At 46.6% G+C, this 288,358-nt stretch overlaps 1 protein-coding gene across 1 annotated transcript; it reads right to left on the reverse strand.

Moving 5' to 3' along the window:
• Positions 1-25,750: 25,750 nt before the first annotated feature.
• On the reverse strand, positions 25,751-212,877 carry MTHFS (methenyltetrahydrofolate synthetase). The gene is made up of 3 exons (XM_085644701.1): positions 212,723-212,877; positions 95,569-95,830; positions 25,751-26,254 (listed from the first exon to the last, which is right to left on the reverse strand). The coding sequence occupies exons 1-3, from the start codon at positions 212,831-212,833 to the stop codon at positions 26,010-26,012; spliced, it is 618 nt and encodes a 205-aa protein (XP_085500827.1). The 5' UTR covers positions 212,834-212,877; the 3' UTR covers positions 25,751-26,009.
• Positions 212,878-288,358: the final 75,481 nt, after the last annotated feature.

The following is a 288,358-nucleotide window of genomic DNA, read 5'->3' on the forward strand; positions in this document are numbered from 1 at the left end:
ACCCCAGAGATCCTCCCTCAGCCCGACACTGTTCAACATTTACATGGCCTCGCTCGCGCACGTCGCCCGACAGCACGACCTCAACATAATCTCCTACGCCGACGACACTCAACTGATCCTCTCCCTCACCAAGGACCCCATCACTGCCAAAGCTAACCTCCACGAAGGAATGAAAGCTGTTGCCGACTGGATGATGATCAGCCGTCTGAAGCTGAACTCGGACAAGACGGAGGTCCTCATCCTCGGCTCCAACCCTTCAGCCTGGGATGACTCCTGGTGGCCTACGGCACTGGGGCAGCCCCAACACCCACTGACCAGGCACGCAACCTGGGAATCATCCTAGACTCAACTCTCTCAATGACCAAGCAAGTCAATGCCGTCTCCTCCTGCTTCAACACCCTCTGCATGCTCCGCAAGATCTACAGATGGATCTCGACAGATACAAGAAAGACAGTCACCCAGGCCCTCGTCAGCAGCAGACTCGACTACAGAAACGCCCTCTACGCGGGAGCCCCGACCAAGCTCATCAAACGACTACAACGCATCAAAAACGCCTCGGCATGACTGATCCTAGACTACCACGACATGGCCACATCACCCCCCACTTGAGAAACCTGCACTGGCTCCCCTTCAACAAGAGGATATCCTTCAAGCTCCTCATCCACACACAAGAAGCACTCCACAAGACCGGCCCAGCCTACCTCAACAGACGGCTCTCCTTCTTCATCCCCAACCGCCAGTTACGCTCCGCCAACCTCTCACTCGCCAATGTCCCGCGCATCCGAAGAACAACCACCGGCGGGAGATCCTTCTCCCACCTCGCCGCCAAGACATGGAACACCCTCCCACTGAGCCTACGACAGACCCAAGACCTGCTGACCTTCAGGAGGATACTCAAGACCTGGCTGTTCGATCAATAGCAGCCACCACCCCTCCCCCTCCCCCCCCCCCCAGCGCCTTGAGACCCTCGCGGGTATGTAGTGCGCTTTACAAATGTTTGATTGATTGATTGATTGAATAATCACATGGGAGCCCCAGAGGCTAAACGCTGATGCACAGGAGCCGACAGCCTTAAGAAAACAGCTGAGGGCTCCGTTGTAGTGGAAGTGACAGGACATAGCTGCCAAGGTTTCAGATTGGTATGTGTGACATTTTCATAATTTCAGTGTAATTATGAGTGACATTTCAATGACTATGAGTGACAAAATCTCTTCACCACATAGCAAACAAAACAGGAGAAAGTTGATATACACAAGCCATTGCAAGTTTTCTCGTGCCCCCAGGCCGTTTTTTAATTTTGATATTAAAGTTGCTCTTTGAGTGCTGAATGCTACTTAGACGGCTGGCTATGTGTCAAGACACTGTTTAATACAGTGTAACATGCCGGGCCAAAGAGCAGGTTTCCATGGCAACCACAGTAAGGTCTCTTGGCACAGCCCACACTGCCCTAGCTCACACTGCCTTCGGCACAGTTAAACAGAAGTTGAGTGCACCTCCTGTAGGAGAGAAAATCGCCATGGGCAGTGGTGCAAAGGAGCTAAATGTGCATGACAACACATTTTAGTGTGGTGATGCTGGGGCACCCACTACAATGTGTTACACTAACGCCTAATGCATAGCACTTGGCAGAGCTGACAGGAGCGCTGGGTGGGGCCTCTACGAACGTGTGCGCATCTAAAGGCAGAGGGACTGGGCGACAAGTCATACTTACTAACTGGAAGATAAAGAGCAGGTAGGCCAGGCTCTAATTTGAAGCAGCAGCAGATGCTGTGTGCATGGGGGTAGGCAGGGAGCAATAGCCCTGGGAGGCACAGTTGAACAAAGCAAGAAGAGGGGAATAGGCCCCCCTCCCCAGTGCCAATCTTCGTAGTAAAGGAGGGATTTTTGGAGCGTGTGCCAGATGCAGCCAGGGAGTATTTGGCATGGAAAGTGTTAAGGGATGAGACTTTGTGGGAGGCACGGCAATAGAGGGACACCATGTTGGAACGGGAGGGGGGAGGCCTACAGGGGAATAAACTGGAGGCGTCACAGGGCCCGTTTACATTGACTGAGGGTGATTGCGGGTAGGAGTATTTTAGTGGGGGCAGTGGAGAGAAGACCTTTTGGAATGTATGCCAGAGTTGACTGTCACATAGGCAGAGGGACACACATAGTACGATTGCTCAGTTGGTCAGGTGCAAAGTGGCATATGAGGACAAAAGGCAAGAGCATGGTGGTAGTGGTTGGTTGCCAGAAGTAGGGTTGAGTACAGTGAGAAGTAATTGAGGTACCAGTACACCGGGCCTCTCTTTTTCGCAGGGCGGTCGGTTCGGCAGCATGACGAACTCGGAGGAGCTCAGTAGCTTTGCTCAGTATGGCCAGCTGGATGTTGGTGTCGGCCAACACAATCTCTGCTCTAAGAAGGTCTAGAACGACTTTGGCGGTGCAACAGAGCGGAGAGAACGGGATGACCTCTAGTGACGGACGTGTAAGGGAGACAACGAACACACTACTCACATGGAAACAGGGTACATAGTATATAAGCAGAAACATTGGTTCCTGTGGACAAATTTAATCAATAAACAATATAGATACGCACAATGACAATAGGGAGAGGGGTAAAGTGGATGTCCGAGAGAAATATAAGACCATATACCTTGGGATACTTTGTAAATTCAAAAAGTCTATATGCATAAATCATCACAAATATATACAAAATAGTGCATGGTGTCCCCAGTGAACATGGAACCTACATAACAATTTGTGACATATTAGGACATAAAGTAATGGTTTCCAAAATAACAAAGTCGACCATCAGACTAGTATAAAATGAACACAGCCTTCTAATTTGGTAAAAGAGACTGGTGAATGGTTCGCTTTAGGTTTTAACGACGGCGTTTCGACCCCATCGAGCTGGTACCTGAGAAAAGGAATTCACTGTCAAGGGCTCCTACCGCTTAGTAGATAGTCCTTGCCTCCGTGTTTTTTGCCCCTTGTGTTTTTCAATACCGTTCTGATATCCTTGTATATTCTTTCAGATACTTGTTCATCCCACACGGCCATCCATGTTTTTCCATGACGATTGCTGTTGATAAATCTATAACATGGATTGACGTGTAATTTATGAATACAGATGCAGTAAATCATTACGAGCACATACTAAGACTGTCAATTCTTCCCCTCACTGGGGTAAGTCCCTTCATTATATGGCTCTTACTGTTTCTACCATTGGTTGTTTGAAATGAGGCCTCATTACTCCTCTTATGTTTTATTTTCACCAGTGCCCTGCTGGGTCCCATGTGAGTACCCTTCTTATACCTTCACTTCCTTGTGGTGCACTAATGTCACTCTGACAGCGAATTCCTTTTCTCAGGTACCAGCTCGATCCTCTATTAGCATATCCTTACATCCTATGGCTTGCTTTCTGGCCCCCACACTTACTTTTCATTTTATTTTCAGATGTCCCTGCATTGCTAGGTCCTGAAGAGACCCCTATTGCTAATGGGGTCGAAACGCCATCGACAAGACCTAAAGCGAACCATTCCCCAGTCTCTATTACCACATTAGAAGGCTGTGTTCATTTTATACTAGTCTGATGGTCGACTTTGTTATTTTGGAAACCATTTCTTTATGTCACAAATTGTTATGTAGGTTCCATATTCACTGTGGACACCATGCACTATTTTGTATACAATTGTGATGATTTATGCATATAAACTTTTTGAATTTACAAAGTATCCCATGGTATATGGTCGTATATCTCTCTCAGACATTCACTTTACCTCTCCCTATTGCCATTGGGCATATCTATATTTTTTATTGATTACATTTGTCCACAGGAACCACTTTTTCTGCTTATATACTCTAGTGAAGGACAGCATGGGACCTGGCGTCCTGCATTAGCGGTGAAGTAAGGAGAGCAACCTCAACACGGACGGGAATGCAGCATGGGTATCCAGCAAATGCTAAGGCCACAGTAGAAGGCAGCAAATGCTGCCTCAGCGGTTGAGGTCACTGCTCTACAGGACATGGTTTTGGACATGGATAACAAAAGCTTGTAGGAAGGGGAATTAGTGGAGGATGAAGGACAGCAGGAGGATGAAGGACAGCAGGAGGATGACACACCGTGGTGGCAACACGCGGCGGGAGGTAGCGGAGGAGTGAAACTCATCAAGCTGTTTATATTGTCTTACAGAGGGTAAGCACAGGGAAGACGGAGCACAGCAGTTATGGAGGGTCAGACCGGAGAGGAAGAGTGGCTAAGCAGCGGGCTCCAGAACGGGCTACGGCCTCGGCGCCGGGTAAGGATCGCAGAAGCAAGATCATAGCGGCTGAAAAGGTATCAATGGGTGTGGATGCGATGGAGCCACAGGACGGAGGCAGAATATGCTGGCGTAAAGCTTGCTATGTGACAGACATGAGGGTACGCACAGAGGAGCAGAGCTCAGTGAAGGCAGCGAATGGTAAACAGGGGCCTGGGTATAAGAAACCAGAGGTCATGGAGACAGTTGCAGGCTCCCATGGTGGGACGCCAGAGGCACATGCCAAAGCAGCAGAAAAGAGCATGTGGGGAGGCGGGGGAGAAAAAACAGGGGCCAAAGCAGAAGGGAAGAAGAGCAAGGAGTTATAGATCAAGAAACTGTCCTAAATGGGAGTGTGTAAACCCTTAGGAACACACCTAAATGCTAGCAACGGAGAAAAAATCTGGAATGGGGAATACATTGAAATGTTGAAATTACTGCATAGGGATTGAGGACTAAGGAGGGCTCAAAGGAAGAAGAATATGAGCTTGCCAAGCGCCCTAAGGTCCTCATGACAATAAAGAACTGGATAGCAGTATTTCTAATTAATGCCAGCAGGTAGTGTGAAAAATATTCTGAGAGGTGTGTAACACTTTTTAAATACATGGACATGATACAAAAGGTACAAATCAATTATGGGGGTTACATGTCGGCCCAGTATGATGATGAATTTAGGGCACACATGGCCCTGGACTCCAAGGCACAGTGGGGGGAAGTGGACTCGGATTTATGGCACCATGCCATGGGACCGGCAAAGTTTGGTAAGACAATCTCTACGCCCATTGGATTGCCCATTGGGTATCAACCCTTTCAAGGCCCGCTGGGACTTTAACAAAGGTGCATGCTCCAGGGAATATTGCAAGTTCCAGCACGAATATTCAAAATGTGCCAGTAAACACTGCCTCGCTAATTGCTATGGGACAGGACGACACCCCAGGAATTCCTCAGGCCAGGGGCCACAGTAACAGGGGCCAACAGCTGTCAGTGGTATGGGCAAACGTCTGAATTCAGGGGTGGATGGGGAGCACAGGTACCTGGGGGCAAAAGCTTGTACGCCCATTAAGACAGATCGACTGCGCCGGATCAGGACTGAGGGACAAATAGTAGGCCTTGCTCGGGACAATATTACTGTTATCATTGACTGCTCGTGTATGTTCCCCTCCTGTGGAGGTCGTGTGGGGTTCCTTGGGGGCTTTCCCTCCTCCTCTGGGGGACTAGTTAGTTTTTTCATCTATGGGGCGACAGGCACACTGCACTTTGGGGGGGCTGTCTGGGCTCATGCAGGGGTGCAGGGAGGGGGGAGTTCTGTTGGGATGGGTGGGTTGGGGTGGGGTGTTGTTCGTTTTTACCGCAAGGCAAACCCTTTACTGTGTTGGTGTTTTTGAGGTGCTCTTGGGGGGACAAATGATGGCTTCTGTTTGTGATGGGGGGTAGGGATTTGACTCTGTTGTCGTGGAACGTTAATGGACTGGGGGATAGGATTAAGCGAGGTGTGGTCCTGCAGTATCTGAAACGAATTTTTCCAGATGTGGTCTTTCTGCAGGAGACACACCTTATTGGTAATTCCTTTTATGCCATGAATCGGCGGGGCTATCGCTTGGTGGCCCATTCGGGCTTCACGTCAGGCTCGCGGGGGGTGGGCATCATGGTTAAGAACTCGCTCCCGCTGGAAATAGATGAGGTGCGCCATGATGAGAGGGGACGCTACACGGTCTTGGTGGGGAGAATGGAGGGCAAAGTAGTCGTTTTTGTATCAGTGTATGTCCCACCGGGGTTACAATCTACCACCTTTGCGGACCTGGGGCGCCTCCTCCTTGACCTCCCGGGGGGGCTTCTGGTGGTTGGGGGAGACTTCAATGCGGTGGTTTCTGGGACTATGGATCGTTACCCCCCTAGGGACCTCCCCCGGGCACAGGCGTGGTTGCCCGGCCTCTTAGATACATTGGGATTGGTAGACTGCTGGCGACTAAAACATCCCGCGCAGCTGCAGTACACCTTTCATTCGGGTGCCCATGGTAGCCTCTCGCGGCTTGATCATGTCCTTGTCCCTGCGGCCTATGCTGGGACAGTGGGAGAGGTGCGCCATCTGGCTCGGGGTATTTCAGATCACTCCCCGCTCCTGTTGCATTTTGATGTCTTCCCGAGGGGGGAGGGTAGGGTAGCCCCAATCAATGCATGGTACCTGCGCGACCCCACTATTCGTACCGACTTGATTAAATCCTTGCAGCGGTACTTTGAGGAGAATGTGGGGTCTGTCCCCTCGGCCATCTCCCTGTGGGAGGCCTTCAATACAGTTCTTAGAGGGGAGGCCCTCTCCTCTATCTCCCATGCCCGGAGGCGCGAACAGGAGGAGGTAACCCGGGTGGAAGCTGAGATTACTGAACTAGAGGGTGACCTGGGGAGTGGGGTGACAGATGCCACACTACATGTTCTACACCTTAAGCAGGCGGCCTATAGGGCCCTCGTCACGGAGGCGGCCAGGGGCCTCAGCAGAGAGCAACAGGGGCGACTGTATGATGTGGGTGATAAGGCTGGTAAATTGATTGCGTGGTTGGATAAAAAGGAGAGAGCGAATCGTGTGGTCCCGCTGATCGAGAGAATGGATGGTGTACGTGTCACCGAGCCAGAAGACATTGTCTCTTGCTTCGCGGATTATTTCCGCGAGGTGTATTCCCCGGTTTCTCCCTGCTCGGAGGAGGATTCCCATGCCCTGCTTCGGGACATCGCGCTGCCCTCCCTTTCGGTGGAGGACAGGGAGTCGTTGGAGGCTGCTCCCACCTCGGATGAAATTGCCCTCGCCATACGCTCGGTCGCATCTGGCAAGGCCATGGGCCCAAACGGCATCCCTATCGAGCTGTATAAGCTGCGACCGGATGTGCTGGCACCCCACCTTCGCGCGATGTTCCTGGCGGCCCACTCGCGGGGCTCCCTCCCGCCGGACCAGCGTCTGGCTACAATCGTAGTGATCCACAAGGAGGGGAGACCCCGAGAACGGGTCACCTCCTACAGGCCTATCTCGCTCTTGAATGCGGAGCCCAAAATCCTCGCCAAGGTGCTCGCTAACCGGCTGGTCGGTGTGGTGGGCGATCTGGTCCACCAAGACCAGTCCGGCTTTATACCCCATCGCAACACGGCCCTCAATCTGCGGCGCCTGCACGGGGTGCTCGCGCGTGTTCCGTTTGTGCGGGAGCCGGCCATCTTGGCGTCCCTAGACGCCACCATGGCGTTTGATACACTCGAGTGGCCATACATTTGGGCGATGCTGGCGAAATTTGGATTTGGACCGGGATTTATCAGCTGGGTCAAATTGTTGTATTCGGGCCCATTGGCGCAGGTGGTGGTGAACGGGCGAGTCTCGGCCCCATTCGCGCTGGGACGAGGCACGCGACAGGGTTGCCCCTTGTCGCCTCTCCTGTTTGCACTGGCCTTGGAACCCCTGGCGGAGTGGCTGCGGTGGCACCCTTCCATCCGTGGTCTCCGTTGGACCCCCGAGTATGAGGACCGCGTGTCCCTATACGCTGACGATATCCTTTTGTACCTTGCCTCCCCGCGTAAATCACTGATTGTCCTGGTTGATGTTTTGCGTTCATTCGGTCGCAACTCAGGCCTTGTCATCAACTGGGCTAAATCATGTGTATATGTGCTTTCCGGGGAGGCTCCCGTCCTCCCGCGGGACTGTCCGATCCAGATTGCATCTCAGGGGTTCCGGTACCTGGGTATATATATCACTCTGGACCCGGAGGCCCGCTACGAGCGGAATTTGCTTCCACCCCTCCAGCGCTTGAAGGAGGACGTCGTGCGTTGGCGGCGCCTGCCGCTTTCGCCGCTTGGCCGGGCGGCATTGTTTAAGATGATGTCGCTGCCACGCTTCCTGTACGCTCTCCAGAACACTATGGACTTGGTCCCGGCGCGCTACTTCCGTGAGGTGGAGAGTCTACAGCGTCGCTTGTTCTGGGACGGGAGGCCGCGTATTGCCTTGGCGAAGTTGACGCTCCCGTGGTACGACGGGGGGGTTGCCCTCCCGGATATTAAACGGTATTACTGGGCCTCCCAGCTAGCTGCAATTAATCATGGCCTTTACGGGCCCGCCTTGAACCCGGCATTTGAAATGGACAAGATGCTCCTGCCTGGTGGCGACTACAATCGAGCGCTCTACTCTACCGCGCCCGACCCCCGCCTGACGGGACCTACGCGTGTCATGGTGCGAGTATGGCACGCGGCTAACGCAGCTATGGGGTGGAAGGACCGTTTGACCCGGGCGTCACCGCTGTATGCGTCCGAGAGGTTGGGCTCCCTGTGGACCTCGAAGGGCTTCGAGAAGTGGGACACGATCGGCATCAGTACAGTGGGGGACCTCTGGACGAGGGGGGGGATTTAAAACATTCGAGATGCTGCAGACGGAGTTTCAGCTGCAAAGCAGCGAATACTATCGGTACCTGCAGGTCCGCCACGCACTGGGCTCCGTCTTCCCAGACGTCGCCTCCATTCCGGAGTCATCCCCCCTGGAGGATAGAGTGCTGGATGGCCATGTTCCGGGCAGCACGATCTCCCTCATATATAAAAAACTGATTAATGATCGCTCGGGCTTGCTGACTGCCCTCCGCGAGGCCTGGGTTGCTGATGGGCTGGAGTTGGACGACGAGGACTGGATTTCCGCGGTGGCCTCTCCTTCGCTTCGTCCAGCTAAAGATCCTCCACCGGGTTTACATGACGGGGCCAAGGCTTCTGCGTATGGGCTATGCCGATGATGGGCTGTGTAAGCGTGGGTGTGGTGCTTTGGCGACTTTTTTGCATATTCTGTGGGAGTGCCCGAAGGTGGAGCGATTCTGGCGTGGTGTGCATGAGGTCCTGCGAGTGGTTACGCGTGTCGCGCTGTTGCCTGAAGCGAGGAGATGCTTGCTGAATGTGTGGGAACCAACTGACTACTCGGTTCCGCAGACACGATGGGTGACTCTGGGATATATGGTAGCTAAGCGTGACATCGCGCAGCTGTGGGGGTCCCAGAGGCCCCCGGCGGTGTCGGCCTGGAAAGAGCACATGGATTGGTGCATGTTCCGAGAAAAGGTGGTGTACGTGGCGAGAGGTAAGCCTGGGGCGTGGGTGAAAGTTTGGGGCCCCTGGAACGTCTACCGCGGGGGTATTTGTGAGCCGCCGCTGATGCCGGCTGCCTCGCCAGCTCCGTCCCCCTAGTGGACCCCCTCCCCCGGGCACAGGGCCCCCCAGTCCCTGCTCTCTTCCCGTTCCCCTCTTTAGATTCTTGTGGATGGTTGGGGTCCCCCACTTACGGAGCACGTGCTGTCACTTCGGATTGCGGGTTGCCTTGCGGGTGTGGTTTTTGTGTGTTGTTGTGTTTTTATAAAATGAAACCGTACTGCGGGCTCGGAGTTATGTGGCCCACGTCGTTGATACCTCCTGATCTACCTCGCCGCAACGCCAAGAGCCCTTTTTTTGTATGTATGTCATATTCTCCTGTCACTCTAACGGCCGGCCGGAAGGTTGTAGGCCCATACTTGTATATATTTGAAGACTGTAATAAACGGTTTCAAACAAAAAAAAAAAAAAAAGACAGATCGACTGAATTTTTAGCTGACACTCTATGATAAAACGGAGGATGCCAGGTTGTTGAGAGAGGGATTCACATGGGACTTTAGGAGGGCTACCAAGGCCCAAGGGTGCCCAGGTGGTCAAGTAATCTCAAATCTGCCAGCTCCTTTACTGTGGAAGGAAATACAGGAAAGGAGAGGGACTGGCCCATGGGGCAATTAATTAAATCTCCCATCGGAGTGGTTTCGAAAAAAGAAAAGGGTCAGTTCAGGCTTATTGAACACCTGTTGTGGCCAGAGGGCACAGCGGTTAATGATTTCTTCCCAGAGAACCCAGCATCAGTCAGATACTCCTCTGTAGATGTGGCATTGACCATAGTTGAAGAGTTAGGAAAGGGGCCCTCATGGCTAAAAGCGACATCAAGTCGACTTTCCACCTACGTCTGGTTCATCCGGATGACTTTCAGCTGCGAGGCATTCAGTTTGAGAGCTAATGGTATGTGGACAAAGAGCTTCCAATGGGGTGTTCCATGTCATGTGCGCTGTTTAAGCATTTCAGCATCTTCCTTAAATGGATGTTTTCCTGGTGCACAGAACACGTACAGTGAGACACTATTTCAATGATTTCTTTTTTGTGGGAAAACCCGGTTCCAAGAATGTCAGGCAACTTTCAGGACACCATGGGGGATCTAAGGGTGCCTTTGGTACCAAAGAAGACAGTCGAACTCAGTAGGTGCTGTCATTCTTGGGCATTGAAATGGACTCGGTGGCGATGGAGGCTCACCTACCACTGGAGAAAAAATTAACGATGCAATTGCTGCTGGATGCCATGTTAGCAAAGAACAAAGTCACGGTTAAAGAGGTTCAAGTGCTATTTTGGGTATTTGAATTTTGCCTGGAGGGTGGTGAGAGCGTGGAGGATATTCTGCAGGAAGTTGGGGATGTCATTGCCTAGCCTGCCGTTGCCTCATCACCACATCAGATTGTCCGGAGGACTTGAGAATGTAGTACTATTTTTTGGACTCATTCAATGGAGTACCCTTGGTGGCTATGGCGGAACTTCAGTGTGATGCACAGGTTTACTCAGTTGCTGTGGGTGGTATTGGTCTTTGGCTATACTGGCAGGGAAAATGGTGTGCAGAGGAATGGCCCACTGAATGGAAGCATGGAGGAAAGAGCATAGCCTTCTTAGAATTCTTCCCACTGGTGGTGGCAGCTTGCTTGTGGGGAGCACAGTTAGCACACAAAAAGGTTCTCTTCCACATTGACAACTTGGCAGTGGTAAGGTAGTTAACAGGCAGTCTTCAAGTGACGCCCCAGCTTTGAAGTTGCTGCAGGTTTTTGTGTTGCATTGTCTCCAATGGGATAATATGTTAAAAGCATGACATGTGCCAGGTGTGGACAATGACATTGCAGATGCTTAGTCTTGTTCACTGTGGGAGAGATTCCATGGCCAGGCCATAGAGGTGGACAGAGTCAGGACCAGGCTGCCTTAGGAGCTATGGTCAGTAGGTGATAGAGGATGCTCCAGCTGGTGTTAAAATCACAGGCCTTGTCAACAAGGAAGGCTTATAGTCAGGCATGGGGGAGTTTCTAGACAGTGGTGCAAGAAGGAAAGACATGTGAGCATGAACGGAGGATGTGGTCCAATTCATTTTAGGGCTGGTCGCGAAAGGGCAGTCCAGAATTACGATTGCTGGGAAATTAGCGGGCATTGGGTTCATGGGAAAGCTTTAGTCGGGCTACACCCAATCGGCAGGAGAGCTTAGAACCAGGATGCTAGAGGGGTGGGAAAGGGAGTCAAGGCAGATAGGGCCGTAGAGGAGGCCCTTGACTTAGGGCTTACGTAGTAAAGTACTTAGAAAAGTACCCCTGAACCCGTGGGGGATATGCACCAACGAGGATGAAAGGGTAGAGTTCATGGCATTGATGAACGGGATGTTTTTTGGGGTGTTTAGGGTGTCTGAGCTTTTGAGGGGATGGGGGACTACTGTGGTCATTTGGGAGGAAGTCGGCACGTGTGACAGGAGCCTGCAGGTTAGGCTGCATAGGTCAAAAATGGACCAGAAGGGTCATGGTAGAACGGTCCTGCTGCATAAGTACCCAGTCACCACGTTTTACCCAGTAAGATGGGCTGCCTCACTGCGGGATCTATTTCCAGGAGGGACAGGTCAGGTTTTTTGGAGTATGAATGGCAAGCCGGTGACTACATTTCAGCTCTTGACTTTTTTTGCATAAAGGGCTGATGCAGCTTGGAGTGGATGCAAAAGGGTTCAGGCACATTCATTCAGCATAGGCATGGCGACAGAGGTGGGTAGAAGAGGCTGGAGCAGGTAAGCATCATGTGACTGGGTAGATGGGCTTCAGAATGTTTTCAGCACTACATAAGGGAAGGGGAAGGGGACTGTCAACCATTTCACCTTTTCAATAATTTTAGTTGCTTTCCAAGTTCTGTTCCAGGTCCCGGGGGTCACCGTACTATCGGTCTGGATAGTGGGGCACTCATTCGTTAAGTAGGACGAATGGCAGGCGTGGCAGAGCAGACATGGTGTCAACTTGGTTCTTGAACCCAGTGGGATACAAGTGTGCTGGCATGGAAAGGAGGGTGGAAAGAACTGTTCCCTTGTTTGAATAGGTTGGTGGTAAGGGAATGCTGCCCTGATGTTTTGTTGTTGCATTTAGTGAAGAATGGCCTGGGGGTAGAGAAAGGGGTGGCACTAATGTGAGCGATGAAGGATGATATACAAGAGGTACAAAGACAGTGGTCGGGGTGCTACATCATGTGGACAGAGTTTATAGCTAGGAGAATATGGCGTGGAGCGAAACAAATGGTACAGATAGAGAAAACAAGGAGGTGGATTAACAAAGAAATTAGATCTTTCTGTAGGGAGAGAAGTATCTGTAGGGTGCAGCTTGTAGAATTGAAGTATGATGCTGTGGAATTTTTCCAGGGGGACAGAGTCCATCTGTCTTACTATGGAATAGAGCTCTGTCTGCTGTAAGTACAGGACACACTGGCAAAGGTGCTCAACATGCATTAGTGGTCAAGCAAGGCGAGGGCGTGGACTTTTTCTGAGTGCCGGTTATCCAAGAAGTTTGCATGTGTTAGACAAGTTTATTATTGTTGATAGCAGCAATCCAGGCTGAAAGGTAACGGGTAAACAAGCTCACGACTGGATGAGGCAGGAAGTTAAAGCTTCATTAGGATAATAATTTTTTTAGAGGTTAATAGTTGCAGTAAAACTGTTGGGAGAAGTTAAAGGTCTCAATTACTGAATGGTAGCCCAGAAGGAGGGAGAGACTTGCAGGTTTAAGTTTTGAGGGGGGGGCATTTAAGGTTGGTGGTAGTTTAACATAGGTAACCTAATTGCATAGTGAGGTTTTCATTTTGTAAGGCAAAGGCTCAGGGGTTAGAAATGGACTGTGCTGCTCTCCCTATTCCCCAATGAGCTTCTCAATAACAATGTGCATCCTTGCATCACATGGGTTGGGCGACTGTCGCTGAGATCTAGCAGTGTGTTGGCAGACAGGCTGCCCGGTTAGAGGTTTACACTCCAACTCTAAATAGAATAATGGTACCACAAGATTGTTTGAACAGGCATGCTGTCTATTTACAGCAGTGCTCCCACTTTGGCAAAGTGTAATTGGGGACCTGAGGATGCACGATAAGCAAAGTCTGGCACAACAAGTTGTCCGCATCAATGTATGTTCAATGAGCTCTGTTCAGTTGGTGAAACCGTGTGATTTTCTAACGTTTCAAAATGTGCAGTTTTGAAAGCATGCAGCTTCACCGCAGTGGAAAAAACGATTTAATTTTTTTGAGAAATTCCAACAGAGTGAAGTTGCATCATCAATTCAGAGAAGGCACAACCATATCACCCTATCTTGTGCTTTGTCATATTTGGAACACGTATGGCTTCACATAAGATCTTGCTAATCATATCGGAAAATAAGAAAACATCACTAGGTACTGCTCTGAGGCATTCATAGCTGATCTAGACTGAGGCAATCTCTTACTCTTTGGTAGAGCTAGAACACAGCAGCAATACAGCAGTTCTTCCCCTCTACAGAGAGTCGAGAAAAGCACTGGTTTACACCAGTGGAGGCCAAGCAAGCTCAGCTGGTATAAAGATTTACCTTGCAGCCTGCCTGCCAGCGCCTGTATCCATGGCAAGGCATGGCTCAACCAAGCAGGTACAAATTGCACTGGCCCCTATAAAAAAAGGGAAAGCTCACTGAACATTTGGTCCATTAAGTTTTCCCAAGAAATAAACCTCCACTTTAGGAGTTTATTGAAAATAAAAAATGTTGGCGAACAAGTAGAACAAACCAGGCAAAGATCAGTGCCTTCTCTGGAGCACAGAGATGGGAATCTTAAAATTGGGTGAGTGGGGGCGTGGCTTGGCAGCTGAAGATGGCAGCCAAAGGCTGAACGAGCTCCTCACTGCCACTTACATCCTTTGAATATCCTACCCTAAACCTGCCAAACATTGGTGGGCCAAGTGAAATCTGAAACTAACTGGGTCCCAAAAACTGCTCTAAGGGGCCACAGAGGGTGCCAGAAGTGCAGGCCTGCCAGCATCAAGGAGGAGGCGCAGGAGAGGAGTTGGGGACCAGCCAGCCCTGCCTCATGGCAGCCGGAGCGGATAGTTGAGGCCTACAGTGTTCTCATGCAAAAAGAACTATTGATGGACAGAATGCAGAACAATGTCATACATTCACCCCAGTACAGGGATCTGGGCCTAAATCCATCGTTTTTTTGCTCACCATGCCATTCCAGTTTGGACCCAGCCATATGCAAATCAGTCTTGACCCTGTGCCCAATAGGAATAGTCCAGCCCGAACTGCCAGGCCAGGTCCTCCCTGGACTGGAAACAAGCATCCTAGGACCAGTTTCGGGGTTTCACCACTCTTCAGCCAGGATAGCTTGATTCCAGTGGCATGGAGAGCACGGGACTCACGTCTGAGCATACCCGTCCCACTCGGGGTGACAAATGCAAAAAGAACTAGTGATGGACAGAATGCAGAACAATGTCATACATGTGTTTGATTTGCTCAAGCGCTCCATCCATCATCCCCTTTGGTATCATTTTGTTCGCCCTAAGTTGGCAGGGTATGCCCAGACGTGGGTCCCTTGCTCACTTTGACACTGGATTCAAGATAGCCTGGCTGATGAGGGTTATGAACCTGAAACCGGTCCCAGGATGCTGGTTTCCGGTCCAGGGAAGACATGGCTTGGCAGTTTGGGCTGGACTGTTCCCATGAGGCACAGGGTCAGACTGATTTGCATATGGCCATGTCTGAACTGGGGTGGTGGAGTGAGCTAAAGAATGATAATGGATTAAACCCAGAACAGTTGACTGGGGGTGAGTGTTTGATTTGCTCAAGCGCTCCGTCCATAATCCCCTTTGGTATCACAGTTTTCCCATGAGCCAGGACTGGCTGCGGGGGCGAGGCAGAGACAGCGAACCAACCCCGGGAGGAATACTACAGGTTAGTGAGGGAGACTGCCTCCGAACCAGCGTAGCCAGAGAGGTATGACGGCGAGGGACCTGGGTAAGGGGCTGAGCCCAGCAAGACCTGGTGCAGGGAGCAAAGGTTTTCCAAATAAGGGTCCGCCCAGGATGGAGAGCTGCGGGCTGGCTGGGGGCCCTTTCTCCCACCCAGCATGAGGGGGTGTGACGTGCCAGCAAGAGCCACCAGAGCGCGGTCGGCCCGGACTGGGTGGCAGGGAATGCAACACTGTGGAATATCCTCTAATGGAGGTGCATCTACACTGCACTGGGGACCCACAGAGAGAGCGGCAGGGGAGCCATACATGATCTCAGTATGGACACGAGATGGGCGGTGGCCCACAGACATCATGAACACTGTGAACATCACTCGCTGGGCGGGTGTACTTTGAGCGGACCCGCCTCTCCCTTTACCCGCTGCCCTCAGTTGTAGGGCCCAAGGACATTCCCTGTGCCCACCAGAATGAGACCTGTAGGGGGCTAGTGATGGCCCCTAGACCTTCTGCAATGCACATTCCTCAGGTGCCGCTGACCCCTGCACCTCTTCCGAACACTATGGTGAAGGATAGGACACCAGTCCCTGGCCAAGGGGAACTAGATAAATGTGCTAGGTCCTCTCCTCCCTCTGAACAGGGGGCTGGGTTGGCACAGGGAGCTCCTGGGAAGCCCGATGAACAAATTGCTGCATTTCTCCAGCTGTGATACGCCAAGCATTTTTACAAATGCGTGTCTAGGTTGCACTTTGGGGCCTTCAGGTTTTTGGGTTTACTAGGTAATAAGGGCGGGTTGGTTTTAGAGTGAGTATGTTGGGGATAAAGAGGAGGTTATTTAAGTAAGGTTAAGAAAAAATCTAAAATATCAGGGGGAAAGGAAAATGTTGTATGGCTACGAAGAAACTGGCTACGGTAGATTTGACTGAGTTGTGGCACCATTTTCAAAGGGCAGGTTTAGGGCGTAATACATGGGACTTTATACATGCCAAAGGTATCCCAGTGTCCAGCTTTCAGGTTTTGAGGATTTTGCACCAAGTTGTCTTGTGGATAAACTGATCTTGCCTGTGGGGTTGGGAAGGAATTTGGCGCTCACTCCTTGGACAGTGATTGAGAAGGACAGGAGTGGGTTACTGGCAGTGCAGATTAAGGGATTTTAAACACGGACGTCAGATTGCTTAAAGAGATGCATCAGACCCTAGTGGGATGTTCAAGAATGTTTTCACGGACTTTTTTTATTTTTTGATTGTGTTCCTGATCCTGCAGAGAAGTTTAATGCAGTGATTTGGGGGTCACTTGATTGTGAAATAGGCTGCTAGGCAGTCAAGGCAAAGCCTTTTTTAGAAGCAGCGGAGGCTTATTTTCAGATTAAATGGGAGTTGTAGAGGGGGTGTGCGGTGGGGCCAGCTCCTTCCAACACTGGCAGATTTATTTTGAGAGAGCTAATATCCTGATGGGTTAGTGGTTCACTAGGACGAAATGATTTAGTTTGCTAAATACTGTTTTGTTGTAAGGAACAAAGAGGGACATGAAGGAGTTAAAACTAATGTGGGCAGGTCTTATGGACGTAGCCAAACACCTGTGAGAGGGCGTTATGTGGAGTGATAATGCTATCTGCCATTAATAAAGCTTGATGAACAAGTTAAATGCCTATAGTAATCCTCTTTTTGATGGATGCCTCACATTTAGAATATCCATCAGGCACCAGATTGATTCTGACGAATTCTCAAGGAATACTCCTATGTGCCATTAGGTGGCATCATGCAAGTCCATGCGGACTCCACACTCTGAGAACTGACAGAGTGGAGCCAGACATAAGCACCTCCCCTGCACGCTGATATCACTTCTTGTCTCTTTCCTTTCCACACCCTCCGATTTTTTAGCGACACTGAGCGGACTTGGAACTTTTTTAGAGGTCATCTAGACACTATTGCACAGAAAGGGTAGTTGGGAGAGCAGTGATGATTCTGTGGGTACACAGAGAATCCTTCAGAATGAATGATACCTAATGTAGGTAATTTGTTCTTTTGATGGCTACTTCCAATTGTAGATTCCTCCGCTTTATAATAGATACCAAAGCATTAACTCCCAAAGTTGGAAGTTCTGTGGAATGGACCTGCAAGGCAGAGCAAGCTAAGTGACCCTCTTGGCAGACCTGGCTGTCAAGTAAGTAGTGCTTTGTGAATGCATTTGTTGCTGACAATGTTGCAGCCTGGCAGATATCTAAAACTGAGACCCCTCATTCCAATATCGTTTCAGTAGTCTTCACCCTGTTAGAATGGCCTATCAGACCCTTAGATGTTTATTCTTGACCAGTGTATAGCAGATCCTGATGCAAAGGACTATGTACCTCAGCAAGGTCCTCTTCTGCAGAGACTTCCCATTCTTGGATCCAGAAAATACCACAAAAAGCTAATTGTCCACTCAATGGGGCTTGATCCAATCAATAAAAAAACTCAAAGCCCTTTTGGGGTTCAACCGACGGGGTGAGGTAAAGCAAACAATGCTGGTAGCTTTACTGACTGCCCAAAGTAGAAGTAGTTCGAACCTTAGGTAAAAAGGCCTCCTGAATCCTCAGTACCAATTAATCTGGGAAGAAGGTGGTGTAGGGAGGATGCACTAAAAGTGTCTGCAGTATGCTCATGTGAGCTGTTACTCAATTGCGACCTATAGAAATGTAAGTTGCAAAGGTTCGAATAAAGAACCTTGGCATGTTGCAGAGACAGGAACCTTGCCAAAGTGGTAGCCCGATCGGAGGACAGATACTCAAGATCGGGAGTTCCAGGTACCACACTCTACTGGCCCCATTAGGGGAAATTTTAAAAAAATTACTTGTTCCCGAGCCTTCTTGGTCTTTTTCAGAACACTGGGCAGGAGAAGAAGAGGCAGAAATGTGTACAGGGATCCCTTTCAGCCAGAATCCATCTCCTAGCAAGCGTTCTCACAGAAACTGCAAACCACAAAGCCACTGACACTGCACATTCAACAGTGGTGAATAAATCTAGCCAGGATTCTCCCCACTGATCAAATATGAAGAGAGTGACCTCTGAATGCAGACACCACTTTTGATCTACCAACCAACATCTGCTCAGGCATTGAGGGTCCACGCCAGGCGGCTGGTGACTAGAAAGATGTTCTTCTGCTCCATCCACGTCCAGGGATGCAAAGCCTCTTGACGCAGGCTTGAAGGCCTCAATCTGCCTTGCTTGTTGCAGCACCAGATGGTAGTAGTGTTCTCTTTGAGAGCCTGAACCAACCGCCCCCTGATGTAAGGGAGGACAGCCTTTGGAACCAGATGAATGGCCCGCAGCTCCAGTAGGTTGATGTGGAGCTGGCTCTCCACTGGAGTGCATCAGTCACCGCTGTCAGCTCTAGGTGGGGAAGAGTGAACAGTCTGCTGCACGACAAATTGTGATCAGTCAGCCACAACTGCAGATCTTGGGCCATCTTCCATGAGACCTCAATGGAGTCGGAAACGTAGCCTTGATGCTGGGCCCACTGGAATTTCAGGTTTCACTCAAGGGCTTGCATTTGCCACCTTTCATAGTTAACAAGGAAGAATTACAAGGTTAATACACCAAGAAGCCAGGATTGTGTGCAAAATATCAGAATCATAGCCTGAACATACCAGGACTTACTGTGGCGTAGTGAAAGTCTTAAACCTTTCTGTATACAGAAGCACTCCAATGAATAGAAGCCTCTGTGATGAAGCAGATGGGACTTTGGCTCACTGATGCTTAAACTCAGTGATGTTCGTTCTGCCACATCCTGATGTAGTCTACGATTGACTGCATCGAGCCACTTGGGCAGAAGTAATGGCGAAGTGGAGCATGGCAAATTGAAAATGTTCCTGGCCCACCTTAACCGGCAGGTATCGTCTGAAGGACTGCAGTATAGGTGAATGAAGATCTATAGGTGAATGAAAATACGCATTCTGAAAGTCCGAGGACACCAGCCAGTCTCTTTGTCCACCGCAGATAGGATCTGAGCATTTTGAATTTGTTCATCCACAGGAAGGCATTCAACGGTCAAACATCTAGGAAAGGTCTGAAAGTTACAAGTCTGATACATGTTTGATGACACCATTGGAAATTAAGAGGTGTACCTCCTGCATCAGGGTAGAAAGATGCTTCACCGAAATACATTGTGGTGCATGAGTAATGCGGATTGGTGGGGGAGAGAAGAGAGACATCACCAGAAAATCTGGTTGACCTCATTCAGGTGACCCTCGAAGTATAACACTGGTAAAAACCACTCTGCCAATGTAATCTGGCATATCTAAGTCTCTGCGAATGACATTTTGTTGCATCCAGCCCACCATGGAATGTTAGAGCCAAGAAGGGCCTATGGCCCTCTGGGATCACTAGTAAACTCTCGCTGGCCAAGCCCCACAAGGAATGTGTATGGTACCTAACAGACAGACTCCCTTTATGGACCGTAGAGCTAAACATGCAGAAAAAAACATTTGCTTGCAGAAAGCATCAATGCTCTTGGAATTTCTGCCCAGGGGATTAGTCGGTGAGACGTTAGGGTTAACCTTACTGGTTGAAGCCTGTACAATGAGATTCTGCGAAGTCGGGTGTTTGGTGAGGAAATCTTGATTACAAGGCACAGGCCTGTGTTGTCTTGCTATTCGCCGACTATCTGGTGGATAAGAACATGGTTTTGAGCATGAAAACATCACGGAATGGGAGCAAGGGCACCAATGTCGCTGGCCTAGCTGGAAGAATCTCTGTCAGAACATTAGTCTTCGTCACAATCGTGGTTAAAGGCATATTTAGTACCTCAGCTGTCCTTTGAACTAGGCACTTTACTCTGTTGGTGGTACATGGGCCGAGTCAAGCTCAGTTTCAGGGGCGGGGTCTAGACCATTAGCATTTTTTTGTAAGTGGGAGTATAAGGCATAACTAGTATATTCAGAGGGAAGAAAGCCATTCCCTTTACCATAACCATCAGTATCCTGGGTGCTACCTGTCCTAGCAAAGAATGAGAATCAAAGCCTAAAAGAGAAGGGAGCTTTAGCTGGTCGTTCTGTTGCAATGGAAAAACTAGGTTAGAATCAATCAGCATAACTACCGGTGTGCTTTTGTGATCTCGTACCATGACATCGGTCGAGCTCGGTTCTGGGTCCAACATGGGTGTTGGGGCCGGTGTTGGGTTCGGGGAAAGGGTACCCAGCATGGCTCTTGAGCTCAGTGTGGAAAGACCGCATCGGTGGAGGGCCAACCAGCAGTAACTAACCGACTGCAGACCACTGGGGTTCTATGTGACCATCAAATGAGTCAACGGGAGTTGGAAACACATTAATGATTTGCAGCATGGCCACTTAGGTCACAATTTACTATGGTGTCGGCGAGATCCCAGAGAACTTGGGGTGTGTGGTATCAGTTATGTAGCCTGTGACCTTGAAAGAGTGCAACAAATTTTAACACCTGCTTCCTTTCTCTTTGGAACTAGAGTGGCGGTGAGGGTGTTTTTTTGTGCTTGCATTTGAACTTTGATTTTTACTTGCCCTAAAATTGAGCACAGGAAGTGTAGTGGTTGCAGGTACGGTCTTATGACTGGGATTAGGCCCATGACTTAGAGTGGTAGAAGGACGTGTGAAGACTGCAATTTCATATGCTTGGTGATTTACAGCTTCACTTCCTGGTCTCAATTCACCTTTGGGCACATTCGAGCACATTGGTCTCATGACTTTAGAGTTGTGGGCAGAGCCCAGAAACCAAAGTCACACCTTGTGTGCGTCATGACAGACATCTGCTTCCTGCAGTCTGGGCATGGCTTGAATCTTGTCGTCTTCAGTAGGGACATTGTTCCATAGCACGCTGTGAAGAATTTTCTGGAGTCATCGGAAGACCTACTAAGTTGGGATTGGAGGTCGAGATCCACACTGGAAGGTGCAGAAAGAAAGGAACTGTCGAACGGCTTGGATGCTCAATGCACAGGGGTTGTTCTTATAAGTGGCTCTACTCTGTCACTTTCAGTGAGGTAAAGAGTCAGCACGGAGCCGCAGGACTCCACCTACCGGCGTGCTGGAGCATTAAGGGAAAATACTGTTGATCCAGTCTGGGGCCTGGGCACATTCTAAAGGTGAGGCGAGGCATGGAAAGCTATCAGAAGGAAAGTCAGTATAGAGATGCAAGATTATTGTAGGGGGGACTTATAGGAATAGGCATGGTAAGCCTCAATTTGCGTAGTACCACTATTTTTTGAGACGAGAGAGCATCTGTGTATCTAAGGGGATAGAGCTTTATCATTTTGGAATCGATAGAAGAGTACACGTTGGGGAAAAAAAAATTGGCGCTAGGTGCAGGGACTTCACCTTTTCATAGAGGGAGGGTGGAAAACTTCCTTGGAGGAGGCTTTTTCCTGGGTTGCAAGTGTTTGGGGCTCATTAAGCTTGAGTGACAGTAGGTCTCACTACTGAACGGGTGGGCCAGCTCGTAGGTAAGAAGAGGCGATGAGGGGTAGGAGAATGAGAAATCTTAGTGAGAAGGAATCAAAATTTGAAAGAACAGATTAGTAAAATGGCTAGTGGTCGGGGAGCCTGGATAGGTAGGTACGGGGTATTTATTGAGGATTGGACGTTCAAGACAGGAAATTTTAAACTATAAGGTACAAGGAATCTTTAAGATTGGTGGCGAGCAGTGGTTAGACATATTGAGTTGGTGAAGTCAGTAATGCTTTGTATTTTGTGATGCACCAATATTTCATTAAATTTGTTTTAGCTGCCGACAGATGTCACTTCAGTTTGGCAGGATATTTTCCTGACTCTGTCATTTTTGGTATTTGAAGGGTTGCAATTTCTTCGTTTGATGGGGCTACTGTTTCATGGCATAGGCCTTGTCGGGTAGTAGTGGGGTAAGGGGAACAAGCCTGCTTCAGTGGACAGATGTGCAACGTTGGGTTGTTATGGATCATTTGTATCTGACAAGCACATGTGCTTTTGTAGACTGTGTTGACTGCTTTTTGGTGCTAAACAGGCTAGAGTGATTTTTCGTCTCACTACTGATCGGGCGGACTAACTCAAGGGGCCAGTTGGTGAGAAGACTGAGTAATCTGAGATGGAAGGAATCAGAACTTGAAAGAAAGGAGGTTGGTAAAAGGGGTAAGGACAGGGAGCCAGGACACCCAAAGATACTGGAAGCAATTTTTTAGATGGGGTGGGGAGTAGGATCAAGATGGGAAAAGTTAAACTAAAAGGTTCATGGGATGTTTAAGGGTGGCAGTAATTTGTGGTTAGGCATATTGTGTGTTTAGTGAGGTTGTATAACATAAAAAGTGCCAGGGCTCTAGTCAGAAGGCCATTGCAGCTTGCCCCACACTTTGCCCCTACCATCAATAAAAAAGAAAAGTATTTGTAAAGTGCTATTTATCACCTGTGAGGGTATCCAGGTGCGGGGTGAGAGGGGTAATGCTGCTGCTGGGAGTGTTCAGTCGAACAGCCAGGTTTTTAAGCAGTTTCTGAACTTCTGCAGGGTGGGCAAAGTACAGAGGTGGAGGGGGATGCCGTTCCAGGGTTCTGCAGCCACACAGGAGAACGTGCGGGCTCCGCTCCTGCTTCAGTGGACGCAGGGATCGTGGGCGAAGGAAGCGGAGCGTAACTGTCTGTGGTGGAAGTTTACATTATGGTTAAGGTAGGCAGGTCCTTCGTCATGCAGGGCTTTGAAGGCGTGGGTTAGTATCTTGAACTGGCATCTTTTGTGGACGGGGAGCCAGTGAAGAGTTCTGAGGTGAGGGGTGATGTTGGCCCTCCTCTGGGGTGTCAAGGATGAGCCTTGCTGCTGGGTTCTGAATGGTCTGAAGTTTGTTGAGCAGCTGGGCAGTGATTCCCTCTTATAAGGTATTGCCGTAGTCCAGGCAGCAGTTGATGAGGGCCTGGCTGACAGTGCGTCTGTTGCTGATCGGGATCCACTTGAAGATTTTCCAGAGTATGCAGTGAGTGAGGAAGCAGGCTGAGGACAGTATTTATCGATTTCCTCATTGTGATCTTGCTGTCGAGTATAATGCTGAAGTTCCTAGCATGTTCTGTGGGTGTGGGGCCCAGTTCTTCTGGATACCAAGAGTTGTCCCCTGGGGATGCGTTGCTCCTAAAGAGGAGTGCCTCTGTTTTGTTGGTGTTGAGTTTGGGGCAGATGTTTTGTTTTGCATCCAGCTGGCTAGGCTGGTCATGCACCAGTGCAAATTGGCTTTGTGTTAGTGGGGTCCACTGACAAGGACAAGATGAGCTCATTGTTGTCTTCTTTTGATATGATGTTCATACAATGGGTTCTGACCTATGTGGCCAGAGGGGCCATGTATGTGATGAACAGGGTCGGGCTGAGTGAAGATCCTTGATGTTTTTAGGGCCTAAGGTGTAGGATGGGAGGCGGATGCTCTGGGTTCTTCCGGTGAGGAAGGATGTGGTCAACTGGAGGGCATTCTGTCGAACCCCCATTTGGTGGAGTCCTTGTAGGAGAGTGAAATGCGACACAGTGTCGAAGGCTATAGAGAGATCGAGGAGGATCAGGGCCGCAGGTTCTTCCTGATCCAGGAGGGATCGGATGTCATCGGGGGTTGCGATCAGGGCGGTCTCTGTGCTATGATTTGAGCAGAAACTAGATTGGGATGAGTCTAGGAGGTTGTTCTCCAAGTGGTTGGTGAGATGCTGGTTGTTAGCTTTCTCCAGAACTTTTGCAGGAAACGGGAGCAGATCGATGGGCTGGTAGTTCTTGAGATCTTCCGGGTTTGCAGAGGGCTTTGTGAGGAGTGGTTTGACTTCCATGTGTTTCCATGCCCCTGGGAAGAAGGAGGAGGTGATGAAGGAGTTGAGGATTAAGGTAAGTTCCTTGCTGATGAAGTTGCTCCCCATTTTGAACATGTGGTGGGGCAGAGGTCCCTAGGTGCTCCTGAGTGAATGGAGCTCATGATGGAGGTGGTGGTTTGAATGGTGAGCTGGTCCCACGTAGTAATGTTTGCATTTAAGTTGGTGTCGGAGAGGTTGTGGCAGCTGTGGATGATGACATTGGGCGGTTGGGGTCGAAGTGTTCATAAATGATGGCGACTTTGATGTAAAAGTCTGCGAGGGTGTCGCATAGGTCCTGGGAGGGGGATGGAGTTCTCAGATGCTGAGGGGTTGGAGAACTCTTTGATGGTGCTGAAGAGTTCTTTGCTGTGGTTGGAACTGACTTTGAGGCAGGTAGTCAGGGAGTTCTTCTTGGCATTTTCCAGGTGTTGAGGGTATTCGTTGAGGGTCAGCTTGAAATTGGCTCAGTCATGAGGTGAATTGCTGGTGTGCCAAATTCTCTCCAGTCATTTGCTGCTTTGAGTTCCGGGGTGAACCAGCTAGCGTGTTTGGAGGATTTGCCTGGTTTGGCAGATTTGCTGACAATGATAGTAAGAACACAACTACTAACTATCACAATCGTACAAGTGTGACGATTCAGACTATTTCAAGGCCTCAAAGCTAAACGAATGGCTTGGGCGGCAGATACTAGTAATTTTTAATGTATATTGAAATAATAATGGACTGTTGTTGTGGTCATCTCTAAATTAGCCAGACAGTGCCACCTTGTGGCAGACTGTCACAAGAACCAGTTTAACAATGAAGTGCTGGGGCCAAGCACCTGAAACCACCGGCTCAGATTAAGCACCGTCTGCATGTCTTTGGCCGTGGATTTGCAGATTGTGATGCACACCCATCTCATGCAGCATTTTCCACATACACCTGGTGTGCTTCTTGGATTTATGTTGTCCTGCCCGAGGGGAGGTGGTACATGGGGGCTTGAGGCACATGGAAGATTGTGACACTTGGAAAGAGAGTAGGGAAAGAGTAGCATGATTCCGGCACCCAGCAAGATGCGTCAGGACTCGGATGCCCAGAATTATCATAGGAGTGACTGAACGCCAACATTTAGGAAATAAATATGAAAATCCAATGTTTATTCACACTTGTAGAAAAGGGGGAAGTTCATAACTCAGAAGGGGACTTATACACTCAGGATATCACAGAGACAATCAGGAGGCGTGACTAATCTTCAAGGTGGGCAGGATACGCTAGGCTGAGATGGGAATAGGCTTGGATACTCTTTGGTGGGGAAAATCGAACACTTCAAAGGAGTAGGGCTGGTCAACAGTCTTGGACACTCTGCAACTGGCAATGTGCATTAAACCCACCCTCAGGAACATGTCTCAAGAGAGCACCAACCCAGACTGATGTAGAATGTAGCTTTCATAAAGAAAAGGTAAAAGTAGGCATGCCAGAATCTGAGAAATTATGTCGTACTGGCATTTCTAAAACACAGTCGTGACATAAAAAGATAGAAAAAACTGTCTGCAGATCTTCACTGCCATCCATCACCATTTAACATAAAGGGCTCATATCAACGTGATCTTACATTTAAAGACTGGCCATAGGTGCACCTCTTCATATTATCATGCTCAAAAAAGTTATCACAGTCATTTTATTTAACAAAAGCAGGTCAAGGCTTAAATGTTCAATTGTTTCTTTATAAGATGACAAGCTCTCTGTTGGATGATGCACCATCCTCAGCACACTTGGATGGTCCACAGCACATGAAGGACACAAAAAAATTGAGCGTCACAATAGGGATTTTCTCACAGGATCACACCAGGAGGGAGCATCAGCACAGGCGTCACTGTTATGCAGCCACAGCAGGCACTTCACTTTGCCCTGCAGGAGAATCACCTGCTGTCTGTAGCACCATCCTCACATTCATATAGGATTTCATCCACTGCAATATCATGGTCCGACACAAGCACAGAGTCGCATATCTGCTCCTTGAAGGCCAGTGCGATGGTGTAGGGCTTTCCTCTGGGGTGGCACAAGCAGCGCTGTAGGTATGTGTCATAGTACCCCTTGCCTCTTCCCAGGCGCCGGCCCTTCCTGTCGAATCCGAGCCCCGGCATCAGAATGAGATCCAGACCATCTGCAACGACAGCAGAAAGCAAGTCAAGGAACAACAGGCACATTATGAATCTACATCCCTGTCAACGATTCGGAGTGTGTGTGTGCGCCTACCCCCTCCTCGGATCTATATGAATTGCCTATTGTGTCTTGCTGGGAACCGTATTAATATACTGAAAAGAGATTCAATAGGATAAAAAGAGGGACGCAACTTTAAAACCTTTTCTTCATTTGATTACTAGGCAATTCCTATCACCGACACCGGAGACTGAAATCCTCTTACGTGATTTATGCATCATTCACCAATTGAAAGGTATGTTTTGGCTCCCCTTAACATTTTGTGTTATAAATACAGTGTTCAAGGAGGCTTGGGGTGAGATGAGGGGTACAAATGAATTGTACCACAAAACTTGCTCTTTAACTGTATGTGCTACCACCGACACCCCACCCACTGTCTGCATTGCTCACATACTCTACAAGCATGTGTGTGTTTTTCTGGATCACGGTGCTTTAAGTACTGAATATTCCAGAGACTATTAAATACTCCAAGATTCAGGAAGAGCTGGACTACAATTGATCAGCATGAACTACTTGAGTGTACCACACAAGAGAAAGGATCACATAATATTTACACGGCTGAGACGAAGCACATTCAATCATACACTACAGTATTTATGTCAGACACTGTGCAGATGACCTGCATGTCTTGGTGGTATAGTAATGAGCATAGCAGCCTTTGTGCAGGCTGCCAGTATTTCATACATTCATACAATAATTTATTGGGCTGGAAATTATATGAAGTTTGAAAATAAAGTTGCAATGTCGAGTGGCTGGGAGAGGGAAATGTAGGGTATAGCACAGATTCGGGCAGAGGATGTAGCCTAATGGCTAGGGCGGTCGATCTCAAATCTGGGGAACCACGTTCGAGTCTCGACAATGACGCTAAACATCCTGTGATTCTGGTCAAATTACTTTGGGCCAGATGTACGACCATTCATTTTTGAGAGTTGCAAATTGAGTCAAATTGCAACTCGCAATTTGCGACTCGCAAAAATGAATGTACATCAGTGTCTCAGACACTGTTTGCGATCCCCAATGGAGTCGCAAATTGCATGCCTCATTAATATTCATGAGGCTGTCACAATTTGCAACCCCATTGGGAATGGCTCACACTCACAGGGTTGGTGGCCTGCTGGGGTCAGCAGACCACCATGTCTGTGACTGCTTTTTTAATAAAGCGTTTTTTCTTAAATGCAGCTCATTTTCCTTAAAGGAAACTGGGATACATTTAATAAAAAATAAAAAAACTTTTCTGTTTCATTTTTTAAGGGCATGCAGTGGTCCCTGGGACCACTGCCCGCTCTTGAAAAATATTTTCGCACCCGTTCACAAAGGGGAAGGGGTGCCTTGGGGACCCCTTCACGTTTGCGAATGGTTTACCACCCTTTCCAAAAGGGTGGTAACTGCGAGTATTTTGCCACCGTGAATACGGTCGCAAAACAATGGTCCATGCCATTTGCACTTGCTATTGGGAAGGGACGCTCTTGGCACGCCCCTATCTAATAGTGAGTCGCAAACCATATTTTGTGAGTTGCTAATATCTTAGCGACTCGCAAAATAAGGATTGCACATGGAGCTGACCTTTTTAGTGGTCGCAAACGGGCCGAATTCCCATTTGCGACTGCAAAAAACAGTCATACATCTGCCCCTTAATCTCCCTGTGCCAAACAAAAATGAACGTGTCCTTGTGTAAGGCAACTGGTGCTCATGTAAAGCACTCAGACACGATACAGTCAGGTCAAATTTGTGCTGTATAAAACTCAGAGAGGGCAACAAAAACAAACTATTTATTTCAGACTACAGTCACCCACAATAATGCTCTCCAGCTATAGTTTTGCACCCTACCCCTACAGGCGAGAGAGGATTGATAACGCGGTTTCATTAGGCAGCATGTATATGTTTGAATGCTCCCTTGCTGGATATGCATTTCCCTGGTTTATAGTCCGTATATGAATCCATCCTGTGGGCCACACAGACCTAAATTCTTTTTTTTTTTTATCCCGTTAGGGCCCGACGCGTTCCTTCCCCCTGCAGATCGTGGTTGGCCCTCTCCACTTCGATCACTGTAATATCACGGTCTAAATCAAGACTCTCCCCCTCTGTAACCACAGGCATACGAATATCATGTAGGAGGGAAGAAGCCTCTTCCTCTGAATAGGCCGTTCTGGAAGAATACAGGGAGTGGTAGTATCTGCGATGTGTTGCGGAGCCGTGATTCGGGCGGGTGAGTCAGAGGCAATTTCAACCACAACGCGCCGTGCCCCAGCTCTGCGATCTAGCCAGGCCAACAGTTTGCCTGCCTTATCGCCTATATCATAAATCCTGCTAAGGGTAGCCCGATATTGTGCCTTGTCCGCATCCGTGGCCAGGTCCAAGAGTTCCTTGGTTTTAATGCGAAGCTGTTGTCTCACTTCTTCAGAGTCTTGCGATCTAACTGCACATCCCAATTCTAGGATCTCCTCCTCTATATGCGTGACGGCAGCCACTTTTTCTTTGCGTTGCCCTGTGATTTGTCCCAGAACCACCCCTTGAACAACAGTCTTATAGGCCTCCCAGAGTGAGACGGATGAGCTGACTGACCCAAAGTTTTCTTGGAAATACAGGTCAGTTTCAGTCAGAACCTTATCTCTGATAGGGGGAGGGTCGTGAGATGCCACGAATTGATCGGCGCCACACGGCCGATCGAGGGTTCCCCAATCTCCATTCTACACAGTACGGGGGAGTGATCCGATATTGCCCTGGCCAAATGTCGTATTTCTTTGACGGTGTGGAGGTGATATGCGAGTGTGAGCACATAGTCAATGCGCGACATGGTGCCATGGGGACCCGAAAGATGTGTGTATTGGAGTTCCTCTGGGTGCAGGCACCTCCAGACATCTGACAGTCCCAGTGCACCCAAGAAGTTATGAATCAGTTTGCGTGATGGTGGCAGGGCCTTTTGGGGCCAGCGGTCCAGGGAGTCCCTAAATTTTTAAGAGACATGAAAATGTGAGTACGGGTAAATTTCAATGTCAGTATCTTGATGGAGACAAGTGGCCAGCCTGTCTATGAAAATTGTTTTAATTCCTAGGTGATTGCTTGCACGAACCCTTTCCATGCATTAGCTACTGCCTACAGATAGCTTTTACTGTCTATAGCAAGCGTTAATGTGATCAATACAGGACGTTTTGCAGAGGGTTACACTGTACCACTGACTTTACATTATGGTTATTTCCATGCAGCAAAATAGTTCCTTGCTGCAAAAATAGTTAGTGCAAATCCAACAGAAGCAGCTTCAATAGTACTGGTATCACACTGGAGGTTCCAGCCCTGCCAGCTGCACTCCCCCAGCCTTCTCCTGCTGAAAGAGACTCTCCTCTGGTAACTTTCATTTAGTCAAAAAACAAAAACTTCTCGGGTCTATGCTCCGGTTGCAGCTTCTGTACCACGACGGGGTACCGACAAAGAGAGCGAGCCCCCTTCCTTGAGTTGTAACCAGGTTGAGGTGGGGTAGCTTATCCTACAAATTTGGATAAGTTCCATTAATACCGAACTATACACAGGATTTCTGGTTTTGTATCACTTTATATTTCTTTTTCACACCCACAGCAGCAGCTTTGTTTATTAGTTCTAGTCCTGATGAAAGCCTGGATACTAATATAGATCACATAGGATGAAACATGTCGACCTTTTTATACACCTTAGCAGTTTGAATTTAGACTGCTTTGCACTGCTTTTTAACCCTACCAGTTCGGACAAGTCAATAAAGAGTCTTTTTGTCCTCACTAGGTAGTTTTAAATTCACTTAAACATCTTCACTCACATATCGCGCTGCACCCTCACGACACCTTTTTACTCACATATGGGATTTTAGCATCCTCAACAGCTTATAACAATCTAAAAACATCCCAAAGCTCCTACCTGACAGTGAGGCAGTTGTAGCCCTCAGTGGGATAAGGTTTTCCCACTGGGAGGAGAAGCCCATATGATGAAGCATGCCACCTATGGTGGGTGAGGGCATTCGTCCTAAAAGGGATTGCTCCCCCTTGGGGCTTTACTGTAAGACGTAGATTCACTTTTTTCCTTTTTTTTTCTTCCCCAAAATGGTTTCAAGCTAGCATAGACCCGATACGTTTTTGTGTTATGATTATAATGTTTGGGGAATCTCTTCTCGCAGGTCTTTAAACTGTATCCCTTGGACACTCTCCTCTTGTTGTTTGTGTTATAACTTTCATTTAGTGCAAGTCAGATGTGTTTGCGTCATAAGTCTTTACTTTGCCAATAGCGGTTTTTAAATGTCATGCTCTGCAAAGCGTAACTAAGGGCCTATCTGGTAGCAATGAGTTCACCTCCAACAACATCCATAACTTCTGGTACTGGACAAAGAATCTGCACTAAGCCAGCTTTAAGCTTCTATTTTTCTGGCTAGCTCAGGCACCTGCAGGACTGCAAAGATGCCTGTTAAAGGGCACCTTAAAGCCAAGAGCCTGCTGTCTGAGCACTAACTGCTCCTCACTCGAAATTCCTTGAGGACCAGGTGGCTGGATAAGCCCATAGGTACCGCTGAGGGGGATGCGATGCGGCCTCCAGTGTTGCACTTGCCACAAACGTGGAAGCAGAAAGGGGGTGTTTGCATTCTACACATCTATTTAATCTTCCCTCAAAACACTTCCATCACTTGGCAGTACCTGAAGTATTCCGATGATGAAATCCAATCCAGCAACATTACTGCCTCGGATAACATTGGTATTATGGTTTTCTATGCATGTAGGAAGCCCACAATTTTGAATAACACCTTTTCAGTAAGAGGCCATACCTTGAGATGGTGAGGTACACTATAACCTGGGGTCCTCCCCTTACGCATTTTAACTATATGCTGTTTTTTTTTGGAGTGACTAAAAAGCTAAGTCTTTTAAAGAAAAAAAAAGCTGAAAATGTAGATTTATTGACCAATATCACTGCATTTAGCTCTTCTTACTCCTATAAATGCTTGTCTACCATTTAACCACATTACCGTAGGTACTGGGATCTGCATAGAAAGGTGGTCTCTTGGTTACACATGACCAATCACAATTAGCAAGACAGCAGTGCACCACTGCAAACACACTAGAGCCCAAATTAAGAACCAGGAAGCAGTACCCAAGTCAGACAAAATTAGCCGCAAATTAGGAATGCGAACCCCCAGAAAACCTCACATCAAATCATGCCAAATAGTTCCAGGTCCCGATGGAACCACCCCGGGCCCAGTTGTGGCCATCGAAATACCCTCGAACAACGCCCCCCCCGCCCGGCCCAACAAAATGGTTCATGGGTTGCCCTGTAGGTCTGGTGAATGTTTATGTCCTAGGATCCTAAATCACAAATTGACACGTTGCTGTACTATACGTAACGCGCCAAAGTGAAACTTCAGACAAGGCAAGAGAAGTAACTGGATGGCAACCCAAACACACGAGGAGGCCACCCCAGGAGAAAACGAAACAACTAAAACCCCTTCAAGACCCACATCCTCCGAGAGGAGAAAATAAGCACCATCTCCCTGCCTCGATGCTCATTTGAGTGCTAGCCATCCTGTTTGTGTGCCCAGTGTAAGTACATTTGCTAATTACAGTGTGTGCGTGCCACTGCTGTGAAAGACTACTGTGGTGTGTCAGAAGCGTACCTCTCAATAGTGCACCACGTCCTGTGGCACCTGGGACAGGTATGTCTGGCCTACTGCACCACAAATCGAGGTATTTTCTCCCAGCTGCGGGTAAGCGTGCCATTTTCCCTGCGCTAGGCTCGGTTACCCTGTTTGCGCCACTGCTGCCTGCGCGGTCTTATCTCTCTTTACACTTTTATTTCCGATTCTCAGCCTTGCGTGCGTAGCATGTGTTCGCGCGCCCGCCTGCCTGTCTGTGATGATAAATAACTGCGAATCACTGCTTCTCTGAATGCTGTGTGAACGCTTCAGCTTTCTCAGTTTGGACTTTCCATGCATGCTAATGCAGCTGTAAAGCTGTTCCTCTGTCTCAAGCTGCCCTCTGCTGGCAGAAACATATTACGACGCGTCTTCCGTTGATTATTACTGTGGGTCCCACGGCAGTCTGTCCTATTTAGCGTTGTGCAAGGCCTGCTCCCTCACTGGTGCTTCAGGGGGCTTCAGTGCACCAACTGGCTGGCAGTCCGTGCTCATCCTATCTTGGGCTGAGTATTAGTTCAGTATTTCTTCCAATTTAGCATCAGTTCACTCTGCTCTTTGTAATCGCGTGCACTTCATGTAAATGGAGGCCTGAGGGCAGGGGCAAAACATGACGTTAGGAGGCCCTCCTCAGAGGGGAGGGACCCCAACATCCAATCACCCTGCCACCCGATGTGTTCAGGTTCCTTACTATGCAACCCGGCAGCAGGCGTTTCAGTGATACAATTGGCTGCAAAAATATACTGTCATGACAGCAGCGAATACAACTTGATTTACAAAATAGGGTTTGAAGGGCTGTGTCCGTATTTGGCCTAAAAAAACGTAAATTAATGGAGCCCTTAAGAAAAGGGTCTGCATCAGATTACTTCGTGAGGGACATGCAGATGGAAATTAAACCCATAAAAAAAGAAGACAAAACTGTTGCCATCAGTACGTTCACCCTTCAATTAAAAACTGTTTTATGTCCAGATATGCATTTTATCTTTATATGTAGAATAGTCCACCTAGTGTTGCGCTCATGGAAAGTGTTACTGACCCCGTAAGCATCCATTCACACCGTGCCCTGCTGTAGAGTGACATGATCTGAATAGTCTTGCAGCTAGTGTTAAGCTTGGACGTTTGCAAGTTCTTTTTCTTTGAAGAAAGCTTTCGAGTCACGGGATGCACTGTGACTCCACCCTTAGTGGGCCGACACCATGATAGATTGTTTTTCGCACAGCGGGAGAGCGCGCGTATGGAACGGCGAGTAAACATAGCATGGTACACCATGTGTATGTGAAAGTAAATAAGCAAAGAATTCTTTAAGTGCAGTCACACCTTTACCGGGAGGAAGTTGGGTGCATATAAATCTATAGCACTACATGCTATAGACATGTTTACAGGGTAACATTTTCTGTTCATTGCTTGCGTTGCTGTAGATACACATGCTCTCCAGACTATAAAACAGTACCCTTTACAAGTGGTGGCTATCGTGTGGATGATGCAGATGTCACACAGCCTATAAGATTGTCTGGCCAATCATAGCCTGCTGTCGGGCTAAGATATCCACAAAGCAGTGTTGAATGAAGGTGTGTGGGCTTGACCAAGTGGTTGCTTGACATATGTCAGCTAACAGGATGTTATCAAAGAAAGCCATGGTTGCGGCTTTCTTGCATGTAGATTGCGGCCTGCGGGTAACAGAGGGCTCTTCTATCTTTGTGGTAACAGGTTTGGATGCACTTGACTATCCGTCTGGCAATATCTACCTTGGAAACAGAGTGGCTTTTGCAAGGTTTTGAATAGCTTATTGGGCCTGCGGAAGGGCTTGGTTCTGTTGCAGTGGCGGCCACCACTAACAAGGGGTAATGAGGTGGGTGGGGGGAGAGTGCTCCCCGTTTGAGGGGCAGACGAGAATCGTTAATAATAATAATAAAAAACATACCTTTAGCCGCCGGCCGCCTCCCGCATCGCTCCTGCTGGCCTCTTCCTGGTCCCAGCAGCCCTTGGGACACAGACTCCCATGCAGAGCAATACAGGGATTGGTCTGAGCGGGCAGAAGAGACGCTCCGCTCAGGTCATTGAGTCTGTGGGGTTTCAGCAACCGGGCGCATGTGTGTTTTGGTCGACCCGAGACGGCTGGCCAAACATATATGCATACTTAGGGAGTGCACAAACACTCCCCCTCCCCATGCTCTAACCCTCCCTGCGTAAGCTAGAGCATAGTTTTATTTTTCGTTTGCTGGCTCTGCGCCAGGCAGTGGGGCGACGCTTCTCTGCCACTGCGGCGGAGCAGACACTGTTCTGTTGATGTAGTACATGAGACAGGGTTTGACATCTAGGGTATGAAAGGCTCTCTCTGCAACAGAGTCTGGCTGTGGGAAAAAGACTGGAAGCTCCATAGTTTGATTGAGAAGGAAAGACAGACCACCTTGGGGAGGAATTTTGGGTTGGCTCTGAGAATGACCCTGTCCGTATGAACCTCAAAGAAGACTCTTGGAGGGTAAGGGCTTGAAGCTCACTAATGCGTCTCAGGGAGATTAGTGCTATGAGGAAACCCACTTTCCAGGAGGGGAATTATAAAAGGCAAGAGTGCAAAGGCTCAAAGGGCAGACCCATGAGCCTGATAAGGACCACACCTACTTTCTGTACAGGAGCCGAGAGGACTCCAGGGAGGGACGACCCTCTTCAGGCCTTTGATAAAGGCTTTGATTAACAGAATGCAAAATAGGAGTGTTCCCTGTTTTGCATGTATGCGACCATGGAAGCTAGATGTAGTCATGTGGAAGATTAGGCGAGACCGGACTTCTGTAGATGGGGAAGATAAATGATGTCCTTGGCACAGGTGATTGGAGATGAAATAGTGGATACACTTTGCAGAATAACAGGCCTGCAGAATTTGCAACCAATGTTCATGCATTTCTGCATGAGATGCAGGTAACCAAACGCTGGGACCTCGGATGTCAGGTCACTAAATTGAGCTGCATGGGGTCTGGGTACCTGATTTGGCCTTTGTTCCATGTGAGAAGGCCCGGCCTGATGGGGAGTTCCTTGTGGGGGGGTTATGGGCATGTTGAGTACTGTAGAGTACAGGAGCTGCCTGGTCCACTTGAAAGCTACTCGGATAAGCAGTTCTGATGTTTGAAGCATCTTCTGTAACACACACAGAAGCAGTGGAAGAGACGGAAAAGGGTAGGAAAAGCTCCGAGAAGTTCATCCATAGGGTTTTGACCATACTATGGGTGTGGGCACCTGGATGTGACATTTAGGCATTTTACGTGTTTGGGGTTGGGCAACAGGTTTATTTGTGGAGGGGTCTAGCGTTGGGAGTATTTGAGTATGACTTGCGGTTACAGTTCCCACTCGTGGACTGGTTGGTGCAACCTGCTGAGCAGATCTGCAAGATGTGGTCCACTTCCAGAAGGTACTCTGCCATGGGGTATATAGGGTGGCAGATGGCCCAATTCCAGGTCTCCTGCACTAGCAGCTCAGAGCAGTTGAGTGTATGCTGCCCTGATTCTGAACGTCATACGTGGCAGTTAAGCTGTCAGTCTTGATAAGGATTACGTTGCCTTGAATTACCTGAAGCAAGGCCTTGAGAGCAAGCCACATGGCCAGCAGCTCGAAATGTGCCACCCCTAATGATAAGGGAGTATATCCCTATATTGTCAGTTAATGGGAGGGCCTAAACCCTGTTTTGTTATATCATCAAGATGCGCCCCACCCCCGCTAGCGCGAGAGGTGTCCTTGGTACTGGTGAATAGTGGAACTGTGTCTTAAAACGGCCTGCCTTGAAACAGGTTGTTGCTGTTCCACTACTGAAGAGAGCGATGGGCACTGGCATTTGCCAACACTAGATATTTCCAGTTACCCTTTGCTTGGGATGATTGTGTAGAGGCATTCCTGCAATGGGCACATGTGGAGCCCGGGATCGGGTACTATGGCGATGCTGGAGGCAGTTATCTCCAGGATGGAACTCTCAGTTGACGATTCGGCTGAAGACCAATACTATTTGCTAGCGGAGGCAGACTTTGCCTGTGACTGTCCTATTGACCCAATTTACATGTTGGCAGAAAGGGTACTCTGTTGTGATGGCAATGGAATTCCTTCTTCACCAACATAATCGTTCGCCCGCCCAAATTAAAGGTGAGTGAACCTCTGGTGTAACAAGGGCAGAGACTACGCCGCCTCAACCTTTGTTACACCCCTCAGACAGCATGAGATTCAGGGCCGTCAGAGGTTTACCTTTAAGTCCACCCACTTAATTCAGATGGGAAGACATACATGTCAGTTTCCACTGCTCGTTACTGCTAGGAGAAGCCTGGCGGTAAGGTGCAGTGAACAGTGCTTAATTTGTAAAATATTAAGTGCCAGGGCTCTGACCAGGAGGCCACTGCGGCTTGCACCGCCCATCTCCCTTGTCATCGCTGCCAAAACAACTACTATCCATCTCTCTCGCATGTAAATGCATCAGTTCAGATTATTCCAGGTCCCCAAACCTAAAGCAATAGCTGGGGAGGCAGGTATTAGCAATTTTATTGTATGCTTAAACTACCGTTGTTCTGCACCTCTCTAAATTAGATGAGCAGCGCCACCATGTGGTGGACTGTTCTAAATATGGTGTTGACAAATTGGTGCCGGGGTGTGGAGGACATGGTTTAGTCAGAGGTAACTGCCCTCTGGGGGTAATGGTCGAGGCATGGGTCACCTAGGAGTGGTCTTAGTCTTCCCAAGGGTCGTCTGTGGTCCTTGGCTCAAAAGGACCTTCATAGGGATCAGCAGGGCCAATTGGACTGCCTGCGTCGTAAGAGGAGTGAGGAGATCCCTCTGGAGGCAGTGGAGGTGGTATGTGTGGTGGCGGTGGAACAAAAGGGGAGAATGACTGAGGGCACCATATCTATGCTTGTTTGGCATAGGCCCTGAAGGGGCTTCCGATGCAAGATCCTCCTCAAATGCAGGCCCTTTAAGGGGCACAGTCTTAGCTGACATCTTCCTGTTCAGGGGATTGATAAAGCGGTGCATCAGCCTTGTATTGAAGACCTCCTCGAATCTTTAGAGAATTGGGCTGCTCTGAATCCTCAGAGATGAACGAAGGAGCTCTCAGCATCGACAATGGCTTCAGAGTCAACGAAGACTTGGGCACCAGTGTAGAAGGAACCTTCAGTTTAGAGTGCAGCCAAAGCTTACTGGTGGCCATGGGGCTTGACGGCAGAGAAGGGTTGACACCCTTGGATGGATCCTTCTTCAGATCAGATGCCTCTGCATGGTGCAGACAGAAGGTTGAAGATGATGGAGGCCCTGGACGCAATCTATTCCGCTTTGCCTCACCATGAGGCCTCTTGGAGGCTTGGAATGGGTGTTGGAGCAGACCATACTTATGACCCTGGGTGAGGTCTTCAGTCAGGGGCCACTGTTCCTGGTGCTCAATGGAGCCTCCTCTTCTTCTTCACAGTAGGTAAAGCTGAGGAATATGGCCTCTATGCTGGGATTAGGCTCGTGCAGAAAAATGCAAGAAAGGCAGACATGGTCACCTTCCTCAGCACCAAAGCGGTCTTGTTCGTCGAAGATATCGGGTGTGTTGGCAGCAGACTGCCTATGTGTCTTTTAGTGCGCCCAATGTCTCTTTCTTTAGTAGCGCATGGGCTTTCTTCGACTGAAGGGTGAGGCAAGCTTCACACGAGGCATTTTGATGGCTTGGGAAAAGGCAGAGGTTACAAACCTCAGGATGTTCTGAGCACGGGTACATCGTGGGTCACCGAGGGCAACAATGAAAGGTCGTCCATCCCATTACCCTTTGAGGATCTTCATTCTTTGGTGTCAAAGGTTGTACCCATTCAGGATAATTCACTAAACTATGTAATTGTAAGCAAGTTACCTAACTCATTGTAATTTGGTTTCCTTATCTGCCAGAATTGGGTATCCCTAGAGCGGATTAAGTTTGCGGTTATGGATAAATATCACACATATATTGTAATAAACAGCAGGTCAAACTCTTACCAGAGGATGTAGTGCAGAAGTGACAAATTGGACCAAACTGTGCTTTTATGCTTTTTACAAGTGTTTTTTTAAATTTTATTTTTTTAGAGAAATTGGCTAGTTGTTCGCTTTTACAAGTCCGCAAATCCCCTTGATCTTCTAGAGCATTCCAGTACTTGAGGGTCGGCAAAAAAATCTTGATTAATACTGTGCGCCCATTATTGCAAACACCAGTCCCCATGTTAAAAAATAAGCACCAGAAGACATGGCCTGACGTTTGACCACAGTCAAATGGCAGGCTATGTGCAGCAAATGTGGGATGAGAAATTCTGAATTTAAAGGCATCTTTATTTATTGCTTTGACTTTTGCGATTCCATCAAAATCAGCTTGCAACAACCCAGTGGGTCGTGACCCATTGTTTGGAAAACCACAGTTGACGCTTTGTGCTTCTAGCTACTATTTTCACTTAAATCTTTTAAATTGCATTTCTCCAGGCCTGCTGATTGGGTTTTGTTGTTTTGGTCTCAAATAATGTATTAAATGTAACCCTATTTTTTCTAAATTGGTGTAGGATTTTTCTCGAATTGTGTCTTCACCTTATTACTGTTTAAAATGCTGCACAAATACTTTACACGTCACCTCTAAGTTAATCCTGACTGCTTTGTGCCAATCTCCCAGAGGGTTAAGCACAGGTAAATTTAGGGTTTGCATGTGTTTCACCCGGACAGAGATTGCGATTCCTGCATTAGTAGGGTTTCACCGCCTCAACAAGCAACCCAATTTCCAACAATCAGCACATCAAACTCAGGACTACAGTTTTTAGCTTATCAGAGACAAAGTCATAAAATTAGAAACATATATAAAATTACAGATGGCTAAGCAAATACTATCTCTCCCAAGAGGACCAAACAAGGATTATTAGAGAGCAAACCTTCTATATCCATGGTTTGTCGCACTAGGCAACAAACATAAAAAACATTACCTACTATGGTAATCTGTGAGATTCTATGGAAAAAAAAAAAAAACTATCTGTATGCTTTAATACAGAGTAATAACAATCCAAGCTAAATACCTATGGACTTTAATTTAAGATTTTCACAATAAATGTGTGTCAGGCCTAGCGCTTTTACCATAACATCTCATAAAAAACAGATCAGGCCTATAGCCAGCATCACTGGCTTGCCACCATAACCAACTCAATTCTGCTGTATCAAGTATACGCTTTGCCAGAAGTTAAAAAGTTCAGTACATGCAGTTTTTTTACTGAAAGCACACAAATATGGCCCAATCAAATCCTGTACTCAGGAGAACTAACATGAGGGTGGAGCCTAAGCCCCTCTCTCAGTAGAGCTCTGAAAACTCTTTTTTGTTGATCATATAAGGTCAAGCAACAGTTGCATTGTGAAAACCAATTCTGGGCATCCAATACGGCTCTCAAATATAAAACTGCACTCTGAAGTCTAAAGTTATTGATGGAAGGGAAGAGTGCTGGGACTGCAATATATTCCTCATGACTGCCCTCCTCCCATCTGTGCTGCTTTCAGAGACACCATACATTATCTGATTATCTAAGGCACTGTAACAACATAGCAGTGTCGGGTGTGGCCCTGAAAGTTCAGGCTTAGGCAGCCATACTGCTACTGGCTCAGGCAGCTGTCTAACCCAAAATAAATAAACAAAATTATCACAGCTGTGTGGAGGGGAAGCACTTTGTTCTGTGGAAGCACACAACTCCTGCCCAATCAAAACGTACTCCTGGCTACCAACATGTGTGCATAGCTAAACACTCCTCTTTGCAAACTCCTGTAAACTAGGTTGATGACATTACGTTTGGCGACAGTTGTGCAATTGGATGTTTCCACTTTCCTTGAGCAACTCTGACCTTGAGAAGAGGGGATATGCAATGTAAATATTGAACAGGGAGCTCACATTTTAAATGCGGCCCTTCTACTCCCTAATAGAAAAACTGGACTGGGGGTAAATGGCTACAGAAAGTATCCAGAACCCTTAGGACAACCTCTTCCATTATGCCTAAACCAGGTCAAAGATTTGCAATGCAGGGTGTAGAAATGTGCCAATACCATGAAACCCAGGCACTGGCAATACAAATAGGTCTGGATTAAAAGATTGTTGTATGATAAAGTTAAGTATTATATGTAAATGGCATGGGAATACATATGTATACGTGTGGAAGCAAAGAACTGTATGGGTGTAGATTAAAAAGTCAAGTGACAGTAGAATAGAATAGAAGGATTTTTATATAGAGCATGGCTACCCGGGAGCATCCCAGCACTGTAGTGGTCACCAGAGTTGTACCTGCCTTCTAAGGAAAGAGCCAGGTTTTTAGTTTTTGCGGAATGCTAGATGGCTGGGTTGTCTACACAGATGTGGTGGGAGGCCATTCACAGTTTTGAGGCATTGTATGAAAATCGCCGGCCGCCACTTCTGGCCTTTTTAATCCGTGGAACCACTGATAAGTACATTTCACCTGAGCAAAGGCTTCTGTTGGCCTTGTAAGGGCAAATCATGGATTTGATAATAGGAGGCCCATTTCCTCCTAGGGACTTATGGGCAACACAGAGGGCCTTAAAATTAATTCTCTCCTGTACCGGTAACCAGTGGAGCAAACGTAATGCCGGCTTTGCTGAACAGCGGTTCTGGGTTCCCGTGAGCAGTCTTGCAGCTGAATTTTGTACAATCTGCAGTTTTGTGATAGCTGCATTAGGGGCGCCCAGGTAAAGGGCGTTGCCATAATCTATCCAAGAAAAGATGAGCGCCTGGACCAGCATTTTTTTTAGCTTGGTCTGGTAGGAGTGGCAGCACTTTGCGGATCATTCTTAATATGCCATAACATAGAGCAGCTATCTTCCTGGATTGGACTTTAAATGAGAGATCTTGGGCCAACCAGACACCCAGGCTTTTTATCTCGGTTTTTGTGATGGGTGCCGGTCCCATGCAGGCTGGCCACATAGTATTGGATTTGAAGTTTAACTGGTTGCCAAGCAACATAAGCTCAGTTTTTTCAACGTTAAATTTTAAGTGGGACAGGCTCATCCATTTAGTGACTTCCTCAAGGCAGGTGTGGGAGTGAGGGGGTGTGATCGGCCTCGGTCAGTGCCACCACCAACTGAGTGTCATCTGCATATGTGACTATATGAATACCAAAGGGGGCAACAATATCCACCAATGGATGCATATAGACATTAAAAAGGGTCGGGCTCAAATATGAGCCCTGTGGGACTCCACACCCAAGGGGAACCGGTTTAGAGAAGAGGTCAACTTCGAGTACCTGGAAACACCAGAGCTCAAAAAGGATTGGAGCCACAATAACGCCTTGCCTGACACTCCTATATTCCTGAGACGGTGAGCCAGGGTACGGTGATTCACCGTATTGAAGGCAGCACTTAGGTCGAGGAGTATTATGGCCGCCGTGCCTCCTGAATCAAGATTATTTCTCGCTTCCTCCACCACCACTAATAAGGCGGTCTCGGTGCCTTGACGAGGGCAAAAAGCCCGTTTGTGAGGGGTGGAGCAGGTTATTGGACTCAAGAAACGTGGAAAGCATATGGTTAACATGTTTCTCAGCAATTTTGCCAATTACCGGGAGGAGCGAGATAGGACGATAATTGCCCAGATCTGCAGGGTCCAGGTCAGGTATATTTTTTAGCAGAGCTTTTACCAATGCCCTCTTCCATTCGGGGGCGACAATCCTCAATGAAAGGGATTTGACCGAAGTTAGAGTGGCTAAGAATGACTCATGAGTGAGCGGACTAAAAAACTCCAGATGGTGTTTATTTCCATACTGGCCCATGGCGGTCGGCTCAGGTGTGTCATTGTCTCTTTGTGGGAGATGCTTGAGAATATTATGGACTCTTGTGACAAAGTACTCCGCAAGTTCGTTACAGCGGTATCCCGAAGGATTGGGTGCGGCTGGGGGATCGTGGACTTTGAGAATTCTTTTTGCAATCAGAAAGGTCTCTCTGGAGGAGTTGGCTGCTAATGTAATCTTTTCCTCATAAGTGGCCTGGGCTCCTTTTATTTCAGCCTTATATTTTCCAAAAGCTGCACTATATTCCGGTTTCTTAATAGTTGAGAAATCTTTCCTCCATGTCCTCTCTAGTCGTTTGCATTGTTGTTTTAAAAAACGTAGCTCTGGTGAGAACCATGCGGACTTGTTGTAACCCGCTTACTTCAGGATTCATTTCTTTGGGAGCACCGTGTTCAGTGACTCCTCAATCCAGTCCGTAACTGGGTTGAGCTCCAGATTCGGTTTGGAATTTTCCATTTCCTGGATCCAACCTTCCACCGGGAGTTTGGGCCAGGGACGGATTAGTATTCGAGTTGACTGTGTGTGTAGGACAGGGGACGTTGTGGGCCATATTAAAGGAATTTAAAAAATGGTCTGACCATGGTATGGGGATGGGGACTTTACCTTTAAGTTCCGCCAGGTTAGAAAAAATTTGATCAAGAAGGTGACCTTTAATATGAGTAGCTTGGGAGACCTTCTGGTGAAGTTGGCATGCCATCAGGTCTTGTGCTATTTCGATCACCGAAGATGCCCAGGGATCATCAAAGTGAAGATTAAAATCGCCAAGGAGAGTGAAATTAGCAGAGGCGCTAGCCAGGGTCATAACTGTTTCCAACACAGATTTACCAAATTGGCCCATTGACCCTGGTGGCCGGTAGATCAATATTCCTGAGAATGACAATGCGGGAGTAAATTCCACTGAAAAGTGAACATTCTCATTCTAATAATGGACTCCCTAGTAGTCTACAGGTCAAATGGTCTTTATAGATAATGGCGATCCCCCCCGCCCACTCCTGATGTTCTGTCTTTCCTCTGGATTAAGTATCCCGGAGGAAGTGATTGGACAATGTCTGGCTCCGAGATCATGGTGAGCCAGGTCTCCGTGAGAAACAGAAACTCCGGACCAAAGTCTTTTAGCAGCATGAAAATCTCAGAAGTATGCTTGGGCAGGGATCTGCAATTGAGAAAGAGTAGTTTGTAGGTGGGAGTGCGGGGAGATCTCGTGGTGTGAGTCTGAAATCGCAATGTGAGCACTTAACCTGGTGCTCCTCCAAGGAGATTGTATGAGTGCACTTGGGACCTTGGACTCTAACTGCTTCAGCAATAAACTGGAATAGTAAAGCCTTTCTGCAATGAACAGTCGCAGGGTCAAGCCAGACCTAAAAATCCATGTGGGGGCAAGGACTACACTCCTCCCATCTGAGCTGCTGCCATATCTCAGACACTTTAATAGCATTCTGATGTTGTCTGTGCCCCAAAATGTTCAAGCTTAGACAGCTGGATAAATAAACAAAATGATCACAGCTACCTGGATAGCAAGCACTTTTTTGTGGATGTACACAACTTCTGCCCAATCAAAACCTATTATCCTGGATCCCAACATGTGGGTGGAGCCACAGTTCCTCTCAATGCTCAAATAATTGTCTTGCGACAGCTGCGCTGACAAGGCAGAGCATAGAGGGCCAGATGTACGATGGTTTTTAGTGTGTGCAAACGGGTTTTAGACCAGTTTGTGCATGCTAAAAACCTTGGGCCCATGTACAAACCTATTTTGCGACTCGCTAATCAATTAGCGACTCACAAAATAGGTTTTGCGACTTGCTATTAGGAAGGGGCGTTCCCCTCCTAATAGTGAGTCATGAACTATGTATGAATGTATCGAGACCGCGGTCGAAAACACTCACAAATTACCACCTACTTCAAGTAGGTGGTAATGCAATCGCAAATGGGAAGGGGTCCCCATGTGACCCCTTCCCCTCTGCAAATGCATGCTAAAATATTTTTAGGTCTCACCTAGCGACGCAGCGCATGCGCTGCACGCCTTGGCAAGACTATTTTTTTCGGTTTGGTGGGCTAAGGGGGACAGGACATGTGCGCGCCTGGACAGCAGATTTGCACGCTCACGGCGTGTCTTCTCTGGCGATGTCCGCTTGAGCCCCGACAGCCGATGTGCACGCTCATGGCATGGCGCGCTTTCGCGTTCCCTCTTGCTCGCTCCCTCCCTGTCTCCATCAGGCCCATTTTGCTTTCACTTTCCCTCCCCTGCGGCCTTTCAGCACAAGATGTGCACGCGTTTGCTGTGCGGGCATGGCGCTTCGGCGCGCTTTCACTTTTGCGTACGGCTTAAATGTGCGCAGGTAGGTGAGCGAGGGCGGCTACGGAGAGCTGTACGTGCCGCTCCAGTAGCGGCGGTCAGCACTGGGGTCGGACTAATACGCATCTAAGACTTGCTAGATTCAGGATCTGCTTCTGGTTTGCCGGCAAGCCTCAAGGCACTAACCCAACGGTATGCAGGATCTCAGGGGAGAGATACTCTAGCAGCCCCAAGTACCTTGCCGGCCCGGGGGGTGGGAGGCTACAAGGAATCTATTGCCCCCTTTGTCTGGCAGATGGGGGTCTACTTTCTTCTTACCTGCCAGCCTGAAGGGCACAGAGGCCGCTGATCTCATCTGATTAGCATAACAATCCCCTGGATCCTCTGCTAACACCCGGCTTATTCAAGCCAATTTCCAGCCCCCTCCTTTAGCGGATTCATCAGGTGGGAGGAGGGGAAGTGACCTTCTTAAAGGGAGGCTGCAACTAACTTCCCGGCCAACCACAGGGAGTGCGAAAATAGATCACGGTAAAAGGCCCGCGTCAGAGACACTTACAACAAGTGGGAAGCAGGGACGAGGGAGGGGAGAGCAGCGCTCTGCATGGTGGCCCCTTCCCTACCCTCTGCACACACACAAGGCTGCAGGCAGGATGGCACACGTGCACACCTCTCTCTCTCACACTCTCACTCACACACACACACACAAACACACACACACTCCCAGAACACCCTTGCACCTCAAGGAACATCTGCAGCAACAAACATATGCAGCCATGGTATGGCAGGGTCAAAGGCAAGCGCACAGATGCACACTCAAGCTGACATTTTTAGGCACATATAGAGAACCACAAGCAGACTGAGGTGAACTGCACGTAGTCACGCAAAGGAACACAGGCAGATACTCCTCCAGAAACATATGCAACAACACACATGTACACCTACTGAGGCCAAGGCAGAGTGTCACAGGTGCACATGGGTGCACAGTGTCAAATATTACAGTTGGCGCTCATCCATGAACATATGAAGCATCACGCGCAAGTGGGCACACATACACACGTGTGCACTGCGCAGTCAGGATGCAGCACCACACAGATACACAGGCTTGACTGATACGGATGGAGCTGTTCATAACTTGCTATTACAAGCATTTGCAATGCAATAGGTCTCGCATTTACGCGAGTTTAAGCTATTGCATTGTAAAGGACAATGTCTTTTATTTATGTTTTAAAAACGAAAACAAAAATAAAAGGCATAGCTATTTGCAAAGTCAATAGCTTAAACTCGCGTAAATGCGAGACCTATTGCATTGCAAATGCTTGCATATTTCAGTCGTCCGAGGTCGATAACATGAGTAGCATGAAGCTGGGTAACAGTATTTAACAGTATTTTATTTCAGCGCCAAGAGTGAAGGCGCACTTTGCACATATACCTTTTAAGTTATGTAGCGCTTGCTACCTATGAGTTGTCTGGTCTCTGGTGGTCTCTCGATCCATCGGACATGGAGCCAGCGGTCACCCTCCTGCCTCCTCTCACCCTCACCACTGATCCACCCTGAGCTCAGGGAAGGCCCCATTAGTACCTAGCATCCAGCATACCAGGGATTAACCCTGAGCCCAGCATCATGCCAGGCAGGGCATACCAACCCAATTATCACCGGGTGTCTCAGGCTCCAGTCTGCCATGGAAACCTGGGAATTGTGTGAAAGTGCCAACTCTGATGCCTCAAAGCACTAGAAAGCCATGCTGGTGCCACACGTGCACCATTCAGATGTTAGAAACATTATTTCTCTCAGCCTATAAATAGAATGTTGCTGCCACCCATCTCCAGTAAAACAGATGCTAGGGGCCGCTAAAGGATATATGACGGAGTCTTCCCGGCTTGTAGAGATTCAAGCCTGTGACCATCAGGATTCAAATAGAACCTTAAGGAGGTGTGTGGACCATTGAGATGTCCTGCAGCCTGGTGCTGTTCCCTGCTGGCTTGAATCCTGCAGCAGGAAAATGAAAATGAGGGCTTTGCAAGATTTACCATCTGGCAAGGCGGCTGGCCCTGATCAGATCCCTTTAGAGTTTTACAAAATTTTCGTGGACATAATTGGACTGGACCTGATCGAGGTTATCCTGCTGGCTCAAAGGGGGGGGCCTGCACCAGAGTCTTGGGCTGGAGCGGATGTTATAGTCTTCTTAAAAAAGGACAAGCCATCTAGGGAGCCAGGTTCGTATCGCCCCATAACATTATTGAATAGCGATGTTAAAATGTTCTCAAAAGCTATGGCCACAAGGCTAAACAATATCTTAAGGAAAACTATCCACCCCTGCCAACATGGGTTTATAATGGGCCGTGGGACTACGCAGCATGTACGGCGAGTGATAACACTCTTCGATGCAACAGATCTCAGGAGACCCTATGGCCACTTTGTTACTAGATGCTGAGAAAGCATTTGATAGGATCTCCTGGGGTTTCTTATGGGAATCGATGAGATGGTTTGGGTTGGGGGAGGGTTTTATTAAAGCCATTCAGGTACTGTATTTAGCACCTAAAGCTCGCTTAAGATTAAACGGTGGCCATACATCTCTGTTTATTATTCAGCGGGGGACTCAGCAGGGGTGCCCATGTTCACCCCTGCTATTCGCTATATATATGGATCCCTTAATACGGCTATTTATGGCTAACAATGGAATTCTCCCTACCGTTTGTCAAGGCTTGGAATCTAAAGTTTTGGCTTACGCCGACGATGTGGCTATTGTTACGGCCGACCCTTCTTTTGCATTGACGGTGGTGGAGTCAGTAGAACAAGATTTTGGCAGATTTTCAGGGTATGCTCTAAACAGAACCAAAACTCAAGTCATAAAGAACAAATATGCTATTATTGAAGATCCTCGTGTCACAGAATCAGCAGTATACTTGGGGATAATGATTACGCCAGATCTGGGGAATCTTGTAGCGAGGAACATCGAGCCAGTAATCAGGAAGGCGAGAGCCGATTTTGATAGAATCAATAATCTTCATTTATCATTAGTAGGCCGATGCAATGTGGTGAAGATGATGTTTTTGCCAAAAATTCTTTATTTGTTTAGGGGAATACCGCTGGAATTTGAGAAACATTAGTCTGTTATTTTGGAAGGTATAGCTAATCGATTCATCTGGGTGCACGGAAAAACCAGGAGGGCTCTCCGGTTTATGTCTTTACCACGGGAGCGAGGGGGGTTTTCTGTTCCTAATTTTAGAAGTTATTACTGGGCTGCAGCTCTCCAATATAGGAGTATATTATTTGGCACACCTTCTGGAGATTTGGATGGGGAAACAGAGCTCCCCGATGTATATAAGCTGCTACTTGGGGATCATGCCGAGAACTGTTCTATGAAATTTACGGAGCCCAGTTATTATAAAAGGACAACATTTAAGACTCTTGCAGCCGCCTTTAAGATCTGGGTGGCATTAAAAAGAAAGATAGGTCTGGGGAGGCACAATCACTACATCCAGCTTTACAAAAACCCCACGCTTCCGGAAATCTTTTCAGATGAGATTATGGCAGTTTGGTCAGTGAAGGGGGTCCGGCAGGCTGGGAACCTAATACTGAATGAAGGATTTTGCCAGTTTGGGGATATTCAGTTGGAGTTTGGGCTGGAAAGAGGTCAATTTTTTAAATACGTACAGTTATGCAGTTTTTTTGGTAAGAAGGTGGGGGGTATAATGGGTTTAGTAGAATTAAAATCATAGATATTATCAGGGGTAGCATCAAGGGCACTATCAGGCTATTGTATGCCGAATTGATAGCATTAAAGCAAGATGATTTAGCTAAGCACAAGGGTAAATGGATGGAACGTGTGGGGGTCGCATCAGTGAGACTCTCAGAGTCGCTAGAACTAGGTCAGACGGCTTTCTGCTCAGCCGGGCTTTAAGGGCAAAGTTTTAAAACTGTCTTTGCGCTATATTATACCCCGGCGAGCATAGCACAGTGGGGTGGGTTAGCAGGGACTACCTGTCTGCGGTGTGGTGCGTTGACTGCTGATCTCGTACACATGTTCGCATCTTTCCCACGTCGCCAAAATTTGCTAGAATCCATTATGACATTTTTAGATTTGTCACTTGGGCTGAAAGTTACATTAACACCTGCTCAGGTTCTGTTGGGAGTCAGCAGTAGCGAACAGCAAGATATGGCTTATCAATTTCTTTTTATGGCTATGGCTGTATTACGGATGAGTATCACTTCTGCCTGGCTTGACCCTTTACCCCCTACCTTTCAACAGTGGCTCTCGCGCTTACTCTCAATATATACAATGGAAAGAGCTATCTATGAGAGGAAGGGGAATGTAATAACCAAGGTTTATAAATTGAGTCGGATTTGATGAAATATTTAGGTGGTATTAGTTCAAATGTTTTTTGAACCTAGATTAGTGCTCTCTGCATGATATATGGTTTTTCACTGTTTAATTTTGTTTAGTCCATAATTGGGATTGATTAGGCATAGACTATGAATGTTTTAGTCAGGATTTATTTGTTCATTCTATGTAAATTCTTTCTGATCATTAAGAAGTTTTGTTCTAAACCCCACAGTATGAATTTGTTTATGAATTGGTGCTGATCTATGAAAAACAAAAAGTCAAAACTGAATAAAAAGATAAAAAAAAAAAAGGAAGTTAGAAGGCCAAAGGGTATCCTGGGGAGGAGATACTTTGAATGTGTGAACAGGTGCTTAAGACCGGGTGCCACTTATAGGTGGTCTATTGCAGGTGACCAGATTTTTAGAACCCAAAAACAAATGGGACTGTGTGTCCGCACATACCATGAATGCTAATGGACCATAACGGCAACACCCACGACTTAGGCCTGCCTGCAAAGGCACCTCTGCCCCCCGCTCACACACAAAGACTCTGTATTACAACAAGCATTTGCAATGCAATAGGACTCGCATTTGCAAGAGTTTGAGGTATTGGCATTGTAAATGACAATGCCTTTTACTTATGTGTTTTTTATGTGGGTTGCTTACGAAAAGCAAGGCTGGCAATAAAAGAGGCGCAGTTACTGCCAGCTTTGCTTCTCGTAAGCAGTGACTACAAGTACAAAGTGCTGGTTTTCAAAATACATAAATAAAAGGCATTGTTATTTACAATGCCAATGGCTCAAACTCTCGCAAATGCGAGACCTATTGCATTGCAAATGCTTGTTTAAGGGCAGACAGTGATCCCAGGGACCACTGCCAGCCCTAAAAAAAATGAAACAAAAGTTTTTTTTTTTTTTTTTTTTTTAAATGCATCCGGTTTTTCTTTAAGGAAAACGAGCTGCATTAAAAAAACTGCTTTATTTAAAAGCAGTCCCAGACGTGGTGGTCTGCGGAGCCCAGCAGGCCACCATCACTGGCAGGGACAGCCATTCCCAATGGGGTCGCAAAATGCGAGTGCCTCATTAACATTAATGAGCCTTGCATTCTGCAACCCCATTGGGAATCGCAATCAGTGTCTCTGACTCTGTAGTACATAGTAAATTGCAACTCACAATTTGAGACTCGCAATCGAGCGCAAATTGCGAATCGTAATTTATTATGGTCGTATATCTGGCCCAAAAAGATTCAGCTGAATGGGATGCAAAACACTAGTATTACCGTACACAAATAATAAATGATTATTTTGTAAACATATGCCCTCAAGGGAAGTGTGAGAGGGAACCAAGAATTACAAAGCAGCCCTGTTTACGATGCCTCAAACAGTAAGGTAAATGTCTGTGAAGGTAAAAGATAAAGGTATGGCAGATACAAGATTGATCATGAGGCCTCCTCAATTTAAAATGTAATACCACACAAGGAGGCAATTGATAAATCAAGGACATCAGACTGGCCTCTCTATTGGTCTGCAACATTTTTATCACTCCACACACGGCATGGCTTTTCCCCCCACAAAAAAATATTTTAAAATCCTGATTTTTTGCTTAAATGCCACCCACTTTATCCTTCAGTGAATTACCCACCTCTACTCATTCGCAAATACCTTTTGTGCCAACACTGAACATTTTGATTACTTACCAGTAATCTTCATTGCACTGAATCCTAACCTTCCGCAGCACATTCCAGGAACATTGGTGGTATTTGAGACATGTAAATCACCGCAATATCAACTTTACTCTTCACTGGTTGACAGGGAGGGCGTTCAAACTGAGGCACACTGTACCTAGCTCATACTGTTCAAACAAACAAGCAGATACTCTTTAACAAAGTTTCCTAGAAACAATCAACAGGGCGGGAACAGGATTTCAACAAGAAAAAGGACATCCCCTGGAAACTGCCCAAAGTGCCGCTTTCCCTCCTATTGATCTACCCTCAATTGAGACAGGCTACGGAACATCTGCCTGACAGTGGGCCACCGAAATGATTTAACATACCCATTAAATCATAGTGCATGCCTTCTCACATGTACCTGCCATCCCAAACAAGAGACGGCATCAACAGATCTGGAATAGTGCATTAGAGATAAAACCGGACTGATTGGCTAGCAAGAAGGGTGTGGAAACCACCATCATGGACCAGAGGTTTAGGGCTCAAAACAGGCAGAATAACCTCTATCTTCACACAAGTGCTGTGGGAAGGGTATAGCTACCATAAAGACAACATTGAACGAAAGGAGATTTATAGACACACTCCAAAGAGGCTTGGAGGGAGTCTGGTCTTGGGAGCCGGAACAGCTGCGGAGTTGAAGACGGTATCCTGGGGCTGTCCTGGAATGCCTCCGGGAGAAAGAAGCGTAGCGGTCTCTGCGTAGGCAGCACCCCGGCGGCCGCGGTATCACTGCAGACCCCCGGGGGAAGTGAGGTCGGCAGACCAGTCTTCCCCCGGGGTGTTCGCGCGATAGAAGGACAGGGTGTTAGGTAGTTTAGGGGGTGGGGTTTGGGTAGGGCTTATAGGGGGCAGGAGGGGAAGTCCTTCCACTTCCTGTCCCCAGGGCCGTTAGGGAAGGGTTAGGAAAGTTTTGAGGTGGTTAGGTAGTGAGTTTTAGTAGGCCAGGGTAGTTTAATTTTGCAGGCCCAATCGGACGATTGCAGCGGGGTTGTCGCGCCACCGGTTGACCTGTTGCGCGTTTTTCTTTTTTGTATAGTGCCCCGATTTCTGTGAGTGCGAACCAGCAGCTGGAGTGAGGCCCTCGACAGTGGTGCTCTCAACCAAGTACACGCAATGGGGGCGCCCGACGCGGCGGCAGTTCGCGCCGCATTGCTGGTGCTGGGCCGGGCCGGGAGAGCGGATCTCCTGCGGCCTGGACCAGGCGTGAGTCGGGATGACCCGCATGCCTCGGTTCACGTCAGCGGGTGTGGCCGCGGCGGTGGTGGCATGCCAGGAAGAGCCACCACCACCCAAAAAAGGTACGTCTGGGTGGGGGCACGGATGGGGCAAACTGAACAAATCAAGCGCGGGGGCCGACGTAAGAGCCTTCCCTGCGCGTCTGCAGAGTGACACGGCCGCGCTGGAATTGAAAGTAGGGCCGGGGGAGGGGCGGGGCTGCGGTGGCTGAACACCATGCGTCTGGGGACAATGCGGGCAGAACTGTTCCCGGAGTGTCGCAGGCACCGGCAGTTGGTGGGCAGGGACCGAGGGGCCTGGCTTGGCAGCTGAGTGAAGCAAGTGGTGAGGAGGGAGGGGATGAAGGTGAACTTGATGAGCCTGCAACCGAGGATTTTGCCCTCGTGTTGTCAGGCAGTGAGTCTGTTGTGGGGGATGAAGGGGGTTGGGGGGAGCAACCAGTAGATTTGTCTTGTAGGCAAGGAGGGGGGATTGCTTTAAAAGGGGACAAAGGGAAAGGGCTCATGAAGGTCACCCGGCTACCCTTCCGTTTAGAACCCACAGGTGGCAGTGCCCCCGGCCCTTCCCGGGGCCAAGTTCAGGTGTTTTGAGCCAGGGGCCCTTGGCAGACAGGTGGACAAGCATGTCGCTGGACGAGAAGATTTGTAACCAGCGTCGCATTATAGAGGAGACCGAATTGAAGTGGCAGGTATTGTGCGCAGCCAGGGAGACAGGTTGGGGGGGGGGTGCTCATGGGGGGATAGGCCCCCGGTGCACTTTTTTGATAAGGCAGGGCCTGGGCTTGGCCGAGGGACCTCTGGGTCCCGAGGCAAGTGGGTTTGGGTGGAAGATGCAGGGACTGCCATGACGGCACAGAAACCTGATGGTGCTGGGGCCCCCTCCGGCTTAGACGGTCTGGGGGGGAGGGGGCGCAAGCCAGCGGTGGAGGCTGGCAGAGGCACGGGTGGGCCAGCGGGACGCAAGACGGCCTCCAGACGCCGGGCAGAAGCAGCAGGGGGGTCCGCGGCAGCCTGCCCTCCACCGAGGGAGCGGGCATCAACGGCGCCGGATTGTGAGGTTGTGCCTGGTGGGAAGGGTCTGAAGAGAGCAGTGCGGGAAGTGCTGGGGGCGCCTGTTGAGGTTGAGAATGAAGAACAACTGGATTATGATGATGACAGTGATGAGTTGAAGGAAGGTGAAGTGCGGGACTGTGTGGATTCAGGAAGGGCCAAGACAGCAACAGGAAAGTTTGGTGTTTTGCAGGTGCCACAGGCCAGCACCAGTTAAAGCAGAAAGGAGAGCCAGAAGTCGGCGGATGCCAGAGGGAAGGACCGGGATGTGCCTACGAATTTATCAGGTGAGGATGCCTGGTGGGTTGCGTGGGATGATGGCCCTAAAGGGGAGGCGGAAGAAGGCCTGCCGGTCGGTGGGTTTGGGGGACGGGTCTGTGAGGGACTCGGGAGTGCATGCCAAATTGGCAGTGGAGCCAGTGGGGGGGTTAAATAACTGGTGGGAGCAAGCGTCCAGACTGACAAGACGGATGAACCAGAAGGGAAGGATGGCAAGGGGGGTGATAAGCACCACAAGAAGTTACCATACATGGGTTTGGCGATGCCGCTGGGGTCACATTTATCTGAGAAAACGAAGTCAAGAATATGGAAACACGAGTATGTAGATGTTTTCAAGCTCTTGCACAGAGAGATACAGGCCAAGGAGGGTTCTAAGGAAGAGGAGTGGGAATTGACTAGGCAGCCGAGTGTGCCGGTAAATATGGAGAATTGGACGTCGGCGTTTCTGATCTACGCGAGTATATATTGCGAGAAGCATTTAGACAGGGCTAAAGCATTGCTTAAGTATATGGATATTATTTGGAAAGCCCAGATGCATTTTGGTGGTTTCGCGTGGCTCAGCTACGAGGAGGAGTTTAGGGCTAGGATTAGTGTAAACCCAGATAAGCCATGGGGGGTGGTAGACCAGGAACTCTGGATGCAGTGGCTGGCCTCTTATCAGTCGTCGGCATCTACACACACGACCAGTGGCTTCCCGGTCACATACCGGGCTTTTCAGTCACGTCCCGCCCAGTCTGGGGCGGGAGGGCACGGCGCTTCCACTGGAACGGGAGGACAGAGCACTTACACTGGGTCAAAGGGTCAGTCTCCCAAGCCCACAGGGCCTAACACAGGTGCCTGCTGGAACTTGAAAAAGGGTTTCTGCATGCAACACCCCTGCAAATTCAAGCACGAGTGTTCCAAGTGTGGCGGACGCCACCCTCTCACGCAATGTTTCTCTTTGCCCACGCCATCCGAGCAGTGGCAGGTTACAAAGTGGCGGGGGCAAGCTGGACCCAAGGGCTCCTACACCAGTTGACGTTGAGGCCATGGGTCCATGGCTCTCTAGGGACCCCGATGGAGAGGCCGCATTGAAGATTCATTGGGGTTTTACGGAGGGTTTTCGGGTGGGTTACCAGGGCCCCCGGGAACAGTGATGGGCGGAGAACTTGAAGTCAGCGAAGGAATTGCTGTGTGTGGTTGCAGCTAAGTTGCGGAAGGAAGTGTTAGAAGGCAGGATTGTGGGCCCATTTGATTATTGGGCAGTCTCAGACCTCATTATATCACCTTTGGGAGTGGTGCCCAAGAATGAGTTCGGGGAGTTCAGGCTGATTCATCATTTACCCTGGCCGGAGGGGAGATCTATGAATGATTTCATTGCTGAGGAGGATTCTAGAGTTTTGTACGCTTCAGTTGACGATGAGATTAGTCTGGTGCGGGTGTGTGGGCAGGGGGCTGAATTGGCTAAATGTGACATAAAGTCCGCTTTTCGCCTCCTTCCCATTCAGCCTGCAGATTTCTCCCTGCTGGGGATGCAGTTCGAAGGGGCCATCTTTGTTGACAAGGTCCTGCCCATGGGTTGTGCGGTGTCCTGTGCTTTGTTTGAGACTTTCAGTTCTTTTCTGCAGTGGGCATTTACGTACAGGAGCAGTCATCGGCTGGTGTCTCATTATTTGGATGATTTTCTGTTCGTCGGGAGAGCGCGGTCTGGTCAGTGCGAGTGGGTCCTTAGTCAATTCCAAGTATTGGCCCGGGACTTTTGTGTTCCTTTAGCCCCGGAAAAGACAGCTGGGTCCAGCTGCTGTCTCACATTCCTAGGCATTGAATTGGATTCGGTCACTTGGTTGGCACGGTTACCGGAGCAGAAGGTGACAGACATGCAGGTTTTTCTGCTGCACGTGATTGGGGAGAAAAAGATCGATCTGCGGACGGTGCAACGACTCCTGGGGTTTTTGAACTTTGCGTGCCAGGTGGTGCGCGCTGGGAGGAATTTCTGAAGACGTCTCGGCATGGCCATGTCGGGGGCTGTGCACCCTCATCACAGAGTCAGGATCTCGATGGGGGTCAGGGCGGACCTCAGGGTGTGGCAGGGTTTCCTGTCTGACTTCAATGGTGTCTCGCTGGATTTTGTGGATGACAAGATGGTTTGGCAGGTGCAAATTTTCTCTAACGCCGCAGGGGCTTCTGGTTTTGGGGTCTTCTGGGACGGGAGGTGGTGCGCGGAACAGTGGCCAGAGCATTGGTTGAAACAAGGCAGGAGCATTGCTTTTTTAGAATTCTTCCCGCTGCTTGTGGCACTAGAGGTGTGGGGCCCGGAGTTCCAGAACAGGTCGGTATTGATCCACGTGGACAACAGGACAGTAGTGGATTTGGTGAACAATCTGAGAGCAAGAGACCTGCGTGTGTTGCAAAGTTTTATGCTGCAATGCCTGCGATTTAATGTGCTGTTTCGCGCGCAACATGTCCCAGGTGCAAGCAATGACATTGCAATGCATTGTCTCGTTCACAGTGGCAGCGTTTCAGACGTCTGGCGCCAGGAGCGGAGGCTTGCAAGACCAAGGTGCCGGACGGTATCTGGGCCTGGGGGGAGTGAGAGTAGTGGGCCTTGTCGAGAAATCCATAGCTGACTCTACGAGGCGCTCTTACAGGTTGGCATGGTCTGAATTCGGCGCGTTTCTGGGATGGACCAGTGAGTCATGGCACATGTCCAGACAAGGATGTGAACAGGGAGTCTTTCGTTTTGTTTTGGACTGCATTGATAAAGGGTTGTCTCAGACTACGATTACAGGGAAATTGGTGGGGATTTCTTTTTAAAGCACGTTGTACATGGGTTTTGATCCTGCTAAGAGTGATTTGAGGAGTAGAATGTTGAAAGGTTGGGGGAGGGAAAGGGGTGAGGGAAGGGGGAAGGCGCCTAGAGAGGCGATTACTTTTGACCTGTTGCAAAGCCTGTTGGCTGAGTTGTCGCATTGTTGTTATGATGAGTAGGAGGTTGCATTGTTCCGTTTGTGTATGATTTGGATGTTCTTTGGGGCGTTCAGGGTTTCAGAATTGGTGGGGGCAAGGGGCAAATCTGGTAGGGTGTATGAGGACGTGCGTTTGGATGGGACGCGTCTGGGGATTTGGTTAGGATGTTCTAAGACGGACCAGGTAGGGAGGGGCAAGTGGGTGAAAGCGGATGCGTGGAGGCATGACCGGTGAGAGAGGGGAGAGAATTTTGTCAAAGGACAGAGAGTGGCTGGGAAATTTTTTGTCATGCTTCCCTGAAGCGGGTGACGGCTTTTCAGTTACTGGCGGTGTTACGAATGGCATTGCGGCGTCTGGGCAGGGACCCTGCTAGGTATGGGACGCATTAATTTTGCATTGGCGCAGCGACAGCAGCAGCACACCTGGGTTGGTCCTGGGACACGATTAAACGGATTGGGCGATGGAGGTCTCGCTGCTGCGAACGCTATGTGCGAAAATGATTCAAGGCGGAAGTTGGGGTAGGCCTTAAGGTTGTTGTAAGGGTAGCTGGGTGTTGGTTCAGTTGTATTAATATTTGTTTCTTTTCGTAGGTTGCGTTGGGGGTCCGGGAGCCAAGACGGTTACCTGGATTGTTGGACACTCGTTTGTACATTGGGCATCGAAATATGCAGACAGGCAGGTGTACGGTCGTAGCCTGGGTCTGCAGAGCAGCCACCATGAGGTCAACTGGTGGGGTAAGAGTGGGATGCGCTGGGGAGAAATGTTGCCCTGGCTGAAGAAAAAGGTGGCTCAAAGGGGCTGCCCGGACATGTTGGTTATCCACTTGGGGGAGAATGACAATCAAGCAATGCGGCGTGTCCCTGCTACATTTGATGCAAAGGGATCTGGAGGCCATGAGGAGCAATCGGGCAGTTGCCTGTATTGTATGGACTGAGTTTGTGCCCAGACGGATTTGGCAGGGGGCACTGAAGCCCGCTGCAGTCGAAAAAGCGCAGCGGAAATTGAATCGAGCTATGAGAGTTTTTTGTGGTAATAACGGAATTAAAGTGATTGCTCATGTGGGTTTGCGGCTAGGAGAGCCACTGCTTTTTCGTGACGATGGAGTGCACCTTCGCACATGAGTAATGCATATTACATGATGGAAATGAGGGATGTCATCAGTAAATTGTGGAACGAGTCCATTTGGTGCAGACGGGTTTGAGGGCAAATGGTGCACTTTAGCAGTGTGGGGCAGGTAACCGCCCTCCGGGGGTTACCTGTTTGGCAGTACTTGGGAGGGGTGGGGAGTCTATGACGGGCATACTCACCCTTCCGGGGAGGGGGATACAGGTGCATGATGGGGGTGCGGCATGCAGGAGTGTGATGGTTGGAGATGCTGGAGGAGGTTGAAAGAGAAGCGAGGAAGCGAATGGTATAAGGGAAGAGGTCGCTGAGTGAATCAGGAGTGAGTAACTGGAGTGTGGGAGTGGATGATGGATGAAAGACATGAGGTTGGGGATAGTTAGATGTTTATTGATGTTATGTTTAAATATGGTTGTCAACCCTGTCCTAATAAAATGGCCTTTTACGCTAACTGACAGCGTGGAGTGGTTATTGCGCGAATAGCCCAGTGCAGTTGAGGCAGCGAGGATTCAGCTGCAGGAAAGCGGGCCTCCGGTGCTGGATACGTCGATTGAGACAGTGGCAGTGGATCGCACACATTGGACGGCGCACGGGGGCTCACTGCGTGGCGCCTCATCCGGTGGGGAAGTCGACTACTTCAGGTAGTGGTCGGAGGAGGGCTGCCGCAGTGAGATCGGAGCAGGAGAGTGGCACAGCTGGCCATGTGGAGGCTGGGTGCCTTGTCCGGCTGGGTTTGAGAGCTGGGAGTAAGACGAGCAGCTCTCAGGGGCACGGCCAGGGCACAAGGGGCACAACGCAGAACATACTGGTGGCCTCCTAGCCCCCAGAGTCGAGTGGCAGGCGCAACAGCGTGCTACAACAGAGGCTGCATAGGTCCACGGGGGCCCAGATGAGAATGGGTCGGAGGGTCGAGGACAGAGAGTAAAGGTAGGGCGCCACCCAGGGCCGGGACTCTAAGGTGAGGCCCCAAGCTGGGGAGTAGCAGACCAGAGTGAGTGACCTACTGGGCCTCAATATTACTAGGGCCCCCACGTGGTGCGTGCCAACATGGCTAAGGATAAAGTAGGCAAAAATGTGCAGGCCTACAAAATAGATAACTATGCCATGCCACTGCAAACAGACGGAGCGATAGTGGGTGCAGGACCACAGGCCCCGAATGGGGAAGAAGAGGCCCCCACGCTTGCGGAAATAATGGCTGAAATAAAGGGATCCACGAATCCCACCATAGCCAAGATAGACACTGTTGCACTGGAGATGGGGTTGCTTCGCGTCGACATACGGAAGATACCGGATAGGGTCACGGCCACGGAGGGAGATGTGCAGACCATTCATACAGAACTAGTCTCATTGAAAAGGACGGTGACAGAGATCCGGACCAAGACCAAACGATTGGAGGATCAATTTGAAAATGTGGAAGGGCAATCAAGGAGAAATAATTGGGATTCCGGAGACGGCGGAGGGTCAATCGATGGAACTCTTTCTGGAGGACTGGATTCTGAACACACTACGCCCCAAAAAGTTACCCAACTTCTTCACAATTGAGCCCTGGCACCTCCGCCTAGAACCACGGTGCTGCTGCCAAATGCGATGATAGCTGTGCTGTTCAATTTTAGAGATCGGGACACAATACTTCAACATGCCAGAGTGCATGGTGCCCCAAAGTTCAATGGACAAGTGATCGCGATAGTCCCTGATTTTACACGTAAAGTACAGGAAAAGCCGAAAGACTTCTGGGCAACCAAAAACGGCTAAGAGGCAATGACATGAGATACAGCCTCTTGTTCCCTGCGAAACACAGAATCCAGCATAACGGGAAAGCATATTTTTTCACAAATCCAGCCAAAGCTAACGATTGGCTAGACACGTTAGGGATCAAATCCCAGCAGGGTGCCCGGGAGGGAGCATATCGAGCAGGCAGGGGTGAGGCCCTCGCACCAGGAGGCACTTGGCGGAATCTCTGACAAATCAAGACAGCTGCCGCACCCGCAGAATATTTTGGTCAGCCCGGATGGCACCCTGGCAGATTCAGACGGCATTCCGGAAGTGCAGAGGAAGGGGAATCACTGAAGGAGAGTGAGCTGTCACCGACTCACTAGGACTGAAGGGGGCGGGGGGCAAAGTTACGATTTCTCTTGTCTAATTATTCATCCACTTAAATACCTACGTATGATCACTGATAGGATGTTTTTGAAATTTGCTATAAGTATACATACAACGATTGCAGTTGTGAGAGAGAAACTAAAGGCCAAGACAGCTAACAAGGAGGTACATGGTATTGATGCAAGGGTATTATGTATTGTACACGGCTGGAAACTCCATGTGGGCTGGGGTCCGATGGGCGGGCAGTGCGCTTCGGTCTAACCAGCTCACTGGAACCTGGGCCCTCAGCTAACAGCGAAAGATGCCGTTGCCTCTTCAGGGGATATGGGGTAGTGTATCCTACATGAGGGCTAAGTTGGGGTGGGTTCTCCAGTTTGGTCACACTACCCGAGGGAGTGGGAGGGGGTCATTTTGGGGCTGGTTACAGTTTTATGGGGGGACATTGTGGTTGAAATTGACTGTCAGGATGATATTCCAGAGGGTGTAAGGAGCAGGGAGGGGGTTAATGGGGAGAGGCAGAAAGAGTGAATCCTGAGAAGTCTAAAGCCAACAACAGCACTGATGGCCTCTGAATGCAAATGTATGTCTTGGAATGTCCGGGGATTGGGTAAATATGTGAAGAGGCAGAGAATACACTGTTACCTGTACAGATATTGGGTATCAATAGCCTTTTTGCAAGAAACACACAGATGGGGAGAATGCTTGCCCGCTCTACAACGCAGACGGCGGGGGCACATCTCGCGACCATGTATTCTAGCTATGCTCGGGAAGCGCTGATCTAGGTGGCACCTAGAGTACCATTTGTGGCGAGAGAGGTTAAGATCCGGGGGTGGTATGTGATTGGGGGTGGTATGTGATCGTAGCTGGCATGTTAGATGCAAGGGAGATCTGCTTGGTGAACGTGTATACCCCGACCAGTGACGATCCGTCATTCTATAGTGGAATCCTGGGAGCAGTTTTGGAATACACACAGCCTGCAGTGATCCTGACAGGGGACTTAAACTGTGTGCTTAATGGTGCAGTAGATAGCTACCCCGTTAAAGTGGCCACTAAACCGGTAATGACAGAAGCTTTAATGGAAATGATTAAAGTTTTGGGGCTACATGATGTCTGGAGGGCACGCCATCCTCTGGGTAGTGAGTACACATGCCATGTGCCTGCCGCGGGCACATACAGCCGGAAAGACTACTGTCTGGTATCAGATGTAGTGTTGCAATGGGTTACTGCATCCACGCACCTGACTCACTATCTCTCAGAATTACTCACGCCTGCTAGTTTCGGTACGCATGCAGGTGCGGACACCAGCGGTCCCACTATGGAGAATGAGTGTGGAAGCGTTATCTGATTAGGTGCATGAGTTAACAAGGGTGTTGGATGGCTATTTTACTAACAACTGGGGTAGTGCCTCATTGGCAATGGACTGGGATGCCAATAAAGGTGGTATTGAGTGATGAGTGACAACTCCTCAGTGATCTAGATAGGCTTGCGAAGCGCCTAGGCACACTAGAGACAGACTAGATCCAAAGACACCTTAGTCTGCAGGCTTGGCAGGGGTGCAGGGCCGAAATGCTGGAAACCTGGTACAGGCTCGATAAGTTCTCCCGCTCCACATATAGACAGAGGCTGCACAGGGAGGTCGATAAAGCGAGCCACATGCTCACAATGCTCTTTTGCAGTAAGAACTACCATTCGCCATTATCGGGACTCCGAAACAAACAGAGTAGGCTAAAGTCCTAATGGCAAGCGATTCTAGAGTGTTCACGAACACCAGCAGGGCTTATATGGAGCCCCAGAGACAACTAGCCCCCTAGAGATTGGGTCATATCCGGAGGGGATACGATTGCCCCAGCACTCTGAGGAGGGAATTGTGCTCTTGGATGCTCCCATCACAAAGGAGTAGATTTTGACGGCCATCAGGACCTTAAAGTTGGCCGATGCCCCTGGCGGAGATGGCCTGCCGGCTGAGGTTTACCGCTTTCAACAGGAAAAACTGGCTGAGCGATTATTAGAGTCCTATGAGAGGAGGTGCTCCCGGACTCCCTGAGGGATAATACTGATGTTACCTGAGCCAGACAGGGATAGCCGGGTGGTTTCCTTTTACCGTCCACGGTCAATGCTAAACGTGGACCTGAAAATTGTAAGTAAAGTATTGGCCTTGAGGATGCTGGGATATCTGACACAATTAATAGCAGATGACCAATGTGGATTCATCCCAAATAGGAACACACAATGTAACCTACGGTGGCACTATATAAAATGGGTGCAATTATAGTATAAGGAACCCTCGGCCAGGATACAAATAGGCGGATTGGTGTCACGGGACTTTGCGCTGCATAGGGGACCCGACAGGGATGCCCACTGTCACCGATTCTCTTTGTGATAGCCATGGAGCCTCTTGCTAGTTGCTTGCAGGATGTAGTGCACGAGTGGGGGAATACAGGTTGGGGACCCCAGTCATGTGGTATCCCTCTATGCAGATGACGCATTGGTGTATCTTCGGAACCCTAGTAAATCAGTTCCGATCATGCTCGAGGCCCTGGCAGAGTTTGGCGACCATACAGGACTATATGTCAATGGCTCCTAAGTCTAAGCTGTTCCCATTGGGGACTCCGATGGGGCGATCAGAGGTAGATATGCCGATACTGGCCCTACCATGGAAGTGCGTGAGGTATCTGGGTATAAGGGTCACACACAACGCCAAAGTTTGAGGAGGCTAATATAGGGAAAGTCATGGGCGGCTTGAAGGGTAACATAACAGTTTGGTAGTGCTCCCTAGGTGTTTATTTATTTTTCAGGGCACTCTGTACAATATTCCTAGGCGAGTCTTCACGGAATTGGAAAAATTGCCAGTGGAACTTCTCTGGCATACTGGAAGTAAGCGAATGAGCCCGATGACATTGAAGAGTGAATGGCGGATGGGTGGAATGGAGGTACAGTGAATGGAACAGTATTACCTGGCGGCACAGCTCCAGCACAGAGCGCATTGGATGGATGAAGAGGATAGTTGGGAGAGTAGATTGTTAAGTGGCACGTGCGGTGGACATTTACTGCTTAAGGTCTTGATGATAGGGGCCTGGGCTCCAGACTGGTTTCCGCACGCGGTTTGTATTGTGTGTAAGGCATGGGACAGGACAGTGATAAAACGGTCCCTGTTCGCAGAGGGAATGAGCATATTGGCACTTCGCCCATTTCGCAACATCAAGAGGTCAATGTCTTTGCAGAGATGGCGGGGGAGTGGCTGTGCGACTCTGGGAGATCTTTACTCCAACAGCAGATTCATATCACTGACGGACGCATTGGAGACATTCCAGCTGGGATCTGGACAGTTTTTGCAATATGCAAAGATTGCAGCCACCACTCGAGAGATCTTGCCGTCCTTCCCCGACACTGCACTTACTTCCCGAATGCTAGAAGTTATCCTATCGATGGCAGGGGGCAAAAGGTTGATCTCACATATATATATAGGGCCCTGAGAGAGGATGCCCCCAAAAAAGCACTTTTGGTGCAAGAGCGGTGGGAGGCACAGGTGGAAAAGCCCCTCACAAAAGAGATTGGGAAAGGATACATGAAGGGGTCAACTGCACATCCACAAATGCGAGGTTTAAGGTCCTTTACTACAATGTGGTACATCAGGTATAATTGCCTCCCAGTAGGCTGCAATCCATTTATCCGGAGCGCTCATTGAGGTGCCCTAGATGTAGGGGGCAACCGTCAGACTTCTTCTTCATGATATGAAGCTCCCCTGATATTGATCTGAGAAGACCGTCCTCCTGAAACTTAATCCTGTCACAGGGTGGGAGACCCATAGGGAACCATCACCGTGCTTATACTGTTTCGCAAGAAAAAGAAGCTAAGCAGACGGTTCATGATAGTGGTGCTACTGCTGGCAAAACGGAGGATTGCAATAGGATGGATGGCCACCAGACGTCCAAAGATTGGATGAAAGATATGGCTGAGTGGATTAATGCAGAGGGTTGTCATATGAAGGCATCCCAAAGGGATGAAAGATTGAGTGAAGATATGGGGGCGTGGTGGGCAAAGCTAACAGAACTACTGACACCACCAGATAAGGTACCTCCGTAGATTAAGGGGGAGAGACAATGCTTAGAGTTGCAAAACCATGGTCACGCATCATCAGGGGACGCTAGAGGCTGGGGGTCCAATTTGTTTGATCTCCACACACGACATAGAAGATGGAGGGCCCTGATAGGCTGGCCACAACCTGACAGGAAAGTTGCAGCTGCCATTTTGTTCCTTGGCTGGGGCGCCCGGGGTAAACCATAAATAAAAACACCCATAAGGGGTTTGGATAGAGGTATTCTGACCCGATTGGACACATTGCGGGGTCTCTGAGGGAGCCCTTTCTTTTTGGGGGACTGGGGGTTCGATTTGCGGATCCACTGCGGCACACAACATGACACCCAGTGTAAATCCATGGTGGATACGTGGATCTGACACCCAATGAAAGAAAAGAAAACTCCCACCATACCCCCACCATTAATGTATGGTAATTATGTATTACAAAAATTCACCGAAAAAAACCCAAATGTTACAGGAACATTATAGTTAGGTTGATGTTTACCTACACAAAACCATAGAAAGTCAGCAGATATAGTTATACTTATCTGAAGAAACCAAAACTCATGCCATTAAGTAACTTTATAAACTACAAGTGGTTCTGTAGGGTGTCAAAATTCTGGCAAGAATTGTGAGATTGCTATTTATTAAGCATAGACATTAAGGGGCAAATAATGATCCCTGTCTGGCAGAGTACAAAAGCTTCTATTCGTAATACATTACAAGCCTCCACACAATGACATTCTTGCTGTCCACAAACCAGGACACAAATAGCAGTTCTTCAATTACATGTATTATTAGGCTGTCCATAACACACAGAATATATATAATACAAACACATGTGATAACTCAAAAGTTCACAGTATTAACTTTAACCAGATTTTATTGTTTTTCATGTGATAAACAATATAGACATTACAGTTGTCATACGTCTGGTACTCACTGTAGATAGAAAGAAGAATAGTCATGATGACAGGTAATCAGCCAATATCAATTCCTTTCCCTCCTCCCCCTTATGAGTCAGAATGACGCTATATAAATAGATTTTTTCAACACATTCAATAAGAATGGAGAAACAACCAAATAAACTGAGTCCCGGGGAGCGCGGGATCTCCCTCTTAATAACCTCCTCATCCGTGTGTATAACCCCTTCCCAAAATATGTTCAGTGCAGAACATGACCAGAACATGCGAAGGATGTGTGCTCCCTCTTCTTCGCATCTAGGGCATGACACATCAGCAATCTGGAAGTATCTACCTATGCGCGCAGGGATCAGGTATGATCTATGCAGCACATAATTAATGAGTTTGAAGCGTGCGTTTCTAGAAACCTTAGGTGTTCTGTCCAGGATATCGTCCCAATTCTTAGCAGTGATCAGGATGCCCAGCTCGTCTTCCCACCTAGTTCGTAAACTCTCTAGAGGCAGCAGTTGGTCTGCTCGCAGCACTCTTTATAGGCAGGAGACCATCTTGACAGTGTCCACTGAGGAAGTCATATATTGACAACTCTCATGTTTGAGGTTCAGTAGTCCCTGTGCACCAGTGTTTCCTTATTGCTGTCATCAGTGCTCTATGTGATAAAACATCTCCCTGGGTAGGTCAAATTCCGCCCTGATGTCCTCGAACAAGAGTAGCTCTGAGTACCTAAAAAGGTCTCCCACTTTTGTGCCCCCGGTTCAATCCAATGATCAAGTTTCCTGCATGAGGAAGTACCCGCAGGTGCTCTAGTGGCAGTTCCATGGAGTATTGAGTTGGTGCATATTTTCTGTAAGCCTCTGCTCCAGCATTTTGCCATCACTCAAAACTCTTGTGCATCATTCACATTTGACCGTCTCACTTGGAGGAACACTTTAAGGAGGTCAGGCAATTATGGCATGAAGGGGCACGAGTTCTGGTCTTGGTTACGTCTGTGAGCCAGTCCCTGATTCAGTCACTGCAACTGGGCTGCAATGTAAATATGTCTCAAAATCAGGGACCGCCAGGGGGAGGGGGGCGGGTAGGGGCTGGCTCGCTTTTTTCTTCCATTTGTAGGGTGTTGAATGCCTTATAATTAAAAGGTCCTGGGATGGCCTGCTGCAGGAAAGCAAACACTGCCTTAAAAAGGTGCGGGGTACAATCAAGACGCAGCAATCACTTCCTAAGTGGAAAGAACGCTCCTGGGGTGTACCATTGCTGCTCCAGAAGCCGTCCACGGCTCCCTCGGCCGGCTACATCTTCAAGCAGAAGCAGTGGGACGCGGACTTGTAGAGCACGACCCAGGGACCCCCTGGAGTCGATGACGGCAAAGCAGAAACCATTGATCGCTCTCGTAAACACATTACGGAGAAGGGTAAGTCGCAGGGGTTTGATTCATTGCCACATTAAGAACACGCTTCAGCTCTCGCCCAAATATCCACAGCACGCTCAGCCCCCGCAAACCAAACATGATTTGTGAAATTAACATTTGGTGGGCATGCCCGTGCCAGCGCAGCTGCCGTCAGTCATTAGCATCCCAAAATATCGTGTTGATGTTTTATTCACACGAAAGTGCTAAGCGGAAGCCACGTTGCGTGGGAGAAGGCAGGAAGCACGCTGAATGGCCACGGGGGAGAAGACGAACGGACCTGTGTGGACCTGGGCAAAGATCGTTGGTGGTGCTCAGCACAGGTGTGGTGGAAGAAGGTGCGAAAGTGAAAAAGTACAAATGTGTCAGGCATGCGTCTCTACAGGCATGTATTGTGTGCCCGGGCTAATTTTTTGTCCCTGTCCAACCCTGCTGTTCAGTAGCGGCAGTTGCCTTCGCACTAGACGTCTTAGAAGAACTTTTAACGTGTGCTCTCACCCCGTGAAGTCAGCCATGTCGGTGTAGTGTCCGATGCGACTAAAGGATGAAAGGGTCGGATAACAGCGATGCCCTTCTGACACTGAATTGCTTTAACACGAAGCTAACTGTTTGCAGGAGCAGAGGTGCGAAGCGAATCACTGAAATCAACAATGGCGGAGTATTCAAGCATAACAAGCATTGGCTGCGCGCGAAAGTGAAAGCAGCGTGACGCGGCGGGGGAGGGGAGGGGCTGAGGAGCGTGGAGGACGCAATCAAGTGAGAGGAAAGACAGATCAAGCTGGCGGTTGCGCGCCTGCACGCGAGCGTGACGCAAGCGCTAGGCCAGCCAAAGCAGCCTGTGGTAGCACTTTTTAAAGCCCTTACTAAATGTCTCTCCGAGCAGCACATGCGCTGGCTCAGACGAGACCTAAAAACAAAGCAGGTGCCCTCCCTAAGTAGGCTGGAAGCTATGCACACACTTAAATCACAGCACCCACAGACCTGCATCCAAAAGAACCGATCTTGGATAATAAATTATCACCGGTCTCTAATTGCATGCCCTTTGTGTATATCCTAAATGAATTGCCAATGGGAAGCGCTATGGTGGTAACTGACAAATGAAACATGCCTGCGCTTACCTTGGTTTTTGTGTCAAGAGGATAATGCAAATCAGCAGCTGTAAGCTTGCTGCAAGGCCTCTTCGTGAAAGAAGACCCATTTCTTAGATGATTTATGACCTCCTTTCCGAGCTGGCGTCAATGTGCACGCTAAGGAATGCGCCACGTTGTCAGCCGGGAGGAGCCAAGCACTTGCGTTACTGTGGTGACAAGTGAAATGGGGAGGTGAATTAATCCTTTCCTACGTCGTGTGCCAGTCCTGAACTCTATGTCAGGGCACAGAGACTTCGGATTATGCTTCTCTTTTCTTTACAGACGTAACAGCAGCCAATAAACTTTAAACTACATAACCCATGAGGCGTAGCTTTATACTCTCTCCACCAATCAACATGCACCCTGCTGGGTATAAATCAAACTTTCTTTGCTGCTGCAACAGCAAGATAAGTACACTTTATTCTTATGTTTTCTGAAAGTTATAACTTACTGTGTTATTTTTGAGTGGAAAATGTGAAGCGGGATGGACGAGCGTTTTGCACGATGTGAGGAGGCAGTCCTGTTTCCCTGCAGATAGCCAAACACATGTGTAAACTGCAGATCGGAGATAATTACTTTCCAATCTGCTCTTCAGGCAGGTGCAGGTGGTTCTCTTCCGATCCTCAGTCCCTGCCCGACGGGGCGCAATAATGTGGTAGGGCACTGCCCTAGGAGAGATACAAAGGGGTGGCTCGCTCCACTTGTGTAAAATCATCTATTTTATGGTGCAGACATAATGTTCATAGGGTTATATTGCAGTTTAGGCCTTCTGGCTGGAGGCTCTAGGGCTGGGATTGTCCAAAAGCATTGCTTAATACAATCACCCCTGGGCTACTCTCCCCCTGAAACTGCTCCACACCTCCAGTAGCAACAATAACATACTTCGCTGAGGAGGTAGATGAATATAATGATTACAATGACTATGTTGATTTTGAAGAGGTTCTTTATGAGCACCAAATGGAGGAGCAGCTTGTTGAGGCCCTGGACTCCCATGTGCAGAATTCGGTCAATAGGGAGTTACAACCCTTCACTAAACCCTAAAAACATTATGGGAAGCGAGCGTCGAGTGCCTCTTTAGGAGAATCTTCAAATAAATCTGCGCTGTTGGGCGAGCAGGGCTTTGCCCAGGTGAGACCTTCATTCAGTTCCTCTGCAGAGGTGTTGCCCAGGTTGCATTGTCGGTCCTTTTGGACCATGGGTATGGCAGTTTCTTTAATTCTGGTTCCCTAGGTTATGCTTCTCTTTCTAACCCAGGGGAAGCGGAGTAGTCTCCTGCCACGCAAGATATGTCGGAGTCGGACAAGGACACAGAGAAACCACGCAAGGCGGCAAAGCACAGGCGTAAGATACATTATGTGGGAATAGAGTCCTCGAATAAAAATCTCTTGTTTGATCAAAAAAATATCATTCACTCTAGGTCAGCAGAATGGGTGCCCTGCGCATAAGTGGCCCACTATGTCCAAGATAATATGCAGGGATTTGAGCACGAGGGGCGCAGTACTTTATGATTAGAATGCCCAAGACCTTCCTTATTAGGTAAAGTGACAGATACCCCAGAGTTGGACCCCAACATGGCGACCTTCCTTAAAACGTTTGCTAAGGACGCAAAGTAGGGTTTGTACAGGACATGGAAGGGATGCCTGGAAAAATTACTGGATGTTTCAGGGCCCCTCACTAAAATTCTAAATGTAGCAGTCCGGGCTAAGGACTCAAACACAAATCTTGACCCAACAGAGATATTGGAATGGGCGCAGAGAACTTAGTGCTTCCTCGGAAATGCGAATCATGCACTGTCCACCAAGCGCAGAAAATCTTTACTAATGACAACTGATCCGCAATTAGCGGATATGGCAACTACCGAAGCAGGCTCGTTGGCTAATGGTCTGTTTGGTGACAAGTTCGTCAAGGATTTTAGGGAAGTACGTTGCCACCTTTTCCGGCCCTGGACAAGGCCCAATATTCAATTAAAAAAGATTTTCACAGAGGCCTTTTAACTAGGGCTGGATGCTTCAGGAGTCGAGCAACTGGCCGTAGAGACTATCAGACCTCTAGAGGCAGTGATAACAGAGGTCGTGGCAGCGCCACCCAATCAAACTTCTACCCCCACCCACAACAAAAGTGGAAGAGGAAGGGACAAATCGAGGTGGCTACAGAGGAGGCAGCAATAATAACAATGCTGGAGAGTCATCCTATGCGGGTAAACATTATACAGGCTGAGGAGGTGTGGTGGGAGGAAGAATTGGTCTGTTCCTTCAAAATCAGGAGGCCGCAACGCAAGACCCATGGGTACTAACAGTGCAGGGTTTTCGACTGGAGTTCTACTCCTCCCCGAATTAAAATCAGAGGCCTCAGCCTCTACATTTTTCAACAGAAAGCTCTTTCATAGACGACGAAGTAATGTCATTATTGATAAAACGTGCGATTATAGAGTCAACTCCTCATCCACACGGGTTTGTGAGCACAATTTTCCCTGTGCCAAAGAAAGATCGGGGATTCAGCCTGGTTTTAAATCTCAAGGAATTCAACTCCTGGATTGTGTACCGGCATTTTGAAATGGAGGGCATACACTTATTAAGAGATCTGTTAATAGACACGGCCTGGATGGTGCATCTAGACCTGAAAAAGACACGTATTTAGCAGTACCAATTTTTCCTCCTCATCGAAGGATCCTCCAGTTTCAATAGCAACATCGATGGTTCGAATTTATCGCCATGCCATTTGACCTCTCCTCCGCCCATTGGTGCTTCACCAAGTTGCTCAAACCAGTAGTACAATATCTGAGATAGAGAGGAGTGAGGTTGATCATTTATCTGGACAATGTTTTGATCATGGCACAGAAGGCGGAAACAGTTTTACTCCACTTATCGTGGACGCTCCAACTGCGTAACAAAGGGATCAAATGAATGTTATTCTGAACAAATACAACCTGCATCACCAGTGGTTTTACTTTGGGTAGATTATGATGTACTGGTGACACGTGTGAATAAAACAGAAAGTGATCAAATGCTTGTGAATATTAAAAATTCATAAACTTGTGAGTCACAGATACTCAACATATGGCTCATCTTCATGTATACAGTGAAATAAAGATATAAAGTAGACTTACCCGTGAATTACGAGTAAGAAGCCTCATCTCACCTGGCAACAGCTCAGGACGAGAGGCACCGCTCTATAAAATGTTTTGCCAAAAGGTCAGACTAAGATGGATGTTCTAGTCTAGCCTGCAACTGGATGCTGGTTAAAAACAATTTGTTCACACTACGCCCAGAAGCTGCAGTGCGGGAACACATAGGTAGTTCACAGGAGTAGTGCACACTGATAACATGACCGATGTGGCTATACTCTGATAATGGCATTGAGTATCATTGTACCGACAGACAAACACTACGCAGTTAGGTGCTGATATCAAAAAGTTGCACAGTCTGCGGGTATTCAATACAAACACTCGTGATTATGTGAACCACAACCTACATTAGAAGGTAATAGAATAAGTTGGGCAATTGACTCCGTGAAAAACTAGCAGAGGGAGACTAGTCGCTATGTCACAACATGGAATCATTGTTAAATTCACAAGGATTAGTAGCAGGAGCCAGAGAATCAACACTGTGCGTGGCTACAGAGACGGATAAGAATATGCAGCTCAGTAGTTAAATACGAAATGTGTGTCTCAAAAAGCTGCGTACAGCAAATATTCTATTATTTCAGCGCGTCATGGATGTCAGACGTGCATTGCCGCCACTACAGAGACATATAATAAGGTACGGTACATCCCGATAGTTAAAATCGAGATGTAGAAGTCACAACCAGACCCTTGTGGTATACGCTCTGTTATTTCAGCGTGTTGTGAGTGGCAAACACTCTACCTTGCGCTGTATCTGAAGTATAACTAAATCGCCCCTCAATGGCGCCATAGCGTCTACTCTCACTTAGTGGTGATATCGAAACACAAAACCTCCTATACACAGTCTAGCGCACATGAAGATGATTTGTGAGGACTCGCAATAATTTACAAGACTACCAAGTCACTTCAATTCACTTACCTATCCGTCAGTACCCCGGGCTGGCAGAAGTTGCAGCCGGAGGGAATTAGTGGTAGGTAAGGAAAGGTCTTTTATACATATTCTCATTAACGCCCCTCGCCGATGTAGGCAATTGACCTAATTACTCGGCCCATCATAATGACATCACGAGTGAAGAACTACCCGAGGGCCCGTAGGATCATGGGGGTTGTAGTTCGATGCCAGTATGTTATTGTTTACATCATTTAACTCCCAGCGTATAAGGTTGCGAGTCAGTACATATTGTAAAAATGATAGTGTAAAGTGCTCTCATGGATATTAGAGTGGCTGGCAGACCATATGAATGTGGGAATCTGTCTGTATACATCGGTAATGTTTGCTTTTGCTCGTCTAACGCGCACATTTTCCTAGGCGTCTTGATAGGAAAGTCAAACATCTATTGGACCTTTGTCATCGTCCGATATGATTATTAGGCACAGATTTGTAACCATACCTCTGAGGCGGAAGCCGGAGGAATTACGCGCTATTATTTTAAATTGTTATTTTGTTTGTAACACATTTTAAAAACTTTGATTCCTGTCTTGAGCTCTGCTGGGCTACTTGCCTTATTGTATTCCACATTCAGCGGAGTCTAGCGCTGCTTCGTGGAGTTTGTTGTGATCGGTTGCCATCGCCAGTCGCGAGGACACGCCCACCTCACAGGCCACGCCCACCCCTCCCGCCTATAAGAACGCCCTGAATTACGAGTGCGCTCTCTGTAACCATACCTCTGAGGCGGAAGCCGGAGGAATTACGCGCCATTATTTTAAATTGTTATTTTGTTTGTAACACATTTTAAAAACTTTGATTCCTGTCTTGAGCTCTGCTGGGCTACTTGCCTTATTGTATTCCACATTCAGCGGAGTCTAGCGCTGCTTCGTGGAGCTTGTTGTGATCGGCTGCCATCGCCAGTCGCGAGGACACGCCCACCTCACAGGCCACGCCCACCCCGCCCGCCTATAAGAAACGCGCTGAATTACGAGTGCGCTCTCTGTAACCATACCTCTGAGGCGGAAGCCGGAGGAATTACGCGCCATTATTTTAAATTGTTATTTTGTTTGTAACACATTTTAAAAACTTTGATTCCTGTCTTGAGCTCTGCTGGGCTACTTGCCTTATTGTATTCCACATTCAGCGGAGTCTAGCGCTGCTTCGTGGAGTTTGTTGTGATCGGTTGCCATCGCCAGTCGCGAGGACACGCCCACCTCACAGGCCACGCCCACCCCTCCCGCCTATAAGAACGCGCTGAATTACGAGTGCGCTCTCTGTAACCATACCTCTGAGGCGGAAGCCGGAGGAATTACGCGCCATTATTTTAAATTGTTATTTTGTTTGTAACACATTTTAAAAACTTTGATTCCTGTCTTGAGCTCTGCTGGGCTGGGCTACTTGCCTTATTGTATTCCACATTCAGCGGAGTCTAGCGCTGCTTCGTGGAGCTTGTTGTGATCGGCTGCCATCGCCAGTCGTGAGGACACGCCCACCTCACAGGCCACGCCCACCCCTACTCTCCCTAAATGTGCTTCCCACGCAAGCGCAGCGGACGAGCGCAGCGGGAGCGCCGTTTGCGCGCCGAAGGCGCGCCTAAGGCAAGCCCGTCTGCGCCCGTCATCGCCAGACCATCGCCTCTCGCCAGTCCCCCTGCTCAATTCGTACCACATTTACTGCAGTACGATAGAAAGTCCCTCCTCGCTCTTAAACCAGACTCAAGATGCGATAAACTTGAAGGCTGCCTTGGGCAAACAGGTCTGTACTGCAAACCGTGCTGTTTTTTGACATCTTCACCCAGGCTAGCCAGCCACAATACCACTACTTATAAGCATTACACCCTTACCATCTTCCAACTTAATGTTAGATCCCTTGTGAAACATCACGCTGATGTGTTCACCCTTATAACAGAGGAACATCCAGACATTATGTTTATATGCGAAACCTGGCTCCACGACGACCAAAACAGCATTTTAAATCTCTCGCTGCCCGAGGGTTTTTCCATCAAAACCATCAATAGAGACTCCAGGGGTGGGGGGATAGCTGTTATTTACAAATCATCATACAACTGTACTTTTGAGAAGGAAGCCATTTGGGGCTGTGAAAGTGCAAGATTCAAAATCTCCACTAGTCCCCATTTCACCCTTTCCGGACTCTATATCTACCGGCCCCCTGGCCCCGCTGCCAGGTTTATTGAGGAATTCCTATATGTCGCTCACACTCTAGTGATATCCTCTCCTAATTTTACCATCCTGGGAGACCTTAACTTACATTTCGACTCCTTGACCGATCCTACTATTAAGAACCTTCAGGCAGACCTCACAGCCCTTCAGCTAAACCCGCTCATCCAAACTCCCACTCACTCTGCCGGGCATTTATTGGATCCAGTTTTCTCCAACCTCTTAGATGCCTCGGCTGCCCCCCCAAACCCATGGGGTGGACTGACCACTCTCTTATCCAATTTTCTCTGAAAATCAGAGACTCGATTGTGAAAAACACCAACAATTTCCGATACAAGAGGCCATGGTACAAACTGGCTCCTAGTGACCTTACTAGTAAACTAGGTAACTTCCACCTCAACCTCACAGACGGAGATATTAACTCCGCCTAAGCGGCCTTTCAAAATTGGATCAACTTAGGACTAGACTCCCTAATACCAGCAAAACGGACTAAAACCCGTAACACTCCATCTAACCCGTGGTACAATGAAAATCTTCTAACCATGCGGAAAGACTGCAAAAGAGCTGAACGCCAGTGGAGAAAAGAATACAAGGACACCGACAAAGCTGCTTACCTGTGAAAATTGAAATCGTACCATAAAGCGGTTCGCACCACCCGTGCTTCCTACTACGCGGAAGCAATCAGCTCCAGCAGGAATCCCTCAAAAACTATTTTTGAAATTGTTCATAAACTTAAAGATAGTTGTAATCCTGTCCCTGGTATTACCTCTGCACAACAATGCGAGGAACTTGCCACCTTCTTTACGGAAAAGGTAAAGAAAATCTACACTTCCTTTCCTCAGAATCTTTCTGACACCTCCATACCTCGTGAGCCTCTGCCAGACAATCCCAGTTTATCTCTCATCCCCAGCTTAACACATGACGAACTTGCTAAACTGTGCACTAAAGTCAAATCTGGCTCGCCCACAGACGCCATGAGACCTGCCAAATTCTTAGAATCTCTCGAGTTCTTCCTTCCTCCTCTTACTACCTTACTTAACTTATCATTCTCCTCAGCGGTGGTTCCCACATGCTGGAAGCAGGCATGGGTCTCTCCAATCATAAAAAATCCCACCCTAGACCCATCAAAACCAGAAAACTTCAGACCAATTTCACTGCTTCCATGGGCCTCAAAATTGGCAGAAGCCCATGTGAACAAGGTGCTAGCCAACTACATGACACAACACCAAATTTTAGACCCATCACAGAACGGCTTCAGGCCAGGATTCAGTACCGAATCCGCCCTGCTGACCACCATCGAACACCTACGGAACATCCTGGACGCCGGTCAAAGTGCTGCGCTGGTTTTACTCGACCTTAGCGCAGCCTTTGATACGGTCTCCCACTCTATTTTATTGAAACGTCTCGAAGCCATAGGTATCAAAGACCTTGCTCTAGAGTGGTTTCGATCATTCCTGACAAACAGATCTTTCCGGGTCTCTGCCCCCCCGTTCATATCCCAGCCTTACCCCATAGAGCAAGGCGTTCCTCAGGGATCGGCGCTCAGCCCGTCCCTATTCAATCTTTATGTCCAGCCTCTCGTTGATATAGCAAAAGAATGGGACCTGACGCTAGTGTCGTACGCCGACGACACCCAGCTCGTCATTTCTCTGACTGAAGGCCCCTCGATCTCAGCGGCGAGATTCAAGAACAGGTTAGAGGCAGTTGCACGTTGGATGTCACACAACTGCCTCCAGTTGAACGCTGGTGGCCGTCCGCACTGGGCCCTATCCCCCCCCCCCAAAACTGTGGTAAAAAGCCTTGGTGTCTGGGTGGACGCATCTCTTAATTTCCAGACCCACACCAAGAAACTGGCTGCCACCTGTGTGGGCCTGTTGAGGAGCCTTCATCCGATCCTTGGCTTTTTTGACCACCATACGCGCCAAATGATAGTCCAATCTACCATCCTGGCTAGACTGGACTACGCCAATATCCTTTTTCTTGGCCTTAATAAAGCTGAGATGGCGCGGCTACAACGTATACAAAACTCTGCTGCCAGGGCAGTTGTAGGCCTCCCTCGTAGGTGCTCTGCAAGAAACACCATCCAGAAACTACACTGGCTGCGCATGGAAGCCCGAGTTCAGTTTAAAGCCCTCACTACAGTTTTTAAAATCCTCAAAACTGACTGTCCTGACCTCCTGCGTCCACTCCTAGAGCCCTATACCCCTCAACGGGCCCTACGCTCCTCGGGTCATAACTTGGTGGTTATTCCACGTATAAGGCTAAGCAGAATGGGCGGTCGCTCTTTCAGAGTCTTGGGGGCAAGACTCTGGAACTCCCTGCCGCATCACATTAGCTCGTTGACTAACCTGCTGGCCTTCCGCAAAGCGATCAAAACATTTCTATTCTCCCCATCCTAATCTCCTATAGCCCGTCCTTTCCTTCTCCCCTCTCAGGTTATCGTTATAGTTCAGCGCCGGGACGCCTCGTTGCTGGGGCAGCTGTTCGCGCTCAATAAAACGTTATAACATAACATAACATTTACTGACTCACAACCTTATATGCTGGGAGTTAAATGCTGTACACAATAACATACTGGCATCGAACTACAACCCCCATGAGCCTACGGACGCTCGGGTAGTTCTTTACTCGTGATGTCATTAAGATGGGCGGAGTAATTAGGTCAATTTCCTACACCGGGAGGAGGCCCTGAGAAAGGGTATTCCCCTAAAAACTCCAGGGCCAGACGGTGTGCCTCTGGATTTATTTAAAAACAACCCACAAATATGGGCCCCACTGTTACTTAAGGTTTTTAAAGCAGTAATCGTGGGCCGTTTTCCATCATCATAGAAAAGAGCAGTGGTGGCGACGATTTTTAAAAAGGGAAATAGAAATGACCCTACATGCTACAGGCCGATTTCTTTAAATCGATGCTTCATGCAAGTTGCTGGGGAGGGTAATTCTTGCATGCCAGGAGTCATGGGCCAATACTTCTGGCATTATAGTAAACACTCAATTTGGCTTCAGGAAGAGAAGGGGGAACGACTGAGCAGTGCCTCAACTTGTCTATGATAATGGGCAAGTACATAAAGGGCAGGGGGGGGTTTCAATCCAGCTGGCCTTCATGGACTTGTCCAGTGCTTTCGACATGATTTGTGGGGGAAAGCTGTGGTCACTTATGGACACTATGGGATTCAAGGAACCACTTGTCACCCTGTTGCACAGATTACACGCATCTACTACTGTAGCTATCCGGTATGGTCCAGGGGGGGAAAGACTAACCCAATTGCCTCAACTGAGGGAGTGCGCCAGGGCTGTATATTGCCTCCCTTCTTATTTTTAATATATACTAATGGCTTAGAATTTTTTTTACTACAACACCACTTGGATTTTCCGAGAATAAGAGGCAAATAGATACCTTTATTGTCCTATCCAGACGATACAGTCCCGATGACCTTAACAGCCAATAGCCTACAAAAATGTTTGAATGCATTTCCTGAGTTTATGACAGGACTGGACCTTAAGGTTAATTTTAGTAAATCTTTTATTATGGTCTGCGGTCCAAACAAAACTAAAACACGTAAATATATAGTAAATGATATTGCTATTGACAAAGTGCCAAATTTTACCTACTTGGGGAACCTTTTTAATAATAAAAAAGTTGGGACCACTTGATTACGACAAGGCTACAACAAACTAGTGGAACTATAGAGGGTTTTTTTCGATTTGCCAGCAAACTTGGGTCATAAGCCGATAGCTGAATTGAAAACACTGTATAAAACCAAATGTCTGTCAGTGGCCACCTATGGGGCAGGGGTATGCGGATATCATAAAAGTGCACAGATTCAAATATTAGAGAACACATTTTTAAAAAGACTTTTACTTATTCCCAGTAGTTCTCCCACTCAATTCTGTCATTCTGAAGTGGGTATTGAGTATGTGACTGACAGAATTCATATTGCCCCCTTGCTTCTATGGGGAAAAATTTGGACCTCAGAGGTCCTATTATTTTCAAGAGATATCCTAAGAGACTGTATGAACCATGACAATGCAATGGCGGTCCCCTGGTTACGTTATGTTAAAGAAACTTTTTATAAGATAGGCCTTGAAGATTTTTATGACAACTCGGAGTCTATTCAACCCAATATGAAAAGGATATTAAAAACGCACATCAATGTTTTAAGCTTGTCTAACCAGGTCAGTGACACAGTGGATCGTGCACTTTTAAATCAGCAACAATTTTATTAGTCTTTTACCACCCAGGTCCATTCACGTTTTTTAATGACTAGATTTCTTTTTAGCACACGGTTCTTTCTTGTGGCTTTTCCGAAACAGGGGGGTTGGTGTGAGAGACTCCCCCCCCCCCCACCCCCCCCCGTCCATGTAACAATGTAGCCCAACAGAGCACAATGCACCTTATGCTTTTTTGCACACTCTACAAAGACCCAAGAGCTCGTTTTATTAAGCCTATTTTAAGGGACATTCGTCCCTGTTCTTACAATGAGGGTGTGAGGAAGACGATGGAGCGGACCGGAAGTGGGGCTGGTCGGAGCCGCTGCATACTGCTCCGGAAGCAGGACGCGGTCTAGTCTCTGGCTCGACCTTGGGGGCGGACCCGGACACAGAAGAAAAGGCACAGAGGCGGACGCGAGGACGAGGAGGACGCGAAGCGGAGAACGAGACCAGCGTGGAGAAGAGGGAGAGAGGACGCGAGGACGGAGAGAGTAAGGAAGATAAAGGGAAGCGACGACGGGACGAGGGAACCGAGGCGGACGGCGACAAGAGAGACGGCGAACCCAGGAGTGGGGTATACATTGCGAACCAACCCGGTGGGCAGAGGAGAGGAGAAGACGCCCCGGGTCCCAGCGCCGCGGTCCGTGTAACGGGCCGTGGCTCAAGGCGAGTGACTCTCAGGGGACCTTTCGGGTGGGGTTGGTGGAGGTAGTAAGGGGATGGGAGGCACTAGAACTGTGTAGTAAGGGGAGGGGAGGCACTAGACTTGTGTGTGATCCCTCACTCCCCTCACGCCCGAATCGAAGGTGGTGGTAGCACAATACAACAGCTTAAAGAGCCCTGACTAAAACCGGTACTTTTGTTGTTTTCTCTCCCTACTCCCCCTCCGGAACACCAAGAAGCAAAGCAACCCCCTGGACCATTCCTGAGAACGCAAGGAAGAACCAAGAGACAGTGACGGAAACTGTTGACTGTTTTTTTTCGTTTAAAGTGCTTTACGCATCTCCCTTGACTGGCATCAGGAGAATAAAAGAGTCTGACACTTTCACCTGTTACCCTGAGAGTTTCTTTGGCTTGGTCCACTGACCATTAGGAGCCCCGGCTACCACAGATTTGGTGTCAGAAGTGGGATTCTAGAGTGTCGACATGACACAGCCCGTGCCTCTTACGGTGGAAAGCATTATCAACCAGTTGGCTGAGGGACAGAGACTTCTCCAATTGGCACTGGAGGAACAGGCCCAAGCTGCACAAAAGGATAGGGAAGTGTTACATGGGGCCCTACGAGATCAAGCTGTTCTGCTCACCTCCAATCAACAAGTGCAAGATACCGCCATACTTAGACTGACTGATGCTATCGTCAGTGCGAGAGTCCGGCCAAACGTCCCTGGGTCAGTCTTACAAAAATTTCAAGAAGGAGACGACCCTGATTATTTTTTCGTTAACTTTGAAAGGGTAGCGGCTACAGCCGCATGGCCCCAAGAAAGGTGGAGTCAGTATATTGCGCCTCTCCTAGCTGGAGAATTGCAAGCCGCCTATCAGGCCGCCAACCCAGCTGGAACAACATCCTATGAGGACGTAAAAAGAGCGATTTTAGAGCGTCTAGGTTGTGATCCAGAATACTACCGGGCCAAGTTTAGGAAGGAAAGGTGGAACACAGGTGATAATCCACGAGCACTATACTACAGGGTCAGAGACATGGGTAGTCGATGGTTAACACCGCAAACATCCACAGTCGAGGAAGTGTCGGAAAAAGTATACTTAGAACAATACCTAGAGGCCCTTCCCCCAACAACCCGTTCTTGGTTGAAACAACACTCTAACCTGACAACAGCAACAGCAGTTGATTTAGCGTGTGCCTTCCACCGGTCACCGGAGTTCAAAGCTGGAGTAGCCCGTACTTCTTCGGTACCCCCCAGAAACATGCCTCGCCCCACGTTAATACCTCGTACACAGCCCAGACCTCTTCCTCCGCTTATGAGTACGAGTAACCAAGGCCCCCAATGTTATCACTGCTCTGAGTGGGGACACATAGCTCGCCAATGCCCCCATAAAACCTCGACCGTAGAACCCATGGAGGTTGGATATTCTAGAGGAAGGATATGTATGGTAGGCCAGGGATCCCCTCGGTATAAAAAGGACATATTCCTGAATGGAAAGAGACAACAGGCTTTATTAGATACGGGATGTCACGTAACGGTAGTGGATAAAGCCCTGGTTCCCCAAACCCAACTCCAAGGAACCGAACGAGTACAAGTCACATGCGTACACGGGGATACAAAATCTTACCCCGTCGCAGAGGTACTTCTGGATGTTTCTTGCGATCCTCAAATACGGGGGTAATACCGTCCTTACCTGAAGCCGTAATTATAGGGACAGATCACCCCAAGTTCGAACACTACTTAAATGAGACCAAACAAGAAGCACTAAGATGGCTACAAGAGGCTCCCTATTACGAATGTGACCTGGAGAAGGGGGAAGGCAAGGAAAGGAAGAGTAAAACAGAGAGAAGGAAAGCAAAGCAATATTTCATGAAGACCCATAACTCAAACCTCGCTTTTCCTATCTCCCTTACAGACCCCATTGAGGCAGATCCGATTAGCTTCCGCTCAGCCCAGAGGGATGACCAAACCCTGGTATATGCCTGGGGACAAGCACAGGAGCAGGATCCGGACAAGGTAGGACCTTATTTCGTTCTTAAGAAAGGGTTACTGTACCGCGCCATAAAGGAGGGGGAACAGGTAAAAACCCAACTCTTAGTGCCTCTTTCGTTTCGTGCCCACGTGTTACAGTTGGCCCACAATCACATAGGGGGTGGACACTATGGGAAGGAGAATACCTTGAAGTATCTCTTGGGTAGGTTTTACTGGCCAGGGGTATACCGGGATGTAGCAAAACACTGTACCTCCTGTGTGAGATGTCAATACTCCAACCCTGCCGGGATAAAAAAAGCACCTCTGTGTCCCTTACCAATAATTGATGTCCCCTTTAAGCGGGTGGGCATGGACTTGGTAGGTCCCCTGACCCCATCTGCCAGAGGTCATAGATATATACTTGTCATAATAGACTACGCCAGTAGATATCCAGAAGCATTCCCTTTGACAACAATGACTTCTCCTGCTGTGGCTAGAGCCATGATTTCTTTCTTCACTAGGGTGGGGTTTCCTTCCGAAATCTTGACAGACCAGGGAACACCCTTTATGTCTCGGTTAATGTCCCACGTATGTAAGATCCTGGGTATACAGCAAATTCGAACATCGGTTTATCATCCCCAAACAGATGGCCTGGTAGAGCGCTACAACAAAACCATCAAAGGTATGCTCCGCAAGGCCATCTCTGAAACCGGGAGAGACTGGGACCAACAGCTACCCCTGGTCCTTTTTGCAATACGAACACACGAGCAGAAATCAACCGGGTACTCCCCATATGAGTTGTTATTTGGAAGAAAGCCCAGAACCCTGTTAGACATGGCAGCCGAACAATGGGAGGCAGAGGAGGAGGAGGGACAAACACTACCCAAATACGCCGCCGACTTAAAATCCGCGGTGAACAAGATCTGGGGCATAGTACACGAAAACATGGAAAAAGCCCAAGACTCCCAGAAGACCTATTACGATAGGAACAGTCAAGCAAGAGAGTTTGCCCCCGGTGACAAAGTCCTCCTTCTTCTACCAACGACCGAGAATAAACTGTTATCCAAATGGCAAGGTCCTTATATTATCGAGAAAAAGGTCACCCCAGTCACCTACAGTGTCCTCATACCCCACAGGGCTGGAGGCAAGCAGACATACCACGTCAATCTGCTAAAACAGTGGGTAGAACCCACGACACCCAACGAGCCAGGGCAGGCGATACTGACGATAAATACAGAGAGAGCCCTAGAAATATCCACGGCCAACACCCAGGGAGCAACAGGGGAAAGAGCCCCCGTTGGGGACGGCTTATCAAGCTCCCAGCAGTCGCAATTGTCATCCCTATTGGACTGCTTCCCAGGTCTGTTCTCGACCACCCCGGGACTGACGTCCCTCGCTTACCATGACATTGTTTCAGTGGACAACAGTATAGTGAAGTTAAAACCTTATCGTATCCCTGAAGCTAGAAGAGAAGCGGTAGAAAAAGAAGTCATAGACATGTTACGGGCCAATATCATCGAACCCTCCACAAGCAACTGGTGTTCACCCATAGTGTTAGTACCAAAACCCGACGGCAGTCTGCGTTTTTGTATGGACTTCCGTCAGGTAAACAGCATTACAAAATTTGACTCCTATCCTATGCCCCGTATAGACGAATTAATAGAGAAGTTAGGTAATGCCAGGTACTTAACTACTCTAGACCTTACAAAAGGTTATTGGCAGATTCCCCTAACCCCCCAAGCCAAAGAGAAAACAGCCTTTGCAACCCCATCCGGGCTGTACCAATTCCGGGTGCTCCCTTTCGGCCTCCACGGGGCCCCAGCGACATTCCAACGCCTTATGGATCGTATCTTGAAACCTCATACCACCTATGCAGCAGCGTATTTAGACGACAGTCGTTTTCAGTCCAACGTGGACTGATCATCTCAAACACCTCACAGCTGTATTTACTGCCATTCAGGAAGCGGGCCTAAAAATAAACCCTAAGAAGTCCCTTCTAGTCACCGATACCATACAATACCTTGGCTATACCATACAACGAGGTCTGATCAAACCCCAGCTGACTAAAGTGGAGGCCATCAAAAATCTTCCCAACCCTACAACCAAGAGTGACATTCGCTCTTTTCTGGGGTTTATAGGGTACTATAGGAGATTCGTCCCCAACTTTTCTGCCCTAGCGAGCCCCCTCACCGATCTTCTAACCAAAACATATCCATCCCGGATACGCTCGTGGACAGAAGAACACGAACAGAGTTACCAAGGCCTCAAAGAAGCCATCTGTAAAGCTCCTGTGTTGCATTGCCCAGACTTCAAGAAGCCGTTTGTACTCCAGACAGATGCGTCCGGTCTTGGGTTAGGTGCGGTACTACAACAACCGGACTCTGGGGGGGAGCTTAAACCTATTCTCTATATTAGCAGAAAGTTATTTCCCAGAGAATCCCATTACTCGACCATCGAAAAAGAGTGCCTGGCTATTAAATGGGCAGTGGAAGCGCTCCAGTACTACCTACTAGGACGGCGTTTCACCATCCTCACCGATCATGCACCCTTAACCTGGCTCGTAAAGCATAAAGATTCCAACCAACGCATACTCAGGTGGTTTATGTCCCTCCAACCTTTCTCTTTTCAGACACTACACATACCTGGGGCCAGACAGGGCTGTGCGGACTACTTGTCCAGGAATCCCACCACTGAATGGCCCCAACGTCCATTCCTAGAGGGAGAGCTATGTGAGGAAGACGACGGAGCGGACCGGAAGTGGGGCTGGTCGGAGCCGCTGCATACTGCTCCGGAAGCAGGACGCGGTCTAGTCTCTGGCTCGACCTTGGGGGCGGACCCGGACACAGAAGAAAAGGCACAGAGGCGGACGCGAGGACGAGGAGGACGCGAAGCGGAGAACGAGACCAGCGTGGAGAAGAGGGAGAGAGGACGCGAGGACGGAGAGAGTAAGGAAGATAAAGGGAAGCGACGACGGGACGAGGGAACCGAGGCGGACGGCGACAAGAGAGACGGCGAACCCAGGAGTGGGGTATACATTGCGAACCAACCCGGTGGGCAGAGGAGAGGAGAAGACGCCCCGGGTCCCAGCGCCGCGGTCCGTGTAACGGGCCGTGGCTCAAGGCGAGTGACTCTCAGGGGACCTTTCGGGTGGGGTTGGTGGAGGTAGTAAGGGGAGGGGAGGCACTAGAACTGTGTAGTAAGGGGAGGGGAGGCACTAGACTTGTGTGTGATCCCTCACTCCCCTCACGCCCGAATCGAAGGTGGTGGTAGCACAATACAACAGCTTAAAGAGCCCTGACTAAAACCGGTACTTTTGTTGTTTTCTCTCCCTACTCCCCCTCCGGAACACCAAGAAGCAAAGCAACCCCCTGGACCATTCCTGAGAACGCAAGGAAGAACCAAGAGACAGTGACGGAAACTGTTGACTGTTTTTTTTCGTTTAAAGTGCTTTACGCATCTCCCTTGACTGGCATCAGGAGAATAAAAGAGTCTGACACTTTCACCTGTTACCCTGAGAGTTTCTTTGGCTTGGTCCACTGACCATTAGGAGCCCCGGCTACCACAGAGGGTTTTAACTATTTGAGGTCGCAATCATCTGTTACTATCTGCAGCTCTATGCTGAGTTTTATCAAAATTGTTTTTCTAATTGGGAAACGTTACAAATTTTCAATTGCTTTTATTGAATTTACCTAACCTGGTTTTATTTTGTGCATTGTTTTTAAACTATGTGTAGAAATTTTATTTTAAATGAAAGCATGATTTTTTGTAAACTTTTATGATTCATTTGAATCGAATAAAGTTATTTGACTGACTGATAGTGCAAAGTGCTTTCATGGATATTAGAGAGGCTGGCAGACCATCTGAATGTGGAAATCAGGTATGTCTGTATACATCGGTAATGTTTGCTTTTGCTCGTCTAACGCGCACATTGACCTAGATGTCTTGATAGGAAAGTCAAACATCTATTGGACCTTTGTCATCGCCCGATATGACTATTAGGCACAGATTTACTGACTCACAACCTTATATGTTGGGAGTTAAATGCTGTACACAACAACATACTGGCATCGAACTACAACCCCCCATGAGCCTACGGACACTTGGGTAGGTCTTTACTCGTGATGTCATTATGATGGGTCGAGTAATTAGGTAAATTGCCTACACCGGTGAGGGGCGGTAATGAGAATATGTCTAAAAGACCTTTCCTTACCTACCGCCAGCTCCCTCCGGCCACAGCTTTCGCCGGTCCGGGGTACCGACGGATGGATAAGTGAATAGAAGTGACATGGTACTCTTGTTAATTATTGCGAGTCCTCGCGAATTGTCTTCATGTGCGCTAGACTGTGTATCGGAGGTTTGTGTTTCAATATCACCACTAAGGGAGAGTAGACGCTACGGCGCCATTGAGGGGCGATTTAGTTATACTTCCGATACAGTGTAAGTGTTTGCCCCTCATGACACACTGAATTAACAGAGCGTATACCACAAGGGTTCTGGTTGAGACTGCTATATCTCGATTTTAACTATCGGATGTACCGTACGTTATTATAGGTCTCTGAAGTGGCAGCAATGCATGTCTGACATCCATTACGCGCTGAAATATTAGAATGTATGCCGTACGCGGCTTTTTGAGACAATCACATCTCGTATTTAACTACTGAGCTGCATATTATAATCCGTCTCTGTAGCCACCCACGGTGTTGATTCTCTGGCTCCTACTACTAATCCTTATGAATTTAACAATGACTCCATGTTGTGACATAGCGACTAGTCTCCCTCTGCTAGTTTTTCCACTGAGTCAATTGCCCAACTTATTCTATTACATTCTAATGTAGGTTGTGGTCCACTTAATCTCGAGTGTTTGTATCGAATACCCGCAGACATGTGCAACTTTTTGATATCAGTACCTAATTGCTTAGTGTTTGTCTGCAAGTACAATGATACTCAATGCCATTATCAGAGAATAGACACATCGGTCACGTTATCAGTGTGCACTACTCCTGTGAACTTCCTATGTGTTCCTGCAATGCACCTTCTGGGCATAGTGTGAACAAAAAGTTTTTAACCAGCATCCAATTGCAGGCTAGACTTGAACATCCATCTTAGTCTGACCTTTTGCCAACATTTTTTATAGAGCGGTGCCTCCCGTCCTGAGCTGTTGCCAGGTGAGGGGAGGCTTCTTACTTGTAATTCACAGGTAAGTCTACTCTATATATTTATTTCACTGTATACATGAAGATAAGCCATATGATGAGTATCTGTGACTCACAAATTTATTAATTTAATAGAACCAAGCATTTGATCTCTTTCTGTTTTATTCACAGGTGTCACCAGTACATCATAATCTACCCAAAGTAAAACCACTTGTGATGTAGGTTGTATTTGTTCCGAAACACATTCATTTGATCACTTTGTTACGCAGTAGCATTTAATACCTAGGTCCTGAGGAAGGCCACGACCCTTTGAGGTCACATTGGCCGAAACACGTAGATCTGCTTTTAGGACAGATGCAGTTATTATTTTCAAACTGCACATGCACGGTTTTTAATCCTGACCCCTAGAGTTAACTAATAAAGCCCTTTTTTCTCTTGGTAGATAGTTTTATCACATACTTCACTTTTTTTTGCACTGCGCCCATCACTCCATCACCATAGCGCTTTACATCTGTGTAGAGTAGTATCTGAAAACATCCCTGAGTTCCTCCTTCACAGTGAGGGGGTTGTTGCCCTTGGCTACACTAGGTGTTTTAGCCAAGAGAAGAAATCCCAGATGACGAAGCATGCCACCTCGGTGGGTGATGGGATTCCGTCCTTATTAAAGGATTCTCACTAGGCATGATTGAGAGCCTTCTGCTTGTGTTCTAAATTTCTAGTGCTCGTTCAAGCCTGTTAGACCCACAGATTATCAGGTGTTTTTCAATAGTTGGATGGGGAAATCTGCATTGGTCTTAAAACGTCCCTCGGACACTCCACTCCTGGTTTTGTTTTCTATGAGATAGTTCTACCATCAGGCACCTGCAAACTTTTTCTACTCTAGTGAGGGGTCCTTATGAATGTAAAGACAAGCATGCAATCTGCTTCAACAAACCAAGGCTCAGCCTTGCATTTGCAGGGAAGATTTCCAATGGGGTAAGACTTGAGAGGGTTGACCAAGTAACTCTTCCTTAACTGGAAGAATTATAGAGACCTTAAGGATGGGTCTGGGTATGAAACCTTCTTCAGAAATGGCAAGGAGTAAAGGGCAATGACCGCTAAGTGCTTAAGGTTCATAAAAAGTTAATTGTGTTGTGGGACAGCCTTCTTAAAGTCAAAGCCTATTGTCAATATGGCATTCGGATACTCCAAGATTGAAAGGGAGACTATTAGATGCACCTTTAAGTTGTTTCCTAGCCCCACTTTGTCAGTCCTTAGGGACTTTTTAGGCTCCCTCAGCCTTAAAAGGCTCCAGGGACCCCATCCCCCCAGGTCAAATACAATTAACCAGAGCCTTAATAGGCCCTTGGGGCCAAAAACTGTAAAAAAAAAAAAAGTAAGGGGAGGAGGGCAGAACAACCCTCCTTCCCGTGCATTCTTAGTCCATAAAGCCAAAATCTAAGGGGAAGGGAAGTGCAGCCATCCTCCCTGAGTCCTAATTGGCCCCAGGAACTCTAACCCCCCCAGGGCCAAATAAAATAAAAGGGGAAGGGGGCTGTGTGGTCCCCCTCCCTGAGTCCTAACAGGCCCGAGGACCCCATTCACTGGCATCAAATACAATTAAAAAAGAGATGGGGGGGGGGGGGAGCCTAGCGCGCATCCAAGATGGTCGCGTGAGCACAGGGCTCCCCGGACCCTCGCTGCTCCTCGGAATTTATCCTGAATCTATCCTGACCCGGTTGATGGAATCTGGGAGACGAATGCTGGCTGAACACTAAACTCCTTTCGGAAATCAAATCGGACCTGGCAATCCGGAGTTATGGTGGTTTGAACTTTTGAGGCCCACCCTACAGCAGTGCCCGATGCGAGGGTGATCTGTGGAGCCGGGGCGTAGTTGAACAACAACGACAGCGGAGCGGTGCCAGTGGCCGTCACATCACTTTCGGTTTCACTTTTGGTCTTTGAGGGGCTGGACTGTGGACTTGCCTGGTGCGACTGGGCTTCCATTTTGCCTTCGCTTGATGCCGGTGGCTTCGTTTGCTGCCAGTGTGCTCATTGACGGTGGTCCCTTCGCTCCGCCATATTGCGGCCTGTGGTGCGACACACGTCTGCCTGGTCTGTGCCACCTCGACGCTTCCTCGGTGGTCCCCTTCGGCGATCGAGGTTCTCATGGGAGGCAGGGGAGACCCCGAGAGGCGTAAGACCAAGACATCCCTACGTGGGGGACCGGTCCAGACGAACAACATGGACCGCTACACTCAGGGTAAAGGATCCCCCGGGACAGCCAATGTCCCCCCGGATGACACCAGTGGTGGCCCGTCCGTTTCTCCGGATCTGTCCCTGCAGGACATCATGGGCGCCATTACGGGCATCAGAGAGACCATCGCTACACAGTACGAGGCCTTGGCCCGTAAAATCGACACGGTGGCCATTGACATTACCCTAATCCGGGCGGATCTCTCTAAGACCAACGAGAGGGTTCAATCGCTGGATGTGCGGACGTCCTCCCTTGGGACGGACGTGTCGGACCTGAAGGCCACTCTCGGCGATCTCAAGTCGGCCAATGATTTGATGGCCCGGCGGCTGGAAGACTTCGAGGGACGGGCCCGCCGCAATAACATCCGCGTCATAGGCGTTCCGGAGACCTCCGATAACCGCCCGGTTGATCTTCTGGTCGAGGAGCTCATCCTCGAGCATCTTGCTCCCGCTGGCCTGAGTAAGTTTTTCGCTGTGGAGCGGGCCCATCGAGTCCCAGGTGGCCGGCCGCGACCGGGTGCCCCCCCGAGACCTATCGTTGCGAGACTTTTCCACTACAGAGACCGAGACACGATTCTGCAGGCCTCACGGGTTCATGGCCCGCTCCGACATGAGAACTCGTCCATTAACTTTTTCCCGGACTTCACCCAACTTGTCCAGAAACAGCGGATGGGCTTCCAAGGGGTGAAGCGGCGTCTCCGGGACCTCGGTCTCAAGTACTCTATGCTTTATCCTGCAAGGCTCCGAGTGGAACATGAACATCGGACTACCTTTTTTGACTCTCCTGTGACTGTGAGTGACTGGCTGGATTCGCTGCCAGACCGGGGTGACCGGACTGGGCCCTCTGCCGAGGGTGGTGGGTCTCCTTTGGAGTGACTTATGGTCCCGGACTCTGCCAGGTTGTACTGTTCGGCTGGGTTCTACTTCTTTTGTGCATTTTGTTTCACTATGTTGTGTGTGGGGAGCGGGCGGGGACGGGTCCCCTCCCTCCTCCGGGGTCTTTTCGTAGAATGGGGTTTGTAGGGCGACAGGCACACTGCAAGTTGGGGTGGTTTTTTGAACCGCAGGGGGGCAGGGTGGGGGGTGTTGGAGTTGGGGGGGGTTGGTGGGTGGGTGGGGTTGTTTGCATTTGTGTTTTTTGTTTTCAAGGCGAAGTATTGGCTATGGTTCATCCTTGGGCGTTGAGCTCTTTGCTAGGGGACCCTTGATCTACTGGATGGGATGGGGGGGGGGAACGGGTTGAGATTGATGTCTTGGAACGTCAATGGATTGGGGGACCGTATCAAACGGGGTGTTGTGCTGCAATATCTGCGTCGTTTGACTCCTGACGTGGTGTTCTTACAGGAGACGCATCTGGTTGGCAACGTTTGTCGGGCTATGAACAGGGGGGGGATATCGACTTGTGGTCCACTCTGGTTTCACCACTGGTTCGAGAGGGGTGGGCATTCTCTTGCGAGCTTCACTTCCGTTGGAGATCACCAGGGTGGTCCCAGACGATAGAGGGCGCTATGTGGCTCTGACTGGGAGGTGGGAGGGGCAGTCCCTTTCCTTGATCTCAGTCTATGTTCCCCCGGGCCTCCAGAACTCCACCTTCTCAGACTTGGGTCGTATGTTGCTTGGGCTTCCTGACAGTCTTTTGCTTATGAGTGGGGACTTTAATTCGGTTGTCTCGGGTGACCTGGACCGTCATCCGCCCAGGGCCCTCCCTGCTGCCCAGGCGTGGCTGGGCGGGCTCCTGGAGACCTTCGGTCTGGTGGACTGTTGGAGGTTAATGCATCCGGCACGGTGTCAGTACACCTTTCACTCTGGGGCCCATGGGAGTCTCTCCAGACTGGATTATTTCCTTATGCCCGCGGCCCAGGCTACTCGGATTCGAGAGGTCAAACACCTGGCCAGGGGTATTTCTGATCATTCCCCACTGTGGTTGTTTTTTGACACCGGGTCGCGGTCCGCTGGGCGGATCGCTCCTATTAACCCTTGGTACCTGCGAGACCCCAAGATCCGTGATAGCCTGATTAAGTCGATTGATCAATATTTTTCTGAGAATGAGGGGTCGGTATTGTCCTCGGTGTCCCTGTGGGAAGCTTTCAAAGCAGTGCTTCGCGGGCATGCCCTGTCCCAGATAGTGGAGGCCAAGAGGGTCAAGAGAGAGGCGGTTGTGACGCTGGAGACTGAAATATCGGGGCTGGAGGCAGCTTTGGAGGCGGGTGTCACCCCGGATGGGCTGCATGCCCTCAGCCTGAAGCAGTTTGAATATAAGTCTCTCGTCACTGATGCTGCCAAGACTATATATAGGGAGCAGCAGGGCAGGTTGTATGACGCCGGAGACAAGGCGGGTAAGCTGATTGCCTGGTTGGATAAGAAGGAGAGAGTGAATCGTGTGGTCCCGGAGCTTCGGGTGTCGGATGGAGTGTGTGTGACTGAGCCTGGTGAGATTGTTGAGTGTTTTGCTGACCACCTCCGTGCAGTGTACTCCCCGGTGTCCGATAGAGATGAGGACGACTCTCGTCTTCTGCTTCGGGATATTGCCCTGCCCGGCTTATCCGTCGATGATCGCGAGCTGATGGATGCCCCTTTGTCTGTCGAAGAGATTGCTACTGCGATTCGCTCCCTCCGCTCGGGCAAGGCTATGGGCCCCAACGGCCTGCCGATTGAACTATATAAGTTGCGCCCGGATAAAATCGCGCCTTTCCTCCGTCATATGTTTCAGGAATCGCTCGAGAGGGGTTCCCTTCCTGACGACCAGCGTCTGGCTACTATAGTAGTGATTCCCAAGGAGGGTAAGCCACGTGACCGCTGTGCCTCCTATAGGCCTATTTCCCTGCTGAATGCCGAACCCAAAATCCTTGCTAAGGTCCTCGCTAATCGCTTGCTGAGCGTTATATGTGACTTGATACATCCGGATCAATGTGGCTTCATCCCACATCGTAATACCGCTCTTAACTTACGGCGTCTGCACGGCGTCCTTGCTAGGGCTGAGTACTTGGCTGAACCGGCCATATTGGTTTCCCTAGACGCCACGATGGCCTTTGATACCATTGAATGGCCATTTCTTTGGGCCGTCTTGGCGAAGTTTGGGTTTGGGGAGGGGTTCCTTGGCTGGGTGAAGCTCCTTTATGCTGGACCAATGGCTCAGGTGGTTGTCAATGGGCGGGTTTCTCGGCCTTTCGCTCTCGGGAGGGGAACTAGGCAGGGGTGCCCGTTGTCCCCGCTGCTCTTTGCTCTCGCCCTGGAGCCGCTCGCTGCCTGGCTCCGTTGGGAGCCCTCGATTAGAGGGCTCCGGTGGGCCCCGGGCTTCGAGGATCGGGTTTCATTGTACGCGGATGATATTCTCTTGTATCTCACCTCACCGCGGAAGTCGCTCAATGTTCTCTTTGATGTCCTTACTTCCTTCGGGAAAAACTCGGGTCTGATAATCAACTGGTCCAAATCTTGTGTGTATCCTATCTCTGGTGGTTCTCCTCTCTTGCCGCCTCGGCTTCCGCTCCAAATATCTCAGTCCGGCTTTAAATACCTGGGGGTGTACGTTTCGTTGGATCCGGCGGTCCGCTATGAGCAGAATCTCCTGTCTCCACTCCGGCGTTTGAGGGCAGATACGGCTCGGTGGTGTAAGCTGCCCTTGTCTCCGCTTGGTCGCGCGGCGCTGTTTAAAATGATGTCCCTTCCCAGATTCCTTTATGCACTCCAGAACTTCTTCGATGTCATTCCTGCGGCCTACTTTAGGGAGGTGGAGAGTTTGCAGAGGAGACTGGTTTGGGACGGGCGATCGCGTATCGCGTTGGCCAAGCTGACTCTTTCCTGGTATGACGGGGGCATCGCGCTTCCTGATATTAGACGGTACTATTGGGCCTCCCAGCTGTCTGCCATTAACCATGCTACGTACGCTCCTGGTTCGAACCCGGCATATGAGATGGATAAATTCCTGCTCCCCGGCGGTAACTATAACAGAGCGCTTTACTCGCGGTCTGCTGGTAGGGCCCTTACGGGCCCTACCAGGATTGCGGTCCGTGTATGGAAGGCGGCTAACGTTGCGATGGGCTGGAGTGAGCGTTTAACGTGCACCACTCCTCTATTCGACTCAGACCGCTTGGGAAACCTCTGGACAACGAAAGGCTTCGAGCGCTGGGATACAATTGGCATCAGCAGAGTGGGGGACCTGTGGGTTAAAGGTGCGGTTAAATCCTTCGCGGCGCTTCAGCGCGAGTATGAGCTTAGTGACAGAGAGTTCTTCCGTTATGCACAGGTTCGGCACGCCCTGCTTTCGGTCTTTGGGGAGGGGACCACGATCCCTTCTTCTTCGCCTCTCGAGGACCGCATACTCGACGGTCACGTCCCCGACAGTACTATTTCCCTGATTTACAAAAAACTGATAAACAATCGGGCTGACCTCTTGGTGCGTCTTCGGGAGGCATGGACGGGAGATGGGGTGGAGCTGGACGATGAGGACTGGCAGACTGCACTGTCATCCCCTAAGGAGGTGGCCATCCCGGCCCGTCTCCGCCTGGTCCAGCTTAAGATTCTCCATCGTGTATATGTGACGGGCCCCCGCCTGGTCTCGATGGGGTTCACAGACGACGGACTCTGTAAGCGTGGCTGCGGGCTCAGTGCTACTTTTCTCCATATCCTATGGGAATGCCGCGAGGTGGCGGAATACTGGCGCCGGGTGCATATTATGAGACGAGTCACCGGGGTCGCTCTGCTGCCGGAGGTGCGTCGCTGTGTGCTGAATGTATGGGAGCCCAATGACTGCAATGCGGCTCAGGCTCGGTGGGCGGCCTTGGGGAACATGATTGCAAAGAGAGATATTGCGCAGCTTTGGGGTTCCCAGCGGCCTCCCACCGTGTCCGTCTGGAAGGAAAACATGGACTGGTGCATGTTCAGGAAGAAAACGGTGTATGTGGCCCGTGGTAAACCGGGGGCTTGGGGTAAAATTTGGGGGCAGTGGAACGCGTATCGTGGGTCTATCTATGCTCCCCCTTTGGTAGATACGTCCGGGGTTGCCTCGTCCCCCTGATCCTTGAGGGTTCCTTGTGCATCTCGTACTTCGGAGTACAGATTTGGTTCTCTCGTTGCCCCCCCCTCCCTCTCAGGTCTTCTTTTATTGACCGCCCTCGGGTGGTTGGGTGTTGACTCCCCCGGCTGGTGTTCGCCGCCCTTCATAAGTCGTTTCGCCTTGTTTGTTGTATCTTTGTATTTTTCTTTTTTGTTGTTATTTATACTAAAAGTGTGTATTCTGATTTCCTTTATGTGCAATCTGATTTACTGTGATAGTGCGGAGCCCCTGTGGGCTAGCCATGGTTTTCTGATATGCTGGAACACTTTGACTACTAGCGGCCGGCCCTGGTGGTTGTAGGCCCGTGTTTGTAACCCTTTTATGCACAATAAAATCTTTTCACAAAAAAAAAAGAGATAGGGGGCGACGAGGTCCTCCTATCCTGGGGTCCTTAATTTTTTTTATTTTAAAGGAGAGTGAGCCCCACCTTCCCAGCCACCCCAGGGCTGTCTGTGTTTTTAGAAGGGGACGGGGGCTACAAGCCCCTGTTGGCCCATGGGAACCCATCCCCTAGGGTCGTATGTTTGTGAAAAGTGGTGGGAGAGCCGCATGCCCCCCCCCCCCCAAGCCTATTTAGGCCCCAGGACCCCATCCCCAGCAGCCAAGTAATTAATAAAAGGAGGGCGCATGTGCCCCCCACCCTCCGTAAGCCCAATTAGACTCCGGGGACCCCATGCCCTGAGGCTGAAATTGAAATAAAAGGGAGCTAACTATAACTGCAGAATTTCTATGGTTTTGCACGAGTGAATCAGAGCCCAACAATAACTTCCCTGTTTTTTGGTTTGCTAACTTTGGCCAAATTTGACAAACCTTCACAAACTGCTCCCAGGAAAATTTTGAGGTGATTCTTAAAGTGCCGGCCAAGAAAAAAGGGTTGCCCCTGAATGCAAAATCCCCATACTTTTTCCATGGACTTCTTTAGACAAGGCTACAGCAAAAACTGCTGAACGGAATTACCAAATTTGGCAGGAAGCTAGATCTTGGCCCTCAGATTGTGCTTTTTGTGATTAGGTGTAAATCCATTCTGTAGATTTTGAGATAATAAGGGTAAAAAAAACAAGATATTTAGACGGTTGAGCTAACAGGAGTCTGAGGCTCTCGGGGGGAGGGGGGCGGAGGCAAATTAAAAATAGAGCGTTCTGATTGGCCCAGGGAGATTTATTTCCCTTGAGCCATCTCGCTCCCACAAGAGTCAAACTCCTACAAGTGCTCCAACTGGCTGCTTGCAACATGAGAAAAATGTTGCTGGCCGCCATTACATGACTCAGTGACTTAGTCACCTGTCCTGAAGTTGTAAAAGAATAAAGATAGATGGGGACAGATAGGGATGCCCTGACCCCATAGGCTCCATGGGGGGCAGAACCCAGAGGGCAACTTGGTCAAAAAAGAAAGTTTTAATTTTGACATTGTGCGTACTATACTTGGTACAGGCTTTAGAGAATAGGACTGGTTATCTCTCCCATTTGCTTGCAATGTGGCAAAAAAGATGGTACCTTCCTACACACAGTATGGGCCTGCAGCGCTATTCATAAGTTCTGGAAGGGAATCATGGCGTGCCTGGCCGAGGTTTTGGCCTGGGACCTTCCCATGTCCCCGAAATTAATTCTATTACAATAGCACTGACGGGACTGGGTGCAAAAGATACAAACACCACCTGCTGTTCCTTGATCTTACCCTCGTTGAGCGTGACATAGGCAAGCTTTAGAGGGCAGAATCTCCACCCCTTCTAGGTGTATGAAAGAAGGGCAGGGATTTTTGTATGGACTTGGAGATACCTGTATTCCAAGCATGGGGATGCCCACAGAAACATCCCAAAATATGGCAACGGTGGGCCGACTACAGAGGTTTGATCCTGGAGCCCATCGCCTCAGTGGACAGGCATTTAGACACTGAAGTCTGACGATATGGCCTGGACACACTAAATACTTCATAATCCAAGAATTCTGTGGACTTTAGGACATGGGCTGGGTAGGCACGGGGGGCACTGTTGAGACAAAGCGCACTCTGTTATATTGTTGTCCTGTGTTTTTCTTTCCTTATCAGCAAACATTGGTAATAATGTCATGTCAATACTTCAATGTTTAACTGTATATGTACCAGGCCCTTTGGGCTATATTGTGGCAGAAAATCTAATAAAATGCGTTATGATTTTTTTTCAAAAAATTCAGAAATGGAAAAACAATACCATGATCCTGCGAGACTCAAAGGATCGGGGAAAAGAAAGAAAAACATAATTGTGGCGGGAGCATTTAATTACTTTATACCCCTGGGGCTGATTTCATAGGGGGGGGCTGTGTAGCCACCCTCCCCAAAACAATAGTGTAGGGGTAAAAATTACTTTGTATGGGGAGGAGGGCCACGCACCCACCACCCTGTGCCATAAGAGGCCCCAGGGAGTCCATCCTCCAGGTCTAATATTACTGTGGATTGGAAGGAGGGCCGCGCAACCCCCCTACCTGTGCCTCGAGAGTCCTGGGGGAGCCAACCCTGTGGTAGAAATGTAAAAAAATGGGCAGAGGGGCAACACAGCCACCTTCCCCGAGCCTCTAAAGCCCTTGTGGAGCCTACCCTCAGGGCCAATTCCTTTAAGGGAGGGGGCCGTGTGGATCCCCTCCATGTGCCATTAATGGGCTTGCCCACAGGCTATGTCGGACATATCGGTTTACCTGCCCGCAGTTGCGTGGCTGTGTTTGTACTCACTTGACAGGAAAAAATGTTGTTCTACGGACATGCGGAAGCAAACACCAAGTCCACTCCCAACAGTTGGGAGCTTCAAAAATGCTCCTACCTGCTGGGAGTGGCCTTCAGAGCCTTTTTCCCTGCATGCATCAACAGATATAAATATTGTTCCCTGGGGACAGGAGCAATGCCAGCTCCCTCTGGATGTGGGGAGCATGCTGTGGGCCCAGGGGCCTTGGGGCTCCCCGCGGCCCCCAACACCACCATGGTGGGTGCTCTGGAGGATGCGGTCCCCAGGGCCGGGCCATATGGCCAACCCCCTACTGCAAAGGCCATGCACAGTGTGGGGTTTGCAGTAGGGGGGGTGGGTTGGGTGCAGGGCCTGGCCACAGATCAGGCCCTGCAGCCAACCCTATGCCGCACACAACCAAAGTATGCATGTAGCAGTAAAGATGCACTTACTTTACAAACTATTTGTATACCCGTTTAAGGAGCAATGTATACAAAAGAAACTTGGATGATGTCATCAGTGAGGTCATCAATGATGCAATTTGAGATATTATCAATGATGTCATAGAACAGGTCATGAGTGATGTCACATGTGAGGATAAGCAGTGCATGGGAGCGGAGCAAGTTATAGTTAGCGCTACAAACTATAACTGGTGAATTTCTGTATTTATTTTAGTTCAAAGGGTTACTGTTTTCTCTGCCATATTCACCCAACTATAACCTTCCTTTAACCTTTTATTTTTTTAGTGAAAAAAATAAATATATATATTTTTTTCATTCTTCAATGAAATATGTTTTTTCAGTAAATATATAGTTTCACTGAAGAAAACAAATGTTACATGGACGTTATAGTTAGGTTCAGATTTTACACATACAAAACCACTCCCCTGCAATGCACAGCTTATGATCTCACATTGAGATGGTTTGCACACAAACAATACCACACAGACACTCAAAGTAGCATGTGCCTAAACTGGATAAATAAAAATGTAGTGCACAGTGTGAGAACATACGATGAAGGCCCATGGACACACTCACCCGTTGACAAGGCTTCTTCTCGCGTCTCATCATCGGCCGGCTGGGCGATATTCCACGAGGTGGTGGGAAGCCTGGCAATCTCCTCCACTGAGGTCAGCTTCACCATGTCCATGTGGTTGCTCCGTGGACGATACCTTGGGATGAAGCACTCCTTGCCGCACCTGAACAAGTCACGGATGATCTCTCCTGTCTGCACTTCATCTGGCATACTGAGATAGATGGCAACACGTCCAGACTCTCTGTACCGACTATGCAAAAGGAGCTGTAAGGGGAAAAGAAGTGCAGTGTTACAGATCATCAACACCTGGTCAGCAGGAGAGTTCTCCATTTAGATGGTCATAAGGGAAGTCCCTGTTCAGAGCAAGAACTTTCCAAGAGATTATTACATAGTTGCATTGAGGGAAAGGAATTGTTGGCCACAGAGATCTTTGTCAGAGCATTGAAAGAGGAAGGAGGAGACCACCTAGAGTGCTAACAGCCCACGACTGTGCAGCAAGGTGACCTTGGGCAGGTGATTGCTTACTGTTTTGAAGAGGGATTAAGTGAACCGGCGCCACAAAATAGGGACCTAGCAACCTGGCTTCCAAACTTTTTAGAAGGAAACTCATCCTCGTGTACTTACTTTAAAACAAGGGCATAGGATAGAAATGTATGTCTGCCAGCAAATTCAACTTGTGCGTACTTATTTCGAACCGAGGATCTAACTTTATCTGAATCAAACAATCAGTACCAGGGACTGCAGGGATTTGAGACTGCAAGAAAGGCCCCTGTAAATCTGTCCCATGGAGAGACAGCCGGAATGAGAGCGGTTAGCAATTCCCAAACGCTTTGATCCTTAAAGCATGATATTGTTGTATAATTTATAGAAAATTGGTGGACTCTTTCATTTGGTATTACAAAGAGTGAGGATGAGGTTGAAGATTAGTGAAAATGGGAGAACAGAAAGCATGTGAGTCGATGCAGAGCCATGGGGCAGGTGAGCGTGTGGATGGGGTGTAGGTGGAGGATAGACGATACAGGGTAGGTAAATGGAAGGGGGGTTTAATAGTGAGATTGGAGTAAAATAAATGTTGATTGGAATTAAAAGCACTTGGATAGAAAGTCGGTATGTGGCTGAGCACGGAAGAAAAGGAGAGAGAGGTTTGTCAAAACAGAGGAGAGAACAGATTTGTGCTTAGTGGGATGAGAACAAAGCAAGAGATGATCAGTAAGCCAGTGCTGTAAGTGCAGAGGAGAAAACTACGCATACGTTCAAGAAAACTAAGCAAAGATGTGTTTCAGTTTCTAGATATATAAAATGATTTTGATTTATATTTAAAATGATTAAAACAGTATCTCAAGGTTCTACTTATCTGGAATCGGGTGCTCCTCGAACTGTGGACTGGTACCTAAACATGTTGGCTTCAAAGCCACTGCCTCTTGAAGCAAAAAGAGTCTACACAAGTAGTTGGAAAGGTTCCAAGAATCTGTGCAGGTGAATGAGGGTCCATGCCCACGCCCCACTAGACTCATCATCCATGACAGTAGCCCCCTTATAAACACACCAGATAAAGGTCACAATAGCGTACTTTCGCAAGGCTCACCAGCCCACCAATTTCAGACTCTCTGCTTTTGTTCTGTATACGCCCATCCCCAATATTACTCAGTTCCTACTCACACAACACAAGCATCCAGGAGAAATGAATACTGACAAAACCGACATCTCCCAAGACACGTGCTCTTGCCCAGTCACGCTGGCAACAGAGGCTGGAGAAAGACGTCCCCTGATTCAATCGGGGCAACTGTCAGCACGGTGTGCAGCTTGTGGGCGCAGGCGCCATGGTCAGTGGAATGGACCAGGCATATAGTAGCCCCAGGGGCACCCCGCTGTCCCCCCTCCCCCATGGTAGGTTACCCAAATGACACACACAAGACAGTTGGTGTTGGGTAACAATGCTGCAGGTTTATTACATAATTCCAGAATATGTAATGGGTGGGTTATCTTGCGGGCGATCCAAGGGAAGGCAACCAACTGGGTCGCCTGCCCGCCTGATGAGCCGGGCAGCGCGGGATCGATGCCCGCCGTTGCTGCCCTCCATGTGATTCTTTCTACGATCACGTGCCGTTGGTAACTTCTACTCACGCACCCCTTCTGGGGGCGGAGCGTCGCTTAGCAAGCCCCCGGTTGTTCAGGCCCACAACCGCCCGCAGGACTAGCGGGGCGCCGACACGGCTTCCGGGACCCTCCCATGAGGCTCCTCGGTTTTGGCTCAGGCACCCCCTATGGTGCCGCACAGAGGTACCCTTTGTACCGGCCTGCTTCCAGATTGCCCTGTAACTCCGCTACAGCCCTGGAGGCGGCTTACCGTCGCAGCCAGGGCCCCCCACCAACCCGCTATAGTCTTACCTGCAACCTCTCCTGACTAGGGCTTCCTGAAACTAGCTAGAAGGGAACCATCCCTGCAGAAAGAAGAGTTTGAAATTTTGCCATCATCTTATGACACTTTGCAGTGCTAGCGGGACTCAGACCCTTGTCCTGTGAGATCCTTTACAACCACAGGCACCAGACTACCAGTGAGCTATAGCTCCTGGTGTTGTGGATGGCCCCATCTATGTCCCCAAAGCCCTAGACGCTATCCTGGGTCGGATAGAGTCTGCTGAAATAAAGGACCCGTTGGGCCTGTGAAGATGTACCAAGAACTGTTCGGCCCCTTGCGGGAAAGTTACACCTCTACACAATTCTGGGCCTGCCCGCTTTGGCTATTATGGCGAGAAGGGTTTACTTAACCTTTGGACAGTCCTCTCTGATTGCTAAACCTGGAGCACAGGAGTACTCCTAGCTGCCAGCGCGTGACCATGGGCAAGGGGCGACTCCTGCCCCTGCCCACCATCCCTTATGGGAATTATGCCCCCACAGATCCCTCATTGATAAAACCCCCTAGGCATACCAGCTTCGGGAATCTGTCTGGCGTAAGCATTGCGCGCTGTCTGCAAAGTTCGAGCATTGAGGATTGACTAAGTCCTACTTCGCCCCTCCCATCATGCTCCCCAGTAGGAGGGTGGCAGGGGGGTGCCCCCCCCGCAAACCCAGAGCATCCCCAGCGGTCGCCAGGTTCCTGCTCCGTTGAAGTAGAGACTTAGTGACACCCTGGGCGTGACAAATGTTCTAGTGACATAATGTCCCCTTGTGTTTGCCCCGCTGACACCCCAGTTATTGGGACGGCAGCACCATATGTCGGCTGGCCGCGTGCCCTAAGCGAGGTAAAAGCAGTACGCGATCAGTGAATTCCGCTGGGGGTACCCCCAGCTGCAATTGTCCTCCGGTCATTAAGAAATGCCCTATTCTTACCTGGGCCTAACTCTAAATGATGGCGCTTTCACACAGCTGTAGGCCCGCGGCCCCCTATGATACCTAGGCCTCCGTGATACTTTATCTGTTGCTAAATGCCCTACTCCTGGAAGCTTCCCAAGACCCGTTGACTTCGTGGTCCCACCTGGATTGATCCCATCGCCTGGGGGGGACCCAGTGGTGGACAGGACCTGCATGGTACCTCCACCCCCGCGTAGCTGTCGACTTATTTGGGACGCCGGAGCAGGAATTGCCCCCCCGCGCCTCAGGTTCTAACCCATTGTGGATACCCTGGGGGCGGAGAAGTCTGTGGGAGCCAACAGGAAACTTTGGTGCCAGTACCGGCCCTACCTGAATGTTGCGAATGCTGCATGGTCGATAATGCCCCGACGCCGATGAGGAGGTCGCCAGGAGGGTGGGGGAAGGCTAAATAGCCTCCCCCTCACACCAGGGCCAGGAAGTGACACACCTTGCGCGTCACTTCCGGCCAGCCCGAGGAGGGGGGCTCCGGTCGTCGTCCCCGCCCCCTCCCTGTGGGAGAGGGTGGGGAGGGGTGACCGGTGCCCCGGGGGCACTAAGGCGCCGACTGCCGATTGGCCCCCTGCGGGGGCCGCGGTCAGCGGCATTTTCCCTGTGCCTCCCCCCCACCAGGCCTAATGTATTGCTTTTCTGCTCCAGAGCTTGCTATGCGGTGAGGTGATTGCCTTCTGTGGTTGTTCTTGCTTTAATGTCGAGATACTATTAAGGGTAAGTTTCACGTTGGTGGCGAAAAGCAGAGCAAGAATGCAAGGGTCTGCCACACTGGGACACTTCGAGAGGTCGGACAGGAAGTACCTCCCTCATGCACACTGTGAACGTGAGCGGTGCAGAGCTGCCAGGGAGGCACCACCGTTGTGCTGCATGGTGCCCGTGAAGGAGTGGCATGCGACAGAGGGTGTGCTTAGCAACTAGCTTAAGAAGTATTTTTAGGTCTCACTCACGTCTGTTGCCAAAAGACCTATTGTGAACAACAGCAATACTTACAGTGGGCTTTGGGTCAGTCCACCGCTCATTACTGGTTGCTTTTCCTGTCAATCTCATTTGTTTGCTTCTTCTCCATAAGCTTTCCTTCATCTTGTACTTGTCCCTCCCCTGGAGCACAGCATCTTGACCATCCTTTTGATTGCCTGACTTGTATCCTTCCACTGCCTATGTTCAGGACACTATTTTTTACCTTTGCTTTTAGCACTTTATTGAAGTACATGTGTGTGTTTGCTCTCTCCCCGTGTGCTACCTGTCTTCGCATACCTGCCATATGGTCTCCGTCCCCCTCCCCCACCTCATTCCATTGTTTCACCCACATCATCTACTAGGCTCTTTTGAATTAATGGTCAGGACGTGCCTGGCATTTAGCCAATGTGTCTCCACTGAGACACATGCTCTGCTGCTAGCATCGCTGTCTAAATAGAACGTAGATCCTTCGTTCATTGAGGCAACCTTTCCACCTGCATCCTCTCTCGGCGCCACATCCCTAGTCAGTTGAATTTCGCTTTCTTCTGTACAGCACAAAACCCCAAACAGTTCAAACACGGCTGTGATTTCGTTTAGACTGACAGTCGAATTTGCAAGTATCACTTTTGTTTGGCACCATTCTGCACTTTTGCTTGTAATCCCAATAGTGATTACAGCTGCAGTACTCTGTGTGACACGTGGCTAGGCAAAGTCTCCACGGCACATAATATTCGATTTATTTACAGCTCTATTAGGCGCTGCTCCTTCCAGCCACCCTGCATCTCTGATTTTCTGTGCATGCAAAGGTGCCCTTTCGCATGCCTTTCATGGAGGACTTTCTTGCGCAGCACTTTCATGCAGAATATAGACTGAAACCCGTGGGGCCCAGAGGCCTGCAGGCTTTAATTCAATTTGCATTCCACCGACGTCCATTGAATATCAGCTGTGATGGATTCATTTGCCTCTATGTCATGTCCCAAGGACACGGCCCCATTATTGGTCTCAGTAAGGTTTTATGGCAGCTAGCAGTGTTCTTGTTTTGCGCGTTGTTCTTTGAAAGAGGGAACAACATTCAGGAATGAGACTTCTACTTTCCTGTCAGCTTCAAAATATGATGCGCTCGTCTACTGAATAACTATTCAATCCGCAGGGCAGCCCTAAAACTCTCAGTATGATTAACTGCTCGACTACACTTGTGGAGGTGAGAAATCGCAAAACAACTGGGCAACAACTCCGCATTCTTGGGTCAGATCACCTGCACGTGTTTTTTGTTTTTCTTAACTTAAGTGGATGTGTACTGCGGATCAAGATAGGGGTGTAGCACGATACCAGACTGACATTAAAGAATATTGCTTATTAACCATGCAAGAGCATAGCCGGGATTATACTTGGAAAGGTGGGGAGGATATCCCCAAATTAGGATTGGCATGATGTTGTAAACCACAGAGAGGTGAGCAGGAATACCCATGACATCAATGGAGAGGATGCCGATGGGAATTCGGACCCCCACCTGTTCAGACCTCATGACTTGTATAGATAATGTTTGGCAATGGTGCAGACGATGGGACTGTACCCGTTGAGATCATGGATAAAGGGGAAGACGGAAAGGCATCGATGTCTTGAGACTTGGCTGTAATACCATCCTTTGTGAAATTGAAATGGCAATAAAGTTACTTTAAAAAAAAAGTGGATGTGTACTGGATGCCACTTTAGTTTGTTCTTTATTATGCTCTGAAGCTACCATTTGAGGCTGTAGGCCAGATCGGCTGTGACAGTGGCAAAGCCCGCTGTAAAAGTGGAGATGGCGCAAGCAATGCCAGCTGCAGCTACTTAAGGAGGATTTTGTCCCCAGGCACTTGATTTTCCACAAATTAAGCAACAGTATCACCCACACAAAATATAAAGCATGCAGTTGTACAGTTGCGGCAGGTGTTGCACTGCTTTGCATCCCAAATTCACAAGAGGGCTTTACTGCAGTGTAACCAAATAGTTGGCCACATCTCCAAAAACGTACAAGTAACTTACTTTCGGTAATTCCCTTTCTGGTGAATACTCGAATCACAGATTGCTCACCTTTAGGATCTCCCCCAGCGCCAGACTGGAGCTGTCGAATTTGTACCGCAATGAACCATACTGCAATAAGTGGCTCCACAGTGATTCAGCACTGCCCCAGAAGTGACAGAGTGGAGCCATATATGAGAGCCACCCTGAGGGCTGACGTCAGTTTCTTAATCTTTCTCCTGCGTTCTCAAAAGGGGTGCACATTGAAAAAACTGAAGGCGACAGTGGGCCTTTTTCTAACCTGGAGCCATTTTATGAAGTTCGGGAATCCACTCCACAGTTGGGAGGGTTACAGGATCTGGAGTTGGACAGTGTGTTCAATAGCAAGAGTTTTACCAAAAGTAAGTAGCCTGATCTGATGGATACTTTTAACCGCAGATTCCTCACCTTTTGAATATATATTACAATAGCACCTCCCACAAGGGGCGGAGTCTAGAAAGAGGACCAGGAAGTCTTACAGGACTGAGCAGGCCAGCTGTCCTTCACGTCTAGCCCAACTGTCAAGGCAGCAGTGTTTAATGAACATGTGCAGCAACACCAACACCAACGCCGCAGCATGCAGTTGTCTGGAACAGGCTCCTCCATTGCTACCACAGCTGCAGCCTTGGCCCTGGTGGAATGAGTCTGCAGGCTCTCAGGAGGTTGCTTCTTGGCCACTGTATAGCAGATTTGGATGCAGAGGACTATCCAACTTGACAGGTTCCATTTATGCACCACTATCCCTTTGTTTGCTCCAGAGAATCACCCAAAGAGCTGAACATCCACCAGACAGTCTTTTATGCAGTAAGTGTACAATTCCAGCCTATGGAGCCTCCCTACAAGAGTAAGGTTATAAAATAAGTAATGCCTTGGGATCAATATAGAACATAATTAAATGAAGAGGTAGTTTAGTTATCTCTTCATAAACATATTATTTTTCTTGAAAAATCTATATTTAAGTTTTTAAATCCAAAGTCAAAGAAAATCCAGCAAAAAAAATGTATATACTGACTAATACGTGTCAAAAAAGTTTATACTATTTATTATACCTTTTACATATCATGTCTTTCTTCTTTTCATAATATATATATAGACAAATTATACATATATATATATATACATATTTATACTTCAAATTTACATTTTACACTTTTCTCCTTGGCCTATTAATCAATAAGGATGCTTTCAACACTTTTTCACATCAGCATTCCTACAAGAGTGAGGCGGTGAAAAACACACTGGCAGAGTGATAGATTGGCGGATGTGAAAAGGAGTCACTACTTTGGCGAAGACAGCAGCCTGGGTCCCCAGGACTGTTTTGTCTGGGAAGAACGTGGCGTACGGCAGTTGCACCGAGAATACCTACAGTTCGCGCTCATGTTACGCATAAGTGATGGTGATCAGGAAAATGGTTTTAAACGCTAGCAGCTGGAGTGAGCAGCTGAGCATTGGCTCAAAAGGCACACACAAAACAAATGTCAACACTAAGTTCAAGTCTCATTGGGACACGTTGAACGGCTTCTGGGGAAACACGCAAGTCATCCCATTGATGAAATGCATCTCAACAGGTGATTTAAACAGAGAGGGTTAAATCAGGTAAACACAAAAAGGGCAAACGGGCTGACAGATGACCTTTATTTGTACGCACTGTAAGGTCTTACTAATCCAATGATAGACCAAACAATAATAAATACAAAGTTTCCCCTAAAGAGATTCAGTATGGCAAGCACTACACCAGGCAACACATTTCTCCTAGTGCACAGCATAGATCTTTCTCAAACAGCGCTGGGCAGCAAGAAGAATGTCAACTACTGCGGTAGGCAGACGGAACACATTTAACTGCCACTGCACAACCTCCACGCATGGAGCTGTAGGTCGCAGACTCGGGTGCAGGACCTTCCCCTGTTTCTGAAACAGGAGGTTTCCCAAAAGGGTAGCCGGATCGGAAAGCAAATGCTCATGAGCTCTGGGTACTACTCTATCCTGGCCCAAGCCAGTGTTATTACACTGTTTTGAGTCCAGGCTGTCCTGACTTTACTCAGAATTTGAGGCAGGAGAGGCAGTGCTGGCTCTCCACTGGCGACCACAGACCTGCGATCTCCATCTCCCCAGATGACCCTCCCCCAGAACCCTTCAATGGAGCATCCGTCAAAAACATGACTTATGGGAGAGGAAGGGAGAGTTGCCTGCCGCAAGCAAGGTTGATGCTTATCTACCACCATAGAAGATCCTGGAAAGTCAGCTTTGAGATATGGAGGGAGTAGGAGAGGCAGCCAAAATACTGGGCCCTTTGAAACTACAGGTTCCACTAGAAGGCCTGCATTTGCCATCTGGCATTCTGCATGAAGAGGTTGCATGTGGCTAGTAGTCCAAAAAGACTCAGAACCATCCTCACCGAGATCCAGGACTGAGCCCAAAACATCAAGATCATATTCAGAATGTCCAAGACTTGCTGCATCAGTGGAAAAGCCTTGAACACCACCCTGTCCAGGATAAACCCTGTGAAGATGATCCTTCGTGTGGGGCTCCGGTAGGGCTTCGGCTTGTTGATCAAAAACCCAAAGAGGTCAGTAATTCAGCTATTGTCCAGAGTTCGGCTACGACTGTGGCGAGTGCACCTCGAGCAGTCAATCGTCGATGTATGGGAACACAAAGGTGGGCAGCAATCACTGCCATCATTTTCATGACTAACTGAAGGGTAGAGGTGAGGCTGAAGAGTTGCACATCAACATTGGAATTGTTCTGACCCCACACTTAACCACAGATAATGCTGTGGGATTGCAGTGTGGACATCTGAAAATACGAGTGCGGCAACTCCAGAGATACCATCCAGTCGCCTCAGTCGAAAGCAGAAAAAAAAATCGGAGACAGAATGAGCATTTTGAATTTGTCTTTTCTCTAAAAGGCATTTTGTAGGCAGAGGTCTAGCATAGGCCCTAGGCTTCTGCTTTCTTCAGTAAGAGGAAGCAGCATGAATACCGCCTCTCTCCTCTCTATGAATCCAGCACTTTTGGCCAGCAGAAGGTTGGATTCCGGCAGCAAGACGGTGGAATGATTTGCTCTGAGGTGGTCGGGGGGGAGAGGGGAGGGGAGGGGCAAGGAAATGAAAAGCAGAACATAGCCCGTTTGAATGATTTGCAGGACCAGCTGTCCAACATGATGGAGTTCTAGTCAGGGAGGCAAAAACAAAAGCCCTCTAAAAGCCGAGCATGGTCCAGTGAGTGCAAGCTAGAGCAGTTTGACAGCCCCCATAACAGTTGAGGAGTTAGAAGAGAGCTGCCCCTGCTAGTGCGACTGGCCTGGACGGTGGCCTTGAGAGAGCTAGGTCTGCGGTTGCTGCACAGGTTGGAAGGGCTGCTGCTGTAAATTAACTCCCTATAGTAATCTTTAAATTTCCTGTACTGCTTGTGAAAAGGCTTGACAGGAGACAAGAGCCCTAAGGATCTGGCTTGACCATCCTTAATTCATTTGAGCACCTAATTAGCTTTGTCTCTGAGAAATACAGACCTGTCAAAGGGCATGCCCATCAAGGACGCTTGGTCATTTTCAGAACACCAGATCAATCCCATCCAGGAATGCCTTTTAAGAACCACACTGGTACCACTGCCTCTGTTAACACAGTCTGTGGTGTCCAAGCCAACATGCAAGATATACTTTGCAGTGCACTGGCCATCACGTATCATTTGAGCCAGCAAGACCTTTGCAACTAGATCTAGCTGAACATGTCCCATAAAGGATGGATGTACCTGTCCTGAAGGCACACTGTGTTCCAAGATCTTCAGGCAAAACTAGCTGAAGAGAAGATTCTCTTTCCAAAGATATCAATACAGTTCCATTCTTTATCTGAGGACTGGTCAGAAAGTTATTAGGAGTGATTGACCCACCATTGTCTTGGTCACTAGCAAAAGTTATGATCTTCCTGAAGAAAAACTAAAATCCGCTGGAAATGGGCTCATATCGCCCAATAACCTTGATTAACGGAGACTCAAAAATTTACTCCAAACTGCTTGCAGGGCGATTAGCACCTGTAATTCATAAAATTGTTTCAGTCCAACAACACAGATTTATCCCAGGCAGATCAACAAGTGACCATAAACAAAGAGTTATCTCTTTATTCGACTATGCAGAAACTACAGGAGACCCTATGGCCCTTATCCTTTTGGATGCTGAAAAGGCGTTCGATAGGGTCTCCTGGAAATTTCTATGGGCGGCAATGTTAGACCGGGGATTAACAAATGGATTTATTAAAGCTATCCAAGGACTATATGTCAATCCTAAAGCTAATGTAGTGATAAACGGGAGTATGTCCGAGAATTTCATGATCACGAGGGGAACTAGACAGGGGTGTCCCTGCTCGCCTCTTTTATTTGCGATATACATTGACCAATTTATACGCAAACTCGATAGTCATCCGTGCGTACCATCTATTAAGATCAATAATTATGAAACTAAAGTCTTAGCTTACGCAGACGATATAGCTTTAGTTACCACCAACCCCAAGAAGGCAATCAAGATGGTTGAGGAGGAGGCAGTGCGATTCGATAAAACTTCTGGTTATAAACTGAATGCGGGGAAAACTCAAATAGTTATAAATGATAAAGTGGTGATGGAGGACGATAGAGTTGTGGAACATGCTACTTATCTAGGTGTCAATATAAGCGCCAAGGTAGACAAAATTGTACAGATAAACCTTGATCCATTAATAGGTTGCACTAGAAAAGATTTAATTAGACTGGATAATTTACACTTAACTATTGGTGGTAGGTGCAATCTGATTAAAATGCTGATCCTACCTAAATTTTTATACCTTTTCAGAACAATTTGTCTTGAGTTTCCTCCGTATTACTTTAAAAACATCGAATCTCTGTTTTCTAGATTCATTTGGGGGTTCCAGAAACCTCGAAGGGCACTAAAATGGATTATGCTACCACCTGAAAGAGGAGGGTTAGCGCTGCCTAACTTTAGGATTTACTATTGGGCAACAGTGACCAAATACTGCACACACTTGTTGGATATTGAGCAGAATAATTGTCCGATCCCGACCCCACAGGAAATGGTTTTAGGGGATAGAAGCAAAGGGTGCTTATGGCGACATATTAATGACAATTTTTTCAAGAAAACTAAACTTAAGACCATTCGGGGAATTTGGAAAGCTTGGAGCAATATTCGTAAACTCCTAGGGTTGGGACGCTTTTCATGCTATACTCCAATTAGTGGCAACTCTGATCTCTCTGAGATCTTTCATGATGGTTATATGTCCAGGTGGGTTAGGGCAGGAATTACCCAACTTGGTTGCTTCTATATCGAAAACCGACTAAAAAGCTTCTCAGAGCTACGTAATGACTATAATGTTAGCAACAGGGATTTTTTCAAGTACTTACAGGTTAGGGATTACCTGCTAAAGAAAATGGGGGGGCGCTGCAAGTTCCAAAATATCGTAGTAATAGATAAACTATGCTCGGAAACCACCCTTAGAATCGGGGAAATATATAAGGATCTCATTAGCACCCTCCCGGATAAGCTAGATAAACATATTACTAGATGGCAGATCAACCTATCCGTACAGCAAATAACACCTGAGCGTGCAATAGGGTATGCACAAACTCTGCTTATGTCAATAAAATTACAAGCTCAATTCTACAAAACATTTTTTGCCCTTTATTACACACCGTATAAATTGGGCAAATGGGCCAGCGGCTTGGGAACCGCTTGTCCACGTTGTTCATTGGCGGCTGCTAATGATATACACATGTTTGCCACATGCTCTTCACTCAGCAACCTTAGGATAGAAGTATCTAATTTCATTTCGGATTTATTTCAGGCAGAAATTACTATCTCTAACGAAGAAATGATCTTAGGAGTGGCTGCAATTGAGAGCCCAATATACCAACAGGGGCTGATTTTCGTAGCTATGGCAACTCTTAGACTGTGTATAGCCACTGCATGGCTTGATCCTCAACCGCCATCTTTTGCACAATGGAGGGCTAGATTACTTGCCATTTGTAGCGTGGAGGTGGCCATATATAAGAACAAGGGATCTAAGAAAAAACAAAGAGAGATGTTGATTTGGGAACCACTGTTACTCTGGATAGAAGAGCAGAGTCAAGGATAAACAATATATTTAAGGGAATAACCAGTAGGAGAAAAAGGATGTGGGAATCCCTTTCTCTTTTTCCTTTCTTTTTTTTTCTTTTACTAACTTTCTTCTTTTTTTGGTTATTAAACATACACGCTGTGAGACACGAATTGTTTAATGCTTATACTAAAGGGGGATAAAAGTGTTTCTTGACCTTGGTCTCCTAGGGGGGAGGGGGGATGTGTATTGTATTGTTTTAAATTGTCAAAATGTGAAAAAAAACTATTAAAAAAAAAAAAGGACTGATTGACCCTTGGACTCCACTTCTTTGTCCTGAGTGGAAGAGAATGTAGGTCCAGTCCTCCAGGAATCCGCTCAGGTTACAGGCAGCAGTTCTCTTCTGTTCTTCCACAATTTCAGAATGGGTTCTTAAGAGGGTGCCTAGGGATGCCACTTTTATGCCTAGCACTAGCTAGTGTAAAGGGGTGACTCCTGGTGCCTTCCTAACAATGAGATAAAAGTTCCCTGGCCTACCAACTTTTGCAGAAGTTCCTATTTGCCGTACTGCAAACAGGCACAAAATACAATGAGCCAGGGCAAATCTAAGATGGCAATGCCTTTCAGCATCAATAAACCTGGATTGTGAGTACTGAGAGCATAGCATGTGTGTGGAGTGCAATTCCAGTGAACTCCCACATCGAACACTAAAATCCAGTTTGAAGCAGGTACTGTACCCACAAGAAACCCAGAGACAGAAGCCTGCTAGGACAAAAGCAGCGTCCTTTAGCAGTCAGACAGAGGATCCATAAGAATTGTCTTGGCGTCCTGTTCTCTCCATTTCAAGTCTGGCCCTAGTAATATATGTAAGTCAACTGAGTTGTGAAGCAGCATGATGTCACATGATGCTCACACTCCCCACTCTGAATATTCTGTGGTGTTCAGAGGTATCATCTCTGTCCATTCATGTAAACCTAGTATTTGCTCCTGGGAGGCATTTTGCATCTGTTTCACAACCTATTCAAGGCTGAGCACAGGCTGAGAGCTGGAAGAGGCTTAGGTTAATTAGCCTTCTGATAGTTCAGGCACATAAAAGAGTTACTTTCTAGAAGTTACTTTTCCTTAATTTTAATAAAATTTGATTTCACTATAGACCTGGATTTTTAATAACTATAAAAAAATTGCTTAGTTGTTTTTCTAGCTGGTCCCATTCCCGAGATACAGTATTAGTATTTTAATCTGTACTCTGGTTTTCTGGGTAGGATAGCTAGGCCTACCACAGTGAAAATTGCTTATTGGATCTTGTCACTGTAAGGAAATGGTAACATTAATTTTCTACATGTCCCACTTTTAAATACCATGCACCCGAACTTGCAGGCTGCAAGACCTACATAGGGGAATATTTAAAAATAAGGTTTTCTCCTGTCAAAAAAGGGCTATTTTGATAGGTCATACCGCAGGGTTTACACTGCAGCAGTCACGCTATACAGGGTTAGTCTGAATTTATGGTGCCCTGCCACTGTAGATACACTGCACAAAATGTGCTGCAATTCCCTAGTGGTATTTAACTTCCAGGCCCTGGGTGCACTGTACCACAAACTAGGAGTTTTTAGGCAAGTTAAATTAGGAATAAGCAAATTCAACCATGTTTAAAGGGCGCACACAGGTACTTTACTGGTTAGCAGGGTAAAGTGCACAGAGATCTAAAGCCAGCAAAAATAGACAGTCCTGCAAAAGAGAAAAATCTAGGGTGACCACGCAGATTTCCTACAATACTTTTGTGCCTTCTTGCCTGATCTTGAATGGAGGGATGGATCGAATCTCGCTCAGCTTTTTTATGCTTCTTTGACTTAGCAAGCAACTATGAGTGGGAACAGGACTTTGAAAATGACAGTCCTCTTAAATAAGACAGAGAGAGAACCTGTGACTTGGAACATAATCGGGACAAACATTTCAACCTTCATCTCTTCTTATGTTCAGTGATGTTGTTTCACCTTCTACTTCGCCTCTGGGCGCATTAGGGCACATTTGTTGCACAGCTGGGTAGTGACTGGAGCCCAAGCACCAAAGGCACACATCATGTGAATCCATGACTGACATCTGCTTCCTGTAGTCACAGTCTCACTGAATCATGTTGATTTCAGGGAGATATCATCCCTGACACACCTTCTGACATAAATTCTGACGTCGTAGAAAAACCAACAAAGTTGTGAGAGGAGCTCCAAATTCACATCCAAGTTGGTGAAAAGATGAGAATGGACGTCAGTGTGAAGGGATGGTGCTTATATGCAACTGTACTCCGTCACTTATGAAGGAATACGGAATATCTGCGAAGATATAGCGCTAGATATCGGCATGAAGGAGCACTGCTGTAAAATTCTCTAAGACCAGGCACCTGGAGATATTCTAAGGTTGAGGAATATGTAGATCCCTGTAATCATTAGAATATCAGGATTTGGTTGCATTGATACAGGATATGGGGTAGAGTCGGAGGTGCGAGTTGAGAGCATTCTAGTAAAGCACACTGCTTGAAGCACTTCTCCGGCTGTTCCACAAAACAGTGGTGCTGGTGCAGCACTGCTGGAGGCATTACTACACCCATCTGAGTTGGTCTAAGACATAGTGTTGTGACGATCATGGTGCATAGACTGGTAGGCAGACAGCGAGATCTGGATGAGCGGCATAGCATCTGAACGTGTCAAAGCCAGGGACTTGGCAGGAACTAAGATGGAAGTCTCAAACTACAACTGAAAGGACCCAGACATGGCTGGTGCCGGAGTGAGGTATGGTGGATGCAGAGCAGGTGAACACCTCCTCCCCCTTTAAGCACAGTGTGGAGCAAAGTAGAGGAGAGAAGCTTCTGTCTGGGGCCTTGCCAATATGGTGTCGCACATGAGTAAGACTGGGCCCAGGAAGCGATGGAAGTGGCAATGATGCAAGGTGATCGAAAAATACAACCCCAACCAAGGTTAATTGGGAGGCAATGCAAAAGGCTTCAGACTGTGTTCTCAAATTTTCTAAACTGTTTTTGAACTTGGGCTTTAAAAGTTTTCTGTAACACAATAGTCAGAGTGGGTGCTCCAGATGAGAGTACCTAGGGCAGATGTTTGTAGGATCCTGAAAGTGGAACCTATATTCCCCATCAAAATGGACATTAAACTGGCATGACTCCGGTTGGGGGCAGGACGTCTTTGTACTGTGGAGATCACTGCAGACATTGGGGCTGCTAACAGTAGGGGCAATACCCGCAGGAGCCCAGTACCAATGAACTAAACAAAGGGCTTCAGCTTCCTGGAACCTCATGAGCAGAGTCAGGACTGACTTACCGGTGGGCTTGATACTCAAGGACATAACTTCAGCACCTAGGGAATCTTAACCTTGGAATCACAAATATGCATCCAAACAGCACTCACAGCATACATTGGGGACATTAAATAAAGGTGCCAGGGCATGAAAACTCCTGTGACCTGAACTCAAAACTAACATAACTGGTCTGGGACAGGATGATTTGATCACTAAACTACAAGATATTGACTTTTGATGAGCCAATACCCACAAGAGCTCAGTGACCGCAAACTGAACTACATATGTAAAGAGCCGGAGCACATGGCGACTCATCAATGGAGCCTTGAACTGAGCCCAGTTATCTGCAAGCCCGCTGTGCAAGGGACCCACCCAGGGATCTGTGTCACGAGACAGCGGGGGGGATTAGGGGGGGCACGCAAGTCTTAACCAAAACACACCAACAGCACCTAAACCCACAGGCCGAAAAGATAAGCCTCCCATTAGGAGCAAACACAGGACTATCGATGACAACAGGTGGAGTGGGGGAAATCATGCACCTAACAAACTGGACAAAACAGAGGTATGAGAGAAGATCTGGAACCAGCAGCGGTTCCTTCAATAGGACAGAGAAGCGTCGCCCCTCTGCTGTGAGTGCAGCAAATGTGATAAATAAAATGGTGTTAAAACAAATGTATTACCATTTCATTTTTCATGCTAGCAGTGGCAGCCGAGTAGAGGGCAGGGTCAGCAGCAGGGAGGAACAGTGTGCACTTCAGTTCAAAGTGTGAATGTCGCTTTTCCCAGCTGTCTTGCAACAGCCTGCCTGACATGCGCACTTAAAACACTCTAACCTGAGCTGTCTTTGACAGCTAAGTGGAGAGCAGGCACAGGCCCACAGCGCCTGAAGGAGCGCCAAAACAGCGCGCTCCAGCTAATCCTGGTGCTTCACTCATGCTGCCTAAGTAGCATGAGAGAAGCATCTGGTTTGGTAGAGGTGAGTTGACTGAGGCTCTGGGAGCCTGCGCTGGAGCCACGGACTGCAGAGACTAAGAGGAGCACCATGCACCAAGGCCGTGCGTAATTAAATCTTTTTATTTTATTTCGATTTAACTCACTGACAGGCACTTTGAGAAAGTCAGTGTGCCTTCAGCCTCAACTCCACAGCTCTCAATCATAGCCCGTAATAAACACTATTTAAAACGGACCACGAATGTGAGTTTTGCCATCTAGCCTAAGGGCACTGTGGGTCAAATATTTCCCCTACTAGATTTCTTTGCCGCTTTGTCCCACTGGCTGGAACACAAGATAAGCTCTGTAGCAATCAATGTGAGCCTCAGATGGAACGATCAGAAAAAGAAACATGCCGACGGGATCAAGAGAAAAAAAAAAATCAGTGCACTGCAAACCACCACCAAGGAAATGTCAAATACCTCCTGCAAAATTCTTCATCAACTACAGGGCTGAAGATATGGAGGGCCTAAGATGCAGAACCAACAAACGTACAGTTGGCCTCCACGAAAAATGCAGAGACCCAATATGGTTTCATATCGGGAACAAAAGCCTTCTCTGACAGTGCAACCACATGGCTTCTCGAAATTCTTTGTAGTCGAAAGAGCATATAGGGTACAGACAAGGCTTTTCCTACACAGTTTCCCTCCCTAGTGTAGTGGTGATTCAACTACTAAATTCCTGGGATTGTGATATGTGCCTGCCGAGGGCTCACAAAGCCAGCCACTTCACAGGTGACAATAGCAAAGTTATGGTCTCCTAGGACTACAGAACAGTCAATCAGCAACAACTGGCTCCTTTTATGGCGGTGGAGAAATCGCTGAAGGACATGGGTATGAAATATATGCTGCTGTTCCCAGAAAATTTAAAGAGCTCACCAAGCTTAAAGCTCTATTCTTCACAGACCCTAAAGAAGCTTTGGGGGTGGTGAAAACCATTATACTGTGCAAGAGGACACACTAAAGAGACACTGGCAACGTCAAAAGAGTATACAGAAGACCTGGCTACTGCACACCCAAAAGACCAACAAGCACAAGATGAGCAGGAGGTAGCAGTTGCCATTGAAGATGGCACTGGGATGGATCAAGACTCAATAGAGGAAACGTTGAATGCTAGCTCAACATTCAGAGAGATGTCAACGTCCCGTGCATCAGCCCACAGTCGGCAGACCTGATTTGATACCCTATAGCAGTCCCTGATCATGAGGTAGGACTTGGATTAGGTATGAAATGTACTGAATTTTCTTTACATGAAGTACAAGCTTTCAATTACCAAGGGCTGTTCTATGAAAGCAGGAGTGGCCGACAGAGCACAGTTAGCTCTTTACACACTTTCGATATACATTCCACCAAGATACAGAAAAACATAGTGAGATGCATGAAGTGGTTTTGTTTTTGTAGGGGGGTGGTTGCCTATCTGTCTGGGGAGGTTCTATGGGGAAGTTTGACAGCTGGGGATTGTTGTTAACCGGCTGCCTTAATCTTACACACATTACATGCACCTAGGAATAAGTTGGCAGCCACTATGTCATCTGCAATGGATGGGCTGTGGGACATTACAATGTTGGGTGTGAACAAGTCACCAAGTACAGGACTGACATATGTTCTGTGTAGTGACGTTCCTTACTTTGAATGTTAGCCGAATGAACAGAGTCACTAAGTGATACAATGTATATGCTTATATGAAAAGAACAGGATTCCCGACAGGTTTTCTAGAAGAACCTCATTTTACAAAAGAAGAGAACAGACTGAAGAAACTTCGGAGGGTCAGAAATTTGCTATGAGTTTTTCATCATATGCTAGGGGAGCATTAATCTGGATGAGACCAGGCAAGGTGCTTGTAAATCGTGAAGGGAGATACGTGCTAGTAGTGGGCTCGACCAAAGTACTGTTGCTAAGTGTTTATGCATTACATTTGTACCAGCTAGGGTTTCTGGATAGATGGCTCACTTAGCAACCCACCCTATGATTATAGGGGGAGATTTCAAATGTGTACTTGACTTTTATATGTTGTATACACTGGTGACTGGGTCACCAGTTGCAGAAAACCGCACACGATTGAGATTTGGTGTTGGTTGACTCTTGGAGATTAAACACCATACCATGGAATACTCATTTGACCCCCCCCTAACCCCATGCATGATCTACCGATGCATCTGGTTAGGGCCTGTGCTCAAAACGATTCAACGCCTTGATTGTGAGAATGGCATATCTTTGCTGGAGCATCTCATAACCGAACCCGGTACTGTGAGTAATCAGAATGGGTAAGTCTAGGGCCACCATACCCATCTGGAAACGTCAGTCTATGGAATAGGTGGGTGCAGCCCTAGAAGTGTAATAAAGGAGGTCATTAAACATTATTTTAGAGACAATGACGGTACTGCAAACGATGCTGTGATTCAATGGTAGGTATGTAAGGTTATAAATTGGGCAACTGCATACCTAGTTCATTTGAGGTGAAGAAACAAATGGAGAGTAAAGTGTGGGACATTGAAATTTATATTAGGACACTTGAAATGTAGGGCTCCAAGAAGCATTGTGCCATGCACAAACCAGTTAAAGAACGGATTGCATGGATTATAGTGAATACATGAAGAGCAAGCATGTGGAGGTAGATAAAACCGGGATGCTTTTGGTGTAGTGGTAATTACCAGAACACAGGTCTCTCCGATAGGAAGCATACAGGATGGGAACAGAAAAGTAGTGCCCACAAATCTGTGTTTCACTAGATACTACTCGGAAGTATATGGGAAACAAGAAAAGTTGAGGGACAACGGAGTAATAAACTACATAAAATGAAATGGGGTGACGATCTTGATGGCAGAAAAGAGAGAAACCTTACAGTCCTCATTAACAACTCAATAGATTAAAAAGGCTATAAAAGAATTGCCATTCTGGAAGTCTCCCGGACTGGACAGACTGCCACTCGAGTTTTATTTGAGATGCAGGGAATTACTAGCCTGAAATTAGCATTCAGGTACCCAGTTGCAAAGCTCAAGAGTGAACTGCCCTACTCAGAGTGAACTGCCCTACTCAACCGGCGAGGCTGTGCTGGTGTATCTAGTCAACACTGGACAGTCCCCTCTGGACAGGACATAGTTCGGCCTATTGTCCATGCTAAACTGACCCTTGCCACCGGCTGCCTGTACAACAGTGTTATCCAATGCACATCTCCTGTCCCATGCACAGCTGTTTCAAAACTTCAGATAAATAATACCTACTGAGCGGGTCAAATGCCTTTTTTAAATCTATGGAGATCACAAATGGTCATAGTAAAAAAAGATTTGTCCGATGTTCAATTACATTTTCCAATCTGTGATGAAACACTAATCCTGGTGGACCAGTCCTGGGAAACAGTAAAGAAATCTCATTATGATCACTTTGCTCAAACGTTTGTACACTACCATTTTGGGAATGTCACTGTAAGGCACTAAACACAGACTGTTTTTGAGGTCTAAGAAAGATAACTAGTATGAACTCAAATGTTGCGTGTTTGTCCAATATGATTTATTATTTTTTTTTTATTTCATCAAGTATTCTCATTTTCAGGCCTGAAACTGTGAAAACTTGATGAAATAAAAATAAAAAAAATCATATTGGACAAACACTCAACATTATCTTTCTTAGACCTAAACAACAGGCAGTGCTTTATGTATTGAATACAGGACAGGAGGGTTTAGTCCTGTAATAATTATTTGAAGTCAAGTGTCAAACCCATTAGAGAGTCTCTGTTTCCCTCCCCTCGCAATTTGTAGCAAACTGTAAGGCACCCATTCTCTAAAATGCAAGCTTTAAGTGTGTGGCAGGGCAACAGTTGTGTCACCATAAGGTTTCCCTAACCCAAACCAATTTAGAGAGTCCGAGACTCTTTGTATAAAGTATATTTCTGCAACCAAAGTTATTGATGTCGTGGGCATCTCCATCTAGTTTGTTACTTCAAGTAGGTGGCAAAAGAGTCTTGTATTACCGCTTACCATTATTCCTTTGACAAATCTTACTTGACTTCAGACATACCAGAAGTACTAGATTCCTCTATATAACTTTACATAAGTGAAGGGCAGTTAAAACTGTTACTGACAACGGAATTCTGTCTACTTTTGGCACATCCATTGTTGCTACGGTCATAGATACTTTCATCACTTTTTCTTTGGACATTTCTGAAAAAGACTTGTTTTGGTGTCACGCCTGACTGTTAGATGTTGCTATGTAGCAGGCTACTCATAATGCTATTAATTGGCAATTTTGAGTTGTTATTCAGGCATTTCTAATCCAATTCTGATTTATTTCAGTTTTAAATTTTAGATTGAGTAGTCCGACACATATCACTTTCGATTCACACCACAAGAATGCGGTGGTTCGAAACTGAGTCAGTCCTCTATGTAAGGCCTAACATAATACCCGGATGTACAGGAATATCTTTTAGATATTAGAGGAGACACCTCACCCGTCATATGTAACATGCTTCATCGTAGGTGCCTCCTCTCATCTGGGTAGGTGAATACCACCCGAATGAGATCAACTCAAAGAAAAAAACTGGGAGATCATGATAAGGTGTTCCTCTGGACAAGTGCATGGTTCCAGTTAAAAAGGACTATGGATAAACGGCCCGATTTCTCTTTATTTAACGAGAACCCATGTCACTCTTACAAAATCAAGTCTTGATCTGTCTTGAAACAGAATGGGTCCTATAGCCAAAGGTTATGTTGCCTACATGTTTCAGCCGAACACAAAGTGCCCATATGGGTCACTAGGCTTCCTTCAGGGCTGGAAAACGCCCTGCCTACCTACCCCTCACAATAAAGGAGTTTAACAAGGAAGCACAAGTCTCTACTACCTGTATTCACAGCTTTAGAACCATATTTGTTTCCTGATCCATTGGCAGAGGAGAGTGAGTGGGCATTTCCCTGTAGACACACTTGTGTCAAGGATACAATGCCTCCTTTCCAGACCTACGTTAGTTCTCCTCTGCCGTGCAGGATACCTATATATTCTCACTTTGCCTCCTTGGTCGGTGCATATAATTTTTGATAATGCGCAAAAACATACCATAGGAGGCTCTGAGTAATGCATCATTTTATCTTTGTTATGATGTATTATTTTATTTTTTTTCAAACTTTATCTTTTTCATCACAGCAATACGACATGTGTTTCATACTGATCTGTACAGGAAACAGATAGCAAAGCTTATTATACATATAGGCTGGTTACATACTTAGTCCAATTCATTATTGCAGCAGAACATTAACATATGAATAACAAACAGTTTGTGCACCTCACAAGCTGCGCCCTAGTGACATCCTTCAACATGGCCCATCTTATCAATACATCTTCCCCTTGACAGAATACTCGATTATAGCATGCAGAAGTTCTCTCTAAGCTGTCCTTCGCTTACTCCCTGCAGCAATCAAGTATATGCCTACCCTACACCAGTAGCTTCTAGTGTTGTAGTCTCCTCACTATCTAGTTAGTGGGTGGAGGATTGTGCCTTTTAATTTGTGTTTATTAGGCGGAATAATTTCCAATAGTTCATTGATAGGTTTCAAGTGTGTTGTGTTTATTCATATTCTCATACACAGGAAAAAAACAGCAGACACGTGTTTCGCCCATATGGCCCATCGGCCGGGGGCTTTTTCAAGGCTGGGATTCGTGTCTGATGGTCGTGTTCCTCATAAATGCGGCAAATCGGTCTCAGCGGTCACTATCTGCGGCCTTCCATAGTAAGTAAGTACTGCTGGTAGGGACCTCAAATATTCTTGGGTCTACACCTAACTGGTATTAGAGTGTTATAATTGTCGGAGTGTGTAGAGCAATGTGCCAGGTTCGTGTCTCACAGGGTAGACATTGGCTCCTGCATCTAGCGCATTGCTATTCTACGTTTTGCCAACAGGATACCAATAGCCGGTAGCTTTCTACTGGGTTTGGGAATGTCTTTGTCATATCCCAACAAAGCCACCATCGGGGATTCATGCAGCTGCTCTCCCAACATATCGCTCAATGCAACAAATATCTCCCCCCAATATGCCCGTAATCCTGGACAAATCCATGCTAGGTGCATGAAATAGGCATGATCTACCCTACATCGCGGACAGCAGCTGTCTTCTCTCATACCAGGTCTGTACATCCTAGCAGGGGTATAGTACATTCTATGCAGGTATTTCTAATGAATGAGTCTGTGCCTGCCGTTTTGCAGTATTGTCTTGGTTCGTGCATAGCAGTAAGCCCACTGTGCTTCTGTGATCTTGGTGCTCAACTCTGCTACCGATTCTTGCTGCACTTTGCTTAATCTAGGCTGGAGAGCGGAAGAGAAAGTATAATATAGTTATCCCTCGTTGGGGGGATTCAGCCTGAATCAAATGAGTCAGTGAAGCTAGTTCCTGTGGCTCCTCCATGCCTACAGCTATTAAGGATCACATTTCACGTCTCAACCGGTAGAAATTGTATTTATCCAGCATAGTTAAGGGCGGTGTGTGCGCTTGTGTTTGTTCCCACAAATTCAATTCTCCCCCCAGAAAAAGGTCAGCCATACTTTCGATATGCAGTGAGTGCAGAGTCTTAAGGACTAATTATCTTTGCACACTGTAAGCCATGCACACCAGTCCAGAGGCAACTTAGGGGAAAGGAGTAAAGGTATGTGTTGTGTGTCTGCTATTCGCCGTAACTGGGGACTTAGCACAGCCGACTGCGTCTATTATATGGAATCTGTGTCATGTCTTTTGTAGTAAGAAAGCAGGGAGTTGAATTGAGGCCGCCTCAACCGTCTCAATGTGCAATTGGGGGAAGAGTGGCAGGACCATGAATCCAATAATGCGTGTGCAATAGCTGTGCTACTCTGTAGTAGGTCTCCAGATCTGGTGCATTGAGTTCACCACTTCTGTATATGGCTTAGTAAGTATTTCCCATTTTATTCGGGGCGGCATGCCTGCCCAGGCCAGGCGTATCATTCGAGTATACAGTGTGTGAAAAAAGGATCTTGTAAGCTCTATTTGGGATCTTCACAAACATAAAAGAAATCTGGGGAGAACTATCATTTTCATGATTGCAATACGGCCCAGCAGCGACAAGGGGAGTTTAATCCATTTATCTACAGCCTCAGTGAGCCTCTGCATTGCAATACCATCATTTTCTCTCACCACCAGATCTGGATCAGTGAGTATTTTGATGCCCAGGTATCTAACGGGTTTGGTGGTCCACTCAATATGGTATACCGTGGAAGCAGGTGTAGTGTGAGGTGTAAGCGGAGTGATTAGGGATTTGTGCCAGTTTATACGTAAACCAGAGTGTTGTCCAAACCTCTCTACTTCTTACAGCAGTGGGTTAATATTCTGTTAGGGGTTGCGTATATATATTACGACATATTATCAGCGTATGCTGATATAATCAAATTATAATGTGGAAATCTGATACATCTGTAGGAGTGGTATTCTCGTATTGCACAAAGCAAGGGTTCTGCAACCAGCGCGTATAGTAAGGGCAAGAGCGGGCAGCCTTGACGTGTGCCTCGAGTGATAGCGATTAGATCTGATATTTGGCCATTTACCTTCACCCTAGCAGTGGGCTTTGCATATAAAACCTCCACTAGCTGCAAGAACCCATCTCCCACACCCACTCGTTTTAGGACTGCGTATAAGAATTTCTACTCCACAGAGTCAAATGTCTTTTTGGCATCCCAAAAAAGTGCTGTGGCCTGTAGCTCCGGATCAATGTGCGTTATGTCACCAAACAGGGTGCGTACATTACTCGTGAGTGAGAGTCCTGGAACAAACCTGGTCTGCTCTTGTCCGATGATAGTTGGGACCATCGGGTCTAATCTATCGGCAAGAACCTTTGTGAACAATTTGGTGTCTGTGTTCAGGAGGGACAGATGCCTACATGAAGCACAGTGCAATATATCCTTGCCCGGTTTCAACAGAGTAATCAATGTGGCCTTGCGCATAGATGGCAGCATTATGTCATCTCCAGCCATTTCTGTGATCAAATGTTTCTGACAAGCTTTATAAAAAGCTACAGTGAGCCCGTCAGAGCCAGGCGCTTTATCGTTAGCCATACTTTTTAAGGCCGCAGAGAGGGGTCATTAGTCGTTCCCTGTCTGAGTTGGTGAGCCATTTCATTGCCATATGGGCTAAATATTCTTCATCGGTCTCGCTAGGGCTCGGATTGCGAGATGTGTATAAACCGGAGTAGTAGTCCTGGAACACTTAATTAATCTCAGATGGAGTACTGACTGACTCACCGCCATCAGTATAGATTTGTTACACATCAGCACTGCTTCTATTGGGTCTGGTGAACATTGCTAGTGTGGTTCTAGGCCTCTCCCCTTCCGCATACACTTGTGCCGTGGCATACTTCCCTAAATGTTTAACCTCCGTGTCAGCTAACTCATGGAACTCTTCTATCTTGGCTCTAATTTGGGATAGTGTTGTGGCCTCAGGCTGTATGTACATACGCTTCTCAAGCTCCCTCAGGTCCAGTACCACCCTCTGCAACTTCGTTTTGATCGAGCGCAGCACGCCAGCGTGTTTAGAAATCGTTATTCCCCCTAATATATACCTTGAACGTCTACCAGATGGTACTCATCTTGGGGACGCTGCCCAAGTTGACCTCAAAAAGTCCACTTTGGCCTTCTCGAGTTCCACGTGAAACACAGTTTCAAGGAGGGAGTACTGAGGGAACCGCCATTCCCTAACTCTGGGTTTCATGTGAGGTATTCTCAGACGCATGCGCACACGGAATGATCGGAGTATGTCCGTGGCATATGTTCAAAATCACTGATGTAAGGGATCAAATCTTGTGAAGCAAACCAATAATCAATTCTCGTATGTGTGTTGTGTACTGTCGAGTAATGTGTGGATTCCTTGCCTGTCGGGGATCGATGTCGCCACACATCTATCAGGACGCCTGTTTCAGCTATCTCCAGTATTGCCCTTACAGATGGCAGCCTAGCGGGACCTTTAGATCTGTCCAGTTCCAGGCTGAGGACGCAGTTTAGGTCACCACCCCAAAGTTGGGGAATATGCGAGTATTGCGTGGTGTGTGCATACAATTTATGATAAAACTGTGGATCTTCATAATTAGGACCAAATATGCCTACGAGCTATCAGTACATTGAAATCGGCTTCATAACATCTAGCCACCACATACCTTCCTCCAGGATCAGAACATATTACTTTTATTTGGAGGCCTGTGTCCCTTCTGATCCACACCAAGACCCCACGGGAATGTGTAGTAAAACATGATTCCATGCAAGAACCCCTCATGGTCCGCTGTGACAATACCCCACGGCGCAGGGATAAATGGGTCTCTTACAGAATGGCTACGTCAATGTGGTGTCTGTTTAAGTAGTTATCCACTTTCTGAATCTTGCGCCTGTCATTCAACCCCCTAACATTCAAGGTCACTAGGTTCAGATTGGTACCCTTAGGATGTTTATCGCCTTCGCCTTGCATATCGGAGTATGATGTCTGCTGTCTCAAATTCGTTCCATGATGTAGAATTTAAAACCTAAAAAACATGTTGTATACAACTTGCTGTCTTTCAATGATAGCTGAACCTCAATCCCTCCCCCCCCCCACACCATATCTCCAAACTGATATGGCGGACCGTAACTCCATCATGGAGCCCACCCCCTCCCTCTCCCCTTCATAAACAACCCTTCCGGTGTGGTATACACTAAGAGGAGGAGAAAAAACCCTGCCGATCTTCCAACTATCTTGCATCTTACCATCTACTTAACATTGCTTCCGTGGTCAACTCTACCAACATCATTAACATTTAGCATGCCCACACAAATTATCAAGACCACTGCAACGGCAGAGACACCTCGCCAGCATCCTCGTGTCCGGCCGACGCAGTTATAAAATACAGACCAACAAATAGATCAGAATCATGAACTAAAGCCCAGTTTCTAAACTAGAACTAAACACAGTTCAAATATCTTGTTAAGTTAGTCTTGCTTATCCAAGTCGCTGCTTGTCTTGTTTTCCATTCCCTGTAGGTCGTTCGGGCTCGATCTTGCTGCTTTCCTGGTATGTTCATGGAGCGCTTTCTGCAGTGTCTTAGGGTCCTTGTAGATCTTAGGCTTACCATCCATGGTAACTTTTAGCCTGGCAGGGTATAACACTGCATAGTCCATATTGAGCTCTCACAGTTTGCGCTTCACCGGGGCAAATTGCCTCCTTGTCTCTTGTACCATGGGGGTGAAATCTAGGTATATTGATAGCGTTGAGCCCTCAAACTGAGGCACACACAGCTCCCTTGCTCTGCGGTGTGCAGAGACTCTGTAGCTGCAATTAAGTAATCTCGCTATTACAGGCCTTGGAGCTGCCCCCGGCGGTGGTCTGGGAGCCGGAGAGCGGTAGGCTCTTTCTACTATGAAAACTGTAGAGAAAGTGTCACGTCCAAGCAAGGATACAAGCAATTGTTCAACAAATTGTTTCATTTTACCGGTTGTGGTGGTCTCTGGCAGGCCCGTGATTCGTAGATTATTGCGCCTTAAGCGTGCTTTTAAATCCTCAGAGTTGTCACTGATAGTCATTAGGAGTTTTTCCATTTTTTTCTGAGTTTTATCGGCTGCGACCTGTACATCTTCAGCTTCTGATATTCTACGTTCCGCCACGTCAAGCCTTTCTGCGTGTTTATCTAGGAGTTCTGTCATTCGGTCCATTCTATAGGACAGGGAATCTATTTTGCCGTCAATTGTGGTGAGGCTCTTTTGCATGCCAGTAAGTATTTGACGCAGGTGCCCCTGAATGCCGTCAGGTACTGTGTCCTGCCGTCAGGTACATGTCTGCTCCTCGTGGCTTTGCGCTGCTCAAACTGCAATTTAGATTGCAGCTTGTCCATTTTCCCCGTGTTTAGTAATATTTATGTTAGCTGTAGAGGAGTGCAAGCGATACAGGGAAACCTAGGGCAGATTCCAAGATGGCGGCAGTGACATATACAATGCTTGTTATATAGGCCAATGACCAGGTGAATAATCACAGTTGCAGTTCTTTGGTTATAGGAGGCTGCTGGCTACACAGGTTAATAAACAGGTAGTGCTGTACTCTTATCCACAGAAGGCCCAAGTGCCGTTTCACAAACCGCGGCTATTCCACTAATAGCGTACACTGCATGCAAATGAAGGAGACATCAGACTTCTGGTATTTAGAGACAGTGAGCTCTACACACTGCAATATTTATGTTTGGTGCGATTTCCCCTGAATTTTAATTTAAAAGGCGAACCATGCGCTATAATTAATCGACCAGATGAGTGGGGAATCGCGCATGGGGCAACAGCGCAACACAGGACCTTCAGGCAGTCTCGTAACATGGTCCGCCGTTACACCTGCAGCCTGCCTAGGCCGCCGCACACTCACCGCCCTGTCCCGCGTGTGCAGCCAAGTCCTCCGGCAGTGCAGCAGGTCAACCGCCAATGCCCTGGAGCAGCGCTTCCGCCTCAACGTATTCACGTGTCACGCCCACCAGGTGCACTCAGCTGTCCGCTGCCTCAGTCACTCGCACAGCTTCACCGCTCGCGGCACCGCAAGGGCCCGCATTGACAGCCACATGAGTTTTGGTGCAATGGTCGCGTCCTCGTCCCGGGGCACACTACCGGCATTGGGTCACTCCAGCACCCAGGCCACGCGCATCACCTCGCTCTGACACGCTAGGCCTCACCGCTCATACAGGTCACAGGGCTCGATTTCTGTGCTCGAAAGCGCCTTATAGTGCAGCGCGTTGTTGGGGCAATCAATTCCTCCGTCGTTACAGCAGCATCGACCCCAGATCTGTAGGATACATACAGGATAGTTTAGATGGCTATTGGGCTCGTCTAAATGGCGGCCATCTTGGTGTCAGGCAAACTCCACCACCCCAGAGCTTTGTAATTTTTAAAGAGTTTCACAAGGCTTTTCTCTGATGTAACGCCTTTCAAGAATAACAGTACCTTGTCTTTAACAAGTCAATGTTCTGGCCTTTTAGACAAAAGTGCATTGTTTTCATATTAGGGCTTCATGAAAGTTTGTGAAGTTGTAGTTACGAGATTTTCCCCTCAAATTCTTGTGGTCCTCCAATTGTAATTTCGCTTTTATAACATTGTTCTCTTTCACAGAGACAGACACACTGGTACTTCCTTTTGTGCAATTGACGGTTTTCAAGATACTGAGTGTGCAACACTGGGTTAGGTATTTTAATTAAATTAAGTATTACATGTTTCTCTCTTTTTACAATATTCTACATTCGACAGTAAAGTGAATTATATTACCAACTTATTTTTAAAGAGGGTCAATGCCAACTGGCAGTAGTTGGGCATCTCCATAGGACTAGTTAAAATGTTCAAATGTTACAAAGTATCTGTTTTGATATTTGTACGTATATCTGTACACTTTTTTGGGTTCAAATAGAAGCAAAATTCTCTACTTTAAACCTTTTCTATTCATCACAAGTTCACAATTATCTTTTTAATATATTTTTACTGCCCTCTGCATTATTGAAGTGTGATCTATAGCGAGGCATGTTTTTCTTTAACTGGGCCAATTGGAAGGTAGAAGGCCCAAATCCGATCCCATTCTATTATCAAGAAATTAGAAATGTGCATGTATTCGTTCATAACTCTTCATTTGTTCTGGACAACCAGCATTAGGCTTGCCTTTTTAAATGATTAGCATCATCACCCCCTGCTTTTATGTCAGCAACTGAAAAAACAACTGCATCTATCAAGTTCACTCTGCCCTTCAAGATATCTGCAGCAGTCCGATGCATCTGTTAAAATAGGATGATATCACTATTTAACGCTGCTCTACGGTTTAGGGGTTTCCTTCTCCTTGGACACTGCTTTAGCCCAATGACAATGATTAGGCAAAAGCGAATATTATGCATGGTTACAGGACAGTGTATTGGTATGGAAGAAGGTGACCAAACAAGTTAAATGTTACGTTTTATATGCATTGCACATGTTCCTGACAATTAAAAGTAAGGTACAGAGACTTTAGAAATTTTAATTTTAATGTGATGTCTCTGAATTCTTGTCCAGCTTTATACAAAATTAATATACTACTCCTCTAAGAACTTTAAATCTAAAATAACAGCGGAGTGTAAATTAAGAAATAATCCATTCAAACCCTGTACCCATCAACCATTTCTAGTAGGTAAAAATTGGTATATGCCAAACTTTGTTATGTCCCTCACTCATCATACCACCTCCTTACCAGTGCCTCAGGCCCCTCATCGCACTTTTCCACCAGTTTCCAAGTTATTCCCATCTTTACTTCTGTCCTCCCCACCGCTCTCTTCCTTGGACCTAGCCAACACCTCAACCTCATGACGTTTCCAGTAAAATCCTCCAGGCTGATCTCTACCTTCATCCCCCAAGTTTCAGTATCTTGAAGTGTACAATAATAGTTGCTAGATAAACCAATTTTCAGCAACCTATGACCAAAACTGAAATCTCTACTCTCTACCAAATCTGTTTTTATAGTTTGTTTACAATGTCTACAATGTCTACTTCTTTAAGACAGTAGGCAATATTGTTATCTTATGTGCTCTCTGGTCTGATCTTGCAAGAAATGTTAAAGGGTTTTAGTCCTGAAATGGTTTGCTTTGCAGAACACATCCCCTAAGTGGGGAGTATACTGTTCTCTCACAACTATCAACTACATACCTTCATGGCATAGGTACTGTAGCTAGTGTGGTAACAGCCCACACTCCAGTATATTCTGGCAGCAGACATAAGATGATCAGGCCTGAATTATGCACAGGTTATGGTAAGAGGCAGTGCGCAAATACCTTTAAGAAGTAAGTAAGTGGGGGGCGTGGCTAGCAGCCGACGAGCATGGCCGCTAGCTAAGTGAGCTCCCGCTTCCCCGCCGGTTATCCTGAATAATCCTGTGCCGTAGGGAACTATAAACTCGCTCCGAGAGTGCGCCACAGCTTGGGAGGCCAGAGGTGGGCGAATGAAGGTGAACGGAGCCCTCTCCGACATGCTAGAGTGAGCAGAACGGACGACGACGGAGGCACCACCATGGCGGCGTCCAAACACCCGATGGTGGCGTTCAGCTTCAAGTAATGTCTGCACGCCGCAGCTCCATCGAGACGAGCTGCGGACCAGAGTGAGGATCGGAGGGGGTGGCTGACCTGGTGGAAGAGGTGTGTGGGGCCCAGATTAGAACAGCGGCTGTCCGGAGGTAACGGGGTAGGAGTCCCGGGGCTGAGGCCACAAATCGAGGCCCCGGCTGTCATGATCGCACTCAGTAAAGGCGCTGAGTGCCTCGCGCTCCTCACCCTGGGACGAAACGTTACGAAACGACCCGAGCGTCCACGGACTACATATCCCAGAAACCCTCCAGACAGTCCAGAGTTTATGTAATCAGGTCACATGGCCAAAACGCATAAAAGCTCGACCCGCTGACAAGCTGGCGCCGAATATTCCCGGATGTATCCAGTGACCTTCGGTACGCGTAGACGTACACTCGGCGAAGATACCTCTACGACCCTTGACGACCTGAAACTCTCCGCCTCGGCTCTCCCGGAAACCTCACCCGCCCGGGGAACCGTGGACACCAAAGGCTGTTACTGTTTTGCAGGTGTGCTCCTCCCATCCCGACTCCTCCGTGAGTGAAGAGGGGGCACTGCCAGATCCTACTCCTCCCCGGCGGCTAGCCGTTGGGCTCCTCCAGAGACCGCGCTCCCCGGCTCCCGGCTCCTCCGAGAGTTGCGAGTAGTAGCGCCTTGTCTCCACCCCAGCCCACGGATCACCGGGCTGCGCCTAGGCGGGTTACGCTCCTCTGCTTCGGGCTTCATCGGGAAGCATCGAGTGGTAGCGTTCCCGCTCTGCCCACGGATTTCCGGGCCACAGCGAACACCGGGTGTCGCGCTCCTCGGCTCGCAAAACTTAAAGGAGCCTTGCAGTAGCAGCGCCGTCAAAGACACCCTCACCGGACCGCCTCAGAATAGAGGCGCGGACACCCAGCTGGGGGTCGGAACCTGAGGCCGTGCATCTCGCACTGCCTGATTCCCACCTCATTCCTTTGCCACAGAGAGGGAGCTACTTCCCTTCGCATACCCCAACAACAAGGCGGGAGGAGACATCAGGTAAGGGAGTCCCCCACAAAAGAAGATCAGGGGAGACGGCTAGCGTAGGCAATTACTTATTGTACGCTTATCTCATTTCAGATCTCCCTCCCAGCCGTCCCTATCCTTCCTTCCCTCGCTCACCTGCCTCCTCCGTCCGAGTGTGTAATACATCCTCCGGACTAGGGGCAGATGGGAGGTGGACCCCTATTGGCAACCAGCGGGTACACGACACCGGCTCTGAAGACCTGCTGGGCCCCGACCGGGCCTTGCCGGGAAAGGAATCTCTGTGCGGCGGGGGACGGCAGAGAGAGAGCTTGGAGCGATCCGGGGGCATAAGTACAAACTGGTAGACACGGACAAGGTTGTCCAGGGACAGCGGCTCGGCTCCCCCCCCCCACTGCTCCCCCTCCTCACCTCCACGTGCAGACCGGAATGGAGACCTGACCCCCTGCGCCACGAAAGGCGAGTAATCACCAACTCAGCAGAGACTGTGAGCTACAAATGGCCCTGTGACAGGAAGAGCTGTGAAGACCAACAGGAGTACCCCGGGGGCACCGACGGGTGCGGACTCTGGCGATGGCCAGGGGGCGGAGCTTGGGGGAACAGAAAAACCCGGAAGAAGGAGCAGCTGGTGTGGAACACCGAGGAAACGAGGAGGTACACGGAGACCCACGACATGAGGAGAAACGCGAGAGGATACCGGAGGAAGAGACAGAGGAATCCGGTCCGACGGGAGCCTAAAGCGACGACGGGAGGATCCAGAGGAGAACCGGGACGTACCCCCAGGAAGGCGCCACGGACGAGACGGCTGGGACCCTATCATCGGGTCCCGGTTTCAGGCAAGTGATAGGGAAGACAGGGCGCACATTGGTAGGGTGGTGGCAAGCGCAGTCCGGCTTCTCCGGTCTATAGGGGGGGGCCGCCCGGACAGCAGGGGAATAGAGTAAGGGGCGGGAGGCTTCCTTTTCTTTTCTCCTTCAGGGGCGGGCACGAACGGGGGCCAGGGAAAACCCACGCTCACATTCAACGGGAAACTGCCTGAAGAAAGGGCCCAGGGACGGGAGAGAGAGGCTAAAACCTGAAAGGCCACACGGGTTCCACTGGGTGATTGGGGAGAGAAAGACAAACAAAAAGGGTAATAGTGCAAAAGCCTACGCGCGTAAGAAAAATAACAGGGAGAGATAAGACCCTCACCGTCTCATATTTTCTTTACCGAGGGGACGCCCGGCAGGACAGCCCACAGGAGCGGGAAAGCAGTTGAGACCGACATCGGTGCACAAAACAGACAGAGCCCGGGGATTCGGACCACGGCGGAGAGCCGACTTCAGCACCGACAGTTCCACAGTCCCTCATCTGTACACCCCAATAAAAGTTTATACACCAAGCTCCTTGGCCTCGTCCAGTCTGTGGGGGCGTGACAGTGGTGTCAGAAGTGGGATTGCCTGGACCACCACGCCCACACACCAAAGGGACAACCCCCTAGCAGATCAGGATGACACAGCCCATTAGCTTGGACGAAATGCTTACGCAATTGGCCGAAGGACAGCGCCACCTGCAGCTGGTGGTAGAGGCCCAGCCTACAGAGGCCAAAAAGGACAAGGAGCACCTACAAGAGGCCCTTCAAGCCCAAGCAGGCCTCATGGCACAAAACCAAGCAGTCCAAGACACGGCCATTCAGAGACTGACTGACACAATCGCCAGTACAAAGGTACACCCAAACGTGCCAAGCTCGGTGCTCCAGAAATACCGGGCGGGAGAGGATCCAGACTTCTTTTTTACTAATTTTGAAAGAGTGGCAAGCACAGCCCAATGGCCCATGGAACGGTGGGGCCAGTACATCGCCCCTTTGCTGTCTGGCGCGCTGCAAACAGCTTATCAAGCAGCTAATCCGGCGGGAACCACCCCTTACGAAACCATAAAGAAGACTATCCTGGAACGTCTTGGGTGTGACCAAGAGCAGTACCGTGCCAGATTCAGGAAGGAGAAATGGCAGGCACAGGATAATCCCCGAGCCTTTTTCTACCGGATCCAAGACCTCGGGACCCGGTGGCTCCAACCCCATGCATCCAGCATGGAAGAAGTGGTGGATAAGATTCTGCTCGAGCAGTTCGTAGAGGGCCTCCCCGCGACTACCCAGGTGACAGTAACCCACGCCATAGAGCTAGCATGTGCTCACCAAAGGACCCCAGAGGCACGTCCCTTCACGCCTAGAATTCCTACCTCCATTGTCCACCGCTGGAGAGCATCTGCTCCGGGCCCAATTACACCTCCCCCTTGTCCTCTTATTGATCTCAGTTTCCTGCCGCGCCCGGGCGGGAAAGACGGCAGATGGGACCCCAGTGTTTCAACTGTGCCGAATGGGGTTACATATCACGCAACTGTCCTCAAAGACTATAGGTGCGTAGGGCACACAAGAGGAAGAGTCCTATGGGCGGGGGAAGGCAAAGAAGCATACCAACTGGCTCTTACAGTAAACAACGTTGTTACCAGGGTCCTAGTCGGCTCCGGGTGCTGACACTCGGTTATCTACCAAGAACGAATGCGCACACACCAGTGGCAAGAGGGAGAGAGCGTGTCTATCACCTGTGTCCATGGGGACCAAAAGAGCTACCCTGTCGCCATAGTGACCCTAGGGAACGGGGAACAGACAGACCTAATCCGGGTAGGGGGCATTTCACGAATTGTCGAGGATATGATCATCGGCACCGACTATAGCGGGTTTCCCGCTCTTCTTTACAAAGCAATAAGAGATAAGGAGACACAGTGGTGGCTGAAGGACGCTCCGCTGTCAAACACCGAGATAACACTGGGTGCGTATAAGAGAAAGAAGACCCGTAGGAAGAAAAGAGAACAGAAAACGTTAGCAGTATTGAACAGCCAAGCTAATACCCCCTCTACCTCCTCCTCCTGCCACAGTCGACGAGGACGGCCAGGTAGGCCCCTGTTTTGTTATTGTAAAAGGGCTTTTGTATAGGAAGGTAGCAAAACCAGAAGAAACGATACGACAACTCCTGGTCCCTCTGTCGTTCCGTAACCAGGTCCTCTATCTGGCAAATAACCAGGCGGGAGGGGGTCACTATGGACGGGAGAAAACGGAGGAATACCTCCTAAGGCGGTTCTACTGGCCTGGGGTCTTCTCGGACATCCGGAGGTACTGTGCTGCCTGCCCCAGTTGTCAACTGACCAACCCTCCGCACATACCCAAAGCGCCTTTGCACCCCCTCCCTATAATCGGTGGACCCTTCTCCCAGGTGGGAATGGACTTGGTTGGGCCCCTGGTCACCTCCACACGGGGCTATCAGTACATCCTGGTTTTGGTTGATTATGCGACCCGCTACCCCGAGGCTATCCCCCTCATGAGCATGACCACAACCAGTGTCGACCAGGCCATGATAGCGTTCTTCAGCAGGGTTGGGTTTCCCAAGGAACTCCTTACCGACCAGGGGACACCTTTCATGTCTAGGCTTATGGCCCAGATCTGTTCGTTATTAGGAGTACGTCAAATCCATACTGCAGTGTACCACCCACAAACAGACAGTCTCGTAGAAAGTTACAACCAAACCGTAAAAACAATCCTTAAGAAAACGGTCTCTGAAACCGGAAGGGATTGGGACCGACAGCTACCCCTGACCCTGTTCGCTATAAGAACCCACACCCAATCCTCCACCGGGTTCGGCCCCTTTGAGCTGGTGTTTGGTAGAAAGCCCAGGACTTTGATGGATATGGCAGCCGAGAGATGGGAGGAAGAGGAGGATGAGAGGAAGACACTACTTGAATACGCAACCCAGCTAAAAGATAGGTTAACAACCCTCTGGGATAGAGTCAAGGAAAACCTAGACGCAGCCCAACAAAAACAAAAAAAGGCATACGACCAGCACACCACTCTTAGACAGTTCTCTGTGGGAGACAGGGTCTTACTCCTTCTCCCCTCTTCCGACAATAAACTCTTGGCCCACTGGCAAGGGTCTTATGTGGTTCTCACACAAGTCACCCCCGTCACATATAGAATAGCTGTACCCCACACCGGAAGAAAGGGTCAGATATACCACATCAACCTCCTTAAATTATGAACTGAAGGCTCCGATGATCCAACAGACCCTCCTACGAACCTTCTAGTCACTGACAGCAAACCCCTAGACATCCCCTTTCCTCCAGTGGGTGGTGCTGACACAGCCGGAGTCATCCCCAAAGGTCCCCAGCTAAACCCCGAACAGAACACCGCTCTCTTAGAGCTCATCAGCGACTATCATGATGTTTTTTCAACAACAACCGGAAAAACCCCACTTGTACAACACGACATCATAACAGACGGGGCCAGACCGATCAGACAGAGGCCATACCGTATCCCTGAAGCAAGACGACAGATAGTGGAGAAAGAGGTGACTGACCTGCTTTGCGCAGGGATCATTGATCCTTCACATAGCCCATGGTGTTCTCCCATCGTATTGGTGCCAAAACCCAATGGCACTGTGCGTTTTTGTGTAGACTTTAGGCGCTTAAACGCCGTATCTCGTTTCGACTCGTACCCCATGCCTCGCGTTGACGAGATGATTGACCGGCTAGGGAGTGCCCGATACATGACAACGCTTGACTTAACAAAAGGGTACTGGCAGATAGCGCTGACACCCGACGCCCAAGAGAAAACAGCCTTCGCCACCCCCTAGGGCTTATACCAATTCAGGGTCCTCCCCTTTGGGTTACATGGAGCCCCAGCTACCTTCCAACGACTCATGGACATGGTGCTAAGGCCACACCACAAATACGCGGCCGCGACCCTAGATGACAGTTATCTTCAGTACCACATGGGTCGAGCACCTCGAACACCTCCGGGCCGTCTTATCCAGCCTCAAAAGAGGCCGGTCTAACTGCCAACCCCGACAAATGCATGTTAGCGACCGATAACATCAAATACCTGGGGTACCACATACAAGACGGACATATCAGACCCCAGAAAGATAAGGTGGATGCGATTAAGGCACAGAAGAAACCCACCACAAAAAAAGGCATTAGGGCGTTCTTGGGACTAGTTGGCTACTATCGAAGATTTATTCCCCACTTCTCGGAAGAGGCCGCCCCACTCACAGACATGCTGAAGAAAACAACCCTAAACACGATGGGGACATGGACCCCGAAACAAATCCACAGCTTTGAGCGCCTCAAATCGCGGTTATGCAACACGGATGCCTCGGACAGGGACCTAGGGACAGTTCTCTCACGGACAACGGCTTCAGGCGATCTACACCCCGTGGTGTACCTCAGCCGCAAGCTCATGCCCAGGGAAGCACGCTACTCCACTATAGAAAAAGAGTGTTTAGCAATCCGTTGGGCAGTCCAGGCCCTGCAGTACTACCTTTTGGGTCATCCCTTTGCTCTACTGATTGATCATGCCCCATTAGTATGGCTAGCGAGACACAAAGACACTAACCCCAGTGTTCTCCGGTGGTTCTTAGCTCTGCAACCTTTTTCCTTCCAGGTTTCCCATCGGCTGGGGGTTCTGCAGGCGAACGTGGACTTTCTCTCGCGCAGCCCGGTTTCCTCATGGCCCGATCGGCCATGCCTGGTGGGGAGGTACTTTGACGGAAAGAGCTGTGAAGACCAACAGGAGTACCCCAGGGGCACCGAGCCGACTCGACTGGTGCGGACTCTGGCAACAGCCAGGGGCGGAGCTTGGGGGAACAGAAAAACCCAGAAGAAGGAGCAGCTGGTGTGGAACGCCGAGGAAGCGAGGAGCTACACAGAGACCCACGACACGAGGAGGAAGGCGAGAGGATACCGGAGGAAGAGACAGAGGAATCCGGTCTGACAGGAGCCCAAAGCGATGACGGGAGTATCCAGAGGAGAACCGGGACGGCGCCATGGACGAGATGGCCGGAACCCTATCATCGGGTCCCGGTTTCAGGCAAGTGATAGGGAAGACAGGGCGCACAGTGGTAGGGTGGTGGCAAGCGCAGTCCGGCTTTTCCGGTCTGTAGGTGGGGGCCGCCTGGACAGCAGGGGAATAGCGTAAGGGGCGGGAGGCTTCCTTTTCTTTTCTCCTTCAGGGGTGGGCGCGAACGGGGGCCAGAGAAAACCCACGCTCACATCCAACGGGAATCTGCCTGAAGAAAGGGCCCGTGGACGGGAGAGAGAGAGGCTAAAACCTGAAAGGCCACATGGGTTCCACTGGGTGATTGGGGAGAGAAAGACTAACAAAAAGGGAAATAGCGCAAAAGCCTACGCGCGTAAGATAACAGGGAGAGATAAGACCCTGACCGTCTCATATTTTCTTTACCGAGGGGACGCCCGGCAGGTCAGCCCACGGGAGCGGGAAAGCAGCGGAGACCGACATCGGTGCACGGAACCGACAGAGCCTGGGGATACGGACCACGGCGGAGAGCCGACTTCAGCACCGACAGTTCCACAGTCCCCCATCTCTACACCCCAATAACAGTTTATACACCAAGCTCCTTTGCCTCATCCAGTCTGTGGGGGCGGACAGGCCCAATCAAGTTAAACCCCCTTCCCACGTGTACTCGGTTGTGTACTGCGGCCTCAGAGCGAATGGCGGTAAATTCTGACGAGCCCTGGCCTACACGAGTGAATCCCCAGCTGGAGTTGCAGAGGCGATAGTTAAAGACACCACCTTGCCTACCCAGAGATCTGTGGGAAGAGTGGGCGATTAAGGCGCAGCTTGTTGAGCCCCCATTGTCGCAGTGTGCCCATACGCAGCAAATGCCCTCGGACAGAGAGGAGACCTAAACTCGGGGAGCTGGAGAGAAGGGACCCTAGGGAAACCACACAGGCCAACGGCGAGATTGTTTGATTGGGGATTGGAGATTGGAGATTGGAGATTGGTGCGCACATGGCAACAGGCAGGGGTCCAAAGGCCAACGCGCAAAACAAACTTGCCAAATTCGCCTGGAATATAATAGGGGACGACCGAGAAGCACACCAAATGGACAAAATAGAGGCGCAGAATTCCCCTAAACCAGGGACGGAACCATCGCTCCACGACATCATGGCGGCCATAAACGGGGTGCGCACCTCTCTGGACTCCGTTACCGTAGAAGTTTCTCTCATCAGAGTGGCCTGTCACAAAATGGACGAAAGGGTGAAGGAGCTCAAAACCGTCACAACAGCGCAGCAGACTGATACTTCCCAGCTCCAAACGCAGGTGGTTGAACTACAGAATAGACAGGAGCGAATGGCGCAACAACTCGAATATGAAGGATGGGCCCATTGCAGCAACATACGTATATTAGGTGTTCAGGAACGGGCCGAGGGGCCAGCAGCCAACCTATATGTAGAGGAATTGATAACCACGCACCTACAACCCAAGACCCTGTCACGATATTTCTCGATAGAGAGGGCACACAGGGTGCCAGGAGGCAGGCCGAAACCTGCCCCGCCCCCCTCAAGACCCCTCAACGCCTGTGTCTTTAATTATCGGGACAGAGATATCATACTGCAGACGGCAAGATCCAGCCCACACCTAAAGAATGATAACAGCGAAGTCACATTCTTTCCGGATTTAACGGCCAAAGTTCAAGCCCAACACCGCAGCTTTCAGGCAGTGAAAAAGGAGCTCCGGGGCCGAGAAGTAAAATATGCCATGCTCTTTCCGGCGAAGCTCAGAGTGGAGTCTGACGGCAGGACCTGGTTCTTCACATCGCCGGAGGAAGCATGGGACTGGTTGGAGGGGTGGCGCAGGGTGGGGAGCCAAAAAAGGGATTGCACTGGCGGACCCAGACAGCAGAGGGGGACTCTGGATGATCCATCTGTAGGCGTCTCCACTGAAATGAATGAGAAGGATAAGGAGCCCACATAGACCTTGGGGATAAGGAATGATCGCCGGTAGTTCTACGAAAGTACAGGAATCGCAGAAGTGGTGATACGGTTCTTAAGACTTACATACACATGTGGTTGCTTGGGGATTTGATGGTTGCATAATTAGTTTTGATCACACCTCACTGAGGGAGATACTCCCGGGACACTTAACTAGTACGGACAATGGATAGACCGCAACAGGCAAGATGTAAGGTGCAACTAGCGGGGATGGGGACTGACTAAGCCCACGTTTTTTCAGTATTTCGGGGGGAGAGAGGCACTCTGCCTAGTTTGGGAGTAGATAGTTTTAAATCCACGGGCAGGGGGTTAGGGAGGGGAGGAGGGAGGGGTGTTCACTTTTTCAATAGTTGGTTAACTTGCAATGTGATTATCAAAAATTGCTATGTACCGATATTCTAACCAGTTTCAGTAACGGGGGAACTATGCAGAGGAGAGTTCAGCTAGTATCGCATGCAACTTGTCCATTAACATTGAAATACTGTATTGAGATTTTCACTATGGTACATGATGAGGGATGAAAGAGAGCGATCACTCTCTGCTCTAACCTGGAATGTAAACGGGATGGGGGACAAAAACAAAAGGGGAATTGTTCAACAGTACTTGAAGAGACATTCTCCAGACCTCGTACTACTGCAAGAGACACACTTGGTCGGAAATAAAAGCAAAGCCCTTACTAGGTGGGGGTACAAACTCCTAGTACATGCAGACTTCACCACTGGCTCCAGGGGAACGGGCATCCTACTGAAAAGAAATACACCTCTTGTTGTGCACCGTACGTGGGCAGACCCTGGGGGACGATTTGCTGTTTTAGAGGCCCAGTGGGATGGGAGAGCGCTTCACGTAATTTCACTGTACCTGCCGCCAGCATTGGGCAAGGAAGCCCTGGTAGATCTTGGTAACATACTGACTGATCTTCCAGTGGCACCTTACTCCTGGGAGGAGACTATAATATGACGCTGGAGCACACAATTGATAGGCACCCACAGCGGTCGGGTGCAAGATTAAATGGGCTCATGGTAGAATTCACCACAGCGATGGGGCTGACTGACGTGGGGCGAGCACTACAACAGACGGACACAACATTACACGTATTTCTCTAATGCACACAAAAGTCTATCCCGTATCGATTATTTTCTAACATATACAACCTCATTAAGTAGCTTTAGGCACCCCCAAGTCCTGCCAAGAGGCATATCGGATCACTCCCCAGTCAGGATCGAACTTACACACTGGAAACGTCAGCCACGCACCACCATCGTCCTTAACCTGTGGCTGCTGAAAATTCCCGATATAAAAGAGGAACTGTGCACACAAACTAGTAACTACTTCAAAGAAAATCTAGGCTCGGTTGACTCGGCGCAAACCATATGGGAGGCATCTAAAGTGGTCATTAAGGGGCAAGCCTCGTCCTTAAAAACTGGGTATATTCAAAAGAAGCGCAGATTATTAGTTCAGGTGGAAGAAGAACTCCAACAACTAGAGTCCGACCTCGCGAATAGCCCATCGGATGACACTCACCATCGCTTGACACTTAAACAAGAGGAGTACAGAATTAAAACTAGAGAACACATGATGGCCAAACACCGCAGTATCCAACACAGACTGTACGATTTGGGTGACCGGGCCGTCAAAACCCTAGCATGGTTGGAGAAGCGAGAACAGGGAACAAGATGGGTGCCCAGGTTAACACTACCAAGTGGCGAGACATCCCAGGGACATAGCGAAGGCGTTCGCAGATCACTTAGAGAAAATATACTCTCCCTCTACCACGTACACGGCAGAAGACTCTCGTCAACTCCTCTCAGACAGTGATTTGCCGACCCTCTCGACATCAAATAGAGACACCCTAGAATATGACCTGACAGATGAAGAGAACCAGAAGGCCATCGGTCAAATTAACTTGGGAAAGGCGATGAGGCCGAATGACACTCCCATCGAGTTTCTAAAAGTCAGGGCCTCTCAGGTAGCCCCACACTTGCGAGCTATGTACAATGAAAGCTACGAGAAGGGACAACTGCCTGCAGACAAGCGTCTGGCAACCATAGCAGTTATCCATAAGCCAGGGAAGCCTGAGGACAGTTATGGCTCGTATAGGCCTATCTCGTTGATCAATGTAGAGGCTAAAATCCTAGCGAAAATCCTTGCCATACGACTCGTAGCAGTTATTTCCTCCCTAGTGCACCCTGATCAATCTGGCTTTATGCCAGGGAGGAATACAGCACTAAATATCCGTCGTCTCCACAACGTGCTGGCGCGCAGAGATTTCCTGGAAGAAAATGCAATGGTGCGGTCGTTGGATGCCTCTATGGCATTCGATTCTATAGAATGGCCATACCTATTTGAGGTTCTAAGCAGGGTGGGATTTAGCCCCAAGTTTCTCAGTTGGGTAAAACTGCTGTATACCGATATACAGGGGCAGGTGAGAGTCAACATGTACACGTCCCGCACGTTCACGTTACGAAGAGGCACCAGACAGGGGTGTCCTTTGTCTCCACTGATATTTTCTCTTATATTAGAGCCCCTAATCACGTGGATACGTCGTGACGTAATGGTACGGGGGCTGAAATGGGCAGAGGACCAGGAAGACCGAATATTCTTGTATGCCGACGACATACTATTATATCTTGCCTCCCCCTATAAATCCATATACGCTGTTTTAAACATATTCACAAACATCGGGAAATATTCTGGATATGCAATCAACTGGAGCAAGTCGGTATTGTTCGTGCTTCGGGGGCAGATCCCTCGTCTTCCAGTGAATTGTACGATAGAAGTGGCTACAGAAGGGTTCTGGTATTTGGGAATATTTGTCACGTCAGATCCGGTTCTTTTTCACAGTAATAATTTAGCACCCCCGCTAGCTAGGCTACGCGCAGATGTAAAGCACTGGCGGTCCCTGCCCTTGTCCCTAGTGGGCCGCGCCCCCCTCTTCAAGATGCTGGCCCTTCCGCGCTTTTTATATATTCTCCAGAACTGCCCAAACCGTGTCCCAGATGCATATTTCACAGCTGTGGAAAGTGAGGTCCGTACGCTACTGTGGGATGGTAAGGCCCCTAGGGTGGCAATGAAAAAAGTTGGTATGACGGGGGCATAGCATTACCAGACCTTAAGCCCTACTATTGGGCCTCACAACTGGTAGCGGTAAATCACTGGATGTATCACCCCCCTACCGATCCAGCCTATGCTTGTGACAGGTACCAAACAGACCGCTCGGGTTATTTAGGAGCCCTGTACTCACGCACCAGGAAAAGTAGGTATTTTGGACCCACCTCACACACACTGGGGGTTTGGCACCAAGTGAACTCTCGACTGGGCTGGGCTACCACCCTCACCAAAGCAACGCCATTGTAGTACGCCCAGAAACTAGGCATGCTAGGTCATCAACCAGGGTTCGACAAATGGGACATGATTGGAATTTCAGTGGTAGGAGGCTTGGTTAAAAAGGGTTCTATCCTTAGTTTTGAGGAACTCTGGGGACAATTATCAAATGGCTCAAGGGGAACTATTCAGATACCTGCAAATACGACAAGCCTTACAGACGGCATTTCCAAACTTTAAAGACATACCAGACTCATCGATATTAGAAGATCGCCTGCTAGATGGGCCACTACACTCGAAAGCCATATCTCTAACATATAAAAAACTATGTAACAACCTGCCCGACATCTTTAGTAAACTTAGAGAGCAGTAGCAGAGGGACTTGGCGGTCGGCCCTTATGTCCCCCAGGGAAGCAGCCATCACACTTCGCTTTCGACTGATACAGCTTAGGATTCTGCACCGGTCCTATATGACAGGGATCGCCTTGGCTAAAATAGGCGCAAGACCTGATGACCTCTGTCTGACGGGCTGCCAGCAACCAGCCACCTTCTATCACATTATCTGGGTTTGCCCTGCTATCCACCACCGCACTGGGAAAAGAGGTAGTTCTCACGCCACAGCTGGGACTGCTAAACATCTGGCAGTGACTGACCTTACTGAAATTGAACAACAGCTGGTGACGCAAGGATACACACTGGTCAAGCGGGAACTGGCGAGAGGCTGGGGGGGCAACTCCACCCTCCACTTCTGTGTGGGCGAAAGAATTAGACAAGTGTATGATAGCGGAGAAGGAGGTATTTATAACCCAGGGGTGCCCCAAGAAATGGGACAGGAAATGATCCAAATGGAATGTCTATCGTGGACACATATGTATATCCCCAATGGTGGAGTTGGAAATGCGTAAAAGTGCGGACAGAGATCTAATCAATTAATGTATATGCTTTGCTGACCCCTGCATAATATACAAATGTATGAGTAACTGTACTATCTACTAATCGGTACTGTATGTACGATTGCAACTGAATTTAATAAAATGTATTAAAAAAAAAATTTAAAAATTAGGAAGTAAGTGGATGCTGGTGCCAGTAGCAGCATACAGGTGGTAAACTGCGGACCAGTGTAAGAGAGCACTAAAGACACCGGAAGCAAACTGAAAGAATTTCAAAACTTTTGGTAAGGCCTCTCTCTAGTCTCTGCCCTTCCAATGTCCATAACGTTTTTGGCAGCACCTCCTCTGAAGAAAAAACTCTGAAGTGTCAAACATGTATCACGTGAACAGTCCATCATGTTACTAGCAGACAAATTGAGCATCCCCCCTATATTAAGGACAACACCCGCAGTGCAGAAGCACCTTTATATTACTGGCAGCTCTACAACTTAACAACACTAGCAGATCCAATGAGGAGCACCCCAAAGTTAATTATAGAGCCGCTTCATCAGTAAACATGCTGATATTTCTGTGCAAGCACAGAATGTAGCAGCATTGCTCTATAAGTATGCACCAGAATGGTTCGAGCTAGGACAACTGTGCATTATAGGGATTCGAGCCACACCAACTTTCTAGAACTTACCTATTGACTGCACCACTGTTGGACTGACTTACAACATTGAAAGACAGTACCCTCTTAATGGCAAAACAGGGACTTTAATGATGTGGACATCCCGGATTCTCTGCTGCATCCTTCTCCTGTCTCTGCTGATTAAGGGCTGATATGTTACAAGGTAGGGGTGGGAGGGATAGCGATGTAGTGTTCGGGGGGGGGGGGGGGGATGTCTGTGCTTTGTGCGCAAATTGTGTCTCTTTGTAAACTCAATAAAAAAATATTATTACAAAAAAGATACTGGATGTTTGTTTGTGTCGCAGTATTGAATCCTAGGTGATGCAGTTCAGAACAGTGGCATAATATATATATATACATATATATATATATATATATATATATATATACATATACATATATATATATATATATACATATACATATATATATATATATATATATATATATATTCCCATCCAGAAACAAAAGGTACTGTGACTAAATAGGTCATTATTTTAAAATTGTATTGCACACAGTTTAAGCAGGGCCACTGGATTTATATAGCAGTGGAGGATTAAATTATGCATCAGGGTCGACTAGATTAAGAGAGAAAAGGCAAATTATGCTGCATAATGTGGCACATTTTGTGATAGTATAACTTTTTTCTAATTTTACACATTGTAGCATTATCTGGGCAAAGATTTCACTTTATTAGTACAGGTAACACTCAAATACAGAAAAAAGAAATTGAAAGATGACCAGTCAACCTATGCAAAGGGTTTTCCGCTGCACAGAAATACATGTTGCCACATTTTTAGTAACTTCGGATTTGTTTGAGCTACAAACATTGTTTTTGTTAAAAACCACATGTTATGCAGAAGATGACTGATTTTGTGGCTAATGCAAAAAGTCCATAATTATGCAAAAAGTGCAGCAGCATCACATAATTCCAGTGGCCCGGAGTACAAGATAAGCTATCACAATATGATTTTTTGTTTAAGATAAAACAAGTGATTTCAAAGAATACATTTTAGTTATAGGTAAACAGGCTGCATCTAGTGCAAACATTTTGCAAGTCCATATAAAGGACACTTTCTCATCAGTGAAGCAGATGCAGTGGCACAGGGGTCCAGAAGTGAGAGGGGACCACTGCATCCCAATTTTGACTGTCTCACTTTAGAAAAGTCATGGTGACTCATTTTTAGGTCTCGCCTGCGAATGCAGCTCTTGCGCTGCTTCGCCTTGGCGAGATCTATTGTTGTTGCTTCTGTGTCAGGGTTCTGTGGAAGAGGGGTTGGTGTCCGCCCTGTTGGCATTAGGCCCGTCCACCCGGACAAGGTCTATGCTTACAGTAATACCTGTTTTAGGGTGTTTTTTGCTGCAGTATTTTCTTTTAAACATGTTCTAAATGTTGAATATGCACATATCTGTAAATGATCCTGTCAGAGGCTTTCTGACCCAGCTCAAACAGACTGTGTTTTGCTTTCGTGGATGCTCAGCCTGGCGGGCAGGATTATTTTTAATCCATGTAATTAGATTTTCTCCTAGAAGATCCGACAATAGGAATTGGAAGGTGAAACAAACAAATGAAGATATTCACTAGATGCGCGCCACAGTCGCTTGTGACTACAGATTATGTCCAGGACGCTGCTGAGTAATGTGAGACTTAGGTTCAAGATTGGAAACAGCACACAAAAATTACTGAAAGGATACAAATAAAGCAACTGTGTGGAAAAGAAAACGTAAAACAGGACTATAAACCTCTGCTTGAATTACATCTCATTCCCAAATAGAAGTGTGTTCATGTGCTGCTGTGTTTTAGATGGGTTGTTTACAGCACCATTATTAGCATAATATTAAGATTTCTTAGATAAAAGTCAAAATAAAAGCAATATGCAGGAACTCAACCCTTCCCCTCCACCCAGGCTTGGAGCATATATGTTACTGGAACATTCTGCCCTTCTTTCAAATGTTGCCCTGTCATATAGCCCAACCCGACAACCTCTGCTGTATTGCGGCAGATAAATGACCCGAGCGGTCAGCCTCCATTCACTCTGGAAAAACTAGCACAGTCTTGCAAGCTTGTGTTTGTCCTGATGTAATGCTCTTACATCACACTGTTACTACTGCCAACAAACCTATTTGTAGGCTTGCACCCCAGTTTACTCACCATAACAAGCATTAAAAATGCAATAGGTCTTGCCTTTGATTAAGTTAAAGTGATTTGCTTTGCTATACAATACCATTAGCAAAGCAAATGGCTTTACCTTAATCAAAGGCGAGACCTATTGCATTTTCAATGCTTGTTTTATTTTACAATCTATCGCTCTGTCCCGCCCCAAATCCCCAACCGAGACTCATAGGAAGGAACTGCAAAGAACGTCGCCCAGAAATAAAAAGATCTGCTGTTTGCTATACGTTGTGCCTCTACCTTACCATTTATTAAAACGAAAACACACATTTATGTAAACCCCGATTTTAAATTGGTAGGAAAAATAAATGTTTCAGATGCCTTATAACTGTTTAGTTATGCAGCACAATATCCTTGGTGCAACAACATCAACTGTTGCATGGCTAAGCACTTATAAGGTCCCAAAGGCGAGACCTAGTGGCTATGCCAATGCTCGTTTACTACAGCATTGTAGGATACCACGTCAGAGAGAGTGAGCCCTGCAGAAAACTTAATTTCAGCATCAGGAGAGGTGTCTAAACCACTAACCTCTTTGAAGGCTATTAACTCTGAGAGGGTAATATCGCTATGGTCATCAGTATCATGCCTGGGGGCATCATCCAATGAGCCAGTCAGTCATGAATTGGTCTTAAAGCACACACTTGTACCCTGAGAATTTAGACAGAGAGTATTGGTGTTCCTCAATCACCCTTTGAGTTTTCACTTTTGAAGCTAGTGATAGGATGACTTTTTTTTTAGTCTACAGGCTTGGAGCCGTAAACTACGCAAGTTGCAGTGCAGCGGGCTCCAGAACCAGAGGCAGTGCCAGGGCATGCAAAAGAAATGGGATTAAGGGAATTATAGGAAGCCCCGCCGGATGAAATCCAAATGACACCTGTTGAGGTCCCATGGAGGACTAAGGCACACCAGATGCAAGTGGCCTTGGCCAGTCTGAAATCCTCATAGACTGCATTAAACAAGCATTTGCAATGCAATAGGTCTCGCAATGACAATATTTTGAGTTATCGACATTGTAAATGACAATGGTTTTTGTTTTTGTTTTTAAAATATAAATAAAAGGCATTGTTATTCATTATGCCAATACAGCTAGATAAAGTGGTAACATGAATCTGTGAACACCCAACATCACAGGAGCCTGTACGCCCTTCTTTTACACTTCGATACAGTGGAACATGAATCTGTGAACACCCAATATCGCAGGAGCTAAATCTTTAAAAACATAATCTGGTGGCATTATGTACTACGGTGCACGTCGTTCACGCACATGCTGGAATTACTTTTACATTTTATTAAAACCCAGTGTTATTCTGCAATTAATGGACGAGCTGAAAAGGCTGCTCCCAGGAGAGAGCGCGTCTAGAAATGGTTTCTGTTTTATTTGCAGATGTGCCCAGTAGAAGTGCTCTGGGGCAGCTGGCCTGAGCAGTGAGCACTGAATGGAGGCTCTGTCCAGACTGGACAGTCTGAGCCATGCCACCGAGGGGCAGGCCTTATTAGCATACCAGATGTTAAGATGGGGGGGATGGAGTGAATTTATGGAAGGGGTGAACAGTCCACTCACAGGGTATTGGATTTTTGGGGCATAGGAATCATTTTAAGAATATTAACTCCTTGCGCGTTGCATAGTTAGTTTGAGACACATTGTAACCGCCTTAAAGTGCACATGCGGAGACCCAAAGGATGAAGGCGGTGGGAGTGTAGGAGCAGAGGTGTGAAGGTTAGCTGGCAAGGAATGGAAGGGGGGACAGCAGAGAGGACAAAGAAGGAATGGAGGGGGTGACGTAAGTAAGGGGGAGAGAGAAGAGGAAGAAGGAATGGAGGGGGAGAGGGGAGGACGCAATGAAGCTTCAGCTAAATGAAAGATTTTAGTAAAACAAAAGCACAACATGGCGCCTCTGTAGTTAGCCTGAAACAGGAAGACCGGCACTGCACACAATGACGAGGGATTTTCCGGAACAAATGGTGAGGTCCGGGGAACCAGCCATGGTCTGGGCAAGAGGCCACCGTCCCTGCTCCTCCACGGAGCATGCATGAGAGGACTGCAAGCTGTAGTAGCCCCGAGTGCTTCCAGTAAACACAGTCAGACACATCTCCCCAGACTGAGGCCAGCACTCATTACACTCCGCCCAAACCCCCTGGCTTCTCAATTGTGCAATCTCATTTCACCAATCTCAACAGTGAATACACGACATTCTTCACAATATTGAACATGCACGAGAGGGTATATATCTCTAAACACATGTAACATTTCACAGGATGTTGAAATACAAATAGGATCACGAAGTAAAGAATATAAGCAACAAAACAGACCCAGCATACGAAACCGAAAACGCTCCGTGGATGGAAAATATCCCAGTAAAATATAGGCAGCTGAGGTGGCCGCTGTAGCCAATCTCGCTGTGACAAGACAAACAAGTATACCTCATCCCGATCACGCTAAACACAATTTGCCCTACTTGTAGCTACAAATGTCCGAGATGTAAAACACAAGAGGTGGATTTCCTTTTGTATGGTCTGGTCGTGTTTACGGCTGTGCTCTTATTAGGACTTGATAGTTACACACTTACAAAGGGCGACGGGCTGGATGATTCCCAAAAGGATCCGACAGGTGCTGCTGGGTCTACTCCCCACCTCCAAAAACAACAAGCAAAAGAGAAAGCAGCTCCACATCCGGGCCGGGGAGAAGACCTGCGAGGGCTGCCCGCGCATGCGCGGTACATGTAACTTTTGCGTGTTCTGCAGCTCGTGCCCAGTAGCGGCGTGTGAGGACTTCAACACCGCCGGACTTTTAATGAGTGCTGCGCGGCTCGTGCGGCCCAGGGAGGGGGCCGCCAAACAGTACAGGAAGTCCGGCGGGAGCCCACCCCGCCTTCGTGAATGGTGTGGACAAAGCAGGATTTCAGGCGGGGCTCCTGTGAGCAAAACGGAGCCCCGCGTGTTGCTGCAGTGACCGGCAGGAAAAGCAGAGGAGCAGCGCAGAGTCCCAACAAGAGCCGGTAAGTGCTTGGAGCGCGCGTGTGCATTTAAAAAAAAATATTAAATAGCATGAGGCTGCCTAGGACGTGCGTGTTGACGAAAGTGAAACTGCATGCTGGCTTGCGAGGGAAGGGGGACAGGAGATGTGCACGCCGCGTGGCTGTAGGCGCGTACACCAACTCAAATCCACCAAAAGCCTGCGCGTGCACATCTCCTGTCCCACTTCCGAGGCAAGTCAGCAACAATAAATCTCGCTTGCGACAGCAGCGCTTCGCGCTGCGTTCGCAGGCGAGACCTAAAAAAAGAATGCTGGGTCTGAGACCGGAGTCAGAATCTCATGGAACAACTGAAGTACCTGGGGCCCTGGCAATGGCTCCTGCAGAGGAGCAGGGCCTGGCCCCGGAGACAGTGCCTACAGTGCTGGTCCCACAGTGGCTGGTAACAATGAATTCTGGTTCAGAGGAAGTCCGTACAGGGGAAGTAGAACATTGGGGCAACTTTCTCTTTGGAAACACTCAACGCTTTGAGAAGTTCCCGTCCCTCTTTTATTTCTTGTGCATCTGCAGCTTTTCTTTGAATGACTTAGAAGAGAGTACTCTGGTGCCCTCGTGTGAGAGCAATATCTGAGGCGACCTCAGCAATTATCCCGGGCTTTAACCAAATACTATTTTGCCCATCTCCTAATGGCTTTCAATTTCATGTGGGGAGCTGTGATTAGTATAACCTCATGGGGAAACGGCCACTACAACGCGGCCGTTTCCACACATGACCATAACCAGGCATGCATTACAACGCATGCGTGGTTACAACGAAAAGCCTTTACCACGCATACCTTTACTACGAGATTCGTAGTAAAGGCATGTGTGCTAAAGGTAAAAGACAAAAAAAGGGTTGGTGGGGGGGCCGTGGTCTCCCCCCCCCCCAAAAAAAGCATGGGATTAAAAAAGGGAGCTTGGGGGGGGGGGGCACCCCCCAAAAGGAGGCAATCGGCGTTGTTAGGGGAAACGGAAGGACACTTCTGCTTCCTCTTAACGATGTGCAACGCCACGAAGGAAGATCGAGGAGAGGTAAGGGGGAATGAGGGGGTGGTGTCGCACAGGGGTAAATTTAAAGGGTACGTTATTAGTGTGATATCCTCTAACATGAAAATGCCATTAACATGCATAATTTAACAACGAAAATCGTTGTAAAAGTATGCGTGTAAAAGGCATTTTCGTGGTAAAGGATATGCGTGGTGATGGCATTCGCGTTGTAATGCATACGTGGTAAAGGCATGCGTTACAACGGAATGCGTTGTAAAGTCATACAACCACCTCATGTCATGGTCTGCATTGCTGAAACTAAATACGCAGTAAACCACACAGAATAGCGGAAAAGTCATAACTGCAGTATATGTTGAAGGTATATTCAGGAAGGATTGGACGGAACAAAAGGATAGGCCCCCAGCCTCTAAAGCAGTTTAGTCTCCTAAGGAGTCAAGCTCATTTAACAGACCCTTTGCCATGGCTGCAATAATCCATTTTATGATTATATGAGCATACGGAGGCATTTGGCCAAGTGTAACAAACAGGCTTTGGGTTTACTGTCTGCACCCCATGCCCCTGGTCTTCTAAAAGCACTGCATAGATATTTTGTCTAGGTGTAGTGGGGCCTGGAAACATGATGCGACCTTTAGTCACACATCATGAACCCAGCCCCCATTGCAGTCGCACATACCTGGAACCCAGCCTCTGTATCTATAGAACCACTGTGCATGGGTTGACGCAGGGGGCTGAAATATTTTTTTAAACTAATCTGTGAATCTTAGGTTGGATCTATGGAAGATCCAAAATAGCACAGAGGATCCACATAGGGAATCACGGCACTCATGTTCAGTGATTCGCACTTTTTAAGTTGTTTGTGTCCTACCAGCTCCCGCCACATCCTCCCACTGGACTATGGGGATGTTCCCCTTTCCTGTTTATATTGCTTGCAACTTTCTGTGACACTTGCGTGCGAATGATTGTAGACAGCAGGCAACACATAATGGGGAGGAAAAATATATTTTCAGTCATGGCCAGCCAATCATATTGACCTTAACCCCAGTTTCGATTCAAATATGTGGATCCCACAATGAAAGACTGCAAAAAAAACGCTTCCTTATCAAATCATATTGGTTTCATTTTCAAATTCCACATCCTCGGACCTGCGGATAATCAGCTATCTGACAGTAAAGATCTCCTTATCATCATCAATACCCACCTCATGTTTGGAATGCAAATGCAAGCATCTAAAAAACTATTGAATAGATTTACAACAAACCACAAACGTCTCTTGTTCTGACGAATGTTCTATCTTTATTTCATTTTTGGTGTAATTCCATTGAGGAGTTTTTGGTACTGTGGAGAGCAGAAATGCATGTGGGACTTGAAATGATAACTACCTGTGACGGATCTGCATGAAAATTGAAACAGCAGAATACCCTAATTTTCAGCAAAATTTAATGTAGATTTGTCAAGAGGTGCAAATGTTATTAGCAAATCAGAAATGCTTTTTTCAAAGTGCAACATAACCATAACATCCCTACTGCCACTCTGCTATTATCCATGCGTGGCAGTGGTGAGTCAAAACCAGAAGTGCATGGCCTTTGGACAGGCCTTGGGCTTAACCCAGCAAGAGTGGGCATCCCACGCCCTGCGCTTGTGAGCAGCAAGGGTTGGCCGCGGGGACTGGCCTGTGGCTAGGCAGCTAAAACCCATCATCCACGCAACCGGCAGTGTACGGCCAACAAGAATCAAATATTCATGTGTAGAGGACAAGGGTAACACTGCTACATGTTAAAGAAAAATATTTTACAAGCATGCGGAGAGGGAATGTACTCAATGCGCCAGAGTGAGAGACAAAGCATGCGGAGAGGAGACTTGACAGAGAAAAAAGGTGGAAGAGACATGAATATTACAGATGTTGATTGAGGGTGCACATGAACACTAAGTGTCTGTGTTAAAATTCGATGGCTGCACTGAAAATATGTGGAAAGCAAGCATGAGATAGAAGGATGCACAAACTGCGTTTGCCTTCTACAGGTGGGAGTAGAAGCTAATTGCTACTAGATGACTGCGTGACGTGGCAGATCGCAGGAGTATGGGGCCTGACACTGGCACATACAATTGTATTGTACGTGTGTCTTTGTGAGACAAAAAGTACTTGCTTCATACATAGGTCTAGATAACACACAGATGATGGGGTGTGTGTATATAAATGGCACATAGGTATCACTAATGTGTACAAAAAGGATAGTTTCCAATCTGCACATGCTAGCTTGTGCTGAGAGGTCATCAGTAATGTTACAGATGATGATGTGCGTAATCAAGAGGGGAAAGCAGGAGCCTTAAGGTTCCATGGCTTTGATAACTACTAAATTCGGTAGGCTTAAATCCACTTTAACTAAACATATTTCATGCTACTTGTATGGTCGTCAACTAACATAACACGACCCTTCTAGGAGTCAAGTAACAAAAGGTTCCCACAAGTATGTTTTTTAAGAGAATAGACATTTACAAAGTTGACTGTCTTGAACCCGACAGTGTATACACCTTAAGTCAGACAAGGGGATTTCCAGAGGGTGTTTCCCCCATCACATTACATTCTCACCCTTAAAGATGAATATCAATCTGTGGTAGGCTGTTCAAGTCCAAGGTGTTAAATCTAGCCACGACTGGTCAGTCTCAGTCTCCTCAGCTGCTTAAATTCTCTTGGCCGAACGCTGCGAGGCATGTTGGAATTGCAAACTAATGAAATGGAGATTAGTTCTTGCCCAGAAAGAAAGACCTCGATGGTGCCGAATGCTTTATCTGACGGCTTTATGACCAAATACAACACACTCCCCAACTGCCCAGAGATGGCTAACAGGCAAACAATACACATTCTAACCACAAAAACCCAGCACCGCACCACTGTACAACAACGTGACTTAAATATAAACCTTCGCCAACGCACTAAATACCCCATCCTCACAGCTTGCAAGCCAGCCGGAGAACCACGAGCAGAGCCAGGCAAGCTGCCACAAACCTCACTGCACACCAGTGCCTACCCTGTGGACAGCACACGCACTCAACAGCACTTACTCGAAATCCACTAACCTGGTAAGATCATCTCCTTACTAAGAATTGCGAAGAGGGGTGTAATTACCACCAAAGTCCCTTCGGGAAAGGCTCAGATAGTCCACATTCCACCACCAGAGACTCAGGCAGTGCTCCTGAGTGAGAAAGCGGCCAGCGATAGTGCGGCATCATGGAGGCGCTGCATCTGGGCGGAGGGCTGGCACCGGCTGAAGGAATTCTGCGCATCACGCTCCAACGTTCTCATTTTCACACCTGTGTCATGTCACATATACTCTCACTGTCTAATCATTCATGAAAAATAACGAGACCTAAAAAGCGGCATTGAAACCGATCGCAAAAGAGAAAGCGATCGCATGTCTGGGCACGATAATTGGAAACATATGCTGCTACTGCGCGTAACAGACACCAATAGGCCATGGGCGAAGCAATGCGCCCGCCTTTGGCCTATTGCGTGCTGTCTTTGTAAAAAAACACGCACGCAAAGGCCAATAGCATGCCCCAAAAGTAAAAGCACACGCTCGTGCGATTCCTAGCTCAGTTTCTGAAATCCCCTACAAAATGTCTTGCGCTGCCCGAGCAGGTCTGCGCACTGCAACGCTAGGCGCGAGACCTAAAAAGGTGCAAGAGGTACTGTATTGAAGTTTAAAAAAATGTATTGTAGTTATTTACTATCACCTAATACCAAGCAGGTATGAGTTAGTAGCCTACCCGGTGAAACGGATTCAGTTGACGTTTTAATCATAGTCCAGTTGATATGGTGGGGTATTTTTTAGTTGCACTATGTATAATTCAATTAATATTTTGAAAGGAAAAATACCTATCTGCCCATTTCTAGAATTCTTGTAAACTCACGACAGAACACATTGGGAGACAAATATTACGTTTACATTTAGGCTGCTTCTAATGCTTTGGTCCTTAGCCCGGAGCCTGGCAAAGAGAGCTGTTCACTTGGACCATGATTTTTCCCAGTCATGGCGTCCAGGAATAGAATATAAGGTCTCGCCTAGACAGTGCATGCACTGTCTGGTTGTGACCTTTTGTTTTCTAACAGTGGGCTTAGAGGCCGTTCACAGCTTACCATGGTTTGGTTTCATTGTGACTTTGAAGCTGAGTGAACCAGGTTCGAGTCTGGCGGGAGGCTTATACTTAGACTGTGATTTTAGGCAAAACACTCCGGGGCAGATTTACAAGCCCCTTGCGCCACTTTTCCCATGTTAAAAATGACGCAAAATTGGCGCGAGGGCCTTGTAAATGAGCCCCTCCGTGCCTAAAAATGTATGTGTTCGTCTGTAACGCAACTAGTGCTTATGTAAAGCGCTCTAATATCTTCGGGTTGAGTTTGAGCTGATTAAAACTGCAACAAAAAAATACCAAAGACCACGTAGTATTGCCCATTTTCAACTTTATAATCGTCAAACGTTTAAAAAATAAGTTAATACAAGAGGGTTTGAGGGGGCTTTAGAAAAAGTACTAACACACAATGATGATTATAGTATACATCTCCTTTCTAAATATAGCACAGTATTGCAAACTTGTATATTGAGGTGTTTTTCTGTTTTCGATTAAACCCCGTCATGTCTCTGTGCGCCCCTCATTCAAACCACATTTTAAACGCTGGGACTCACACACATCTGTCCCTCATGTGAGTCACCCTTTACAGGAAATTAGTTGTATTGTCAATGGATGAGTGGAAAAACCTGAGACTTTTACTCTGCATTTGCATCATGTCTCAGTGACTCACTTCTGCTGCAGCAGCTTTGTGTGAAGTTTGCTTTGCTCGGCCTGCCCCCAGCAGGGAAGGGGGTGGAGGCTTTTCTTCGTCGTCAAGTCGGTGCCCTTTCATGTTGGGCTGTAAAAGCTTCTTGTTGAACTGTATGGCAAAGCATTCCCCCAGACCGAGGACAGCAACGCTACTACCAGGGAGACAAGCATCCCGCTTTCACCGAGCCGCCCTCTTAACAAGCATTTGCAATACAATAGGTCTCGCATTTAGGGGAGCTTAAGCTATTGGCATTGTAAATGACAATGCCTTTTATTTATGTTTTAAAAACGAAAATAAAAGGCATTGTCATTTGCAATGTCAATAGCTCAAACTCACGTAGATGCGAGACCTATTGCATTGCAAATGCTTGTTCTTTCTAGCATTAGGCCTGAGGTCACCCTTGCTGTAGAAGCAGACAACACATGGGAGCTCTTTTTTTCTTGAAAGGGACAGAGAGTCTGTTTCAAGATTGGAGTGATGGTCAGGCATGGTGGGTAAGGGGTGAAAGAGGCAGAGAAGGCCACCTGTTAACAAGGCCGCAGCTATTACCCCCCCCCCCAGCAGGTACAGTTGCATTGGTGCCCAAGAGTGTGAGGGGCTCACAACACACCCAATTATGTGGGATTAATGTTTTCTGGTTAATTTCTGTTTGATGTATTTGTTCCAAGTCTCACATCAAGTGTGGATTAGAAGCTAAAGAAAAGGTACCCCAGAAATGATCTCATAAGCCCTACCACCTCAGATCAGCCCTACCTCACCCGCTACCCTAAATCTTGCCATAAAGATTTGAGAGAAGGCCCAACATCAAACCATTTTGCTTAGGGGGGGGATCAGAGCAAAAACGTTTGAAGACCTCTGCTCTAGAAAATCAGGTTATGGATAACTCCAAGAACTGTTTATCCGCAGTGGTAAACAGGATGGGTCGGAATTTCCTTACGCTGAATATGAAGAATTCAGAATTTCTACTCATCTTGTGTACTCATGCCAGACTTTCTTTGTTATCTGTTCAAGGCCCTCAAATTTCTGCACGGATCCTCGTTTTCATTTTAGATAATAAACTTTCCTCATGGGCCAATTCAGCAACCCGTCCTCAACTTCTTTTCTTTGACTTAAAACACTGTGCAAAATCCTACAACTCCCCCCCCCCCACCCCCTTGCATCACCCCTTCTTCATGCCAGTAGGTCATTTAGGCCGCAGTGCTCAGCACATAGAACTACTAATGGCCTTTTCTGGGCACTCCTGCTTACATCATTTGAAAGCTTCAATTAATAAAAAAATGTTTTTTTGCCTTCTCATCATGCCTCAACTTCGCTGGCTGTCTGTATCAAAAGGGACTGTTTAAACTTTTTGTATTACCTTTCGCACTGTTCTTCCAACAACTCCTCTGTATCTGCAGAACAAGTTCTCTCACTATGCTGTATATCCAACTTCATTGGATCTGCTGACACTTGCCTCCTCGCAGGCGGTGGGAGGGGGTAGGTAGGGAGGAGGGGGGTGGGCACAGGGGGGGGGGGGAGATTTGCAGGGGGTGGATTTGTATGGTGGGGATTTGCAGGGTGGGGGATTTGCAGATTTGCAGGGGGGGAATTTGCAGGGGGAAGATTTGCAGGGGGAAGATTTGCAGGGGGAGGATTTTCAGGGGCTCAGGTGAGGATGCACATAATTAAAAAAAATTACCTTACCGCCGGATCCCACTCACAGCGTTGTGATTGGTAGGCACCCAGGATCCCCTGACCAATCACAACGCATTGTTGTGATTGCTTTTGAGCGTCCTGGTTAGACTCTGAGCCAGGGAATGGAGGCCTGGGCATGTTTACCACGCAGGCTGTAATGTAGCCTGCATGGAGAATGGGGGAAGTGCGCATGTCTGATTTAGGCGGCCCGAGGGCCGACCAAACAGTCATTACGAACTTAGGAGTGTGCAAACCACTGCTCCCCAGCCCGACCACCTACCAGCACAAACATAAAATGATAATAACTAAAAGTTATTATCATTTTATGTTTCCTATTCTCGCACTGCGTGAAAGCTGTGGGGCGACGCGCCCCCGCCATAGCGCAGGAGCCGCCACTGCATATCTGCTATGATGTAAACTTGCCTAGTGTTCTAGATTGTTTTAGCGTTGTGAGTTCCAGATGAGTCTGTTGGCTTCAGGATCTCGGGGAGGATCTACACCAGGTAATATGCTGAATAAAGATTAATCATTTTTAACAACATCAAGGAGTGTGTGTCGTTCCTTACGCTGTCACAACATTATCCAGTCTGTCAGGGTCCCTTGCTCACTTTGCCACTGGATTCAAGATAGCCTGGCTGATGAGGGTTATGAACCCGAAACTGGTCCCAGGATGCTTGTTTCCGGTCCAGGGAAGACATGGCTTGGCAGTTCGGGCTGGACTGTTCCCATGAGGCACAGGGTCAGAATGATTTGCATATGGCCATGTCTGAACTGGGGTGGTGGAGTGAGCCAAAGAATGATGATGGATTAAACCCAGATCAGTTGACTGGGAGTGAGTGTTTGATTTGCTCAAGCGCTTTGTCCATCATCCCCTTTGGTATCGCTTTGTTTGCCCAAAGTTGGCAGGGTATGCCCAGACGTAGGTCCCGTGCTCACTTTGCCACTGGATTCAAGAAAGCCTGGCTGATGAGGGTTATGAACCCGAAACCGGTCCCAGGATGCTTGTTTCCGGTCCAGGGAAGACATGGCTTGGCAGTTCGGGCTGGACTGTTCCCATGAGGCACAGGGTCAGACTGATTTGCATATGGCCATGTCTGAACTGGGGTGGTGGAGTGAGCCAAAGAATGATGATGGATTAAACCCAGATCAGTTGACTGGGGGTGAGTGTTTGATTTGCTCAAGCGCTTTGTCCATCATCCCCTTTGGTATCGCTTTGTTCCCACTAAAAGTCAGCACAAGGTTCAACACCAAGGGACCCTGAATACAAGATGCTTAAGCAACAAAGCTCTTCACTTAGACAGACAGGCGCACCTAAAGGATAAAACAGATACTCTTATAGGGAAACAGACGCCAGAAATACAACACATCTAGTGCTGGAGATTGCAAAAGTAAGAAAAGCAAATATTCTGAACTAAGACTTTTCTGGCCTCACTCCAAAAACTAGGAACAATCTACTTGGAGCTCTTAAAACAAATCCCTAATCTCATTCAGAAAACAACAATTAAGACTCATCTATTTAAAACCTACCTAAAAAACCACAGACTATAATGATTTTATAGCCTCACAATCAGTGACCCCTCACTTTACTATCACCTTGACCAACTCTGCCTCGCATAATCTTCAATAGCATAATTAATCAATCATACAACAAAATAATGGCAAATTAGGCTTAATTATGCAAAATGAATCTTGCACTCCAAAAATTACCTGAACGATGTGATTGGGTAAAAGTTTAACATCAAAAAACATAATTTCAAGTTGATTCCCATTTACTCACATTTAAAAACACTGCCACATGTGTTTGGATTTCTAGTTTTGCTCTCAGAAATTATCTGAATGTTCTACTCAGGTAAACATTCTACCTGAAATGCTGCCTGTGTTAAAAAATTACCCGAACAGGATATCTCAGGTTGAAATTTCTCCTCTAAATTATGTGACGTAGCATGATTTTGTTTTGCAAAATAACCAAAATTAACCCAATTACTCAGGCATAATTAAAACATCGCCCGCGTCTAAGCTTTGCCAATTACACTATATTTCTTGTTGATTGTTAACCAAAAAGTACTGTGCTGCCCAGCTGTGTACTTCCACACTATAAAAATGGTTACAAATAAACAGATAATACACCTTCGATTTGTGTCTCTGCCCTTGAGTAGAGGGGCAGTTTCCACACCACAGGTAAAAAATGAAGTGTGAAAGATCTTACCAGAAAGCGAATTCATGAAGCACTGGGATAAGAACAAGGGCTATGAAATTTTTCAACCATCTCAATATTTCCAAATACTTCTGTGAAACTCAACCTGGTACCGAATTTAAAGACTGGGAACCTCAACTTTATAACACTTTTCTTCAAGATGGAAGCCTTTCAATGGACCATCCTGCTCAGTATGACTATCTGGCCTGCACAGACTTGAAGGACACATATGCTTCATCAGGTTGCGTCTCTGTCAGGAACCTATCAGAAGCAATAGTGAACAATTATGAGAAGGCATCACATTCCAGGTATTCACACTCTGAATGTGATGAGGCAGCAGATCTTTGGACTTCATGCTCAGCGCATGGGAAGCCACCTCTACCTTCACAGCTGAAAACGCATTGTCATTTCTACCATGAAGTCAGTCAGAGCAGAGTTTCTCAGCTTGCGAGAAGCACCAACCTTAAAGTGTGGTGGTCAGGATATGGAAGCTGGCCGACGAAGAAGAATGTGACGGTATGGCAAGGCTCATATATTACCCCGAGACAGGTGGTTATTTTTCCACTGATTGTTGCCTGAAATTTCCAATCTAAGATGTAGCTAACCAATTTCTAGAGAGGTCATTCCCTTTGTTAGGGCATACAAAAGAAGGCTTCGATACAAAACGGATGTGTGTCAAAGCATTTTATTCTTATTTTCAACATGGTTGTCGCCCACTTGTTACCGTTTTTGTCCCAGATTTTTTGTTCTACTTTGTAGTTGAGTTTCTACCTGGATTATTGTTCTACAAGATTTATGCTCGCCTCTTTCTCAACCCTGGTTCAGGGTTGTTTTGGTGGCTTTCTCAATTTTTCATCTTTAACAGAGAACTACCAATTCTGCCAAGGAGGTTTCCTGCGCCCATGTAGCTTGTTCCTCCTAACTGCCACTCTTAAGGGGGCACTTGACGCCTTTCAAACATGAAGGGGGCATTGTGGCTTGGGGAAGAGTCACCATTTCCTTGAGCAATCAAGAAGGAAACTAGATAGAGCTTCACAATGTCCAGTCCTTAACCCATCAGCAATTTTTGTAGTTTGCCGTTCAGAAACATTAGGACTGGTTTTCTGTTCTCTTGTTCAGATTCAATCACTCAACCAGTGTGCAGGTGCTGCTTGTCACTTTTGTGCACCCCAACAGGATTTCTTAGTTTACCACTTCTATGTGGGCTCCAACGAGCCCCTAGTCACGTCAAGCAACATCTGGAGCAGATGCATCTTGATTCCAGAACATTCAGATTCTTGATTACATTTTTGATAGCACAGCAATATCCATACTATTCCCTCTAAAGGACTCAACAGGTAGAGATGTCCCTGGTAAAGTAGAAAGCAGCTATATTATGGTCTCAGCTTGTATCACTAGAGAAACGGTGGGAATCCTTAGTTCTGGGTGTGTTACGAGTTCAGCGGCATGGGTGTAAGGCCCACTATTGGGCCTCCCAACTGCAAGTAGTCAATGACTGGGTACACTCAAATAGATGACTAGACTATATGACCAGATAGACTAGGGATGAAAAAATCTACATACTTGCATTACTTTTACTGGGGAAAAGTGCAATAGCAACTCAAACAGTAAGAAGGGGCCAGCGAAACCATCAGCACAGGGTAGAGAGGCAAGATCACCGAGTGACTGCATTCTGGAAGGGAAACTCTTTGTTGGGAATATGCAGATTAGAGATCTTCAAACAGCAAAAGCTCATACGCATTTGAAAAGCAGCAATTGTTGCTGTCCTATAAGGGGCTCAGTTACGGGGATATGGCAATTAACAAGCGCTGCAAGTGCTTGAAAATAATTTCCTAAGAGCCTTAAGACTGGGACTAGGCACCCATTACTGGTATTATATGCAGAACTCTGTCTCACTACAATCTCAGACCTGACTGAAATAAAACTTGTGTTGTAATGGATTGGGGTGGTTGGAAGTTTGAAAGTTACCATAAATCTACAATCAGTAGTTGAAGTGAAAAGCTATGGCAGGCGGGAGGAGGGTAATGATTAGTTGCTACAAGCCAGGAGACTACTGTCCCGCAACTGGGGTTTCTCTGGACTGATCCAAGCAAGATAGGCCTGACAGATTGGAAATTGCGAAAAGAGCACCATCAGACATTAAAGTGGAAAAGTAAGCTTGGCAAGATAAGATCAGTCAGCATGACTGCAGATTATCTTCAGTACAAGATGGAAGTACTATTTGGATCAGATCTGCCCTAATATAAATGCACCTTATGTTTAGAATGGGGATTTTCACTATCAGAGAATACCTTGTGAAATGTGCACAGGAAGGGAACTTTGGAACTGCACTCTAGGGGGGAAATATGACACCAAGCGTTTTTTGCTATTTTGCACTAAGTTTGTAAGCGAACGCAAAACATGTCTTTTGTCCTTGTTTAACTCCAATGAGATAAGATCAACCATAAGTGCTTTGGTTTTCTGTCATAGGACAGACAAAGTAATTCTATAAAATTGTATCTATAGGCAGCATAACCATTAGTTAAACACACACTGGAAACCTGCAATAATCCCTATAGTATTGTACCAACAAATTATTTGTTCAACGAGTTTATACCTACAGGTGTATTTGACCTGAACAACAGTTGCTCTATTTTAATGATAATTATCTTAGACATGGTGACAAATCATGGACTTTGCTAGTTTGTAATTTACTGGGCTTCTTGTATTATTGGCCAGTATTGTTCAGTACTCTTATTATTAGTGTTGATAGAGTTTTTAGTGTTGGGCGTATAAAGTAAGAATAATAGCTGCAAAATTCTAATGAAAATTGCTCTGGACATGATGAGAAATCAGACTTCCAATTTGCACACCATCAGCACTTTATTGAGCTCTTTGCACTATTTGACCAGTACTGGTCAGCGCTTTCTCTATAAATATAGGGTACAACTGTTCAATTGAGGACCTATGTGAGCCATCCCTTGGTATTCAAGTCATTGTCAATTGTAGGTTTTCAAATTGAATATTGCAAGTTGTATTATTTTGTTTTTCCCATTGTAAAGGCAACATGCTTAAAACAAGAAATAAATAAAGTTGGGGGAACCCCCCACACACCCGGTTCTCCACACAATATTACGAATGGGACTGGGGCGCCACCACACCACATGGTTATATAAGTCAATCAGGGAACTGACACCCCCGCTATTGGGACCCCTGCGGACCCTCTGGGAGGAGGAAGCAGGGCGACCTTTCCACGATAGTGAATGGGAGAGAGCGATAGAATTCCCAAAAAAAGTGTCCAGGAACGCCCGGTTCAAGAACATACAGTTTCACTTCCTGCACAGGGCCTACCTAACGCCAGCACGACTTCAACGCTTTTACCCCGTCACGACCTTCCTCTGCCCTCGTTGTCCAGCGGGGGACGCAGACTTTCACCACATGTTCTGGACGTGTCCGGGCATTCAGACCTATTGGTCATCTATCCACTCGACACTCAGGGAGCTTACCGGGTTGACCCACCTGACCACCTGGGAGGGCTGCGCATTGGGCATACTGGGACGGAGAAAACGACACAAAATATCAATGTGCTTCGTATCCCTGGCCCACTTGTTGGCCAAACGCTGTATAGCCATGCACTGGCGTGCCACATCAGGCCCCCCACTAGCAGCATGGGTGGGGGCGGTTCTTAAATGGGCGGCTGCAGAGGAGGAGGTAGCCAAGGGTATCCGCAAAGTCCCAATTTCCCTAGAGTGGGCGCTTCTATTGTACCAATTCAGACAATCCCAGACCCCGGAAGACACAGTCACTGCCATCCAGACCCCCAACACGATACAGCCTTCTGCTATGCAGGCTCCCGAGACAACGGATTCTCCACCACGACCCCCTGTACCACCACCGGACCAGCCGGGTCCGTCTTCGTCCTTCTCTCACATTCAACGGCCCCCCACACTAATCCACACACCCGCCTCCCCCTAGGCGAGCAGCAGCTGCACTATCGAGTAGGCACTGATGGACCCATCGCGTACGCCCCCCCAAACACTACAAACCCCATGGCACACCCCAGTTCAGTTTCCCCCCAGTTTCTTTTACTGGCAATGCTCTGCTACAACACAGACGACATCCTCACTGAACAAGATATTGATGTACTCCCTATTGTGATGAAGGTCTACTCTGCTACTTATGAACCACATTTACTTATACGGCACAGGTTGTATGTACGTTTACATCTTAAAAATGCCAATAAAAAGAATTTTAAAAAAATATAAATAAATAAATAAATAAATAAAGACTAAAGTGGTAGACATAATGGATGACAGTGACCTAAAATCGTTAAAGAACATTCAAGAATAATGTAAACTGGTGCAGAATGAAACAGAGGGATAAGCTCAGCTCACACATGCCCTCCCGGCAGAGAACATAGAGTTGACAGCATTAAAGGATGTAACCCTGATAGATGGAGGACAAGTTAGAAAAAAGGAGCAGTATAGAACATATAAAAACTCTTATAAAGCAATAAGCCAAAAAGTCTAAACCAAAAGAGAGGCTCAATGGAAGCTATCGACTGGGAAGCAGTGCTTATGTACCCAAAGGAAGTAGCAGTAAAAGCAAGACTGATTGGTTCAGCTCAAAGTACTACATAAAAGTATCACAGCAGACAAGGCATGGAAAAAAACCCCGATCAAGTTGCTACCCTGGAAATGCTGAACCTAAAGGAGCAGTGGAGATGAAGCGGTCGCGTCAGACAAAGCCCGGAGAAGTGCTGCCTTCAGCTCCAGGGATGTGAAGTCCTGCTAAAATGCTGCTGCCCTTTTGTAAGTCTCCTGTCCAGATGTAACCGTATGCCCCCCTCCTGAAGCTCCTGGTTTACGAAGATGTCGCTGGGGAAAAAAAAAAGAAACAAGACGAGGCGAAGAAACATTTTTCACAAGAGCATTCACTAGACTGATAACCCTTCAAATGAATCAAAGGTGACTTGAAAAAACTTTAAGAGTCACAGATTTCTTGAACCTCATTCCAGTTAATATCGCATCATAATTGCAGGTGTTTCAGAAGGTAATCGATGGTGAGGATCTCAAACATATGGTTTCAACTCTGAAGCATGAGTTTTCCAGAATGCAAGGCAATTTCAGATGAAAGGATACCGGATTAATAGCCTGAGTCATGAAAATCAACCAAAATATTGTGGCCGAAACTTGACTGGTAAAGAATGGACAGGAAGACGACTAGCACGTAGCACTAGGAGCAAAGCTGTAAGAAGCGGATTTTTCAGCATATTCTTTCACCTAGATGTCATAATGGCACAGTCTTTTCGGCACTTATTGCCTTTGTTTCTGTAAATAAGACAAATAATAAGTAGCCACCGTAAATAAAGGACCAATGCAATAAGTCGGAACAAGCATTTACAGTTGTAAATGAGGTTTTTTTTTTTTGCAGCCAAGTGCTTGTCTACTACTATTGTAGTCTAAGGTTCCCAATAACAAAATATCTCACTACAGCTTTAAGAAAACGTAAATCACAATTCATCAAAACACCATTTGCACAGTTGCCCCCTCCCCACCTTCCGAGGGGTGTGCCCTGGGAAGGTGAACTTTTTCCACCACCTTCTGTTTGTTTCTATACCTCATCCTTGGACATGTAAATTAAGATTATTCTTCATCATGTGGCATGAATAAATGTAAAATGTGTAATAAAATTAAAAGCTGTTTCAAACAAGGGCTTGAAAATAATTCTCGCCCAGGGTCCCCAAAATTCTTAAGATGCCACTGGTAGAAGAAGTCTATGGCTTTAGATTCATAAACATCACTTGGTATCATTTTAGCCTTTTACATAGTTTTGTATAAGTAATTTTTATGTATACATTCTGTGGTCTGCGTTCTGCGTTGTACCTTGGGAACTGGGGTGCATAAAAGAACAAAAAACGAGAGTTTAAGCTATTGGCATTGTCAATGGCAATGCCTTTTATTTACGTGTTCTTTTTTAAAACATAAAAAGGCATTGTCATTTACAATACCCACAGCTTAAACTCTCGCAAATGCGAGACCTATTGCATTGCAAATGCTTTTTCTGCGTATTTTGCCATTGTTGTAACATACCAAGCTCAGTGTTCCATTACAACTCACCTGATCGCCAAACTTTCCAGGCAGGCAGGTTGTATTCAGTCTGAAAAACGAGACTTTTACAAAACTGCATAAATGTTTTATATTTTTAGGTCTTTTCTTTGGAGGCACGGCGATGCAAACGATCAGGTCTTTTAATTTTGAAGTTAAAAAAAACTCGTATCTTTAAAGTCATGACTGTCGACAGAGCCGTGCAAACCACCATCACAAAAGCAGGGAACATGTATGCAATGAGAAAAAAATGGCAGAAAAAAAAAAAAAAAAAAAAAACTCATGCTGCACCCTTTATAAGGCCCAGATCGTAGGGATGCGTAGACTCCGCATTTTATCCAGAAGTGAATATCGTTTACTGCTAAGGCAATGGAGAGCCTAGAGCGCGCTGTAGACAATTATTAATACTTTGACATGCCCTAATCTTCCGAGCTCTTAACTGCTCATGTTTTGTTGTGACCCTAGCTGCTCCCTTAGCCCTAATGGAGACGCTTGAGTCAGACCCCTTTGCAGGTACACAGACTGTCGAAGAGGCCTACTCAGCTTTCCATCCTCCCGAGGTCGGTAAAATGAGTACCATTAAATTAGTGAACATTAACGCCCGCAATTTACAGCGATTATAAAATGCGTAAGTGCAGAAAGAGGGACAAAATTAAAAATCAAAATCCAACAGCTTTTCTGTATGCTCAGCGTCCGAGGTTCAATGGAAAACAAGCCCGACCCGTTCCCACCTCTTATCTCCAAAGTTGGGGGAGGGGTAGTGAACAGCACACAGACCACTGAAGGAGCATTGGTATGGCAATGCTCCCGCTCAACATACCCAGCACTGTTTAAACTCAACACAAGATAAAAGTTATGACTGTTGACAGAGCCGTGCAAACCATCATCATGAAAGCAGGGAACATGTTTACAGTGAGCAGTGCAGAGGCTCAAAGCTTTTCTTACTTTCACTCCAGGGCTGCCTAGTCTTGATTCCACCTCTTCTTTCTTCCGCCACCCTACACTTCCAGTCTATCCCATAGTGACCACACCGTCATCCGCTCCACTCAACACGTATGCACAGACTTCACCCAAAGATTACACTGACACATTCGTTATGGGTGAAGAACTGCTGCAGGTTTATTTCATACAACATAAGTATGACGATAGAGTGGGTTATCTTACGGGCGATCCAGGGCAAGCAGCCCCTCGCTGCTCCGCCCGCCTTGCGAGCCAGCACGCACGGTGGGTCGATGCTCGGCAGTGCGGCACATTCTTTTCAGATCCTCCTTTGGATCACGTGAACTGTAACACCGGAAGCAGAGGGCGATCTACGGGGGCGGGAGGCTTACATAGGGCCTGACCCCGCCCAGCCCAGCAGCCCGCCTCCCCCGGCAATGCCCATAGGGGCCTCCCCTCCCCAAGGCGCAGCCTCGAGAGAGAGGTGGAACAGTGGGGGGGGGGGGGGGAAGAGGCTCCGACAGGTGGCCACTAGAGGGCTGCCCTGCTGATGTCCCCCTGCGTGGGACGCGGGCAGCGGCACTCTTGCTGGTTCATATTCACCTCGTCTTTCTCTATTCTTCACAGTTTTCTTAGCTTACTCTTCCTCTGGGACCAAGTCTGATGAGGATACACAAGTCACGGTCCCAAAAATTGAGGACCACCTGCAAGCACGGTCACAAATAAAGCACTGAAGAGCAGCTGAGCAGACGAGCAGACAAGCAGCAAAGCGTCACAAGTCGCTCATTATTCCAGAATAGCGACTTAACATGCAAGCGGTACAGCTCTTCAGCGCATGTGCGGATATGTGCTGTGCATGTTGTGCTCTCCACAGACGGATGAAGGAATCTGTAATGTTGTGTGTGGTGATGTAAGTGAGAGCGTGCGTGTTGCCACGCGGTGCGCTCATGCTGAGTAGAATGGAGCAATGCCAACCGACCCGATTCTGGCGGGAGACTCCAGAGGATGTATGTTGTGTCTCTTGTCTAAAATCTCCTCTTAAATGTAAACCAGTGGAGGAATTCAATAGCCCGTAATTTTTTTCCGAACTCTCTCATCACTTTCGAAATTTTGTCATGTATCAGAATGTTTCATCTATGCTCAGGGCGACTGGAATTATGCGATTCTGCGGCCAAGGATTTTTCGCATAATTAAGGGTTTATCGCGTTTGCCACATAATCCATAATCGGCTGCATAAGCAGCAGTTAATAAAATGTTTCTAGCTCAAACGATAGTAACGTGGCGCTATGTGCTCGCCGCGTGTTGGAAGGGCCTTTGTAAAGGTTAACTAGTCATCTTTCCGTTGTTTATTTATGCATTTGGTTGTTGAGCTGGGGTGATAATATTTGCTCAGACATTTAGGTGTACAAAAATGACAAAATAACGAAGAAATACTCTTAAAAATGTGCCGCATTATGCTGCATATTTGGCCTTTTCTTTCCCCATACTTTAGCCAAAACTGCTGCATAATTCTGTGATGTCTTGCCGCCTAATTACAACGGCCCTGTTATACTAGACTATGGAATGGAAAGTCCGTTAGGGTTAAGGGCAGATTGAAGAATACAGCGGTGGAACACATATGAGCATACGTTCACAGTTTAACTTTCATACAATGAACTCGTCAAGGAATTAGCCACTTGCTGACACAGTTGGTCTTATCCGGAGTGCAACAGTGTTCTCCCCCCCCCCCCCTCATTTTTCATTAACTCGTGTGAGGCCCTATCTTTAATCGGCAATGTGAAACTACAAGTCCCGGCATGCATAGAGCTGTGGGCTCAAACACCAGGGCTGACTGAGGGTCGCACTCGTGACCTGGTGTCGCCTGACAGCTATGAAATCTGCAGCTTCACCACACTTTGCTCCATTCACATAAACATGTTAAATGCGTGCTTAAAAGGACACTTCTCCGCTTTTATTAGTGAAACGCGGCCCACATGACATGAATCACTGGCTGTGGCCGCTCTGTGTCACGGATACAGTCAATGTCGAACGAAAAAAGGCACGAGCAGGTGAGGCTGTGAGTGGTGCGCGCACGTGCGCCACAGCGAGCCATGTGGTTTCAATTATCGCGCCCGTGTCTGGGCACGATAATTGAAACCACATGGCAGCGGAGCGCGTAATAGACACCAACAGGCCATGGGCGGAGCAATGCGCCCGCCTTTGGCCAATTGTGTGCTGTCTTTGATAAAAAGGCGCACGCAAAGGCCAATAGCGTGGGCCAAAAGGAAAAACACGCACACGAGCGTGTGCGATTCCTAGGTCCGTTTTCAAAACCCGTACAAGAGGTCTCTCGTTGCGCGAGCAGTGCTGCACACTGCAACGCTATGCGCGAGACCTAAAAACTCTTGGATGGAAACCTTTCAAATAGAACAAGCATTGGCATAGCCAATAGGTCTCGCCTTTGGGACCTTAGAAGTGTTTATCCAGAGATATTGGCAATGTTTAAGGTATGTTGTAGATTAATGTAGCTGCTGTGTTTAATACTGTAAAGTTTGTGTGCAAGTTGTGCTTAGAGTAGTGACGTTAGGGCAGTGGCATGCTGTGGCATGTAGTGGTGAGTTGTGATATGATGTGTGTTGTTGGTATATGTGTGTATTGTTTTTTGCTGGTGTGTATGTTGGTGGTATTTGTAAGTTTACCCCCGCCCCCCCAAAAAACAATTGTAATGATATTAATTACGTGCGTAGTGTGATGCGGTTAAAGTGTTTAAGTTTTTTAAAATCCAATACATTGTTTTGTTAGTTGTGTATTGTTTTTCTGTATGGCTATGCAAAGGCTTTATTTGAAAGCAATTAGAATCTGAAAAGTTTCTGCAAAAAAGCTCCAAAATAGTTAGAGTGGCAAAGCCAGAAGGTTTCACCTATGCCAAATGTATTGGCTTTGTCAATGTGTTTTACGTCGCACAGCTGTTGATCCGCTGTACACCTTTGCTTTTCCCATCTCTACTATAGTTAGGCTCTTCTGCTCCGATTATGAAACTGCCTTTGCAACAACACCGCACCCCCCACCCCCACCTTTACAAACTTTACCTGGTGCACGCGCTGCACGGAACTCTGAGCATTACGTGCTCTGCGGTAACAGGGCTGTGCTTGGAGCATTAGATGCACTGCATTCACAGGGCTGTGCTTCAAAGCGCCACAAAGCTGCAGGCCCCACCTGCAGTGCTGTATACAGTATGCCTCTCCCTGCATTGGAACTGGTGCAGGTCATTTCACTTTTTTATTTTTTTAAGACAGATTTATATAGCGCAAACTCGACCCGCAGGTTTTGGAGCACTTTACATAAGCTCCAGTTACGTTACACAAGGACACTTTAATGAGCCTGTGGGATTACTCCGCACACAGGCAATGGCCCAATCAGCACATCAGTAATATCCTCTGCACAACAGCTCTCTCTGGCAACTGGGTCACAGACTTTACTCTGCGCTCAGGTGACGGCCCACTCGGTGCAGCAATAGCTAGCTTCATGGCAGCCTCCCTCTGCCATACAGGGTCGCCAACTTGAATCTGCAAATGGGCAATGGCCCGATCAGAGCAGCAGCTGCTTCCTCACACCTCGCAATGGGGATACACTCACCAGAATCCCCCACTGAGCCTCACTCCCTCCAAGTGTTCTCTTCTTCTTCACTGGCCCTAGCAAAAAGGCAGACACTGGAGCTCCAGGCTCTAGGGCAGGTGGTCGTGTATTTCCCATGGTGATGTCCCCTCACCCAGCTGGGAGAGTGACAGACCTTAGCCCCCCCCCCCGTCCTGGTCACATGTGTAAGCCATGGCGAGCTACTCCTCCTCGACATACAGCCTAACTGGCTGCTTTGTTGTTGACAATTTGGGTGCCTCAAGCTCCCCTTCTTATAGTCCACTTCCAGGCACAAAATGTGATTTACTATCCGAGTTTTCGAAGATTGTATGGGGGGGTCTTTTTCCATTTGAAGCGGCCACTCCTCAGCCCTACCCTTCCTCGAGAAGGCCATCTATCACTGCAGAAGTGATCCAAATCAGATAGCCGCACAACATAGGCCATGGGAGTTGCTAGAGGTTCACACCTGAATATCAGCCACAGTGATATGTGCATCAGAGCGTTATCCACGGGTCCCACTCCTACTCTAAGATTCCATTATCAGCCCCATCTTCTCTCAAAAATGTACCCAGGCCTCTTCCCAATAACTTCTTTCCAAATCAAAGAACAAGCACCCTTTGAAATGTACTGAACATCCTGACTCTTTCTTCCTCCGTTGTGTCCCACCTAGGTCTCAGGAATGCAGCAAACCACACGTTTGTCTGGGGAATCCTCTACCTCTCCTCAGGCTCTTTTAGGCAGCCCTGGCTCTCCCATATTGGAACCCAGAGTTTTCCATGCATTGCACAACTCACAGGCACACATACACCTAGCAAATGCATACAACCACACATGTGCTGCACAGTGCAGCATACTAACTTGATATAGACCAAGGATGAGTTAAGAAATCAGCAGCAGAACAGTACGAGTGAGCCTGTACACCTTGCTCCAGTGACGGAGGAAAGGAGGAAAGGAGGACTGTTTATTGCTACTGGTCACTACAAGGTATGCTGCTATCACAGCTTTTGTGCTGCTCAATTCCTGGTAGTATGCAACAACAATTGGTTCTGTAGGGAGTTATATTTCTTTAACGAGAACAGGAATGAATTCACAAATACTTTATGTAGGTCTGGTAACTCAATCACGCCTTGATACGGACTATATATTATGGGACACCAACACACAAGAGTTTGAAAATAAGTTATATTATTAATCATATATCTTAAAGGCATAAAATGAATAGTAAATCATTATGAATCGCACAAATCACACAGGACTGCTAAGAGACATAAAGACTGAAACAAGGACTGAAAACATAGAAAAAACTGAAGTACAAATAATTGTGGACTTGAAACACAGTTGACATACACACAAATACAATGGTTACATAAAAGTTCTTTTTGAGGGTTTTGTTACCACTTTCCCTAGCAAGCCCAATTCATGCTACCGCTTTGTCTCCTTTCTACCTTTATTCCTTCTCCACCGGAATTGGATGTTGCAAGTCAGGTGGTAGGGGTGGTTGCTATGTAAGAGGCACCCATACCTGCCACTGGTGCTTGGCTTTATAGTTCTCTGTAAATCTGACCCGAGAGGACGCTGGAGCATGCCTCTTTTTGACTTCCCTTTTTTTAAATTCTCGCCTCAAGAGGATGCAGGAGCGTGCCTCTCTTTGACTTCCCTTTTTTTGAATTCTCGCCTCGAGAGGACCCAGGAGCGTGCCTCTCTTTGACTCCCATTGTTATTTCTTGTCCTGAGAACACGCAGTAGTGTGTCTCTTTGCCGCACCATTGTTCCTCCATTGCGCGGCAGGAGCTGAGAGGGATTTCTTTGCTGCCGATCACAAGTGCGGCCGTTTGACCTTTCACCCTCCATGAGGAGCGCGGCCAGAGCCGTTAGCCTCAACATTCTTTTCCTGTTCGCAGTCGCAGCATACGTTTCCGCTACAAGGGATTAATCCTCCATGGCCCCGTTGGAGCAGGAGAGGAATTCGTAATATGCCTTAATATTGATTAGTTTACTCACTGCACACGTGGTTCTCCATTTTGATTGTGTTTGCCAGTCTCCCGCTGCAGGAGCCAGCATTGTTAGTGATACCGAGGATGCGGTTCCTAGGTTCTGACTCCCCCAGAGGCGCACGGCAGGAGCCGACGGCATCGCCTCCTACGCAAGTCCGTTTTTTGGCATTTTGGTTTCTTTTTGCTTGTTTTCCATAAAAGAGCGCTCGACAGGAGTTGCCTGCGCTGTATTCCTTATCATAAAAAAACAAAACCACTGGGGAGGAGCCCTTTCTGGACTCCCTGTGTCGGGTGTGAGCAGTGCTGTTTCCCTTTCATTATATTTCCCCCGCTGAACACCGCCTCCCTGAAGACTTACAGTATCCCCTAGAAATGTCTACCTTAGTTCATGGATTAGAATTACTGCTCTACCATCAGTGAAAACCTGGTGAGTGTTCCTTCCTTTTTTCCTGACACCATGAAAGAATTAACGCGGACTAGTGTGTGTTCCCCGTCCTTTTTTTCTCACCTAACGTCCTTCTATTGCTTCTGTCTTGCAGACCTTAAGCTGTTCCTTCCTTCTCTGCTGCTACCCTACAGATGCTGTCTGAGTATCCCTTCTTCCTGTCTACGCCTCGTTTGGACATCACACCTAGTACCTTTCCCTCGCTTCCCAGCACACCAGGAGTGGTGTAATTCTCGTCCCTTTTCCCTTGTGATCAATCACCCATACTGTACAAGTTTGTGTGGAGGATTGATCTGAAGGTGAGAGGGGGGGGGGGGGGGGGGGGAACTCTGTTTGTTTCTGCGGTTCCTGGATTTCAGGTGAGTGGGGATTGTGACAGGTTTCCCAGAGAAACAGATGCCTGTCCAAGCAGAAGTCCTTAATATATTTACAAGTGGAAAGAGCTTGGCAGGTTACGGGAATACCAAAAATTATCTTCGAAATTTCAACCCATCATATGTGTAATTCATAATCATCGCGTCGGGTCTTCAACAAGACTGGGCCAGGAAAACAGCCTGTAGTAGTAGTTAGTAGTAGCCTCTACAGTTCTTGTCCGTAACACACCTTGGATTAGGTGTCAGATAGTCTACAAAGGAACCAATGGTTCTCCCCTAGGACAACTGGGAATCGATCTATCAGGGAAGTATGCACAGTGAGCTAATAATTTAGCTTTAAATTAGGCAATGATTTCTCTGAGATCCGGTAAGCATTCTCTGGACGGGAGCATGCAACTCAACTCTCCTTCAACGCTGGAGCAAAAATAATGAAAGCCCTGATAAAAGCAGTATCCTGTCTACACTGTTAGGGTAGCAAATTGGGTGCCCCTCCCGGTCCAACAAGACCATGGTACACATGCATGATCTGTGTTCAAGCATGACAACAAAAATCAACACCAGGGATCCAGATATCTATGTAGCTGGGGGCACTATGTGCAGGAGTACACGTCCGTCACAAGCGAGGACTTTTCTGCCCCAACACCTTAGCACTGCAAATCTCATTATTACAAGAAAGTTATGTAATTGGTAAATAGAACGCCCAGTCATCCTCAGTGGCAATACAATAATATTGGATGTACTGTTCTAGACTTTGATTCGTTTGTTCTTTTTGCCCATTAGAAAAGGAGTTGTAATCTGAAGAGAGAGCTTGTTCAAAACCCAATGAAAAGAGCTTTTAAGAATCCTGAAAGGTATTAAGTACATCTGCCAGAAATGATTATATGTGACAGACCATCAAGAGAAATCATAAGACAATATTGAGCCATTTACTCTTTTGACGGTAACTTGAGCAAAGGAGAAAAGTGAACCAATATTTAAGAAGTATCCACTCTAACCCATCTGATGCTCTAAGGGCGGATGATCTGTTATGACCTCTGTAGACAATCTATACTACGTTTCAGGAGCCACTTTTTAACGGCTGCGAATGTCTGAAAGGTTTGGAATGTGACAACATTTTCTTCGCTCGAATACGACAAGAAAGAACATATCCCTCTATCCTTGAAAATCTGAATGAACTGTAGGCCTACCAAAAAAGACCGAAGAGCTAGGTCTGATATGGGCGTTGTTTCACTCAGGCCGGTAATGGCTAAATCATGACATATACACATCACATCAAACTGTAAATCCTTGCTAGGCTTCAAATAAAAGCCTGTTGATTTAAATCTAGCTCATTCCAATATGCAGATGGTGCCTTAAGATTAAGAGTCCCTAACTCCTTAGGATCCGTTTACTCTTGAGCATCCCGTACAGTATGCAGAAAAGGCTCAACCATTTCAACCCACGGTGAGAATAAAATAAAGATTGCTCATAACGTGATAAAGACTCTGGATAGTAACAAGCTAATGTATAAGCCAAATGATTCTTTAAACCAGTGCTATAGTTTACAGTGAAATCATACTGAGCAAAGAAAAATACCCATGTGGCTTGGCTACTATTTCTGCATTGAACATCTTGTATACATCGTACATTCAGATTATGAATTCAGATTGCAGAAGGTTTTCTGGTACTCATCAATAGAGGTCCCCATTCAGTGCAGGCATCTTCATAGCAAGTAACTCAAGAACTGAAAGATTCTACTCACTCGGACAGAACATGAGGCAAACAGAAAAATAAAAGAATGTTCTCTTCCATCACTTTCTTGCAATCATGAGAACACAGCCCACGCTGCTCTTTCAGAAGCAAACTCTACAATTAATTTATTTGAAGTATTTGGATGACCCGAAATTGGACCTTTAGTGAACATTCTTTTAATTAAATGCCTTTTCAGCTTGAGCAACCAAGGAAAACACATTTTTCATATTTTGCTTATTGAAGACACAGGCAATGCCAGTAGTCATCTTTGCAAAATCTTTGAGAAACGATGATAAAAGTTAATAAATTCAAGAAAACATTTAGTTTCTGCAACATTGGTAGGGGAAGGCCATACAGAAATTGCTAATTTTTTTTGGTTCCACAGAAAAACCAGAACCTTTCATTCTGAATCTAAGATGCTAACTCCTTCTTTATACACAAGACATTTTCACCTTCCAAATCAAGTTTGGTAAATATATGTTCTACTTTAATAGCTTCCACAACCTATTTAATAAGAAGCAAAGGGTATCGATCCTTGGTTGGAATTTGACTTAAACCTCTGCAGTCAGTGCACTTTCAAAGATCTTGATGATCCTTTGGAAGAAAAAAAATAGAGGTGTTCTTGCTTTAGCGGAATAGTATATAATTAACCACAATTAAATTAGAAGTTGACAAGAAATCTTTAGGCTCCTTAGTTAGACTGCAGAATGATCATGACAAATATGATCATAGTAGCCAAATTGACATGTGGGCTATGTCTCCTAAGCCAAGCAATGCCAAAAGCCATAGCATAATTAGAAGCGGCTATTTTATCCAGATAAAGTACTGTTAATACAATCTTCAAAAGAGATCTGGTAAGAAAGGCTTCTTTAAGATTACAGATCTGAAGTTAATGATGCACCATCAACAGTTCGAACTATCTTAGGCTTCCTTTTAGTCTTTCTGTGAATACTGTTTATTCAGGTCCACTCCTGACCAATAAAATTCCATGTGCACAACAATCCAACACTGCTAAAACATAAATAGTCTTTCTTTCATCAATCTTCAAAAAATAGACCCAGCAAACTATTGTCTAATCAAACCACTAATGGAAGATCAAATACAAGGGGCAGAAAATGCAGTTTCCCCCTTTTCTTTCTCAGTTGCTTGGCAATTACTTAGGTCTTTTTGAGGAAGTGTAGAATAGACACAAATCATGTCCAAAATCACCACAATGTAGATCTATGCCAACCTTACACTAGCGCTTCTTTTCATACCCAGCTAAAACAACCTGGTTATTTATGGTTGTACAGACTCTTCTTGTAGTGCATCACCCACGAGTTTAATCTTTCATCCCTTCTTTTCTGCGATATATATTCTAGTATCAAAGCTCAATCAATCAGTTAAAAAAAAAAATGTAGGCTTTAGAGAAGTAACTCATTGTTAAGCTCTTCTTACATTCCACTGCAAAACAATTTCATTTGGGTTCCTGAAACTCAAGTCGTTTTTGTTGCTAACTGACAAAAACGAATCACGTTAAGTTAGTAGATCTATTTCCCCATACTGGAAATCATATAGTGCTCCAATCGCATAAGTCATTCAAGCATCTTCTTAAATCAAGTAAGGATGCATCATAACTATCCCAATTTGGATCTAAAGTTGTGACAAAAGGAGTATCCGAGGCAGAACTGATTAATTATCCCTCTCGGGCAGACAAACCTGTGGGTTTTGGGGACCTCGAGACAAATTCTTGGAAGGCTACCATATTTGATAGGAGTACACTTAAAGCCATTTTTTCCAAGAAATTAAATATTTCAAACATAGTGCGCCCCCTTGTGTAGACCGCTATATACCGGTTTATTGTATTACTCTCCTTGATTCATTTGTCTTGTAATTTTGTGACTATTCCTGTTTGGTAGTCTTACATGATGTGGATATTGCATTTATATCCTTCCTCCCATCCTGTTGTAAAGCGCTCTGATATCCCTCGGGATCTTGTTCGCGCTATATAAAACTTTATAAATAAATAAACATGCTAAGAACTCCCCGTTAGATGTTGACATCCATATTTCCCTGCCCCCTCCTTCCTCAGACAATAGTCCATGCAAGCCATAAACACCCCTCACATCAAATTAAATTATGAAAATGCCAACCCTACAGAAGCAAAGCGGAAAAACGTTTTCTCACAGTGTGCTAACCACGAAGAGCAGACATGGGTTGCCTTCTGTTCCAGGTGCTCAAAGTCCAGCTAGTGCTCTACTGCCTCCGGTAAGTCTCTTATTCAGATGTACTATTATCAGGGTTTAGGGGTCGTGCCAGGCACAAGTACGACAAAAATGTAGAACACCATCAGTCCTTGTAATTTTTTTTAAACCTTTATTCGTTTTTCCTGTATGAAAACAGCACTCAAACACAGGCATACAGCATCTCTGAACAGTATTTTGGTGGGTCTGCATTTCACACACGTGAAGGTGACCTCATCCCCATATTCTCAAAGTATTTATTGTTGTTACTACACCAACCTTTATTGTCCATTATACATTTTTTTCTATTCCAATTGCTTTTTCAAGGTCCTATGTGGTAGTTTTCTCACACCTGAATTTCAACCTCATCTTCAAAACCGCAGTAGATTCTCCATTTTGCCTACTTTTTTATGTTTTTGGGCACCACTTGATTTCTCTAATGCCATATACATATCCGTACTCTCTAACAATATTTTCTTTGTTGGAGTTAGTTGATCCCTCCCCCACACTCTAGCTATTTATCTTTCCCCAATGATAAATCCCAGTGTACAAAACAATTTACTCCTGGATAAGTCTACATGATTTGGTATCCCTAATATAACAAACTGGAGAGTCATCAGTAGTTCACATTCTAATAAAGAGGACAATTCGTTTATCAGCACTTGCCAGAAGGCCTGTATCTTATCACAGTCCCTAACAAGTGTGTAAGAAGGTGCCATTTTCTACATTACATTTTATGCATGTACGGGTCTGTATTCTGACCATTTTAAAGAGTTTGCTGCTGCTGTAATATTTTTGAAGACATGGCATGGAAACATGGAGGAGAAAAATTATGTCTTAGACTGTTCTTCTGTGCATGCTTGAAAGACGCCATTCCTCTGAAGAAGCAGCCTTACACATACTCCTTTCCAAGACGATTGCCTTGCTAGAGTTTTTGGTCTTAGGTTTCCAAACCAAGATGGTGCTAATCTTCTTTGTGTGATGCCATCTCCACGTTTCCCAGATACATAGAGGCTTGATCATGAAATTGATGCTTCGAAACACATTTTTTCCCTTCTTTTTCCATCACATTCATCGTCCACTTGTAGGTCTCTGATTTTTGCTCTGCCTTTAAGCCTGAAAATGCTAGTACTGGAGAATCTATTCTGGACTCTTGCTCAAACCTATTTCAGGGTGATTTTAGTGCATTGTTAATTAACTCCTGTATGATTCATCATAGTCATTCAGTAATTATTACCAAAGTGTTTTTAGTACCCTTTTTGTTTTTTTCACCTCCTCACTGGGACCATCTTTAGGAGACACTTGATACCTCTCACATCTATACTAAGTGCAGTGGACCACCGTGGCTACAAGTGAAGTTGTCCTTTCCTCTGGCAATTATGGATTCTTAATTACTTAACAGCATCCAATCATTGACAGACTGGATAATATCCACAGGAACTGTGTTCCAATATTGCAGGAGTTAAAGCACAGGGTCCCAGTCAAGGACTGAATGAGGACATTAGAATGGCAATGACCCAGTCAAATTCAGCAGGTGCCATACACCGTGCGCCTGATTAACTGAACAGAATGAGTGGTTCCGTATAAAGCACACGATTGCTGGTTAGGAGCAATTTTGTACACCTTTCAGGTATTTTTACAAGAGGTTTTTCCGTAGAACAGTAATGGAGAGAACAAACAGCATGCTGGCCCAAGTGTACACTAATAAACAGGATAATACCTGGCCCAGATCTCTGGATCCTTTGGCTTTCACCATATAGAGGTGAACAAATGAACAATTGTCAGCAGTTCACATCTACCACACGAAGAAAACCTAACCAGGTATTCTGGTTCTCCTAACATGCTGGGAGGAGTTTCAAGCTTTTCCCCTTTGCACTAGAAAGTCATAACTTCACCAAGATGCCTTTGTATATTTATTGCATGCCATCTCTCCTTACACTCCTATTTAGTACTTGCTTCAAGTTGATACAGGAGCCAGAGATGTATGTAGCCCAGTTTTGACAACGGTTGTGGTCATTCCCACTTTTGATGCAGATACCAGTGGCCACGGCACAGCATTTTCCTATTCACCCATTGCCCGTTAGGCTGGACTGCAGCAAATGGAAACGCCAGAGAACCGGCATTGTGGTTGAAGGTTGAGACATAGGGCCTACAAAAACAGGCTGTCTAGAGTGCTAGCAGTGGTGGTACAAAGTTCGTAATCCACAGATGGGGACCAATGCCAAATAAAGGTCCATCACATATGCCCCAACACTAAACTAGTTAATAACGAGGAGTGCTGTTCCTAGCGGGGGCAGGTTAGTACAGAAAGGGGAGGGGGGATAGCTCCAATAAGGAGCAAGGGCCCTCACACACCCCAGTAGGGACCATGCTTCATCATAGAGCAGCTCCTTGTTAGCACGATGCTGCAATGCCCAATGGGCCCAACAAGGGGGCTCTTTGCCAGAGATCTTTTACCTGCGGGTTCTGCCGTTGATTAAGTGGGTGTGTGTGGGATCGGTGGTGTATGTACAAAAGTGAGCAGAGTGTGGGGTGAATAAAGTTAAAAATAACTATAGGAACTAGCTGAGTTTGCTTTATTTTGCGGGTTCCATTTTATGATGAATAACCTTCGATGCTTGTTAAGGGAGATAGTCAATGGTCTCGTCAAGCATTATGGATCTGGATAGTCGTCAACATGTTTCATGCCTTGTCATATCGATCGTGGCATTTCATCAAAAATACCCAATTTTTCTACTCAAAGAGGAATGGTAAGTATAAATGTACATACACTGATAAACATACCCTCACCAGAATGCAACACCTGCAACCAGGTTCCTCATGAGTAGGGACCTAGATTCAGAAAAGGGACAAAAAAAATGGGGGATGGGGGGTGTTGGGGAGGGATGGAAGATGGGATAGGTGAGGGGTTGGGACAGAGGAGGGGAGGGAGGAAGGGAGAAAGGGAAGACGTACAGCTGATTAATGTGGCCTCCACAGACTCTGGAGGTGGTTGGAGGCAGAAGAAGGTACACAGTAATAGTACTGTGGGGAAAGAGGGTGGGGGCAGGCAAAAGGGTATAGACAAGTCACGTTAGAAGAGACTAATCCTAAGGAGGAAACAAGGAACCGGTGAGGGTGGGGTTCTCATGAAGTAATGAAAGGGGAATAAGAAACTGGCACTCCCTAGGGAGCGAGGGGAGCAAGGCACAAGCCAAAGGGTTAGAATGGAGACTCAGTTAGTCCAAAGAGGGTAGCGGGGATCCCTGCAAAGGAGGGGAAGAAGCTCCCTCACATGGCTGAAATCGGGGGGGCGAGGTGGAGACTGGTGGAAACGCATCCTGGGGGCACCAGTGGAAGGGGCAGCAAGCTGTGTCCCTTACAAGGTCAGGGAGAAAGGACTACTTGATTAGGCTGAGGCGAGGTGAAGCCAAGAAAGGGTGCCTCCTCGGGGGAGGAAGGAGTACTTACCGTGGATGTGGTGGTAACGGGGGGGGGGCGCCACTATAGAGTGATGGTGGCAGGGACCTAAGGGTCCAGGCTGGATGATGGGTAAAACAGGCGCCATCATGGAGAGGTGAGGAACAGCCCGGAGGGAACTGGGACAACAGGCTAAAACAAAAACAAAGGGGGCAAAACCCAACATCGAGGGTTTCGTGTTGCCCAGAAAGTCAAGGGCATCTGAAGAGCAGACCCCACCGAATTGGACAAGGGTGTATAATAAATGAAGTGCCACAAAGAAGGGGCATGGGAGTGGGACCTAAGTGGGGTTCCACTGGAACCTCTCACATGAATGAAGGGGAAAAAAGGAGGGGAAAGGAAAAGAAAAGAAAATGAGAGGCGGCCAGGGAAAAGGGAGGGGGGGAAGAATGGAGGTAGGTGGCCATGGTTAGGGTCCTGCGGGGGATATAATGGAGAGTTGATGGTACCCAAGACTCACAAGGGGGGTAGGTGGGAACGGCTGTATGGGATCAGCCCTCAATGGTGTAATGTCAGGGAAGGAATAAATCAATGACTGTGTCAAAAAGGGCTGGTCAAGCCCCCGGTATTTAACGATTTCCTCTTACATCCTCCAGGGTCATGAAACGGGATATAATATGCATGGAGGGTGACGTGTGGTCATGTCAGAGAAATCCCTAATGTTAGTGGGTCACTCTCGAACCTCACTCCAGGGTATGTCATCATTTGGCCTGTCAAATTTGTTGTTAGTCGGAAGATCCAGTATTGTTCCCTATGCAACAAGTCATCTTTATAAACCTGTGTGTGTGGTTCTACGATTGTCCATTACAGATCGTCTGTTGAATGGTCCTTCTCTCTGTAATGTGTACTCGTTGTGGTACTCTTCCTACATCTATTATTACATGCGGTGTTCCGTAATCCTTTTTTTGACCTGTCTGGTGGTCATGCCTCTATTGTTTTAGGCATGGGCATGTGATCATGTATAAACAGTTTTTTGTATTACAATTCGTGTGGGATGTCTGCGTCCATGTACTTGTGGGACTCAGTTAAATCTCTTTTCAGGGTTTAGTCATGTGACACATGCTACACGACCCGCATGGAAAATGTTCTTTCACTGGGTGGATTCCCCAAAGTCTATTATGTGTTGTCGTATCGGACTTCCTCAGCCTGGTGTGTACAATGTTGTCTCTCAGGTTAGTCGTGCGTTTAAAAGAAAACCATGGTATTGCTGGGGCCAGATTCCCCATGTGTAGTATTGGCTGGTGTTTTTTTTATGATCTTCTTAATCTGAGTTGAGTTTGGGTTGAAAGAAGTGACACGTCAGTACATCATTAGATGGTTTGGTTTTCGTTTCAAGGAGAAAATCCCTGTCATTGTTCTTGGCTCTTTTGTACACCTGCTCAGCCACCTTGATAGGTTATTTAAGGTTAATCAAATTGGTGGTCAGGGTGGGTTGCATGTTCTTTGTAGTCTTATATGGTGCTACAATTACGACAAAGCCGTAACAACTATCCAAAAGGTATATTATCCCTGAGGTGTTTTGGGTGGTGACTGTCGTATCTCAGAAGGCTGTTACAGTCAGTGGGTTTTCTGTAGGTTGTAGTCTGTGGTCTGCCCTCCTTGACAGATATAAGTAAGTCTAAGAATGGTATGTTAGAGTCTGGGATACTGCTTGTGAATCTCAAGAAGGAGTTTAAGGATTTCACCCAGTCACAAAATCTTTTGCAGGTATTTAGATCCCCTCGCCATAGGACGACGATATCGTCGATGCAGCATCGCCAAGGGATCATTTTGGCAAGGTAGGGGCTATCCTCAGTGTGGATGTACAGCGTCTCAAAGTGTATCATATATAAACAGGGGAGACTCGGGCGAAAGTACGGTCCATCCATGTCCCCTGTTTTTGATGGCATAGTTTATCTTGAAATTGAAAGAAGTTTTCTTTCATTGCTAGTGTTGCACACGCAATGACAAAACTCACAGGGGTGGGGAATGTCCATGTTTGATAAAGCATGATATGTTCAATAAAGTCCAGGGTTGCATCTTGGGGAATATTTGTGTAGAGGGCTTCTACATCTTAAGTGACAAGCAGATCGATATATATCCCCTCTTTGAGGTTCTCTAGCAGGTTCAGGACGTCTTTGGTATCTCGTAAAAATTAGGGTGTTTAGATACTAGGGGTTCGCAGGAAGTGGTCGCAAAATTGAGAGAGAGGTTCTAACAGAGACCCTCTTCCCGATACTACTGGTCGTCCTGGAGGCGGTGAGGTGCCTTTGTGTATTTTGGGCAGCGTGTAAAAATATGGGATTTTAGGGTTCTCTGTTATTAGGAACTCATATTCTTTCTTGCTGATCCACCCCTGGGTTTCAGCAGAGAAAACCATTGAGCAAATCCTGGTTCTGAGTTTTTTGGTAGGGTCAACTGTAATGGGTGTGTAATATGTGGTATTGGCTAGTTGACGTAGGCATTCTGTGACATAGTCATCTGTATTCATGATGACGATCGCCCCTCCTTTATCCGCAGGTTTTATTGTGATGGAGGTGTCATTTCCCAGGGATCTCATGGCTGCAGATTCTAATTTAGACATGTTGTTAAAAAAAGTTCTCCTGGGGAGACGATAAATCTCCTTTAACACAGCTTGTTCAAATGTCTGCACCTCATGGAGAACCATCCCCAAGGTAGGGATGAATGTAGACAAGTTATCTAGGCCTGAGTCAGTTGTGTTGCTGGCTGGTTTGTCTTGAAAGAATGCATGTAGCCGAATCTCCCTAAAAAAAAACTTGCATTTCTTGTGCCAGATGAAAACCGAGACAGTTTTCTAGGACTGCCTTTCCCTCTGAGAGATTGACTACTAGTTTTTCTTTGTCTGGCTCCGTGTTTGTGGTGATGTTTCTGCTAGTGCATCCTGCTATTGAACATGTTTGTTTGGCTGACTTCTTCTTCCTCTGCTCCAGCCTCTGCCTAAATAAGGAGGGGGTAAAAAGGTTGTGGGAATGATTGTGGGGGTCCCTGATGGTACATCTGGTAGGGAGGGTGCCACCCCATGGGGGGCCTTGATACGGGGATACTCCATAGCCCATGAGGGGATGTGGTAATTGAGGTGGAAAGTTATGGCATGTGTCTCCACTACCCCTGCTTCCCTGACTGGAATTGCTACTGAGAGATGAGTTCCTTCTGCGTGAAGTACAGCTCTCATCGGAGTACCGGGTTTCTTCCCCTCCTGTAAAAACTTATCTTAGGTATGGATTGACCTTTTCTTTGTCGAACTTTTTGATATCATTCTGTAGTTTGTTAACTTTCGGTCTTAGCAGTTGTTCTTTGCGCTCATTAATTTCACTATTAATTTCTGCTAGTTTAGTTTTGAAACTAGAGATCTGAATGCATGCAAGCTTCTGAGGGTGTATGGTGAATTCAGTATCTTTGCAGCGCTAGTAGGTTTTGGAGGATTTTCTGGCTTTTAAAATGTTTATTCTTGAACATCACAGAAGGGCAGTTTGGTTCCAGCATCGGATCTTCATATGGTGTTTAACATGAAGCAGGATAACCATTAGCCCATGGGCCTGTCAAAGAGTGGGGGTCTGTAATATCTGATGAGGAGAATGAGGATGTAGAGAACAGTTGCTCCCCTATTCTGGAACAGACTTTAATGTCACATTCAGATTCTGTCTCTTTGCCCAAAGCTTCCACAAATGTCAGAGACCAGTCTCACATGATTTTGATACCTTCTTGGAGGAAGAGAATATATACCCTTGGATGTCTGAAGCACAGTCCTGGAATACATGTATAAGACAGAGAGTTCACAAAGTACATCATCTGTTAGTTACATTTGGCCTTTCAAAAAAAAAGGCTGCAAGAACCTTCTGAGACATTTTCCAAATAGATCAGATCAAAAATTGTTTCAAATCATTCCATTGCAAAGCCAGGTGTACAAGGGTAATGTCAGCATTTCAGTCTTAAATTAAGGGGGTTTCACTGGTAATCACCTACACAGCTGCTCCCTGGTCAACACTGCAAACATGTATGAATTAGAGGTCAACAGTACAGAAACTGGAAGCCTTGATGTTTGATTTGAGAGGGACTTCAGGTGGTTTCGAGAAAGTAGTAAGTTCATTTTAGCAGATGCTATCTCTGTAAAGGTTGCCTTTCAGAAGAGGAAGCTCATATTAGGCGTAACTTGCTTAGTGAGGATTAGGACATGTCAGTAATGCATCATGGGATTACTAGTAATCTTCATTACTTTTCTTCTATATCATAGTCCTGACATTACTCCTTTCCAGCCAATGTACGTACATGCTGGCACGTGCAAGGAGTATTGTGGTGAGATGCTTTCCTTTTCAGCCCAGCCCCTAATAGGAAGCGGGGAAGAGGAGGGAGTCAAGAAAGCTGGACTCTCCATGTAATATGCTTGCAATTAAAGACTCCTGTTGGAGAAATAGACAACCACAGTTGGGTAGCACTTTTGAAAAGTAGTTAGTTACTATGTGAGCACATATTATGCTGCACCCGGAATAAAAATCTGTAGGATAATACAGTGGTCCAACCCCTCCTTTAGGAACGTGTGTATGTGGCATACTAGTGGAGCATGATATGAGCTCACTACAGTTTAATAGAATATTGGTATTTGAGAGAGCACTGTAAGGTATCATATATGCACAATCAGTAATTACATTGTGTATTTGCTTTCAAATTGGGTTATATTTGCAAAGAGAAGCCCTGATGAAGTCAGCAATGGCGAAACGTGTTCGTTAGAATGGATGAATAATAAAAGAAGATTTTAAGAATACCTTCAGAGACATATACCATAATTCTTTGGATGACTGGAAATAAGAGTACTTAGGGGACAATTGCTGTACATTTGGTAGTCCACAGAATTCACTGTGCACCGACAATGGCTGTGGGGACTGCGCACAAGGTGTGGCCTGTGGCCACGCCCTGAGCTCAGCCTCCATACTTCCCAAATAGTGAACAGAAGGTATGGGAGGTACAAAATAATAGGGCAGTTAGGCATCCGGCCGTGCGCAACCGCCTCTTGTTTTTCTCCCAACATTTTCCATAACTGCATGTCCTTATACCCACTGTGTCAGGCCTTTGCCTGTACAATAATCAGGAGTGTTTTTTTAGTTATAACTTACACTAGCCCCTGTTTCTTCCATGCACTGGCCACTGCTGATGTTATATGTGATCTCATCAGTTATGTCATTCGAGATGTCATCAGTGATGTCATGAGTAAAGCATGACAGGAGCGTACGTTATAGTTCGGCCTAGCATAACGGACTTATTTCACTGGTTATTGGATTGAGCACTGCAATCATACCATCAGTTTAACTAGTTTTAAGGACATTATCGAGGATTTTATCAACATTCATTTATTATTAGTAAACAAGGGTAACCATAACTTAGCATTAGTAATTTGTTTGCGTTTTCTTATGTATAGTGCACCCAGTCCTGTCATTTCCAAACCAGTAGTGCATCACCTGTGGCTCTACCATGCAGGGTCTGGGCAGCAGCGGGCAAAGAACGGTGACCGGCCCAAACCCTGAGTCAAGCCCGTTACACAATAGGTGTGAACAGCCTTTGGATGCGCACTGTATCTCTAGGCACTGTATCTCTAGGCACAGTCACAGCCTCCATTACATCAATACCAAAGGTACTTGGCTTCAGAGTCCCACCCAAACCAGCTGTGCCCTGCACCCAGTGAGCACTATGGGCATGAACTTTTTTAATAAGAATCCACACACCTGAATCCAAAACAAAATGGAGGTTTTTGGGATCTGTGAGTGGATCGGTTTTTCTGAGACCCCAAGTCTACATGCTTCCTAAGGTCAGGGAATGCTCCCTCTACCTCCGCATATATGCCCTGACTTCTTTTCGATTACATAAATCACTTAATGTAACAGAAACCATATCAAAATGTCTTTATTCAACTGCGACTAGCTATAGCTGCCAGATCCAAATTAGATTAAGGGGAAACAAATTTTATCAATCCAAGATCGAAAAGAAAGTGTAAATATATTTTTCTTTTTAACATCTTGCGTGCCGTTGATCATGGTGACTCACATTACCCTATGGCATGACATTTTCAGGAAGAACACTTTAGTGACAGAGCTAAACTTTAATATTTCAACATTAAACCAATTCCACGCAATGTTTGAGGGGGCAAAAGAACACTACAACTTAAAAATCTCAACAAATGATTCATTTGGAAACTAAGAGCCAAATATACAAAGCATGTATCTGGTGGCAAATGGCCCAACTTGCAGAATTAGGCCGTTTGCAACTGGAAAAATGCTTTTACAAACGTACAAAATGCTAAATGTGATTCAGTAACTAGTTACCGAATCGGGAATTTGCAAATCGGTATATAGAAGGAGCATGTTTTGGGCATCCTTTCCAAATACCCAATTGGTATGGTATGTGTAACTTTTTTTAAAGCGAATTCCAATCACAAAACAGTAATACTTTACAACCATTTTAAAAGTGATGATAACCCATTTGCAAATGGGAAGGGGCCCCAAACGTTTGTATACACTTAACTCTGCAAATGCCTATCACAACATCTTTTGATGTTGATTGACTCTTTTCGTTTATTTTATGTGTCTTAGATCTACACCCTCTGGGTCTTTACTTTAATTACATGCCATTATCTACTTCACTAAATGTTTTTCGATTATGTTAATTTTATCATAATGTTTGTAAAACATGTATTAACTGCGGTTTAACTCCATTCCAAAATGGCACCCGCTACAACTATCCTGGTTGAGTCTGTTCTCTATGTTTATCCCCTGTTTTAAGAGAAGTGGGATTCATTGTGGGATAATGAGATCAAGGCCAGTTTGTGGCTGAAACGCGTCAAGGGACAAGAAGGCACAAAATAAACTTCTAAATCTACTTACCTGCTGTGACCAATCATCTTTTCTCCTTGGTTTACTATTTGTTCAACTGTACGCTCCTGCAGTTTTTCATCGAACTGTTTGATAAATGTATCCCACAGACTTTACCAAAGGTAAAGTATGGGCCACACTCACGGATAGTTTTCAAATTCTTTAATACAATACCAAATTCTTATAGGGAACAATTACAAACGATGCCCCAACTCGTTTCGGTACCGCAGAGACCTTTTTCATGGGGATCGCACTGCTGAATAGCGCCAGCATATCCAGCCGAGCCATAAAGGAAGAGATATATATTAGACCAGGGCCACTGCGTGGGCCGAAATGCGTCATGATTGACTGCACTTTGATTTGAATAATAAACGCCATACCGGCAAGCAACTGAGCTGATTAAGTCGTCCGTCTCTCTTTTCGGTGCTTGGAAGCACTCTGGAGTGGTAATTGGATAGAATATATATATATATCTATCTCTCTCAACAAAAAAGGTTGCCCTCGAAAGAAGACACACTCACAGGTAAGTTTACCTCTTTAATAAAGACTGCAGCGAAAACAGCATCCGACATCAAATCATTTCAAAGGGGCCGAACGCGTTTCGGACTCCATAGTCCATAAATTTGAGCGCTATGGCAACACCCACATGGGTATTGATATTTGCAGCACTGCTATTACCAGAATGCATTTAAAACGCACATGAGACCCACTGGGGGCAGAACTTTACTTCATTATTTAAACAGGTGGCTGCAATTTGCTTGCTGTTTCTCTCTGAACTGGCCTGGGAGCAAGGACTACGGAGACCGAAACGCGTTAGGCCCCTTTGAAATTATTTGATGTCAGATGCTGTTTTCGCTGCAGTCTTTGTTAAAGAGGTATACCTACCTGCGAGTGCGTCTTCTCTCGAGGGCAACCTTTTTTGTTGATGGAAAGCAGCCGGTCCAGTCGCGAAGACGCACTGTCGCAAGAGGAAGCGGGTCTGTGACGACTGGAATATGGAGATGCTAACGGGAGGCACTGAATAAGTGACTGATTTTTTGCAGCGCATCCAGTAATATTGGCCTTGAATCGACCCACTGGAGGGTAATGAACTTTGATCAATTTCAGAGCTAGGACAACACCCAAATGGGTTTTGATATTTGCAGCACTTCTATTACCAGAATGCATTTCAACGCACATGAGACCCAGTGGGGGCGGAACTTTACCTCATTATTTAAACAGGTGGTTGCAATTTGCTTGCTGTTTCTCTCTGAACTGGCCTGTGAGCAAGAACTATGGAGTCCGAAAAGCGTTAGGTCCCTTTGAAATGATTTGATGTCAGATGCTGTTTTCGCAGCAGTCCTCATTAAAGAATTATACCTACCTCTGAGTGAGTCTTCTCTCAAGAGCAACCTTTTTTGTTGATTATATATATATATATAGTCCCAAAATTGAAAAGCAATCCAAGTGCGCTCTCAGGAGAAAAACCACAAACACGAAAAATGCAAGAATGGGTTGTGTAATCCACAACGCGTTTCAGCTCGGAAGCCTTGTTCACGTGGAAGATCGTGTGAAACAAGGTAACTGATAAAGTTTTCTTGCATTTTTCGTGTTTGTGGTTTTTCTCCTGAGAGCGCACTTGGATTGCTTTTCAATTTTGGGACTGAATTTACCGGCACGCTCCGCCGGAGTGTGCGCCACCTCCCTCTTTGGGTGCTGCAGTCGGAAGGAGTAATTTTGAGTATACAAGTATATATATATATATATATATATATATATATATATATATATATATATATATATATATATATATATATATATATATATATATACACATACACTCTCATTCTTGTTGGCCCCAGCTGTTTGATCCTTGACCTCCACTAAAATTCCTTTCTAAATACAGATAAGAAAGAAGGGCACACAACTCACTCCAACTGGATGCAATTAGATGAGCAATCAATAAAGCCTTTAGTCAAGTGTTAGTCCAGGAATGGAGTGAGAAGTCAACATAGCTGGCGATTCACACCTTCCCTTTTGTAGTGACTTTCGGGCGCTGAATGGGAGGAAGGTACACAGTGCCCAGAAGTTGGCTATTAGATTAATCAATAAGAAAAGATTCTATTTTTACATGCTCTCTAAAAAATATTATTAACTTCTAACTCTAATTTCTAAAGGCAATGCATGTGATATTGCTGGAGCAGGGTTTTCTGTTGAAAATTTATTGGGTTTTAAGCTCCAGTCTTGTCTATGTGTCATAACTAAAATTATTAATTTGTAATCACTAATTATCGTTTTTTGTGACAAACTTTGATTAATCAACATTGCTAATAAGAAAAACTACACGTGGGAATGCATATATGTTGCTCAATAATATGTGCGTTTAAATAAATGACGAAAGTGCCATTTGTTTTATATTCATGCTTTTTAATAACGTGTACTAATGCTTAAATATGTCGCAGATGGCTAGATAATTACATACACATAAGGGTATTAGTGGGAATTAACACTGTTTAATCATTGCGATGATGTAGTAACGTTGTTTGTGTTTCTTTCAATTAAGATGGTCCGTTTTGGCCTAAATGAAAATGACTGCCATTTACAGCCTGCGTTCGAGTGAAAGAGATGTGACGAAAGGCCTTGCTGAACATGGTTGAAAGTCACCTGATCACAGCCTCTGCACAATTCGAAAAGCTTCTATGATGACAGCGATTCCAGGCGTGCTGCCAATCCGCTGAGTTGTCCTTGGTTGAGAATGAAGCCACAATGAACTGTTCACAATTGTGATGGCTTTGCTATGGTTCTGAGGAAGAGCTTCTATTAATGCAACATTTGCTAGATTGAGTTTCCTTCTTCCGTCTTTTTATTTTTGTGATTTTTCCTGAGTGGAGGTTTCTTAAATGTAGCGATGCTACATCCTTTCCTGCTCGCTCTGCTTAGCGGCTCAACGGATATTCAGAACTTATTTGTTGCTATCATTTTGCAAGTTTCATTATAAATATTGTTAGACTAGGGAGGGTCTGTTCTGATTGAGGCCACTTCTTTCTGAACCCATGCTGGTGAGGATCGATGCTGTGAGGACGGCGACTCGAGAGACTTTACTGAGAGACCTGTCCTGACTCATTTATGACATTTAGCTAAAATAGGTAAATATGAGAATAACGATTTTGCTGTTGATTGACTTTCACTTGAACTAATTTTTAGATAAAATTACCTTATGTTTGAATTACAGTGTCAGGTGATTATTTCTTTGTCAGTTATTGAATTCCTTATTGTGACTATTATTGTTTAAATCATGACTCAAGACAATATCAATTTGGTCGCATTGGCCTCAGTGTAGATGCAGAGTGATTAAGGAGTTTCCTCTCAGGTTCAGTGCGGATAGAGTAATAGAGCGTATGTCAGTGTGATGGGCCCTAGTGAATGAAGAGTGTATGTGCGTGCATCTGTGAAATTACTCTATCTGTGGAAGTAGGGAGAATTTATATGCTCTGATCTGCAGCAATTTCCTGGTAGCAGAGTAATGGTTTTGATTAACTCAATCGGGAAGACTCCTGCTTACCTGCTGGGGACACCGCTGCTGCTGCTGCATTCTGTCATCGACGCTGCAGCTCCTGGGCTCCCTTCTGCTCCGTGTCTCCCCCGCCACCGCCACTTTGCATCGCGGTCGAGTGCGGGGGGAGACTACAGCCCCCAGACTACCTTGCGGCCGCTGACGCCGCCAAACGCGCCCGGAGGCGCTTAAAAGTGCACGGCTCTCTCCGCGTCGCGGGACGCGCGCGGGCGGCGCCGGGCTAAGCCCGGGCAAAGGGCGGACCCTCTGTGGCCCTCCGTGGACCGACGAGACCGGCCCCGGCACAGCACCCTGTATAGACGCTGAGAACTAGGAATACATCTCATTGTAAGTTGTATTCACTCTTCTTTTCTTGGTTTTTTTTTTTTTTATTGTGGCATTTTGAGCATCTGATATATTTATCACCATGACTACAAGCATGCCGAGTCCATTTCCTGCCATGGCTGATAGACTGGGAACTGTAAAGAATGGTACCTTGGATAATTTTCTAATCAAGACTCCATTTACAGGAACAACCGAGTCTTCCCTAGCAGAGCGAAGGCTTGAACGCAGACGCTCTATTGAAATTATTAAAAGCAGGGCATTGTTTGAGCACAATTCCACAGCTACCCCTGCAAATGATTGTATTCCTGTACCTGCCCTTGTTGATGATACTCTAAGTACAGAAGGTGTACCTTTCCTGTTGAGAGAATGTGTAGCACCCTGTACTTCCTCTACTGGATCAGTTATTATTGAATCGTCACTTGATCTACCCAGCTCTCCAGGAACTTCGAAAATTGTGTCACCTACCTCCCATAAGTCTAAGAAACCTAAGAAAGCTGTCCAACCAGCAAGGCAACTTCCACCACCTGCTAAGAGGAGACGTAAAGGGATGGAATATATAAAACAAAGGATGAGTCACACCGTCTTTGGGAAGAAGGCGACCCCCTCCAGTTCTAAAGTTATATCCACTGCAACTACTAAGGACGTGCCAGGATCAGACACTGTTCCCATACTAGCGCCAACCTCTGCACATACAGAGGTGGCACACAGCATCGAACATTGTCCTAAAGATAATGGGTCCAATATCGAAATCACTAGTAATCTTGTGGACACTTTCGAACTGATATTGCGTTCTTATACCTTAGCAATTGTAGAAAGGTTGGAAAAAATTGAGAACCGACTAGGGAAAATTGAAGCAGACCTTGATAGGAAGTCTTGTCCTTTACAATTAAAAGCTCAATCAGAACCCAATCAGGCCCAAGCCCACTCATCTGGGGGAAATCCTGTTGTTACAATTCGACCACCACCAAGTGATATTGGGTTAGCTGTAAACATAGTTTCCACCAATCCGTCATTAGGCGACCTGTCCCCTGGTAGTAACTTAATAAAAGTGCCAGTCCCGATTTCTAATCTTACTGCGAGTAACAGTATTACTAACCAGCCAAATGTTCCTGTGTGTAACGCGTCAGGTACTACAACTTCCCATCCCACAATCCCTGAAAACAATATCACTAATGACACGGGTAATTGTTCAGATGGGTTACAGAGACATGAGGAGGGAGGCCGGAAGCAGATCCAAGGAAGTCAGTCTAGGGGTCCCCTACCGGATCTCCCACCTGAGGCTGTCCCCTATGTAGTGATTTTAACGGGGGTTCCTGAGCTTCCAGTAAATAAGATAGAAGGTTTCTTCCAATTAAAGAATAAAATTGTACATTGGCTGGCACTACATAGGCCGATTACTAGTAACATTAATGGCGAAATAATCCATGTACGCCGGCTTCAATGGTTGGGGGGTAGACCTAAAGATATTAGGGGGGATGTGGTTGTGATAAACTTTAGAGACCGAAATGCAGTACGTCACGTCCTGAGCTGGCCAGGGGTCAACCCAGGTAGCTGCATTACTCCACGTCCCCTGACGTATTTCTACCCACGATCTGCTGTATTTTCCCACCAGACTAGGGGCCACACACTACCTAGTATTAAACTTTCCGATGTGTCGAATTTCAGGAACTTAGCCATAACGTCAGAAGACCTTGAGTGGAATATGGTACCTACTAGGCCAGGTTTCCCTGTACATAGGAGCTGGGATCACTCGGCACCTTTCACCCCACTGGAGGTTTCTAACCGGTTTAACATTCTTAGTGGTTTGGATACTTGTGATTGAAGTTTACAGCCACTCGGGGAGGAGCCAGTGGGTATGGCTGAGACTTTGGATAGGTTTTCACCCACTGATTTAAGTATACCCGATAGAGGTTTCATTCCGGCTGGTGTCACTATCAATGTATCAATTAACCTTGCTCGTAGCATAAAACTAACTACTCAAGGAGACCGCTTAAATGACACACTTAATCATGGTCTAAATAATCACGAGATTTATGCTGGGGCTACAGGCTCTTCCATGCTAAGCAACCCCCAAGATAAATTATGCTATGTTGATCATTCGGGAGAGGGTAACGGAAATAAGTCTTGTGAAAAGTGGAATATCAATGGCACAGGAGTTTCTGTAACTGTCCCAAATGATACAACTTGTAATGTGGAGAGCCAGTTTCTAGTTTCATGGAATGTGGCTGGTTTAAAAAATAAGTTGACCTCCAGTGACTGGGCTGTTTTCATTGACAATTTTATGATAGTAAACATGCAAGAAACATGGGCTTTAGAACCCCAACACAGAACTGGGTATCTCCACTTTGCAATACCTGCAACGAAAACAAACAGAGGGAGACCCAAGGGGGGACTGACTACCTGGGTAAAACAGGACGATGGTTTTACTATTTCACAACTTGAAATTGACTCAAGGGATATCCTGGCGGTTAAGCTGAAATCTTCACTGTTTGGCGAGCTCATTATTTTTAATGTATATGCCAGAGGAAAGCCAGGAGGGAAGCCTTCAGAAGTTGTAACGACACTGGGACACTATGTCAATATTTGGAAGGGACGGGCTAATATGCTAATTTGTGGTGATTTCAACTGCTCCTATGAGCCCCTGGATCAAACTGACCTGGAGCTTACGGAGGCAGAGGATGTCTGCTGGCAGATTCCCAGTCTTAGCCTTGCCCCTATCAAACGGTGGACCCAGGCCGCCCTACAACTCAAGACTTTTAGTCTTGAGTATGGTTTGAGAGCAGTGAATGGTAGGACCCGAGGTGACAAGCAGGGCAACCCTACTTTTAATAACGGATTGTGTACCAGTAGAATAGATTATATACTGGCTAATCTTGAATTTTGGTCTAACATACTTGACATGATAGTTATAGAACGTATAGAAAGTGACCATAATCCTTTAAGCCTTGAGCTGCAGTTATACAAAGGGCAGGGGTCAATACATGCAGATTTGATAGGCGATATCATTTTGACAAATGATACTCGGCGGCTTAGATGGGCAGAGTGTCTGTGCAAGCCTGAATTGATTAATAAAATGAATGAAATGGTAAATGAAGCAACCATTGAAATGCTGGGGCAGCTGGACTTTGAGGACAGCTGCAGTAGGGTAATTCACACTCATTCGACCCTTTTTCTTAAACTTAGCTCTTTTTTTAATATTCCCAAGAAAAAGCACCCTGGCAAGGGGAATAAAAAACAAGCATCATGGTATGATAAAAATTGTAGGCTCGCTTACAAATCCTTAGTTGATGCTGTGCGATCCACCGATAGGGAAGTTATAAGGGTGGCTAGGATCCACTACAAAAAGACACAAAATGAGGCGAAAAAAACTTGGGACACTAAATACTGGGACGAATTATTGGCAGCCAGTCAGTCCAGAGATTCAACGGACTTCTGGCATCTTGTGAGGTGGGGCATGGGAAACCAAAAACCAGCCCCGGTTAACCATGTCCCACCAGAAAAATGGGTAAAGCACTTTAAATCCCAGTTTGCAAATATGAATAATGTCCCGCCACCCGTACCAGCTTCTCTGAGCCCCCTTCTGCCAGTTACTACATTAGTGTTCACCAAAAAAGATGTCGAATGTGCCCTCAATTTAATTCCTAAAGGCAGGGCTCCGGGCCTAGACAAAATTCCTGCAGATGTGTTCTTGCATAGTAGATCAGTCTGGGTCCCTTATATCGAATTATTGGCGAACACCCTGGCTAAAGGCACCACGGTGCCGGATCTATGGCGGGGAGCGGAAATCGTACCAATTTATAAGAAGGGTGACCGAGCTGACCCGGGAAACTACAGGCCAATTAGTTTAATAGCCTGTATTCAAAAAGTGGTGGCCAGAATGGTCCTTCTCAGGGTACAGACCTGGATTGAGGAATCAGGAATTATGTCCACTTTACAGGCTGGTTTTCGACCCCTGACCAGCACGGTGGACCAAGTTTTTAGATTTTCCACAATATACTGGAAATGGGTGATTCTGGGGGGAGGCACACTGTATGCAGCCTTTGTTGATTTAAAGGCTGCTTTTGATTTAGTACCGAGAGACAGGCTGTGGAGAGCGCTTCGTGATCAGGGCATCCCACCCGAATTACTTGCAATTTTGATTACATTACATGAAAATAATTATGCGCAGGTTAGGTGGGGTAACCAGAGCCAAGTGACTGACAGTTTCCCAACTGAAAGGGGTGTCCGGCAAGGATGTGTGCTGGCACCCACATTATTTACATTGTATATAAATAAAGTTATTGAATACTACCAAGACTCTACAACCGATCCACCTAAACAGAATGGCATCCCCGTCCCCCTTCTGATGTTTGCCGATGATACCCTCCTATTATCTAAAACACAGGAAGGGTTACAGAAGGCAATAGTCTGCTTTGAAAAGTTTTGTAAAGATTTCGGCCTTTCTGTTAATGTCTCCAAAACTAAATTTATGACAATGCATAGGCACCGGATCATCAAGGGTAGAGTTTTTATGAATGGGGAATTACTAGAGCAGACTGACAGCTTTAATTATCTGGGCATCACATTGGGCTCCAGGTTACAGTGGAAGCCACATGTGGCCCATTTAATCTCTAAGCATGCGCAACTTTCAGGCGCATTGCTCAGAGAATTTAAGCTGTCAGCCACCAAACCCATAGCCCCAGTATTAAAAATCTATGACTCGAGAGTAAGATCTTCCATGCTGTATGGAGCTGAATTGTGGGGGATGTCTGATATAGCAGGTTTACAAAAAGCACATAATAGGTTCCTTCGCTGTATCACAGGCCTCCCACAATCTACACCATTAATACCTCTTCGCATGGATTTGGGGTGTCAGAGTCTAGAAAATATTTGTAGATTTAGACCAATTGCTTATTGGAGAAGACTGTGGGTCACCCCTGAACTGAACCACTATGCGTTGGCACTTTTGGAGACGCGTAATATGGATACAGGGGAAAAAATTCCCTGGTTCAGAAAGGTAAAAATCCTTTTAAAGTCCTTAGGAATGGGGGGATCTATGGGACAATCCACAGGGAACAATAATCCCCACTAAACAGGAGTTGAAAGAGGCCTACTGGACATATATATCCTTGGTGGAATTCCAGTCATATACAAACCCTTCACATACCAAGGTTTTTTTGGAGTTGAAACATTCAATCAGGTATGAGGAGTACTGGGATCTGATCACACTGCCTCAAGATAGGAAATGATATCACCAGTTCAGGGTAGGTACTCTTCCATTGAACTCGATTACCTGCAAATGGGCATCTAACAAAAATGATCAAATGTGCCCTTTCTGTAAGATATTTCGAGAAACCATAGCACATATTTTGTTTATTTGCCCTGTATATAAGGCCCCCCGCCTAAGATGGATCAGAGCAGTTTGCATTCAGAAGGGTATAAAGACGGGGATTTCTGCACTAAGAATATTTCAATCCGATAGCTCTGAAATAATAGTGATTGCCATAGCTAAATTTCTGAAATGGATGTGGTTAATCAGAGCCGGGAAACTGAAAGCCCTTCAGTTGCCCTAAATGAAACCCGTATAATGATGGAACTTTTTTATACTCTTTTAGTATTGTTTTTATGGAAAGCAGATATTTATTTTTTTAACTGGTCGATTAGGAATACCACTTATGCAGTAAAACAAATCATGTTGCTCCTAGCATTAGTACCATGAATTCTATATGTACAGTCCAAAAAAAATTAGAATTGTTTAATGATGAAATGTTTTTTAAATGTGTTTTTGTAAATATTGATGAGTTTTGTTTTTAAATTGTCTTTTATGACTTGAAGTCGAAATAAAGACTGTTTGATGATGATTATTGTATTGATAGGTTGCTTGTACATAGGCTTTTGGTTTCATTAATTATTGATTGATGTTGATATATGTACTAATACTATATGTTGAAGTCGTTATGTTGAGTTTTATGTAGTGCTTCTGGAATTTGGGAGCTGGTGACGGTTCCGTAGTAGGGCAGAGGGAAGTGTGTGCTGCTATCGGGAAAGACGAGTTTGTTGGAATTACCTGTACGTATGCAGGAAGAACGTGTGACAATTGAAGTTGCGCGTCACATTGTCTGGGTTCGGAATTAGTGACATCGTCGTGTGTTACTACTAGAGATATTTCTGTGAATAAGAGGAGTGTGTATGGTAGCAAAGGTTATCTATGAAACTCTGGTCTTAAGTCCCAGGGATCCGTAAGGTTTGCCGTTAAAGCTTACCACTGGAGAAGTAATAGGTATACTCTGAACTTGCTTGAGGGACTGGGCAGAAGTAAATGCTGCTTGGTTAACGTGTGTTATAATTCTGTAGCGGGACAGATTGTTCGCTGTTCTGGGGAAAAGCAGGATTCTGTGAAAGTGTATTATATTTTCTTGTGTGAAAGTGCGTGAATGTATGAGCAATTAGTTAGTTGTGAAAGCTCCTAGGAACAGTCCGGGAGGAAGCAGTTACTGGATGTGTGTTAGAAGGGCAGAGTAGAGGGATGTGCTACTGTGTCAACGAGAGTAATAATTCCGTGGTGGAGCAGAAGTAAGCACTGTTTCAGGGTAAAGCGGGATTCTTGTGAGAAAGATTTCCTATACTATTCTGTGGTTAGCGAAGCAGACAATGGAGATGTTTATATGTGGTAACTAATAGATTTTGTAGAATTTTGAGACAAGACCAACGGAGACGGTTTTGTAAAGGAGGGGTAGTCGAGTGACAAGAGACAGGAGTCAAAGCGGCTGCAGCGACTACTGACGTCAGAAAGACCGCGCTCTGATTGGATAGTGAATCGGAACAGTGCTCGCGCTGGGATTGGTGCGTTAGTGTGAGCCGTGCAGGGATTGGAAGGAGTTACTCTATACTCTTGTGACGTAAACGCATCAGGATTGGTGCGTTGGTGTGAGTCGCGCTGTTATTGGACAAAAGATCCGCAACTGTACGGAAGGGACTAGAGAGTTTTGGTAAACGATAAAATGTATTACCAAGAGGGGAAAAAGAAGAAATCCTTGTTCGGTAAAATAAAGAAATGGTTTGACAAGGATAAGGACATTAAAACAAGAGAAGGTGAATTGCTACCTCCGACAAAAACACCTGCATCCTTCATGGTTACGAAATATGGTTATCATACTTGTATATGGTTGGACAATTGGGTTAGGTATACTAAAGAAGATGGTGTTTTAGCTTTCCCGGAACATGGTTCATTTAATTTGGCTGTGTTGAGAAATTTACGGGAAAAGATGTTGTGTTTTGAGCCGAGACCAAGGCCGACACAGTTCGAGGCATTGGTAGAATGGGAAGATGAGGTGCATGAGCGAGAGAAACAGAGAAGTGGGAGCCAATATAGGTATATGTTTGGGAGGAAATATGATCGTGAAACTCATCATGATCGAATGAGGAGATGGCGAGATGCGAGTATGACAGAGGGATTATACCCTATGAGGACAGTTGAAGAAAAGGAGGGCAGGAAGAAAGCAGGGAGGATACCTGATGCAGAAGTGAAAAGGTTTGGGGCTAATGATTATGAGGATGAGGTCCTGGATGACATGATTTACAAGAGACCACCTCCATATAGACCAGAATCAGAGGAGAACGCGCCAGTGGCTACTCCAATAAGAGATACTTTGCGTATCATTGAGACAGAAGTTGTGTCTCCTGATTTGAAAGGTGGTAGCTCTTTCATGGAAAGGGAAAGAGAGAAAGAGCGAGAGAGAGAGGATCGAATTAGTGATGAGAAAACAAAAGAATTAGCCAGAACAACATCTGAGCTGACTGAAAAGATCAGAGAGCTGACAAAGAATCTAGAAGCTGTTACGGTACCATAGGTCCGGTTATGCCTGTTTTTGATAAGCAGAGGACGGGTGAAAGTGGTTTAACGGTTCCATATATAGGGAATAGTTTGGCTGGTTCTTCGGGAGAGTCAGGAATGAGGACGAGTGAAAATCAGTTGAGGCATACCATAGGTGATGATGAGTTAAATGTACAGTCTAATTCAGGATTGAATACCAGTTGTGTAGGAATGCCAATATTGGAACCACAGAGGATGACAGAACCAGTGAGCACAGTAAAAAGGTCTACGGAAATAACGGCTGAGGATTTGAATGATTGGTTGAAAGTTCTTCGAAAGAAGGAGAAAATTTCTCAAGCAATTGATGTAGCCAGGTTGCGCATAGAATTGGAGGAGCTTATTGCAGGAACAGTTTCTACGGAAATACTGAGAGATCATCATGATGGTGAATTATTATATATGTGCAAGAGTGTCACCTGGAGGGCTAAAAGTACACATGATAGGTTAAGAGGAATAGCGAGTGAATTGGGAGTTGACATGGATAAAATAAAGGCTTTGCAGAAACCTTATCGAGTGGATTTTTCTGAAAAAGACATAGAGAATTTGAATAATGTTGGCAGAACAGGGCAAATTAAGGAAATGATTTCCTTGTTGCGGAAATGGGGTGATGTAGAAAGATGGAAGGACAGGTGGTACAAGAAAAGGGAAGAATCAGTGGACAGGACTTATTCAGCATTTCCAGTGAGGGAAAAGGAGAAAACAGTGGATGCTTATCCTATGAGAGAAATACCAGGAGGAGGATATGTACATGTTCCATGGACTAGACAGGATATTTTGTCATTTACAAATGATTTCCCTCGACTGAGAGAAAAGCCCGTCGAGTGGTATAGGCAGGTAGACAGGTTTGTGAAATTGTCAAAAGTGCTGTGGATTGACCTGAACAGTCTGTTTGATATAATTGTTCCGGCAGACTTGTGGGCTGAGTGTAAAATAGTCATAGATTGGCCTGCTAAGGAATACCCAAGAGATCAAAAGACAGGAGCTCCAGATGCAGAAGTTATGAGGAAATACGATCAGGTTATTGTGTTTCTGAAAACCAAGGTACCTCCAAAAGAGACAGACTGGGTTAAAATAGATCGAACACATCAGGAAGCAAAAGAATCAGTTCATGCTTTCTATGAAAGGCTGATACTAGCTTTTAAACAGTTCAGTGGAGATGAACACCTGGGTGACAAAGATTTGAGCCATTTTGTATACAGATTTGTATATGGCCTGAGACCTGAGATTAGTGAAAGAATTCGTGAGCATACAGTTGATTGGCAGAGTAAGAAAATTGATGAAATCCTGAGACATGCTAAATATTTCAGTGATGAAATTGAAGCAAAACAAAGGAAGCTGAAAGAGAAGGCAATGTGGGCACAGGTGAAAGTTGCAGAGAGACAAGAAGCACAGTTGGTGGAACAGGCAAATAATCCAGGAAATAGGCCCAGATATGCAGGAAAGGGAAAGGGAAGCTTGGAGGAGGCCAAGAAAAAGTTCCCTTGTCACAATTGTGGTCAACTGGGACATTGGAGATCCGAATGTACGAATCCACCATTAGTAAGTAATGAGAATAAATCTTTAAATCAACAGGTGCAGAACGAGGGGTGTAATCATCAGCAGCAACAGCAGAAGGTTGTTAAGCAGCAGAGTCAAGAGCCAAAACCGCCCTTGCCGCAGAATAGAGGGTCCCAAAAGTACAGCCAGGATTCGGGATTCTACAATGATGAGCAGGTAAACAAACAGACGTTCGAACCTGGTACAGCAGTACTGGTTAAAGAATGAAGGGAGTGAGTCTGAGGGTGATTATTGACGGTGCCGAGGAGAGGAGGAAGAGTGCATACTTGGTGCAACTCTAGAAATAGACCAGGCAGGACCATTTGTGGATGGGAAAATAAATGAAGAAAGTGTTACTTTTTTGGTAGACACAGGTGCAACGAGATCAACTGTCAGGTCAGCAGATGTGAGAAATCTTCCTCTCTCGGACGAAGCAATCCAAGTAGTGGGTGTAGCCAACACACAGATTAAGACTCGTCTTACTGAACCAGTAAGGGTAAAAATAGGGAAATTTTTAGACATGCACAGATTTGTGGTCTGTGACACCAGTCCAGTGAACTTGTTAGGTAGGGATTTATTGTGCAAGATGAATTGTACAATTTTCTGTACACCGGATGGAATAGCATTTGAGACACCAGATGAGGATGTCTTGTACAGAATGACTCTAGATAATAGAGAGAGTGAAATTGTTGGTACATATGCCGTCTTTAATCCAGATGACTTGCCTAAAGAATTAAGAGACACAGTGAAAACAGCAGTTTGGGATTTTACTGGAGAAGATGTGGGATTGATGAATAATGTAGATCCAGTGAAAATTTCAGTGAAAGAGGGAATAACTTATCCTAATATTCCTCAGTACAAAATGACACCAGAAATAATTGAGGGAATAACGCCTATAATTGAGAAAATGATCCAGCAAGGAGTTTTGAGAGAATTACTGAGTAGTCCGTGTAATTCACCGATAATGGGGCTAAAGAAGCCTAATGGGAAGTTCAGGATTGTACAGGATTTGAGAAAGGTTAACAAAAGTGTGGTGGCATGTTGTCCCATTGTGCCAAACCCGTCAGTGATTTTGTATCAGATTCCACATGATGCTGAATGGTACACAGTGATTGATTTATGTCATGCTTTCTTTTCAATTCCATTGCATCATGACAGTCAGCCTATTTTTGCATTTAGGTTTGGACAGCGTATTTTAGCATGGTGTCGTATCTCACAGGGGTATACAGAGAGTCCTTCGATATTCAATCAGTTGCTGAAGAAATCATTGGAGAGTTTAATCATGCCTGAAAGTTCAGTGCTAGTGCAGTACATCGATGACTTACTTGTGGCATCAAAGACACGTGAAGCTTGTGAAGTAGATACCATAGCTTTACTGAATCATCTGGCAGATGGAGGGTTGAAGGTATCTCCAGCCAAATTACAATTTTGCAAGAAAGAGGTGCATTATCTTGGACACAATATTGAAAAAGGTCTGAGAAAAGTGACTGATGACAGAATCAGAATCATCAGAGGAATGAGAGCCCCGAAGACCCAGAGAGAAGTGAGGATGTTTTTGGGGATGGTGGGTTATTGTCGTCAGTGGATAAGTAATTTTTCCCTGATAGCAAAGCCATTGATTAAGCTGACCAAAAGTGAGGTGAGAGACCCATTGGAGCTGGATGGAGAACAAATGGCAGCATTTGAAGAGTTAAAGAGCAGAATGTGTGAAGCCCCTGCTTTGGGAATGCCTGATTATGAGAAAGAGTTTGAGTTGTACTGCAGTGAGAGAAATGGATGTGCACTTTCAGTGTTAATACAAAAGCATGGACAACTGAGAAGGCCTATTGCGTACTTCTCATCGACACTTGACCCTGTAGCTGTGGGTTTACCAGGTTGCTTGAAATCAGAAGCTGCTACGTGCAGAAGTTTGGAACAGAGTGAGGGTATTATCATGGGATATCCTGTAAGGGTATTCGTACCTCATAATGTGGCGATTCTTTTGACAAGAAGCAGAACTCAATATATGTCACATAGTCGCTTGACTAAATATGAGAAAATCATTCTGGGAGCATCAAATGTGACTTTAGGAAGATGTGTGAATGTGAATCCAGCGACATTGTTGCCTGATGCTGAAAATGTGGGTGTGAAGGATGAAATTGATCATGATTGTTGGGATGTACTTGACTACTGTACGAAACCAAGACCAGATATTAGAGATCTTCCTCTACATGTGAGTGATCATGTATTGTTTGTGGATGGATCTTGTCTGAGGACTGATGATGGTGTGCTGAGTGCAGCATATGCAGTATATAAAGTTTCAGAAGTGATGGAAGCATCTTCTTTGAAAGGAGTAAGATCTGCTCAAGTTGCTGAATTGGTGGCGTTGACGAAAGCTTGCAAGATTGGAAAGAATCTAAGAGTGACTGTGATGACTGATAGTCAGTATGGTTTTGGAGTTGTGCATGATTTTGGCCAATTGTGGCTACAGAGAGGTTTCTTGACGTCGAGTGGAACTCCAATAAAGAATGCTGAAGTGATTGGGAAGTTGCTTGAGGCGATACAGCTGCCTAAAGAACTAGCAGTTGTAAAATGTGCTGCTCATGGACAAGGAGATGATTTTGTTACCCTTGGTAATAGATTCGCCAATGACATAGCACAATATTGTGCAAAGAATAACCAATCGATTAATCGGGAACGAGAAAAGGAAATGTCTTTTTGTTCTGTGATGTTTACTAATGTCCTAGAAACGTGGGATGAAGTGAAACTGTTGCAGGATGAGGCAGGAAAGGAAGAGAAGAAAGATTGGATTAAGGCAGGTTGTGCTCCGAGAGAATCAGATCATGTTTGGGTCTGTAAAGATGGAAGACCAGTCATGCCAAATAGCATGCTGTCGACAATGGCAAGAATGTATCATGGCCAGGGACACCTGGGGAGGGATGCAATGATTAGGTCTTTTAAGCAGACCTGGTATAATGCAAAGTTCAGGCTGATTGCAGAAAGTATCTGTCAGAGATGTTTGATTTGTCAGCAATTCAACACTGGGAAGAAGACAGTGGTGAGCCTAGGAACAATAGGTAGAGAAGGAGGTCCTTTTACCAGAATGCAAATAGATTTCATTGAAATGCCCCAAGTGAACAGATTGAGGTATGTTCTAGTGGTAGACTGTTTGTTCTTGAGATGGGTGGAGGCTTATCCAACTAGGAGAAATGATGGAATAACAGTGGCAAAGTTACTGTTAAGAGAACTGATTCCAAGGTACGGGTTTCCAGTAACGATTGAGTCTGATAGAGGTGGACACTTCTATAATGAGCTCATGAGTTTAATTTGTGAAGCACTAAGCATACAGCAGAAGCTACATTGTGCATACAGACCAGAAGCTTCTGGAGTTGTTGAACAGATAAATGGCACAATCAAGAACAGAATTGGTAAGATGTGTTTAGCTACTGGAATGAAATGGCCTGATGTCTTGCCTCTAGTGTTGATGACTATTAGGTCTACTCCAGATAGAACTACAGGTTTGAGTCCGCATGAAATCCTAATGGGACGTGCGATGAGACATGCATTTGTGCCTGTCAACAAGTTGATGACAATAACTGATGACATGATTTTGGATTACTGTAAAGGCCTGGCTGACGCAGTTCATTCTGTGTTTCACCAGGTTGGAGAAGACGCCACTACACTTGAAAGGAAGCAAGCCCATGATCTGAGTCCAGGGGATTGGGTGAGGATAAAGGTGCACAGGAGAAGAAATTGCTTGGTTCCAAGGTGGGGAAGACCAAGGCAAGTCATTCTGACTACGACAACTACTGTAAAGTGTGCCGGTGTGAAGAACTGGGTGCATGCAAGTCATACTGTGAGAGTTCCAAATCCAAAAGAAGGGACTGGTAAGGAGTATTTTGAAGAGTCAGATTCGAGTGATGATGAAGAAACTGAGCCAGAGGAGAGATCAGATTCTGTAAGAGTGCCTGAAGTTCCAACGAGTAGTGGAGAAGAAAGGAGATAAAAGAGCAATTCCACAGGGAATACTCCTGTATCAGATGAGGAGGTTGAAATTCCACTTGAGATTACACCTGAAGAAGCAGGGTCAGAAGAAGATAGAGAGGGACAGATTGCGGAAGACCCCAGAGGAGGTGTAGGGAACATTTCTAATGAGCTAGGTGAAGGGACAAGTAGACAGCAAGAAGATTGCGTGTTGGAGACCCGAGGAGGGACAGGAATAGGGAAATCTCGAGTGGTGAAAAAGAAGTCTGTGGAGCAAAAAAGAATTGCTGAAGGACAAAAGGCAGATGAAACAGAATCGGATGAAAGTGAGAATGAGAATGAGAAACATGAGGGTCGAGTTCTGAGGAAAAGGACTTGGATTGGAGAAAGAAACAATAAAGAAGTGAGACCGAAAAAGGTTGTACGAGGAGTTATTCGGCCTAACAAGATAAAGAGGCTGAGGTACAGACTGACACGAGTGGATTCGTCAAAAGCTGAACAGGTGAACGAAGTGTCGAGTCAAAACCAAACAAAAGGTGGAAAACAAGAAGAATCGAAGGAACAAGGAAGAATCAAGAGAATTAGACAACCCAACCAAAAGTACAGATCACCGGAATGGTCTTATGTGGCACTGTCTGAAAGAGAAGAAGAAGAAGCAGTGAGTCAAGACAATCCGGAGGGGATCTTGAGAAAAGTGGTTGAGGGAGAGGAAAAGTCTGTTGGAATCTTTAAAGTTATCCTGACTGACATTGGAGAAGATTCGGATGCACAGGATGTTGTTGAAGATCTGATACAATTCGATGTTGCTGAAGAAGAAGTGAAAAGGGATGAAAATCCAAATTGAGTGAACTGAAGGAGTCACTTGGAGAAAGTGAAAAGAAGAAAATTTGAAAATTAACTGTTTTGAGATAATTTAGAGTTCTAAATTCAGTAGTGGAGTAGAAGAGGGTAAGTCAAAAGACACTGCCAAAAGTAGTAAAATGGCTAACACAGAGAATAATCGAAGTAGATGTGCCTTTTTGAAAAGATGGTGTAGAATGTGCTGCTGCTGTACTGGTTTATTAGTGATATTATGGTGTGTACTTGCTTTATTAGTTACCTTTGGGGTTACAATAGACACTTTTGGAATACATACTGAGAATATGACTAATGAAGGGAAAAGTTCACAGAAAATAGTTCCAACTAGAATTAGTAACATTTACATACATAAAGATAGGTCAATTAATGATTTTTCTAATAATGTTTTTTCAAAGTTGTTGTATGAATATGTAAAGACAATGGAAGTTAGGGATTGCTACGTATGTATGCAATTACCTGCATCCGTTTCAGAAGGTGTTACTTATCATCATTTACCAGCTACGTATGGAATTTCATGTAGTGTGTTAAGTAGTGTTTTTTATTTGTTAGGGAAAATAGATTATGAGATGTCTAACAAAGATAACATTTTTGGGCAATTACCTATGAACAAAAAGATGAATCCAGCTAAAGAAGCTAACATTTTTGGTGAGATTTTTATTGAGAAAGAAGAATTAACATTAGATTATATTTTTAGAAACAATTTAACTTGTAGTTTGAAAGAAGAAGAGAAAGCTTTCCTAAACATGGTAGAGGAAAGGAGAATTAGCATGCATGAGAAGGCAGGGAAATATAAAGTGAGTGAGACGATTTGGGACATTGAAATGGGAAAGGAGTTGAGGAATGGGGCTAGTCCAACTTTGGCTTTAGATGCACCACAGAAGGGTAAACTATGCATTACCAGGAGGAAATCCCAATATGATAATTATTTTGTTGGGACTAGTGAGTGCCATGATACATACTTTATTGCAACGGGATGGGGATTCAGAGGAGGAGAAGAACCAGTTTTTCCGGGAGTGTATTATATTTGTGGGAATAAGGCTTATTACAGGTTGCCTGACCATTGGTATGGCACATGTTATGTTGGTCTGGTCTTCCCAAAGATTTTTCATATAGATAAGATAGAAGATGTAGAACATATTAACTTACTAACACGTTTTAAGAGAGAGACTTGGTCAGAAATAGTAGGTGATATTTTTGGAGCTTTAATTCCAGCAGTGGGAATTTCGCTAAACGCATATGGGATTCGGAAACTGTCAACAGTGGTGGATCGCTTATCGACAAGTACCGCTGGAGGGTTTGTTTTGGTAAATACGGAAATGGTTGCTGTACGTGCCATGTCTATGCAAAATCGACTTGCCCTTGATATTCTATTGGCCAAAGAGGGTGGAGTCTGTGGAATGCTGAAAGTTCAACATTGTTGCACTTACATTCCTGACGAAAGTAAAGACCTGAAGGTCTATATCAAAAATATTACTGATTTGCATGAGGAATTAGTACCACTGGAAGCTGAAAGTATCTGGACTAAATTAGCTAATAAGATGATAGCTGTTAAGAGTTTTATTGCTAAAATAGGTAGTACTATTATAGGTAAGGTGTTGTTTCCTTTGACATGTGTGATTGTTGCCTTATTGATACTAAGATTGGTGTGTTTGTGTTGTAAAAACAGAGGGGGGAAAAAAGAGAAGAATTAGAGCTAATATTGAAAAGAAACAAATGAGGTCAAAAAGAGACCCACAAGAAATAGAATTAGAAGAATTGAGAGAGAGTGTTTACTTGGAGACAAAAAGGGATGATGAAAGGGAGTCTGGTGTGTAAAGTTGGGAAGAAAGAAAGAGACATTTCAATTTCTCCTAAATTGGGACACATTTTTTTTTTTGGGGGGGGTTTTGATTTGGTGATAATATCACCAAAGGGGGGATTGCTGGAGCAGGGTTTTCTGTTGAAAATTTATTGGGTTTTAAGCTCCAGTCTTGTCTATGTGTCATAACTAAAATTATTAATTTGTAATCACTAATTATCGTTTTTTGTGACAAACTTTGATTAATCAACATTGCTAATAAGAAAAACTACACGTGGGAATGCATATATGTTGCTCAATAATATGTGCGTTTAAATAAATGACGAAAGTGCTATTTGTTTTATATTCATGCTTTTTAATAACGTGTACTAATGCTTAAATATGTCGCAGATGGCTAGATAATTACATACACATAAGGGTATTAGTGGGAATTAACACTGTTTAATCATTGCAATGATGTAGTAACGTTGTTTGTGTTTCTTTCAATTAAGATGGTCCGTTTTGGCCTAAATGAAAATGGCTGCCATTTACAGCCTGCGTTCGAGTGAAAGAGATGTGACGAAAGGCCTTGCTGAACATGGTTGAAAGTCACCTGATCACAGCCTCTGCACAATTCGAAAAGCTTCTATGATGACAGCGATTCCAGGCGTGCTGCCAATCCGCTGAGTTGTCCTTGGTTGAGAATGAAGCCACAATGAACTGTTCACAATTGTGATGGCTTTGCTATGGTTCTGAGGAAGAGCTTCTATTAATGCAACATTTGCTAGCTTGAGTTTCCTTCTTCCGTCTTTTTATTTTTGTGATTTTTCCTGAGCGGAGGTTTCTTAAATGTAGCGATGCTACATCCTTTCCTGCTCGCTCTGCTTAGCGGCTCAACGGATATTCAGAACTTATTTGTTGCTATCATTTTGCAAGTTTCATTATAAATATTGTTAGACTAGGGAGGGTCTGTTCTGATTGAGGCCACTTCTTTCTGAACCCATGCTGGTGAGGATCGATGCTGTGAGGACGGCGACTCGAGAGACTTTACTGAGAGACCTGTCCTGACTCATTTATGACATTTAGCTAAAATAGGTAAATATGAGAATAACGATTTTGCTGTTGATTGACTTTCACTTGAACTAATTTTTAGATAAAATTACCTTATGTTTGAATTACAGTGTCGGGTGATTATTTCTTTGTCAGTTATTGAATTCCTTATTGTGACTATTATTGTTCAAATCATGACTCAAGACAATATCAATTTGGTGGCATTGGCCTCAGTGTAGATGCAGAGTGATTAAGGAGTTTCCTCTCAGGTTCAGTGCGGATAGAGTAATAGAGCGTATGTCAGTGTGATGGGCCCTAGTGAATGAAGAGTGTATGTGCGTGCATCTGTGAAATTACTCTATCTGTGGAAGTAGGGAGAATTTATATGCTCTGATCTGCAGCAATATCAGAAACAAACACTAGAAAAGCCACTAGGACCTATTGAATTTGCAAATTGTTTTTGGCCAGAATGCTGTGAAGTATGGCTAAAGTAAAAAATAAATACAGTTAAAAAAAAAAAAACAAGCAAATCAAAAGCCTTTGACGCAGCCGCACATTCTTTTGTAGAAGTGCGCACTATGCATGCATGCACCTAAAAAATAGTGAAGACAGCTTTTTTTTCTTTTTAGTTGCGGAACTGAGGTGGATCGGTAACCTAAAAACAAAGAAAATGCACAAAAATGTTTTTTCCACTGAAGTGGGCAGACGGGTGGGGGTAGCAGAAGCATCAAAGGATACCACGACGCAACATCCCGGAGGGAGGGGGCAAACAGCGAAGCACCACAGGGGAGGATGGGGCTGTAACACCAAAGCAACAAGGGTGGGACACAAAAGCAACAGCGGGAGGGCTGGTGAGGAGACACGAAAGGCCGTGGGTAAAGGCATTAGCAAAAGCAACATAGGTGAGTGCAAAATGGAGGAGCAGAGAGAAGCTATCGGGCAACAGAGCGTAACATGGAGTTTAGGGTGGATATACCCAATTGAGATGGCTCGAAAACACACACATTTTAATGGCGTGCTCCGCACTAAAGAAAAAAGTAGTGCTTGAAAAGCATGCAGTGGAAGCAGCAATGTCAGCCAAACAGACTGTAGTCAATGCTCCATGAGAGTGACAAACACAAGAATCACATGCTGGAACATGAATAACAAGCATTTGCAATGCAATAGATCTCGCATTTACGCGAGTTTAAGCTATTGACATTGTAAATGACAATGCCTTTTATTTATGTTTCAAAAACCAAAACATAAATAAAAGGCATTGTCATTTACAATGCCAATAGCTCAAACTCGCCTAAATGCGAGACCTGTTGCATTGCAAATGCTTGTTAAAACACTTTGTGAATCTTTATACAGAATTTCTAATGCATCACGCAAACTCATTGGGCTTGTGGCAGCTGAAACCCGAGCATGTTAAATATGGAAGGCAACGTGCAAGTAAATATACCTTGCCTATATAATGAGCAGCTGTTGTCTGAACTACCCTAACTCTACCCACGAGATGGCATACAATTAAGAGTCCTAGTATTACTCACTGCAGCGTGTGTTGTCATTGTCCTCCTGGATGTACACTTTACGTTGACCTCTTGTTAACCTCCTTTAAGAAGTTGGCAGCATGCAGGCCCGGGGGTAGCATGAGAAAACCGAGCTCTCGCTCGCAACACATGAGAAATGGTGCTGTGGGGAACATTAAACCAGTTCTCCAACACCCCGTGGGAGGAACTTTAAAACAGAGAAGGAAGTTACAACTTTATGCTTCTGAAGAATCGTGTGCAACACGGTGTGTCCTTTTCTAGAAGAGCAGAACCAAATACACAGAGAAAGCAGAACTGTCTCTGTAAGCTGCACATGAAAACAAGCATTGGCATAGCCAATAGGTCTCGCATTTATACGAGTTTGAGCTATTGGCATTGTAAGTGACTATGCCTTTTATTTATGTTTTGGTTTTAAAAATATAAATAAAAGGCATTGTCATTTTCAATGCAAATAGCTTAAACTCTTGCAAAAGTCCAGGTGCAAGTAAGGACTGGGGAGGAGGGGAGACGACTTGCTAGAACATGCACTCTCATGGAGCACAACATCAATAAAATGTAAATTATCTCCCAAAGCCTTCACTGTGCTGTATAATGGCTATCACTTGTAGATGGGAGAATATTATTACTAGCGATCACTTGAGCTGAATCCTTTCTTGTACATATGACTGCAGAGTGGCCCAAGTAAACCTGCTTATATACTCTAGTTTGGGAAGAAGAGAAATAGATCGACCCCCTCCACTTGTCTCTTTGACACCGATTGCAACTTAATAAGGCACTTGCCACCTGTGCTGTTGTAAAAAATTATGTAACACACTTGGAAAAGCAAACCGTGTGCTGGAAGCAGTACAAACCTGGAGTTCTTATCAGAGAGGGCAGGTAGGTACCTGTCTGAATAACATGCTTGTCCATGAATTCGGACACAACAGATGCCCAGAGGATTGCGGTCCTTCCTGTACAAAGAATTCAAGTTTTTACTCGCGACATGGAGGCACCTATTTCAAAATACTCACATTTTCTTTACTTAGTAGAAACACACACCGTAATAAAGACCGATGCGGCACAATGACTTGCAGTGTCAGGTGTAAAAACCCATACATGTGGCGATATAAACGAGCAATAGACTATGCAAAAAAGATTAATGCACTCTTATAGCGATATAACAAATGGAAAACACCTATAACGTGAAAAAGAAAAGATGAATGACTAATTAATACGGGCGTATATTACTAACAGCCACACACACCTGTAAAATGCACACAAAAAAACAGTCCAAACAATTTGGCAAGTACAGGATATCGCAGAACTTCAAGGATGTGAGGATTAAGGGGAGTTACCTGCTGTTACTGTGCAATAAAGAAGCAAACACTAGGCAGCTCAGTGTGATGTTGTATAAGCACACATCACACCGCTGTGCTATCTTTGAAAGTCTATGGCTCCGAGTGTGCCGATACGGTTATTTGGGTTAAGGCTTTGGGAAGGTGTACCGCTCCCCGCTCTCGAGGCAGTTCACCTGTGATGTCCGTGCCCAGGGGTAGGTTTCTGTGCCTTCCTGCCTTTGCTGCACTCTGCCATTGCTAGAGTGAAGTCTCGCATTCCGAGTGGGGGGAGGGAGGGCTCCTAATGCGAAGCGGGAGGGGGGGAGTAAATTAACTTCAAGACGTATACCACGGTGTGCAAAAGAAATAGAGAGGGGGCTCTTAATGCGAAGCGGGGGGAGAAAAAACTTCAAGGAGCACGCCATGGCCTGCTAAAGTTTGTTGCACTCTGCCATTTCTAAAGTGAAAGCGTGCATACAGAGTGGAGGGGAGATAAAAATGTACTGATCCCGAGGACGTTTACCTGCGATAACCGTGCCCAGGGGTAGGTTTCCACGCCGTCCTGCCTTTGTTGCACTCTGCCATTTGTACAGTGAAAGCACACATATGGGGGGCTCTTAATGCTAAGCCGGAGGTGAGGAAGCAAAAGAGCTCCAAGGAGCATGAGTGAGTACTACTCATGACAGATATAGGAGCACCACTCCTGAGCCATGGGCAGGGAGTACTACTATTGAGACTGGGGCAGTGAATACCACTTCTGGGAGGGGCGCAGTGACAACCAACCCTGAGAGAAATAGGCAGTGACTACCACTCCTGAGAGAGACAGATGCAGTGGGTACCACTCATGAGAGAGAGAGAGAGACAGGGCAGTGAGTACCTCCTCTGACAGGGACACAGCAGCGGCGAGGACCACACGAGAGAAGGGCACGCGGGCAGTGGGTTTCACATCCGAAGAGAAGATGGCGTTTGCGTACCAAGCCAGAGGGAGATACAGCATCTATGAGTGCCACACCTGAAGGGACCCGGCGTGGGCAGTACCAGACTAGAGGTGAACACAGGCGCACTGATTTCCACACGAGAGGCACGCGGCTGTGAGCATCACATCTGAGAGGTGCGGTCGGTGAGAGCCAAGCCGGAGAGGAACACGGGGACAGAAAGCACCATACCAGTGAGGGAAAGAGAGACAGTCAGTATCTCACACCAAACGAAGGAAGGGGGTGACCACTCCAGGAAGGGACGCAAGGTCAGTGAAAACCACTCTTGTGAGAGACACAGGGGCACTGAGTTACATGCCGAGTACCTCACATCAAAGGATGCAATTTAGTAAGAGACAGCACCCGAGAGAGGCACAGGGGAAGTGAATATCAAAATTTAAGGTAGATACGGGGGCACTGAGTACCACACTTGAGAGAGACACGGGGACAGTGAGTGCCACTCATGAGAGAGACACAGAGGCAGTGAGTATCAGAAAAGGAAGTGAGAGAGACAGAGGCGGAGAGAATACAGATAAGAGCAGAGAGAAAGAGACAGGAAGAAGACATTCGCAGAGACAAAAGAAATAGAGAGGGAAAGTAAAAGAGGACGAGAGTGAGAGGGGTGAAACTGAAGCTCAGAGAGACAAGCACGCGCGCCTCGCGCTGAAAGTTTAAACAAGCTAATTAAAACAAGTAGCAGGCGGCAGCGAAAGCGATTTTGCGATCGATATTGTTGGTACTGGGGAGCCATGGACCAATCTCGGCGTCAGCTCAAAAGCCTGTGATTCTGGGCGAATCCCTTAATCTCCCAATGCCTAGAAATAACAAACACACGAAAAGAACAAGCGCGCACTGAAGCTGACGAAGTGGGAGGGGGAGTGGGGGCGGGCACGCAGGCTGCCAAATGGTGCGATGAATCACGGCTAAAGTGAAAGCAAACAAGTGGTTGCAGGACTCCAAATGGTGCGCGCGCCCGGACGGGTCACATGCACTGTAGTTGGAGGCCTGCAAAGCCACTGTTTGCACTTCCAAAACGCGCTTACTATAAGTCTCGCCAGAGCAGCGCTAAAGCGCTGGTCAGGCGAGACCTAAAAATAAAACGTGCTCCCATATGAAAAAGTATCATTTGAAATGACACGCTAAGTAAACAAACCCTTGACTCAGCAAGCTGCTTGAGATACAGATGCACTGGACTGCCCCCTTCCCCTGTGCAAATCAAAAACAAACACGCTCAGTGTAAGTATATTGAAAAAGACTAATTGAATAAACCAATACATGGCAAGAAAGCCCTCCGCCCAATATTAGGAGTTTGTTCACCTCCTAAGCTATAACCAACACCTTCAGAGGTAAAGGATGAGCATCGACAGGTGAAAAAAAAAACTGCCTCATTAACTCCACAGCTTACCAGCAAACTGTAAACAAGCCAGCCTGGGAGCTGCCTTCGGAGAGAATACAAAAGAATGTCAGCCACATGGCAGGAACTGGGAGGGACGAATGCTGCAATAAAATGTAAGCAGCTACAGGCCTGAATCACCCCCAGTGTAACGCAAGGTGGAAAAAATAATACAATAGCCCCCCTCCCTCCCCCGAACAGATGAACACAACAAAGCGCAATGATATTGTACTAAGTCTCTGCTCCTTGAAGGACAAGCATTGGCATAGCCAATAGGTCTCGCTTTTGGGACCTTATAAGTATTTAGTTATGCAGCACAATATCCTTGGTACTACAACATCAACTGTTGCATGGCTAAACACTTATAACGTCCCAAAGGCGAGACCTACATCCCAATGCTTGTTTTTAAAGCTATAAACATTATTTTAAAAAAATAGCTACGGCACTGGAAGGTAAAAATAAAAGTGTTCACGTTGCTTTTTTTAAAATAGCTTTTAGCCATGCTTCACAGCAGCCATGATGCTCTACGGCATGGCTAATAGATACTGGCAGAGCCAATAGCTCTCACATAGACAAGGTCTTTGGTCGACTGCATGCACTAGAAGTACTAAATAACTGCAACCAGGTAACCATAGCATGAACTTGTGTTTACCTTAATATGAAATGTTATGTTTAAACCTGACATTTTCACCCAACTATAACTTTAGCCTTTGTTTTTTTAAGTGAATACATAAATATTAACAAAGGAATATCATAGAAATAAGGTGACAGTTTACCACCACGCACGTCTTTCCAATGATTGCTGTGATCCCCACAGTGTTCATAAAGGAGGGGGGGGGGGGAGATATGTTACAAGTCTAGCGCTAGTGTTGTCAGAAAGTGATAGATAACCTCTCTTCAGTGCCCTTATGGCTTACGGCAAATGTATCAGGAGGGCAGTGACAATCTAGGGATATACCATGGGTAAGATGTTAGTAAGGGATTGGAAGCCTATAACCATGTACCCTTTAGTTGCACTGGCTGAACGAATTAACTTAACATGTTGAGCCCTTATTAATGAGAGCACAACAGCGAGCTCTTGACAATGGGCTTTCAGAGGAAGCTTTAACCCACTGTCGGACGGCAGTCAGCATTAATTATCCGTGCAGAATCTCAACGGTGGCTGCCTGTAGTGGCTATCAATAACCGGCTTCTAATTAAGGGTCGCTCTCATGGCTTGCATCGAGAAATGTCGGTGGTCGCTGTATGTGGTGTAAGCTCTGTGTCATATGCTGTCACTGGCGGCTCTCAGTAGTCTTTTTCAGCCTGGAGAGCTAACAGTGGCGTCTGTCAGTGCCAGTGGTGGCTTAATGGCATTCCCCAGCGATGTAAGCTCAATCCGGTAAGGTCCCTGGAATGTTTTTAAGTGTCCTAAGTTGCCACTAACCTGCGGTTTCAGTTTGAAAGACTGCCATGCCTGAATAAGTAATGTATATCGTACCTTTCCATCAAGCTCTCTTTCCAGGATAACAAAATCATTGTTCCACACTAGGATGTGCAAGGGAAATCTGCTCCGGCACTCAGCTAAGGTGCTCATCCTGCTCCAGTACCATGGGGTCCCGCAGACGTCTGTCAATTTTCTTCACAGACAGGAACTGAGACTGACACCAAATAAAACAAGCATGCACGCCAAATCAGTTCACATTGGAGTGTCCGTGAAAACAGTAGTAGGACCGAAACCTATGCACAGACAGCGGCGCCCATAGTGGAAAAGAAAATTATACGAGTACGGAGTGAGAAGATTACACCCGCACTCCCAAAAACAATAGTAGCACAACATAAAGTGAAGGAACTGGGCAAATAAATATAGTATAGCCATCATGACTTCCAAAAAGAAATAAGGAAAAAAAACTTGGACCTCCCGAAATACTGAACATGGCCAAGTAGACAAGGGAATTCAACGAATACAGTAATATGAAAGTGTCGAAAATGATATGTCTGTACTAACGGAAAAGAGAAACCACTTCGAGAGTGTTTAAAAACAAAGCTGAAACAAGTACGCGCTCCGAAATAAAAAAAAACAAGTTTGAGGAGGAGGCAGCAGGGGGAGGGGAGAGAGGAGGGGGCCTACTCCGGTGTCCCCTGCGGGAACGAGCAGGAACCATCTGTCAAAGCTCGCTCCCGCAAGGGAATCGCCAAACGTGCACACGTTGTCATTCAAAGCAATGCGTGCATGTTTTTGACTGCAAAACTAAATCGATTTCAAAAGGTCTTTTTCCTATGCAGCGCATGCGTGCTGCGCAGGCAAAACCTAAAAAAGGAGGTACAAAGAGGCTGGGCAGGCCACTAGTAAGCAAGGATTTTTAAAGGATATTGAAACAAACAAATGAGAAGCAAGGAATGGCATCTGGCCCACAGAGATGAACACTAAAGTATACAAGAGGTTGTACGCTTACGCTCGACCTAAAAAGCAGGCAAATGAGAGTGAAAAGGAAAGCCAACTAATGGTAAGCAATGGCCGGGTTCCAAGCCTCTCTCTGTTCTTGGTAAGCAACATTATGCCTCGCAACAGACAGACCATGAGGGGTCTCGTAGGCTTGAACTAAAAATGGTAAGGCAGCAATTATTTACTGCAGACCACATTGTATCCTTTCTTCAAAATATAATGTGCCACATGAGTGCACCAATTTGCAGTCAACCGTTATAATGGGTTTTATATAGCAGGCGTTTATTACAATTAACTTCCTGTAGTTGTTTTCTCAACCTCATAGGAATAAACATTTAAGCAATCCCTCAAGGATTCAAAGTTATGCCTTGCTGGCTATATTCAGATGTGAATAGTAGATACTTAACACACTGAATTGCTTACCAGGGTCAGAACTCACTGCGCTATTTAAAATAATAACATCACATCACACCACATCACTCATGGTACTCTGCAGCAGGCACAATAACCCTCCCAGACATTTCGGCACTATTCAAAACTATGACCCGTAAATTGCACACATATCTGTAACAAGTATTTCACCACCTGGGCTATACTAATACTATTACTCCCAGATATCCTCATTTGCAAGTAATCAGGAGGTGGAAAACAAAAACATGCTAATTGTATGGAAAGGGGTTTCCATGCACTTAAGATTCTTTTTGTATTTAGGGAAAATTATTCCTACACAAAATGTGGTAATGCTACTTTACAGGAAATGCCTGTGCATCAGTAAAAATATGATGCTAACTTTACACAAATAAATGCAGCTAAACGTGGAAACATTGACCATGTAATTCCAAATGAGGGAAATATGCATGATTACCAGTTGGTAGTGGTACACCATAAATATCAGAATAATGGAAACAGTGAAATGCCTAACTATCTACAAATGAGGACTTGAACATTGCTGGATACACATTTAGCTCAACAGTGATTGTCTTAACCCTATACAGTAGCTCAACAGTATATTTGGGAGAACAACCGGCAGATGTGGGGGTTCCGAACCTGCACGTACAAGGCCTGTGTCATTTGATGGATTCTACCTGGGTGACGTGTTGAAATGTAATAAAGGATGCAAACTTTATCCAAGTTGGTAATTAGCGGGTGTGATAAACATTGCACCACTTATAACCGCTCCAATAGGCCACAAGAAGCAGTCCTTAAAATGGATAATGCGACGCCCCATTAAACTGCAGAAAAAATTAAGAACACGTGGCAAGCAGAAACACACAAAACAACTGTGGTTAACACATACTTGTGGGATTAAACTTTAGATTTTTCTTCAAGTGGCAAAAGTCTCTGGAGACAACGTTCTGAGTAACTCACTGCACCCTCCTACTGTCCAACCACCTTTGGACTGACAGTCCACACATCCCTCCCCTCCCCTTTTTCGCCAGTGTTGCGCCTGCTTTTCCCTTTTAACCTGCTCAGGCTCCCTAGAATCGCCCCACAACCGCGCGTTTCCTTCTCTAAGTCTCTCACCCTGCGGCTGAGTTCTCGGCTCTGCCGCTCTTTCTCTTCAGGGCTCATTTGCGAGAGCCGCCGCTTCAGCTCCGCACGAAGAGCTCGTTTCAAAGGTCCTACAGAAGCCATGTTTGGATCCACAGGCCACGCCTCCGACAAAGCACGTGCTTATTGGAGCCACTCACACCCCCAATGACGCAGTAGAAGTCCACGGAAAGCTGAGCTGTCAGTGTGCTCTCATCACCTGCCACAATTTAATTCGTTGTTCCGTTTCTGAACCTACACGCTTTGCTCACGATGCTCGATAACAAAGCCAGACGGCGGGCCATTTTACAACCTGGCAGCCCTTAGCTGCTTTCAAAGTTGGATGGTTTTTCAAACCCCAAACCCCGTCCAGGCGGCGAGCACTCCCTCCCCGCTCCCCCCTGGTTGTTGCCATCGCTGCGCGCTTTTCCCTTAATCAGCACTTGACCACTTCTTGGTGCCTGAAAAGGTCGCAGTTTTATTTTTTACAACAAGCATTTTTGTAACAGGAAATCTTCATATTTCAAATTTCAACATTCATGGTCTTACCATAGTCCTTCAACGACCATGTTTCACTTCTATCTATTGTTCCTTATTTTCTCTATTCGCATTCTGGACCCCAGCCGCCCCAATAGCCCGGGAGGGGAGGGAGGGGCCCCAATCCCTGGGTTTCGATTCACGGGTCTAGGCTTCAACTTGCTACCGATTTGTAGGGTGTCCCTTTCTGGGCATGCCCGGGCTGCAAGTGCCGTCCCGCTCGTCCTGTATCCTTTCGGGGCCCTCCCTTCTCCCAGGGGTCTCTGCCGTTTGGCATCCCAAAGACCTTACTTGAGCATCTACTCTATTTTCTTGCGGCTGGGTCCTTATCATCTTCTCCGTCTGTACCCCTGCCGTGAGGCATCCCCGGGGTCCTGCGGGAGTGTCATCTCTGTTCTTTCTCTGGCGGCACGCCGCCCAATGGCTCCCCCAGTGCCCCTGGCGTGCGGCATCCAAGGACACTGTGTGAGCCTTTCATCTATCTCCTAGTACTTTCGTTCTCTACTAGGTTCCTCGTGTCAGCTCCGCTACCCTTCCCCCCCTACGGCTGCGACGCCCGTATCCATAGGTGTGGGTGGGTGGGCTTTTTCTTCTTCTTCTTGGCGAGGGGGAGCCTTGTGATTGACTTTCCCGGGCCGTTGGCCCCTTTTAATCTCCCCCTTGCCTACCTTTCTCGCCCCCTGATTGGGGGGGGGAGCTTCCTTTGTTTGTGGGCCTATCCTGCCCTCCCCGGCTTAGCCGGGTTTTCCTGATTGCGGGGGCGTGGCATGGAGGGGTCCCGCCGCCGGCCGGCGTTTTACCCTAGGCCTCTATTGGGTCCGGCTTTGCCTTCCCCGGCCTGGGTCCTAACCCCGTCCAGGCGGCGAGCACTCCCTCCCCACTCCCCCCTGGTTGTTGCCATCGCTGCGCGCTTTTCCCTTAATCAGCACTTGACCACTTCTTGGTGCCTGAAAAGGTCGCAGTTTTATTTTTTACAACAAGCATTTTTGTAACAGGAAATCTTCATATTTCAAATTTCAACATTCATGGTCTTACCATAGTCCTTCAACGACCATGTTTCACTTCTATCTATTGTTCCTTATTTTCTCTATTCGCATTCTGGACCCCAGCCGCCCCAATAGCCCGGGAGGGGAGGGAGGGGCCCCAATCCCTGGGTTTCGATTCACGGGTCTAGGCTTCAACTTGCTACCGATTTGTAGGGTGTCCCTTTCTGGGCATGCCCGGGCTGCAAGTGCCGTCCCGCTCGTCCTGTATCCTTTCGGGGCCCTCCCTTCTCCCAGGGGTCTCTGCCGTTTGGCATCCCAAAGACCTTACTTGAGCATCTACTCTATTTTCTTGCGGCTGGGTCCTTATCATCTTCTCCGTCTGTACCCCTGCCGTGAGGCATCCCCGGGGTCCTGCGGGAGTGTCATCTCTGTTCTTTCTCTGGCGGCACGCCGCCCAATGGCTCCCCCAGTGCCCCTGGCGTGCGGCATCCAAGGACACTGTGTGAGCCTTTCATCTATCTCCTAGTACTTTCGTTCTCTACTAGGTTCCTCGTGTCAGCTCCGCCACGCTCCCTACGGTTTTTCGATCGGAGGGAGCTCCCCCCTTAGCTCGGCCTAACCTCGCTACCTACTCGCCACCTCCTAGCTCGAATATGCCCACGATGTATCGCGTGAACTTGTCTCTTCCTGTCTCCGTGTGGTATACCCCCTCATTGAGACGTTGCCCTGGCTACTACCAGTTTTATGCACCCGTGCTGCCTGACATCCACGCTTTGTCCCTGATGGTGTTCAGCTCACGTCAGGATTTTTACCTATGCCCTCTGGCTTCGCCTCCTCTAACTATGCTTGCTGCGTGGCGCAGGTATGCTGGGCTAACTGATCGTAATTGACATTGGGGAGATTGGGGGGAGCCCTCCCCTAGCCTAAACGCGGCTTCCCCAGGGTCTTAACTTGACCCTCGCCCTGACCGCGGGTAGCTTTTGCACTGCCCTGTCCGGGTTTTGCTCTTTTGCAATCTTCCCCCGACATCTGACATTTTCGTTCGCATAGCGCCCTGCTAAACTGTACATGATTCTTACTTGGCACAACTGGGGTCGCAGGGAACCTGACCCCTCTATTTGTAAAGCGCATGTGAACCCCATCTAGGCACTGGGTAACAGATGTTTATTGTCACCCAACTCAGTTTACTTTCTTTCCTTCCACACGGACATAACCAGACACAGCAAAGGCTGTCTTTGAAAACTTGCTCCATTGATCTTCATTGTTATACCCGGACGTAGCCCCGCGGTGCACGTGCGTGTGATTATACAATTAGCCTTGTATTACAGGTAACTGAGCTACCGACGGACGTGGTTCCCCAGCCAGATGTACTGTCCCCATTACAGTCCCCTTCTATCCCGTTTGTGCCACCTTCCAGACTTGGATACCTCTCCTTCTGCATTCTATTCTACGACTTGCGCCTGCTGGCACTGGCGCTATACGTAACACCTACGTAAGCTCCTCCCAGTAACTCCGCACTCCCTAGAACTATAGATAAGGGCTACTGAAGACATTCGATAGTAACATAATTATCAAATTGACTTTTTTTTTTTTTTTTTTTTTTGAGGGTTTTTTTAGCTCTTCTACAGCTTCACCGCAGGCTGAACCTGTATTTGTGCACCATGATAGCTTTCACCGCAAAGCGAATTGAAACATCTAACCCCTGTGCTCCTCTAGTAGTTTGAGCGTTATGGTTTCCTTTTCAGTTACAGCAACGTTTCATTTATACTCTGCGCATCTTCCTCACCGCTTAGGCTGCGCAACACTGCTTATAGTGGTAGGACTCGGGGTACCGCTTTCCACTTCGGTGTTCTTGTTCATTTAGTGCGCGTTCTATTTCAAGGCAGTAGCAGAACCACTATATTGATTACCCCGTTTTCAATGCTACACATCTAGCATAATTCTATGCATACCTGCCGATCGTTTACTCAGTGTAAATACTACTAAAGAGAAACATGACTTATGAATATGTGCACTGACAGTTAAATCAATGAACACTACCTGAAATATCCTTTTACTCTTTTCAACATTTATGTACATAAATTAAGGTCTTTTGGGATATTTCAGGGGTCTGTACAGTCGTACATCTGCAGTGTCTGGAGCTGCAAGCTGAAAACCGCATAGGGGCTGCACTTTACAGGGTCATTTGTCATAGTAGTTTCCTGCCCTTGCACCTCTCCTGCAGGGGAGCCCAGACCTGTTTCCTGTATTGGTTTCCAGAAACGCAGCGCTCAGCCACTCTCATACGTTGCAAAAGAAGAATTTATCAACGCCGAATCGGCAAAACCAACGTTCCCTAGCACTGCAGAGGGCATTATGTGGTCATATCAGCTGGCTTCTGGCTTCTGACCCGGGTGGCGCCATGTGATACGAGTGACATAATGTAAATGAATGAATAGTGAGCACTATGGTAAATTTCACCATCACAAGATATGTGCTGACCCAGCACACATCATTCTCCCTTACTTTCTGTGGTTTCCATGGAGATCTATTGCTTTACCGTCTGACACACCACACCACTTCCTATTCCTGACCTTTGACCCTTATATGTTTTACCTGTCCAAGGGGGGCAGAACTTGTATTTCGAGCAGCTGTGTACGTTGAAGCACGTGGCAGATCTGCATCCATTGGCGCTCTGACATTAAGAAGGGACACAGCCATCATTAAGGCAGCAGTGGAAGGACACCAAGGCCCACGGATGTGTGTGTGGGGGGATGCGGGGGCCTTTGAAACTTCTCATGTGGCTGATTTTGAAAAAACCCAAATCGAGGGAACTATGATAATATGTCTTACAAATTTTTTATTTTTATTTATTGCGGCATATGTTTATGGCGCGACTCGAACCGCATGTATTGGAAATGCCTACAACACATGGTATTCCCAGGCGGTCTCCCATCCAAGAACCAACCAGGCCCGACCCTGCTTAGCTTCAGAGATCGGCAGCATTGGGTCAGACCGCGAAGAGTGATTGTTTGCCAGTAGGACATTCCTTTTAAGTTTCCCTGAAGGAGGCACTCAGGATCCTTTAACTAACACATTACGGTGCTGTATATTTATATAGCGCAAACTCGACCCTACAGTATTGGAGCGCTTTACCTGAGCGCCGTATTTACTTTACACATCCAAACATGGGGACAAACTTGTTTTTTTTTTTTTTGTTTTTTTTTTTTATATAGCGCGAACACGACCCGAAGTTATCGGAGCGCTTTACATGCGCCCCGTATCTCTATTACACATTCAGGCCCGGGGAGATTTAGTGACCTCCGAGCGCTTTATGCAAGCCTCAGCTTTGTTACCCGGCCCTAACCTTTCCCCATTAGGCCCGGTGAGCGTATATGATTAAGAACACTGCATTGTAGCGGGCCAGGGTAGTCCTATTACGGCGTATCTGAGCCCGCCTGTTCCGCGTGCCTACGGGCCGAGTCTGAGGCAGACCTTCAGCCGAAGCCATAGATGCCGTGAGTAAGCCTAGTAGCAGCGAGGCCTTCGAACATAATCCTCAAAGCCAGGATTTTTCATCCAAGAAAATTCCCTGACATTTCCAAAACGTAACCGAAGCGCACTTTCCGAACGCAATCTTATTTTAAAAACACTGTTGCTAATCAGGCCGCAAGGGGGGGGCTGCATTGTCGTGGAAAGCATCCCAGCTTGCAAAGGTGTTCCATTTAACAGGGGCTGTTCTACCCAGAGCTGGCCTTTGCACCCATAGCGCACTTTCCTAACACAATCATATACACATCTTTTTTTTTTTTTTTTTTTTTAAATGGGACCGTACACACCTTCTATGCAGCCTTTCTTCTTTCCGCAGCCTGGCTCTGGCTCCGCACGCGATGGCAGACTTCCTGGGTCACGGCGGTGTGTTGAGCAGCAAGCGGGCAGAACCCCGCCCCGGGCAATGGCATCTTGTAGTTACCGCTGTCTCCTGCCTGCTGTTCTGTGCCCTTCTGCCCTGCTTCCAAAGTTGGCAGCATGCCGCGCCGCCTCTCCTCGCTCCTTGAGCCCGTACCCTGCTAGTGCGGTCGGCGCTGGCTGCCGAGAGCCTCTTCCTTTCCAACTGCTGCCTGGGGAGCTGGGGGTCATGCCTGCATCTCCTGACCTCGGGCCTCCGTCCATTCTGCCCCCGACCCTCCATGCCCCGGCGAGGGCCGTACCGTCCTCTGGCGGTCACTCCTCGCTGTTCTTAGGTCGCGACGGCGGCAAGACAGTTGCTTGCTCGAGGTTTGCAATATAGGAGCTCTTGTGTAGACAGGACTGCTTGGAGCGGAGGAGGAATGGTATCTATTCCCAACGAAGAAGATACTTCCATGGATTGTCTCGCGATTTCTTACGTGATCCCGCTGTAATTGCTCCCTGTGCCTCCGGGTGGCACCGATCCAGCTCCCCGCCCAGGTCGTTGCTCTTGTTGCTCCGGGCACTGCCGTATTGGCTACAAGTGCTCGTGTGTCCTGAAACTGTGGTGGACCCTGCCCGACCCTCGACGACAGATGGGACGGGGGTGATCGCTGCATTTTTTCCCTCCACAAAACGGCGCGAAACGCCATGTAGCGTCCTTGCGCCCTCTTCTCCGGTCAGGTGGCTTCCCCCTCCTAACCCCCGATGCCGTTGCTCCCTTCGCTCTTCCACCATTACGAAGGAGGTCGTGAGGTCCTGCTGCAGTGCATGCCAAGTCTCGGATTCGGAGCCGAGCGGCACTGACCTGGAAAAAAGGACTAGCGCACTCGTGACTCCGCGATTCCCTGCGAGGCCCTCTGTACACCTCCCGTGCATCCGCCGCTGCCGGTGAAGGGAAACCCGATGTCCCTGCCTCTACCACTCGGATACTGCCGGCCGGCGTGGAGGCTCTTGCACCCGCTGCTCCCATTCTTGTGCGGCTGCACACTTCCCGTCGCCGGTTCGTGCTCGCGCCCCCATTGGCCGGAAAGTCGCCTGGAGCCTGCCGGGGTCCTTAGTCCTGCTGGTGTTTGGCGCGAAAGCTCCGCAGGTACGTCCAGGCTTTTTCTTCTTCTTCTTGGCGAGGGGGAGCCTTGTGATTGACTTTCCCGGGCCGTTGGCCCCTTTTAATCTCCCCCTTGCCTACCTTTCTCGCCCCCTGATTGGGGGGGGGAGCTTCCTTTGTTTGTGGGCCTATCCTGCCCTCCCCGGCTTAGCCGGGTTTTCCTGATTGCGGGGGCGTGGCATGGAGGGGTCCCGCCGCCGGCCGGCGTTTTACCCTAGGCCTCTATTGGGTCCGGCTTTGCCTTCCCCGGCCTGGGTCCTTTCTAGTCGAGTCCTACTTCAGTATGGGACAAGATTGGACATTTTTGTCAGGGCCGGTTTTGTTGTCTAGTCAGGCCCTGATTGACACAATATGAAAGACATTCCCTCACCAGAAACTATAATCATTTGAAGTATTTATTTGTTTAAGAAGTTTAAAAAAGTGTTATGTCCCAAAGCTAGGGGGTGGCAGTGGGGGCGGTCCGCCCTGGGCGGCCCTATTTTGGAGGCGGCCGGCGGCAGCTGCGTGGCACTGGTGTCCTGCCCAGGATTTATTTGGGCACATAGTCGCTGAATGTGATGTACACCCACCACCCCCACACGTACGGCTGTCGCTGAGCAGCACTGCACGCACACCTCACGTGTATGTAAGAGCAAGCGCACCTGGTCCCAGGGCCGTCAATCTTGTAGCGCGCAAAAGTGCTACCATTGAAGGCCCTGAGCATCATTTTGGGCCAGCCCCCGCACTGTGCTGTTAAAATGCAACAGGGAGGTGCATGCGCCACCACCCCTACACGCTCTCGGAGTCTCAGCAGTGCTGCTGGGCGATTCTCTGCAGACAGTCCAGCTAGATTAAGAACAGCAGCAGTCTCACTTAGTTTGAGACCGACCACCACCCCTCCAAGCCGCCTACAAAAGGAGGCCCTAGCGATTTGAATCGGCCAGAGTAGCACAGAATTAATTCTCAGCTAAGCTTTAGTTAGTGTAACATCTGACGGTCTAGTTATTCTTAGACCACTCCACGTCATCCACGGGCCAGGCGTGGCCTGCGGGGTCTAAATAAATTGAGCCGCCCGCTCGGGCGCGGTCTTCAAGCCGAGCACTGGTGTGGTCTCCCATGCTTATGTGTCCCCGCGCACCAGCGCGACCTAGCTCCCCCGCTCCCAAGGCCCGAGGCAGGGCCACATCACAGTTAGGATAGGACTGCACTTGTTAGTTCGGTTTCTTTTAAGCGTTCCCATGCCCGTGTGTGACACTGACCGCTCCCAAAAAGTAAAAAAACAAAAGGCACTCACTGTAGTATAAGAAAGTGCTAAATATCCGCGCGACTCCTACGTTCGCTGTCTCTCTGCTCTCGTCTCCTCGGGTGCTCTGGTATGCGCGGCTCACTCCCAGCGCCGCAATATGCAAAAATTCAGTTCATTACATTTTGCGGACTAGCAAGAAGAACACCAAACATGTCTGACGTGGAAACTGGAAGCACCCCACAGCCCCATTTCCAGGGGACGGCAACCTGCGCGAGATGTATGCGTTGTGAAAAAAAACCTGCCTTTGGTCCAGTACATTAGAGCCTTAGCTGTTGCTAACTTAGCGCTGGGAGGCCTACTTGGATAGCTACGCGCTTTATAAAACCCTACGAATGGAATAGAATCAGAGCATGCTCCAGATACTCCCCCATTCATCCTTCAACCTACGTCACTCTGCATCCCACCAAAGCCCTTCCACTGTCCGTGACACATTGAGGTACTCATTCATTATTATCTTTATTTCGGTCTCTTGGACCATAAAAGATTTGCAGAATAAACATTTTTTACAGATGATAAAACAATCAAATACAAAACAGTTATTCATAAAAAATATATAAAACAGATTCATTCAATTGAAGTTAACTTGATACATTGGTTACGCCTGAACCACATTGCTGTTAAAAATTTTGCAACTTCGAATACAATTGGGGCCGAGAGATCATTTTTTAAAATCCTGTATGCTGGAAGATACCGTCGGAAGCCCAAATTTTTTAGTAGTGGGACAAGCCAGTAGTTCCTTGCTCTTTTATATACTGAACAAAAGAATATAATATGCAAATCAGTCTCTCTCGGGTGAGCACAAGCTGGACATTGCGATGTAGTCTCAGAATTTGTCCAGCGAGCAGTATGCGCTTTGAGGGGGAGGGTACTATACCGCCACTGCAAAAATAATTTCCTTGCAAGCGGGGGGCCTATGTTATCAAATGCAAGCTCTAGATGGTATGTATCTTTGGACCGCAAAAAATCCCCCATTAAGGACTTCTCCTGGGCATTTTTAATTATAGCGCATAAGTGGTGCTCATAGTAGACCTTAGAAAGTAACTTTCGTGGAGTTCTAGGACAAATATTTTCAGGATCGGACCAGAGGTTTGGTCTGCCTAGTGACTCGCAGATTTGCTTAATGTATCTGAGCCAAGGAATTTGTGTGGGGTTGGCAAGTCGCATAATCTCCTGGAGCTCAGCTCTATAATTGGCCAATTCTGGTGTAGACCAAAGTCTGCGCCAGTACATTAAGGGTTTAAGACCCAACTCCTCTGTGATTGGTCTAAGGCCTAAATCAAGCCTAAGTGGGAGGAGAGGGGTACTGGACGGGAGACCTGTCAGCTGTCTTAAGAAATTATTCTCGATGACCTGCATATTATGGGTGGCGGTGTGCCCCCATAGTTCGGCTCCATAGGTCACTGCCCCCTTTGCCTGAATTCTATAAATTTGGAGGCGGGGGGAGAACGGCTGAAAGGTCAATCCTCGTGTCAACCTTGCTATACCACCTATCATTTGGGTCAGTTTTAAATTCACCCTATCACGGTGCGAATCCCAGGTCAAAGACTGGTTAATTGTTACCCCTAGGTATTCAAATGTATGGACCCTCTCCAGCCTAGAGGGCCCTAGAACAGATTGGCGCGTGTTGACGAGGGCGGATTGAAGATCATGTACTTAGTTTTAGAAGCATTAATCTCCAATCCGCGAGTCGCGCAAAAATTCGCAAATCCGTCCAAAATCCGTTGGATACCCATGGGGGATTTAGAAAGCAGCAGGGTGTCATCCGCAAACAAAATAGCGGGAACCCTTGTGCCATCAAGCCTGGGAGCGTCAGTGTCCTTCGGGCCGTTAAGATGACTAATCACCCCGTTGACAAAGAGGCAGAAAAGAGTTGGTGCAAGCACACAACCCTGTCTGACCCCCTTGTCAACGGGGAAACGGTCCGAGAGAATTCCTCCTCTTCCGCATCTAACCCTTGCGAAATTACCCTGGTGCAGTCTTCTCAGAATTGACAAAATATCAGCTGGGACCCCAAGATCCGCCAGAACGGCCCACAGTTTGTCCCTGGGGACTAAATCGGATGCGGCGCGAAGGTCAACAAAGACCGTATATAGGCTGCCGCACTCGATTAGCACAGTCTTCCAATATATAAAATTCAAGCGGAAAATCTGGTCGATAGTAGAAATTCTTCTTCTAAAGCCAGCTTGATAAGTACTCCTGATTCCGCATTCCTCAATCCAGTCTTGCAAGCAATTGAGGATGAGTCTTCCAAATAGTTTTTGGGGGACATCGATGAGGCTAATAGGTCTGTAATTGGCTGGGAGTAGAGGCGAACCCTTCTTGAATATTGGGACAATCTCTGAACCCAGCCAAGTATCAGGCAACTCCATACCCTCCAGAATGGAATTAAATAAGAGCATAAAGTAGGGTGCCCAGACTTCTGGTTCCTGCTTGAATAAATCCCCTGGTAGGCCGTCCAACCCAGGTGCCTTACCTGTTGCCAGACCCATGATAGCCATTTTAATCTCTTTTAGCGCAAATGAGAGCCCCTGTGAGCTATTATTTTCTGGCTGGACGGAATCATCCTCAGTCCCATCAGGTAACTTGTAAAGGGACTGAAAGTGTTCATGCCAGATCTTAGCTGAGATATTAGGCTCTACTGCGGAGACCAGCTCCTCCGAGCCGGTATTCGCACATCGCCAGAACTTGCGCGAGTCCCCTTGTGCTAAGAAGTTTGTTAAATTCTCCCATTTTTGTTGCTCCCATTCGATTTTTGCATTTTTAATTATGGTTTTATATACCATTCCTCTATCCCTGATTTCCACCTTATCCGTCCCTGCCTTGATTGCGGTCAAAAGAGCGCTTTTGGCCTTCCTGCAGGCAGAATTATACCAGAGGGGGCCAGGAACATGCCGGTTAGCCCCTTTAGACATTCTAGTTAAAATTTCGGATGTGGATTGAATGAGATCAGCATGTAGCTGGCCCAGCTGGTTAAAAAATCCTTGGATACTACCTTGGACACTTAGGACTTGAGCCTTCTCGAGCGTGGGGATTAGTAGGGCGTACAACTTGGGTATCATCCCTTGTTCAACTGCTAGTTTCTCCCACTTTATTCTACGTCTGTTGTTCGAGAGTAGTAGCCCCAACTCAGATAAGTCCCGTTTCTTCCCCCTAGGCTCCAGGCCGGAGTGATAAAACTCCAGCTCCAGAGCATTGTGGTCACTATCTGCTCTTGGTATTACCCGGAAATCACTTAACTGCGACCACAAGGGCAGTGGAACCAGAATATAATCAAGTCTTGAAGTTTTGTCCTCTCTGTGGAAGGTACATCTCGGCGGAATATCCAATTTTAGCCTTCCATTGCAGGCCCTAAGCCCGTGCTTCAGTGTGAGAGATGTGATCTGTAATGCCAGAGGGGACCAAACTCTTGGGGACGGTAGGTGCGATGATGGTATGGACCATACAAGGTCCTCCTCCTGAGCCAGTCCGTCCAATGTACCCAGGAGTGGTTCAAAGTGGCAATTTAGGTCGCCTCCTAGTAGATATGGAATGCCCTCCGGGGTAGCATTTAGAACAGAATCGAGGTCTTCAATAGTGCGGGATTCTTGCGAGATATTGACTGGCCTGGAGTAGACATTCATTATCAAAAGGCTATATGAGTTTGGCCACTCCAATAGTACAGCCAGAATATCATCGGAATTGAGTGGAAAGGTAGCAGCCCTGCAGCCTAAATCTGTAGCTACCCAAATTGCAAGACCCCCCGAGGGGCGGCCTTTACCACTCCGTTTTGCATTTTTAGAAAAAACAGCGAAACCTGAGCGAGTGTGGCCTTCCCTCAACCATGTTTCTTGGAACAGGCATATGTCCTTGTCCTCTATAAAATCGCTCCAAGTCGGACAGTTCAATTTGCTAGACAAACCTGCCACATTCCAAGATAAATTTTTGAGAGGGGGCAAATTAGACTTTTCTAATTGGGAGGCGGGAGGTGCAGCGGCATTAGAATGCACCATCATTTTGTCAGTCGATTCGCCCTGAGGAGGTATCACCAATGTTGCAGTAGATAATAGGTTAGGAGTCCCCGAGCAAATTCCCACATTTGCTGGTTTCTGTTCAGGACCCTTTTTCTGAGTGGGGGTGACTCTTTGCACATCGTATATCAGAGGGTTTTTATGAACCAAGTCCTCCCCTGATCTACCCAGTCAATCCACCATATCTAGGTGGCTGAACCTGTTATATGTGGGAAAGCAATCATCCATCGGGATTCTGAGACTAGGATAGTCTTTTGTTGCAATGGGCTACGTCCCCTTCTAGGTACAGATTCCCAACCCTCCTCTTCCCTCTCGCACCCTGTCGGGGGGTAAAAGAATGATAAAGGGAGGGTTTGGATGGGTGATTCATATGCGTTCCGGGGCCAGGTGCATATGTGCCTGACAATAGCGGGGTCCCTAAAATTGATCAGAACGCAGTCTCCCTGGATAGATTTTCTAGTGGTACCTAACCATGGGACTCTCCTCACCATGAGGACCTCACTATGTGTGCCCACTGGGAGGGGTCTGTTGTTGGAGAGCCAGTGAATGACCTTATTTTTTAGGGCCCCCACAGGTTCGCTAGTGGAGGGTTTTAACTCTGGGATGCCTGTTAGGGTCACTACATAAGGGGTCGCCTGAGGCGGCAAATTGACTATCCTGTGGTGTGAATCATTCGCAAATGCCACAGCTGTGTGAGCAACCAGATCCTCATGGGAATTTGTATTTGTACTTGTTAAAATTTGTGGTGGTGAGGTTTTCGAAGAAGCTGCAGGGGCCTGTTGCGTTAAAATTGGCTGCGGTATAGGAAGCCCTTTTTGTAGGGCAGGCTCTATTGTAGTCTCACTCTCCCTATTGATCGTGTCTCTAGATATAAGCTTTGCCTCTGTTAGATGTGTAAGACCCTTACTAATTTTTAATAAAAGTGATTCCATCTTAGTTATGCGATCCTCCAAGGGATTAAAAATCTCCTTCAGGAGAAAACGAATACCTGAGAGGGTGAGAACCTCATCTTTAAATGTGGAATTTGGGCTAGGGGGCGACTGGACCAGGATTGGGGTGGGTATAACCCTTTTTTTCCCCGTTTGGTTCGGCACCTTAGTTATTAAAGTCTGATGATTAGCCTTATTTTTTGAATTATGCTTAGGTGCTTTCGCCTTGCATCCCCCTGAAATTTCAGCCCTACTTTTTCTTTTGGAAATAGCTCCCTCCCTCTCCTCCCGAGATAGCTGGGTGCTATAGCGAGCTCTCTCAGTGAGAGCATCAGTGTTGGGGAAGGTCGTTATGATACTAGATGGAAGCGAGGGCGGCCTCACAGGAGGAAGGGGTAAAATGCGTAACTCCGTGATAGCGGACACATCGCAGTCAGTGGGAGTTATAGTGGGGCTGTGTGGGTCAACTAAATCTAAAGTGGTATTTACCCCCCCATTCTCTGAAGATGTGTGAGCACCGGTTTGTTCAGGCGTAGTAGCAAGTGCAGGGGGGCCTAGTGAGGATCTCCGAACCCAGTCAATTTCTTGGGATAATCGCCTTTCCAGAATAGTAATTTCATCGATTAAAAGTGAGCCTGCTTTGGCAAAATAAGTGTCCAAAGTACCTTTTGCCGCTCCAGCGGCCAACGTGGTTCTGCTTCTCGTTTCTCTTGTAGACATTTTCGAACCTCACATCCGCAGGTAGTGTATAACGATGGTCAGCAGTGGGGGGGCCCGGGCCCTGCCTCGCCTGTACTCGAACGGCCTCAAACGGCCCGCTCTTAGCCCGGTCTTCGCCCCGTGCTTTGTTCGCTGCGTGCTGGCTTCACAGAATGCAGGATTCAGGGCACAGTTCGGCGTACACGTATTCAAGTTCCCAGCAGCAATTAATATTCACGAGCGGCTCCCGCGAAGCGGGGGCTGCGAGTCGTTGCCGCAGTAACAGCAGGGGTGCTTGGGAAGAGGACCCAGCTGCGCCGGTGGAGCTGAAGGCGCTGGGGAAGCTGGTCCTCGCAGTCCCAGCCTCAGGATCAAGTGCAATGTGGAAGCTTTCGCTGCGTGCTGGCTTCACAGAATGCAGGATTCAGGGCACAGTTCTATTCGCTGTTACAGAGGCTTATATTTGGATTCCTTCTGCACAGATCGTAATAAAGCTGATGATCTGAAAGATTTTCTTCAAATCACATGGAAGCTGCTTGCGATGGTATAGAGCATTTGGAGGAGATTAATACAATAAGGCGTGATCCATGCATTTCTACGTTCTGTCGCTGGTCCTAGTCTGTACACCAGGGCCAAAAAGCTACTCTATGGCTGTTGCTGATGGACAGGTTGGCCAGATCTTCTATGGTTACTGCTGTTGGGACAGGTAGGCCGCGTAAAGGATCCGCGGAGCTTCGTTCATCTAGCAATTCAGTGGTTTCATCTTCAATGTCTCGACCAAAGCAAAAATAAAATAAAAACTGCCCGACCATCCGCAACACCAGCTCTCTCCCACCTATCAGTCACCAGGTACCATCCACCACCAGCTTAACTCCACCCATCCAGAAGATACCCATGCCTCCTTTCCATAGTCAAGATAAGGGTGGAAAAAAGGAAGTAGGGATGAATGAGTAGGAGGATGACTGTATATGTGGATGAATGAGTGGGTGAAAGAAGAAGTGAAGGATGATGGATGGACACATGAAAGGATAGTAAAGTAAAAGGATGGGTGGATGGACGAGTGAGTGAATGGATAGGTGGATGGACAAGTGAAAGGATGGCAGAGCAAAGGGATGAATCGTTGAGTGAATGAATAGGTGGAGGGATAGCTGAAAGGAGGATAGCGTAAAGAGATGGATGAGTGGGCAAAAAGATCTGTGAATAGAAGTCATAGTGGATGGATGATGAATGGATGGCAGGGTGAATAGATGGATGGCAAAGTGAATTAATTTATGGGTGGATGGCAGATTGGATGGATGGCAAAGTAAATGGATGGATGCGTGGCAGTGTGAATGGATTAAAGGCAAAGTGACTGAATGCATGATTTGATAGCAGAGTGGATGGATTGATGAATGAATGGCAGGATGGATGGTAGAGTGGATGGATGAGCGGATGGATGGCAGAATGGATGGATGGCAGAGGGGATTGATGCATGGCAGAGTAGATGAATGGGTGGTTGAATAGCAGAGTGGATGGATTGATGGATGAATGAATGGCAGAGTGGATCGGTGGTTGAATGGATAGATAGAAGAGTTGATGAGTGGATGGATGGTGAATGGGTGGCAGAGTGGATGGCAGAGAGGGTGAATGACAGAGTGGATTGATGGATGGATGGATGGAAGAGAGGATAGGAGGATGGATGGATGGCAGAGTAGGCTGATGGATGGCCGAGTGGATGAATGGAAGAGTTAATGAATTGATGAAAGGATAGCAGTTGATCGATGAATGGCGGAGGTGATGGTAAGATAACAGAGTGGAGGATGGATGGCAAAGAGAATGGATGGCAGAGTGAATGGATCAATGGGTGGCAGAGTGGATGGTTGGTTTTTAGACTGTATGGATGGGCAGATGGATGACATAATAGATGGTTGGCAAATTGGATGGATGGATGGATAGTTGGATAGAATGGGGAAATATTGAATGATAGATGGACGGGTGAATGGATGACAGAATCTAAAGGTGAAATAGTGGATATCAGTAGGTGGATGGAAGGGTGAAAGAATGAATAGATAGATACATGGGTGAAAGAGACAAGGAAGCTGTTCTATTGAGGGTTCGGCTCACTTGCTTTGCTTGCTTGGAGGCATCAGCGCTTTAATTCAAAGTAGAGGCTACTTCAATTTTCTGCAGAAGCAATTGTTAGGATCAATTAATGTCAATGCCTGCCACCCATAAGTCGCCACATTTTGTCCCTGGCCACTGCTCATATTTTCTCTACATTTTCCTTATCAGAGTTCGTGGCACTATGATTTTTTTCAGAAACACTACAGTGCGCATGTCAGGACACCAGTGTCTGCTTCAGATCACCAGCTTCCTCTGAAGCTGACAGGAGGATGACTGAGGGGGCTAAGGCAGACCCCGAAGGTACTGGAATATTTCATCATCGCCCCCATAGAACCTATGTTTTTAGTTTTTTTTGCTTTAAAATGCACTATTTAACCCCCTTTTTAAAACCATTTTCATGGTGAAAAACCCTACCACAAAGTCTCCACAAGAAGTCAGACTCGCTCGCTGGAGTTCAGGGTAAGTATTTTACCCCATCACTTTCGAAGACAACCAGCTGCCACTGCATCCATGAAACCAGTGATATCTTTATTAGAGCAGCAGTGAGTCAACTGATTAGGATATGCTTAGTTTCTCATTGAAAGTTCAAGTTCTTCCATTGCTGTTCGGATACACTCATCCCTAAACATACCCTATAGAACCCTTGTAATTTTTTATCCTTTTTAAGAAGCCTTCCTCATCTGTTGAGGCTATTGGAGGTTGAAGAGCCCTGTAATAGCGGAAGAGACACCTGAGATTTTCAATAGATGCTCCTATGTTTTTAGTCTATTTGTGAATGAAAAGAGTTATGCAATTCACTAAACGACCGCAGACATATGGCAGAGTGTCCAAGTGGGTAGATCATTTTCTTCCACCGCAGTTACCTCTTAAAGCATTTTGTCAGGTAGTTTTATTCTTCGACCTGTTTTTATCAAGTTTGCCATTTGGCTTACCAGTCTGCATGGTAAGTTTCCACCTAAAGTAGGATGGTCCACTCTGGGCGCTATAATTTCTATCTGAACGGTCAATGGGCTTGTTCTTTTTTTCAGGACATTTTCTTTTCTATTGGACTCCTCAGCCTTGGTCTCTTTTCTGGAATTTGTTTAATGATGACTCCTTCTTTGCATATTCCTACTATTGATTCCAGTGGCGGCTGGCATGTACTGAGGGTGGTGAGGGTCACAAAAACAAACAAATAAATAAAAGAAATACACTTACCTCCACAGTGCGACGTCCTCCTCCCGTGTGTGTCTTCCAGGAAGCTCCTGATGCAGGAAATTGCACTGCCCAATCCTGGCGCTGCTTTCATAGCATGAAAGTAGCACCAGGATTGGATAGAGCAAGCTCTCTCAGCATTCCTAAGAGCACTGAAGGCCTGCACTTTCTCTAACACAGCTGTCTAAAACAGCTAGGTTAGAGATCTTTAAAATGTGCATGTCTGCCTGGCCGTACCAAGACAGCCAGTCAAACAGACATGCACATTTTAAAGCGCACAGCTCCCTGCTGGCTATCACCTCAGCTTCTGGCCGGAATCTTGGGACATCTGGTACAGGGTATGCAAAATGGTAATGGAAATGGCCAAGGGTGTGCTCGCAAAGGATGTGCCCGAGTCGCAACTCTTGCAGGGTAACTCAAGTCTGTGGGACACCTGCTATCTCTCCCTCAGTTATCCAACCTAACTTGTGCAGCACAGCAGAATGTGTGCATTTAAATATTCTATCAGCTCTTGAATTCTGTCACTAACAATGTCTGAAAGTGGAGCTTGGAGGGGCCACTACCACCGACAGATAGTGCCAGAACAACCTGTTCAGAGAAACCCCATTTACTTCGTTTTTGAGTTTCATTTCTCTCTTACTTATTCATTCTCTCCTTATTTCAGTTTTCCCACTCTTTTTCCCTACTTGTTTTACTTTGCTTTCACCCTCACCCCTGATTTCTCTTTTAAATTGTATTTCCCTCTAATCTCCCTTTTCCACTACTTACTCACTGATTGTGTTCTCTTTCATCTTTTGTTCCCTTTTTGCCCCCGCTGTCTCAAATCACTCATTTTATTCTTCTCAAATCAATATTCCCTATTTACAAAATTACATGCTCTTGATTTACTTTTTTCTCTAAGTCCCTTTTTATTTTTTCTCCCCTTTCCCATCTTCGTAATCTTTTAATTTTTCTCTTTTATTCTCTCTTAATCCTCTTTGTACCCTTCCTTTCCCTCTCCTTGATCTTTTTTCCGGCTTACCTGGATATTGTTTTGATGTCTACTTTGGTACCACCAACCTTTCCTTTTGTTTTAGCTTACTTATCTTTGTTATACTTGTTTTTTTCCACTCGTGGGTTTGTTTAGGGAGTCTGAGCCATAGTTGATAAGCAATGAGAACTGCATGGCTCGGGGAGAGGATATGGCCTAATGGCTAGAGCGTCGACCTCAAAGGTGGGGAACCGGGTTCGAGTCTCGGCAGGGTCGGTCAACATCCTGTGGTTTTGAGCAATTACTAAATCTCCCCCTTCCTAACAAAATAATGTGTCACTCTGTAAGGCAACTGATGCTCATGTAAAGCGCCCTAATACCTTCGGGTCGAGTTTGTGCTATATAAAACAAAAACAAAAAAAAAAGAAAGAGGCCGTGACCACAACCACACATCCCACCACCCAGCCGTAGTTAAAGGCTGTTACTATAGAAGAAGGGAATGATGCTGAAACCTAAGAGAGGCATAAGGATAGCCTTCAACATTGTTCAGTGGGCTTGAACTGCAGTTGCTACTGCGGGTGAAGGATAGTTAAAACCAAGGACACCAGGACCAGTTACTTTAGTGGGAGATGCAGAAATGACATGGGGCGAGTGTGAGATGCTATAAAACAGCTATTCCAGCAGTACAAGCAACAGGAGCATAAGTACCAGTGTGACATGCTGCATGAACTGAGGTACCAGCAGGAGACAGCAGGAATGCTATCATTGATGATAAGAGGAGGGAGGTTAATTCTGCACTAACAGCAGACATAATAGGTCTGTTGCATACTTGATTAAAATGGTGATGCTGTCAAGATCACTGTACTATTTCTCAAACTTACCAATTCCCAGATCCAAGAGCCTCTTCCACATGCTGGATGCCATGCTAGGGAATCTAATTAGAAATAATGAATGGTGCAGAGTAGCACTTTCCTTTCCAAATTGAAACTACCCATGGAGCGGGGAGGCCTGGGAGCCCTGCACTTCAAGCACTGCTATCTAGCGGTGCAACTGCAGCAGCCTTCTCACGAGCACTATCTCGCGGTGCAACTTCAGTGGCGTTCACGAGAATTAATGTGTATAGTGTGGCCTATGTGACATTGGTTTTATTTATAAGGACCTGAGGGGTGTTTCTTAAATGACATGCATGGAGTGGAGCAAAAAGGAGATAGCTATAGCTTTGCTTATGTTTCTAAATACTGTTGTTGTTTGATAGAGTGTGGGTGTAGAGTGTGACCTATGTGGGAGTTGTTTTGGTGTTGTGCTTGATGTCTAGCAGGTGGTTTTACTGCTGTGGTCTTGTGGTAGCAGTTAAGTATTGAGTGGTGCAAAGAGGAGGAAGGGATACATTTACTTATGCGTTTAGCTACCATTTTAGTGCTGGTTGGCCTTCATCAACTGAGACTTGACCTTCGAGGTTTGCTCTTTGCTTACGCCGCAGTTTCACGCCCTTTCTTGTGCAGTGGAGTGGAGAGTGGCGTCATAACTTAAACCCTGCCAATCCACCTCTGCTGCTCACCGAGTGGTGTTGAATGTTGCAGAGTGGAGGGGCGTACAATGGAGTAAAATGTGGCAGAGTGATGTAGAATGGAGTAGAGTGGAGTGGCATAGAGTGGAATAAAGGGGTGCGGAATGGCGTACAGTTGAGTGCTGTCGAGGGGAGTGGTGAAGAGTGGAATAGAATAGAGTAGCATGGTGTGGAGTGCCATAGAGTGGAGTGGCTTAGAATTGAGTGGTGTAGAGTGGAGTGACATAGAGTGCAGTGGCATAGAGTGGAGCGATGTAGAATTGAGTGTTGTAGATTGAAGTGCTACAGGGTGGAGGAGAATGGCATAGAGTAAAGTATCTTACAGCGGACGTAAAGTGGCATGGAGCAGAGTAAAGTAGCATAAAGTGGTTAAAGTGAGTAGAGTGGAGTGGTGTGGTATAGAGTGGCATATAGTATAGTGGCATACAGTGGCATACAGTGGATTGGCGTACAGTGGCATAGGGTAGAGTTGAGTAGTATAGAGTGGTATAGAGTGGAGAGGAGTGTTGCAGAATGGAGAGACGTGGAGTGGCGTAGAGTGAGGTAAACTGTCTTAGAGTGGAGTAGAATGGAGTAGAGTAGAGTAAAGTGGTGTGGAGTGGCATAGCGTGGAGTAATGTGTTGTGGAGTGGAGTAGAATGGAGTAGAGTGAACTGGCATAGAGTGGTGTAAATTTGTGTGGAGTGGCGTAGAGTGGCATAGATTGTTGTAAAGTGGCATGGAGTGGTGTAGAATGGAGTGGTCTAGCGTGAAGTGTTGTAGAGTGTAACAGAGTGGAGAGTTGTAGAGTAAAGTGGGGTGGTGTAGAATTGTGTAGAGTGGCGTGGATTTGAGTGTCATAGAGTGGGGTGGAATAGCGTAGAGTGAAGTGGAGGGGTACAGAGTGGAGTAGAGTGTCATAGAGTGGAGTGCAGTAGAGTGGAATGGTGTGGAGTAGAGTGGAGTAGGATGTTGTAGAGTGTCATAGAGTGGAGTAGACTGGCGTAGAGTGGAGTGATGTGGAGTAGAGTGGGGTGTTGTAGACTGGAGTTGATTGTTGAAGAGTAGAGGTGCAAAGTGGAATAATGTCAGAGTGGAATCGAGTAGAGTATCACAGAGAGGAGTGGCGTAGAGGGGAGTATGCATGGTGTGGTCTTGCACTAACATTAGAGACAGTCCATTTTCAATTGGAATGACCATTGCGTTTGCACAGACGTATAGTTTTACAGTTTTTGTAATAAAAATATACAGTGCACAAACAAGAAGGTGTGGACAATGTAATTACCTAGTATAGTGATTCTTTTTATTGTGTTAAAATATTTGTTTTCACCACACTTCAGAATTAAAGAAAAAATTCCTTCATTTGTGCTTTTCTAATTCTGATATATTCTGAAATATTTGCACAGTTAATTTTATGTCATTTAAAGTTTGTGGTGTGCTTTAAAAAATAACTTCCTACAGCCTCTCCTTTCACATCCCCAGTACCCAGCAAAATTGTCAAATAAATTGGCACATAAATCCTTTCACTTTGCGGTCAGAGAAAGAAAATTAAACACCAAACTCCTTCGGGGGACAGAGCCTAAAATCTGACCTCTGACTTTCAATGCACAGCAAATGTGACAAGATAAAAACAAAATGTAATGAGCTGTTTATTGCTCTATTCACTCCTGAACTCTAGCATGGTTATTTTGGGGTGTTTCAGCATCCCTCACTTTCCTACTTTCAGCAGGTATGGTATGGGCGTGAAATTGAGGAAGAGGATTGATTGTTTAAGTTATGCTATTGGTAAAGACCACTGACCAAAATCAACAAGGTCATAGACAGAAAGAACATTGTTCCTCACAGGCCTGCAAGACTGATGAACTGGTAGTGGCAGAGATAAGTAGAATCAGTCAAGCAGAAAGAAAGGAGGCAGGAAACCTTTTCAAAGAAATAATGCATGTTTACTGCTCCCTGAAGTAGCATACAAGGTAGACAGCTGAATACACGCCAGTTCATGGACTGCAGTACAAAAAAGAAAAAAAAAGAGTTCTCATAAAGTGATCACTCGTGGAAGAATACAGGGACCCAGTCAGAAAGGTAGTAAATAAGCTATGCACCACACAATGGTCAAAGACATGTTGGACAGACTTAAACAAAAAAAGCCAGCATATAGAATGCAAGTCTAAAACAAATAAAGCCAGCAAATAGAATGCAACCCTAAAACAAATATAGCTAGCAAATAGAATACAAGCAAATGTGAAGTGCAAAACACAAAGCTAAAGATAAGCAATGGGTGGAATGTATTCCTAGGGAAGGATTCAGCATGTCCCCAGTATGTCTTTGGAACCAGACAGCTGTGCTGTCTGGTATGCTTTGTCATAAAAAAGGAGGGTCAGAATGAAGGGGATCGATCCTGGATGGTATAAATACACTGTAAGGTACCGAAAGGCAGATCGTAAGGATATAAAAGCAGATCAAAGACAGTGAATCAAAATAGTTTTATCTGGGAGGGAGAGGTTCAGGGGGGATAAAAAAAATGCATCTTTAGGGGTGTGTTAAAGGGAGGCTTAGCGGTTTCAGGCCGTCGCATGTATTATTGGGTCATCCAACTGATGGTATCGAAGAGTGGGTGTTTGGAGGGAAGGAGGAACCAGCATAAAGGTTGACCGTGAGGCTATGGGCAAACGAGGATATCATGCCTTCATACATGATAAGAGCAAGATAGGTACACTTTCTAGCCGCACTCAGGTAGTGGTGAAGGCGAGGCATGACACTCATAAGTACTTGGGATCGAAAAGCAAACTGACCACCATGACCTCATTGTGGGATAGTGAACACCTTGGAGAAGTGCGGAAATTGAAATGTCATGCAGGTGGAATCCGATAGGGCTTTACAAGCTGTGGAATGTCTGGAGGGGGGCACTCCTGTCATTCGAGGACCTGCAGGCGGAATACGATATTGCGGAGGGGGAAAGATTCCGATACCTACAACTGCAGCACGCTCTGAGATGCCACCTGCCTGAAGGGGAGCAGTTGATGGAATATTCTCCCATGGAGGACCACCTACTGCTAGACCCAATGCCATCCAAAGCGCTCTCCATGGTCTAGCAGAAAATAATGAACAATTCACCAGGTTGCCTCCCCTCCCTGAAGGAAGCCTGGAAGGGCGACACAGGCCCCTTAGAAGACGACAACTGGGAGGAAGCCATCCAAAGCCCCAGGGAAATGGGCATAAGGGCACTATTCTGCCTTATACAATTGCGCATACTACATAGATCCTATTATTCTCCATCTAGGCTACATTGCATGGGCAGTACCGATTCAGCCCAATGTATCTGGAGTTGAGGAGCAATGGGCACCTTTTCCCACACACTTTGGGAATGCCCCAAGATGCAGCGCTCCCGGAGGGAGGTTGCAGCAGTCATGACTGCGGTTACGGGCTTGGAGATATCCCCCGAGGCTAGATGGTTGATCTTGGGCATTTCTGGGGAAGAGAAGTTGTCCAAATACTCCAGATTGTGCTTGTCACTGGCAGCAGGGGTGGCTAAGTGAAACATTTCTAAAGCATGAGGAGTAACTAGACCCCAGATATCCGGGACTGGAAGAATCATTTGGACTGGTGTCAACTAGTTGAGCGCGAGGTAATCCAGAGCTGAGATTACCCTCATAAATACGAGAGGGTATAAGGCAACTGGGCACAGTACAGGGGGACCTGAGGTGGGCTGAGGACGGGACATAGGGTGGATCCGGGAACAGCTCTTGCCGAACTTACTTGGGGATAGGACACTGCACCCAACGCATCATGTGGGCACTTGTCGAGTCATTGCTACCATTGATGGACGTAATCTGTAACCCCCTATGACCTATGATCTGTACTTGATGTTTGTCATGTATTGTTGTGCGCTGAGCAATCACTGAATAAAAAGTTGCTTACATATTTTTTTTATCTGTGAATAAGACAGGTTTCAACTTTTTCCTGATTTGGCTATAGTCCTCATGCTTTCTCAGTGTGTGTGGGAGAGTGTTCCAGAGAAGTGGTCCCAGGACTATTAATGACTTTCCTCCAAAATTCAATTTACTTTTTTGGGCATATGTTCACTGATCTCAAATTCCTTGCTGGATGATATGGTAAAGCCAGTGGTTGAATGTGAGTGCTTAGTGTAACAAAAAAGTCTGAAACTGAAGCCATTTTTTCACAAGTCTGCTCTACTCTGGAGCTCGCCTCGATCTCTCAGCCCTGCCCCGCACGTCTGATGTGATGAAGGGCTCAGTGTTGGCTAGGGCATGAAACAACAGCTACAGTACCACTGCATGGGAATGCACTAGATGAAGATACTATATGTCGCCCTTACTTGTCTGGCAACCTGTGACAATTTCTCTATGGCTTTGATGAGTCTTCCGGGGCCTTTTGCTGGTACGGGGGGACATGGTGGTGTAGAGATCTCAAGCATGGATGTGAACTTGTATCTTCGGAGCAAAGGGGCAGTGTACTGCCCAGCCTCTGGCATATATGGCACGTGACAAACATCTTCTTAACAAGTAAATTCAGGAGAGGAAACCATACCTCTTGCCATAATAGTTTTATTGTAGGTAAACCACTGCAGTGGTTCTCGTGTGTCACCTCTACTACTTTCTAGAATAATAATGCATTGAAATTGCGCTGCGAATATTCTTGTCGATAATGGTCACAAACTGTACTGGTGAAAGGTCCTTTTCAAAGTTGAAGCTCAGAAAAAATGAGCTAGTTTGCTGCTAGCAAATCCAGAAAGAGATGCATACTTTAAGTAGTGTCTTACAGGTGCCTAATATTGTACAGAGATGCTCCAAGGTTTGACTTAGAAGCTTTATTTTTCAGAAACACATAGTGACATTTTTGGTATTCATTGAATCTAAGTAAATATTCATAGAAACACATTTACTTTCCTTTTTCTAAAAATCATCTGCATTAAGATGTTTGACTTCTACAACCTAAACTGCACTTAAAATACCTCTAGATGCTCTGGAATCACAGCACATTGTGCACTTATAGCATTGACATTATATGACAAGAAAAACTGACAAATGGGAAGAAGACCCAAGAACCAAATCACTTTGAATAATGTTCGCAAGAAAATGCCAAAACCGTATTCTATGTGACAAACAGCATTGTCAAAATTCAAGCCAACAACATAGAGTTCTTGTACTCAATCTTGCCTATTTCGTCCTTCTCCAACTATGAAACAACCAAAGAGGGCCTGACCATTCAGGAAAACAGCATGGATGCCTTGCAGGCATCTCCAAGACTGAGTAGACCAGGAAAATGGTAAATCATAAATAGGGTCCATCTGAGCATCATAAAAGTATTGTCAGCAGTTCACAAAAGCCTATAACTTTCTATGGTCTATAACTTTCTACTTATCATTGAAACTTAATTCAAGCCTTTGATACAGGCAGCAAACATTGCCTTCAACAAAACTTCCAAACCCAGCAGCATTTATGTTCAATTCCTCAAAATTAAAATAGAACTCCTAAACACAATTACTGCACAGGTCAGGTGTAGGTAACAAGATTTGCAGAGATACAAGATGAGGTCCAACAAGGATAATTGCTCAATCATGTTCTGTTTAACCTATGAACCATGATGTATATGATATCATCCAAACAAACACCTATTGCACAGAACACGTTGAAGAAGGTTGAACGCCAATGCTTTTCTGTATTTATTACTGTTTGCTGTCAGCCCATGCAATAAAGTTCGTCCCAGAATCAACATTGTTAAGGCCTTAAACAATTTGAATTTCACCAGTAAAAGGTTAAAGGTAATGTTCTGAGCATGTCTGAGGAAAGAAAGAACCAATGTTAACAATAGAAAGAAGGTAAGAAGAACAGCACTGAAAATAGTAAATGCATAGAAAGTTCTATACCTCAGGCTGAAATGAATGAAAAATAATATCATGGAACAAGACATTGATTGAATCTAGACAGGTGGATACAGAATTTTGCTAGAAAATGGGACAACATCACTCTGGCCTACTTCAATAATGTTATATGTGATACTTAGAGTGACTGAGAGAGTGGTCTAGCACAACCAGACGGCCCCACTGATCTTCATTTGTCTTCAGGTGTGGATTCAAGTAACATAATCACTATAAAATGTAATGTAAGTAATTACAGCTCATTTTTCTTCTTTCTTTTACTGTTTCATACATTTTGAAAGTATCATTAAATATTGCGTGACATAGCAAGGGTGTGAATGAACGTAAAATGGACAGTGAATTCAAAGTTATTGTGAACAGGGGCCCCCAAAATATGTTTGGCCCAGGGCCCCCAAAATCCTTAAAATGTCCCTGGCTCTCGGAGTCTCGGCAGTGCTGCTGGGCGATTCTCTGCAGACAGTCCAGCTAGATTAAGAACAGCAGCAGTCTCACTTAGTTTGAGACCGACCACCACCCCTCCAAGCCGCCTACAAAAGGAGGCCCTAGCGATTTGAATCGGCCAGAGTAGCACAGAATTAATTCTCAGCTAAGCTTTAGTTAGTGTAACATCTGACGGTCTAGTTATTCTTAGACCACTCCACGTCATCCACGGGCCAGGCGTGGCCTGCGGGGTCTAAATAAATTGAGCCGCCCGCTCGGGCGCGGTCTTCAAGCCGAGCACTGGTGTGGTCTCCCATGCTTATGTGTCCCCGCGCACCAGCGCGACCTAGCTCCCCCGCTCCCAAGGCCCGAGGCAGGGCCACATCACAGTTAGGATAGGACTGCACTTGTTAGTTCGGTTTCTTTTAAGCGTTCCCATGCCCGTGTGTGACACTGACCGCTCCCAAAAAGTAAAAAAACAAAAGGCACTCACTGTAGTATAAGAAAGTGCTAAATATCCGCGCGACTCCTACGTTCGCCGTCTCTCTGCTCTCGTCTCCTCGGGTGCTCTGGTATGCGCGGCTCACTCCCAGCGCCGCAATATGCAAAAATTCAGTTCATTACATTTTGCGGACTAGCAAGAAGAACACCAAACATGTCTGACGTGGAAACTGGAAGCACCCCACAGCCCCATTTCCAGGGGACGGCAACTTGCGCGAGATGTATGCGTTGTGAAAAAAAACCTGCCTTTGGTCCAGTACATTAGAGCCTTATCTGTTGCTAACTTAGCGCTGGGAGGCCTACTTGGATAGCTACGCGCTTTATAAAACCCTACGAATGGAATAGAATCAGAGCATGCTCCAGATACTCCCCCATTCATCCTTCAACCTACGTCACTCTGCATCCCACCAAAGCCCTTCCACTGTCCGTGACACATTGAGGTACTCATTCATTATTATCTTTATTTCGGTCTCTTGGACCATAAAAGATTTGCAGAATAAACATTTTTTACAGATGATAAAACAATCAAATACAAAACAGTTATTCATAAAAAATATATAAAACAGATTCATTCAATTGAAGTTAACTTGATACATTGATTACGCCTGAACCACATTGCTGTTAAAAATTTTGAAACTGCGAATACAATTGGGGCCAAGAGATCATTTTTTAAAATCCTGTATGCTGGAAGATACCGTCGGAAGCCCAAATTTTTTAGTAGTGGGACAAGCCAGTAGTTCCTTGCTCTTCTATATACTGAACAAAAGAATATAATATGCAAATCGGTCTCTCTCGGGTGAGCACAAGCTGGACATTGCGATGTAGTCTCAGAATTTGTCCAGCGAGCAGTATGCGCTTTGAGGGGGAGGGTACTATACCGCCACTGCAAAAATAATTTCCTTGCAAGCGGGGGGCCTATGTTATCAAATGCAAGCTCTAGATGGTATGTATCTTTGGACCGCAAAAAATCCCCCATTAAGGACTTCTCCTGGGCATTTTTAATTATAGCGCATAAGTGGTGCTCATAGTAGACCTTAGAAAGTAACTTTCGTGGAGTTCTAGGACAAATATTTTCAGGATCGGACCAGAGGTTCGGTCTGCCTAGTGACTCGCAGATTTGCTTAATGTATCTGAGCCAAGGAATTTGTGTGGGGTTGGCAAGTCGCATAATCTCCTGGAGCTCAGCTCTATAATTGGCCAATTCTGGTGTAGACCAAAGTCTGCGCCAGTACATTAAGGGTTTAAGACCCAACTCCTCTGTGATTGGTCTAAGGCCTAAATCAAGCCTAAGTGGGAGGAGAGGGGTACTGGACGGGAGACCTGTCAGCTGTCTTAAGAAATTATTCTCGATGACCTGCATATTATGGGTGGCGGTGTGCCCCCATAGTTCGGCTCCATAGGTCACTGCCCCCTTTGCCTGAATTCTATAAATTTGGAGGCGGGGGGAGAACGGCTGAAAGGTCAATCCTCGTGTCAACCTTGCTATACCACCTATCATTTGGGTCAGTTTTAAATTCACCCTATCACGGTGCGAATCCCAGGTCAAAGACTGGTTAATTGTTACCCCTAGGTATTCAAATGTATGGACCCTCTCCAGCCTAGAGGGCCCTAGAACAGGATTGGCGCGTGTTGACGAGGGCGGATTGAAGATCATGTACTTAGTTTTAGAAGCATTAATCTCCAATCCGCGAGTCGCGCAAAAATTCGCAAATCCGTCCAAAATCCGTTGGATACCCATGGGGGATTTAGAAAGCAGCAGGGTGTCATCCGCAAACAAAATAGCGGGAACCCTTGTGCCATCAAGCCTGGGAGCGTCAGTGTCCTTCGGGCCGTTAAGATGACTAATCACCCCGTTGACAAAGAGGCAGAAAAGAGTTGGTGCAAGCACACAACCCTGTCTGACCCCCTTGTCAACGGGGAAACGGTCCGAGAGAATTCCTCCTCTTCCGCATCTAACCCTTGCGAAATTACCCTGGTGCAGTCTTCTCAGAATTGACAAAATATCAGCTGGGACCCCAAGATCCGCCAGAACGGCCCACAGTTTGTCCCTGGGGACTAAATCGAATGCGGCGCGAAGGTCAACAAAGACCGTATACAGGCTGCCGCACTCGATTAGCACAGTCTTCCAATATATAAAATTCAAGCGGAAAATCTGGTCGATAGTAGAAATTCTTCTTCTAAAGCCAGCTTGATAAGTACTCATGATTCCGCATTCCTCAATCCAGTCTTGCAAGCAATTGAGGATGAGTCTTCCAAATAGTTTTTGGGGGACATCGATGAGGCTAATAGGTCTGTAATTGGCTGGGAGTAGAGGCGAACCCTTCTTGAATATTGGGACAATCTCTGAGCCCAGCCAAGTATCAGGCAACTCTATACCCTCCAGAATGGAATTAAATAAGAGCATAAAGTAGGGTGCCCAGACTTCTGGTTCCTGCTTGAATAAATCCCCTGGTAGGCCGTCCAACCCAGGTGCCTTACCTGTTGCCAGACCCATGATAGCCATTTTAATCTCTTTTAGCGCAAATGAGTGCCCCTGTGAGCTATTATTTTCTGGCTGGACGGAATCATCCTCAGTCCCATCAGGTAACTTGTAAAGGGACTGAAAGTGGTCATGCCAGATCTTAGCTGAGATATTAGGCTCTACTGCGGACACCAGCTCCTCCGAGCCGGTATTCGCACATCGCCAGAACTTGCGCGAGTCCCCTTGTGCTAAGAAGTTTGTTAAATTCTCCCATTTTTGTTGCTCCCATTCGATTTTTGCATTTTTAATTATGGTTTTATATACCATTCCTCTATCCCTGATTTCCACCTTATCCGTCCCTGCCTTGATTGCGGTCAAAAGAGCGCTTTTGGCCTTCCTGCAGGCAGAATTATACCAGAGGGGGCCAGGAACATGCCGGTTAGCCCCTTTAGACATTCTAGTTAAAATTTCGGATGTGGATTGAATGAGATCAACATGTAGCTGGCCCAGCTGGTTAAAAAATCCTGGGATACTACCTTGGACACTTAGGACTTGAGCCTTCTCGAGCGTGGGGATTAGTAGGGCGTACAACTTGGGTATCATCCCTTGTTCAACTGCTAGTTTCTCCCACTTTATTCTACGGCTGTTGTTCGAGAGTAGTAGCCCCAACTCAGATAAGTCCTGTTTCTTCCCCCTAGGCTCCAGGCCGGAATGATAAAACTCCAGCTCCAGAGCATTGTGGTCACTATCTGCTCTTGGTATTACCCGGAAATCACTTAACTGCGACCACAAGGGCAGTGGAACCAGAATATAATCAAGTCTTGAAGTTTTGTCCTCTCTGTGGAAGGTACATCTCGGCGGAATATCCAATTTTAGCCTTCCATTGCAGGCCCTAAGCCCGTGCTTCAGTGTGAGAGATGTGATCTGTAATGCCAGAGGGGACCAAACTCTTGGGGGCGGTAGGTGCGATGATGGTATGGACCATACAAGGTCCTCCTCCTGAGCCAGTCCGTCCAATGTACCCAGGAGTGGTTCAAAGTGGCAATTTAGGTCGCCTCCTAGTAGATATGGAATGCCCTCCGGGATAGCATTTAGAACAGAATCGAGCTCTTCAATAGTGCGGGATTCTTGCGAGATATTGACTGGCCTGGAGTAGACATTCATTATCAAAAGGCTATATGAGTTTGGCCACTCCAATAGTACAGCCAGAATATCATCGGAATTGAGTGGAAAGGTAGCAGCCCTGCAGCCTAAATTTGTAGCTACCCAAATTGCAAGACCCCCCGAGGGGCGGCCTTTACCACTCCGTTTTGCATTTTTAGAAAAAACAGCGAAACCTGAGCGAGTGTGGCCTTCCCTCAACCATGTTTCTTGGAACAGGCATATGTCCTTGTCCTCTATAAAATCGCTCCAAGTCGGACAGTTCAATTTGCTAGACAAACCCGCCACATTCCAAGATAAAATTTTGAGAGGGGGCAAATTAGACTTTTCTAATTGGGAGGTGGGAGGTGCAGCGGCATTAGAATGCACCATCATTTTGTCAGTCGATTCGCCCTGAGGGGGTATCACCAATGTTGCAGTAGATAATAGGTTAGGAGTCCCCGAGCAAATTCCCACATTTGCTGGTTTCTGTTCAGGACCCTTTTTCTGAGTGGGGGTGACTCTTTGCACATCGTATATCAGAGGGTTTTTATGAACCAAGTCCTCCCCTGATCTACCCAGTCAATCCACCATATCTAGGTGGCTGAACCTGTTATATGTGGGAAAGCAATCATCCATCGGGATTCTGAGACTAGGATAGTCTTTTGTTGCAATGGGCCTCCATCTACGTCCCCTTCTAGGTACAGATTCCCAACCCTCCTCTTCCCTCTCGCACCCTGTCGGGGGGTAAAAGAATGATAAAGGGAGGGTTTGGATGGGTGATTCATATGCGTTCCGGGGCCAGGTGCATATGTGCCTGACAATAGCGGGGTCCCTAAAATTGATCAGAACGCAGTCTCCCTGGGTAGATTTTCTAGTGGTACCTAACCATGGGACTCTCCTCACCATGAGGACCTCACTATGTGTGCCCACTGGGAGGGGTCTGTTGTTGGAGAGCCAGTGAATGACCTTATTTTTTAGGGCCCCCACAGGTTCGCTAGTGGAGGGTTTTAACTCTGGGATGCCTGTTAGGATCACTACATAAGGGGTCGCCTGAGGCGGCAAATTGACTATCCTGTGGTGTGAATCATTCGCAAATGCCACAGCTGTGTGAGCAACCAGATCCTCATGGGAATTTGGATTTGTACTTGTTAAAATTTGTGGTGGTGAGGTTTTCGAAGAAGCTGCAGGGGCCTGTTGCGTTAAAATTGGCTGAGGTATAGGAAGCCCTTTTTGTAGGGCAGGCTCTATTGTAGTCTCACTCTCCCTATTGATCGTGTCTCTAGATATAAGCTTTGCCTCTGTTAGATGTGTAAGACCCTTACTAATTTTTAATAAAAGTGATTCCATCTTAGTTATGTGATCCTCCAAGGGATTAAAAATCTCCTTCAGGAGAAAACGAATACCTGAGAGGGTGAGAACCTCATCTTTTAATGTGGAATTTGGGCTAGGGGGCGACTGGACCAGGATTGGAGTGGGTATAACCCTTTTTTTCCCCGTTTGGTTCGGCACCTTAGTTATTAAAGTCTGATGATTAGCCTTATTTTTTGAATTATGCTTAGGTGCTTTCGCCTTGCATCCCCCTGAAATTTCAGCCCTACTTTTTCTTTTGGAAATAGCTCCCTCCCTCTCCTCCCGAGATAGCTGGGTGCTATAGCGAGCTCTCTCAGTGAGAGCATCAGTGTTGGGGAAGGTCGTTATGATACTAGATGGAAGCGAGGGCGGCCTCACAGGAGGAAGGGGTAAAATGCTTAACTCCGTGATAGCGGACACATCGCAGTCAGTGGGAGTTATAGTGGGGCTGTGTGGGTCAACTAAATCTAAAGTGGTATTTACCCCCCCATTCTCTGAAGATGTGTGAGCACCGGTTTGTTCAGGCGTAGTAGCAAGTGCAGGGGGGCCTAGTGAGGATCTCCGAACCCAGTCAATTTCTTGGGATAATCGCCTTTCCAGAATAGTAATTTCATCGATTAAAAGTGAGCCTGCTTTGGCAAAATAAGTGTCCAAAGTACCTTTTGCCGCTCCAGCGGCCAACGTGGTTCTGCTTCTCGTTTCTCTTGTAGACATTTTCGAACCTCACATCCGCAGGTAGTGTATAACGATGGTCAGCAGTGGGGGGGCCCGGGCCCTGCCTCGCCCGTACTCGTACGGCCTCAAACGGCCCGCTCTTAGCCCGGTCTTCGCCCCGTGCTTCGTTCGCTGCGTGCTGGCTTCACACAATGCAGGATTCAGGGCACAGTTCGGCGTACACGTATTCAAGTTCCCAGCAGCAATTAATATTCACGAGCGGCTCCCGCGAAGCAGGGGCCGCGAGTCGTTGCCGCAGTAACAGCAGGGGTGCTTGGGAAGAGGACCCAGCTGCGCCGGTGGATCTGAAGGCGCTGGGGAAGCTGGTCCTCGCAGTCCCAGCCTCAGGATCAAGTGCAATGTGGAAGCTTTCGCTGCGTGCTGGCTTCACAGAATGCAGGATTCAGGGCACAGTTCTATTCGCTGTTACAGAGGCTTATATTTGGATTCCTTCTGCACAGATCGTAATAAAGCTGATGATCTGAAAGATTTTCTTCAAATCACATGGAAGCTGCTTGCGATGGTATAGAGCATGTGGAGGAGATTAATACAATAAGACGTGATCCATGCATTTCTACGTTCTGTCGCTGGTCCTAGTCTGTACACCAGGGCCAAAAAGCTACTCTATGGCTGTTGCTGATGGACAGGTTGGCCAGATCTTCTATGGTTACTGCTGTTGGGACAGGTAGGCCACGTAAAGGATCCGCGGAGCTTCGTTCATCTAGCAATTCAGTGGTTTCATCTTCAATGTCTCGACCAAAGCAAAAATAAAATAAAAACTGCCCGACCATCCGCAACACCAGCTCTCTCCCACCTATCAGTCACCAGGTACCATCCACCACCAGCTTAACTCCACCCATCCACAAGATACCCATGCCTCCTTTCCATAGTCAAGATAAGGGTGGAAAAAAGGAAGTAGGGATGAATGAGTAGGAGGATGACTGTATATGTGGATGAATGAGTGGGTGAAAGAAGAAGTGAAGTATGATGGATGGATACATGAAAGGATAGTAAAGTAAAAGGATGGGTGGATGGACGAGTGAGTGAATGGATAGGTGGATGGACAAGTGAAAGGATGGCAGAGCAAAGGGATGAATCATTGAGTGAATGAATAGGTGGAGGGATAGCTGAAAGGAGGATAGCGTAAAGGGATGGATGAGTGGGCAAAAAGATCTGTGAATAGAAGTCATAGTGGATGGATGATGAATGGATGGCAGGGTGAATAGATGGATGGCAAAGTGAATTAATTTATGGGTGGATGGCAGATTGGATGGATGGCAAAGTAAATTGATGGATGCGTGGCAGTGTGAATGGATTAAAGGCAAAGTGACTGAATGCATGATTGGATAGCAGAGTGGATGGATTGATGAATGAATGGCAGGATGGATGGTAGAGTGGATGGATGAGCGGATGGATGGCAGAATGGATGGATGGCAGGGGGGATTGATGCATGGCAGAGTAGATGAATGGGTGGTTGAATAGCAGAGTGGATGGATTGATGGATGAATGAATGGCAGAGTGGATCGGTGGTTGAATGGATAGATAGAAGAGTTGATGAGTGGATGGATGGTGAATGGGTGGCAGAGTGGATGGCAGAGAGGGTGAATGACAGAGTGGATTGATGGATGGATGGAAGAGAGGATAGGAGGATGGATGGATGGCAGAGTAGGCTGATGGATGGCCAAGTGGATGAATGGAAGAGTTAATGAATTGATGAAAGGATAGCAGTTGATCGATGAATGGCGGAGGTGATGGTAAGATAACAGAGTGGAGGATGGATGGCAAAGAGAATGGATGGCAGAGTGAATGGATCAATGGGTGGCAGAGTGGATGGTTGGTTTTTAGACTGTATGGATGGGCAGATGGATGACATAATAGATGGTTGGCAAATTGGATGGATGGATGGATAGTTGGATAGAATGGGGAAATATTGAATGATGGATGGACGGGTGAATGGATGACAGAATCTAAAGGTGAAATAGTGGATATCAGTAGGTGGATGGAAGGGTGAAAGAATGAATAGATAGATGCATGGGTGAAAGAGACAAGGAAGCTGTTCTATTGAGGGTTCGGCTCACTTGCTTTGCTTGCTTGGAGGCATCAGCGCTTTAATTCAAAGTAGAGGCTACTTCAATTTTCTGCAGAAGCAATTGTTAGGATCAATTAATGTCAATGCCTGCCACCCATAAGTCGCCATATTTTGTCCCTGGCCACTGCTCATATTTTCTCTACATTTTGCTTATCAGAGTTCGTGGCACTATGATTTTTTTCAGAAACACTACAGTGCGCATGTCAGGACACCAGTGTCTGCTTCAGATCACCAGCTTCCTCTGAAGCTGACAGGAGGATGACTGAGGGGGCTGAGGCAGACCCTGAAGGTACTGGAATATTTCATCATCGCCCCCATAGAACCGATGTTTTTGGTTTTTTTTGCTTTAAAATGCACTATTTAACCCCCTTTTTAAAACCATTTTCATGGTGAAAAACCCTACCACAAAGTCTCCACAAGAAGTCAGACTCGCTCGCTGGAGTTCAGGGTAAGTATTTTACCCCATCACTTTCGAAGACAACCAGCTGCCACTGCATCCATGAAACCAGTGATATCTTTATTAGAGCAGCAGTGAGTCAACTGATTAGGATATGCTTAGTTTCTCATTGAAAGTTCAAGTTCTTCCATTGCTGTTCGGATACACTCATCCCTAAACATACCCTATAGAACCCTTGTAATTTTTTATCCTTTTTAAGAAGCCTTCCTCATCTGTTGAGGCTATTGGAGGTTGAAGAGCCCTGTAATAGCGGAAGAGACACCTGAGATTTTCAATAGATGCTCCTATGTTTTTAGTCTATTTGTGAATGAAAAGAGTTATGCAATTCACTAAACGACCGCAGACATATGGCAGAGTGTCCAAGTGGGTAGATCATTTTCTTCCACCGCAGTTACCTCTTAAAGCATTTTGTCAGGTAGTTTTATTCTTCGACCTGTTTTTATCAAGTTTGCCATTTGGCTTACAAGTCTGCATGGTAAGTTTCCACCTAAAGTAGGATGGTCCACTCTGAGCGCTATAACTTCTATCTGAACGGTCAATGGGCTTGTTCTTTTTTTCAGGACATTTTCTTTTCTATTGGACTCCTCAGCCTTGGTCTCTTTTCTGGAATTTGTTTAATGATGACTCCTTCTTTGCATATTCCTACTATTGATTCCAGTGGCGGCTGGCATGTACTGAGGGTGGTGGGGGTCACAAAAACAAACAAATAAATAAAAGAAATACACTTACCTCCACAGTGCGACATCCTCCTCCCGTGTGTGTCTTCCAGGAAGCTCCTGATGCAGGAAATTGCACTGCCCAATCCTGGCGCTGCTTTCATAGCATGAAAGTAGCACCAGGATTGGATAGAGCAAGCTCTCTCAGCATTCCTAAGAGCACTGAAGGCCTGCACTTTCTCTAACACAGCTGTCTAAAACAGCTAGGTTAGAGATCTTTAAAATGTGCATGTCTGCCTGGCCGTACCAAGACAGCCAGTCAAACAGACATGCACATTTTAAAGCGCACAGCTCCCTGCTGCTGGCACTAGTCTCACCTGATCCTGACATTTAGTTAGGAAAGGGTTGCTGAAAAAGAAAACGATGATAAATAAGCTTTATTACATTTTATTTTTCAGCTCTGGGACTTGTGGGGTGACGCTCCTCCGCTCAAATGGAGGAACCACCCATGATTGCCTCATATGATCTTGCCTCATGTGGGGTCAAATTGCACATGTCTGTAGATGGCATCTTCCTACACAAGTTTTTATTTTCTACAGCTCTCCACTGTCAAGCACACCAGCCAATTAGGGTTCTGCACTGGCATTTACCATCTGCTCAGTATGTACATAAGTAGATTGCATTATAGATATTGAATGATGTATGCTCTGCTCATATACTCCAATTGATATCAGCAGTCAGATTTCCAGCACCTATACTTAGGACCAGACAGCCAGGTATACACACAAGGACCCAATGGCTCAAATTTCTGAAGGAAAGATGTATGTGGCCAGCATGACTGGTAAGCGGCACAAATTTCTGAAGGATCACCATGAGGTCATAGAACTTTGCCTCCTCATTCTGGAGCATATCCTGCCTGCTGCAGACGACGTGGTAGAACAATGCCCTGCATTAAGAGACAATGCACATGGAGCTGTATGTGGGTGTGTGTGTTGGGTCCACAAGATGTATTTTGAGGTACTCCTACTTAAATCCCAATTTTCAAGCGTGAGCAGCAAACTCTTCTTGGATCTAGAGCAGCAATTGAATGTCCTCAGGATTTCATGCTGGCTATCACCTCAGCTTCTGGCCGGAATCTTGGGACATCTGGTACAGGGTATGCAAAATGGTAATGGAAATGGCCACGGGTGTGCTCGCAAAGGATGTGCCCGAGTCGCAACTCTGTGCATTTAAATATTCTATCAGCTCTTGAATTCTGTCACTAACAATGTCTGAAAGTGGAGCTTGGAGGGGCTACTACCACCGACAGATAGTGCCAGAACAACCTGTTCAGAGAAACCCCATTTACTTCGTTTTTGAGTTTCATTTCTCTCTTACTTATTCATTCTCTCCTTATTTCAGTTTTCCCACTCTTTTTCCGTACTTGTTTTACTTTGCTTTCACCCTCACCCCTGATTTCTCTTTTAAATTGTATTTCCCTCTAATCTCCCTTTTCCACTACTTACTCACTGATTGTGTTCTCTTTCATCTTTTGCTCCCTTTTTGCCCCCGCTGTCTCAAATCACTCATTTTATTCTTCTCAAATCAATATTCCCTATTTACAAAATTACATGCTCTTGATTTACTTTTTTCTCTAAGTCCCTTTTTATTTTTTCTCCCCTTTCCCATCTTCGTAATATTTTAATTTTTCTCTTTTATTCTCTCTTAATCCTCTTTGTACCCTTCCTTTCCCTCTCCTTGATCTTTTTTCCGGCTTACCTGGATATTGTTTTGATGTCTACTTTGGTACCACCAACCTTTCCTTTTGTTTTAGCTTACTTATCTTTGTTATACTTGTTTTTTTCCACTCGTGGGTTTGTTTAGGGAGTCTGAGCCATAGTTGATAAGCAATGAGAACTGCATGGCTCGGGGAGAGGATATGGCCTAATGGCTAGAGCGTCGACCTCAAAGGTGGGGAACCGGGTTCGAGTCTCGGCAGGGTCGGTCAACATCCTGTGGTTTTGAGCAATTACTAAATCTCCCCCTTCCTAACAAAATAATGTGTCACTCTGTAAGACAACTGATGCTCATGTAAAGCACCCTAATACCTTCGGGTCGAGTTTGTGCTATATAAAACTAAAAAAAAAAAAGAGAAAGAGGCCGTGACCACAATCACAACCACACATCCCACCACCCAGCCGTAGTTAAAGGCTGTTACTATAGAAGAAGGGAATGATGCTGAAACCTAAGAGAGGCATAAGGATACCCTTCAACATTGTTCAGTGGGCTTGAACTGCAGTTGCTACTGCGGGTGAAGGATAGTTAAAACCAAGGACACCAGGACCAGTTACTTTAGTGGGAGATGCAGAAATGACATGGGGCGAGTGTGAGATGCTATAAAACAGCTATTCCAGCAGTAGAAGCAACAGGAGCATAAGTACCAGTGTGACATGCTGCATGAACTGAGGTACCACCAGGAGACAGCAGGAATGCTATCATTGATGATAAGAGGAGGGAGGTTAATTCTGCACTAACAGCAGACATAATAGGTCTGTTGCATACTTGACTAAAATGGTGATGCTGTCAAGATCACTGTACTATTTCTCAAACTTACCAATTCCCAGATCCAAGAGCCTCTTCCACATGCTGGATGCCATGCTAGGGGATCTAATTTGAAATAATGAATGGTGCAGAGTAGCACTTTCCTTTCCAAATTGAAACTACCCATGGAGCGGGGAGGCCTGGGAGCCCTGCACTTCAAGCACTGCTATCTAGCGGTGCAACTTCAGCAGCCTTCTCACGAGCACTATCTCGCGGTGCAACTTCAGTGGCGTTCACGAGAATTAATGTGTATAGTGTGGCCTATGTGACATTGGTTTTATTTATAAGGACCTGAGGGGTGTTTCTTAAGTGACATGCATGGAGTGGAGCAAAAAGGAGATAGCTATAGCTTTGCTTATGTTTCTAAATACTGTCGTTGTTTGGTAGAGTGTGGGTGTAGAGTGTGACCTATGTGGGAGTTGTTTTGGTGTTGTGCTTGATGTCTAGCGGGTGGTTTTACTGCTGTGGTCTTGTGGTAGCAGTTAAGTATTGAGTGGTGCAAAGAGGAGGAAGGGATACATTTACTCATGCGTTTAGCTACCATTTTAGTGCTGGTTGGCCTTCATCAACTGAGACTTGACCTTCGAGGTTTGCTCTATGCTTACGCCACAGTTTCACGCCCTTTCTTGTGCAGTGGAGTGGAGAGTGGCGTCATAACTTAAACCCTGCCAATCCACCCCTGCTGCTCGCCGAGTGGTGTTGAATGTTGCAGAGTGGAGGGGCGTACAATGGAGTAAAATGTGGCAGAGTGATGTAGAATGGAGTAGAGTGGAGTGGCATAGAGTGGAATAAAGTGGTGTGGAATGGCGTACAGTTGAGTGCTGTCGAGGGGAATGGTGAAGAGTGGAATAGAATAGAGTAGCATGGTGTGGAGTGCCATAGAGTGGAGTGGCTTAGAATTGAGTGGTGTAGAGTGGAGTGGCATAGAGTGCAGTGGCATAGAGTGGAGCGATGTAGAATTGAGTGTTGACAATTGAAGTGCTACAGCGTGGAGGAGAATGGCATAGAGTAAAGTATCTTACAGTGGACGTAAAGTGGCATGGAGCAGAGTAAAGTAGCATAAAGTGGTTAAAGTGAGTAGAGTGGAGTGGTGTGGTATAGAGTGGCATATAGTATAGTGGCATACAGTGGATTGGCGTACAGTGGCATAGGGTAGAGTCGAGTAGTATAGAGTGGTATAGAGTGGAGAGGAGTGTTGCAGAATGGAGAGACGTGGAGTGGCGTAGAGTGAGGTAAACTGTCTTAGAGTGGAGTAGAATGGAGTAGAGTAGAGTAAAGTGGTGTGGAGTGGCATAGCGTGGAGTAATGTGTTGTGGAATGGAGTAGAATGGAGTAGAGTGAACTGGCATAGAGTGGTGTAAATTTGTGTGGAGTGGCGTAGAGTGGCATAGATTGTTGTAAAGTGGCATGGAGTGGTGTAGAATGGAGTGGTCTAGCGTGAAGTGTTGTAGAGTGTAACAGAGTGGAGTGTTGTAGAGTAAAGTGGGGTGGTGTAGAATGGAGTAGAGTGGCGTGGATTTGAGTGTCATAGAGTGGGGTGGAATAGCGTAGAGTGAAGTAGAGTGAAGTGGAGGGGTACAGAGTGGAGTAGAGTGTCATAGAGTGGAGTGCAGTAGAGTGGAATGGTGTGGAGTAGAGTGGAGTAGGATGTTGTAGAGTGTCATAGAGTGGAGTAGACTGGCGTAGAGTGGAGTGATGTGGAGTAGAGTGGGGTGTTGTAGACTGGAGTTGATTGTTGAAGAGTAGAGGTGCAGAGTGGAATAATGTCAGAGTGGAATCGAGTAGAGTATCACAGAGAGGAGTGGCGTAGAGGGGAGTATGCATGGTGTGGTCTTGCACTAACATTAGAGACAGTCCATTTTCAATTGAAATGACCATTGCGTTGGCACAGACGTACAGTTTTACAGTTTTTGTAATAAAACTATACAGTGCACAAACAAGAAGGTGTGGACAATGTAATTACCTAGTATAGTGATTCTTTTTATTGTGTTAAAATATTTGTTTTCACCACACTTCAGAATTAAAGAAAAAATTCCTTCATTTGTGCTTTTCTAATTCTGATATATTCTGAAATATTTGCACAGTTAATTTTATGTCATTTAAAGTTTGTGGTGTGCTTTAAAAAATAACTTCCTACAGCCTCTCCTTTCACATCCCTAGTACCCAGCAAAATTGTCAAATAAATTGTCACATAAATCCTTTCACTTTGCGGTCAGAGAAAGAAAATTAAACACCAAACTCCTTCGGGGGACAGAGCCTAAAATCTGACCTCTGACTTTCAATGCACAGCAAATGTGACAAGATAAAAACAAAATGTAATTACCTGTTTATTGCTCTCTTCACTCCTGAACTCTAGCATGGTTATTTTGGGGTGTTTCAGCATCCCTCACTTTCCTACTTTCAGCAGGTATGGTATGGGCGTGAAATTGAGGAAGAGGATTGATTGTTTAAGTTATGCTATTGGTAAAGACCACTGACCAAAATCAACAAGGTCATAGACAGAAAGAACATTGTTCCTCACAGGCCTGCAAGACTGATGAACTGGTAGTGGCAGAGATAAGTAGAATCAGTCAAGCAGAAAGAAAGGAGGCAGGAAACCTTTTCAAAGAAATAATGCATGTTTACTGCTCCCTGAAGTAGCATACAAGGTAGACAGCTGAATACACGCCAGTTCATGGAGTGCAGTACAAAAAAGAAAAAAAAAGAGTTCTCATAAAGTGATCACTCGTGGAAGAATACAGGGAGCCAGTCAGAAAGGTAGTAAACAAGCTATGCACCACACAATGGTCAAAGACATGTTGGACAGCCTTAAACAAAAAAAGCCAGCATATAGAATGCAAGTCTAAAACAAATAAAGCCAGCAAATGGAATGCAACCCTAAAACAAATATAGCTAGCAAATAGAATACAAGCAAATGTGAAGTACAAAACACAAAGCTAAAGATAAGCAATGGGTGGAATGTATTCCTAGGGAAGGATTCAGCATGTCCCCAGTATGTCTTTGGAACCAGACAGCTGTGCTGTCTGGTATGCTTTGTCATAAAAAAGGAGGGTCAGAATGAAGGGGATCGATCCTGGATGGTATAAATACACTATAAGGTACCGAAAGGCAGATCGTAAGGATATAAAAGCAGATCAAAGACAGTGAATCAAAATAGTTTTATCTGGGAGGGAGAGGTTCAGGGGGGGGATAAAAAAAATGCATCTTTAGGGGTGTGTTAAAGGGAGGCTTAGCGGTTTCACGCCGTCGCATGTATTATTGGGTCATCCAACTGATGGTATCGAAGAGTGGGTGTTTGGAGGGAAGGAGGAACCAACATAAAGGTTGACCGTGAGGCTATGGGCAAACGAGGATATCATGCCTTCATACATGATAAGAGCAAGATAGGTACACTTTCTAGCCGCACTCAGGTAGTGGTGAAGGTGAGGCATGACACTCATAAGTACTTGGGATCGAAAAGCAAACTGACCACCATGACCTCATTGTGGGATAGTGAACACCTTGGAGAAGTGCGGAAATTGAAATGTCATGCAGGTGGAATCTGATAGGGATATACAAGCTGTGGAATGTCTGGAGGGGGGCACTCCTGTCATTCGAGGACCTGCAGGCGGAATACGATATTGCGGAGGGGGAAAGATTCCGATACCTACAACTGCAGCACGCTCTGAGATGCCACCTGCCTGAAGGGGAGCAGTTGATGGAATATTCTCCCATGGAGGACCACCTACTGATAGACCCAATGCCAACCAAAGCGCTCTCCATGGTCTAGCAGAAAATAATGAACAATTCACCAGGTTGCCTCCGCTCCCTGAAGGAAGCCTGGAAGGGCGACACAGGCCCCTTAGAAGACGACAACTGGGAGGAAGCCATCCAAAGCCCCAGAGAAATGGGCATAAGGGCACGATTCCGCCTTATACAATTGAGCATACTACATAGATCCTATTATTCTCCATCTAGGCTACATTGCATGGGCAGTACCGATTCAGCCCAATGTATTTGGAGCTGAGGAGCAATGGGCACCTTTTCCCACACACTTTGGGAATGCCCCAAGATGCAGCGCTCCCGGAGGGAGGTTGCAGCAGTCATGACTGCGGTTACGGGCTTGGAGATATCCCCCGAGGCTAGATGGTTGATCTTGGGCATTTCTGGGGAAGAGAAGTTGTCCAAATACTCCAGATTGTGCTTGTCACTGGCAGCAGGGGTGGCTAAGTGAAACATTTCTAAAGCATGAGGAGTAACTAGACCCCCAGATATCCGGGACTTGAAGAATAATTTGGACTGGTGTCAACTAGTTGAGCGCGAGGTAATCCAGAGCTGAGATTACCCTCATAAATACGAGAGGGTGTAGGGCAACTGGGCACAGTACAGGGGGACCTGAGGTGGGCTGAGGACGGGACATAGGGTGGATCCGGGAACAGCTCTTGCCGAACTTACTTGGGGATAGGACACTGCACCCAACGCATCATGTGGGCACTTGTCGAGTTATTGCTACCATTGATGGACGTAATCTGTAACCCCCTATGACCTATGATCTGTACTTAATGTTTGTCATGTATTGTTGTGCGCTGAGCAATCACTGAATAAAAAGTTGCTTACATATTTTTTTTATCTGTTAATAAGACAGTTTTCAACTTTTTCCTGATTTGGCTATAGTCCTCATGCTTTCTCAGTGTGTGTGGGAGAGTGTTCCAGAGAAGTGGTCCCAGGACTATTAATGACTTTCCTCCAAAATTCAATTTACTTTTTTGGGCATATGTTCACTGATCTCAAATTCCTTGCTGGATGATATGGTAAAGCCAGTGGTTGAATGTGAGTGCTTAGTGTAACAAAAAAGTCTGAAACTGAAGCCATTTTTTCACAAGTCTGCTCTACTCTGGAGCTCGCCTCGATCTCTCAGCCCTGCCCCGCACGTCTGATGTGATGAAGGGCTCAGTGTTGGCTAGGGCATGAAACAACAGCTACAGTACCACTGCATGGGAATGCACTAGATGAAGATACTATATGTCGCCCTTACTTGTCTGGCAACCTGTGACAATTTCTCTATGGCTTTGATGAGTCTTCCGGGGCCTTTTGCTGGTACGGGGGGACATGGTGGTGTAGAGATCTCAAGCATGGATGTGAACTTGTATCTTTGGAGCAAAGGGGCAGTGTACTGCCCAGCCTCTGGCATATATGGCACGTGACAAACATCTTCTTAACAAGTAAATTCAGGAGAGGAAACCATACCTCTTGCCATAATAGTTTTATTGTAGGTAAACCACTGCAGTGGTTCTCGTGTGTCACCTCTACTACTTTCTAGAATAATAATGCAGTCATGACAAGACGTGTGGTCCTTAGAAGCAAACCATTGCAGTATGATGTATGGCATGCTCCCTTTGCATGTAACAAAAAGCCTTCAGTTCCTTGAAGTCACAATTCAGATGTGACTTTTTGACCGTCTGCACTCAGCCCACGCCAGCATTAAGATTTAACGAGTTAAGCCAGAAAGATGTGCGTCACCGACTCTAGCAGGGCTGCTGAGGGGGCTTCCCTCCCAGGCATCGTCATGGTACCCAGGCACGAAGGCAGGCTGCATGCAGTACACTATGCTAAAGCTAGCACTTTAGACACAAACATACTTAAGGCAGCAATATGTGCTTGCATCTGTCCAGTGAGTGACGCACACCCCTCTGCAGCCATTGCACACCTTTAACACTGGGTTGCTAGGCTTCAGAGGAGATCTGATGTGACTGTGAGACGGTGATAGGTGGAGGTTCTACGCAGACACAGACGCAGACGTAGACACAGACGTAGACGCAGTCGCAGACGCCAAGACTTAGCGGGCAGCGAGGAGTTCCAGAGCTCGGGGACGTCTCCCGACCCATGCCCAAGCCAAGCCCGGTCCGGTCTGAATCCCGTCTGACTGGGGGGTAGGGCCCGCACGGGAACGAATTGCGGAGAGCAGAGTGCGGACGAGTGCAAGTGCGCTTGCCAGCTGTTGGGAGCGAGGCAGACCAAGGAGGAGGAGAAGCCGCGCGAGTGTCCTTGAGCGTGGGGGTCTCCGAGCATGAGCCTGTACCTGAGTCGGAGCAAGAAGCTGGAGCAGAGCATGGAGAGCAAGCGCGCGGGAGACTATCCTCATCTGGGTAAGCTCTCTGAAGCTCTCTAAAAGACTACAAGTTAAGTGCAATAGCTCCCGTGTGCCCCCCCGAGGCATTCACGGCTCATCTGACTGCCTCTCTCCTGGCAATTAAAGACCTCGCGGCAGTGGCAAGCGCGGCCTCCCTATAAACGGCGGCAGCAGTGAGAGCGGCCCCGGTGGAATCGCAGACGCTGCCTGATTAGATCAGGTGCGGCTTGCAACTCCCCCCTGTGTGCCCTGCTTGCCCCATACCCCATACCCTATGTCCTAAACCTTATACCCTATACCTATTACCCTCTGCCCGCACTCCTTAAGACTGGTCCGTTGAAGGAACAGAAAAAGACCGGTCCCAGCAGGAGGTGCATGAGGGCCCACATGAGGGCCAACAAGACAAACCTTCCAGCATCTCAGCAAATTGGTGGTGATATTGCCACTAAGTGCAGGAGCGGGCTCTGCACAATACGGTCAGGCATACTAAGGTTAATATGTGGAATTGTGACATATTTGTGACACATTTGGATATGCTTGGATACTTGGATATTTGATATTTGACTCTTGGAACCCTTGGACGCCAATTCCTGCCGGTGCTGGTATTTGCCGTCAACTCCCCCCACCCCCCGGATCCATTTAGTCCATTGTTACTAACCAAAAGATACACAGGTCACCACTTACCTGCCCAATCAATTTTTGTTAGTCCTCTGTTAAAGGATTAAGCAGTACAAACTAGAATGAACAGGATTGTGGCGTGCTAAAAGGTAAAAAAGTTAAAGGAAGAGGAGGGCCAACAGAGGATCCCGACTATACTGGTTTTAAACTTCCTGCTAGGCTTAGGGTCTAGAAACAATATAACCCCCGGATTAAACCTGAATAAGACAGAGGAAACAGGTAACAGGATATTAAATACTAGAATTGATAATATTTTTTTTTAAAACCCGGCATGCGTTCAGGAAAAGAAGAGCATGGAAAGTACAAGTACCAAAAGTAATAAAAAAAAGCAAAAGCATACACTACGGGAGTGAATCAATCATTAATTTCACCAATAGCACGATGTTTGAAAAATCCACAAAAGTCCCACACAAATTCGATTTAATGAAAAACCCATCCGGAGCTCTGATGACAATGCAAATAGAGTCAGAAATAAGCAAACTACAAACTCCGATTAAGCCAGCTAACAATTTTGGAGGTAGTACTCAAACAGCCGGACAAGAACAGGACCTACCATCACTAGACAAGAGCTACTATATTGTGGACATAGAGGGCCATATTACCGACCTTGAAATGCTAAATATATTATCAACTACTCAAACGGAACAAAATGATATGGATGTGCTGGTAATACCTCGGGACGAGATATCCCAGGGAGGGCTAAACCAGAAAAAAATTGATAACAACGACCCGCTACCTATAGAGATTAAGGTAGAAATAATGAAAAAGAATGAGATGGCCGGTGACTCTATATCCTATAAGCAGGCGATTTATCAAGACCCCAATGAGAACATAGCAGATGCCGTCCAGGTTAACCAAATTTAGAATTACTAGTACTACCAGTTTCACCTCTGGGGGAATCATGGTAATAAAAACTAATGTAGATACAAATACGGAAATAAAAAACGAAGAGAAGGAGGGTCAAACCCTCAATCAACAAAATCTATTGACCAATAACGACCAAAATTTAGGACTTAAACAAGATACTCTGCAAGGAACTACTGAAAATACAGGAACAAAAGCGGAAACTGCATACTGCAACAGCATTAATATCAGCAAAACACTGTACAGTGGAAATGATAATGGCAAACATATCAATTTGGTCAACTTCAAAAAAGCAGCTGAAGACCAAGAAATCCTCCATGTTGATTTAAAAAGTACCACCAACAACGAGGATGAACCCCAGTGTAACCAAAAGGCCCAAGCCACAGGCAACCAGGATTTGGGGTCTATTTGGAATATTTTTTACCAAACCTCATCACTAACTCTAGAAGCATTGACATGTCAGTCGAGCAAAATGGACATTCAAATTGAATTACTCAGAGTGATGGCAAATGTAGTAGCCAGAATAGACCAGAAACACGCTCAGCTATATAGTTTGATAATTAGAGCTCAAACTGAAACTGCTACAACGTAACTTGATTGTACATGTGCCCCAATAATAAACAAATTGGCAACAATACCGGATGCAATGAATACCATATTAGAAGATGTTAAAATGAGCCTCCAAAAGGAAAAAAATAACTACAAGAAGGATATCTGCAAAATACAGGGAAAGAAAGATCATAATAACATCACATATTTAAGAGATACGGAACAACTGAGTGCCATAATAGATCTAGATGGCATGGATAATTTAACCCCGAAAATAGCTCGGACCACACAGCAGGATGGGAATAATTCAACGGGCACAAAACCATCGGCTCCTCATACAGAGAAGACAACTGAAGACCGGGAGGTCAAAGGAGCAGTTGCTCCATTGTTTAGCATGACAAAAAGACATAGGAAAAAATTATGCAAAGCACGAAATAAGGCCAAACGTGAAACAATACTAGCAACATATCTCCAAGAGGAAGTACCAACTAAAATGGGTAGTGAAGGAAAAGAACGATGCAAGGAAACAATGGGTAAACAGGTAAACGTATCATATGGAGAGGAGTCTTCCACAGTGAAGAACAAGAATAATAAGTATTTCGCTAAAAATGGAAAAGAACCGATTGACCAACTATGTACTCAAACAAATATAGCTATTACATCGGACAAAATGAGACGAACCTCCAACGAACTTGAGAAGTGGGGGAAATAATCAATGCAAGGGAAAAGAAACTTAGGCTTCAAGGAAACAGTTGTATTATAGAACAGATAACTGAGGATATAAAAAGTTTATCACCGGAAAAGATGGATCGAGCAAAGAGTGTGTCAATTCCCATTAAATCCAAAGATCTGGTAAAAGAAGAAGTGGAAAAATATATATTGGTCCGGTAGTACAGAGGTCTCTCCAGGTGGATCATAATACAGTTCAATGTTCAAGTTTGAATATAACTCAAAGTCAGGACCAGCAACATTCTCAAAACCCAGAACACCAAATAAAGAAATCAAACCATATAAATGTGAAACAAAACGATATGATAGAGCAAACTGTGGATACCCGGTACGTAGCGAATTGGGATCACTTGGTCATTGTAAGAAGTGGTGAGGACAAACTAGTCACATTTAAAGTCCCACAAAATATTGAAGAGGATGGAAAAAAGGAATTACCAACTAATGGGATGGTACAACTAATTTTTAAACCGGTATATGACTCCAGAGGTAACCAAGCGGTACAAAAGGGGGTGGTGATGGACGGAGCATCAGAACCAATCAAACACTCACACCCAGTCAACAGATCTGGGTTTGATCCATCACGCATTTCAGCCGTCTTCAGCCAGGCTTGCTTGAATTCAGTGGCAAAGTGAGCAAGGGACTCACGTCTGAGCATACCCTGCCAACTTATGGCGAACAAAGCGGTACAAAAGGGGGTGGTGATGGACGGAGCATCAGAACCAAGTCCAGGGAAGGTATGGCTTGGCAGTTCGGGCTGGACTGTTCCCATGAGGCACATAGTCAGACTGATTTGCATATGGCCATGTCTGAACTGGGGTGGCAGAGTGGGCTAAAGAACGGTGATGGATCAAACCCAGATCTGTTGACTGGGTGTGAGTGTTTGATTGGTTCTGATGCTCCGTCCATCACCACCCCCTTTTGTACAGCTTTGTTCGCCATTAGTTGGCAGGGTATGCTCAGATGTGAGTCCCTTGCTCACTTTGCCACTGGATTCAAGCAAGCCTGGCTGAAGACGGCTGAAATGCCAGAAACCGGTCCTAGGAAGCTTGTTTCCGGTCCAGGGAAGGCATGGTTTGTCAGTTCGGGCTGGACTGTTCCCATGAGGCACAGGGTCAGACTGATTTGCACATGGCCATGTCTGAACTGGGATGGCAGAGTGGGCTAAAGAACGGTGATGGATCAAACCCAGATCTGTTGACTGGGTGTGAGTGTTTGATTGGTTCTGATGCTCCGTCCATCACCACCCCCTTGTGTACCACTCCCGAGGTAACCAAGACACACTGAATAGAGGAAACATTCTCCGCCTCTTTAAGTCTATCCCGTCGCTAGCAAATGTGACAAGTAAAGATATTGAATGTATCGGATTCTTACCAAACACTGAAGGCAGCCAGACACTAACTTTGATAACTGTAACTTCTGTCTTTTTAGCGGAACGAATTATGAACGAAAAAGAAATCTCTCTTAGCTGGGGAATAATAATTAGCAACCAAGTTCCAAAGGTATACCCAACCCCTTTTATCAAAGAAGAGAGTCCGATACTGCAACAAAGAAAGAACGTTGTGCAGGTTTTCTCTATACTAAAAAAATCCCCTTGGGAGATCGGAACGAGATGTTGAAACGGCATTGACCCAAAGCAAAGTAGAAAAGATAATAGGAATAAATGAAAAATGGATATCTACGGCTCTACATGGAAATAATGATCCATGACAGAACACAGCAAAATGCACAATAAAAGAAGCAAATAAGGACAGTGAAATATTAAGGATGTGCACATGGAACATAAATAGGGTATGCAACAAGGTAAATAATGCCCACTTACATTTTATGTCTAATTCCTATCTGATCATTTTATTACAGGAAACATGGGCAATCTGCCCTATTGTGTTACAGGAACATAAAGGTTATTTTGAGCCCACAATCAAGCAACATAAATATGGTCGCCCTAGTGGGGGTCTAGCAACATTCGTATCCATCGACTTGAGAGTGGAACATGAGCAAGCGGAAATGAATAATTGTAACTTCCTACCGGTAAAGTTACGATATAAAGCAAGCAATCAGACAAAATTAAAAACCCTAATACTGATCAATGTATATATACACCCGACACAAAGTTCAAGGATCAATACGTTTGCTACTCTTACCAGTTTTTTGTTGGAACAAACGATGGATGACCCTTTCGCGGATTTTATACTTACAGGGGATTTTAATCTAAATCTGTTAGTACCTTTTATAAGAGACTACATCACACAGTCACAAGATCACCAATGGGCAATTCCTCAGCAGACACTAGATACAGAAATAAAGACTAGGCAAAGTAAAGTGGGAACAAATTTTGTGAAGGATATAGAAGCAATGGGTCTACGAATATTAAATGGGAGATTCCCGCAAGATTCACCACCTGCATGGACGTTTCCCTCACACAAATCGAAGTCACAAATTGACTATACGATTGTATCATTGAACAGCTTTAATAATTTTACCTCGTATTGTCTGGGGAAGGTGCCTGATAGTGATCATAGTCAGCAAATAATCACCACAAATTTGCCTACTAAAAAACATCAATCGTATTTCACAACGCAAGGCCAGACGGGAACTTTCAACTATAGAAGACTTATCTGGTCACCACATAATGAAGATGACACTAATGAATTGGCGCAAAAACTGGTTAAAGAATGTTTTGAAGATAAAATCTTGAAAACCCCAATTGATCAATGGGTAAACTTTACATATAAATTAGTCAAACCATATGATTCTGCACCTAAAGCTAAGAAAAAAACAAATGATACAAATGGAGAAAAGGAACAACAATATCAATTTATCCTATACAATAAGGAAAATGGGAAGGACTCACAACAATCTCAGAAGACAGTCAACCAAGTTCCCATATAATAAGGAATTACCCATCAAACTAAAAAACATAAATCAAAATTTGAGAAAACTAATTTGGAATGAAAGAAACCAAACTAAGCAAGATCTGTGGACAAAAATGTTTTATGCTAGTAACCAAACAAATTCAAGGGAATTTGGGAAAATGATAAATGGTCTAGTAAGACCTAATAAATCTGTCGTAGCATCTGTATTAACTGAAAAAGAGTGGGTTAATTTTCTGGTCAAACACTTAAACTCCGATGGGAAAATAATGAATTTGGAGCGCAATCGGAACATGATGGATATCAAGTCAAGAAATTGACTGTGAATTTGATATAACAAAAACCCAATTGTCTAAACTAATATTGAAACAAAAAGATGGGACACCAGGTCTCAACGGTATTCCGTTTGCACTTTATAAAGAAGAACCGGATCTATGGTCAGAACATCTCACGGAAGTTTTTAAAGAAGTAGCACAGACATGGACAATACCCGAATCTTGGAGAGGGTCGCTAATATCCCCAATTTATAAGAAAGGAAATTGGGCCCACCTGGAAAATTATCGACTCATAACTCTTCAAGACACTAATGCCAAGTTGTTTGTGGGGACTTTACTTTCAAATTTATCAGAATGGGCGAAGGACAACCAGATACACCCACGTAATCAAACAGGATTTATTAAAGGACTGGGAACTACTACAAATATATTAGCCTTATCGATATTAATGGATAAAACTATCTCAATGAAACACCCCTTGTATTTGTGCTTTGTCGATTTTAGATCGGCTTTTGATTGCGTGCACAGACAACTTCTGTGGAGAAAATTGCAGGAGCAAGATATCCCAGTGCAACTGTTAAAATTAATTCAACTTTTGTTATGTTATTTATTTATGTTATGTTATTTATTCATTTCTATAGCGCACGGCTACTCAAAAAGAGTGTCCCGGCGCTTTAATGGAGAAAGAGATAATACTGCAACATAAAAAACATAACACCAATTAAAACTAACAAAAGAATGGGCCAAAGATTCACGGAGAACCAGCTACTGAGAAAACAACCAGGTTTTAAGGCCTTTCCTAAAAGCTAATAGGCTGCTGGCTCCCCGCAGGGCCAGTGGTAAAGAATTCCACCGCTGAGAAGCCAGCAATCCAAACGAGCGGCCTCCGAGGCGCGCTTTATTAACCCGGGGGACGACAGCAAAATGCAGGGCTTCCGACCTCAGGGACCTGGTTGGATGGTAAAAAACCAGTCTCTTTTGGAGGTACTTGGCTCCCTCCTTGTGAAGAGCTTTATAGGCCAAGGTCAGCGCCTTAAAAGCAATCCTCTTACGAATAGGAAGCCAGTGTAAAGTTGCCAGCAGGCCCGAGGCCCTGGATCGCCTGCTAAGGCCAAAGATTGCCCTTGCAGCGGCATTCTGTACCACTTGAAGCCGCTGCAACAAGTACTCTGGAAGGCCCAGGTAGAGAGCGTTGGAATAATCCAACCTGGACCCAATCAGAGCCTGGACAGTCAGCGTCCTGTGTTCCATGGACAACAGAGGAAGAAATCTCCGCAGCATCCTGAGGACGCCAAAGCAGATGCCCGACACCCCCAGGATCTGGGATTTCAAGGTGAGCCTGTTATCCATCTTCACCCCCAGATTCTTAGCAACCTGAGAGGAACAGGACGGAGGGAACATATCCCGTGGCCACCAGGCCTGCCAGTCTGGTTCTGTATCACACCCAAAGAAAAGTACTTCGGACTTGTCGGAATTGCACTTAAGGCTGTTTAGATGGAACCAATGAAAAACAGCCCCAAGGCAATCCCGAATGCTCTCCCCATCAAAGTCGCCTCCTCTCTTACAAGAGAAGAGGAGCTGGGTGTCGTCCGCATAGGATACGATCTGGGCACCATGCGACTCCACCAACGCCGCCAATGGGGTCATAATGATGTTAAAGAGGGTCGGGCTTAAAATAGAGCCCTGAGGGACCCCGACTCCCAGAGGCGGCATCACGGCGGAATCCGGCGGGGCCCAGATCGACTGCCGGCGGCCGGCAAGAAAAGAAGAAAACCAGTCGAACACCGTCCCCCGTAGGCCTATCTCGAAAAGTCTAGCGAGAAGACCAACATGGGGAACGGTGTCGAATGCCGCCGACAGATCTAACATCACCAGCATGACTTTGCCCCCGGAGTCCAGAACCCCTTTAACGGTTTCCGAGACCTCCAGGAGCGCAGTCTCAGTACTGTGATGGGGACGAAAGCCCGATTGGGTGGCATGCAGGATCCCATTAGATTCAAGAAAGTTGGAAAGCACGCCATGGACGTGCTTTTCCAGAATCTTCGTAAGGGCCGGCAACAAAGAGATGGGCCTATAATTAACCGGGGCCTTCGGATCCAAACCAGATTTTTTGAGCAATGGAATCACCATCGCCTGCTTCCAGGACTGCGGGACGACACCAAGCCTCAGTGAAAGATTTAAAAGCGGATTGGCCAACGGGTTGATCACCTCCGCCACTTTCGCCAAAAATTTAGCAGGGCATGGGTCAAGAGGAGAACCCGATTTTAAATTGCCCATAAGAGCCAGGGAGTCCGGAGCAGAGATGGAGGGAAACACACTCAACGTCGCCCCTGGCCCGGCCTGTGGCAGTATGGTGATGTCAAGTTCAGCCTGGCCGGCAGACACTGGTGCAAGAAATGACTCCTGAATGCGTAAGATCTTGCTCGTAAAAAAATCTGCAAGGTCCGTGGCCCAGGTACCAGATGGTTTTTGGTCCGAGGCGTTAGACCAAGATGAGGTAAATTCTCTCACAATAGAGAAAATCTCTTTGCAAGAGTTTGAAGCCGCATCGATTCTCCTGGCTAAATAAGCTTTTTTTCCTAAACGGATGTCCCGGTGGTAAGCCTTAACCACCGTTTTGTATGCCAACTTGGCAACAGTGTCATAATGTGCCCGCCAAGCTCTTTCGGCTACCTTGCACTGCTGCCGCGTAGCCGACAGTGCAGCGGTAAACCAAGGCGCAGAGACCCGTTTTGGTGTCGAGCGTGATGTTACTTCCGGGGCAAGATCATTGAGCCTATCCAGTAGCCAATCATGCAAGGTCTGCGGATCCCTGTCTAGATCACCTGAAAGAAGACAGGGATGGGCCTCAGCTGCCTGGGCCAGCATCTCCAGGGTAACGCAATGGAGAGGCCTATAGACACGACCCTGATGATGTACCGGAATGGCCGCAGATTTAACTATGCCCTTGATCACAAATTTTGCAAGGAAGTGGTCAGACCATAAGACAGGAGTGATCTCAATACCCTCGAGAGGCACAGACGAAAAGACCTGATCGAGGGTATGCCCCTTCTCATGCGTAGGCTCCTGAAAATAGGGAATGAGCCCCAACGGGGTCAGTGCCTCCGAAAGTTTGGCGGCCGCCGGGTCGGATGAATCATCCATCCGGAAGTTGAAATCGCCAGCCACGATGAAATGTTCGGCTTTCAGGGCCAGCTCCACCAGCACCATATCCAGATCTTCAAAAAAGGTGCCGGGGGAGCCAGGCGGTCTATAAACAAGCAATCCCTTAAAGGATTGGTGGGGGGACAAAGTGATAGAAAAGGCTAGGCTTTCCGAGCCACGAATGTCAATAGCTGGCAGGATCTCGCAAGGAGTTCCTTTCCGGACCACTAGCGCTACTCCGCCTCCCCTACCCATGGCTCTATCCTTTCTGAAGATGTTATATTCGGGCGGGATTGCCAGGACGACATCAGGGTTAGAGAAGTCGCCCCACCATGTCTCAGTGAGCATGAGACATAGTGGTTTATCTACATCCAGAAGCTCATAGATGTCCTGCGCATGTTTGCAGGCTGACCTGGTGTTCAATAGTATACACCCGAAGCCCATACTAGAGCCATTGGTGCTCGGCCGTGAGAGGAGCGAGCGGGTCGGGCGCCAACCACAAGCCGGGCAGCGGGTTTTCCCATGATAACGGCCCGGGAATACTGTACGACAACCATTGCCGAGAGGACGGAATGAGCGAAGATCGCCAGAGGAATAGCGCAGAAGAGACCCCGGGGAAATCATCCCTGATGGTAGAGTCCCACCCGCCGCTCCGCCCGCTTCCGGGACGCTGACGGGCGCAGACGGGCAGGACTCTGGCTTGACTCCGGCGAGAGTCCGGCGCTCCCGCTGCGCGTCACCGCTGCGCGCAGGAGGCGAGCTTTAAGTAGGGCTCACCTGTGTTACAAAAGAGCGCTAGAGCGCTCCCACAAGTGGCACACTCGCTCCACACTACCCCCAAGATGGCGCCCAGCACCAAACACGAAGGCTAAAAAGAAAGTGACATAGCTCCGCGAAAAGCGCGGTGGGGGGCCCAATTTAGAGTGCAAGTGAGAAGGCACACAAAGAAGAATCTAAAAACAAGGTAAATACAATTTAAAAAGCAAAATGCAAAAGCAATTGTTTAAAAGTTACAGCAGCGCTGATAGTGTAAATTTCAGCAGAATAGCGCGCGTGCGTGCTACTCCCTCTCTCCAGGTCGAGCTACTACCTAGCTCGCCTTAAGTAGGGCTCACCTGTGTTACAAAAGAGCGCTAGAGCGCTCCCACAAGTGGCACACTCGCTCCACACTACCCCCAAGATGGCGCCCAGCACCAAACACGAAGGCTAAAAGGAAAGTGACATAGCTCCGCGAAAAGCGCGGTGGGGGGCCCAATTTAGAGTGCAAGTGTATACCGACACTTGGGTTAGAGTGCGGATGGGGGATGGCTTGACACTAACGAAGGAAATTTTAACAACAGCAGGACTAAAGCAAGGGTGTGTATTGGCCCCCTTACTTTTTAATCTCTTTTTAGCAGATCTTACTGATGCACTGAATGAAATAAATGCACACCCGCCTAAACTAGCCAACAAACAGATATCTAATTTGCTGTACGCAGATGATGTCATCCTTCTAAGCCAAACAAAAGTGGAGTTTCTAGATCGAATATTATTATATTCAAAAGAAAATGGGTTGGTGATAAATGAAAAAAAGACTAAAGTTATGGTGATCAGCAAAAATTCAAGACGAAAACATAAATCCAAATGGTTTCTGGAGATTGTCCAATTAGAACAAGTAGAATCATACAAATACCTGGGAGTTTATTCGATGATAATGGAAATTTTCTCCCGCAAAAAATGGACATTCAAAGGAAAGCAAATGCGTTGACAGCTGCATTTAAGATTTTGTAGAAATTATTAGGTGATGTGACTTACCACCCGTTCTTAAAGGTTATATCAGCAAAATGACTGCCTACCTTAACATATGGTAGTGAGGCTCTAAGTGGGAAAGACGCTGTGATCATTAATAATGCGGTCTCAAAAACTTTAAAAACCCTCTTTCATCTGCCTAATGATGCTTCCCCAGCACAAATAGGGCTGGAGTTTGGTCTAACTAACCAGTTATATGTGAGAAAAGGTCAATTTATTAAAGTATGGACTAGATAAACAAGCATTTGCAATGCAATAGGTCTCGCATTTACTAGAGTTTGAGCTATTGGCATTCTAAATCACAAAGCCTTTTATTTATGTGTTTTGAAAACCTGCAAGCAGTGCGTAAACACCCACTTTGTACTTCTAGGCCTTACTTACGAGAAGCAAGGCTGGCAGCAACTATGCCTCTTTTGCTGGCAGCATGGCTTCTCGTAAGCAAGGACCTAGAAGTACAAAATGGGTGTTCACACTTCGCTTGAAGGTTTTTTAAAACACCTAAATAAAAGGCATTGTCATTTAGAATACCAATAGCTCAAGCTCCCAGCAAATGCGAAAGTCTGGGAGCAAGAGGCTATACTTTACCAAGAAATGTTAATCAGGACGAGGTGAGAGAAAGGTGGATGAATTGAGAAAGCACTAGATGGCCTTGCAGCGCTAGAGGAAACTAGATGGTTGGAATGGTGTTGGTGATTTGAGCTACAAGGCTGAACCATCAGGTTAAACATTAATCCGAAAGTGTGAGAGACAGAGGCAGGGAGCTGTGAATTATTGGGCCCCTGAGCAGTAACTTGTCCCCGTTCCGCCACTTCAAGGCTTGCAGTAAGAGGAGAAGTGTCTTTCTACAGCTTTATCAAGAGACATGAACTAGATCATAAAAGATTAAAGGGTGTTGGAAAGCTTTTGAGGGCAGTGGAGAGAGCAACCCTCCGGCTGGGGAGACAGAGTGAAGGAAGAGAAGAAACGCAAGGACCTGGAACCTGGGGAAGAGAACCAAAGGGAAGAGAAAGTGAAAAATGACAGAAAACATTCCCAGCAAAAGTGTGGTTTTTTTGGGATCCATTTCACAAGGGAACAAATGAGGAAAGAGAGAGGGTAAGAACCGTGTCTTGAAGTCACGGTTTTCAGCAAGTTAGGAGGAGCGAGACAGAAGGAAGAAGAGAAATAAAGAAAGAGGGAGGGGGGAGGCTGATAGAGGCAGAGCAGGAGAAGTAAACACTGTCCTTGTCTGGCTAGGCAAGAAGGAAGAGGCCGAGTCCTTTTGCTTCTCTGCCCTCTCCACCGCCGAGCCTTATCTATAGGCAGTGGCTATATCTGACACTCTGGGATGCACGTTTAAAAATAAAACAATTTGCAAACGCTATACTTTATCCGCGCTATCAACATAGAGGCCATACGACTTAGTAATTCAGAGTGGGCTGTTAGATGTTAGTTGCCTCCACGTGATTCACTAATTTACAGTGTGTTGCCAGTAACTAGCCATGCAACCCAGCAGTAAAAAAGACTTAAAAAAACAAGCAATCCGTGTCTGTGAATTGAAAAGGATTGTTATCCCTGGAGCCTGGCAACATCTGTTGTTTTTGAGGTCTCTTTGCTTCCCCCTAAAAAAAATGCAAAGCATTTTTCATTTTGTTACACAAACTCATATGCTACTCTTGTAAACAACAAACACCGCAATAACATGTGGCCAAAAACGACCCAAAATGCTTAGCAATCAGAGACAAAGCAAAGTCTAAAAAAAAATAATAATAACTGCGCGAAATTATAAATAGTACGGAAAAAGTACGAGTGCTGCTCTTAATATAAACCTTGGCGTGCTGCGCAGTTATGTGCTCGCGGTAGCGTGTGCAGCAAATAGTAGCGCCTTGGGCGCTATACAAATGACAACAAAAGAACAACATCCTATCAGCGCATTATGTGGAGTACGCTATTTTTACACCAATCTAAATGCAGCTCTGGATCGAAAAGTGAGCATGAATCTGATATAGAACTTAAACTAGATCTAAGCATTTTGCGAACCTGTATGGTGAAATAGGCCACAAAAGTGAAGTGAGACTGCACAGGCCCTGAAAACTGAGAGGAACTGTAATTTCACTCAAGGTGTTTGGTACTGTACTGCAGTAAGCGAATGGCGGGTCAGGGGAGCACTAGCGCTCAGAAGCCGAAGTCTGTGGTTAGTGACAGTATCACTGCATACAGCAGCGAGAAGTGCACATGTACCAATGTTAGAATGCGGGTTGGTACGGGCCACCATAAATATAAAGCTTTGCACACAGCACTTTGTAAAAGCACATACACTTTAAAAGTAACGAATTTTTGCGGCGCACGCCACAATAACGAAGCGTGCCAACTAAAAATGTAATAAAAACAATTCACCACATATATACTGTAGCCGCGCTATATCAATGTGCTGCCTGCTATTATTAAACGTGAAGGGATTGGGGAAAGGCGCACCGCAATCAATATGAAATGCTAGCGTGCAGTGCAGAAGAGAAATGCTCTGCCATGGGTGGCGAAAGAAACTTTGCTCCGAAAAGCCAAATAACCCATTTCCAACATGCGGGCTTTTGTAAACACACGATAATGCGAATGTTAAAAAGACGAAAAATGCTTTGTATGTGCTATAGTTTTAAAAATTTAATAAAAACAATTCACCAAATATATACTGTAGCCGCGCTATATCAATGTGCTGCCTGCTATTATTAAACATGAAGGCATTGGGGAAAGGCGCGCCGCTATCAATATGAAATGTTAGCGCGCAGTGCAGAAGAGAAATGCTTTGCCAAGGTCGGCGAAAGAAAACTTAAAAGCACTTTGTTCCGAAAAGCAAAAAAAAACATTTTCAACATGCAGGCTTTTGTAAACACACGATAACGCGGATGTTAAAAAGACGAAAAATGCTTTGCCATGGGCCGCGAAAGGAAGCCTAAAAAACAAGAAAAACAAGCCCGGCGGAGCGTGGCGCGCGCGCTTGGTGGGGGAGCGCATTCCAGGCGGGGGAGCGGACCCTTTGAAGTGCGATGCCAAAGCGGATTGCATGGCGGCACGATGCGTGTGATTGTGCGCGTGCTAGCCATGCAATCCGCTTTTGGGAGCACTTTGAAAAGCCCCCTTACAATAGTCTCGCCTTGCGATCGCTTACGCGATAGCAAGGCGAGATCTAAAAATGACCATAAATACCAAATGTCCCAAACTATTATGGCAGGAAATAAGTGAAACATGAAATCACAGGCCTGGAAATATTTAAAAGCAGCGTTAGAAGAATTTGGTGTGATGCCAATCTGGGGGACTACAATAACCCCAGAATCATTTAAAACAGCAATCAATAAAACAACAAATCATCTATCGCTGGTAAGGGATAAAGACATACTAGCAAAAAGAAGACACGCGTAGCCAATAATGAACGGGTTTACAAATAGAAGGTACAAGCATACTTAAAAACTCCATGGTCGTTTAAAATAAACAAATCTTCACAAAAGCACGTTTTGGCGTATTACCGGGCATATGTCATCTTCCACCGTGGATAAAGTCAGAAGAAGATACATTATGTGGGCTATGTAAATCAGGAGAGGAGAACATTATTCACCTATTGAGTCTCTTCCCAGAACTGAAAATCGAAAGAAAAACCATACTCAAGAAACTTTTCAATGGTCGAGGAGGAAGGAAATGTGGACAAGATTTGATATTATGTCTGCACTCCGACGATACACTAATGAATTCCGCTTTTGTAAAGTTTTTAGTAAGAATAGGATCAAAATTAGAAGAGCGCAATTTAAACTCCATAAGTACTGTATGATATATATTAAAATGTAAATAGCAATATGAAATGGACTTTATCAAACTTAACTCAGTTAAAAAACACTACACTTTTTATTCTTGTTTTATCTGTTTTATATTCATGAATTGGATTATTATAAGTATATTGCCTCGTTGTAAGATTTTAATTAATCAAACAATAAAGAATAATAATAATGATGGTGAATTTGGGAGCTGGTTCCATTCGGGCCATGAAATGGGTTAATTCCGCTCACACTCGAGAAAGACATAAAAAGGGACATTCATATTTGTGATTTTTTCTACCTTGTTCCATTTGTGTAAAGTTAGACCTGTCAGCCCTAGGGTGGTCTCCCCCTCTATTTTTGATCGTGCCTCATTTTTTCCACCCTCATTAGGTCTCGCCTGACCCAGCGCATGCGCTGGTCTGGCGAGACATTTTGTGAGGGCTCCAAAAAGTGCTACCAGGCCAGCCTAGAGCTACAGTGCATGTGCGCGGGCGCGCGCGTCGCGCTTTACCGTGATTACTTTCACTTTCGCGGCCGCGTGGCCGCTTTGATGTTTGATCGCGATCACGATCACTTTCGTGGCACACGGCCGCTTTGATGTTCTCCGTGAGGCTTCAATAGATTACAGCAGTTAAAACAAGCATTGGCATAGCCAATAGGTCTCGCTTTTGGGACCTTATAAGTGTTTAGTTATGCAACTGTTGCATGGCTAAACACTTATAAGGTCCCAAAGGCGAGACCTATTGGCTTTGCCAATGCTTGTTTTTATGTTGGACTTAGGTCTCCGGGCGCCTTTTCATTGCCAATCAGTGTTAAGGAGCAGGTGCTCCCTTCTCCCAAGATGGCTGCCACAGGCCCCTGCTACTGCAGAGTGGTCTTCATTAGTATCACCCTAGCTGCCAGGAGCAGGCTGGAACTCCACAACAATGTTGCGACACCAGCCCGCCTTTATTTGTCCCGTAAGTAGAATGGGGAAGCTCCTGGAATGTGCTGGAACCTTCTAGAAGGGAGGTGTGGTTTTTACTTTTGCCGCCTTGGATAGTGGTCACCTGACCTAGGGCTACTTAAGTGAGGGAGGGAACTTTTTCTAGTTAGTTGGCCAGTTGGGGTAAAGCAGACCTGGAGGATCCATGCAGGAGTTTTAGGCGGTAGGGCCTAGCCTGGGACTTATGCCTCTGAAAGTGACAGGACTTAGGTACTGCCTTTTAAGTGAGTGAGGGATCCTGTATAGCCCACTGATCTAGCCCAGCGGTAGGAGGACCCAGGGGCCATCTGCCAAACCTAACTAGGAACGAACTAGTCACCAACTCAATCCCTACCCCCAAGAAACAGAACCCCTAAGGGCGCCAGAGACATCTGCGCCAGTAAGATTGCTGGAACTTCATGCTGAAACTGAATGCTGAAACTAAATGCTAGAACTTCATGCTGAAACTGAATGCTGAAACCAAACGCTGGAACTTCATGCTGAAACTGAATGCTGAAACCTAATGCTGAAGCTCCCTATTGAAACCTAAACTGAAAGTGACTGCTGGACTGCTGGGGATCAACCAGCTACTAGCGCTGTGACCCCTGTGCTCCCCGACCTTGCCTGGGATCCCCCCGAGTCAGTCCCGCATGGGGCGCGGAGCGCTGAGCCTGCCGTCGCCCCTGCTTAACTTGTCACCCCCCCCCTGGTGCGGGGACCTGAAGCGTGCTCACCGCCGCGGCCCGGAGGCCTGAAGTGTGCCCCATCATCGAGTCGGGGCCCGCGGAGAAGCCCGGGACCCGTCGCTGCCGTCGCAGCTGCTGTCGGAGGCGTGAGAGGCTGTGACCTGTCCCCCGGCTGCTGAGCGCATTGATTGCGGGTCCCGGAGCCGTGACGGACGCCGCTGCAGTGAAGATCCCCCCAGGACGCCGAGATCGAGGTAACCCCCGGGGGCTGGGAGGTAGCGTGGCCGTGCGGAGGCCTGGGACTCACCCCCCTGCTCCCCGGGAGGCTGGTGGAAGACCCGGTGCGCCCCCTGTCGATCGGGAGCGGCACCGCACTCCGAGACACTGGTTCCCCTCCGTGGGATTCCCCCTGGCATCGGAGACTCTGATTCCCCTCCGTGGGATTGCCCCCCTTGCTGCTAGACTGCCGCGTACAAGGGGACCAAGTGCTTAAGGCCTGATCATTACGAGTAGCGCTGTGTTCTGAAGTTCTGCTCTGAAGTGCTTGATGCTTAATTATTACGAGTAGCGCTGTATTCTCAAGTTCTGCTCTGAAATGCTTACGGCCTGATTATTACGAGTAGCGCTGTATTCTGAAGTTCTGCTCTGAAGTGCTTGATGCTTAATTATTACGAGTAGTGCTGTATTCTTAAGTTCTGCTCTGAAGTGCCTCACGCTTGATTATCACAAGTAGCGCTGTGTTCTCACGTCCTGCTCTGAAGTGCTTAGTGCCTGTTTATTACGAGTAGCGCTGTGTTCTCACGTCCTGCTCTGAAGTGCTTAGTGCCTGGTTATTACGAGTAGCGCTGAGTCCTCAAGTTCTGCGCTTAAGCGCTAGTATTCTTCCAGGTGTGGCGCTATGTTTTCCAGCCCCATTTCAAACGCTGATAATCGCTAGATACCGCGCAAGGTACCCACGGCAGATTGAAACGCTAGTGGTGGGAGGGGCGCAGCGCGCTGGTTAACCGCTGTGTTCACCGTTCCCCCAGGTTCGCCAGGTATTGCCAATGGAACTATGATGAGTTGCTGATGAATCTGACGCTAATGTATTCAGGTACTGCATATTGCATCATAATGAATTGCTGGTGAATCTGACACTAATGTATTCAGGTACTGCCTAGGGCACCATAATGAAATGCTGGTGAATCTACTGTTAATGTATTCAAGTAATGCCCATTGCCATCTCATGAACTGCATTTGCATCTAACGGCTTAGATAAACTTGATTGCTTTTCATTGAACCTACTGTGTGGCGTCCATTATTGTGTGCGTTTCCTGCTTCAGGGGATGTGTGTGTTGTATGGTCGCTTTACACTTAAGCCTTCGGGTGCCCAACCGCTCGAGTCACATTACCCCCTTAGCGCCCGGTGACCCCAGCTCTAACATTGTTGGCGAGCGGTGGGATTAGGACCTGTGACCATACAGCACCCTCCCGTGAAGCGGAGGGCGCCACAATTAAACGCCTAGTGTATTTAAGCTCTGCAATTGTTATTACTGCACTGATTACATTCCACTGTCCAGACTGAGGGTGTAGAAATCCTGGTTATCTTACAACTGTCACCCATATCCTAGAATTTTTTTCTTCCTTAGTATCTAGGTCCCCACCTGTCACGATGGAGTTCCGGTTAGCCGCCCTCGAGGGGTACACTGTAAGGCAACTGAGGGAATTCGGGCAGGGGATGGGGGTGCCTGGGGTACGGAGGGCCAAAGGACCGGAACTCCGTACCGCCTTAAGGCCATGGGTAGAGGCCCACCCAGAAGGGAGAGAGGATGAGGGACAGGAGGCGCCAGATGCACCTCAGGAGGAGAGCACCCAGGAAGTACTAGACATACTCAATGTGGATATGTCTGAAAATGTGCCCCCAGGGAGACGTTCTGGGGCCAGTAGTAGGACAGGGTCTAGGAGGAGCGCGTTTCCAGAGGAGTATGAAGACAGGAGGGAGGAGAGGCAGTTAAAGTGGGAGCTGGCGAAGTTGGAACATGAGAGAGAGAGAGAAAGGGAAAACAAGAGATGGGCAATGGAGGAAAAGAAGCTGGCGCACGAGCTTCAACTGAAGGAGTTGGAGCTGCGCGCCCTCCAGTTAAATGCGTCCAATAAGGACAATGGTGGCAGCGTACCAAGAGAGTCCCAAGAGTCAAAATTTTATTTTCCCAAAGAAGTCATTGCCAGCTACACAGTGGGGGATGATATTGCCAAGTGGTTGGAGGCATACCAGGTGGCCTTGACAGCCCAGGGGTTTCCCGAGAGCAATTGGGGAGGGGGCATGTAACGCTATATACCTCCCAATGTCAGGGACACCCTGTTATATTTAGCCAAGGCGGATCAGGTCAGGTATGCCCCCATGAAAGAGGCCTTACTCAAGAAATTTGGTCTCAACCCCGAGAGGTACAGGCAGAAGTTCCGTGGCAGCCATAAGCTGTCCACACAGAATTGGGTGGATTTTTTTGACTATGCCCGTAAGGCACTAGATGGTTGGGTGCGTGGCAGCGAGGTTCAGGACTACCAAGGGTTGTACAATCTTTTTTTAAGGGAGCACCTCTTGGATAAGTGCTTTCCGGAGCTGCGCCAACATCTGGTGGACCGCAAGTTAATGGATCCCCGTGAGCTTGCGGAGGAGGCAGATATTTGGGTGAGCACCCGGGTGTCTCACAAGGGCCCCGGGGGAGATGGCTCGAAAGGCGGACAGGGTTTCCCCCAGAAGAAAGAGGGGGGAGATAAAAAGGTGGAGTTCTCAAAAGGCCCCAAAATAAGTTTGGGAAAGGAGTAGGAACCCCACCCCCATCCAATTCCACAAAACCCACTTACCCTGACAGGAGTCAGCAGCCAAGGATTGTGAGGTGCTACGAATGTGGGGAGATTGGACACTACAAAGGAGATCTCAAGTGTCGCAAGCGACCCCCAGCCCCAATGGGCGGGAAGAGCCCCGGGGTAAGTAGTATAGCGCTTGGGGTGGAGCTGCCCTTAGATAGGGAAGGGGAGTGGACAGGCCTGACCCTGGTTTCACTCGGGGATAGAGAGGTGGTCCCCGTAGTGTCCCTGCCCCCGAACACTGCTAAATATCAGCAGAGGGTGAGAGTTAACGGGGAGGAGGTGGAGGCTCTGAGGGACACAGGTGCCAGCATGACCACCGTAGTGAGGCGGCTGGTGTCCCCAGACCAAGTAGTCCCCGAGGAGTTCCATCCGGCTGTATTGGCTGACGGCAGTGTGAGTCACTATCCAGTGGCTCGTGTTCCATTTGAGTGGGGAGGAGTCAAAGGCCTACTGAGAGTTGCGGTCAGCCCTGCCTTGCCTGTGGGGTGCTTGCTAGGGAACGACCTGGAGCACACCAAATGGAGAGATGTAGAGTTTCGAGCTCATACCGAGATGCTGGGATTACCAGGGTGGACTTGCGTAGTCACGCAGTCCATGGCTGCCCGGCATGGAACTCACCCCGGGTTGGAACATGGAATTAGGGCCCAACCCAATGCCAAGTGTGGAGAGAAGAAGGTGGTAGAAGACACACCCCGTGAAGTGGATGGGGAGGCCGCAGAGGTGCCCCCGGAGTCCGCAGAGGTGGATGTCGTTCCCGTGGGGAACTTGTTGACCCTTGCCGACTGGCATGTGGAAGGGGGGCCTACCCGGGAGGAATTTTGTCAGGCGCAAAGGGCGTGCCCCACGCTTGAAGGCATGCGGTGACAGGCCAAAGCCCAAGTGGCCAGTCAGGAGACGGGCAGATATCATGTGTATTGGGAGGATGGCCTCCTGTACAGTGAGCCTAAGGTGCCGGTGCATGGATCTTCGAGGGCCATAGTGGTCCCCCAATGCTACCGGGCCTTCCTGCTGGAGTTAGCACACGAGATACCCTTGGTCGGACATCTGGGTCAGGACAAAACCTTTGCGCGGGTGGTCTCACATTTTTATTGGCCCAGGATGAGAATTGCCTCAGACACCTTTTGTAAGACCTGTAAGTCTTGCCAGGCAAGTGGCAAGACTGGGACTAAATTGAAGGTCCCTTTGGAACCGCTCCCAGTGGTCGGGACCCCTTTTGAGAGGGTCGGCATAGACATTGTTGGGCCGTTGGATCCTCCAACCGCAGCGGGACACCGGTTCATTCTGGTCTTGGTGGACCACGCCACTCGGTACCCAGAGGCTATTCCACTGAGGACCATCACTGCACCGGTGGTGGCGCGGGCACTGTTGGGGATTTTTACCCGAGTGGGATTCCCCAAGGTCGTGGTGTCGGACAGGGGCACGAATTTCATGTCGGCCTATGTCGGAGGGCTGAAGTGTGCCCCATCATCGAGTCGGGGCCCGCGGAGAAGCCTGGGGCCCCGTCGCTGCCGTCGCAGCTGCTGTCGGAGGCGTGAGAGGCTGTGACATGTCCCCCGGCTGCTGAGCGCATTGATTGCGGGGCCCGGAGCCGTGACGGACGCCGCTGCAGTGAAGATCCCCCAGGACGCCGAGATCGAGGTAACCCCCGGGGGCTGGGAGGTAGCGTGGCCGTGCGGAGGCCTGGGACTCACCCCCCTGCTCCCCGGGAGGCTGGTGGAAGACCCAGTGCGCCCCCTGTCGATCAGGAGCGGCACCGCACTCCGAGACTCTGGTTCCCCTCCGTGGGATTCCCCCCTGGCATCGGAGACTCTGATTCCCCTCTGTGGGATTGCCCCTCTTGCTGCTAGACTGCCGCGTACAAGGGGACCAAGTGCTTAAGGCCTGATCATTACGAGTAGCGCTGTATTCTCAAGTTCTGCTCTGAAATGCTTACGGCCTGATTATTACGAGTAGCGCTGTATTCTGAAGTTCTGCTCTGAAGTGCTTGATGCTTAATTATTACGAGTAGCGCTGTATTCTTAAGTTCTGCTCTGAAGTGCCTCACGCTTGATTATCACGAGTAGCGCTGTGTTCTCACGTCCTGCTCTGAAGTGCTTAGTGCCTGTTTATTACGATTAGCGCTGTGTTCTCACGTCCTGCTCTGAAGTGCTTAGTGCCTGGTTATTACGAGTAGCGCTGATTCCTCAAGTTCTGCGCTGAAGCGCTAGTAGTCTTCCAGGTGTGGCGCTATGTTTTCCAGCCCCATTTCAAAGCGCTGATAATCGCTAGATACCGCGCAAGGTACCCACGGCAGATTGAAACGCCAGTGATGGGAGGGGCGCAGCGCGCTGGTTAACCGCTGTGTTCACCGTTCCCCCAGGTTCGCCAGGTATTGCCAATGGGACTATGATGAGTTGCTGATGAATCTGACGCTAATGTATTCAGGTACTGCATATTGCATCATAATGAATGGCTGGTGAATCTGACACTAATGTATTAAGGTACTGCCTAGGGCACCATAATGAAATGCTGGTGAATCTACTGTTAATGTATTCAAGTAATGCCCATTGCCATCTCATGAACTGCATTTGCATCTAACGGCTTAGATAAACTTGATTGCTTTTCATTGAACCTACTGTGTGGCGTCCATTATTGTGTGCGTTTCCTGCTTCAAGGGATGTGTGTGCTGTATGGTCGCTTTACACTTAAGCCTTCGGGTGCCCAACCGCTCGAGTCACGTTACCCCCTTAGGGCCCGGTGACCCCAGGTCTTACATGTATTGTGTGGTGAGTCAGCTCGGCTAGCTCAGACACTCCTCACTCTCAGTAGTGTGCCCACACCGCACAGCCCTGAGTCAGTCAGTGCAAGAACCATTCCTCAAGCCAGCCAGGATGGGTGAAATCAGCGGAGCTGTCAGATCTCAGTTTCAGTCAGTGGGAAGCATTGCCTTGGGCTGCGATGCTCAGAATATGACTGGGAGGGACATAGCAGCACAGAATCTAGATTCTGCAGGGAGTGCAGGAGGAAGCTACAGAGGGCCAAAAAGTAGATATCTTATCTACAGAGTGCCTCCTTTGGAACTCCCTTCCACATGGCTATCCGCACCTGCAGTCAGTCATACACCTACAACTGGCACATTGAAGCGATCATTCCTTACCTAAAGGTTTTCACAGCCTGAGAGACCTTTAGCCTTTCATTTAATGCAAATGTATTGATGGGGCAGGTAAAGCTAAATTTTGTATACCTCCTCTATTTTGCATGAAAATACTAATTACATAACCTACTTATATTATAATATGAATGAACTGTTTGCTGTGTTATATTAATCAACTATTTGCACCTTTATTAAACTCCAATTACACGTGGGACTTATTGCTATTTGCATGGCAGAATAACTCTAATAACTAAATTTTGTACGCCTATTAATAGTAGTACGTGTGGTAATAGGATATCGCATGATTTATGTCGCTTTTGTGATGTTTGCGTTCCCGTTTTGGACCGAAGGGTGAGTTTTATTGCTTTAAATGTCTCAAAAAGCTAGGAAAATACTAATACATAAATGGATTAGTGAGGGTTTAACATTAGAATCTTCATTTCTGTGTATTAATTACTCTTTTGTGTTTGTTTTGCTTAAGTTGGCATTTGGGCCTACCAAAACATGGTGGCCAAAATGGAGTTCAGAAGTGGCCACCGCCTCGTGAGCGCGATGCCTACTGCGCAGACTCGGATGGCTCCGTAGACCTCCAGGCAACCTCAAGTTCGAAGCACAGTGTTCCTGGTCAAGGATAGGAACATGGAGGACTGACAAACTTCAGTCAGTAAAATCTGGTCAAAATTAACAATTGAGACATACAAGCAAAACTTTACAATGTTGAATGAGGACGACATGGACGGAGGAAGTGAATCAGCAAAATCCATGAGAACCCAAGATGATGTGAAAATTGGACGATATTACAAAATTCATCAAATTGACCAATCATCTGCTTCCTTAGTCTAAGAATGTTTCATGTTATCCAGAATTTCATTATAAAAAGGGTAGTAGAATAGGTGTGGGGCTGGCATTCTGCAGTTTTCGATGACTGCACACCCCTACCGACCCCACAGGCGATGACAGATGCTTGCACGATTTCTGGTCCTTTGGAGATCTTTGGGACTGTAACGTGCTGAGCAAAAAACTTTCGGACTTTGAGCTTTGGCCTGCTTTATTGGGACATATAGACGGCTAAATTCGGTTATGCAGAACCAAATGAATTAGGAAAAATCCCGATAGCAAGAATAGGTAAATATAAATGTCATGCGATTTGTGCTGATTGATCAAAATTCTAAACTTTGATTGACCAAAATGCTAATATTAATTGCAAACAATATTTAGTTAAACAAATAATTGATTTACAGAAATTACGAGTTTGTGGTTTTTTAATGAAGAAATTAGAGGATTCCGAGGCTTAAATGTGTTTTAGCTGGTTCTAAATCACCATCAACCAGTCCAACTTATTGGTCCGTCGACCAAGTGGTGGAGTGCCTTGATGTTTAAGGTCAGGATCCTATAGGTGGTGATGCTAATGTATATTCTGTAAAATAACTTTTCTTCCCTATAGGTAATAAGGTACTCCCCCACATGTCCAGCGCTTGAATTACCATCCCTCCTGTGTGCAGACTCTTGAGCAGAGACGTGTGAGTGTTCATGTTTTGGGCCCCACCAATGAATGCGTATGTGAATGAGCTAGTGTGACGTCGGGTCTGCGACGCAGGAAGGATAGTTGTAAATTTGCCCTCCTTTTCCCCGATTTCGCACTGGATCAGTATTCTGAGGGTTTTTAGCTCCCTGATATAAGTACGGCACATTTCTAAGGATTCAATAGTATTCGCTGTTTCTATTTGCCATCTCTCTGGGATGGCAGCTTGTAGGTTGAGCACTTTCCAAAACCTTCAAAACAAGCATTTACAATGCAATGGTCTCGGCATTGTTAAAGTTAGAGCTATTGGCATTTCTCATGACATTATTTTTGTTCATGTTTTTGTTTGTAAAACACTTAAAGAAACAGCATTGTTATTTACAATGTCAATAGCTTAATCTCTTTCAAATGCGAGACCTATTGCATTTGCACCCACACACAGAGCCACACACACAAAGCCACCCACACACACAGAGCCACCCACACATAGCCACCTACACAGAGCTAATCACATAGAGCAACCCACACACAAATAGAGCCACCCATACAGAGCCACCTACACACACACACAGAGTTACCCACACACAGACAGAGCCACCCACGCATAGAGCCACCTCCAAAAAAGGCAACCCACACAGAGCCACACACATACACACACACATAGAGCCTCCCACACACACACAGAGCCACCCACACTTACACAGAGCCACACACACAGAGCCACACACACAGAGCCACACATACATACACAGAGCCACATACACACACAGCCACACACACACATACAGAACCACACACACACACATAGATCTAGACACATACACATTCGCTAGCCGAGACCTAAAAAGGAAGCTCAGTTCCACGATGGCGGTGGCACAGACTTGTGGTTTAGGACGGACGGCGCCTCGGTGGGGACTTAAACAATTGTTATCCTCGCCCCTGAAATCTCCGGATGCCCGGAGCAGCGATGTGCAGCAGGTGAACTGGCACCGGGACTTAAAGGGCTGAGGGGCACACTGCACCCTAATTAGTGCTGCATTTTACCATCTCAACAGTAGTCAAAGAGGGCATTTCCCTGCTTGCACTTGGGTCCATGGCACCATTGTTTCGCCACTGAGGGAACAACGTTGTTTGCCTAAGATCACACAGTGTTGATCAAGTGCGAAAGCCAGGATCAGAACAGGATCTCCAATACATAAACTCTGCAGTTGAGCCCGTCACATTACATCTCTGTCCTAAGTAGCCAAACAACACTCCAACATAAGCTCCGTTCAGCGTAGAGCGTTATGTGTGAACCTCTCTGGCTACGTAGGACAGTGGGCGGGGCTTATTGACCTAAAAATGTGCGGAAAGAACGTCATGATATGGAATGAACACAAAATAATGAAGAGAGTTAGAAGGATTTGAACAGCAGATGACATGAAAATAACGTCGCCTACGTCTTTAGGAGCACAATATGGATTTCGGAGCAGAAATCCTCAGTATACAATTTACAAGTGCGCACATAGTACGAGCTCTGACGTCTGTTCTGGCAGTGTCCATGCTAATGTGCACACAGGCGGAAACGCCTCTGTGAATGCAGGGCTTGCCCTGATGCCCAATCGTGCCCCCTCTCTGTCTGCCACGGCAAACACAACCCCAGAAGTGTGGAAGACCGGGGCTTGCACGCCACCACAAACACTGACATTTTAGGTGTATCACCTGGGATAAAGTCCGACTCCAGAAACGTATCACTTTCACATACAACAAGAGTGGAAATGTTAAGAAACAGAGGGCAGCATGCAAAGCAGGTGTGAATCCGAGCTTCAGGCGAAAACATGAACACGGGAGCCGAGAGCAGGGGGAGAGGACGAGCACACCACTGCCTTTCTCCGAGGTTAATGCCTCAGAGAAACGCAGCGTCGTTTTGGGATTCGGGGGCGTGTTTTTCTTTCTCAAACACGCCCAGAGAAAGAATCGAAAAAACACGCCCCCGAATCGCAAAAAGACGGAGCTTGTTTGGAGAGACAAGCCTCTTCTCTAATGGCTGACCAGCATTTAAGAGGCCAGCCAATGGAGAAGAGGAGAGAGGAGAGGCGGGTTCAAGCCCCTCTTCTCCAAGTCATTAAATCTCGTGAGCGAGACTGCGCAAGCGCAGCCTTCGCTAGCCGAGACCTAAAAACGTAAAAGAGATGAATGCATCAGGTAAAGAGATGTGCTCTCAAGTTTCTCCATGTCAGGCAACATTACCTCATCTAGTTGTGGGTTTAGACTAACTTTGCATTCTTATACATGATAGTCATGTATTTACAATGGGGGAGAAATCTAGAGTTCCTATAATGCGAAGCAAAAACAGCACTGCACGAGCTGTTTGTGTGTGGAGTAGGGCGACATGATAAGTCTCTACAACAGTTCTCAGGGAGCACAGGAGCTGCACACAGTCTACAAACCAGAATATGGAGGGAGGCTAGAGGACCAAGAGGTGAACGGACGACAGGAACTGCAGGGTCTGTATAGGTGAGCAATGGACACAGGGCAGCCGGAATTGTAAGGGAAATGCACCTCCACCATCAGAACGGGTCCAGCCCTCCTGTAATTCAGAAATGAGCTAAACTCACGTCTCTATAAGAACACTGCCCACCCACACAACAGGAGGTCATCAAATTACTTGCATGAATGCTAATATTCCTGAATCATATTACTGGGCTCTGGTCTGCTATTCAGCATTGTTGCATCCTAACTAGGATCATACTATATATTTAGTGCCACCTAGTACCTGCAAGGGAAACAGTAGCCCAGAAACTTTCAAAAAGTCCAGGAACTGCGGAATAGCCAGGTTCTGCAGTGGCAACTAAAGGAGGGAGGATAAGGTGACCCAGGACCTTCAAGGAGGCTCATACAGCAGAAAGGACTGGAGAGACAGGGAGGCTAGATTTTGATGTGACAGGAGACGTAAGAAGAGGACCCACAGTGAGGACAGGAGATGCGGGGATGGAGACTTTGGCCCAGGGGCTCCAGGAATAATGTGATGGCCAAGCTATAGAGATGTTTGTAACTGCCAGGAGAGACATGAGCTGTGGCGCGAACCAGGTGATTCACGGAAAGCCAGAAACAGATTGAAGGCTCAGAGCTGGAGTGGGTAAACAAGGCCTGAAAAGGGGGTGATGAAGGGCAGGGGTAGAACAGATGAGTAGTGGGCGAGGGTCTTGAACACACCATGTGCAGATGGCCTGTTGCGTCTTGGAATGTCAGATCAAAAGCTTCAGTGGGAACCAGGATCTGTAAGAAGGCCATGTTCTGTAGTGGTAGAATAAGTCAGAAAGGCACCCAGGCGATGCAACGAAGCTGTCGCTAGCTCCTAACCCATGACTGAATAGAAGAGGGGAGTTGTAGGAAGCCCCAAAAAAGGAGCTGGAGCAAGGTCTGCTGGTGCAGGGCGATCTGAAGCAGAAAGGTGCACTAGAGGTTCCCAGGAGAACAAGCAGCTGAAGGCAGAGCCCAGAGCTAAAAGTAGGACTGGAGTACTAGAGAGGGAAGGAGTTACTGAGAGCAAACAACTGTGGCGGGAGCTGTAAGCTACAGGGAGGCCATGGGTACTAGAGAGTTGTCAAGTTAGGAGAAGATGGGTCCTGTATGGACAAGATAGAAGGAACAATGATGATTTAGGAGCTTCAGGCAAACCAAGATGTGCAAGCCAGGCACTGTGAGGTGACCAAACGCTACAGAACCCCAAGAGTTGAAAAAGGGCAGGGATGGCACTAATAGGGTAGGTGAATTGATGGGGTCAAAAGTTGCAAGGGCACTGGGAGTTAGAGGGAGCACTCATTCCAATAGCTGCACCGATGGTCAGAGCTAAATGTAGTACTCTGCTCAGGATCTGCAGTGGGTGTCTGGAGTTAAAGTCATAGCCTAAGTGTTCTAGGGAGAGTAGGAACTGCAATCACGGGCAATGGACCTTAGCTGTCCAGATGCTTCTGTTTGATGAAAGAAGCTGCATTGAAGCCAGGAAATGGTGAGACACCAGTATTTTCTGTGGCAATCACCGGAGAGAATATTTTTATAAGCATCATTTATTATTTTATACATGTCACTATCAAATGTCATCGATCTTACAGTCACTATAGAAGTATTAAATTATTCAGCAAATGTGTACTTTACTTTTCATTATAAATCAGTATACTTATATTTGGACCTCTATAAAATCACATGCATCTTTTTCTTTTTACACGCCTATAGTTCCCAATACCACTATAATTTAACATGATGGGCCCAATTCAGAAACTGCATTTTATAGTGCGTAAAGTTGTACACCTACTTCCTACAAAATAAATTTCACAAACCTACGAGTGCAAATCTCCGCCTGCACCTCTCCAGTTTTTTCTATGGAGACACCCTCACACGTGATTTTGCTACTTAGTACTAAATGCCGGAGCAATCGGGAGAGTGGCTGAAAAAAGGGGAATACATACTACTATATGGGAGGGGTTTAGGGAAGAGTAAGGAGGCGTTTAAGAAGGAGTTTAGGGAGAAACAGACTCTCACCAACAGAAGATTAACCCCACTGCTATTTGAAAATGCACTTCTAAAGTTACTACAGCCCAAAAAAAGCAAAAACAGTAGAAAATCTACTCTAGCTCAGACCTGGAGTACATCTAGTGCCACACGTAGCCAACAAGTGGTACTGCAACACCCTCCCATAGAAAATAATAGAGCCAGGGACATAAAATAGAACCCCAGAGTCAATAATTATTTATGTTGACTTTTAAAAAATATATATAAATGTGATTTAATGTGAAATAAATATAAATATGTAAAAATATATATATATATTATGTTATGATACACTATTGTAATTAAAATTTTTATCTAAACATAAATGTACCATAATTTGTTTTTAAAGAAAGTTAATTCTATACAGAACATTTTGCAATTTTTAATACATAAATGTAAAGATTTTACTTTAGGTGGTATTTTTTTTAAAGAATTTAAAAAACCATTAAAATTAATATATTTAATATTTGAATTAATTATATATGTAATTCAAAATTAAGTTAATGGTGCTGCGCTTTTTAATACTTTGTTCAACATTTGAAATAAAATGCATATACATAAGCTGAGTAAGCCAAAACGCATCTGACGTCGCTTTTTGTTCTGCCTTGAATGCCGCATTGTAACCATCAACAATAAAAGGGTATTTATTGCTACCCAGATTGCCGTTTCATTGGTCATTGACAGCTGAAGATTGTGCAATATATACATATATATATACATATATATATGTATATTATCTACTGGCGGTCGCCAGTAGATAGTTATAGTTTGGACCATGTGTCCATAGGAAATCTGAAAATTCTATTTTGAATAACTTTGGCGCCGGTTGACGAATCCTCGCTAATTTTTCAAAATAGGTGGGGCGCTCCGCTCCGCTCCTACCCTGAAAGACTCGGGGTGATTAGTCAAGCGGGGGCCGAGAAAAAAGGGGGATCCCAAAACGTGTTTTACCCATGCATTTTTCCATAGGGACCTTTAGTCCAAGGTACAGCCCGAACGGCTGAACAGAATTACTTGAAATTTGGCAGAGAGGTAGTCCTCAGGTCAGGGATGTGCCCTTTGAATATCTGGAGTCAATCTGTTCTGTAGTTCCTGAGAATATTTCAGTTAAAAGTACATATATATCTATAAGCGCGCACCGTGCGCGTACGGTAAGCATACCGTACGAGCACGCTGCCGTGCGCGAGCGTAATTCTGATTGGTGGTTACATGACAGTAAACATTCCAGACGGTCGAAATCAGGAAGTGTCGGCCACCATTTTGTGTGTCTCACACTGAAAAACAAAGGTGGACAACGTGAAAAGGGGGCAAGGTAGAGAGTTGCAGACCCCCTAGCCTTTGTCAGGGTTTTTTTTTTTTTAAATCGCGGGGTACGCGTACCGTGCGCCTACGGTAAGCGTACGGCGGAAAAAAAAAATAGAATTAAAAATCAAATAAATACATAACTTAGCATTTAAAAAACCGTACAAATTCACTGAAAAAACCATAGGTTTCACACACGTTATAGTTAGGAATTAGCATTTAAAAAACCTTGCAAATTCACTTAAAAAACCATAGGTTTCACACATGTTATAGTTAGCTGGACATTTCCCTCGTAAAAAAACAATGAAATTCCCCCGTTATAGTTAGTGCAGGCAACTATAACTCACGCGACCGCAATCCTCTGCTGATGACGTCAGATATTACATCACTGATTAAAAATGTGTCTTTCTGAAAAATAAATATTTGTAATATATGTATAGCTAAAGATTAATGGAAGAAGACATGGGTAAATAGGTGTCTAAATACAGTGATGTAATATCTGATGTCATCAGCAGAGGATTGCGGTCGCGTGAGATATAGTTGCCTGCACTAACTATAACGGGGGAATTTCATTGGTTTTTTACGAGGGAAATGTCCAGCTAACTATAACATGTGTGAAACCTATGGTTTTTTAAATGAATATATATATATATATATATATATATATATATATATATATATATATATATATATATATTATCTACTGGCGGTCGCCAGTAGATAGTTATAGTTAGGACCGTGTTTCCATAGGAAATCCGCAACATTCTATTTGGAATAACTTTGGCGCCGGTCGACGAATCCTCGCGAAATTTTCAAAACTAATGGGGCGCTACGCTCCGCTCCTACCCTGAAAGTCTCGGGGGGATTCGTCAAGCGGGGGCTGAGAAAAAAGGGGGGTCCCAAAACGCGTTTTCCCCATGCATTTTTCCATAGGACCTTTAGACACAGCTACAGCCCGAACGGCTGAACAGAATTACTTGAAATTTGGCAGAGAGGTAGTCCTCAGGTCAAGGATGTGCCTGGTGTAAATCTGTTCAGTAGGTCCTGAGAAAATAGCATTTAAATCAATATATATATCTGCAAGCGCGCTCCGTGCGCTTACCGTAAGCTTACCGTACGCGTACGGTGCCGTGCGCGACCTCAATTCTGATTGGTGGTTACATGACTGTAAACATTCGAATCGGTCGAAATCAGGAAGTGTCGGCCGCCATTTTCTGTCTCTCGCACTGAGAAACAAAGGTGGGGAACGTGAAACGGGGGCAACGAAGAGAGTTGCAGACCCCCTAGTGTTTGTCAGGGGGTCCAAGAAGGACCCAAAAGTACGAAAAATAAATTTAATAATTTTAAAAAAAAATCGCGGGGTACGCGTACGGTAAGCTTACCGTACGCGCACGGCAAAAAAAATAAAAAAAATAAAATAAAGAAGTAACAATCACATTTATTAAATAAATTAAAGGACCCACAAGGGAGAAATAAACAAATGTTACTGCGTTAAAAAAGGCGAGGAGCGCACGACATGGACTGAGCAACGTGGGCGCTCGGTGCGCGAAGCGCACCGAGCGCCCACAGCGCGCGCACGGTGCGCAAAGTGCACCGTGCGCGCAGGGTGTGCGCATAATGAAAAACCAGAAAAAAAAATAAAAAATAAATACATAACTTAGCATTTAAAAAACTGTACAAATTCACTGAAAAAACCATAGGTTTCACACACGTTATAGTTAGGAATTATCATTTACAAAACCTTGCAAATTCACTTAAAAAACCATAGGTTTCACACATGTTATAGTTAGCTGTACATTTCACTCGTAAAAAACCAATGAAATTCCACGTTATAGTTAGATCAGGTAACTATAACTTGCGCGACCGCAATCCACAATGTGTAATTTCAGATGTCATCATTGATGTCATGAGTGATGTCACTGACCATGTCATGAGTGATGTACTATGTGACGTCATCAGCAGTTTATTGTGGGCGCGCAAGTTATAGTTACCTGATCTAACTATAACGTGGAATTTCATTGGTTTTTTACGAGTGAAATGTACAGCTAACTATAACATGTGTGAAACCTATGGTTTTTTAAGTGAATTTGCAAGGTTTTGTAAATGATAATTCCTAACTATAACGTGTGTGAAACCTATAGTTTTTTCAGTGAATATATATATATATATATAAACACAAGAAAATCATGCATAGTCCACGGCGTGAAAAGGCAAGCCCTCCAATCGACAACAGGTAAAGCAGGTTTTTAATATCATCAGGTAAACCCAACAGCATGACATGACGCATTTCGATCCTA

Source organism: Triturus cristatus, chromosome 3_1 (genome assembly GCF_964204655.1).
Source record: "Triturus cristatus chromosome 3_1, aTriCri1.1, whole genome shotgun sequence".
In the NCBI taxonomy this organism is placed as follows: domain Eukaryota; kingdom Metazoa; phylum Chordata; class Amphibia; order Caudata; family Salamandridae; genus Triturus; species Triturus cristatus.

Excerpts from the sequence above, each read along its gene's own strand:
- MTHFS (XM_085644701.1), bottom strand. The coding sequence starts at position 212,833 with ATGGCTTCTGTAGGACCTTTGAAACGAGCTCTTCGTGCGGAGCTGAAG. Across the intron at positions 95,831-212,722 it reads GCCGAGAACTCAGCCGCAGG|CTCCTTTTGCATAGTCGGTA; the intron begins GTGAGAGACTTA and ends TTCCCCTTACAG. Across the intron at positions 26,255-95,568 it reads AGAAGAAGCCTTGTCAACGG|ATGGTCTGGATCTCATTCTG; the intron begins GTGAGTGTGTCC and ends CTGTCGTTGCAG.